The following is a 288,358-nucleotide window of genomic DNA, read 5'->3' as shown; positions in this document are numbered from 1 at the left end:
TTGAGACCGTGTAGTGCAGTAGCAAAAGTATTCAATTTGGATTCAGAGAATGTGAATTTGAATCCTTCTCTGCCATCTACTTCTTGTAAACTAGAGGAGCTCTGAGATCTAGTATAATGAACATAACGCTCGAGTCTTTTAATGTGAATTCTCTGTCTAATATTAATACATTGACAAACCAAAGGAAAATTTTATTATTCTTGAGAAACCAAGACAAAAGGGAGGTGGGTTACAGATTCTCCTTGGAGGGACAAAAAATGGATTTGGGGCCCATAATAGCAGCATTTCTTGGGACACATGGTCGATTTGTCAAATAATATCAATGATGAGAGTAGTCTAAAACAAAGCTTCTTAAACTGTAGTTCTAGACCAGTGGTCCTCAAACTTTTTAAATAGGGGGCCAGTTCACTGTCCCTCAGGCTGCTGGAGGGCTGGACTACAGTAAAAAAAAAACAAAACTCACACTCTGTCTCCGCCCCTCAGCCCATTTGCCATAACCCATCTGGCCTAGTTTGAGAACCCTGTAATCTAGACTCTATATTGAGTCACATAACTGAATGTGGGGTTTGAAAAAAAATTTGGCAATAATAAAATGTGTCAAATATTCCACCAAGATTTAATTCTTTTTTTAAAAAAAAATTTTATTATATCTTTTTTATCTACAAAACATATATATGGGTAAGTTTTTCAAAACCTTCTGTTCCAAGTTTTCCCCTCCTTTCTCCCACCTCATCCCCTAGATGGCAGGTAGTCCATCCAATACATGTTAAATATGTTAAATTATATGTTAAATCCAAAATATGTATACATATTTATACAGTTACAAGATTTAATTCTTTATGTAAAAATAAACAAGCTGGCTATCTCATTAGTATATAAGTTGGCTTTACCCTTGAATGAATGATAAAATAATATGTATATCAAAGAATTGCTTTAAAACAATTTTCTTTATCATTTGTTATCAGTAAATGTTTTATTTATATACCTATTTTGTTACAGCTATATACTGGAATTGTGTAAAAATTTCTAAGGTGAAAAGGAGTCATAAATCAAAAAAAATTTAAGAAGCCCTGGTTTAAAAGATCATCATGATGATAACTTCAACTTAGATGTCAACATCTGTTGCAAAGATTCCAAAAGCAAATCTCTGCACATTTTAATGTACAATGACTTTAATGGAAAGGCAGATATAGGAGAGGATGGCCAAGAACATATATAGGTTAGGTTTAAGAGGAAAAAGAAATTAAATGCTATATAAACTACTCAGAAGCTTTGTATGTGTATACATACATGCATACATGAATATTTCCTTCCAGAACAAAGTCAGAAGGACCTGGATATGGTGAACACCCAATAGAATCATAACACATATATAACATAACAAAATATCCTGAGATTCTAACTCCTCAGTCCCTAATGTACTTTACAAGAAAGTTGGAACGATACTTTAGAAAGCAAAGCTGGACTAAACTAAGAATACAAGAAGGAAATTCATGTGAGAGGCACTGTCACTTTTTTTTTTTTTTTATGAGATAACTTAGGGAAGGGGAGAGATGATTTCTACAAGCTATCTTAGGGAAAGTGTCTAAAGAACGGGGAAAATTACAAATAATATTATTTCCCCCCAAGAAGCAATCAAAAAGAAAATCAGTAAGTGTCAACCCTTGTTTCTACTTTCTCATCTTTATAAAATCTACATTAGAATGATCTACATATATAAAATATGAGAGGGGAAAAAAGAAAGGAATTTTCAAAAAATTATCCATAATCATACTTCATCTGTACATTCTCACATTTGACAGAAATGGATCAGGAATGAATGCAAGGTTCTGCTGTTTATTTTTTGTTGATTATAATATATCAAAGGCTTTCCTTCAACAGTCTCTCCTGCATATGTTAACCTCTTACAATTCTTGATAAATGTGACCATAAATTTGTTCAATAACCCTATAGTTATTCATGTCAAATAAGGCATAAAGCAGAAAAGACATTTGCTCCCCAAATGTTTTCTCTTGTAATGGAAACTGTGTTACCTTGTATTAATTTTGTATGTGTTTTGTTACCTCCTCTGTTAAAATGTAAGCTCTTCAGAATCAGAAGAATAATTTCTACATTCACAACAATGTTGTTAAAATGAGCATCTTTGAAAGACCAAATATCAATGCAATGATCTACCAGTATTGCAGAAAAATGTTGAGAAACATGGTATCCACAAAGAGGAAATGGACTCAGGATACAAAATTAGTTCAACTGGGGGAATTTATTATAAAGATTTCTTCTTCAGTGAGGGGGAGGTAGGAAAGAGAGAATTTTTTTTTTGTAATTAAATTAAAAAAAAATTTAAAAGCCTCTGATTTTTTTTGTCTTTATTCACAGTATCTTAACACAATAATGTTGACACATAATGAGTGTTTAATAAATGCTTGCTTGCTTGATTATCCTGTACAAGTCCCAGATAGAAGACTTCTCTATAAATAATGAAGAGTTCCAAAGGTTCTTGTTTGTGACTGATATGGCAATTATATCATGCTTCAGGACACTATAGGTCCTTTTCAACAAGTTTCATGGTTACTCAAATGAGATTGGCATTTTTCTGATATCAGAAAAATAAAATGGATAAAAAAATGGCTATTGTCCAGATTTCAATATAGTTGAACAATAGGTTTAGTTAATACCTAGAGATGTGTCTCTATGTGTGTTTCTGTGTGTATCTGGGTGTCTGTGTCTGTATTTATGTATTAGTGATTCCCATGCTGCTTCCTGGCAAGTATTACATTAAAAAAATACAAATATTATCCCAGTGATTTTATACTTTGTGAGGAGTAATTATGAAGAAATCTGTCATGGTTATAAGTAGATTGCAGAATATTGCCATCAATCAATGACAAATTTGTCATTCTGAGAACACAGATCACAACCCAACTGCTCCTTTTTATCCTGTGAGATTCTTGCCTATATTCTCTACCCTCACCCCTGAAAATATTTCGCAAGGGATCCTTGTGTTCCATTTCTCACAGCAATACATCAGAAAAATATATATTGAAAAGATGAGGTTTTGTTTGAAGGAAAAGTTTAGGGTCATTAAAAGCATTACACAATTTCCCAAAGGCAATCCAGGCTGCTTTCCTTCTATTGTGTGTTGTTAATCCACAATATCTATTTGAGATATATGTACTAATAGGCCAACCGCATGGTCCTTTACCCACATGTCATGGTATGGACAATAGACATTGTTATCCACTTAGTTTTTCCTGTGTGGATAGTTAGTTTGAACTTTTATGAATTTATGAATCTCATTTAGGAGCTTTTCTGATATTTTAGGACTATATGAAATTAGTACATCATTCATTAGTAGGAACTTTTGAAGGACATAACTATCTGTAGTGAAAGCCTCTTCCATTTTGTCATTTCTCTGAAAGTACTCTTTGACAATAGCAAACAGCTTTGACAAGCATGCAATTTCCTGTTGGTATCTTGCTTGATAATGATAATCATCTGATTGTTAAACAAATGTTAATTCTTTTTACATGTCATTGGAGAAAAACTAAATACCAAATAAATATATTTTTTAAAAAAAGGAATAAAAAACTCTCTTAAATTGTATTTTTTAATAAAAAGCAAATCAAACATTAGTTACTAGAAACTAAAAATCTGTATTTATTTGTTTTTGCCTTTCTATCTCCAGAGCCTAGCACTGTAGCTGACATATGGGAGGCATTTAATAAATATTTGTGTATTTGACTTAGGTTCTTGCTTTAGCAATGTGTCTCTCTACTTCACAAAAATTAAGCCCTTCTCTCATACTCCAAAATTCCAAGCCCTGAGCTCCTTTGCTCTTTGCTACATTTTAGAATCTGTCCTGTTTTGTGTGAGAGGACATATCAGGGAAGAAAGAGATGTTAATAAGGAGAGCTAGTTATAATGAAAGTCTAGCTTGTCTTTAAAACCAGGCCATGAGGAGTTTGGAGATAAAAACAGAACTGAGCCCCTGTAATAGGTTTATATGAGCATTTCCACAGGACTGGTAGCTCTCTAATTCTTTAGAATGAAATTATCCATTTGGAGCTATAATCAAAATGACTGGCGCCAGCACAGTATCAAAGGATCCTGGAATAAGCAGCATTAGGAATAGCTACCTCTGCCAACATCTCTTTTTCTGTTTTCATTTTAGTTTTCCTGGCATTTGAATGTGTTGCTTCCTGAACGGTAACTACTATAAACAGGTAGACTGATCTCCACCTAGATATCCATGGTAAAGCAAGTGAGGAATATGGTTAAGAAAAATTCTATTTCATTTCCCCAGATAATGAAACTCAGAGTGTTTTGGTTTCTCCCCTTTCCTATCCCAACATTTCAATACAATTTACCCAGGAAATTGCTTTGATTTGATTTGATTTTAATATTATAAAACCATTTCAATGACATACATGCTTGTGATTACATGATAAAAAGGAACAGCATGATATAATGGAAGGAGTATTGGACTCCAACCCCAACAATGAATATTTCTGTAACCTTGAAAAAAAAGAGCAAATCTTTAATTCTCAGTTTCTTCACTGGCAAAATGGGTCTAAGACCAAGGTACTACACAAAGAAAAGACCTTGGGTGAGCATAAGAGTGCTACAGAAACATGAGATAGTAGTTGGGTCTTTATATATTTTTTTAAATTAAGGTTGTCATTTGGAGAAGCAATTGGGAATTATGCAAATGAAGTGACCAAAAGGTCCAGACCCTTTGCCCCACCAATATTAGTATTAAACTTATATTCTTTGACTGCCTTAAGATCTAAATTCATAAAGGAAAAAGTAATCGGAATATAAGAAGACATAGTACATACATACAAGAGATTTCAACATTTCTGTTTTGGGCAAGTCTAAGAGAAAAACAACCAAAGGAGGAAATATTGAAATGAACAAATAGCTGGAGAAATTAGTGCTATAAGACTAATAGCATCTTACAAATGAAACTGCTGAAGAAAAACAGCAGCATATGAAACTTTTACAAAAATTGATAATGTAGGGGCAGCTAGATGGTGTAGTGGATAGAGCACCAGCCATGAAGTTAGAAGGACCTGAGTTCAACACTTCCTAGCTGTGCGATCCTAGCAAGTCACTTAACCCCAATTGCGTCAGCAAAAAAAAAAAAAAAAAAAAAGACTGATAATATATCAGGGCACAGAAATGTTGCAAGCAAATGGGAAAAAGGCAGAATAGTCAATGTATCCTTTACAGACTAGAATGCTAAAAATAATAATCCATCTAGGAAGCATAAACCAAAGACACTGGTTCAAAGGTAGACTTTGTGATGAAATCTTAAAGAGTGAATGGGTTAAAGAATAAATCATAGATAATAGTTTTTAACATTCATTTCCGTAAGATTTTGTGTTCTAAATTTTTCTGCCTCCCTCCTTTATCTCATCCATCTCATCCATTCCCCAACTGAAGGGTTTTCATTCAATTTCCAGTTCCTTGACACTACAAAAAAGAGCTGCTACAACCATTTTAGCACATGTGGGTTCTTTCCCCTCTTTTATGATCTCTTTGGAATACAGATCCAGTAGCAACATTGCTAGGGTATGGATAATTTCATAGCCCTTTGGCCATAGTTTCAAATTGCTCTTCAGAATTGTTGGATCATTTTACAACTCCACTAACAATGCATTAGTGTCCCAATTTTTCCACATACCCTCTAACATTTACAATTGTCTGTTCCTGTCTTCTTAACCAATCTAAACTCTGAGTTGTCTTAATTTGCACTTCTCTAATCAATAGTGATTTAGGGCATATTTTCATATGACTAGAAATGGCTTTAATTTCTTCATCTGAAATGTCTGTTTCTATTTTTTGACAATTTATCAGTTGAGGAATGACTTATATTCTTATAAATTTGAGTCAGTTCTCTATATATTTATCAGAAACACTGGTTGTAACAATTGTTTCCAGATTTCTGCTTCCCTTTGAATCTTGGCTGAATTGGTTTTGTTTGTGCAAAACCTTTTTAATTTAATTTAGTCAAAATTATATATTTTGCATGTCATAATGTTCTTCATTTCTTTGGCCATGAATTCCTCCCTTCTCCGCCAAATCTGACAGGTAAATTATACCTTGCTCTACTAATTTACTTATAGTATCATCATTTATATCTAAAACATGAACCCATTTAGACTTTATCTTCGTATAGGATATTAAATGTTGATCAATAGCTAGTTTCTGCCATACTTTACAATTTTCTCAGAATTTTTTTTATTAAATAATGAATTCTTATTCCAGAATCTGGAATCTTTGGGTTTCTCAAACACTAGATTCTCAAACACATTTTATACAATACATTGACTATTGTGTCTTGTGTACCTACCCTATTACACTGATCTACTACTCTGTTTCTGAGCCGGTACCAAATAGTTTTGACATTTCCATATTTGTCATTTCATGAAAGAAATATCAGAACAAAATGAAAAAAAAAAAAGAGAGAAAACAAACAAAAAGGATGAAAATAGTATGCTTCAATCCACATTCAATCTGCTTAGTTCTCTGTCTGAATGCAGGTGGCATATTCCATCCCATGTTTATTGAAATGATCTTGCATCAATGTATTCATAAGTTATTTTCAAAAATTAAGAAAACACTTCAAAATCCCTTTATGTAACAATATAATCATTATTCCTAGAATTAATAACTAATTAGGTATTTTTGGATGAACCAAATTAGGTTTAATGCCTAAACCAGGGAAGTATAAAGCACAGAAATAGAATTATAGACCAATATCATTAATGGCTATCAATCCAAAAATTTTAAATAAAATCTTATTGAATAGACTTCAGAGAATCATCCAAGAAATTATTCATCATGAACAAATTAGCTTTATCCTGGGAAATGGAAGGATGGTTCAACATCTTAAAAACAAAAACATCCCTCCCAAAAAAACACATAATTATCTTAATAGATGTTTACCAATTGGCTAAACAAATTGTGGCACATAAATGTATTAGAAAATTACTCTGCTATGAGAAGTGATAAATATGATGAATACAGAAAATCATGGAAAGATATATATGAATTGACATAGAATAAAATAACTAGATCCCTCCCATTCCCCCCAAAAGGGGAAAAAAACATATACACAATGATTACAACAATGGAAATGGAAAGAATCACAAACTATCAAAAGTACATGTTGCAAAATGACCAAAAACAAAAAACAAAAACAAACAAACAAAAAAACCCAGCAACTTAAGAATGGCCCCAAAGAAAAGAAATGAGAAGATACGTCTCCCCATTTCTTTTGGAGATAGGAAATAGATGAGAATGGCATACTACACGTATTTTCAAACTCTTTTGATGTATTGATCTTGGTTTTACTTCATTTTTTCTTTAAAATATTAATTATTATATGTGGAATAATTGTCTGGGAGGTGGGAAAGGGAAGGACACTGGAAGAAAAGCTGATGGTGTAAAAAAAAGGTATCAATAAAAAATTAAAAACAAAAGAAATGAAGGGACAGTATTAATTGCTCTTTAATATCCTTTCTAGTTATCCTATTATGAGCTGCCCCTTTGGAAGCTCTATGAGATCTGCATGGATTTCAGCTTCAGTTAGTGGCCCCTCAATCCTATTGATTTTTTTTTTTTGGAGATTATTGAGGGGCATGTCATGCCTTTTATTTTATTTTATTTTTTATTTTTAAATAATTATAACTTTTTATTGACAGTACATATGCATGGGTAATTTTTTTTACAACATTATCCCTTGCACTCACTTCTGATTTTTCCCTTCCCTCCCTCTCCCCTCTCCCCTAGATGGCAGGCATTCTTATACATGTTAGATATGTTATAATATATCCTAGATACAACATATGTGTGCAGAACCGAATTTCTTGTTACATAGGAAGAATTGGATTCAGAAGATAAAAATAACTGGGAAGGAAAATAAAAATGCAAACAGTTTACACTCATTTCCCAATGTTTCTTCTCTGGGTGTAGCTGATTCTGTCTATCATTGATCAATTAGCTCTTCTCTTTGTTGAAGGTATCCACTTCCATCAGAATACATCTTTATACAGTATTGTTGTTGAAGTGCATAATGACCTCCTGGTTCTGCTCATTTCACTCAGCATCAATTCATGTAAGTCTCTCCAAGCCTCTCTGTATTTATCCTGTTGGTCATTTCTTACAGAGCAATAATATTCCATAACATTCATATACCATAATTTACCCCACCATTCTTCAATTGATGGATATCCATTCATCTTCCAGTTTCTAGCTACTACAAAAAGGGCTGCCACAGACATTTTGGCACATACAGGTCCCTTTCCCTTCTTTAGTATTTCCTTGGAATATAAGCCCACGAGTAGCACTGCTGGATCAAAGGGTATGCACAGTTTGATAACTCTTTAGGCACAGTTCCAGATTGCTTTCCAGAATGGTTGGATTCTTTCACAACTCCACCAACAATGCATCAGTATTCCAGTTTTCCCACAACCCCTCCAACATTCATCGTTATTTGTTCCTGTCATCTTAGCCAATCTGACAGGTGTGTAATGATATCTCAGAGTTGTCTTAATTTGCATTTCTCTGATCAACAATGATTTGGAACACTCTTTCATATGAGTGGAAATAGTTTCAGTTTCATGTGAAAATTGTCTGTTCATATTCTTTGACCATTTATCAATTGGAGAATGGCTTGATTTCTTATAGATTAGAGTCAATTCTCTATATATTTTGGAAATGAGGCTTTTGTCAGAACCTTTAACTGTAAAAATGTTTTCCCAATTTGTTACTTCCCTTCTAATCTTGTTTACATTAGTTTTGTTTATGATATATTTTTTTTTTTACTTAAGATGTCTTCATTACATTTGATTGCTTGATGTAATATGCCAACAAGAAGACAGAGGATTTTAATGCAGAATTGTGGAAATATTGGGATGATGGGGCATGGAATGTATGTTGATATCATTTGGCTTACGAACTTTAGATCATACATATTGGGGCCTATATACAAAAATGGAAATTGATTGAGCCAATCAATAAATTATCCTACCCCACTTTAAGTGTCAAGATGCTACATCATAATACCTTAACTAGATAAGGACACTTCTCCATTGAATCAATCAGATTTGGTGCCGAAATGTCCTTTATCAGTTTAGATATGCTGAAAGACAAATTGGAGTGACTTCACATAGGAAGTGCGTTTAGAATGATTGAAGATATTTGATCACACCCAGTGAGTCAGAGATAAAATAGCAAACCAGTTTGAGATCGCAGCAGCTGGATGTTGGAAGCCTCCAGCAAAGCCATTAGGAAGGATTCTCTTGAATGATGAGAGACTGCCCCATCTTCTTCCCCCTCTCCCTTGAGTTCTGTTTAACTTCATGAAATGTATAGCGTTGGAAGAGTTGGAGGTTTCCTAGTGCTAGCAACATACCTATAACAGCTGGCATGCTGACAACATTTGGAGCAAGGACCAACTAGGCACACTGAGAAAAAGACAGCTTTTAAATTCTAAAAGGAACAAAGCAGAAAGCTACCACCATACCTAAAATACCCCATGAAAAGTAAAAAAGACTCAGCAAGAGTTGTTATCTCTTTGCCACAGTTCACTTTTTCCTGAACTTTCTTAATCTTCCCTAAGCTTCAGTTCACTTTTTCCTGGACTTTCTTGATCTTCCTCAAGCTCTCACCCCACTCTGCCCCACTTCAATCATTAAATAATCAAAATCCATCAGTGAGGATTATTCCACACAAATGGACTTTGAATGTCAGATTACACAACTTTGCCTCCTCCCTGATCTTCATGTTGTGAATTCCATAAGGTATGAAGTAAGGCTGGTCTAGTTTATCTTCATAATGTTTTTTTGTATCTGACCCCTCCTTATAATCGCTCTGATTTTCCAGTTCAGATCCTTATCACCATTCACAGGATCAAAACAGTATTTTCCTAACCAGCACCACCTTTGCTCTCTTCCTTATCCAATCTGTACACAAGACATCCAAGTTGTTCTTCTTGATACACAGGTTGCTCAAACATCATTAATAACTCCCATTAAATAGAATAAAGACTAAACACCCTAGGCTTCATCTCTGGATGCAATTTCTCTTTCCAGTCTTATCTCTCCATATTCTTTAATCCCCCATTCTTTAAAAAAAAAAAAAAATTATTGAAGCTTTTTATTTTCAAAAGATATGCAAGGATAATTTTTAACCATCGGCCCTTGCAAAATCTTGTGTTCCAATTCCCCCCCTTTCTTCCCACCCCCTCCCCTAGATAGCAAGTAATCCAATATATGTTAAACATGGTAAAATATATGTAAATTGAATATAAGCATGCATATTTATACTATTATCTTGCTGCACAAGAAAAATCAGGTCAAAAAGGAAAAAAATGAGAAAAAATAAAATTTAAGCAAACAACAAAAAGTGAAAATGCTATTATGGCTCTCATTGGAACTGGCCTGAATCATCTTACTGTTGAGAAGAGCCACATCAGTCAGAATTGAAAGTTCCCCATTCTTTTTATATTTTTGCTAAATTGTTTTATTTGCTGTCCCCTAAGCAGGTTCTTGAATTCCTATCACTATGTCTTTACTCATGCTTTCCCCTATATCTATAATTTCTTTTCATCAAACTCCTACCTCTCCACTCTTCAAAATATTGCTATGTTATTTCCTCCATGAAACCTTCCCGGCTTTACTCCAGTTGCAACTCTTTGTTCCTGCATTTATATAATGACTCTTCATTCTTATTTTTGTACCACTTTGTAAGTCTGGACCATGCCATATTTATTTCTGTATCTCTCTCACTTAATACCTAGATCAATACCCTGCACTTAGTAGATCCTTAATAATGCTTTAACTAGGCCCTTAATAAATATCTGTTGAATTCAATGAATAAATATTGCATACTTTTTTATTCTCAAGATCTAATTATTCTTTTCAATTCTGCTGTATGCTAAGAATTTTCATTGTATTATTGAATTTTTGCTTTTCATCCTTCCATTAATTTTTTTTGAGTGTACATTTTTCCTAAAGTTTTCTATTTTCTGTTCTAAGTCTCCATTTCTCCAGTTTTCCTTATGAGCTCAAATCCCCCCACTTGGTACTTTCTTCAATTCTTTTATTGAATCTCTGAATCACTTGTTGGAAATTCTTGTGGCTATTCTCTTCTCTTATCTGAGGTTTCTGCTTCCAGTTTCTTACCTGCTAATATTTCCTCATTGTGTAATAACCTTTTATTTGCTAGCTCCTTTTCTCAATCTCGTTTTTCCTCAGTTCAGGTGAATTTTTTTTTTGTCCCCTATTTAGTCATTGTTATTCTTTTAATTTATTTGACATGTTTCTAACAGTTTTAAGATGCTAAGGGAGGCTGAGTATGTTTCTACAATATCCCCCTCAATCTTCCTTCTGAAACATCCTTTTCTTTTTTTCCCAAATAATAGCTTTCTATTTTCAAAATATATAGTTAGTTTTCAACATTTACCCTTGCCAAACTTTTCATTCTAAATTTTTCTCCCTTCTTTTCTCCATCCCCTCCCCTAGACAGCAAGTAATCCAATATATAGTAAACATGAGCAATTCTTTTACATATATTTCCACATTTATCATGTTGCACAAGAAAAATCAGGTCAAAAAGGAAAAAAGAAAAAAAAGCAAGTAAACAAAAAAGGTGAAAATACTATGTTATGATCTACATTCAGTTCCCACAATCCTCTTTCTGTGTGCAGATGGCTCTCTCCATCACAAGTCTATTGGGATTACCTTGAATCACCTCACTATTGAAAAGAGCCAAGTCTATCAGAATTGGTCATCACATAATCTTGCTTCTGTGTACAATGATCTCCTGGTTCTGCTCACTTCACTCAGCATCAGTCCATGTAAGTCTCTCCAGGCCTCTCTAAAATCATCCTGCTGATTGTTTCTTACAGAACAATAATATTCTATAACATTCAGATACCATGACTTAGTCAGCCATTCCCCAACTGATGGGCATCCACTCCTGAAGTATCTTTTTCTAAACAGTTTGATCTGTCACTTTGACTGCCATCTTCCTTATGCAACATCTTCCAAAATATGTCCACATTGCCATTCATGTTTCAGATTTATGATTTAGCAATTCCTTATCCTCAAGGAAATTATCTTTTATTGGGGGCTAGAGAATAAATGCAAAATTATTGATGGGAAGAGGTTACTCCATCTAAATTCTAGCACAATCTTCTGTCTATCTTTCATCTTTTGAACAATGTATGACACAAGAAGTTGTCTCAGACTAACTTTAAAGATATATTTCATTTCCTTTAACATCTCCCTCCCTAAACATGAAGCTCTGGGAAACTCACAATTGCTTACATAAAACACACAAGTACTAAACTAAATACTAAACTTTATTTTTATGGATTTGTTTTATATTGGGTAGAAAAGAGCAGGGTATTTTTAGTCTTTGGGTCAGCTTCTATTTTCCTTAGTGTCTCTAATCTTAATGCCATAAAATCCAAGTGGTTTGAATTTTAATGCCCTCTAAGACAAGGAGACACCCTCCAATAGTTTGTTACCTCATAGAGATTTTACAAATGAAATGTGCACAACTATAGGTTTTTGCATTTAATTTTTAAATTATCTTGAGAGAATGTTAGGTAGAGTGGATAGAGAATGTATTTGGAGTCAGGAAAATGCAAGTTTGAATTGAGCTTCTGAGTTACTAGCAGTGTGAGTGGGGGCAAACCATTTAATCTCAAACCTTAAGGAACTCTCTAGGATCTTTATTTACCAAGTCATAACAGAGTTGTCATCCACATCCCAAATAAAGGGAATTCCTATACTAGAAATTCCTCTGCCTACATAATCACAGGTCCTTTCTGTATTTTTCCTCCTGAGATGCTGGCAAAATAATCTATTTTCAATGCTAAAGTAAAATTTGATCAATATTTTCCTAAACCAGCTGTGCCTGTGGGGGGTGTCTCATATGCAGACTTAAATCTTATCTTCAGACTAGTCTCTATAAGCTTTCTGGTTTAAGCATATGCAAAAATAGACAAGGATAAATTAAAATCTAATAATTCAGGGTATTTCTCAGTGCCCTTCTCCAAAGAGGACAGTAAGCTTCAGAGAGGAGCCGTGGGAAGGCACAGCAGAGAAGGTGTCCTCCCCATCATGCTTCTTTCTTCAGGTAGTAAAGGGGAAGGAAAAGGCTCCTAGGTAACATCTGACCATCATGTCTCATTAGTCACATATTGGCCTAGAAGCACCCCAACTGGATCTAAAATCCAAGTGCCACTAAGAGACAACCCTCCTTCATTACTGGAGTGATCTAGGTATTGAACTTGATCTTGACAAGGAAGAGCTTGATGTTTCCCCATAATAGGCAAATCTCAACCTTCTGACATGGTCAGTTTGGGTTATTAATATATAAAACTGTATTCCGAAGTTCCAATAGGAGACGTTATTTATAGAACCACAGGTTTTGAAGCTAGGATCTCAAAGTTTCAGTTTCTTCATCTGTAAAATGAGACTAACAATAAACTTGTTGTGAGGCTCAAGTGAGTGACGTGAAAAGCACTTTGGAAACCTTAAGGCACTACAGAAATGCCAGCTGTTGTTATTACTAAAGGCCATCAACGCTGTCCTTCTCATTTTGTAGAGGTGGAACTGGGACAAGCAGATTTAAGTGACTTGCCCAGGATTATCCAGTTTATAAGTATCTGAAGCTGGATTTGAACTCATGGAATTGAGTCTTCCTGGTGCTCTGTGCAACATGGGGTCCCCTAGTCGAAGGGATCTAATTTTTTTCCCACATGAGAAAACTGAACCTCAAAGAGATTGTTAATGATATGAGATGTTAATGGCTCCAGAATATAAATCTCTAGGACTTTTTCTGTTATACTGTGTTGTCTAAAAACTGAAAACGTTCATTTCAACTGACACCAGAAATTCTGAGATCTGGAAGTTACTGGATAATTGACAAAGTATTTTAAAAGTAAGAAACAATAATTCCAAGGAATCTGGTTTTAAGAAAGTTGAAATAATATAATTTCAAGAAATTAAGATAATTGTGAACAGAAAATATTTTGATGAAAAAATCAAAACTATATATGGTCATATGAAAATGCTCTAAATCATTATTGATTAGAGAAATGCAAATTAAAACAACTTTGAGATATCATTTTATATCTGTCTGATAAACTAAAATGATAGATGCCCTTCAATTGGGAAATGACTAAACAAGCGATAGTATTTGACTGTGATGGAATGCTACTGTGCTATAAGAAATAATGTGATGGTTGGGTTGAGAAAAACATAGAAAGACTTCCATAAAATAATGGAAAGTGAAATGTGAACATTGCATACAGTAGCAGAAATTTTGTCCTAAAAACATCTTTGAATGATTAATTCATCTTGAGAATCATACTGAAATCAATTAGAAAACACCTATGAAGATGCTATCCATCTCCAAAGAAAGAACTGATAGAAGTACATATAGTATGGTGTTGCATACATATTTGTGTTTAATTGTACCCCTCTCTAAGGAGGAGTGGGGAGGAAAGGAGAAAAAAAAAAAGAAAACTTAGACGGAAGCACATAAAAAACAGGGTAGCTTTTAAAACAATTATATAATTCTTGTGGTTTTTTTTTTTTGTTTTTTTAAAAATTTAATGATAGCTTTTTATTTTCAAAATATATAGTTTTCAACATTCACCCTTTCAAAATCTTTTGTTCCAAATTATTCTCTCTCCCTTCTATTTTCCCTAGATAGCAAATAATCTAATATAGGTTAAACATGTACAGTTCTTCAAAACACATTCCACATTTATCATGCTGCACAAGAAAAGCCAGATCAAAAAGGGGAAAAAATGAGAAAGCAAAAAAAGCAAGGAAATAAGTTTTTTTTTTTTTTTTTTTTTAACAGTTGAAAAGGAAATTCATGGTTATATATTGAATTCCCTTTGTTGTTTTGTATACGTGGGAATGTTCTCTTTTTTTGTCTTTTTGTTTAAAATGAATAAAATAAAATAATGCTTCTTTTAAAATAAAAACATAAAAAAGAAATTAAGCTAGATGACTATGTACAAATTTCCCAAGTGTTAACTTTTAGTGATGACTTGCAAATATTCCCCAGTTTCTGAGCTAGAAGCTCATTTTGGATCTTTCTCACTTATGAAAAAACAAAACAAAACAAATAAACAGATGCTTGTCTAAGTAGCTGATAGCTTCATACCTCCATATAACTTCATCATGGTCTATGTACATAGCTGTGTCAACTGTGTACTTTCTAAGCCAGGATGTCTTACATATTTCACAGCTATGTTGTTATGCTGGTGAGTAATAGCCTATTGATCAAGGAAAATAATAATTACTCTGCCTCTCAAGTTCCACCTCTAGCATTTCTTTCCAGCTGGACCTAATTTGTCAATTATCTCTTCACTATTTCCTCCTTTAGTCTCAGAGCTGTCCCCTCTGGAGCATGTAACTATAGGCTATCTCTCTCTTAAAATAACTGTTTTATTAGAAACTCAACATTAAATATTGACACAAGTAACCACACTTGCTTAATTATCATTTCTACTTGTATTAATGTCAATGCATATGAGGGACAACCAATCGAAGGCCAGGAAGATGGGAGGGGGGTTCACGTTTGGCCTCCGACACATACTGTCCACATGGCCCTGGGAAGTCTTTAACCTCTCAGGGTGGTAGGCAGTGTTCTAAGACTAACTTTTAGAGCAGGTACCAACATACATTGACAGAAGGATTTTTCCTCTATTATTGATGGCTTAGGAATAGTCCCTCTCTCTTTAATTTTAATGCATATTACACTTTTACAATTCTTCCCTCTGAATCTCCCATCAAGGTTCTTTGTTTATTCATTCTCATTTACTTTGACTCCTATATTCATAGTATATATTCCAGTCTTCTGGTTCTAAGTTTTTGTTGTTTGTGAGTTTTTTTTAATTAAAATTTTTTTTTAACTTTATGTTATTTTGTAGATGTCATTCCAGATTTCTTTATAAAAAACTCACTTTTCTCTTTGGCTTGGGGCAACAAGGTAATACCAATAGATAAGAGTGCCAGGACTGAAGTCAGGAAAATCTAAGTTCAACTCTAGCCTCAAACACTTACTAGCTATATGTCCCTAGACATTTAACTCTGTTTTTCTGGATTTTGAATAAAACAAGGGAGTTAAAAACAAAAACAAAAACATTTATTTCCACTTCTTTGGCTATACTTAGGCCTTTGACTATGGATCACCACAAAGTATGGCAAATCCTTAAAGAAGTGGGAGTATCAGATCAGTACTTGTCTCTTGAGGAATCTGTATTTGGATCAAGAAGCAATAGTTAGAACTTAACATGGAACAACTGATTGGTTTAATATTGAAAAAGGAGTTCAATAAGGCTACATATTGTCACCTAATTCATTTAATTTACATGTAGAGTACATCCAGTGAAAAGTCAGAATGAAGGTTGCTGAAAGAAATATCAATCATCTCAAATATGTAGATGATACCACTCTGATGGCAGAAAGTAAAGAGGAACTAAGAAGCCTCTTAATGAAGATGAAAGAGGAGAGAGTAAAAGCTGGTCTTAAACTTAACATCAAAAAAACTACTTTGGCAACTGGTCCCTTTACTTCTTGGCAAATAAAGGGAGAAGAAATCAAAGCAGTGTCAGATTCTATATTTTTGGACTCAAAGGTCACTGCAGTTGGGGACCACTGTCATGAAATTAAAAGATACTTGCTCCTTGGAAGGAAAGCTATAGCAAATCTGGATAGCATACTAAAAGCAGAGACTATCCCTCACTGACAAAATTCATATAACCAAAGCTATGGTTTTTCCAGGAGCAACATACAGCTGTGAGAATTGGATTACAAGGAAAGCTGAGTGCTGCCAAATCATGCATTCAAATTGTGGTGCTGGAGAAGGCTTTTGGACACCAAAGAGATAAGATCAGTCAATACTTAGAGAAATTAATTCAGGTTATTCACTGGAAGGTCAAACACTGACCGAAACTGAAGCTGAAATACTTTGTCCATCTAATGACAAGACAGGATCCACTGGAAAAGACTCTGATGTTGGGAATGGCTGAAGGTAAAAGGAAAAGGGGATGACAGAATATGAGATGGATAGATTGTGCCATGGAAACAGGGAATGAAAACTTGACCAGACTTCAAGAGATAGGAGAGGACAGAAGGGCCTGGTGTGCTATGGTCCATGAGGATCAGAAGATTTTCACAGGACTAAACTACTATTTTTGGCTTGTTTTTTCTTTGACTGGATCTTGTCCTTTCTCCTCACCAATGACGATGGGCATCTTCTCTGAAACTTAGTCTGAAAGAGGTACCTGGGAGCATAAAGAGAGCATATGATTCATTCAAAGTTATAGAGTCAGTATCTGTCAGAAGTATATTTTTAACTCACAGCTTCTGACCTTGAGGCCTGCTTTCTACCCACTGCTCCAAGTTGTCTTACGGCCTTGTACCATCCGACTCCTGCCTACCTTTCCAGCCAAGTTACTCTACATTATGCGCACCAGGTTCCAGACAAATGCACCTACTTGGTTTTCTCCTTAGATGACAATCCACCTTTGGTACCTATGTCTTCACAATACTATTCTCCAGGCCTGGAAGATCCTCTCTCTTCAGTTCCACGTCTTAGAATTTCTGACTTTCCTCAAATTTCAGCTCAAGTGACATCTCTTTCAGAAAGCCCAGTTCAATCCTTTCCCACTTTTTTGCTAGTACCTTCACCCAGGAAGTTATTTTAGATCTATCTCGTATTTAATCTGCTATATACATAGTTTTTTTTTTCCTTCAATAGAATTAGAACTCTTCTAGGACAGTAACTTTTTGTTGTTGTTGTTTTATCTCCAGTGAATAGAACAAAATAGGCCTGTAATAAGTGACTGCTTGCACAAATGAATGAACTTGCAAGACACCATGAGGGAGACACGAAGAGAAATGAGATGTAAAGCGTGCTTTCAAAATGCTTACAATCTAGTAGGCATATAGCTGAATTATACAAATAATCTGAAATTTATATACAAATGTCCAAGAGAAGTACAAAGTGCTAAAGCATCTCAGAGTGCAGGAGAGATTTTTATTTTAGTTTATTTTATTTTGTTTTTTCTTTTTCTCTTTGCCTCTCTTGCAGATCTATGGATCCATATACAATTGTCCAAGAGAAGTACAAAGTGCTAAAGCATCTCAGTGTGCAGGAGAGATTTTTATTTTATGTTATTTTATTGTTTTTCCTATTTCTCTTTGCCTCTCTTGCAGATCTATGGATCCTTTGCAACTTCTCTAGACCCCACACCTTTGTTTAAATTGTTACATGGATCTGTCATTGAGGCTATTCTTTACATCCTCCTTTCTTTTCACTTCTTTCATTTTAGATTGTATCCAAAATGCTTTAGGTCAAGTGTACCTGGCTCACCCGTATAGTCCTTCGATAACATCATCACTTTACTGAAATCTCTTACCTGGCTTTCCATTGTTCCTCACAACAAATTAAACCTTGGTGCCTTCACTCTCAAGCCTCTTTCCTGCTTTCTCTTTTCTAGGGTGCTGCCGTCCTCTCCATTCTGAAATGGTATGCACATCATCTCCCCGATTTCTTCCCTTTAATACTTTAACTATGCTTTGTAGGTAGAATAGTCTTCTCTAACCTGACCACAATGCTAACTTCACTTCTGTCTTTCATATCAGTCTTTAAATCCTTGTTCTCCCACCAAACCCTCCCCTATTCCCCTCTCCCAAATAATTTCTCTGGACTAAAAGGACTTAGGGATGGCCAGCCATTAGAGGTACAATGAAGAAAACATCATTGGGTCATTTACTACATCTTGACAGAAACCACTTCCGGCCGGTGAGTGCCCGAGGAACTAGTTTCCAAGTTTCTTTGTCTTACTGAGATTGTAAACACCTTGTTCAGGGATTGCCTTTGTCATGAGGTTATCTTCATCCCTTTTATATTATTGTTCTTCAGAGATCATTTATAAATGTGTATTATACATAGTACTGGGGGTGGGTCTATTTTAAATCAATACTGTACATTGGATATAAAACATTTAGTACCCATGGAAATGTAGCTTCCCCATTCCTTTCTGACTGATCATTAGTTCTCAAATGAATATTTCCTTAAGCTGGACTTCTGTGTGTTTGCTATAGAAAGACAGATAAATAGGTAGATAGATGATGGATAGATGGATGGATGGATGGAAAGATAGGCAGATAAAGATAGATAATAATTGATACAGATAGATAGAAAGACCAATAGACAGACCGATAGAGTTCATATTTACTTTGGCTTTAGTTTCCTGGAAATGTTTTTTCTTGTTTAAGACAAAATTCTTTCTCATTATTCTCTCTTATTTAAGACACCAACAAATAGTCACCATAGGGGAAATTCTAGTGTTTTCCCTGTCATCCAAGGAAAAGCCCTGACATTATCCAGGGAAGAACATGCAGGATGACTGAGAAATTGCCAACCTGTTACTTAGTGGAGCTGATTCAGAGATCTCCAGATACAGGAAACTCTTTGGGTTTGACCCAAGTCATGAATGTCCTTGCTCCTCCAATCATAATTCAGTGGGACATTATGACATCATCAGTGATGATCTGGCATGGTCTCCAGTTCCTAGAGCTCCCTCCAGTCCCAGCCGTTATTGCAAGTACATTCCTCTACCATGAGTGTGGAGCACCTAAAAACAACCGATCCACATGTATCTTGAGGTGACAGACTGGCTCTGGTGATTATTTCCATTTTCATGTTTGGTTGGCTCACCCACTTCAATAGGGCTCTGGTTGTCTCATTTTCTGACTGGCCTGGCCTTGATTTCTCGAGGCTGTCCCTGATATTCATCCCTCTGTCCTTCACTGCAGTTTAATTCTGGAACTCTGCCCAGATTGTGGGAAACAGCTATAGCCAGCCAGTCAGGTCCATGGTCCATTGGCCAGGAACAGCCCTCCCTGGAACAAGGAGCAGAGCTAGGGTTTAATTCCCCCTAACTCCCCAGTTTGCTCCTTGAAATCAGGAAGCTATTTTGAACATTGAGGGAAGTATGGGTCTTGCCACTACCCTTCTACTGCTGCCTATTGGTATGCTCAATCCCCCCCTTTCCTCATCCTATCTGCCCCTTTTATAATTTTATCCTAATATATTCTGGCTTGCCCAGCCCTGAATATTAGAATTTGATACCTGGGATAAGTTACAGAAATTAATTTCATTATATTTTTACATATTTGTAATGAGGACCTTCTGAATCTTAGATATATAGACTAATTCATGTAAATAGTCAAACTGGGTGTCCTCAGATTAAAGGTAGAAAAATTTGTGTCTCTGTGCCCCAGAGTGCCTTTAATGCAATTATGCATCTTAAAATTGTCCCTTGGTGTGTTTCAAAGGTCTCTCTACTCCGCTTGCTTAATTCTAGCTAGCTAACTTCACAGAGACTCGTGCTGGCAATCTAAATTCAATTTGTTCTCTTTAACAAGCTTTGCTTGAAAGACAGATTGCAAAGGTATACAATTCTCAGTTTTCTGTGTTTCTTTATACAGTACTTGACAGCAAACATAGGACTTTGCAAATATTTAAATGGAGAACACAGTTTGTCTTAAAAATGGACTTTTTAAGCATTTGCAGCAACACTATTATTTTCAAGTGGTTGGATTGATTTGATGGATTTGCCTTGAAAAATGGTAATCTTCTTTACTATTTACAAATGCTCATTAGTGCTTACTGGTCAATATAGATAGATATGTATGTAAAGTATTTTCATTATTATCTTGAAATGTTTCCAACAGTATTTGATTCTCCCTCCCTGTTACCTCTGTTGTTTATAGAGAAGAGTATCCCTGGGAGAATAATTGGATCAAGTTGACAAATATTTATCTTTGCCAAAAATTTGTGGTGCTAAGCACAGTGGTTTTGATTTGGGGTTCTCTGGTCCAGACCTTGTGATTTCAGGTGGGGGAGGGAATGACTCCCACCAATGCAGACTTATCATTTCCAGTCTTAAAAGATTCAACTGAGACACTGGTTGACCATGGTCACAGGGATGACATGTTTCAGAATCAGGTTGGCCTTCAGTCTACTTTGCCCCACTGATTTCAGTGCAGGAGGATTTCTTTTAGTCCAAAACTATAAGGAGGAATTTGTTAATGTTTCCCTCATTAAATTATGACAATTGGTATAATCAGCCAGCTTTTCCCGCTCAGTGACAGAGTTCTAATTTGAAATCAATTTAATTCAGAGCCCACAATGCTCACCCTCAACTTACCTCTTCCTAAGGGAAGCAGGCCTTGGGCTAATATTCAAGATAAACTCTGATGACTAGTGGGTATGGTCCTGAGAGATGGAAAGGCATTAATTAGGAGGCCAATGTTGGGTATCCATTCCCTTGAAAACAAGCCTCTACAGAAGAAGTAAACCAGTTGTTTTAGAATAACTCATATCAAGATCCCAAATGCTCAGCCAAAGTAATGTTGGAAAACCTCAGTAAATATTTACCATTAGGCAAAAGGCTAAGTGCATGAGGGCAAAGGCCTGGGAATACTCTTTCCAATGCTCCTCCTTAGGCTAGCTTTAGTCTCTGTAAACACAGGTACAGAAGCCTGGTGGTTATTTAAGGGGTTCAGGGAATCTTATTTGATATTGAACAGACCAGGAAGGTTTAGTCTGACTGGAGGTAAAATCTGATGAATTATTTTCAGAAAAAAAAAAGGGACTTATTAACGTCTCTCTCTTTATAAATGTGAGGAGGGAGTCAGCAAAGCTTAGGCATATCTCAGATCCTCCAGGGGTTCTCAAACTATGGCCCACGGCCACATGCAGCCGCTGAGGACGTTTATGCGCCCACTGGGTTATGGCAAATGGGCTGAGGGGCGGAGACAGAGTGTGAGCTTTTGTTTTACTATAGTCTGGCCCCCAACACTCTGAGGGACAGTGAACTGGCCCCCATTTAAAAAGTTTGAGGACCACTGCTCTAGGCCAATTGGAGGCTTGATTTGATTGGCATCTGAACTCTTAGGTCCTCCAGACACCCATCCAAGTCCTTTTGAGTGACTGACTCTTCAATGGCACAAAATGCCAGCCATACTTTACATATTTATATTTGAAGTCCAGGGGAACATAATTAGTTCAAGGTCGCATGTTGTATTATTATTCCTTTGATATTTCACGTAAGACATCTTCCCTACTGAATGGTAATCTCCTCTAGGCCTGTGAACATATCAAATACTTTATTTTTTATAGTTTCTCCTCATTCAGTCTATATAAGTTATTCAACGAATACTTGTTGAGTTAGGTTTGTCACCATATAACAGATTAATGCCCCTAAACCAGGGATGGAAGCGGTCCACCCTTCCGGGGAAGGTTTGGGACAAAAACCAGAGTCCTAATGTTAATTTCTTGACTCATGTTTAAAGGAATCCTTCATAAAAGAGGGAATTGGACTAGATGCCTTTGCATGCTGCTTTCAGCTCTTTCTATGATGCTATAATCCTCTTTATAAAGGGGCCAGCTGGCCATGCGATACCTTCATGGAGGAATACTACACTTGGTGGAATTCTTAGCACTGTTCCTGCTCCCAGCCACCCCACTCCTCTCCCCTGGCATAGGGGGAGGGTTGTCCTAAGGCAGGAGAAATCTGGAAAGAGGCTGACCCAAACCACTGAAGTTAATACTTGGCTAAGTTTCAGTTGATAGATTCTAATAAGATAGCTCCCATCCATCCGTCTGTCCATCCATCCATCCATGCATGCACGCAGCCATCCGTCCAGCCATCCGTCCGTCCATCCATCCATGCATGCACGCAGCCATCCAATGGGGAGAAAATCGGATTCGGGGTCAGAAAGCCGGGTTCCCACATGAGTTGTGTTGTGGTGCCAGGCAAATCATTCGACATCTTTAACATCAGTTTCCTCATCTGTAAGGGGGGGGGGGATTAGACTAGATAATAACTTACAGCCCCCCTCTCTCAAACACTGTTATTCAAGTAATTTAGCTGCCTAGATAATTCCCAGGAAGCAATTGAGAGGAGGGGCTGAGCTCTGCTCGGTCGCCTCCAAATCTGAGGTCAGCTGGCTCTTCGCTCGGCCCGCGTGGTCCAGTGGTGCAGGTGACAAGCCGGCCGAAGCCAGGTTAGAGGAGGCAGAATGTTCTGCGCTTTCCTCTCCTGGGTTTCCAGCGCTGTTTGTTTACCTGCGCGCCCGCCCGCCTCCCTCCCTCCCCCGAAGGCTCTCTGAGGACAGGGTCCGCTTCTCCTCCGAGCGTCCGCCCGTGTAACGAGTCACAGGGTGTTGGAGGGAAGGAAGCGAGCCCGGGAGTCCCAGTCCCTGCTTAGTGGGTTAGGGCTCCGGGAGTCTGGAGAAAGCGGAACCCCCGATGCAGACTACGGGGATACCAGGGGAACCACTTAGAGGGACGGTTAGGGGCCGTTCTGGCCGCAGGGCCCCAGGTTCACAAAGCCGGCTCTGGTCCAATCCTTTTATTTTACCCAGAAAGGAAGCGCTCCTGGAGCAGGGGCTCGTTCCACGTCCCATAGATGGACCACTCCGGCTGGATTCGAACTCCGGCCCGGCGATTCCAACCTGGTGCTCCCTCCACTCCATCCCGCAGAGGATGGGGATGCCGAGCTCCCCGTCCTCCCCCGCCTGCGCTGGGGCGGCCAGGCGGGGAAGAGGGGCTCCTCCCCCTCCGGATCTCCCCCACTCCTCTCCCCGCTCCCTGCTTTCCCCCTCCCACAGCCTCCCGCTTCTCACCTCCCGCACTTCCCCCTCCTCCCTTCCAGGTCTCCCTCACCGCTGCTGCTTCCTTCTGCCTCCGGTCCCCGCTTCTGCCTACAGTTCCTGGCCTCCTTCCAGGTCACCCCCACTCTTCTCCCCACCCACTGCTATTTTCTCCCCTTTCTCCCCCAGTCCTCCCTCCACGTAGCTTCCCGCTCCGCACCCTCCAGCACTTTCCCCCCTCTCCCCCCTGCCAGGTCTCCCCCCCACTGTCCCTCCCGCAACTCTGTCCCCGCCTCTCAGCCTCCCGCTCCTCCCCGCCCCCTATCCCCCCTCCCTTCCCCCTCCCCCCCCCCCCCCCCCCGCGCTTTGCTGCCCCGTCCCCTCCCCCCTCTCCCCCAGACCGCAGCCTCCTCCTCGCCGCCGCCTCCTCCCCTCGGCGGAGGGCGCCGGGCCGGGCCGGCGGGGCCTCACTGCGCATGAGCGGGAGCCGGAAGCGCCGAGAGAGCAGCCGCCGCCGCCGCCGCCGCCGAGGCCGCCGCCGCCGCCGCCGCCGTCCATTCGCTGCGGAGCCGGGAGGAGGCGGAGGCGGCGGGGAGGAGGAGGAGGAGGAGGCGGAGGAGGGGAGGAGGAGAGGAGGAGGAGGAGAGGAGAGGCCTGGAGGACACCAACATGGTGAGGAGGCGCCGCGCCTGTCCGCCCGCCCCCGGCCCGGCTCCGCTCCCTGCCCGCCGCTACCGCCACGCGAGGGCCGAGGAGGTGTCGGGCCTAGTCTGGAGGCCCGGCTCCGGCGGAGTCTGCGGTAGCTACCGGGCCCGGGCGCCCCGGGAGCCACTCCTCGGGGCCGGGCCGGGCCATTGTGTGCGCGCCCGGATAGAGGGAGGGCGCGGGCCGGGAGCGAGGCGGCTGGGAGCCCGCCCTGCTCGGCGTGGCGCGGCGCTGTGCCCGGGGCCGTCCGGCTCGTGCCGCGAGGCCGGGCCGGGCCGAGGCCGGGCCGGGGAGCCCGGGGGGCGCGAGGGGGCGCGGGCGGGGGAGGGGACGTTTGACATTGTCATGCCGCGAGGGTGAGTGCGCGCGTGTGTGGGAGGGCGAGTGCGCGTGTGCGGCTGAAGCGCCAGCACTTGTCCGGGCCTGGTGGGAGACAATGACTGGAGAAGTGCCGGTCAGCTCCCCGGGGCCGCGCGGGCCGGGGCCCGAGCCAAAGTTTGCCGTGGCCCCGAGTCCTTCCTGGGGTCCCCGCGCGGACCCCGGCAAGCGGAGGACCGATTGTGCCTTGTCACCCCCGGCACACGTGCTCCTGTGGGCGCTTTCTTGTCGCGGGGGCGTGCGGGCTGTGTGGGGGAGGGGGCTCGTGAATCCCCCCTCGCTCTCCGCGCAGTGGTCCGCGCCCGGCCGCCTGGGACACTCGTGGGAACCAGAGCCGGGCCTGACAAGGGTGTCCTGCGTGGCGGTGGGCACCCGCGCGAGCGTGACGCGTGTCCTGCACTCCCCACACACTTGTCACCCACAGAATGGTTACATAGGCTTGTGTTTTTACGTATGGTCCCATTACTACACCGGGGATGCTATGTCAGCATATGCTGTGCGTTATCATGTGATGTGCTGTAGTAGCATAAAAGATCTAGTATATAACGCTTCACACGTGGCCATATCAGCGTGGAATACAGTCGTGTCAAATAGGGACTGCATAACTACTATAGATACCCCACGGTGTTTAACACATAAACATGCTCACATAAATGTAATCCTTACTGTTAGACCGTAATCCATACTGTATGTGCTGCAAATTGTCATACAGTAGCAATTTATACTCTACGGTAAAGTGCTTCCTATTACCCTAATACTAGAGTATTACTTTGTTCTATATTAAAGTATTTTTATATACATCATATATATTATATATAAATAGAAAATATTTTAATGTACAGTATAATACAACAAATAAAATTTATTACATATTAATATATAGCAATATATGTCTTGAAATTATTACCATGTGCTATATTATATTACTGTACTGCATATGAAATATGTAGACATATCCATGCTCCATACTATTGGTGACAACAAATCATTTGGACAGATTAAATCCTTACTATTAGAGCTACATAAGGTGGCTACGTTTTTGTTTTTTTGTTTTTTTTTGGCTTTTTGGCTGAGGCAATTAGGGTTAAGTGACTTGCCCAGGGTCACACAGCTGGGAAGTGTTAAGTGTTAAGTAAGATTAAATTTGAACTCAGGTCCTCCTGAATTCAGGGCTGGTGCTCTCTCCACTGCGCCACCTAGCCGCCCCACGCTGCATTGTTTTTACTAAGCTGTTAATATCTCCTAGGTGCTAAATGGATGTTATTAAATAAAGGTTAAGTCTTAAATGTAATGCTCCTAAACAGCATCCTGTGCATCCAAATATCACTGTTGTACTTTAAAATATCTGAATGCACACAGATAGTGTTTACTTAATATTGAAGCACAAACAATGCTTATTCATTTGATTGAATATTCTGTCAAGATAATATTAATATAATTCTAGTAATTTTTTCCATCATTAATAAAAACATGAAGCAAACAATAAGCTATGCAGTTTTACTGTTAGAAAGTATATAATAGCATCTTACATGATCTTCATACTAGTCTTGTGAGTAATAGAAGAAATACCCTGTTTTACAGAAGAATTTGAAACGCAGAGGTTTTTATTCATCAAGGTCACAATTCAATATTGGAATCCTGGAAGACTAATGCAGGTTGTTTTTTTTTTTTTTTTTTTAAATTATAAAACTAGTGCTTTATCCTGTGCTGTATCCTGCCCCTTCTTAGTAGCCGGAACCTTCAAAGAATGAAGCTTTAATTCCTACATCTTGGCAAAATTTCAAATGAAACTAACACTGGTCAAGAGCTATAAGACATCTAGAAAACAAACACTTCAGTATATTTTCATGACTTTATTGTGATTTTTGATGTGATTATGAAGAGAAGGCGAGCATGAAGCAGTCTTCATGAGAGGGTGGGGAGATGACCTCAGGTGCTGGAAGGCAGAATCCTGTCTGTTTCTACCAATTTGGAAAAGCTTCCAGAATGGAGGACAGATTACATTACATAGTGGTTGTGCACTAGCTGAGTTCAGAAGAGGTTAATCCCCACCAGATTGACAGCAAGTGCAATGCATTTTTTGGGCCCTAACAATTTTTAGTCAACAATCATTAAACACTTATTGTATGCCAGGCTCTGTGCTGTAATAAACACTGGGGATGCAAAGAAAGGCAAAACCATGTACAGAGTTCCTCTTTGATCTCCCACAATGAGCAGATGATAGATTCTTCGGAATGTGGAGACTTCTCAGGTTTATTAATGCCATTTTATGTGTGTGTGTGTGTGTGTGTGTGTGTATAGGAAGCCAACAGTCTTGTACTCTAAAGAATACAATTATGAAAGCTTATACAATTGTTTTATACTTTAGGTAGTTAACTTTGATAAGTTTCGAATCATAGCAGTTTTGCAAATGTGAGATTTTACTTTCAAAAATAGTGATAATTTGATAAAATGGAAAGAGGACTGATCTGGGAATGAGAAGACCTAGAGTCTGTCTAGTTTCAGCTGTCACTACCAGATCTTGGGGTTTCATTTCCCTAGGTGTCACTTTTTTTTATTATAAAAATAAAGGGAACCAGCTGATCTCTCAGGTCCTTTTCACCTCTCAAATTCTTTAATCTTAACTGTAATTCTGTGAATTTTACACTGACCATTGTAGCTGGTTTATATTCATGTTATAACTAAATCTTTTAACTAGCGTTAGATTTTAAGATTTGACAGGAAATTGAGATTGGAAAATTAAAGTAGTAGTGCTTACTTTAATCTAAATCCTTTTTTAATTTAAAGAAACCAAATACTCTGAGTTAAATAATTTTAAAAAATGGTATATTGTTGAATATATGATTATAATTTAAGTTTGAGCTATCACTTTTAAATTACGTAGTTTTAATGACATGGTTTTAAAGAAATCTGTATAAGATGAAACATGGATTTTTAAATGATCAGAAATTATATGTCCAAATGTGTGCCATCTGGTCCAAAAGTATAAACACAAGAGGTTATAAACTGATGTTAGGGATGAGATTTTTCAATGCTGATGCTATTCAGAAGACATGTGAGAAGCTTTTGGAAGGTAATTTCAAAGGAGCCATTTCAAAAGTGCTTTGAACTACTTTGAAGGCATGTATTGAATATTTGGATATATTTATTAAAAAGCAGTCTCATTCCTCACATACAAAAAGTATCCCTTTTTCAAATGTTAGGACCAGGTTGGTATAGTGAAAAGTTAGCATAATAGGATGGAAAGAGCATTGGATTTAGAAAGAGTATTGGATTTAAAAATAGAAGACCTTATTTGAAGTTCCAGCTGCTATTTATTACTGGCATGGACTTTAGTGAAGTGTATTGACTTGTAGTCATCAAGTTTTCTCCTTGTTAAAAAGAAGAACCCCTTTGGCTTCTTTCAGCTCTAAATCGATTTTTGTTCTGATTTTTCATGTGTCCTATTATAAAGTTTGAAAATTAGAAACAATCTAGAATTAGTTCTGTCAGTCTACACAAAACTTCTATTGAAATCATCATTCCTTACTAGTAATAATTTAGTCATGTACTTAACTAACTGTAAGGCTGCAATAAAATATGTTGAATTTCACTTAATAACTGTATGTTGGATCTCCACTGAAGTCCTATTTTTCATGCTGCATTATGAAGTAGATGTGACCATAAGCTCTCAAAGGATATTGCAAGCCAAGGCAGGTGCATCCAAATAGAAGAGTGACTGCAAGGATGGGTTCTGTCTTGGTCATGGTATGGGGGTACCAGATTAGCTAATCTGGGAAAGATTCAGCACAGGAAAGTTGGCTGCCACTGAATGAATTTTTCCAGCCACAAGAATTTGTGAAGAAAGACAACAGCAAATCCTAGTGAAGTTGAGATCTGAATGAAAGTGGGGTAGAAATGGAGAATTAACTGGATGAAATCATGGGTCCTTGAAATATTTGAAAATATACATTAGTGAAATAATTTTAAAAAATAAATCTCAATAAAATTATAAGTTGCTTTTTATGGAGAAAAACTTCAGGTAACTTAGCATTCTTGGCACATTTTTAATATATTTTGGACTAAAAAAATTTCTTAAAAATTCATGTTCTTTTTGAAACTGAAGACCAAAGTTGTTATATCTTTCTTGCTACCATGGAACAATGAATTAAATCTCACATAAATAGACATAAACCTACTATTGAACCCCCCAAAAGCACTTTGGTCAGATTTTTTTTGAATTGAACTCCCTAGTGATTTAATACTCCTATTAAATACTCCTTTTAAATCTCTACACAAAATTATTGATTTTATACAAATACTTTTATAGAGGTGGTCTTCTAAATTGAATTCCTGTAATTTCTTACCATATTGAATGGTGGCCTAATTCTGTTTCCCTAAGAAGCCCAAAATCCTTTGGACAAAACATTTCACTTAACTGCAAAGAAAGCAAACTTAACTCCTCCCCTCCCCAATTTTTTTTTTTTTGAGGGTAGGGGCATATAGTTGTAAAACGGGAGCTAAAATTTATTTGGCGTTTTTTATTGTAAATGTGCAGGCTTTAAGTAGGGGCTACTGATTGGTTATTTTCAGGTTTTATTTATTCATTATATACATTGACCCAAGTAGGATGAAAATGTAAAGTTTCCTTTTTCAAATTGGATATGTGTTTCTCTTTGTGGCAGGATTAGGTATAAAATTTGATGAAGAGATAAAATTCTAATAGGATTTGTTTGCTGTGTAGATACAATTGTTTTAGTAGAACTAAATAATGTATCTAGATGTACTTCAGTTTTTTGGATTTTTTTTTTTTTTTTTATCAGAGATCAAGAGACACATTGAAGCCATTTTATATAATGAATACTAATCAGTGAAATGGCTAGTATAATTTAAAAAGTATTTTTTGTAAATTATTCTATATTAAATTATATACTTTTATTTATTTTAATTTTCAGTAGTATTTTATTTTTCCAAATATATGTTGAGTTTTCTGTTTGCACAACACAGTTTAAATCTGTATTATTACATTTTCTTCATCACTTTCAGTCTAGACAATAAACAAGATGATAAGGAATTTGTAGAAATTCTGATTGCTGCCATGTAAAGCCTCATGCTGAAAATTGAAGAATGGGCTCTCAGAAGCCTGTCCGCTTTGCCTTTCACCCATTCTCTGACTTCATGCTTGCCCCAGAAGAAAGTTCAGAGCTAGAATGGACGGTTCTTAGCAAGCAGAATGTTTGATCTGAGAGAGTCAGAGACAGTGAAGAAAAACTTACATTCCCTAATAATCCCCTCTATATCAATCCCCAAAAGTAGTTTTCCATCCTTTACTTTTAAAAGGTACAAGGAGAGAGAATCCACCATCTCCTAAGAGCCTTTTCCACTTTAGAACAGGTAAATTTTGGGACACTTTGTCCTGATATCAAACCTAAATTTGCTACTTTGCAATTTTTACTGGATACTTTTTTTGGGGATTTAAAAAAATTTTTTTTTGTAATTAGTTTTTTTTTTTATTTACAAGATATATGCATGGGTAATTTTACCGAACTGACAATTGCCAAGCCTTTTGTTCCAATTTTTCCCTTCCTTCCCTTCCTCCTCCCCCCTCCAGATGGCAGGTTGACCAATATATGTTATATATGTTAAAGTGTAAATTAAATACAATATATGTATACATGTTCAAACAATTATTTTGCTGTACAAAAAAAAATTGGACTTTGAAATAATGTATAATTAGCCTGCGAAGGAAATCCAAAATGCAGGCGGACAAAAAAATAGGGGGATTGGGAATTCTATCTAGTGGTTCATAGTCATCTCCCAGAGTTCTTTTACTGGATACTTTTAGGTTTTGCTTTTCTGTTGTAGTTTTTCTTTATTTTCTTTTTTTAAAATAGTATTTTATTTTCCCAAATATATGTAGAAATAGTTTTCAGCATTCATTGTTTTGAAAACTTTGTTTCAAATTTTTCTTCCTCTCTCCTTTACCTCACCAAGACAGCAATCTAGGTTAAATATGTATGATTCTTTTAAACATTTTCATATTTTTCATGTTGTGCAAGAAAAATACCAAAAGGCAAAGAACCACCCTGGTTCCCCCCGCCCCCCCCCCCCAAAAAAAGATGAAAATAGTATGTTTTGATCCACATCCAGTCTCCATAGTGCTTTTTCTGGATGCAGATGGCATTTTTCATCCCATGTCTATTGGAATTATCTCAGCTCATCAGATATGCATTTATTTAGAAAAATTATTCAGCATTGACCTCAAAGATCAGTGGTTCAATTGGATGTTTGTTGAATATGGCATTTCTAATTATGTTTCCAACAATCCCTACCCTTAAGGAAATTAATTTCTACAGTGTGGGGAGTAGGAAAGGGAAACAACATGTACACAGATAATTAACATAAAATATGTTGAAACAATACAAAGTGATTTTGGGTGATACCTAAAGTTGCAAAGTGAGTATATCTCAAAATTTTCAACATAAACAATTGTCCTTTTTCCAAGAGCTGATTGTACAGGTTGTAAGACAAACTGGTCAGTTAATTTCTCTTCTTTTTTTCTTTTAATTAAAACCTTAAATAGAGAGCATGGTCACGGGAAAGGGAAAGTAGCCAAACTTGTCACTTAATTTTACTACTATTTGGAAACTCTGCTAGAGAATTTATTGTGGGGAGAGTTGAAAATAATCATAGAATTTTTAAGCTTGAGAGGGGAAATTACATATTGTTTACTAAATTCCCTGTTTTTACAGTTGAGGAAACTGAAAGTTAAAAGGAGTTTTCTTTGTTGTGCTGTTGGCTCTTTGCTGTTTCACATATTTCTCATCTATGTATATGAAGGGTATAGATGGTATACTTAGCATATTGGAGATTATAGATAGATACAGAGCTGTCCCACATAGAACTCACACAGTGGCTGACAGTCCAGATGCCCAAAGATCTCAGTAGGCTAAAACAATAATATTTAAAAGGACTAATGGAAAAACCTACTTGGGATGGAAACATCCATCTTGACAAGTATGGGTAAAGAAGACATGGCTAGCACCTAGGTTATGTGAAAAAGATTTGAAAATTTTAGTGGATTTTAAATGTAAGAAGTGATCATCATGTATCATGGGAATGTGTTCGAAATAAGGGAGTGATTTTTACTGTTTCTTGCTACATTTTAGGAAGTACATGAGCAAGCTGGCATGTAGGAGAGAAAGGATACTGGAATGATGAGGGACCTAATCTATTTATATATCATATAAGAAGAAAAAGTGGGTGTTTAGGCTTCAGAAGACTTGAAGGATTAACTATCTCCAGGTATTTAAAAAGTTATGATTAAGGGAGCCTTGTTCTGTTTGATCCTAATCATCAGTCATAAAAAAGTGATTTGAAATTGTGAAAAGGAGACTTGATTTTAAGGAAAAACTTAATAGCATTTAATGCTGACTCAAAGCAGCACAGGATACTTCAAAATCTATTCCTCTTTCCTGCAAGTTTTCAAGTTGAAAAGGAAAAATTTCTAAAAGAAATGACCATTTTAATTTTCATGTCATCAAAGTTTCCCACTTTATTCCTCTCCCTTTACTCCCAGAGAGCCAAGTGTTATTACAAATAATAAAAAGGTGGGGGGGGGGAAACCAAGTCAGTGGAACTAAGCAATATATATATTGGGGAAAGTCTTAGATTATATTGTTTGGTAATTTTTCAGTCGTTATCTGACTCTTGACTTCATTTGGGGGTGTTCTTGGCCAAAGTACTGGAGTAGTTTGTCATTTTCTTCTCCAGCTCATATTTATAAGTGAGGAAACTGAGACAAATAGTTAAGTGACTTGCCCAGGGTCATCCAATTAGTTAAGTGTCAGACACTAGATTTGAGCTCAGGAAGATGAATCTTCCTGATTCCAAAACCTGCACTGTGTCCACTCCACCAGCAAGCCTGTAATATCCTATTCCCCTATTCTCTAAAGAAGATGGTGAATGTCTTTTCTTTTCTCTCTTTTGGGACCAGACTTGTTCATTATAATTTCACTGCAATCAGTTTTGATTCTTTTGTCATTTATATCATTTATATTATTGTCATCATTGTGTAAATTGTCTTCCTGTTTCTACTTACTTTACTTTGCATCAGTTTATGTAAGGGATGAATGATGTAGAGAGTATTCCTGAACAGGTATGGTTTGAACTGTTAGATGGCCTTTCAAATCCCTTCCCAAGTTTTGAGGTTCTGTTGTCTTGCTTTTTTAAAATTTTAGTTCATTATTATGTAGAACACAAGTAATAGAATAATCTTCAAAGAATTAAAAGTGATTATCACTTAAAGTAATAGAGTGGTGCATTATGATGTCAAGAGGTTGCACAGTATGTGACCAGTTAGGACCTTTGAAGAAAAATAATAAAAGCTGTCATCAAGAAGTGGGTTAGAATGGGAAGATGGGCTGCTCCAGTAGTGAGGGCAAAGGATGAGCTGGCCAGAGCCATTTGAGCAGCGAATACATTCAGAGTGTTCAGAAAGCTCAAGGAATGTCTCCTGCACTTGTATGATACCCTTTGGGGTACACTTATAGGAAGAAATAGGAATCAAAGGTTATGTTAAGCCTCATTGGAGGAAACCCCTAAATCGGTGAAATCACAAATCTATTTGCAGAGGCTAATTCCTACCTCCATTACATAATCTAAAACTAGGGACAATATTTGTCATGCCATGTTTGGACTTTTTCATAGCAGAATCAAAGCTAGTATTCAGTTTCTAATGCTGAGCATCTTGAATAAACACTACAACACTGCATAAGAGTTCACTTTTGTGTTGTTTTTACCAGTGCTTTTCTTTTAAAGTTGGTTATTCCATGCATGAAAGTGGAAGAGAAAGAATTTCCCAGTCCCTTAAAGTTGAGCCTTTGGACAATCTGATAAATAACTTTAAATTTGTTTATAATGTAATATGAAGGGTGTAAATTTATAAATGTATTGCAGAAAGTTATAAAATGTCTTTGTTGAGTAAAAAAAATTTTTTTCAGGTATATTGCTACTATACTTTATATTTGTCTACTGATTACATTGTTTTATGTGTATTCTTTTTTTCTTTTTTCTTTTGATTCTTAGTAACAACGGTTTGGCACTTTGAAAGAAGTTAATTTCAATTACCATTTGTAAATGTGGGTTGTAGAAAATTTCTGAATGAATTCAGCCCATACTAAAAAGCATACATTATTAGGGTAATTACTAAAATAGTTATTTACTTTTTCCCAAGATCTTTAAATCTAAAATCAAAACCTTTTGTTTCTCTAGTACACATTTTCCTTTCAATTTTGCTTTCTACCCATCAACAATCTCTTTTGTAAAATAAAGGGTTTAGATTTAAGGGCTGCTAAAGTCTCTTTCAGCTCTTAATCTATAATCCTGTGATCCCATGGTTTTCTCTTTTTTTTTCTGATCTCAAAGAATCTTTGTCTTCCCTGTTCGATTTTGACTTTTCTGTTTTTGAACATATAAAAATACATGTAACCACTTGTTTTGTGGCCACCTGTTCTTAAAATAGACTTATGATATGCCTGTACACACATTTTCTCCTTTATACTTTTGCATTCATTTAAAAAATATTAGATTTTTTTTAGAGGAATTTAGTTTCACTTCTTTTTCACAGCAGTTTTTTACAGTTTGACAGGTTATTAAGTCCAAAAATGTATCTTGATATTTCAAAGGAAAAGAAGCATCAGTTTGCCTTTTTTTAAATTAAGCAATGGCCACTTCTCTTATAAATTGAATATTGAAAATTGTAAATATGTTTTTATTGATCTTTGTTGTGCTTTGAAGAGTTTTTTGTTTTTTGGGTTTTTTTTTTTGTTTGTTTTGTTTTGTTTTTGTATATGGTTCTATTGGCCTCCTTTTTCTTATTTCCTTTGCCTTTTTTTTCCTTTTTAAAGGATACTTTGAAGGTAGCAGAGGAGGAAATACCCTTCCATTGTGCCCTTACTTTGCCCTTTCCAAAATGGTAGCTTTGAAAATAAACTTTTGAGGGTTTAGAAATAGGCAACAGATTTCTACTTTGGCCTTAACCCTCACGTCTTTGAGAAGACTTCAGACAGGTGAAAGCTTTTTGGTGAAATGAGGATAAATTTGATACTTGACTATGTAAGTAATCTCTGTATGTGGAAGATAAAATTCCAGGGCTTAACTTATTTTATTTGAAATATTAAGTATTTTGTTACTATCAGAATAATATGTACATTTTCCTGAAGTCATTTAAAAGTGTTTTTTTTTTTTTTTTTTTTTTTTTTTTTTTTTTTTTTTAATTATGACATTTTGGTGGAGGGATGGGAGTGGGGTATGTCTTTTGAATCTGGAGGTTATTGGAATAAAGTTAGAAAATTAATTCCTTTAAAAAAAAAAACTTTTTAGGTCTGGGCATCTTTATTTCCTTCTGGTGGTTCTAAAAAAGAAAGATGAAGCAGAGCAGGGTGAGCAGTTGTAAATTTGTAGTCACAAAATTTAGAAATAATACTTAAGATTGGTTTAGGGTGTGTTCTGTTTTTGCAAGTACCATGTATTGGTGTCTTTAAAATTAATCCTGACTTGAAAATGTTAGGTTTTAGTTTATTGGGAGATTTTCTTTTGTGAATGTTGAACGCATGCATATATGTTCTTGTTAGAATGAAAGCTAGGTAAGATACTTGTAAGAATAATAAGAAATGGTGTGTAATTATATCTGTTCCTCACAAAATAAGTTTGATCAATTTGGTGGCAATAGCTAGATTTTTTTTTTTTTTTTTTTTTTTTTTTTTTTTTTTTTTTTACTTATTCACCCCTCATCTTTCCCTCTTATGTGTGATGCTTATATCTTTAAATATAAATGTTAAAATTTGGTATGATTAAATAACAATTAAAATGTATAAATGGCCTTTTTGTCTTTTGCAAGGAAATAAATGACTGCCATTCCAAATTATGTACTATTTATTACTTTGTTAGTTTTTGTAAGAATTAAAATCAAAGATATGTTACATTGGACAAAATATCCCATATCTTCTTGGTAATACACTAAAAGAAACATAGTCAAAATAGATTATATATACATTTTTATCTGTATTATTGGGTCATCTTATATATTTGTTAATATTTTGGATATTCTTAACCAATTTTAGTACCCAAAATTATATTATCTCAGCCATGTTTACACACAAAAAAATTAGAAATTAATGGCACATATTATATTGGGCTGTGCTGAACTTTTGTAGCTGTGATGCTCTTTGTTATTAAAAGTTTGTTTATGCCAAATTTGTGATTTAAAAAAATTATAATAAAGATGATGTCAACTTATTCCTCAACACCTCTTTCCAGCGTTAAGAAATATTTCCTGTGGTTACTCTCTCCCACCCTGTGTTTCCCAGACTTATTTATACGGTAGTGCCAGATTCACTTTGCCCCTTTATTCTTGGCTCATAGAGAATGCTTTCTCTTAGGTTCTCAGGAGATTTTTGTCTGGAAATGAGTATATAAATTTTATCCACCGATTCTGCAGGTAAAAGAGGGGTCAGACTCTGTATGTGACCCAAAAGGTATTGACTTAAAGTTGAACTCGCCTATTCTGTCTACTGTACAAATGGAAAAAAATTTGTTTCCAAGTTCTGAAAATCATCTGGGAAATGGAACAGGGGGTACTATGAATAAAGTCTTTGCTAGGTTGAGGATAGTCAGTCATTTGACTTTCTAAGAATCTACTGTCCTCATCCAGTGTCTTGCTAATCAATAGTCAACATATTTACTTCCTTTGTAGCTACTGGAGAAGATAACTTAAAGCCTTTTTAATCGGTACTGGCCATATAGTTTTACACCTAAACACGTTATATTCTGGGGTGGCTATAATATTTTATAGTAAAGTCACCCCCAAAAAACCCTTAAGAAATTTACATTTGAACAATTTAAAACATATTAGAATATTGTGTAATGGAATCAGAATTTAATGTAATCCCTTAAAATAGGAACTTTGAACTGGTGGTATTTAATTATTTGTTTCTATGATTTAAAATTTTTTTATAGGTAAGATTTTTTTTCTCACCTTTTTTATTCCCCAAATCTTCAAATATCTTGCTTTCTGGGAAGTCATTAATGGATTCAACAGATCCCTTTTTTCATGCAAAGTTAATCAATCATTAAACAACTGCTATGATCCAGATACTGGCCTAAGTGCTGGAGATACCAAGGCAAAGTGAAGAAATCTGTGCCCTGAGTTCTATTATTTCTAGGGAAATACCATTTACATATATAAGTTTGTGTGGAATATATTACAAAGTAAATGCAAAGTAGGTTGGAAGGGAGGGCATTAACAACCTGGGGATCTAGAAAGGCTTCATGTTCAGCAGGACTGGGAAACCTTTTTCTGTCATAGGCTTTTTGGATATTTATAACATTATTCGAAGGCCATATAAAGCACAAGCAGTGAGAGGTTGTACCTAGCTTTCAGCCATTATCATCGTCAATTGCCTTAGCAAATAATTCATGGGTTTTATGTGGCCCATGGGTTAGGAGTTCTCCACCCCTGATGTAGAAGGTTTGTTCTTGAGCTGAGCCTTGAAGGAAATTAACAATTCCAAAAAATGGAAATTAGCAAGGAGTATATAGCTCAGGCTTGAGGGGATGATGAGTGCAGTGGTATCTGTCAGGCAGTAAGCATTTATTAAATGCTTGCTGTATATCAGGTACTTTTATAAGTACTGAGATATAAAAGGAAGGAAGAAAATAATCTCTGCTCAGGGAACTCACATCCTACTGGGTAAGAAACATGCAAATAACTATATACAAACTTGATGGAGATAGGATAAATTGAAGATAATTTAAGAGCAAAGATAAAGAATTAAGATTAATGAAGACTGAGAAAGATTTCTTGCTGTAGGTGGAACTTTAGTTGCAACTTTGAGATTTTAATTAGGCAGATGAGATGAGAGATTTCCAGACATGGGGGATTGCTAGGCAAAACACTTGAAATTGGAAACTATAGTATCTTTAAGGAATAGCAAAGAGGTCAGAGTCACTGGACCATGGCATATATGGAGTGGAACATCTTTGTATAAGATCTGGGGGACTAGTCTAGATGGACATTGTCCAACAGCATATGTTATCCTCCAGGTGATGGGAAGCTGCTGAGATGGACTGAGTATTTTCCCTATGCCTCACTTTACTCAAGTCTAAAATAAAGGGCTTGGATTCGATGACCTGAGATCCCTTCTCTTCTATATGATCTCATGAGAATGGGAGGGTCAGAAGCCTCTTTAGCAACTGTGAAGAGTGGATTGAAGTGGGGAGGTACTTGGCAGGAAGATTAGTTAGTAAGGCTATTTCAGTAGTGAGGGTGAGAAGTGACAAGCGCCTTTACTAAGTAGTGGCATTTTGAGAAAGAAGAACCACACACGATTGATGTTGTATAGAGAAAGACAAGATTTAGACATTGAACATGCTTTCCATCCTTCTTCTAGCAAAGGAGATTGAAAGCTATCGAGAACAAAGAGTAGGATTTATCAAAATATATTAAAGTCTTTTTTGTTTGGGTTTATAACCAAATTATAACAAGAAATGACATCAAATGTATAAAAATGAATTATTTACAAATTAATTTATACATGTCTCTTTGTCTTATCTGTCTCTTCCTCTCCCAGAGATATTTTTAAAAGAAAGTCAAGGCAATCAAGGTCTATCCCTCTGGACAAGGATTTTGTCTTCTACTTTTGGTGTTGGGTTACCATTAAATATCTTCCTACGCATTACCTACTGATAGCTTAAGGTTTATGAAGAAAAGACTTGGAGTTTCAGTGGACTACTTACTTAACATGAGTTAACAGTGTGATATGGTAGTTTAAAAAATCCCCCCAAATTAATATGATCTCTGGGTGCATTAATAAGAGTAGAGGCACAGGACAAGGTTTATTATAATTCTCTCTATACATATAATTCTTTCCTGGTCTTCATTCAACTTAATTATGTTTTTTAATTTCTCAAAATATAAGATCTATATATTTAAGAAGATCATTGTTAAATTACCAGCATGTTGGGGAGACTTGAAACCATATCATATCAGTTAGTTAGCCTGTCAAGGAAAGTCTTAGGGGAGATAAGATAAATGTCTTCAAGTATTTAGAAGACTGTCATGTGGACAGGGAATTAAATTTATTTTGTTTTATCTCACAGGGGCAAAATGAGGAGGAGTAGATTTAAATAACAAAGACAGGTTTCATTTCAGTATTTTAAAAAAAAAGGTCTTTCTAACACTTTTGTAGATGTCTCAAAATAGAATGGGCCGCATTGGAAAGGAGGGAGGGGCTTCAGTAGAAGTCTAGTGGTTGTTTACTGGGGGCATTGTAACAACCAATTCTTGTTCAGGGAGAAGTTTTCCCTTTCATTCCCTCCCACCACACACTTAAGATACTATGATTCCAAGTTAAGGGCAAAACCAAACCAAACCAAACCAAAACAAAACTAGTTTTAGCTTGAGATGAATGCATCTGTTTTACTTATGTATTTACTGTTACAATGTTGTGGTGATGTTAGAGAGAGAATCGCAAAATTCTCTGTCAAAAATGTATAAGATATTTTGAGTATACTTTGCTTAGGGACAAATGTACACTAATACATTTTGTGAATGTATCTGTTGCACAATTTCTGCTATAAAAATTGAAAAAAAAATCTTTTTGATTAATTCTCTGAATTTAATAGAAAATTTAGTTAAACTTCAATTTCTCTGTGACCCTTTCTTCCTCCCACCACCACCCCTCATAACATTTTAGTGTAATGAGCATGAAACTCTTAAAAATCTGGGGAGAAGGTGCTTTTCAAAATGTAGAAAACTTGAGCTATATTGAAATATTGGATATGTTAGTGGTATTCTGTGGGTCCAAGTATGAGTACACATTGAACTCTTTTTAAAACTGCTTTCTGTCATTTTTAGAATAAGTTAGAAGGGTAGCTAATGGTCACTGCTGACATGTTGCTTGTCTTTGAAGTAATCTCTCCATAAAGTACTTGAGGAGAGGATTGGTAATTTTATCCCAAATGAAAAGCTCCCTCTCTTTCTATTATCAGCAAAACCAAACAATACCTTCAAAGGTAGGGTTGCTATTGAAATTAAATAGTTTAGAAATTAATAATTTTCAATAGGATCATTACTTTTAAAGAAGAGAGGTCAATTTCAAACTTAATCATAAGTAATAATGGTTTTGAGGGGGAGAATGTATAACTAAACATTTTTATTGAAGTATATTTGTTCCATGTTAGTCATATTTAATGTTAGCATTGGTTTTCATCTATTTGATTATGGGATGCTCTCTGTCTTTTCACATTTTGTGAAAATGTTTTGAACTTTGACATTTTATTGAAAAGTTCAAAATGCTTTATAAATATTTATCCACAGGGAGCAACAAAGTTTAGTGGAAAGATCTCTGGACTGGGATTCAGACCTGGATTTTAATCCTGGCTCACTATTACTACTTAGCTGTGTGACTTTGGGCAATGAGAAGGAAGAGGGGGAGTTGTCTAAAGAAACCAATACGGATTCCCAGGGAATTCTCCAACCAACTTAAATTTTAAAAAGACTTGTACAGAAGATGGAAACAAAGGCAGGTAACCAAGGATGAATAAAAAATGTAGAATAAGAGTCAAGGTTCAAAAATGTACCAGAATATTTGGCCAAATCTAAAAGTTAGAATTGAAAAAAAAAAAGTAAGGTCTCACATGTGATTTATAACAATAAGCTTGAGAGAAGCAAGACTGTATTCGGTAACATGATACACAGGGCAAGCAGGATGGTGTATAGAGGGCTGGCTGCAGAGTCAGGAAGACCTGTATTCAAGGCCCTTCTGTTCTATAAACTGCGACAAAGGACAAGTCACTTAACCTGCAGGACCCTAGGCAGCCGTGTACAATTACATTTCAGCTCCCTATCTTAGCAGAAAGTGTTTTTGCACTCCTGAACTTACAGGTCTAGATCAAAAATATGTCCAGGATCAGGGTACTGAGATAGTTTAGCTGGGCTCTGCCTTGCCAGAATGTATTTGGAGTATTGTGTTCACTTCTGAGAGGCCATCATAAAGCTCACTAGGTTAGTGAAAGAAAAGCCTTGAGATCCTGCCCTGTGACTCAGTTGAAGGAATTGAATGAAGTATGTTGACTTAGAGAACAGAATAATGGCTTGGGAGGGATGGAAGCAGCAGTCTTCAAGTTGAAAGGATCTTAGGGATAGAAATTGGAGTTGAAGCTGGCTTAGACTCAGGGAATCCGCAACCCTATTTTAGTGGTGAAGAAACAGGCTTAGAGATCCTTGCCCATGGTTACATTATTAGGGACAGAGCCTTAATTGGGATCCAAGCTTCTTGTCTAGTGTATTTTCCATTGCCCCAGAACTATTACCTTACTGTTCTTTGGAAGAGTTCAGCCAGTGTTTCCTGATCCCCAGTCCCATCTTCTGTTGTGGCAGAAGGTTCATGAATAAAGGAATCTTTACCCTTGACACTCTACCTGGCCAATCTTCTACCTTTTCATTTCCATCCTGACCTCCAATCAGCAGGCTTTGTGCCTCAGAGTCTCTCAGTCCACGGAGGTGTCTGGTTTCTCCTTGTAGTCTAAGGACACATCTAACAGTTTTCTGATAGAGCCTTTCTCCCATCACAGTGGGAAGTGAAACCCACATAATTTTGCCTCTGTTCCATCTTTTAAATTGCCCTGTGGAAGGAGGATTAGATTTATTTAGTTTGACTCTATAGTACGAAAGGGGACAGTGGATACAAGGCAAATTTAAGTAAATTTAAAGAAAAATGTCACATCAGTTATCCCAAATTGAATTGGATTGCCTTAGGATCTGGGGGTTCTCTTTCACTAGAGATCTTTAGGTAAACAAATCTTTTAACTTCTTTTAAGTCACAGTTTCTTCTACTGTAAATGAATGGATTGGATTAGATGATTGTGGGTTCCTCCTAGCTTCAAAATTCTTATGTTCCCTAACTCAAATCATGGCTCGTTAGGTTGATGTGTTAAAACCTCATTATGCAGAGTGCTTTTTGTCATTTGTCAGTTCTTACACTGATTCCTGGCCACAGCTCAGGTCCAGGCATCTTATAATAGATTTTGTTGTGGAAGCTGCAGGAGAGTAAGAAAATAGTACTGGACCAATTGATGAAGGGGGAAGATTTGAGAATTAAACATAAGGTGTTATTTTTATTTGCAGGGAAGCTCATGATGAAAGGTGACTCACAGTCTTGTTCTCTGTTCCTTATCCTTTTGGGTCAGAAGAGATGAGAAATTGTCTGTTAGGCAATAATACTTTGTTGGAAGAAGAGCTGTTATGAAATTTGGATCAGGGCTAATGATTGGAGACCAAGGGGAAAAGGTACCCAAAGTGAGAAAAAAGAAAATTTGGAAGGAGTTTCTTGGACACTTGAGCATGTTCTGTAGATGAAAAGGAGGAACATGAAATAAATTTGATAGATTTTTTTTTATATTTTTATTTTATTTCCCATAATACAGATAAGTGATCATTTATTTCATATTAAGAAAACTTGCAATGAGTACTAATTGACTGAAAGTATTATCTCATTAAAATGTCATAGTTTTTAGTGAGAACTTATAATGAGAAATCATAGTAGGTTATAGTGGAAATATTCAGTCTTTTGTTGGTTGTTAAATATATAATTTGTGCTTTCTTTTCTAATTCTAATAGAACAAGTTGAAATCATCGCAGAAGGATAAAGTTCGTCAGTTTATGATCTTCACACAATCTAGTGAAAAAACAGCTGTGAGTTGTCTGTCTCAAAATGACTGGAAGTTAGATGTTGCAACAGACAATTTTTTTCAAAATCCTGAACTTTATATACGAGAAAGTGTTAAAGGATCATTAGACAGAAAGAAGTTAGAACAGCTATACAATAGATACAAAGGTGAGTACTTTAAATTTTCTGATTTCTAATTTATATGAATAACATGTCTGTAGCATACATCTCAATAAATATGTTATCAACTGAAGTTATCAGAAGAAGATATTGGGGAAAGCTGTATTCACAAGAAAATATTCTTTAGTTCTCATGTTGAGCAGTGTGATGAGTGATGAAAAGAGAGCTGGACTGAGAGTCTGTGGATCTGGAATTATCAGCACCTATTTTATCATGACTCCTCCATATTAGGCAAGTTTTTGGGCCTCAGTTTCCTGATCTGTAATGAGGAGAATTGGACAAGATGACATCCACGGGCCTATTTTATTTATCATCTTGTGACTGTGTTTTATTGAATGGAACAGTTTTTCTTTTCCCCCTTAGTTTGTCTTTTTTTTTTACACTTTTAAAAGCATTGATCTTTTCAAGGTATAAGTTCTCTCTCTTTTCCTGGGAGACTTTTGAGAAAATGCTGATAAAACAGTTTTAAACTAATGTTGACCATTACTTTTGCCCACAAGGTTGGAGACTGCTGGTTGATTTACACTTAGTTTGGATGGAAGTGTTCAATAGGACTCTTGTATATCTTGGAATTTTACTTTAGGAAAGTCAAAGGGCTAACTTCATTTCTTCATCTGGAAGAAATTCACTTTTCATTTCCTAGTTTTTAAGAATATTAGGAGAATTTTTTTTTTCTTTTTCCTTTGATTCAGCTGACAAATATTTTTTGAGAAGTAATATAAAAAAAATTGGAGTATTGCTGGGCAATTGAACAGATTCTTGCTATTACCATTGGATAGAATGACACAGTTTATAATTGTGTTGGTGATTTCTTCAAATTAAAAATGTTATGTTTTCCTGTGGCTAGGCTGTTCATAAGAGAAAAGGAATTTCATTATATTCTGTTGATCAATTAGAGAATGACTAAACAAAACATGACTTTTAATACTTCTTTCAGAGGTCACATTCCTGTTTAAAGGTGACTGATTTTCTGAATGTGTGTGAGTATGGAAGAGTGGCCCAAGTACAAGCAAAGCTCTCTCTCTTTGGGTGTAAGTGGGAGATGCGGGGTTACTACATGGTGTCAAAATATGATGAAGAAAACGTTTTATTGGGATTTTAACAATGACTAAGAAAACGTTTTATTGGGATTTTAACAATGACTAAATTAAGAACATAGTTTTAAACTGGAACTTTAAGAGCACTATTGTTTCTTATGAAGACATTGTTTCAAGAAGTATGGAAATAGTGATGTATAATAAAACCATAAGAACTCAGTCACTTTTCTTTTGTCATATCACTTTGTTTTTATTTTCCTAAGATCCTCAAGATGAAAATAAAATTGGTATAGATGGTATACAGCAATTTTGTGATGACCTGGCACTTGACCCAGCCAGTATTAGTGTACTAATCATTGCTTGGAAGTTCAGAGCAGCAACACAGTGTGAATTCTCAAAGCAGGAGTTCATGGATGGCATGACAGAATTAGGGTGAGTATACAGCAGGTAGGAGAAATTTGAGTACATGATCTTAAGAATTAAAGTTTCTCTGATTTGTGGAAACTGTTAACTTTAAAATTTTGATTATAATCCTTTGATAAAACTTTTTCTTTTCTATATGGATAGAAATAATCTTTTTGAGAGCCCATTTTTGAAAGATTCTTATTTGTATAGTTTATTAGTCTTCATTTCTAGTGCCACAGTTTTGGCATTGACACATGACAATTTATATTTTTACCAAGCTGTTCATTCTTGCTTCCACATGTGTAAAAACTATTTTAAAATGAATATTCTTTGTAATTTCCCACACATTAATGCTATATGAACTAATCTGCATTTTTCTCTTTTACTAAAGAGAAGTAATGTCAGCTTCTAGTCTTGATGACCTAATCTGTTAAAAAAAAAAAAAAAGTGATTTGATTAACTAGGTTTATCACTCATTTCTTCCAGGTTTAATTGTTTTTGAATTTTGCATAGAACATTGCAGTATTAGGAATCATAATATTTTTGACTAGTTCATTAATTTTAAATTCAGTTTCTGCTATAATACAACTTTGGTAAATAGATTAATACAAGTCATGGATAGAACTAGCTGTCTAACTTCCTCTCAGAATAGGGTTTCCTGTTAAGTCAGTCTGGATGGTGAATTGAGCTTTTTGCTTTTTGGCTACCACATGAAATTTTCTACAGTAGTGCTATTTATTGCTTTGCCTGAGGTAGCTTTGTTAGAATTATAGATATTTAATTTTTTTCTTTTTTCCTATCTAAAACTGAAGTCACAATATAATTTAATGGGCTTCCAGATCAAACTTCAAACTAAAGTGTTAATACCTTGGAAAGTGATGTAGATGGATTTTTTTTTAATTGTGTACTGATATATCATTTAATATATTAAAAATATCTTTATTCATTTTCTTAGAGATGAATTAGGAAGAAAGTAAGGTTTTCTATTAAAATATTACATGCTTTGAACTTAAAAGTTAAAATGCTTTGTAAACAATAGAATCACTGTAGTGATTTTATTTCACTAATCATGCAGTGACAGAGATTTTTTATTTTAAAGAAGGAGGTTTGTGGTTGATTGAAACATTTAGCCAATTAAATAAAAACAATTTATTTATTTATTTATTTTTTTAGTTCAAACCTGTGATTTCATTGGTATAGGGAGCTCCTAGTTAAGAAACTTCCTGCAAAAAAAGCATATTGGCAACTATTCTTCACTTTGTAATCTAAGAAATACTTTTGAATTTTAAGAGCATCTGTTTACTGATACAAATTGTGCTCTGCAATTGTCTGATAATACTTTGATTCATACTTTGTCATATAAATTACAGATCATTTTATCCTTTTTAGTTAGCATTACAGTGAATTTCTACTGGGAAGTAATACTTTGTTCATGTCAAATTATTAAATATTCACCAACTTAATTTTTTAATTATTGTTTTAAAAAGTCAAATTTCTTCAGAATTGAAAGAAAAATTTGCATATTTCACAAGCTTTAGTGCAGTTTTCCTGAATATATTAAATCCAAGGGATGATATTTTCACTTCTGAAATTGTTTAAAACAATTATGTAAGTTTTATAAAGTAAGGATGAATGTTTGTAATAAGTTAAAATTAAAAAAAGAAAGTAACTTTTGAATTAACTTTAAAATATAGATGTGACAGCATAGAAAAGCTAAAGGCCCAGATACCCAAGATGGAACAAGAATTGAAAGAGCCAGGACGATTTAAGGATTTTTACCAGTTTACTTTCAATTTTGCAAAGAATCCAGGACAAAAAGGATTAGGTGTGTATATTTTTTGTTAATGCCTTTTGCTGCAAATTATGTCTTTTGATAATTTCTTTATATTTAGAAAGTTGTATGCCTCACAATCGTTAAATCTCTGTGAGAGTGGTTCACCTATCACAGAGCCACGAGCTGTGTCTGTCCAATATTGTTGGGGATACTTGGATAAACTGAGTTATCATGTATGTACTGTATGGAAATTCCTAATCTCAAAATAAGGATCATAGAGCAAAATATATTAAGACTAAAACTCTGTTCATCACGGGATTTAGAAGGCACACTAAAAGATTTTGAATTCTCTAGCCATCATTATGTATGTTTCTATGTTGTCTCAGAAGTTCTAGCTAGCAAATATTCCTGGATAAGGGCATTTGGGTAAAACAAACCAAACATTTGGGTAAATTTTCTCTGAATATTCTGTGGGCGTCACACCTCTTCTTTGCGTAGTGAATTTTAAAGTAGTTGTGTGTACAGGTCCTCAGTCACCTGTAAGTTTTTTCCTTTGCGTGTGTTCTAGAGGAACATAGATGTGGGGGAGGGAGCATTGGACTGGGAGGTGGAGGGCCTGGGCTCTGGACTCATTTCTCGTTGTTACAGCCTGCATGACTTATATCATCCACTTCTGGACTCAGTTTCTTCATCTGTAAAATGGGGGGTTGGCTGGTCTAGCTCAGCTCTCAGTCTTTGATCTTCAAATCTTATCCTGAAGGAGCTTCAGACTAGGAAACCATAATGAATTCTCCAAGTATAAGAAATTGTCTGGATTGTATTAAAGTGCTACATTGTGCAGGACAGACTTAAAAAAGGGAGATCTATGTAGGCTGGAAGTGTTGTGAAAATGTGGATGGAGGGGCTAAGACCTAGGTTGAGCCCAAAAGTGTGGGGATAGCTTAAAGGACAGCTAGAGGGGGACCTGGGGGTACTGAGAGAGAGCAGAGGCCTAGGAGAGGAGGGAAGAGTGTGTTGCAGAGAAGACAGATCACCTAGTTTAGAGTTTAGATAAGAAGTCGGGATGTCGAAGTTTTTTGAAAAAGTGACATCCTCATATTTAAGGATGGTTAATGTGGCAGACATCTGACTTGAAATGGAATAAGTTTTCTGATAATGATTTTCAAAGTGTATTCTCATTGATTATGATAATAGATATACCCATTTAGGTTCCACCCTATGTTCTAGGTGAGCAAATTTCAGTGATTAATGAAGAAAAATTTGGGGAAAGTGGCTTGAACCCAACCAAAAATTTCTATACAAAACTCTCTGGATTGGAGATGACATGATTTAAAAAATTCTCAGGGATGAATTTTCAAGACCTTAGAAAGGGGAGGATTCCAAATGAATAGAAAACATGATCAAACCATTACTAAAATAGAGGCAATCAAGAAAATGACAGTGCCTACCAATCCAAAGGCCTACTTTTTCTCCATTATAAAAAATATTTGTCAATGTCATGTGCATACAATCAGAATACCCTTGATTGTTTTTTAAAAATGGAGGAAGTCTATATTTTGTCTTCTGCAGGTCACATCTTCATAGTTTCTCAGTTGACTGGGAGATGCAGGATCTAAGAATAGGCTTTTCGGGTTATCTTTTTACTCTTTCATGTCTTTAACATGTAAACATTTGGCTTTCCTCTGCATCTTTCAGTCTTTCATATGAATAAGTATTAAGTGCCTCCTTCTGCCAGACACTACTAAGTACTAGATAGGTATATCAAGATAGGCAAAGCCAGTTCTTGTTAGGGATCTGGGGATACTCTCAATACAGATTAGGTTTTCTCATAAATATTTTATAATTAATATGCCTTTGGATTGTGGAGTATTGATACTTTTAAGTTACTTTTGAGGGGAACTTTTATTTTCCATTTTTTGAGAAATTCTCCCTGAGATAAAATGATCCTTAGGTGTTTTCCTGTTACATTGCTTCCACCCATGGGGGTTTCTTCAGTGGGTACTTAGTCTGTGCAGTTTCTTAATCCAGCTTCATTTCCTTTAATTCCTATTAGGGCCCAAGTCTGATGGTTCACACTCTCTCTGATGATGAAAATAGATTGTTTTGGAATCAGGTATAAACATCTGTTTGCTTTCCTTGTTTCATTTACAAATGGTACCTGTATGATGTAGCACAGGTGGCTCTCATGCCAAGCTTTTTGTTGGCCACATTTACTTCTGCTTTGTGAGGTTTTACAAATTTTGTTTCCCTGCACCTCCTGTGAATTCTTTATTTTTTCCAACTCAGTTTTCAGGATGTTGTTATTCTCTATCATAGCTTCTCTTTCCTTTCCCCATTGTTCTTCAAACTCTCTTAACTTTTTAATAGTCTCTTCTAGGAGAGAGTTATGTGATGGGAGACAGGTATCGTTCCCCTTTAGGCTGTTATTTGCTGACTCTCTGCTGTTAACTTCCTTGGGGTTGGATACCCGCTCTTTCTCTGTGAAGAAGGTATCAATCATTCTCTTCAGCTTCTTACTCATTGTTAAAAATCTTTTGGGGTCTGCCCTTGGGGTAAGAAGTTCATTCATTTATTCATTTATTTATTCATTTATTCATTTATCTATCTATCTATCTATCTATCTATCTATCTATCTATCTATCTATCTATCTATCTATCTATTTATTTATTTACCAGCTTCTTCCCAGATGGGATGTATGCAGCAGGTTCTATGCCTGAGCTAAGAGAGAGCTCTGGGAGAGAGTTCCTCTCCCCCTCCCAGGAAATGCCTCAGAAGTGTTTAGTATGGCTGCACTATGAGGAGTGCCCAGTGAAGGACCCTGCTGTGTGGCTTAGCGACTGCCCTGAGGTTTAAGGCTGAACAGTGAAGTCACTAACCCCAGCGGGGCGTGGATATCAGCAGCTGAAGTGAAAAGCCCCTGCGCTCTGCCCGGAAACCGAGGTCCCTATTTCAAAGGTTCTGGTTCTCTGGGAATTCAGCTTCTGGTAAAGTTCCACTGCCTGAGGCTGAGCCGGGCACTATGTGGATTAAATGTTGCCTCAGGCTGTGTCCCTGCTGTTCAGGCTCTTAACTACCCCCAAAGAGAAGCCCCAGGCACAGAAGGTGGCTTCACAGCCATGCTTGGAGATCTATTAGGTCACTTTCGGATTGGGGTAGATTAAGGATCTGGCTTTATATTTTAAAGTGGCTTGATTTCTCTTAACTGCTGTTTTATAAGCAGAGATGAGCTAACAGCCTGTGCCAGATTCCTCTATCTCAGTGGCTTCTCTGATCCCAGAGTTCTCCCCAGCCTGATCGGTTGCAGTGTGCTAGCACCTCACCCTGTCTGTGCTGGCCTTTTTTTTTTCCTCCCCTCAGAACTGACCTTTTCTATTGAAATTCCAGATTCTCTTCAGCTAGTAAGTTGTGCTTCTAATCCTTGTGGTTTTTATCAGTCCAGTGTTATTTTTGAGGCTGATTTAGCTAATTGGTAATGAGGGAAGAAGGGAGCTCACAAAATCGAGTGTATCTTCTCCGCCATCTTGACTCCGCCCCCAAAAAACACATTTCTTTATTCTTTGTGAGGGTTTATAAGAAGAGGCTCCTTAGAATCCCTTGTTACCTTCTATAGGGTTCAGAGTAAGGTTTTCTGCTCTAGACTAAATCTTTCTACAATTAGAAAATCCCAGAATGAGCTTCTCTTCTGTTCTCTGGTGGTTTCTTCAGGCCTCTTGCCTTTTCACTCTCCTTCAGTTATTTCTGCTATGTCTTGAGATCTGTAGGATTTAAAGCTTTCTCATTAACCTCCCCTGCAGAATAGGAGATGTCTGGATCTGATTTACCATTATCTAACCTTCCAAGGCTGTGGTTTTCAAATGGAAGTGGCTCTTCAGTATGGCCAAGCTTGTATCTGCTCAATCATGAATGCTTGATGGAAGGGACCACACTTGCTCCCCTCAGTTTTGCTTCTGCAGACCAGTTTTCTCCTTGGTGTGCAGAATCAAATCCAGAAAAGCAATGCCTCTTGTCACTTTCTCCACCTTTGAAGAATGAAATTTATCATCAAAGTCCATTTCAAATTTATAAGCAGTTCTAAAAAGATGTGTGCACAGTTCCTCACCATTATGTCAGATTTTGGTGAAGTTTTTTTTGAACTTCTTGGCAAATTCCTTCTGTCTAGGTATTATAATTCCTTTGGGGAAAAATAACTTCTTTTTTTTTTTTTTTTTCCAGTTCATCCTCACATACTCAGCACCTTTTTTCCCCATTGCTTCTTGTATTTCTTCGTATTACCATATCTTGTTAATATACAACTCTAACATAACCTTTTAATTTTCTACAAGTCCAATTCCATCGTCTTTGTGATAATTGTTTTCTCACATTTATCTCCTTACATTAGGAGCTCTAATTTACTTTTATTTCTTATGCATTTTTATATATATCTGGCTGTAGGTTTTAGTGCCACCTACCTTCCTGGCTACCATGTCCTGTGAATTCCAGGTCAGATTTTCTGCCATTCCTTTTAAGTTGTACTTGCTATTCCATATGTACTTATTATCTTCTCCATTTAGAATATAAATTCATATTCTCAAAATCTAGCACAGTCCCTCTCCACCTTTTTCTCTTTAAAACAAAATTTCTGGAGGCCTTTTGTTTTTATATCTCTTATCATCTCCAGGCATTATACTCCTCCTCCTGGGAGCCTGCCAGTGTAACAAAGGTTAATGGTTCATCAAAAGCTATGAACATAATTATTATGTCTGAAGCACTTCATATCAGAGCACATGTTCACCACCAAGAAGAAGGAGGTGTTATTTCATATACATGGCTGGGATTGGTCAGTTCAGTTATTTGCTGCTTCTTTTGTGTCTTTTCCATTTGTATGATTGTAGTCATTGTGGATCAATTCATGTGAGGCACTAGTTGCTAGAAGGATGAGGGCAGACTTTTTTTTTTTTAACTGAGACAATTGGGGTTAAGTGACTTGCCTAGGGCCACACAGCTAGAAAGTGTTAAGTGTCTGAGGTCACATTTGAATTCAGGTCCTCCTGACTTCAGGGTTGGTGCTCTATCCATTGTGCCACTTAGCTCCCCCCTAGGACAGACTTTTAAGAGGTGGCATCTTATTAGGTTCTTACTAACTGCACATTACAGCATCTGAGCTGAACTTTAAAGGAAATTTTGGCTTTTTGGAGGCTCAGTTGAGAAAAGACTACATTCTAGGAGTGAAGGTTGGGGAGGGAGACAGCTAGAAATAGAATGGTATTTGTGAATAAAGCAAGAAGCCCAGAGTATGTGAAAAGTCTAGAAAGGTAAATTGGGGCCAGGTTGTAAAGGGCTTTAAATGCCAAACAGAGGATGTTGTATTTGGCTCTGGAGTACTAAGGAATCCTTGAGGCTCTTTGGATCCCAGACTAACATGGTCAGATTTGCGCTTTAGAAAGATAATTTTTAAAAAAGTTTCATTGACACTTTAAATTTTTCATCATATATAGCACCTCCTTCCAACATCTGTTGTTGAATTTCTCTTTAAAAAAAATAGTATTTTATTTTTCAAATGCATGCAAATGTAATTTTCAATATTCACTTTTGCAAAACCTTGTTTTAGGAAGAAAATTTTGTCAACTTTATGAAGGATGGGTTGTGGAAGGATAAGAAACTTGAGGGAAGGAAAGCCATTGGGCTGCTTTCATGATAGACCAGTTAAGAGATGATGATGGCCTGACCTAAGGTCATAGGTATGTGAGTGAAGGGGGAGATATAAAAAATGTTTGGAAGTAGAAATCAGAATATTAGAAAATTGGATTTATGAGGTCAAAGGAGGCAAGGATGGCACTGAGGTTATGAACTTAGTTGACTGGAAGGATTAGGATGCCTTCAGCAAAAAATAGTTCAGAAGTTCAGAAGACGACTGGGTTTCAGAAGAAAATAATGTGTTCTATGTTGAATAGAACAAATTTGAGATACCTATGGGACATCCAGTTTGAAATGTTCAGTATACATTTAATTATGTGGGACTGGAGTTTAAGGAGAGAGCATAGTGCTATGTTTATAGATCTGGGAGTCTCCTGCATAGAGATAAGTAATCCCCTGAGAAGAGAGTATAGGAAGGTAAAGGAGCCCAGAATAGATCCCCAGGGGGGAGTAGCAACTCTTAGGCAATAGAAAAGAGATGAATTATCAAAGGCAGCTAAGAGGAATGGTTAATAGGTAGAAGGAGAATCAAGATAGATCAATATTACAAGAACCAAAAGAGGAAAGAGGATCAAGGAAGGGAAGATAATCATCATTTTTTAAAAAAATGCATGCAAAGATAGTTTTTTATCATTCACCCTTGCAAAATCTTCCAAGTTTTTCTCCCTTTCTTCCCCTCACCTCCTCTTCTAAATAACAAATAATCTAATATATTAAACACGTACAATTTTTGTAAACACATTTCCATATTTGTCATGCTCCATGAAAAAGATCAGATCAAAAGAGGGGGAAAAATGAGAAAGGAAAAAAAAAAGCAAACAAATAATAAAAAGATGAAAATGCTATACTTTTATCCTCATTCAGTCTCCATAGATCTCTCTCTGGATGCAGATGGTTCTTTTTATTACAAGTCTATTGGAATTGCCTTGAATCACCTCATTGTTGAAAAGAGACAAGTCTATCACATGATCTTGTTGTTGCTCCTAGTTCTACTCATTCCACTTAACATCAGTTCATGTAAATCTCTAGGCTTTTCTGAAATCAGCCTGCTCATCATTTTTTATAGAACAATAATATCCCATAATATTTATATACCATAACTTACTCAGCCATTCTCCAACTGATGGGCAACCACTCAATTTTCAGTTCCTTGCCACTACAAAAAGGGCTGCCACAAACATTTTTGCACATGTGGGTTCTTTTGTCTTTGGGATACAAGCCAGTAATGGTACTGCTGAGTCAAAGGTTATGCACATTTTAATAGCCCTTTGGGTATAATTCTAAAATGCTCTTCAGGAGGGTTTGATCATTTCACAACTCCACCAGCAACATATTAGTGTTCCAGTTTTCTCACATTCCCTCCCACATTCATTATTATTTTTTCCAGTCACCTTAGTCAGTTTTTATAGGTGTGAGGTAGTACCTCAGAGTTGTCTTAGTTGCATTTCCCCAATCAACAATGTTTTAGAGTATTTTTGTGTATGACTAGAAATGGTTGTAATTTCTTCATCTGAAAATTGTTCATATCCTTTGACCGTTTATTAGTTGGAGAAATGACTTATATTCTTAGAAATTTGAATCATTTCTTAATTTTAGAAATGAGAGCTTTATCAGAAACACAATGTAAAATTTTTTCCCTATTTTTCTACTTCCCTTCAAATCTTGACTTCATTGGTTTTGTTTGTACAAAAATTTTTAAATTTAACATAATCAAAATTAATCCATTTTGCATTTCATAGTGTTCTCAAGGAATTCTTTAGCCATAAATTCCTCCCTTCTCCACAGTTCTGAGAGGTAGATTACCCCATGTTCTCCTAATTTGCTTATGGTATCACCCTTTATGTTCTTTATGTCATGAATCCATTTAGACCTTATGTTGGTATAGGGTACTAGGTGTTGGTCATTCCCTAGTTTCTGGTATAGTATTTTCCAGTTTTCCCAGCAATTTTTGTCCAGTAATAAGTTCTTATCCCAGAAGCTGGGTTTGTCAAATATTAGATTACTATTTGTAGTCATTGACTGTATTGTGTCTTATGAACCTAACCTATTCCACTAATCTCCTACTCTTATAGTTGTTGTTTCTAGTAGTTTTTTAGTTGATTCTCTAGGGTTCTCTGTGTATACCATCATATCTGCAAAGAGTGATAATTTTGTTTCTTCATTATCTACTCTAATTCTTTCAGTTTATTTTTCTTATGGCCAAAGCTAATATTTCTAGTGTAGTATTGAATAATAGTGGTTAGGGGCAGTTAGGTGGCGCAGTGGATAGAGCACCAGCCCTGAATTCAGGAGGACTTGAGTTCAAATCTGGTCTCAGACACTTAACACTTCCTAGCTGTGTGACCCTGGGCAAGTCACTTAACCCCAGCCTGGGGGGGGGGGGAAGAATAGTTGTGGTTATAGTGAGCACCCTTGTTTCACTCTGATCTTATTGGGAATGCTTCTAGTTTATCCCCATTACATAAAGTGCTTGCTGATGGTTTTAGATAGATGCTAGTTATCATTTAGGAATGATTCTTGTATTTTGTCAAATGCTTTTCTGCATCTATTAATATAATCATTTGATTTCAGTTTGGTTATTTATATGGTCAATTATGCTAATAGATGATCAGTTTTAAAGTTGTAGAAGATTGAAGGAAAGCCATCAGATAGGACAATAAGTCATTAGTATTTTTAAAGAGAACAGTTTTAGGGTAATGATGAGATGATTTGAGAAGAGAGGAAGTGGAGGCACCTGGTCCAGATAGCTATTTCCAGTTTGAATGTAAAAGTGGGGAGAGAGATTAGGTGATAAGTTAAGAAGATAGTAGGTTCAAATCAGGATTTTTTAAGTTTTAAAGAGAGGTAAGTGTGTTTTAGATAGCAAGGAATGGACCGATAATAGGAAAGGAGAGATTAAAGAAAAGAGAAGGTGGGAAGATGGCTGAGGGGCCTGCCTGCCACAAAAGGCAAGAGCAAATGGATTCAAGGGTATATAAATAGAGATATTGACTTTGTCAGCAGTTCTTTCTTCAGAAATGTCTAGAGAGGATGAATGAGTATTCCTATGTAGGCATCTTAATGAAGAGTGTGTGGGGGGGAATAGAGATTTGTCAAGTAGCCTCAGTTTTTTCAGCAAAGTAAAAGTAAAGCTGTCTATTGAAGAGTTTAGGATGATAGGAGCCATATGGTAGTGATTTGGGGTGAAAAATGCATAAATTGAAAAATAAATTATGGTCATTAAATCATCTTTTCCATTATTTATTTGGGAATATATTCCTGTAGGAAAAAAATTTCAAAGTGAATGAATCTGGGGTGTCTAGGTTTTAATTCTTTTCCTGTCTACATCTTTGTATCCTTGTTTTCACTGGTTTGTGTCAGGATTTCTGATAAATTGAAATAAGGTTGAGACTTTTGAAGTTATGTTCATAAATAACAACTTTTAAATATTAGGACAGCCTTTTTTAATCATCCAGAATGGATGACAATGTAAATGAAATATTTTCCTAAGGGGGAATGTCAATCTTAATTTCCATTTCTGCGTTTTTTTCTGATATAAAGAGCAAATAAGTTTTTATCAGTTTTTTCTCCCCCTTGTGTTTATTTGTGATATTGCATAATATGTATGCTGTAGTTGGCGAAACAAATTCCTTTACTTTTTTTAAATTAAACTTGATAGAAATTAGGAATTTAGTTGGGATTTTGAAGAATGAAATATTAGGAAGGATTTGTTGGTCTCAGAATTCTTTAGAAATGTGGTATATTTTATTATTGACACTTAAAAAGCTTGACCTTACAAAGAATAAATGCTTTCCAGGTAAAGACAAATTATATTTTTTCTGTCTTCTGTTTTATACTGAGTTTTCAGGGATTATAAAAATTAAAAGATGCTGTTTTAGAAAGAAACAGCAGTCCTCTTGACATTGTTGTAAATGTATGCAATTCAACACATTTAACAAGAGAAAGCTGGTATTTTGGAGAGTAAAAGGGACAAGAAGACCAAATTGGTGAGGGGCAAAAGGTGTAGTTTTCAGCTGTATGACATTCCTATTCTTTTTTCTCATGATAATTATGAATAAGTGAAAGTTATGCATATGTTTATTTCTATAAGCCATTTTTAATGGCATATACATTCTTCATCTATTTCCTTCTGCCATTCATTTTATCATTTTCTGTCTTCATATTCATAGAATCTAATAAGCCATTTAGTTCCACCTTTAATTCAAATCAGGGGTCCTTTTCTATAGTGACACTGACAGAAGTTCAAGTAGCTTCTAACTGAACACAATCCATTGTTAGTACATTTATATTGAAGCAGAATTATTTTTTATGTGATATGGTTTTCAGACTCTTAATCATTCTTCTTGCCTTCATGGTTACATCAATTTTTCATCAGCAGTTTTTCCAAATATTGGAACTCAAGTACTCAAGATATGATCAAATTACAGTGTGAATTATCTCCTTTAATCTAGACATTGTACTTCTATTCATATAGCCTCGTTTCCATGTACCTGTAAACTTTTGTTGTTTTGGTTTTTTTTTTTAAACATCTTATTGGTTTTTTGTTATTGCAGTCAAATGCAGCCTCTTGTCCTTTTTCTTTTGAATTATCATCAAGCTATATGTGTCCTGTATACATAAATTAGTTATTTTTTAACTTAAGTTTAGGAATTTACATTTTCTCTTGGTTAAATTTCATTTTGTTAATTTGGACCAATTGTTTGAGCCTCTCAGATTATTTTTAATCTTGATTCTTTTATCTAGTCCCTGCTTGCGTGGCAAACACATTCTAGTGGGGGAATAACAGTAATATAAAAAATACAGAATGAATTCTTAAGGGAACAACAGATTATATCATAGGAGACCAACAAACCTCAGGCCATCTAATCCATCTCTTATTGGGACTTAAATCTTTTCCACAACATCCCTATAAATGATATTTTTGCCTTGTGTAAAGACACATTGTGAACCTACTATATCTTCCCATTTATATTCTCTCTTTGAATCACTCTAATAGCCAGTTTCTCTTATATTAAAGCTAAATCTGCTTCTTCATTTGTACTCAAAGAAAGGTCATATCTTTTTCCTCTATCAGCCTTTCAAATACTTGAAGATAACTATCATAAATTCTCATTTCTTTTCTGACTTAGTTTATACATTTCTAGTTCTTTCACTTACCTTCATGGAGTGGTCTTGAGTATCTTTATCCCAATCATCTTCTGGATACTTAGTCACAGTATCAGTGTCTTTCACTCTATATCTGATAAGATACAGTCTGAGCAGGGCAGGATACAGTAAGCTGGCCCCTTCCTATCTTAATATAGCCCAATATTTCATTAATATTTTTGACTCTTCTGCTATATTGTTGACTCGGATTGAACTTAAATCATTTAAAATCAACACATCAAATGTTTTTCAATCTTAGTGCTGTCTAGCTATTCCTCTCCATATTTGTACTTTTAATAGTGATTTTTTAAAAAAACATTTCTCTGTTTGAAATGTTGTATTATTTAATCCAACCCAGCATTCTGTTCTGTCAAAATCTTTGTGAATGAAGCTGTACTGGGGTCTTGGTGACTACTGCTTTCTCACTAAATTTGCTTATGTGTTTTAAAATTTTGCTAGGAATTAGTTAAACTTATTGGCCAGTATTCTATAGATTCTATTCATTTCCATTTTCTGCAAATAAATTTTTACCTTTCTCCAATCTTGTCAGTCTCTCATGTTTTCTGCAATCCTTCAAGGATCCCCAACAACGGCCTAGCATTAACCTTTCAGTAATTTTTATGTCATAGGAGTTTTGATTTGAACTTGGAGGCAATTAGAAACTCTCTTACTATCTTCATCTTGAGTTTCATCTTTCTAATAGTCATTTTTTCCTTTTCATTCTAAAGAATGTTCTCTTTTGCAGAGAAAGCAAAGTAAAATATATTGAGATTTACCTTTTTTCTTTTTTATCTGTTTTCAACCTTCAATAGCAGTGCTATTCTCTCTTTAATCTTCTCCTTTCCCTCAATATTGCTTTCAAAACAAAAAAAACCTTCCATACCACAGTATAAAATCTTTTCTTTTCTTTTTGCTGAGATAGTTGGGGTTAAGTGACTTGCCCAGGATCACCCAGCTAGGAAGTTTTAAGTGTCTAAGACCAGATTTGAACTCAGGACTTCCTGACTTCAGGGCTGGTGCTCTATCCACATGAAACCTTTTCTTTCTAACAAAAGAAAAAGTGCTAGGAAACGTAAAAACACATTGGCCATATTTGACAATTTTCTAGGTGCAATTCAACATTTCCTATTGAACCAGTTTACAGCTCAATCAACCATATATCAATATGCCTTTCCTTATCTGTAGGTGCTATTCTGGTGATATTTCCCATAGGTAGTTAAAGATGCAGTTCTGGAGCCCAAAATAAAATGTATGATTGGGGAATCTAGATTTTGATGTCATTTGAGTTTCATAGACTTCCTAGTTGAATCTAGATGATACCTAAAGTCTTTTGAAGTGCTATAGACTTTCATCGTATGAATGAATAAGAATCAAATGGCTCTGGGAAAAAAGAAGAATCCATTGGGTTAGTAATCCTGTCAAAAAGCAAATTAACAATAGTTTGGTGCATTTATACCTAATGAATTAATGCTAGTTATCAATGGTTATACTTTTATTTTTTTTAAAGTTTATAATAATCTTATTTTTAAACTTGCCAGTCTATTTTTGGAAAATAAAATAAAATTAAAAAAATAAACTTGTTCTTATTCTCACTATGATAAGCTTCATATCCTACTGGATAGAAAATTGGCCTCAGAGATAAGAAAATGTAGGTTGAAATCTTGCTTCTGATACATTTATATGTGAACCTGGGCAGGTCATTTAGATTTGTTGTTCAGTGTCCCAGTCCTCCCTCTGAGGCAGTACCTCTCAAAGAAGGCTATGAGTGACCTGCATGGATAGAGGGAGTTCTTCACTGGGAGCTCCTGACACAAAGGAAATCACAGGTTCAATCCAAAATCCTTCTACATTCTTCTGGTTTGCTGCATGTTCTCTCTAATTTCTAAGACTGCTAAAGTCAATTTTGCAGTCACATTGACTTTATTTCCTCAACCTGAAAATCTGAGTTTATTAAAGTGGTGACATTAATTTCAAACTTCCTTTTTGTTATATTTCAATTCTATTTTGAATCTTCTGCCTTTTCCAAGTTAGACTTTTTAATCAATAAAGATGATGAAAACAAAACAGGGTTTAGATCATAAGATCACAGGTTTATACTGGAAGAGCCTCCAGAGGAACTTCAGCCAACCTCATTTTATTCATGAGGGATGCTCGGGCCAGAGACGATTTAATGTAACTTTGCCAGATTTGCCAGAGTAGGGAACAGCAGACTGACTCTGAATCTAGTGCTCATTCCTATTCTGTTTTTTTCATTGTCATCTCTGGGCCTATATTTCTTTTGTTGTTCTTGTTATTCCTGTGACACTGTACTTGGAAGTGTCTTGCCTTGGAACAAGGATGGAAAATCCGAATCAGAGTATGTTAGATACAACCTGAGTCATTGGGCAATTGAAGTTTTAAGTGGGAGGCTTCTGTTGTTTTCATATCAGTCATTTCATTTCATTTCAATTAGGAAGTATTTTCCTTTGAGAAATATGGTTAGACATCTAGACATTTAAAAACAAATCTAGACTCTTATAAGTAAGTCTCGGAGATATTATAATACTGCAGAGACAAATATTTTAAGTGTGTAATATATTTTAATGTTACAGATCTAGAAATGGCCATCGCCTACTGGAATTTAGTACTTAATGGGAGATTTAAATTCCTAGACTTGTGGAACAAATTTTTGTTGGTAAGTTTATATTTTTCATTAATAATATATAGGATGAGATATATTATTGAATTATTTGTTTTAAGAGAGCACTTAACTTTTTAAAAACATTCTGAACCCACTTTGAAATATTGTGATTCTATTTGGTGGAATAAAAATTGATATGAGAAGGTTGATTGTTGCAGTTGTCATCTAGCATTTTGTTTGTTTAACATTTTTTATATTTATTTCCTTCAACTCAGTGACTTGAATTTCCTTTTTTCAATAGGAACATCATAAACGATCAATACCTAAAGATACCTGGAATCTTCTTTTAGACTTCAGTACAATGATAGCAGATGACATGTCTAATTATGATGAAGAAGGTAACATACATTATATACTTATCTGTTCTATTCATGTCTCATCTTTTTGTTCTATTTCTTTCTTCATTCTAAGTAAGGCTTTTCTTTGCAGTTGGATGGCTTATGGAGCTTTTGTTCATTTCCTTATGTTAGTGTAGAAGAGCTTTCCTCTGGTCTTCTTTTTCCTTTTCCTCCTCTTGCTGCCCAAGAGATTTCTTCCTCTCCACCTTCCAGCATGCTGATTCAGTTCAGGAACTTGTCTCTCTAATATACTCTTCTTATTATTGAGTCTAGGAAATATAAAAGCCAAAATGTATTCCACCTGCCTACTATATATATAGTACTATGGGAACCCATCTAACTAACTGCTTCTGTGCCATCTGTGAAAGTGACCTTTGGACTTTGAGTCATGGTTTTCACAGTGATGACAGCTTTATATACACTTTGTCAACAACCCAAAAGTTCATATTTATTCTATAAAATTGGATTTATTTCTGATCATATTTTTAATTGTCTTAAGTTCTTAAGTTCAACTTGTCATGTTCATCTTTTTGTCTTAAATTCACCTTGTCAATTGCCTTTCTTCTCAGTTTGTGGGTTGTTTTGTTTGAAAAATTTTAACAAGGTGAATTTGATTCTACTTGGGGAAACTGCATGAAAATATTTTGATAAATGCAAAATATGTACAAAGTAGATGCACAGTAATTTCTGAGAAAGTAGTCTTATCACTGCTAGAAATGACAAAAAATTAAAGCTGATATTTACATAGCTTTAATTGTGTTATTTCACTTGAGCCTCCCAGCAGCTTTGTGGAGGAAATCCTCCAGGCAGTCAGTTAGCATTTATTAAATACCTCTGTTGTGCCAGAGAACCATTTTACAAATGGAGAAATTAATTGGTCACACCACACTGCCAGCAAGTGTCAAGGATGAATTCAATCAGATAGACTTGATCAGCTGTGGAGAGTTAGTTCTGTTTGTCCGGAACAACACCCAGTCGGGTATAAAGCATTGAGAATAAAGGAAATCCTGGTAGACAGCTGGGAGAGCTCACTGCAGTCATGATTGACTGTGTGCTGTCTTAGAAAATTAGAAAGGGTGGTTTTGGTCTCCTTATTTACCTGCTGCTTTCTCCCATGCTTTGTTTTGTTTTTCTCTCTCCCTCAGGAGCATGGCCCGTTCTTATTGATGACTTTGTGGAATTTGCACGCCCTCAAATTGCTGGGACAAGAAGTACAACAGTGTAGCACTGAAGGAACCCTCTAGAGTGTACATAGTCTGTACAATAAACACAACAGAAAATTGCACAGTCAATTTCTGCTGGCTGGACTGAACTGAAGACCAATCCTCACACTAAGGGCGGAGGGTTGAGACAAAACATTAAGGATACATCTTGGACCATAGCATATTTCCTTCTTCTAATGGTGGTTTGGGCTTGTCTCCTAGTCTGGGCCGCTCTTGCCAGTTATAATTCCAACGTGGTGGATTTCATCTTATCTCTGTGGACCATCCTAGTTTATTCTCCCTTAAGTCTTAGGAGCTTCATGGTGATTATTTTGAGGTTTCCATTGTTGCATAAAGCACAATGCTGTCTTCATCAGAAAACTGTTTGGCATAAGAATTAAACAGATCAACATCACAAACACTTTATAAAAACTCCTTAAATATATGCTTTGGGCTAGTTGCAAAGACTATGCTGATAGCACTTCCTAAGAGAATGATATGTGTAAGTGTACTCAATCTGAGATGGTGTTTTGTTTTTGTTTTTTTTCCTGGCAAATCACATGTATCATCCACGTTAGTTTGATTATCTGATGAAAACAAATGTAGAAACAACCAATGTAAAAAAAAAAAAATGATTAGAATAACTAGGTGCCTACCTGTAAAAGGTTTGTTGTACTTCAACCCCTTAATTTTCAAACAGTTGAAGGTACCACAGAGCTATTCTGCACTTAATACCATGTTTATGCATAGTTGGTCTGTAAGAGAGCTGTGTGAGAAAAGCAGTCTGCATAATGTAGGCCTTTATTACTCTCTGCATTATGCATCATATAATTGGATTTCATTGCAGTTTTGAAATGCTTATCTGCCTGTCTAATAAGTTAAAATACTGAATTTGTGTTTTGGATGTTTTAGATTGCTACACAATACAATATCCTAAATTTAGGCACGAGTTTGTCTGTCATCAAGCTTATAGATCAGCAAAGAGATTCCCCTTATTTACACAGGAAGGTGGTGAGTCTAGTATGAATCTTAATTTTGGGGAGTGGTGGTGATGAGCCATTAAGTTCAGTCTTTACAACACAGGTACTGCTGCTTCAGAAAAAGTCCATTTTGATCACTTCTCATTTTGTTGAACTTTGCTTTAATGACAAATTACCACGGTTGCCAAATAATTCATTCCAGAAGCGCTTTCAAGCAAGCACAGATTAGATGCAAATTACCACACTAGCTCCTTTTATTTCCTTAAATTATTTCATTTGTTCCACCATTACTTTTATTTGCCACAACTAAATTAGGACTGTTTTCACATCAAAGCAGAATTTTAGCTTGTTTGTTTTCACATTACAGACCCCTGACTGCTTTTATGCTGAAACTGATCATTTTGTTTTCATTCACTGACTTATGGCGAAGAGGTTATTATTGTCTTCTTAAAATAAACACTTCCATAAAGCAAGTTACATCTGTCAGACTTTAGATGTTCAACACCCATTGTCTTTACCTAGGGATAAGTGTCTCTGCTGGGTGTACCTGAGCACTTGCTTGGCAAGAGTATTGAAATCAGTAAGTGGAGGGTACTTTGGAACAGCAGCACATTTTTATGCAGATGCTGAAATGATTCTAGGAGAAAATTGAAATATTAAACTGCTTATTTTTAACTGTATGCTTGGAAGTTGACTAAAAGGCTTTTCCCATAAGCAACAGTACTTCTTAAAAATTAAAGTCATGCTTTTATTTCAAGAATAACAGTCCTACCAACCAAATGAAAAAAGGTAATATTTATATTCAAAACATTGGAATTGGCCATTTGGAAAAAACAAACTTTTTTTTCCCCCCTGCTTTCAATATTTCCTTTTTTTTATTTTTTTTTTATTTTTTTTTTTTTTGGGGTAACTTGAATTATGAGAACTTAAAAGGTCTTAAAAATGAGGTGTGCTGTTTTGTTAATTGTCCTAAAGATTTTTGAGTTTTGGTACCGTTCCGTATCAACGGACTAATTCAAGTGTGCTGTGTTTGGAAATAAGATCTCCTTAGCTTTGACTCCATTATCAATTCTGTCTTATGTCAAAGTCTGATATTGATCAGCGGCCTTGTGCCTTGGTATCCTAAAAGATTTTTCCTTTTTGAATGCAAGATCTTTTCAACAAAATAGTGTTTGTCATCAGTTTGGTACTAAACATTTATAATTACTGTGTAATTATAAACAAAAATACATAAAGCTTTGAATAATTATGTAGCATAAAAGTTAAGGCTGTTCACTTTATGATGGCATCTCAGAATTTAACAAAACTATTACTAAGGTTAAAAAAAAAAAGATTGATTTAACGTGGTGTGGTTATGCTATGGAGAAAATGCTTGGTTACAGGGAATATTTTGTACTGAAAAGTGCTCACACATGTGACCATGTGTTAACTCTTTGTGTGTGTGTGTGTGAATGTGTGTGTGTGTTAAAACTTGGATTGCTTTAATTCATAAGTGCTTCAGTCCTCAGTCTGATAATAAACTCCCCATGATGAGTCTTGGTTTTTAAACTGTTCCACAGGTTCAGTTTTCTTTTTTTGCCAAATGTCAAAAAAAAAGGTACACACTTTAAATTGTAATGCTGTTTAGTACTAAAAAATGTATAAAATTAGAAGTGCCCACATATAATAACAAAAACAAAAACAAAAAACTTGAGATCAAGTTTATCTTTAGTGAATATCATCATCTGCATATCTCTGTAAGTTCACTTGTGATTTCTTAAAATCCCTGTCATATTACCAACAGAGGCAATAAAGCTTCAGTGGAATTGCCATGATGAAATCTCACATTAATTATTTTGGTGTATTATTTTTAAAGAAAAATTAAAACTAAAATTTTTCTGGATGACTTAAAAATACGGAATGACTCCTCCTAGAAAATGCTCTTATGGCAAATTTGGGGGAGAAAAGTTATACTCAGTCTTGTTTACTACATTTAAAGTGTTTACAACTATAATCTGGGCTGCTCTCATTTTTATTAAACTATGCTGGAGTTGTGTAACGTGGTGTCCTAATTATCTGCCATTGATTTAAATGAAATATTTTTTTAGAAAAGGGAAAAATGATTGGTTATTCAATAAAATAACATATAATTGCTTTAAAATTATTTTATAATGAACTTCTTATTGGGGAATTCTGTTTAAATGAGGTGTGCTTTTTAAAAATTAATAAATAAATGAGTCACTTCTTTGGCTATCCAGTTCAATCCAACAATCATTTGTTGAGAGCCTAGTATGTGCAAAGCACTGTGCAGAAGTGCTGCAAATATAAAATGAAGTCTCTTACCCTCAAGGAGCTTTTGTTCTGCTTAAGTTGATAAATTTCATAACTTAACTTGCACTTTATTTAAGGCTTTTAAACATGCTATTTTTAGAATATTTTAAAAACTGTTGTATCTTTAAGACAGGAGGATAAATCTCCCAAAAGAATTAAAGAATTTTTATTAAAAACACTTAAGTAGCAATTGATTTATGAACCAACCCAGAAAGTATTTGTGAAATAAGACCTTAGAAGAAATTAATATAAAGTTGAGTGGTAAATTTTGTCTGGATATTATAAAATATTCAACAACCCATTAATTTTTGTGATTGTTATATATTTTATGTTTTATAATGAATATGTATATGTTCTTAAGTGAAATGTATCCAGTATGGCAGCTATACTCTATATTATAGATCTGTAAGAGAGATCTTGACTAGCAAAAGATAAAATGCCTAGATTATGGATTTTCCTCCCAATAGGGAGAGACAAAGGTTCATATTCTGATTTATCACTATTTTAATTGGAAACTTAGGTGGGGTTTCCTGAATTTCTCCTTGTCTCTCATTTATGGAAGAGGGAATAATTCCTCTCCTTTATAATAGGAATGTTGTGACATTCCTATAACAAAAAATATGATTTATCACACAAGTTGTGATTCATATAAGTAATAGGTATATATTTTAGTGACTGATCAATTTAACATTCACTTAAAAGAGTACAAGCCATTTTGGTTAAATGTATCCACATTACCATATGCATACATGTATGTACATGTCTCTATATGTATGTACATATGTATAATTTTAGTTAAGTACAAATTTTGGTTTTATTTGTACCTGATCATGGAGGCAAGATACTTCTATTTAAAAAAAAAAAAAAAAAGATGTCTCTTAACACAAAACAATCATTTGTATTAAATTTTTTTGTAACCTGGGCTAATCCTAAATGATACTTCCTGCTGAATCATATTTTTCAAATTTTCTTTGGGTCATATAAGATCTTTGTCTTGGGACATCTTAACAGTTGAGTGTTCCCCTATTCTCTCATTTTTTAAAAAGTGTAATATATTGCAAATCTATCTTTGCTAGAAAATCATAGAGTCTAAAGTGTGATCCCCTGAACCTGTAAAATTTATATCTCAAGGCATCATTTGGCAAATCCTTTTATGTGCATCCCCATCCTGCCATGTGTCTCTTGTTCTCAGTGTGTGTTTTTTTTTTTTTTTTCCTCTCAATATTGGGTTTTCCTTAAAGGGAGGATCACTTAAACTTTCCTTTCCTGAGCAGTGTTCCTTGGCCTTAGGGCTTCCTCCTTGTTGCCCTGGAGACCACAACGCCTCTCTGGGTTTGACAGGATCTCTCTGCTGCTCTGCCCCCTGGTCGTTAACATGTCTCTCATAGGATGGTGCAGCAGGCCGGACAGTGAGGAGAAGGCCCTACCAGTATCAGGGAAGGATCGAGAGACAAGACGCCTAAAAATACTAGAAAGTGGAAAGTAATTAAAACCAAAGTAAATTGGCTAGGAACTATGAAAGTAGAGAAGAACTGCCCTCAGAAAGGGTAAGGATCTCATTGCTCTATAAATCACAATGATTAAAGCAAAACTGAACTTGTTACAGTGTAATTGGGGAGCTAAGGGTTTTCTCATTTTAGGTCATAAATGGTCTCGCTGAATAAAGGAAGAGGCTCAGAAAAAAGCATTTTAAGAAGTTTAATAAATAATAATAAAAGAGGCGGGATGTGCACTGGATGATAGTTGCCCCTTCTGAGTCTACATGACACGTTAGACTCTATGGAAAAACAAGAATGGTGTCTTAATTATCTTTGTATTTCCCCTTAGGATCCAGAGGTCAGAAAAGCCAGGCTGAGTGAAAGAAGTAATAGCTGGCTGAGGTCACGGAAGGTAGGTGCTTTCCTTGTCCGTGTCTGTTGGCTGGGCTTGGCCCCTTCCCCAGAGACTCTTCGCTCAGGGTAGTATGTTGAAGTTGGCCCTGGCCTGGCAGGCCAAAGGGTGAGTGAGGGGTGACTCAGGAGGGACCCTCCTGTGCCAGGTGCTGTTCTAATCCTTGGGCATTTAGGGGGAAAGGAGAAAAAGTCGCTGCCCTTGAGGAGCAGGGGTTTTACCAGAGGGATAAACTGTAATTTAGGGTATTTAGGACATAGATGCTAAGTGATCCAGGAGATGTTGCCAGTGGGGAACCAGGAAAGAATTCTTGGGGGAAGTAGAGAATCTGAGAGTTAGAGATGGAGGAAGAGAGTTTCCGCCAGGGACCAGGGCATTCCTAGCCCAGGAGCAGCCAGTTTGGCTGGAGTATGGAGGGAGGGGGCAGCCAACTCAGGAAAGGCTTCCAGTGCCCATCTGAGGAGTTTGTGGAAGAAAAAGCCATTGTGGGTATGGGGAACCCTGTGACCTTGTAGGGAGCAGTTGTTGCATTGAGAGGAGAAGCTACCAGGTGGTGGGAATTAAGAAGTAACAGGGAGGTAAGGGAGGAGACACTGGCAAGAAAGAGGGGTCAAAGGTGGCAGGGCTCTGTGTGGCCCATGGTCACTTTTACAAAAATCCCTTTCTAAAGCAGTGATTGGCAAGGGGCAGAGGGGCTGCCACAAGGGGAGACAGTGTCACTTGCACAAGTAGCCAGCAAGATGCCTGTGGATAGAGATGGGAAGTTGGGGGCACTTGCAGGGGAAGAGGGGCTCCGTTCCCCTCTGTGTCAGCTAGCCCCCAGGATCACTTCCTTGGTCACTATCAGCTGCTCTCCGCCATGTCAACTGTAGGTTGGCGAATTGGGAGGGGGGGGAGAAAGGCGCCACACAGAGGGGAGCAGAGCCCTTCTTCCCCTGCAAGTGCCCCCAACTTCCCTTCTCTCTCCATGGGCATCTTGCTGGCTACTTGTGCAAGTGGCACCAACTCCTGTTTGGCAACCCCCTCTGCCCCTTGCCAATCACTGCTTTAGAAAAGGGGTTTTTGTAAAAGTCAGATGTTGTCCCTTGGGGCCCAGGCAGGGCTGCTCGCATTCCTGCCCAGGCCCCTACCTGTCTCCCCAGGAGCGTCCATCTCCTTGTGATCACCTTGCTCCTGTCTCCCCACTTGTAGGATGGGGTCCTTATGGAGGCCGCTGGAGCAGCTGTGCTGTTACCTTGTGCAGAGAGCTGGCCTTCAGCCAGAAAGTTCTGGGTTTCAATCCCGCCTCAGGCTTTTTCTCCCCTCCCCCTTCAGTTGTAAAATGGGGGATAATACTAGCACCTGCCTCCCAGGACCCCAGTGAGATCTTCTCTGTACAGCATGGAGCACAATGCCGGCGCACAGTAGGAGCAATGGCTCCTTTTTGTATTTTGCCTCCTTCACCCTTACCTGTATTAGAATGTAAGCTGGAGAGCAGAGACAGCCTTTTTTTTCTTGTATTTTATATCCCCAGTGTAAGCATCTAGTGAGTGCTCATTGCGTGCTTGGGATATAGAGGCCCTGGAGGCTTCCTGGGAGGAAAGATGTCCTTGACCCCAGCTCTCCAGGACCAGAAGCCAGTGACATCACTCTAGACCTGCCTTACCATCGGAGCTCATCTCCCTTCCAGTCCTTGCAATCCATTTTTTGTCTGCTTAGGCAAAAGATCTTTTCCTAGTTTCTCCACCCTACCCGCTCATTCTAGTCTAGGCCGATCCTAGTACTTCCGCAACTCCTTGTGAATTGACTTATGAGAAACTTCTCTCACAAATGTTATCAGTTGATTTCATTTTATTTTGATACCCCTTTCTCAGTTTTCTCATCTGTCAGATACTGCATTTTTAATATTTCACTTTGATATTTCTCTTTCCTTGGGGATACCACTTTCTCCCCATTTTACCTGTACCTTTTTTTTTTTTTTAACTTTTTTTTTTAATAGCTTTTTATTTACCAGATATATGCATGGGTAATTTTACAGCATCGATAATTGCCAAACCTTTTGTTCCAATTTTTCCCCTCTTCCCCCCCTCCCCAGATGGCAGGTTGACCACTACATGTTAAATATGTTAAAGTATAAGTTAAATACAATATATGTATACATGTCCAAACAGTTATTTTGCTGTACAAAAAGAATCGGACTTTGAAACAGCGTACAATTAGCCTGTGAAGGAAATAAAAAATGCAGACGGACAAAAATAGAGGGATTGGGAATTCTATGTAATGGTTCATAGTCAACTCCCAGAGTTCTTTCGCTGTGCAGCTGGTTCAGTTCATTACTGCTCTATTGGAACTGATTTGGTTCATCTCATTGTTGAAAATGGCCACATCCATCAGAATTGATCATCATACAGTATTGTTGTTGAAGTGTATAATGATCTCCTGGTCCTGCTCATTTCACTGAGCATCAGTTCATGTAAGTCTCTCCAAGCCTTTCTGAAATAATTCCACTGATCATTTCTTATAGAACAATAATATTCCATAACATTCATATACCATAATTTATTCAGCCATTCTCCAATTGATGGGCATCCACATAGTTTCCAGTTTCTGGCCACTACAAAGAGGGCTGCCACAAACATTCTTGCACATACAGGCCATTTCCCTTCTTTAGGATCTCTTTGGAATATAAGCCCAGTAGTAACACTGACAATTTTTTGAGCATAGTTCCAAATCATTCTCCAGAATGTATTCACAATTCCACCAACAATGCATCAGTTTTCCACATCCCCTCCAACATTGTGCATTATCTTTCCCTGTCATTCTAGCCAATCTGACAGAGTTGTCTTAATTTACATTTCTCTGATTAATAATGACTTGGAGCATCTTTTCATATGGCTAGAAATAGTTTCAATTTCTTAGTCTGAGAATTGTCTCAGTTTACTTAAAAAAAAAAAAAAACACCCTAATATTAGATGCTGTTTTCAAAACTACACTGCTTTTCTTTTTCTCCTAAGTTTTCTTTTCTCTGCAGTGTACTTGTTTTCTTTCTCCTTCCCTCATCCCTTGCCTTAGAGAACGCTACCAGTAGATGCAAATATATATGTATGTGAGAATAAAACAATACTATACATAGTTCTTTTTGTCGATTTTTTTTTCTTCTGAATATGGATATAATCTTCATAGGTCCTATGTTGTTAATTTGAGTATTTATAATTCTCAAAATAATCTTGGAACAATATTGCTGTTACTATGTGTAGTGTTCTGATTATTTCACCTTTCATTATTCCATGCAAGTCTTTCCATGTTTTTCTAAAATCAGCTAGCTTATTGTTTCTTACAGCACAGGTAGTATTCCACACCAATCACATCACAACTTCTTTAGCCATTTCCCAAGTGGTGGGCATCCTCTCAATTTACAGTTCTTTGCCACCACAGTGATCTGCTACAAATATTTTAGAACATATTCCTTTCCTCTTATTCACCATGGGAATCATCTTGGGAAACAGACCTGTTAGTGGTGGTACTAAGTCAAGTGCTAGGCTAAAGAGTTTTATAAACTCTGGGCATAATTCTAAATTAGTTTCCAAAATGGTTATATTCAGTTCTACCAATAGTGAATTAGTGTCTCAATTTTTCCATATTCCCTTAATCACTTTTCCCTTTTATCATTTGAGCCAAATTGATAGATGTAAGAAAATATGTAAAGTTGTTTTAATTAGCCTTTCTTTAATCAATAATGATTTAGAACAATTTTTAAAATCGATTATATACAGTTTAGATTTCTCCTTAGAAAACTGCCTATTTATATCCTTTGGTTATTTATCAATTGGGGAATGACTCTCATTGTTACAAATTTGGCAAAGTTCTGGATAAGATAGATCTTTATCTGAGAAACTGTCTATAAAGTTTTGTTTCTCAGTGTTCTGTTTTCTTTCTAATCTTGGCTACATTGGTTTTATTGTACAAAACTTTTAAATTTAACAATCCAATAATGATCCATTTTATACCTTACACAGTGCTCTCTATCTCTTGCTTATTCATTTTTTCTCTTATCCATAAATCTGATGTTCCAGAGCCTCCTAGTTTTTTTTTGTTTGTTTGTTTGTTTTTTAATATTTCCCTTTTTTATCTAGATCATGTGTCCGTTTTGACCATATCTAGTATTGGGCCTATGTCCAATTTTTGCCAGATTATTTTCTAGCTTTCCCAATAATTTTACTAAATAATGAATTCTTATCCTGGCTTCAAACCTTTACATTTGTCAAGCTCGAGGTTATTGTAATCATTTGCCTCTGTGTATCCTATTTTTATCTTTGCCCCCTACTCAGTCTCCTTTCTTGTATGATTCTTTACCTTATGTCTTAAGATTGCTGTCCCCAAAGACAATGCCTTTGGGCTTTTTTATCTTTTAATCATCTTGTTTGTTTTTGTGGTATTCACATGACTCCAAAATCTCTATATCCTACCTTAACTTCTTGCCAGAATTCAGTTCTACATCATTAACTATCTGAAAGCCCTGTCAATAATGAAGTTCAATATGTCTGAAATGGGAGTCTTTTCTGCCCTCCATCGTCTCTTGCCAGTAAACTGTTTTCCATTTCAATTTATTTTTGTTCAGGGAAATAGTATTTTGGTTACTCAGGTTCATAACTAGAATTTCATCTTCAACTATTCTTTCTTCCTCCTATATTTAATCATGTTGCATTCATAGCCAACCCTGCTGATCCTGCCTCTGACTTTAAAAAAAAAAAAATTATTTACAATGTAGAAATATGAATTTTCTCATTTGTAAAATTTTCATTGTATTATTTGATCATTAAAGTCTCTTCTAACTTCAAATCTGTTTGTCTTATGAATTAAAAAAACAAATACTAAAAATGTTCACTTGGGATTTTACCAACTCTGCCTAAGTGTTTTTTTTTTTTTGTTTGTTTGTTTGCTTGTTTTGCCTCTTAGCTTTTTTTTTTTTTTTTTTTTCCCCCCCCTGTATGCTCTTGTAGATGTGTATGTAGTTCTACTTTTAATCTGGGCTCATATGATCTCGTTTAGGTCTTAACATGTTTCTGTGTATTAATGTGTATTTTTCTGTGGTGACATGATTTTACTACCTTCATCTGCCTTAACTTATTGTGTCATTCAAGTTAATAACTCCTTTAAGCAGAGGTGTAAAAACTCCGCACACTTCATAAAAATGATTGGCTTCATTTGCACATGAAGGAATAAAGCTTGGATGGGCTTGGATGTGTTGAGGGCCATATGACTTGGAAACATGCAAAGCAGATTTGAACCCAGGCTTCTGGCTACAGATTGAGTCCTCTTGCCTGTTCCATGCTACCATTTCCTGATTGGTACACATATTTTGTTTTCCAGCTTTTTAACTATTAGAAGTAAACCAGCAGTGAATATTTAATATAGAGGAGATAGAGCCGACAATAACCTTGCAATAGAGACAGTGATACTATGATCAATTTTACACTACTTTACTGTATGATTGTGTGTATTATCTGTATTGTATCTGTATCTACAGAAACACCATATTAAAAACTTGTTTCCCCTTAGTCTCATATTGTACTCTTTGAATTTTGATCATTTTAGTTTTCCTAGACCAAACAGCAACTTAACTGATTTCCCTGCACCTAGTCTTTCCCCTCTTCAATCAGTTCTTCTTTGAATTGCCAAAATAGTGGCTTCTAATTACTTCTAGGGTAAAATATTGTTCAACATAGCATCTAAGCTGCCCTGAACAATCCATTTCTTATTTTTGTGGCCTTATTTCATATAACTCTTTTGTGTTCTACCAATGCCCAACCAGTTACGGCTGCCAATATGGTTTTTCTGAAATGGAAGTCTTGCTTTATTTTTCTTCTGTTCCTTATGTTGGTGGCTCTCTTATTTCTTCCAAAATCTTATTTGACATTTAAAGCTTCATATAACTCAGTCAGCTTACCTTTCCAGCTTTTTTACCCATTAATTTCTTAAATCCGTATTACTGTCAAGGTTAACTGGCCACCTTATTGTTGTTCATCCCTGCTCTTAGGCCTGTCCCCAAGGCCTTGAGTACTTTCTTCTACACTTTCATTTCAAGCCCTCAGTTTCCCTCAAGGTTTAGGTTTTTTTTTTTTTTTTTTTTTTTTTTTTTTTTTTTTTTGCAACTTTTTATTTGAAGCTTTTCCTGATTTCCTCCAATTGCTAGTACTTCCTCAAAAAAATTACCTTTAAAAAATGCTGTGGATTTAATAAGAGGAATTAATAATAATTGATATGCAATATATGATTTCACTCCAATGATTAATTAATGGACAGTCCATTGAGTTGGGGATTTATTGATCCAATTACTAAATCAGAAACACCCTTGTATCTCCACCTCCTGCCTTTTGCCTTCCCCAGCTTCCAAGCTTGGACAATCATTTCTTTTTTCCCCACCCTGATCTCTAGCTATCCAAGCTTTTCCCTTTCTTGGGAAGAGTCCACTGTTTCTTGCTCTTTATTTTATGTCCAGGCTCTCCTACACAATCACTCTGGGATCATTCTTGATAGGCATTTCATCTCCTCATACCTCAGTTCCTCATGGGTCATAATCAACTTTTCTCAAGGAATTCTGGACCAGAGTCAGATTTTCCTTCCCCCTCTCCTCCTGTCATCTCCCTTCTTCCCTCAAATTTCAAGGTGTCACGATATATATTAATGGAGTTTTTTATAAACTGATCGATTTTCTTAGTGTAGGTTATCTTTATCATTCTTATTCCACCTTAGCCATTTTACAGAGGTTTTCTTAATTCTCTCTATTTCCCTATTTTCCATTTTGCATTCTTAAATTCCCCTTTTTGATCATTATTTTCCACTTTCCATCTCTTTCTCTGTTTTGCTTTTTAAACCTTTTACCTTCACAATACCTGACAAACTTAATACCTTTTCTGTGGAAGTTTTGAACTGGATCTAGGAGGGGTAAGATGTTCACATTCAGAGGGAATGGTGTGAAAGAAAACGAAAGGGTTGTTATGCATTTAGGCACCGTGATTAGTGTTTTTACAAACATCAACAATCCTGAGGGGTAAATACTTGGATGATTCTCATTTATAGTTGAGGAAACTGAGGAGGCAAAAGTTGAGTACTTGACCAAGGTCATGCAGCCAGTAAATGGAAGCCTCGTTTTGAATCCAGGGCTTCCTTACTCCTAGGCAGAGTGTTATTTGCTGGGCTACCCAGCTGGCTCTGCATAAGCTAATGTATACGCCTACAAGAATTCCTTGAAAGTTTCAACTATATACATTTTTGTAAGTGATTATTCAGAAGAATATCAAATAAAATGGTTAGATAGGAGGATGAGAGGAGGCTAGGCCTCCTTTGGGAAATCCCTCTGGATCTTCAGTAATCCTAACTGCTCGCTACCTTCAAAATTCATCTTAATAGCAATGTTTTCAGCTCCAGAGGCAAGGGAGAAAGTGTTCAGAGTGGGTAGAATGCTTGATTTGGAACTAAAATGATCTGGGTTCAGATGTAGCCTCTGACTTTTAATAGCCTTAATAGATTCTTAGTCAACCTAACTTTTCAAAGACCCACTTTTCTCACTTGAAAATGAGGGTTTGGACTTAGATGGCCTTTGAGGCTCCTTTGAATAATATATGAAGGTGTACTGGCTTGCTAGTGATGGGGTATATTCATGTAGTGATAAAATAAAGCATTATATAGGACATGATTGACTAGCTGAGCCAAAGAGTAGGTAGACCATGAAGCAAAAATGGGGATAGAAAAAAGCTGGTTTCATACTACTGTCCACAAAATATTTTGTAACTTAAAAATTTTTTTTTTGGTTATACATATACATTTTTTAAAAAATACACATTTCTTTATATGATTCATGTTGGAAGAGAAAAATCAGAAAAGGAAAAAATGAGAAAAAAAAAAGTGAACATAGCATGTGTTAATTTACATTCATTCTCCATAGGCTTCTCTCTAGATGCAGATGGTGTTTTCTATCCAAAGTCTACTGGGATTGCCTTGTATTACTGAAACAAGGAGAAGAACCAAGTCTTTCTTAGTTGATCATTGCACATTCTTGCTGTTATTGTGTAAATAACACACTATTTCTGGTTCTGCTGGTTTCACTTAGCATCGATTCATGTAAATATTTTCAGATCTTTCTAAAATCATCTTGTTCATTTTTATAAAACAACAATATTTCATTACCTTCATGTACCACAACTTATGCAGCCATTCCCCAGCTGATGGGCATCTACTCATTTTTCAATTCTTTGCTACCACAAAAAGAGCTTCTACAAATATTTTCACACAGGTGGCTCCTTTTTCTTTAAGATCTTTTTGGGATACAGATCCAGTAATGGCACTGTTGGATCAAAGGGTATGCACAATTTTATAACTTTTTGAGCATAGTTCCATATTGTTCTCCAGAATGGTTGGATCCATTCACAATTCCACCAACAATATATCAGTGCCCCAGTTTCCCCACATTTGTCATCTTTTCCTGACACCTTAGCCAATTTGAGAGGTGTGAGGTGGTACTGAGTTATTTTACTTTGCATTTTTCTAATCAATAGTGATTTTATAGCATCTTTTCCCTGTGATTAATAATGAATTTAATTTTTTCATTTGAAAAATATCCTTTGAGGCCACAAAATATTAAAAGACCTAGAGGAGGACTCTGTGTTAAATAACCTTTCTGAAGGATTACCAAAGGTCATGTCCAAGAATCTCACAGGAAGGAAAAGAGTGGGTGTGTCGCAGTGCACACTCTGGCATCCTGTCATGCATGCTGCCAGCACCAAACTCCAGCTTCCCTTGTGTCTGGATCCCTCTACTCTCTCCCCTCCCCTACATTTCTTCCTTAGCCTTGTCTGTGCTTAAGCCCGACCGGCTGCTACCTTCTTGTCTGTGCTTGTCTCACTGACCCTGCTCAGGGTCTCTCCTGGGCCTGATGCCTGGCCTCCTGCTGTGTCCCCATTGGTGCAGCTGTTGGGGGGGGGGGTCTCTGACTAGGACACCTATGCAGACCCTGGGCCTATGCCCTTCCCGTTCCCTTCTTTGCACTTGCCCGTGTCCCCCCGGCCTCTCAGGCAGTCTCCCCTTTGGCCTCCTCTTCCACACAGATGCACGGTGCTCTCGCTGTGTTTTCTGTCCACCTGTTTGGGGGTGTGTTGTTTTATGGGACAGAATGTCTAGCCAACTTTGCCCCATGCAGCCTTTGCAGAATTGCTTGTAGAAAAGCTAAAATTCTTTTTTGTTGTTTAGTTTTGACCCATCTCCCGAAAATGTGTCAAAATATTTTTGGATTCCATTTTAAGGAATGGATTAATATTTGTCAAAATGATACCCTAACTCCACAAAAATCAGGAAGTCTTGTGTGTTTTGCCAATCACCCTTTTTCCCTCTCTTTACTTTTTGTCATAAGGGATGTGCTTCTTGGGCGCATGGGAGAGAATAAAGATATTTGCAAAAAAAGATAATGTAAAAGCAGAAAATATTAATAAAAACTTAATTTTTTTGAGATTCTCCTCTGCTAGTTCTTTCCAAAGATCTTTTGGGTCTACAACAAAAGCAGTGCATAGGATCCTACATAAATTTCAAGGTGGAAAATGATGGATTTGGTAATCAGTTGTTCTGGTTGACCTTCAACAGTTAATTGACACACACATATATAAATATATATGAACATGTTATAAATGTATACATATTTATTATACAATCATATATAATAATTGATCTTTAATAATTAAATCTGAGCTTTATTTCCCTTTGTAAAATAGCTCATGAGCTTCTAATAATCCATTCTAACATATGCCATTTGTTAAGTAATGTAATAACTTGTACTGTTCTATACAAGATGTTTTTGTTAGGTTCTGTGAATACAAAGAGAAAAGTTTCTGTGAGACGTGCTCACTTACTTGGTACTTAAAACATATCCCATGTCCTCTATAAAACAAACTGTAATATAACGATACTTTTTGTAGTAGCAAAAGACTGCACATAAAGTAAATGCCTTTTAGGGAATGAGTAAACGTATGTAAGTGTATGTCTGAAACAGAATGTGAAGAACAGAGAAAGAAAAAAAGAAGAGAAGCTTTATATTTAGATTTATTATACAGATTTATATAATCTGATGCTAAGTGAAGGGAGCAGGATCTTCTAGGAGAAAAGACACACTGGCTATAGCAACTAGAAGAGAAAGAACTAAAATGGTCAGCCCTAAATGCTGTGCAATTATAATGGCAAGCTTGCCCCAGGAGAAGAGATGAAAAAATGTACTTTTCTCCCTTCTGTTCTCCTAGGAATAGGGGAACCACAATGCATGAATAGTGAAATTGGAGGGTTAGATTTCTTAAACTGTTTAGTGATGGGGAAGGCAGAGGAGGATTTATTTGGAAATAAAGTGATGTAAAAACAAAATATATCAGCATTAAAAAAAAAAAAATCTCCAAAACAGGTTTTTTAAAAAAGGTCAGAGATATAATCTAGGGACCATATGAATAGAATACAATTCATTTGAAAAGAAATCTGGGTTTTTGCTTTTTTGGAAAGTGGATTATAACTTCAACTTGACCAGAAGAGCAATGTGGCAGCCAGGAGGAAAGGCATTGCTCTTTTAGGCTGCATTAAGAATGTCATCCGGGAACTAGGAGGTGGAAGTTCAGACATCTGAGGTATTGTGTTCAAGTCTTAGGAAACTGTCGAGAGCAGGACCACATGCATGAGGAAAGCCATGAACATGCCCCGTTGGGACAAGTAGAAATCCCAGTGGATCGAGAGAGCTCGGCCCAGAACCAAACAAACAGCTGAGTTAAAAAGACATTCACCAGGACAAGTCCTTGAGCTCAGTTTCCTCACCTATAAATGAGAACAATAGCAACGTTCTCCCAAGGTGGTCAAGGTAAGGATCAAATGAGAACATAAACTGTTAACGAAGCTCAACGTCTAGCACAAAATTAAGAGCTATATATAAATGCGTGCCATTTTCAGCTACTAGGAGCATAGTACCTGAAGTGTACTGAAGGATTCCAGGGAGTTTAGCCTGAAGTTAAGACTTGGAGAGGCGTGTGCGTTTGCCGTCTTGGAGAAACTTTGGGGAAGAAGCTTTAGATTTGGTTGGGGCCGGGGGGGGGGGGGGGGGGGGAAACACCATAAGCAATGGCACTGTACTTATTGATGCAGTTGTGGATTGGTCTAACACGTCACGGAAAGCACATTTATAAAGAGACAAATTTAACTGATGTGGGAGACGCCATTCAGAGCTATCCAAAAGTGGAATGTTCTGCCTTGAGAACGGGTGAATCTAAATGTCTAAATGCAGCCAAAAAATCTCGTTTAGACTTTTTCTATTTTTTTGCATCTTTTTGTTCCTTTTAATTGAAAGGAGCTAGTAAAGTGGCTCAGTTTGAAACAACACTTCTTAACAAGTCTTGTCTGGAGGTGGAATAGGCTGCCTTTCAAAGGAGTAACTTCCCAGATAAGCCCATATCCAATGATGACTTCTGGATACTGATCGTAAAACATGCCTTCTGTCTCTTGGTAGAAATGAGGTAGACTAGGGGTTTCAAAAGAGGTCTGCTTTGACAGTCATTGTGGTTTTTTTCCTCTGCTTGACTATGCTTGTTTCAAGTCAGGATCCTAGAAGTATCTTTGCCATGAGAACTCCAAGGTCCACAGGGTCACAAAGAGTACTATGTGCCCCAAGAAACGCAAAAGTGCATATACAACCAGAATAGATCATTTTAAACCATTAAAAAACGAGATTAAGATTATTGTTAGAAATTTGGCAGGGAGTCCCCAGGGCCCTGAGAAGCCCCCTTGTTTGCTTTTAACTTTTTGGCTAGTTGTAAAATCTGTCTCGTGGAATTCTTTTTTAATGCGTTGGGAAATGCTTTAAATAGGTATTTGAATGTATTTTTTATTGGTTTGTTTGAATGCTTAGGCGCTGTGATCCTTTGCATCAGAAATGGAGGACAATAGTGAAGTGTAATGATATATAAAAAAAAGAAACGAACACTAATAGGATGTTCAAAGGGAAACGACTGGATAGTTGTAGCTTCCCTAATGCTGGAGAAATCTCAGTGGATCCTCTGGGGCTACTTGTGGGCAGGATTCCTCATCAACTCTAGCTCTTGTAAACTTTCCCATATTTATTTCTAAGTTTTTAAATCCCCAAATACCAAACTCCTCCACAGGGTTCTGTGCAGGCATTCTGGCACCTTGGTCATTGGTCACAGGGCGGGTGAAAAGGGAATGGAGGCAAAGCAGGAAGCCGCTCTGGGCCCCTAGCTCCCATGGCTTAGGGCAGGCCTCAGTTGTGGCCGGGAGAATGCCGTCCTAGGAAAGTGGCGGTATTCTCCAAGACTCCTGCACTCACTTCCTCCTCGTTGGGCTTCTTCCCCTGTGCTGGGCAGGGCAAAGCCCCCTCGCTTGCAGTCTACCCTTCTTCCTACAGACCCACCTTTTCTTGCGTCAGACCCAGACGCACAGGACGTTGGAGTCAGACGAACATGCGTAGCTGGCTTTGCTGGTCCATGGAACATAAATGTCGGCGTGTCTGGCTGTTAGCTTTGTATTTATTTCATGTGCTTACTTTTTTAAAGTGTTAGCTGGTACACAGTGTGGAACTTGCTGATAGCAACTCACTTAACTTTTAAAATTCAAACGAGATTGAAGTAAATTCTTTCCCTGTGACCAGGACAAACTGGCAATTAAGAGACCAGCCTCTCGGTGCTGTGGTAGAATTGAAAAGAACTGTACATTTCACAGGGAGCATAGACAAGTAGAACACTTTTCTCTTTATTCACAAGTGCTGTTTCTAACTTTTGTTTTTCCTTCAAGACTTTGGAAGTGTTGATGATGCAGTGTGACTATGAAGTAAATGGCCAGAGCTCCCAGGTAATTGGGCTAAAACACTGTTTTAGCATGTAAAGGGATCTGGGAAGCCATGTCCAGCCTCCTCCTCCTGCTGCAGTTGTCAATGGAGGCAGAGGCCGTTTTGGGGCCCAGATGCTTCTCTTCTGCACCGTGCTGCCTCTGTTAACTAATGCAGGTCCGATCTGTGATTGTTGTGTTCACTTCCAGGTGGGATGGCTTATCAGAACACTTTTGGGGGTGGGGGTCTGGAAATGATGCCGTACAAGGAGTGGTTGACTGAGGGGATGTGGAGCAGACTTATTCTGAGGAGCTCATGGGTAGTGGAGGAGGCAGATCTGTGATTCAGCGTAGTGTTTCCATCAGTTAGCTGTCCAGTGATGGGATACTCTACTCAGGTGCACGGTCTCAGCAGCCATCTTTCTTTGTTCCTGAGTCATTGGCTTGAGTCATTCTTATTTTATTCTAGATTTGTCACAAGTTGGATTTCACTGGTTCTGAATTGCTAGGGTCCTTTCTTCTCTAGCAGTAGTCTTTTTTTTTGGGGGGGGGGGTTAAGTGACTTACCCAGGGTCACACAGCCAGGAAGTGAGTCTCTGAGGTCACATTTGAACTCTGGTCCTCCTGACTCCAGGGCTAGTGCTCTAACCACTGCTCCACCTAACTGCCCCTTTACTAGTAATCTTTTTGAAGATTTTTATTATACTATTACCATGATTCTTTGATACTCTATATACTAAAGATCGTCATGTTTTATAATAAGACATTCTGAACAAGAAACTGGCTGCATGTGAATCCAGACCAGTCTTTTCTTGACCCAGTTTTGTGCTTTGGCCACTGGAAAATAGGAAGATCTTTGGAAGAAACTGGGCCTTCTGGCCTGGAGAAGAGACAACTTGAGGAACATCTCCTTCAAAGAGAGATTTAAAGCTGTATTTCAGGAGGAAGTAGCCTTGTTCTGCAGGAGACGTAATTGGGAGCAAAGGGTAGAAGGGGAAGGTGCCAGGAAAGGCTTCCCAACAAGGAGACTTGTGGACTGGCCATCTCATTAGCTCCCCGCATGTCCCACCCCATGGCTCTGCCTGCCCTGGCTGTGGCCAGTGATGACCACCTGCCTCTCCCTGCATTCTCCACTCCTGGATATTGCTGTGCACCCTCTCCCCCACCAACCACACCCAGGCTTCTAGTTTCCCATAAGCACCACCTCCCTGCAAGATGGTTGCACCCTTGACCTCACTCACTCATGGTCACCAATCTGACTGTGATCCTTGGTCATTGTGGCTGTGCTGGTCTGTTTCCCTTTTCCATGTGACCCCCATACATAAATGCTACACATTGTTAATCTTAAGTGTTCATTAGCAGATGACAGCCTGAGCACTGGGACCTCAGTATGAAGTGCAGCTTCTGCTTGGCGTAATCCCCAGTTCTATGAGGCGTCTCCACCTTCTCCAACAGAGTCCAGGTTAGTCTGGCTTGGCCTGGGCATCAAAATGTCTTACTGATGCTTTAAACAGTTTTTTTACACATAGTATTTACATACTTGCTCTCCCATCCCTTTTTCTTCAATCCCTATCGAAACTACCCTCAGGACACAGGTCGGACCCTATCACCTTCCCCTTCAGAGGGTCCGTTCCCTGGAGAATCCAGTGTAGAGTCCCAGATCTACCACTTCCTGTGACTTGGAATGAATCCGGAGGACTGTCAGCCCTGGCACAGGGGGCGGGAGCTGCCTGACAGAGGTTCACCCGGTGCTCGCCAGCTGGCTGGTGCTCCCCTCAGCGGCAGCAGAGCAGTGGCTGCTGTGGGTGTGGGCGCGAGGTGAGGGCAGCACAGAGTTCACAGGCCATTTCCTCCTCCTCTCCAGGGCTGCTTTTTTTGTGTCTCTCTCATGCCCAGCCGAGGGCCTGACACACAATGGCTGTCATCAGTGTGTGCTGGGTAACTGGCTGACCTCATACCTCTGTGCAGAGGGAGTCCGTGGTCCCCTCTGCCAGTTGGAGGCGATTTTGGAACCCAAGTCTTTTTAGGGTGGCCTTGGCTAGCCTGTCATCCTTGGCTCTGGAAGCCAGCCAAGGCAAAGACCTTGAGAAGATTTAATAGTTGACTATTTTCCAAAGATATGGGCTCATTCTCTACAGTTTTTTTATGGAATGGTGAATTTGGATTCAGAAAAGTTTTATCTCAGTGAGCTGGCACTACTGACATGACCAAGGTGGAAAACCTTGCCTGTGAAATGGATGGGCTGACCTTTCACCTCTGAGAAAGGGGGTATTTTCCATCAGGAGTCCAGCATGCACCGGGACCACTGGGCCCTTGTCAGGCTTCTGCCCTAGACTAGGAGAGGGGATCCCTGGTTTTCGTCTACAGCTTTTACTTGTCTGACTCCTTTGCATTCAGGTCCACCTGGTGAAGAAGAGGCAGCTTCCCCAATAGCTCGGCCTCAGAGCTGCCAGCCTGAATGCTGGCTACATCTCCAAGGAAGTACCCCTTTCCCAGAGTTTACGCTGTTCTGCTTCTTTCTAACTGAAAACCAATCCAAATGTTCAGAATCTTTCAAAAATGATTATTCATTCTTTTTTCCTACCTATGAAAACTTTGAGTTGCATCTTTGCCTTTTCTTCAGGGAGATGAGTGATAGTGACTTCCGCTTCCTTCTGCAACCCGAGCCACCAGAGGAGAGGCTCTTGGTCCGGCCCAGCAGAACCCAGAGCTTCTGCCAGTTTCACTTCTCAGGGTCCATAATTGAAGTCTCTCCTGTTATTCCAGCCGGCTAATAACGGTGCTTTCCTAGCAAGCTGCGAGTGTGGAGGCAGAAGGGGATCCAGAAGGGAGAGCATCTGTTGGAGCTGAAGGCGTGCTCCTCGTAAATGGCAAAGGGAGGCTCCGGGACTAAGCTGAGAACTGGACTCTCCTTCCTGTGCCAGACTCGGAGATGGAGAATGTGGAGGGAGGCTTTCCATTTCGTTTGTACAAGAAGCAGGCGGGAGTGCGGCTCTGATGAGCAATGAGGCGGAACGAGCCTTTTGGCTCTCAGGTGAGTTCTGCTGCTCCGTCAGCGGCCAGCCTGGTCTGGGCATTTTCTGGGCCCTCTTCCCCATCCATCAGTCCTGCATGACATTAAGGAAGCTTAAAGTCCTCCAGGGGAGAAGGTCATGTTAATGAAGCTGATTTAAGCACAAGCCGCAGCAAGGACTCTCCCACCAGTTGGAGTCAGGCTGCTGTGAGGTCTTTGAATCCCTGCTGGCCAAGAAAGCGAGACCCCTGCTCTGACTTCCCTTATCTTTGTAGCCAAGTTCACAGCATCTGTGGAAGCAGGACTTAGAAGTCTCTGGGCATCACGTCCTCATCCTTAAAATGGGGTAAAAATAAAAAAACTCTGCCAAGTTACTGGAAGAAGAGGAAGGGGCTTTATTAACTAAGAAGCGAAAATTTCTGTTATGAAAAGCTCAGTAATTTTTTAGTGTTGAGAGCCATGAGTCCTGTTGGATGGCTAACACTGCTGCCTGAACCAGATTAAATGCAATTAATAAAATATAAAAATGTAAATGTTACTTTGCTGTTTATTAGGTCACCATGGGGGCGCCTTTGATCCCTGCCTTGGGCTCGCTATCCTTGTGACTCGGATGTCACTTGGACTTCCTCAGCCTCAGTTTCCTTGTGTCTGTTTATGAGCAAAAAAAAAAAAAAAGATCCTTTGTAAACTCAGTGTTATCTAAGATTATAGATATTATCTAATATTTAGGCTGTTCAAAAAAATGAAAAGAAACATTTTAGCTAAGTGGGAAAATTTTATTCAATAAATATAATCTGGCAAATTTCTAAAAAAAACATTTACTGACAGCTGTACAGTAAAGCAAGTTGCATTAATTGACAATGTACAGAAAATATTAAAAAGGATTTCATTACATAACCACAGTGTCTGAGGTCCAACATTTGAACTACATATTGCTACCATGTCCAGCTGCTAATGCCCCTTAAAAGCAAACATTCATCATTATGATTAAACAACGTGTCATTAAGATATCATTTTTGTAGGAATATCCTTCACGTTTTTCCAAAATACCATATTTTGCTAAAGGCTTTTTCTTGTGAAAATAGAGGATTGCCTCATTTCAGGATGTAAATGAAATATGCATAAATGGGACTAAAAAAATTAAACATGGTTCAAATCTCTTTGGTGTCTGTTTAATGGATGCCTTATTCTTGACGTCGATCCTCCCTCACTTTCTCCCTGGGTGCTCCAATGCTTACTAACAAGAATCATAAGCTAGGGGAAAAAGCAACTCCAGCTGAAATTGGAACTTATTGTTATCTTGTCCATCTCCAACTTAAGGAACTTTCCCTAATAATGATTTCTAAAAAGAAAAAAATAAATAGTTGTTTAGCAAAACTCCAAACACCCTGATGCCATCATTAATCATACTGAACAGTATGTGTAGAATTTTAAACTGCATCTCCCATCTCTGCAAAGAGGGAGGAACTTGGAAAATTCTTTTGATCTGTGGCACTGTTTCTCGGTGACTATGACTATATCTCTCCCTACTCCTTACAGACTGGTCCAATCCATCATGAGCCCCAGTGTGTTTATGACAGAGCAAATGGTCACTGTAGCAGTGGCAAGTCAGTGAACTTGAGATGATGATGTACTCTGGTGGGCTCCCAAGGCTTGGGGATTTGTGGGATGACCCTAATGCAGTCAGCTGTAGGAGTGAGAGAGCCCGAGAGAGGCTGATCAATTTGAGGGCATATTCAGTCTTAATATCTTCATTTCCAAAAGAACTTTTGGGAGACTATCTGCTTTTTGGGGGCCCAAATTTCATTTCCCGCCTTGCCTCCATTAAAGACTTGAGGCAATATTCTGCATCTAAAAGCAATTGCTAGGAATCTTTCACAAGCAAACTGACTTGTTTATTAGCTGGGCAGACATGCAGGCCATTATTTAAACAAGCTAATTCTAAGGAAAAAATATGAAGTTGAAGATGGATACTATGTATTTTATTTTGTTGGCAGAAACAATTGGGTTAATTATCTGTAGTAGCGTATTTCCAAAAAAGAGTACACAAAGCAGTAAGAGTTTTAGTGGGAATAATTCCATAAATTATCTTGGTCACGTTAATTTCTGTGATACAAATTTCAGCACTAGAAAACAGTTTTTTCCCTAAAGGTAAGTCATTTCATGCTCAGTAGACTATATCATACTATAATAGCCTAAATTTTAAAACTTTTATTCTCAACTTAATCTAGCTTTAGTATGTAGGTAGGCTTTTTAAAAACACATGGACCAACAGTAACAATGATGACAGAAAGAGCTTAGGTGTTATCTTACAAAGTAATAGTCCACCTGGTTGATATCAAGATTTGTTTCAATTCAAAAAGTGAATCCACAAAATTCTCTTTTTTTTCATTTTGACTGAACATCAAATCAACTCCAGGCTATCACTGCAGAGAGCCCTGAGGAGGGTTCACATTCTGATGGCTTATGGTCCAGCTACAGAGGCACAGATTGCTCTTGCCTCTGGGGGCACTTTTCACTCCAAGGCAGATGCAGTAAATCTCACATGTCCTTTTGTTATATTAGACTTTACTGGATAAAAAAGCAAACAATTTTGTAAGTATGCGTGTGTCACCCCTTTCTGGAAGTTCAGGTGCTCAAAACTTCTGTTTGCAAAATATCTGACCTTCCTTACGACCCCTATTTTCAGAGTAATATTCCTCTTCTAAAAGAGGTCTGGCTGCTACACCTGGAGATTTGATAGGAAAATTTTTAAAAGTTAAGAAGGTAAAATTCAGAAAGAATGCAATGATATGCTCATTACTGAAAGACAAAAGTGTTCCATTAATCAGGAACTTTTACTAGGAGCTAGAGGTTAAGTTCTTGTTTGTACTCCCAACCTCCAAATCTCTCTAGCTTCCCATAAATGAAATTATTTATTTGGCCAAATATAGGAAAAGAATGCAAATTTTTGAAGTTAGATTTTTTTTGTTCGCTCTCATTACTGTGCTAATACAGTCAGATGTTACATGTTTAAGGTTGGGTTTTTTCCCCTAATCTTCATAATGAACACTTTCACATCTTGAAAGTATGAATTCACTTCAAAGAAATTAACTCTAACCAAAAGCAATCAAATTACAACCATGAACATTTGGACGAAAAATTACTTTTAAGGAATGAAGCTGAGCAAATTAACCAGTCACAAATAACCAATTAATTTTTCATCTTAATCCTTGATCCAGAAAATGTAACATTCTCATCAGGCAACAGAGTTCCTTTCATGTCTATTGCAATGTCTCAGGTTAATACTACTTCATCAGTGGGGGGGGGGGGGGGGGGGAGCGGTTTGTGGTGGGGAAACAAAGCCAAGACCAAATGTTTATTTAAAAAGAAACAATGGCTGGATTTTGTTTCTCCACGTAGCTTGTCAAGTCTGATGGCCTGATGGCAGTACAGGTAGAGCCAAGAAAGTGACTCTGGTTAAAAAAAAAGAAAAAAATTCCCAAAGGAATTGAAGAGACGAGCATGACCCCCAAGACCAGCATGGCGCTACAGGGCTTATCTGGCGATGGCAGAGCCCAGCCACACTCAGGATTTAGATGACTTTGAATCTGTGTCATGAAAAAGTACCTAAAAGTATTTATAATACTGTCCAAGCTTATTTCTGTTCTTTTATTTCATACATCTGTATTTACAACATTGTCACAAAAATGATCAAGTCTTTAAATTAATGAAGGGCAGAAAAAAGGCTTAAGTTTTTAAAATACAGCAAGACCAAATTGAAATACATTGAAATACTAAAACATGCAAAAAACCCATCAAAGACAAAGAAATAATGCCTATGCTTAATGAAATGGCACTTTTCTTCATATTCTGTCACAAAAGCTCCCTAGTAAAGGGTAAAAATGAAATGAAAAAAATAAAGGTTGATTTTTGTTTTAATTAGAACAAGAATTTTCTACCTCTCTGGTCTCATAGTTTGTGAACTTTCATAGTCTGAAGTTTCTGTTGCTACCAGATTATAAGAGGTTGTGTGGGTTCATATGTACTGTGGGCACAGAGGCAGACAAATCATTATTGGTTTTCTTTCCTTAAAAACCCTGTCCCATGAACTTTACAAAAATCAATAAAGTAATAACATGGGTCATGGGGAGTTCTGAGAAAGGGGAACCTTACTCAAATGTGGCTAAAACTTCAGCCACAAGAAGCTTCAATAGAATAAAAAATATAGAATAAAAAAATAGAGTTTTTAAGGCAAACTTTTCAGCACAATTTACAGAAGCAGCTTTAAATGGCGATGGGCCCTAGCTAATGATTTATTTAATATTTTAACATGTAAACAGACGCTCTCTCCCTTTTCTACCCTGTTAGCTAAACTATGCCCTCAGCAACAACTGAAATGCCATTTGGTTCTTAGGATTCCAATTAACCTGTGAGGCAGCAACCTAAACTAGGATAGGGTTTAGCTTGTTTGGGAGGAGAACTAGGAAAAACCGTAAATTAAGGAATTTGCTTCTCTACAAGATTTTTTTCTCTTCTCTTGAACTTGAGTAAGGTGTGCCCTTATTCCATTGGTTTCAGGAAGAAGTTTGGCTGAACTAACTAACGGTCACTAACCGAAGAATCCCACTGCACTTTCGGGAAAAGACTGAAATGGCTGCCCACAAGTGCTACTGTTCCATTAACAAGCAGATGAGTCCATTGTGGAGAGGGTCAGGATGCTCCTGTCGTTGGTACAGAAGGGGTCCGATGGGCTCCATGATCTACAGTAACAATAAGAGACAAGTTTGGCTGACTGGGGAAGCTCAGTTTTGAGAGAGAGAGAGAAAATTAAAGCCTAAGTTTACATTGCTAGCAAATTGAATTTTGGCTCGTTCATTCTGTTTTCATTCTGCCCCGTGAGGGCAAGCTGGACATGGGATCATGAAGGAGTTCAGAGAAGGGGACCCCAGCTGGAACAAGCCAGAGGGGCCAAGGTGGTCCTCCCCCTATTTTAGGCTGCTTGCCTCGCCAAGCATCCCAGGACAAAGGGCAACTCAGATGGGATTCTTGCGCACACTGAAGTTCATACAGCTCTAAAAAACAGCTATTTGCTTCCTTTTCATCAATAGGATCTGGCCCAAGGTTGGAAGATGGAGTATATGTGGTTATTAGCAGATACACAATTTAAACTATTTGCTAAAAACACCTAGGCCACCAACTTCTGTTTTCCTTTTAAAACACCTAAGGCAATGGAGACAGAGTGACTTGGTAGATGGAGGGCCAAGCTTGGAGTCAGAAAGACCTGGGTTCCACTCCTGCCTCTGAGACACATCCCATTCTTTGGGACACACTGACACAAAAGTGGGCAGAAAATTTCCCAGGCTCAGATAAAGGGCTCTGAAGTCCCCTCCGAGATGAGGATGCCCATGGAAATGAAAGCTATTTCTTCCTGTATGTAGAATAGCATTTAGCTCTCACTACAGGTGAGGATCAAAATATTTTTATCATTTTTGTCTTGTTTACATCCGTCCTTTATGAAAGCCTGAAAAACAGACAGACAGGACACATTCTCTGACATGATACAAAGACAAACACCGACACAGTCTGATCAGTCCCTTGTCGTGGCATTCCGCATCCGTCCTAGTGAAAGGGACCCCATCATCTCCACGGCACCAAACACAGCTCGAGGACACGTTCCCTGGATGACCAGAGATTGAGCCAAGTGCCAAGAGAATAGTGGTGGTGAAACTTCAGTCTGATCCATGATGGATTTGGAAAATTAAAGTACTTCCTTGTACCAGCACGCTTCCCTGTTCTACTGAATACATTCCACTTATAAAACAAACATTTCTCCTCCTCCCCCCAATCACCTCTTGACTGCCAAGTTCTACAAGAAGTAAAAATACTGAACAGAGGAATCAATCTGGAATGAGATAGAAAAGCCAAGCCTGTATTTTAGCTGTCATTGATTTACTCTAATTGTTCAAATTCAGCAGTTTGATTAAACTGAAGATTTAAGTATTCTGTAAACTGATCAATGGCAATCTCCACATAGCCCTTTGATTAGCACCAGAAAAGTTTTGCATATTGTTTTCCTTGACCTACTCAGCAAAATCCAGAGTCTCAACAGATTTCTTAAGGTTTTAACATTATTCAGCAAATTTTGGCTTCAGTATAGATATGGAAGGATAAGGAAAGGGGGATATGGCAGAAGTTAATTTACAAGTAACCTGAGAAACTAGACAAAATTAGTGATTAAGTATTCTGTCAAATATTTTAATTATCCAATAAATGTAGAACAAGACGCTCCACTGGGGGAAAAAAGAACCTGCAATAAGAGTCTAAGTGCCTTAGAGCAAAGGCAGGGGATGAGACCACCTTCTCTTAGGAGACTGTTCACAACCAAACCAACATTTCTCCTGAAGCTGTATCAATCACTTATCCAAATACAAAATGTATAAAGCAACATAAAAAAATAATTATTTAAAGATTCCTTTCTTTATATCCATGAAAAACTGCTTATGTGTTTGTTAGAAAGGATAACAAGAAAAGTGGAAAAATACACAATGCAAATATTAGAAATGTTCATTTCTGGCTCAATGTTCTTTCCAGATTTAAAAGTTTACTAAAAATATGTATTTTCATATTCTTTTTCTGAGGAGCCAAAACTGAGGGGAAAATGTCAATGAGGTTTAGAATGCTGGCTTGGAGATCCACATTGTAGGGCATGATGATGGAGTAAAATCCCACTGTGAATTCAATCCTTCACACCAGGGGCCAACATGGCACTATTAACTTTGGAGGAATTCTGAACCTATGAGAGCATGCAAGAGAAAGCCTCCTCATGTGTGCTGCACTGTTCCCATGAGTGTCTTGTGTGGGGCGGGAAATCACCATTTGCATTATTATATCCTAGTACTTAGATTATCAGTCCCATTTTATAAGCAGGCAAGACTATGGTGATTGGAAGCACAGACATTTAACCCAATAAGAGTTTTCCAAAGAGCTTTGTTCTGCGTTCCAGAGCAACATCTAAAAGGTCAAGTCAGAACTGATGAAAGTGTGTTAGGCAGAAGTTAATCAGATCTCATGAGGTGTAAATGATGTCACACCCATTGTCCTTAAAGACAGAAAATTCACCTGCACATTAAATTAATTTAGCGGTCTCAACAAAGCTGTTCCCTTCCATCTTGAGAGTCAGAAAGGTTGAAGGATTTATGACATCATTCACATAAAGAGAATCACAATGTACAAAAGGTTATTTCATTTCCCCCAATCAACAGATGTGACTGCGAGTAAAATGCATGAATTATTAAAAAAAAATTACCAAAAATGTTTTAATTCATTTCACTCAAATGTTTTTTAAAACGTGTCATTTTGCTGAATATTTCCCCACAAGTAAGCACTCTATAATTTAAGAAGTTTAGTGATGACCCAAGCACCTTGAGAGCTCTAATATAGATTTTCAAACTTAGCAAAATGAGTTAGAAGTGCTAAATTCAAAAAATAAATTTAAATGTTACATAATTTATGAAGGAAATGGGGATAGGGAAAAGAAATATTGCCTTTTGTTATTGTAAAAGAATAATTCAAGGTCCAGTCCCCAATAACACACCAAAAAAGATACATTAAAAATAGAAAAGTAAGGCTTTCTGATTTGACAAATAAAGATTATGATTTTGTCAAGCTAAAAAGCTGAAACCAGAAAACGAAAAGATTTACAGCTGATGTGAATGAAAAAGGAGACGTACAAATCAAGAGACTATTATATCTACACAAGATTCCATACACAATACAGTAGAAAAACCAAAAAAGAAAGTTCAGTACACAGAAGTCTTTCCAAAGTTATTCTCTCTTCCTTTTAGAGCAAAAGAGGGCCTCCTGGTGTCCACCAGCTCCCCCACCCCAGCCAGAGAGCCATCTTTCTAATCAATCAGTGAGTCTTATGGCACAGCCAGCACCAGCTGCTACAATGGGCCCAACCAGGGTGGTCACCGGAGAGCTAGCGCTGCAATGTCCCGGTTTATAGGAGACTCCTTTGCAGCAAAGGCTACCATGAGACATTTCACACCTGTTAACCTGGGCCGGGCTACAGCTCCCCATCACTCGGTCCAGCATCCGTCCAAAAGATGCACATGCTGCTTGCCCCTCTGAGAAACAGCATATGGAGTCCAAGCACTTGACCCCGGGATTTGTTTCAGTAAGCTGCAAGTTGAAATAGAAAGAAAAAAAAAAAGGTTAGCATGCTTTGATCTTGGTCATCAAACGGTTTCCCACATCAGAACCACCACAAGAGTACTTTAAAAAGGAAAAAGATAATTATTAAAAGATTTACATGAAGTCTGAGCATGTTGTTATGAATGAGATATGAAATAAAGTGACTGGGTGGTATATAATTTTGCCGAGCAATTTCTACAAACTGGCTACCCTAATACAAAGTGGTCATTTCCTGACTGCTGCTGCATTTCAGATGGAAGACGATTGGGATTCTGAACAAAATCCAGTTGAGAAAAGAGACTAAGCTTTACATGGTCATACACGATAATGCAGAGTTTGAACCATTTCAAAGAACAAAGAAATGCCTTACTGATAGAACTGTGGAATTAAGCCGAAGCTCATTTATAGAATTTTATTCAGTACCTAGAAAATAAATGTAAAAACACTATCTACAAAACTATTCTCAATCATCTGGGGAGAGTTTGGTCCAGTATGAAATGCCACCCGTGTTCTGGACAAGACTAATTTTATTTTTTATTAATCCCACATGATAAACTGAGTCAAAACTGGAGTTACCTGTTAAGAGCTAAACCAACAAGAGTTCTATTAAAAGAACATTGAAAACTTTTATTGGTTTATGGTAACATAGAGGGATACTTTCTACAGTCATCACTGAATTAGGCTCAGTAAGGGAATCCCAATTCTTGTTTCATAAAGATAATGGATGATCTTAAGGAGGTGCCATTCTCAGAAATAAAAAAAAAAAATTACAATTTTCTCCAATCAAAAGAAATGAGCTGTATAACCATAGATATATAGTATAATTACATAGACATACAATCTTTTTGATGAATCCTTTTTGATTAAAGGTTAGTTACAGAGAGGGAAAAAAGGGGAGTGACTATTAGAGGAAGGGAGGGAGAGGAGAAAACGGATTTTAAAATACTATGATGTTGCAAACGTCTTAAAAAGTTGGGATCTGCAGATGGTACCCATAGGAAAAGAATCAAAAAGTCTAAGAGTTAGTGCTGGAAATCTGTGGGCACAGCAATACATCAAGAGGAGTTCAAGTCCACTGGAGCCACTCAACACTCCTAATCTACAATCTTCCTCTCATGCCCCTGAACCTTGGGCCTGAGAAGGGACCTGTCAAGAGCTCCATCTCTGGTGCTTTGCTCTTTGCTGCTTTCCTTGCTGAGTCCAAGAACAGCGTCTATTACTCCTGGAAAACTCTCAAACCTGCTCCAGGCCTTTAGCTCTCTGTCCTGGGTCTGGAGATCTCGCGACAACAGCCATGGCCCCCTAACTATTAAGCTTTCTCCTCTGCCTCCAAATCTCTGTAATCCAGGTCTGATCCCAGATTAATCTTCCCAGAACAACCTTTTCCTAACAGCCCTTTCTCCTCAGATTTCTAAAGTCCGATGGGCGTCTTGGCACCAGTCTCCCCTGTACTGCCTTCCAGTTCTCTCTCTGGCCTCCATCCTTCCTTGGGCCATGACCAGCAACTTTAGCACTTGGGTAAAAGGCACAAAACAAACCCTTAGCCAACTTCTTAAGACAATCAGTTTGGGAATGGGGAAGGGGCTTGAGAAATCTCCTCCTCCCACCCATTAAGACTTCTGGGTGGAAGGACCTAGGTGGATTGGGGAGGACACAGGTCAACCAGTGGCTTCTTATTTTAACGAATTACTTTGTGCTAAGGGGGAGCTTAAGTTCACTGCTTTGCGTTTGCAGACTTGGCTCTGTGCACCCCGCCATGGCTCATCTGGGAAAGTTCTGGTCCCCCCTCTCCCTTCAATCTCTATCCCCCAATGCACCCCAAGGACCCAGTCTTGACCTCCTCTGAGACCATTTCCAACATCCCTGCCCTTTGTCTTTCTGCACGAGTCATGATGTTCCATCTAGAATGGGCTGCCATTGGCAGCCCTGAAAATTCAACCATGAAACAGCTTCTCGGCCTGGGAGGAAAAGCCCTGGCAGCCCACCCTCCCCGTCCTGGGGCTCCACGCCACCACTGTGCTCCTGCCCCATCCTGCCATCCTGAATCAGGGGAGACTTCTCAGCTCGGACCCAGGAGCCGGAAGCTTGCCACACCTGACTGGGCCAGATTTCACTAGAGGATGTTTTAAATTACCTCCCGAGTCAAACAAGAGCTGTGGGCACCAAGGCCACAGCTCAGAGAACCTGACCCTTTGGACTTCTTAGACCCTGCTCGTCGAGTGCTGTCCACACTCCCGCATCATTTAATTACTGTGCCCTTGATAATCACTGAGGCTGGGTGCGCCTTCCTGGAGGAGCCCAGGAGAAGCAGCCATCGCAGAGGGAGAGGCTGGCCTCCGGGGGTGAGGGGTGAGAGCACCTGCACCTAGCTTTCATAAAAGCCAAAGGAAGCGGCGTGAGCTGTGAAAAGTAGAAGGGATGCTGCAACCCTCTCCTAACACTAGGGGTCAGAGTGTGTATCATATATCTATAAATCTTTGCCTCGGGGGTCAGGGGCGATTTTGGGCACTCATGGCCAGCTCCTCATCTCAGGATGCCACCTCGCCAGCCGCCATAATAAAATGGGAAGGCAGAGCTACCCCCTCCCTGGCAGACAATGGACACTGCGGGGTTTGAGGCACACTCAGGGCCCTGACACACAAATTCACAAAATGCTCTGCCAGCTCGGGCTTCATGGAGGAGTCCGGAAGGAGTCCATGACTTTGTAAGCGGCTAACTACATAAACAACTAGGTGGGAACTCTGGGCTTGGGGGCCTGATTGTAAACTACATGGCTTTCACTGAGCCAGCCTCTCTGCAATGGCTGGCACGGTACAAATGGACAGCGAATATTAGTGCTTGGAATATAAACTGAAATGCACATTAAATACAAAACAAGTCTTCTGTAAAAACTATCAGAATTTTAGTTCTGATAGGAAATATCAGATAGGAAATAAAGATAAAATAAAACAACAGGTCCATTTTGTGTGATCTGACTTTGAAGGAGGCACCTTGAAGAAAAGGCACTAAGAGGAGGTCAGCTTATGCAAAGTATGATTGGGAAACTTGTCTTCAATTAACTTTACCACAGATCATTTCATTCTTTAACAAGGCTATCTTAAGAATCTATAATCTTTTAAAGATTAGTCATAACCACAATTACAAACAAGATTATTAAAATAAATAAGATTCCAAATTAGAAAAAGAAAATTATACTTGTAATTGGGCAGAACACAAATTTTCCCTTCCATAAGATGTTTCTGCTTATAATCAAATCAATGTTTTCCCAGAGTTCAATTGGGCTGAGTGAGGACTTAATTTGTTTTTGCTTATTCAAGGGGATAGATTTGGCATTCATTACATCACAGACCTTTTAAAGAGCCAAATTTTGTTTCTCCTTACATAGAATTAAAATTGCCTCGAAAAGTAAAGATTTAGATGAGAGCTTCTGACAGTACTGGTGATCAAAGAATTATCTGGTTCCATCCACAAACCTTCATTCATAAGAATTTACCTTATAAGCCATTTTGGGAAAAAAATGTTTTGGGCAGGCAATACCCTTTATGTAATTAAAATGTTAAAAATGTATTACAGCTACCATTCTAAAAGAAAAGAAAGACTTCAAAAAATATTAGAAATTACTCCACAAATGGTCTGCAACTAATAAGTGTCATCTCATGAATGGCAATAAATCCAAAGGACAGAAGAGCATTTACATGTCCTTAAATTTGAAGTCATTGTGGTTGGTGCAAACTGGTTTTCTTTAAACATTAATGAGAGGAAAATAAGGATATTACGAACAAAAGAAAAAACAAAATCCCCCCCCCCAAAATCCTAAATCAGAATGATGAATTCACAAGAATGAGATGATGTTATGAAAAGAAAAATGGAGTGTGAGTTTCAAGCAGACAGGTGGTGATGAGCGGATGAGTCCATGGCTGACTACACAGTGAGGTCTGGCGGAGGGAGGTACTACCTAGGGTGCGCAAGCTCTGCTCTGCTGCTACCTCCATCAGCTAGCAGCTGCCCACTGTCCTCCCCTCTGTGCTCGCTTTCAGCAAATTCATATGCTGAGCTGACTGAGCCCTTATCTTCTTCCATCTAGAAGGACAGAAAAGCAACAGGTCTGGTATTACAGAGAGCAACACTTTCACCGTCACCCAGGTCAATCAGCAGCAGACTGCTTAGAAACATCAGAGGAGTGGCAATGGTCATCACAGAATGGGGCACAGGGGCTTTCACAAAGGAGGACTGATGAGAACGCTTTTCTCAGTAGACAAATCACACACAATTAATGATTTACAACTACACACAAATGTTATAATACATACAGGAACCGAAAGAAAAAACACGAGTTTCTCTTACTGATTAAGTTTTCTTTATTAAAGAAGGGTTCTTAGCTAATCCAATGGTTATTTTCATATTTAACTCTTACCCTCCTTTGTCATAAAGAGGAATTTTTTTTCAGCCTAAATGAATTTTAAATTGACTGCACTTAATTTTTTAATGGGAGAAGAAAAAAAAGAATTCAATAGTGCCACCTATACCATTCATGACTACATTTGGTTCTATACTTCCAATTACTAAAACCCTTTATCTTAAAATAATTCACTTTTTAAAAGCAAAGTGAGCACTGAAAGTCTCCATTTGATGTCTTCTCTATCTGTACACAAATTGTTTCCTAGAAAAATACTTCATTATGAAAAATGTCAGTTATCTTTTTAAAAAAACTAACTCTTTAAGGGAATGGCCTTTTAAAGTAAAAAAGCAACAAACAATAACAACAAAACATATCATAACAAATTTGGACCTCATTATTCTATGCCTCTTGTAAGCGTGAGCAACACTAACAAAATGTTTGTGAAAACAACAAGTGTCTTGCATTAAAAAAGGGGGAGGGAATCAATCGGCTAAAATGCCCAGGTTCAAGATATATGCCTGTTGGGCAGTTGGGAAGCAAGAATCCTCAAGATGCATTCTGGGTTTCAGTAAAAATGGATATGGTCATATTATATTTAAAACTCTTTAAGAAACTACATAATTGAACAAGACTGATTCGGAAATGCTTTCTTGAACTTTAAAGATACATTCTAATACTGCGCTCTCAGAAAAATGACTACAATTATTCAATACCATAGTATACATTGTTTTAGAAACCAGGAGTGGTTTTTCCACTGCTCCCCTTCCAGCACATTTAAGGAGAGTTTCATAAAGTAAGCAGGTCATGTCTGTCTTCAAACTCCTGCCTGGAACTCTGGGAGGTACTCTTTTTACGGCATGGCTGATGGGTTTTGGCAAAGTGTCCTTTCTGCCCACCTTCAATGGTGGGGACCAAGAGACTGGCAGTACTAACATACAACTGACCACTGAAAAAGGTGGATGGGGGAAGCAATCAGAAAGGAGTATCGAGGAGAGGAGGAAGCCCACCCGCCCTAGCCTCTCTCCTCTCTGGACACCTAGGCAACTGCAGCTGGGCCCTACATACACATACAAATGTGCCTTCATTTAAGGAAACCTAACTTGGAAAAGTGATTGTATAAAACCAACAGGAATTCATGTTAAAAAAGGAACTTCTGATTTACTAAAATTTTTGCCATAGGCATCTTTTAAATACTAAGTAGGTAGTAAATATATATAAAATGAACCAATTTACAAAAAAGTCAAGGGACATAGTTTCAAACCACTAAACTTAAAGGAAAGACAAACGTTCAAGTACTTTTTTTTGTGTGTGTGACAGAATTCAACTTTGTTTATCATCAGTAATTTACCTTCATAATCATTAACTTATCTAAAAATTTTATCAATTGAGAAAGAAAAATTACTCAAGATATCCTTTTACTCTTGTTCAAATTCTAGAAATGCTTCCAAATTTTATATACAAAGTCACGCCAGACAGTCATTCTTTGCCCAAAGGATATCAAGGTTGATTTGATGAACTATGTGTAGCCAGGCTAGAGTTGTTTTTGTCTGAAATTTTTAAAAAAGGCAAACATTCAAAACAATGAAAATCCAATTCCACTGTGCTGAAAACTTAGAATCCCTAAATAGATAACTTTTTCTTCCAAATTATAAAAGTTTCAATTTTAAAGTATGCTAATCTCAAAAGTTTTATGCTTTTATCTTTCCACCACTTATTTCTACAGCATTGTATGTGTAAATATGAATGTGTGTATAAAACACTGGGAATGGGTTATCTGTAAAGATAAAAGTATGTATGACACATTAAAGACATAATGTTCAGTTCATAGATGCACTTACTCAACAGTGCAAGGACTGTCTTATGTCTCAGCAGCCACAAAAGGGACACACATGCATATGGATTTGCAACACAGATGGAGGCAAGAGAAAAAACCAAGCCAATTCCACGTCCAAAGAACTGCATTATGTTTGGGGAACAGTTTGTCTGTAAGGACTTCTTGCAGACTGTCACATGCAGAAGCACTGGGGACCTGAAAAGCACCATGAGCAGCCGCCTTTGGGTAGTGGGAGGGAATGAGGCTGAAGGGGCAGAGGGAGCAGGGTTGCCTGCCAGCCCCCAGTGCCCGCATGCACACTAGCTCATGCCTTCTCTCTGAGAGGCATGGGGACGGGGGGGCGTGCAGAGGGGCCGAGGCTGGGCTGCCTACTCTACCTAAGTCTGCTCAGCTGAGTCCTGGCCCTGGGCAATGGCTGTAGGGCGATGAATTCGTCACTGAAAGCAACTGGGCTGGCGTACATCTATAAGGGACAAAGAAGGGGGACAGACACGTCAGTAAGGAGTCAGGATCACCTCGGACAGACCCAGGACACACTTGATCAAGACACGCAGTCAGACGAGAGGAGGGCACATGGAATATACACAGGGCACATGTACACAACTCAGTGCAGCAGGCCTAACTCTGTAAAGGAGACCTGAGAGATTTATGTTTTCCGAGCTTCCAGTCTCAGAGTGAAGAAATCTCAGAATAAATGCTGACTTTTAATTTTCATCAATGGTTCTTGCTACTTTGCTTAAAGAACAAATTTGCTAACGTTCTGATTTGGGCTGGACTGTTTTATTTAATGCATTTTCTTCTTCTCTTGATGATTTTGAACTAGAAGTCATTCATGGGTATAGCAAAGAAGTAAAGTCCCATAAAGAACTGTCATTTCATTTCAGGGCTTTGTGAAAGAACAGAAAATCAGAATACAGTGTAACCCAAGAATGAAATGTTCAGTAGGCCTATCTAGAGTACACCAAACAAATATAGTCAGTTTGGTGTAAAAAGGATTCATTAAACTAGGTTACACACTAAAGAACCAATCTACTGAAGTAGATATCCGTCCTTGTTAATCAATGACTTGGGAATCCTATAGAAACGGGGCCAAAATTCTGTCCCACTTTCTCAAAAACATCATGACCAAGTAGAGATACTGACTTAATTCCAGTTAAATGCAGATAAGGTACTATATATTTTCTGAACCAATTCTTTAACATTTAATTAATTAATGTCACCAGTCTTAAATCACCATGTGACCCCTAAGAAAATACTTTCTGTGTGCTTTTCCTAATGAAAAACTTCTAGCTGTTGCAATAAGTAATTAAATCTAGTTGCAATTATGTGCTATAAATAATTTACTATTAGTTGAAGACCAAAACATTCCACTATATTTTTAGATTCTCCATAATATATATAGGAAAGGCTTGTAAACATTAATACATTGGAAAGATTTGTATAGTCAATTTGGATTATACAAATTTTTAAAAAAATTCCTATCTGGAAACATTTTATCAGCATTCCACTACAACACAGGGAAAACTAGACCTGACTGAAGTTTAAGCACCATTCTCTAGGGTTAATGAACCAACCCTATACACTAAAGAAATGCCTATAATAAAAACAAAAGGACTGTGTGAGAAGCTCAGTGCCTTTATGTATAAGGTACTTCTGTTTGCAATCTGAAAACTCCATATGTAGATGCAAGGTTTGGTTTCCTAGAAATATCTTCTGGTGGCAGATCTCTGGAAGTCAGTCTCAGCTTTGTGGGTATATAGTGGCTATTAAAAAGTTCTCCAGCTAGTTAGTAGTAATGTATATAAATATTTACCACCAGCACAACATGCACAATTGGAAGTGTTGGTTACCATTACTAAGCACATAGGACTGCACTCTCCTAAGACTAGTGCAAAACAATGTTCTATCAAAATGGGCAGTTTTCCAATTTTATGAATAAACCACACACAGAATCTAATTCCTGTATTACACACTATCAAACTTCTACTCCTGTAATGACTATCTATCAAAAATGATCGAGAATAAAGATTTCAATAAAAATACCACCAAGTAAAAATTATGCAGCCCAAAGATATGGCATGAGAAAAGTGTTAGGCACTCAAATTAATAACAATATTAAAATATGCATAGATTACAGAATTATCCGACAATTTTATTCTTAAGCTATAATTTACCATTAGCTGGAAAACTCCTAATGAATACAAATCATTTTAAATTATAAAAGAATATTATTGAATTTATTTATCAAGAAGCACCAAACTTACAAATACATTAAGAAATGTTTAAATTGAAACATTCAATAAATATGAAATTTTAAAAGCACATTTTAAAATATGTACATAGTGATAAATTAAAAGCAAGTGTTTCATATTGAAAAAGAAAAATCACATACATTTTGACAAAAATTACATGTAATATGGTCATTTTCCTACAAGGCTTCTAAGAGTTCATAGCCTCTTGAAATATGAAAGGGATTCCCTTGCAAACATGTTACCTGGGCCTTTTCAGTACTTGTGGGATGTAGTTGCCGATCAAACACTTTTTTCACAACATCAAGAAATAGGCAAGTAACCACTATAAGGATTATGGCAAACCAAGCAGAACCACTTGATAGAAGTTGAATGAATACAAAGTATATATCCAGAAATGGCCTGTGAAATTAAAAAATTTAAAAAAGTCTCCTTAAAGAATGCAATATTAAACATTTACAATAAACACAAATCAAAAAGAATGCTCCTTTGTGACTCGGTAGACCACCTCATTAAAGTAATCTGGATTTGAAATCAATACCATCTAACCAACTGAATGACACAAGATAACTTAGTTGTTAAGATGAAATCCAACTAAGTGGCTTTTCAATGAAACTGCCCAATGCTTTCATGGTCTTAATTTGAACTGTCACAATCCTAACTCTCACTGTGTAGGCCTTTCCTCCTGCTGATCCACAGAGGTTGCTAATATATTTATGCCCATTTAGTATAGTCCACCTGTTCGTAGCAGATGATCTTTATACATAAAAGCATCAAAAATTACTGGCAGATATTTCTAAGCAGTGACTGAGGTCAGTTTCCCCAATCTTTCAGGATGCCAAGGATGTAATCAAGTTCATGCTTTAGTCTAAAAAACAAGATACTGTTTTTTATATCAATATATAAACACTGATAAATAAGATACTAGTTTTGCAAAACTCTTGGTTGTTTTCTATTTTATTGAATAAACAACTGAGCTTTAGAAAAGTAATTAATCTATTGGTTACTTGAATTACATTATAATCCGCCTTATCCGAGGAGTTATCTGAATGAGAAATATCTACAAAAAGATGTTTGCAGGCACCATTCAGTAAGAAGGCAAGGAAGGAGATATGCACAAAATCACTGTAAAATCAAAAGGGCTGCAGCTCTTGGGACCCATCTGGAAGCCAGAGCTTAGATGGCACCTCCCTTCTAAGGTCTCAATTTTGCCGGTTATGTGAGTTCTAATCTAACATAGAAGTTTTGAGGTTTAGGTTGCCTGTTCCCTTAAAAGGTCAATCACTCCAGGATTGACATTCATTTGTTCTATACTAGAATTAGGAAGGAACAATTAATATGCCTCACATAAATAAATGGTCCTCTGTGCTACAAATGTTTCAGCTAGTGTATTGTAAAACAGGATCTATTTCATAACTTAGGATTTTATTCATAAGTTGAAACAGACTTTGTAGTCTATTCAATAGTTGAACTAAGTCCATAGACTATGAAGAGAATGGCATTTAAGTATATCACGAAGTGTTAAATATGTCATGTTTAATAGTCATGAGAGGTGATCCAGATACAATCACTCACCAGAAAATTCCTCCATAAAACAAAGAGAATGCAAAGTAAAATACAATGGACCCCCAGGTAACAACATGATTTATCCAAGTCCAGAAATGAGTCTCCAATGCCATCTAAAATAACAAAATATAACACAATGAGAAACACATTCACATAATTTTTTTTTTTCCAAATCAGATAAAGAAAATTAGTGAAAACTACCATTATAGTTGCTTGGAATTTAATATATTTTTATACATAATTTGAGACACATGACCAACCTTTCAGGTGATCATCTGCACAGAAAGTTTGACCTCAATAAATTTTTTTTTGGACTCTATATATATTTTACCATTAGCTCTATATATTATGATCTATTATTAATGTAAAAAAGACCTATATTTACAGCTTTTAGGAGGGGGATGTATCAAAATGTGAGAGAGTGAAAAAGAGGGAAGGAAGGACTTAGAGAAAAAAGGAGGAAGAGGAGGGAAGGAGAGAAGGAAGAGAAAGGAAAGAGGAAAAAAAGAAACAGAGGGAGAAAGAGGGAGGCAAGTCTTATACAATTGGCTTTAATTAATTAGCCTTCTCTAACACAAAGGGGAAGATGATGCTTCCTTGGTCAGATCTCCAGAGTGTATCTTCCCAAATCAGGTGCAGGCCTGGACATCTAAGTACAAAGCCTTCTTCCAAGACCCCCAATTGACTGATTTGTTGTCTCTGAGGGTCCCCTCCATCTGTGTTAATAAGAGACAGAAACTGGCTCCAGAACAGTGTTGGTTGTCAACAGGAAGCCACAACTTCACAAAACTTATGTGAAAACCAGATTTATTATAAGAGAAATAAACACACATGTGGAACCCAAAGAGTTCCCAATTCCTATACAAGTTTGCATACTTATGAAAGAAGAACAAAAGAAGGACAAAACTCCAATTTCTACTTAAGGTACAGGATGGGGAATGGTGTAGTAAATGTGGGAAAAGAACAAAACCTCTCTCAGAGGGGAGGAGCAAGGGGAGGTAAAAGCCTCCTTGGGGCCTGCCAGACCATGACAACAGATAGGATGGTCTGCTTAGACACTGGGATCCTAGCTGTACCTCACTGACTGACCAACAACTATCTTGATTCCCAAGGATACAAGGGAGCCTAGATAGTGACACAAACATCAGCTCGGGGCAGGGGACAACAGGGGACTTTGTCCTTGACACATTCAGGGGCTCCTGCATATTCTGGGTCCAGTGTTTCTAGAAAGTACAGTAACTAAAAAAAAACCCCCAACATTCTGGGACCTTAATATTCCTTTATATGGCCAGATGAGATAGCTACTAAGGAAAGAAGCAGGCTGCCACCCTTTGGGGTAAAGCCCCGGGGATTTAAGGTGACAACAGTATTGGTGACTTGATGCTGTTCTCTACAAAGAGCTCCTGGCTGCCAGTGCCCTGAGTTATCCACTGTCGGATACCCTGCTAGCTTACACAAAGCACTGGCACTTCATGGAAACTGACCCTCTGGGACCCTTCACCCCTCCTCGTCCTGCACTCTCCCAGATGTCTTCTGACTATGTCAGAGAAACAGACTGAGGAACTTGGAGAAGATCCTTGAGTAAGGGGAGCTTTTACCAAAAAAAAAAAAAAAAAATGTAGATTAAAAAGATTCACGGCCAAACACTTAGTACTAGGGGAGGGGGAAAAGAAAAATCTAAGGATCTTTTCTGAAGAAACTGGAAATACCAACATGCACTTGCACTACAAATACATATATAGTTCTACATATTTCTAGATGTAAGTTGCTTACCTTTACTGTGACTGTAATTACCATTACTGTGAAGACTAAGGTACCAAATGTCCAATTTCCAAACATCTAAATAGAGAGGATGAGTTATTGTGGTGTTACTAATCAAAAGAAGAGTATTATTAATTATCAACAAATTTCTCAAATATTTTAATAAATCTTCTATTCTCTTTTAAATTGTTTACATATGTTAGTTTATAAATTCAGGTCCAGATATAGCTATAGACGGTACCAATTCTTATCACTTTGATAAAATGGATTAAGGAGGGAAGTCAAAGGAAAATAAATGAGCTTATATTGTGTCTTTTATTTTATTTTACTGTTTAGAAGTTGTAGCATTTAAGTAATAAATAATGCATAGTAAGAAAATTTCATGGCTGCCTTTTAATTTGAAATGAGGTATATGATAAATTTCTTTTAATCTTTATAACTAACTCTAATTCCTTTTCATTATAAAGTAAAACATTTAAAACTACAACAGAAATACTAGAAATAAGAAAACTGTTATTTGGATTATTATTATTATTTTTTTACCTGGCCATTCCCAAGTAGAGATACATCTTTCCATATAAGAAAATAGCATCCAAAAAAGAAAATGAAGGCATGGCTGAAGCCGAGGACTGTCCAATAAAGAAATTTTTTAATGCTCAAGTGACTATTTTTACTTATGTCTCTGTAAAATGATAGAAGAAAAAGCAGTTTTAGAAATTATACTCCCTGTGTTGGCACATACTAGGTATTTTAATAAATACTTGCTCCTTTCTCTCCTTTCCCTCTCTCCTCTTTTTCCCCAAAACAAATCAAATTTATTTTCACTGGTAATGATTAAATGATTAGAGCTTCCCCCAAGCCTTCTTTTAATAGCTTTTTATTGACAGAACATATGCATACGTTTCAACACTGTCAACACTGACCCTTGCAATCACTTCTGATCCAACTTTTCCCTTCCTTCTCTCCACCCCCTCCTCTAGATGGCAAGCAATCTCATGCACGTTAAACATGTTAAAGTATATGTTAAATACAATATATGTGTGTACATATTTATACAGTTCTCTTATTGCACAAGAAAAATCAGATTTAGAAAGATAAAAATAACCTGGGAAGAAAAACTAAAATGCAAGCAGTTCACACTCATTTCCCATTGTTCTTTTGCTGGGTGTAGTTCTGTTCATCAATTGGAATTGAATTAGATCTTCTCATTGTTGAAGATATCCAAATCCATCAGAATTGATCCTCATATAGTATTGTTGTTGAAGTGTATAATGATCTCCTGGTTCTGCTCATTTCACTCAGCATCAGTCCGTGTTAAGTTTCTCCAGGCCTCTCTGTATTCATCCTGCTGGTCATTTCTTACCAAACAATAGTATTCCATAATATTTATGTACCATAATATACTCAGCCATTCTCCAACTGATGGGCATCCGCGTAGTTTCCAATTTCTAGCCACTACGAAAAGGGCTGTCATAAACATTTTGGCACATACAGGTCCCTTTCTCTTCTTTAAGATCTCTTTAGAATATAGGCCCAGTAGTAGCACTGCTGGATCAAAGGGTATGTACAGTTTGGTAACTTTTTGAGCATAGTTCCAAATTGCTCTCCAGAATGGCTGGATCTGTTCACAACTCCACCATCATCAGTGTCCCAGTTTTCCCGTATCCCCTCCAACATTTGTCATTATCTTTTCTTGTCATCTTAGCCATGATTAGAGTTTTTAAAGAAATTCCAGACTATTGAAGAAGATAAGTTTATTTCAATTCAAAGTATTAGTTTTTTTTGCATTTGGTTTCAAGTACAACCCAAGTGAGCCTTTGGAGGAATATTAGCAAACATACCAAATTGAAGAACAGGAGGGAGCCATCTATAAATGAGGCCTCTTTAGAGCAGAACTCTTTCAATTGGGCCTATCATTGAGCTGCTCCTCCCACCTATGGGCCAAATGATATTCATCAAAAATTGATGTGAAGAGTGAATCTCACCAAACTATTGTTGTTTTAAATAATTTACTTTTATTTTATTTTCTTGGATTCTCTCTTTTCTCATTTTCCCTTCCCCTCACAACCCATTGAAAAGGCAAGAAAAACAAATTTGTTACGAATACATCTATTTATGCAAAGCATTCTTATGTTATCCACGTCCAAAAGAAGAGAAAAAAACTAGCTTAGATCTGTACTCTGAATCCATTGTTTCTTTATAGGGAGGTGGCTGTAACATGCTTCATCATGAATCCTTTTGAATTGTGGTTGGTCATTGTGTTGATCAGTTCTAAGTCTTTCAAGTTTGTCTTTGCTATCTTACTGTTATTGTATAAATTGTTCTCCTGGTTTTCTTCATTTTATTTTGCATCAATTCATACAAAATTTTCCAGTTTTGTCTGAAACCATTGCCTTCATTTCTTGCAGCAAAATAATATTCCATCACATGCATATACTACAACTTTTCAGTTTTTCATGAATTGACGGGAATCCCTTCAGTTTCTAATTCTTTGCCACTATAAAAAGAGCTGCTATAAATATTTTTGTATACATGGAAACTTCTCTTTCTTTGATCTCTTTAGGGTACATTGCTAGGTCTAAGGCTTTGAACAGTTTAATAGGTTTTTGGTCACAGGTGAATTCCAATTTTGAGAGTTCTATGCTACTTATAGACAACTTCAAAGAGTTTGTGTAGCTCTGAGAGAAGCAGGAATTTGGTAAAAACCTTAAATTTCACAGTCTGGGTCTGGAGAAAAGTGGCCTTAATTCCTGATTTTGCTTTTCCCAGCTGAAGGAAAGAAAACCAAGCCAATTTTCTCAGGACAAGGGAAAAGCTGGGCCAATCATGGAAAGAATCAAATTAAATCTAAGAATCATATCTTTGCTCTCAAGGAGCTTATATTTTAGGAAGGGAATAAGACCTTGTAGTTAAACTTAAAACAATTTCAAGCAAATAAGATGGAATGCACTCCCTTTTTATATCTACTTCTTAAAAGTCCTATCTTCCTCTAAGGCATAGTTTCCCTTTCCCAATCTCTTGTCCAAAAATCCATCTTTTAAAATAAATGCAATACTGGTGGTGTTGCATAATTCTGCATCTTAGAGCACAATTTCCCAAGCAGGTGACTCAAAAAACAACAGACACATAATGGGTACAAAAAAGATATCCCCAGTAACTTTCATGAAGTATGTGTGAGATACCCTGCAGAGACATAGGCTCTGTCACCTTTGCTTTAGGAAGCAAGGTAGAAGAGAAGGCAGATGCACAGGCTTTTTCCTTGCAGTTTTTCCAAGCGTTGGGTTCTCTCTCAATCCCCCAATGTCCCAACAGCACTGCCGCCAGCAGAACCCCTGTTTCTATGCAGCTGTGTATTTCAGTTATTTTTCCTGCCTGTTTCTGTCATCCCTATTCAGCTCAGCAGCCCCCTGGGACTGCAGAAGGATGAGTCCAACCTTATACTGCCAGCGCTGAACATGTAACAAGGGTCATTCCTCAGGAAATGGGTGATTAAAGGATACGAACAATTTTCAAAAGAAATACAAATTATTAACAAAACCACATGAAATAATATGAAAAAAAATCACTGACAATTAAAAAAATCAAATCAAAACACTAAGGTTTAATCTCATGCTCATAATATTAGAGATGAGGATAAAATATTAAAATGGTAAAGGACAGATGAAAAACATAATTTGGAATTGAAGTAGAATAGAACCTAGTAAGTTAAATCTTCTTCGCCTGACAGGTCAGAGACAGAAGGAAAGGTCCCAAACAAAAAAAAATTACAAAATACAAAAAAGTGTGTCCATTTATTAGGAAATGATAGAATAAACTGGGATATTAGTGTAGTACAATTCTGTGCTATAAATAAATGAAAACAAGAATTCAGAAAAACTTGGGATGATAAATATTTGATTGATGATTTATAGGAAATTATGAAGCAGAAACAGAAGAAAAGTTTGCAAGATTACAAAAACACAGAACAGAACCACTTTCATGCACATCAAATTCTGATCAGTGCAGTAAAGAATCATGGGTTCAGAGGAATGATGGTAACATGCTTCCTACTTCTTGACAGAACATGGCAAGATGCAGAATGTGACTTCTATTTTCAGAATGGCCAATTGCTCCATTTTGTCTGACTACATTTATTTGTTGCAAAAAGAGGGAATGGTAGACAGTCACTCACTGGCAAGTGATTGGCAATGTAAAAAAAAATCAAGCATCATTAGAACTCTTAAAAATATTATCATCAAAATGTAGGCAGATCTGTTCTATTTCTGTCCATTTATTTTTTTTCCTACCAATTTCATCTTTATATTTTCTTGAAATGACCTAGCTGAATTAGTTCTCATGACAGACAAGATTCTTGAAAACTGAATTTTCTTTCTACTGCTTCGTATAGTTTTTATATGTAAAGTTTTCCACATTTAATTTTATAAGATTTTGATTTCCATTTTTTTCTTCCCTTCCTCCTTCCCCAAGATAGTAAGCAATCTGATATTAGCTTATACATGTAGAATAATATTAAACATATTTCCACATGTTGTCATGTTGTGAAAGAAGAATTAGAAAAAAAAGTAAAAACGAGAAAGAAGAAACAACAGTGAAAAATGTATGCTTCCATCTGCATTCAGACTCAGTAATCCTTTCCTCAATATAGATGGTATTTTCTACCACAGGTCTTTTGGAATTGTCTTTGGCTACAATGAGAAGACTGATCATTGTACAATTCTGCTGTTGCTATGTATATTTTCTCAATCCTGCTCACTTCCCTCAGCATCACTTCATATAAGTCTTTCCATGTTTTTCTGAAATCTTCCTGTTCAGCATTTCTTAAGGTACAATGGTATTCCATTACATTCATAAATCACAATTTATTCAGCCATTCCCCAACTGATGGGCATCTCCTTGATTTCTAGTTCTTTGACCTCATAAGTAGGACTGGTATAAATATTTTTTTTTTTGTACGTGGGGATGCCTTTCCTTTTTTTATGATCTCTTTAGGATAGAGACTTGGTAGTGGTATTGCTGGATCAAAAGGTATACACAGTTTTGCAGCTGTTTGACATAGTTCCAAATTATTCTCCAGAATGGCTGGATTAGTTCACAACACCACCAACAATGCATTAAAGTTCCAATTTCCCCACATCCTCTCCAACATTTAAAAAATTTTCCTTTTGTGTCATTTTAATCAATTTGATAGGTATCAAGTGGTACTTCAGAGTTGGTTTTTTTCCCCTAACGCAATTGAGGTTAAGTGACTTGCTCAGGGTAATAAAACTAGGAAGTATTAAGTGTCTTCTGGTGCTCTATCCACTGCTCCAACAAGCTGCCCCTAGAGTTGTTTTAGTGTGCATTTCTCTAATCGAATTTTGGCTTTTTTTCCTCACATGACTATAGTAGCTTTCATTTCTTCATCCGAAAACTGCCTATTCATGCACTCTGACCATTTATCAACTGGGGAATGAAATGTATTCTTATAGATTTGACTCAGTTCTCTATTTTAGAAATGAGGCCGTTATCAGAAACACTGATTGTAAAAATTGTTTCCTAGCTAATTCCCTTCTAATCTTGACTGCACTGACTTGGTGCAAAACTTTTTAAATTTTAATGTAATCAAAATTATCCATTTTTCATGTCATAATATTCTAGTTTCTGCTATACTATTTCCCAGTTTCCCCAGCAATTTTTGGCAATCCAAATCCGGAATCTTCTGGGTTTATCAAACAATACACGACTAAAGCCACTGACTTATTACTATGTCATTATTTTTTATATTATGTTGTTATGATGTCTTGTGTATCTAATGTATTCCCCTGATCTATCCACTCTAGTTTTTAGTCAGATAGTTTTGATGATTGCCACTTTATGATAGCTTTAGATCTGGTTTGGCTAGGCCACCTTTCTCTGCATTTTTTTTTTTCACTATTTCCCTCCATGTTCTTGAACTTTTGTTCTTCCAGATGAATTTTATCATTTTTTTTCTAGCTCTATAAAATAGTTTTTGGTAGTTTTATTGGTATGGCACTGAATAAGTAAATTAATTTAGGCAGAATTGCCTTATATTAATTAGCTTGGGCTATCCATGAGCAATTGCTATTTTTCCAATTATTAAGATCTGACTTTATTTGTGTGAAAAGTATTCTATAATTTTATTATGCAGATCCTAGATTTTTTTGGCAGGTAAAAATGCAAATATTTTATATTATCTACAGTTATTTTAAATGAGACTTCTCTTTCTGTCTCTTGCTGCTAGACTTTGTTAATATATAGAAATGCTGATGATTTCAAGTGAATTTATTTTATGTCCTGCAACTTAGCTAAAATATGAAGCAATTCTGATCATAATCTTCTACTATATCCTACAGAAAATTCTGCAATTAACTTTACATTTTAAATTAGTATCTTTTGCTACTATTAACTCAACAAAGCAAAGAAGATCAAGTGTTTGCTGGATTAGGCAGCTTCTAAAGTGTTTAGGCTAACTCATTGGAGTGATTGCTTTACAGCAGGTAAATATCCTGAGATTATGTGGATAGTCTGTGTTGATGACTATGCCTTTATCCATCTCCCCCTTTTTTTTAGCCAATAATAGCTCATAGGGGAGATCCAAGCTATTTAAATTGCAATATCAAATCTCCTTTTGAACTTTTACTATTCTGCCAAACTTTTTATTCTCCACGATCCAAAACAGACATAACAAAATTTCAACAATTAAAATTCCACAAACCAAAATCTACAATAACTGAAGCTGGACTATCTATTTACTAGACATAAGACATATTTGGGTTGTAACAGTACTTTGAGAATGTTGCTTAACCTATGAGAGCAGAGATGTTTCACTGTGTTTTTTAAAGGACAGTAACAGGTTGTAATCATCCTAAGTTTAGTAGAGTTGGGCTAACAAGGGAAATAAAAAGTCAAGAAAACTTTCTAATTTCTATGATGACATTCCTAGCACCTTTCAACTCTCTCCATGATACAGCCATGTACAGCCAGGTGGTTTCTACATAGTCTACAATCTGTTTGATTATATATTGACTGGAATATTGATTATATTCCAACAGTTTAACTTCTTAAAGTAATAAACACAATACTAAAAGTATTTGGTGCTTTAATTTGGAGGTTTTTTTTTTGTTTAAATGCCCACACTTTTTCATCTTGTGATACAGTTACATAACAGGGAGACTGACAGTCAAGGCCACAGCATACCAGATCTCATTGTTGTCTATCATCATCATGAGTTATGTTCTAAAGGGGGTGCTGGCAGCTTTATCCCTAGTTTCATCCGTAAAAGTCTCAACAGGGATATTGTTATCACTTCGCTGTGATATGTGCAGCTTGTGGACTCTTTTCTTCCTTAGAGTTATTTTGGACCTTCATTTTGGACGAACATTTCAAATATGAAATGATATGACATTTTAGGTATCCCTGGCCTTGAAGCAGAGAATATTCTGTGCAATTCTTTATCATCTAGGTAAAGATAAATCCTCTAAATACTAAAATACCTCTTGATCTAAAGAATGCCCTGATACATGCATTTTGACACCAGTTCATTGCATTAAACATTTATACCATACTTGAATTCTCATTTAATTCTAGTTGTTTTTTCTTTTTAAACAGATGAAGAGCTACAGTTTCACTAATCACCAGCATATATTCAGAGAAAAAAGCTTTCCCAAACAGTGTTGGAGCTATACCATGGTATCTTTTCCATGAATTTAAAATTAAATTTCTGTCTCTTATTAGAATAAATTATTTTTCTCTTTCTACGGAGAAACCCTCCTCCCCCCCACAGTAGTTCATAAATTACAATTATCTTCATGAAAAGTTGGGAAGAGGCAGATATGGTCTTAAAAGACAACTTAAAAAAACTCCACACAAAGACTAGTCAGTTGTTTCTATTGCTTCTACATTTAAGAGACGGGGAAATCTGCTTACCGATATAGAGTAGGTTTGTTCTGTAAGACATGAGGATGTACGTGCTGTTCCAAAAGACTATATATCAGAATAGGTAAGGAAGTGAAACAGATATTGTATAAAGTCAGGTACACGCTGTCATACAGTGTCTAGAAATAAAAACACATGGAGAATTTTGAGATGTTCCATTACAGAAGAGACATCACACTCATCTGTATGTCATAACTGATGTTTACATAGACAGTATAAAAAGAGTTTTTAACCTTTCATGTGTCACAAATCCCTTGGGCAGAGTCCCTTTTTAGAATAACATTCAAATGCATTAAGTGGATTACATGGATTACAAAGGAAAAAATTATACTGAAAGCTATCAAAATATTTTTTAAAAATAAATTCAAAGACTACAATCTAAGAACCTGTGATACATTGTTTTAAGTTTTATAAAGTATTTTTATACATTATTTCATTTCATCTTTACAATAATCCTACAATTATAGAATCATACATTCTGAAATGAAAGGATCATGGATTACTTAGCCCAAATCAACTTTAAAGACCACAAGATTTATACAAAATCAATATCCTACTGGTATTACTAGTTACATGGAGTATAAGAGTCTAAAAAATTAAAGAACAATTCTTACAAAGAAAGCAACAGAAAGGTATATAATGGTTGTGTGCAAGTCGTACATATATGACACAAAGAAATGATGAACTGGTCATGTAGATGGGAGAGGGACGGTTACATTGGTCCTTTTACAATGTCTAGACACTGCCCAAAAGATACCATATAGAGATGAAGTCCAGTACAAGGTTCAGTACAGTGGGTGGACTCCCTGTGGCAAATGTACAGGAGTATATAGATGAGAATCCTACAGGGTGGGAAGTATAGATGGGTAGCAATTTATATGATTGGAGGGAACATAAAGATTAGTAAGACCACAGAGGCATCTGAATATTGAGAATCATAACTATTTTGGTGATTTGCTGTCACAATCAAAAGAGGTAAGACATGCAGAGTGTTTTGTAAATCTTAAAGTTCTAAATAATTACTAGTTATTATTTTTTAAAAGGACAAAATACAACATATACCTATTTTACTTACTTGTTGTGAAAACAAACAATAGAACTGATATAAAAACTGGGGTGTGATAAAACACACATTCTGGAAAGCAAGATGAAAAGAGAATTTTCCATTAGATATATTTAGTACAAAAACAAAATTTAAAGTATACTAGCTGTATTTAACAAAAATCCCTATTATCTTAGTATTTGGAACCGTTTTCTAAAAACAAACAGAAATGAAAGCTTCTTAGAACTGGATAACAAATGAGGAATGAAAATGTGTATACATGACTGGCTGAGGAGGCAGAGAGTTTGATCTGAATAATCCTGGATACTGTCATATTATTTTATAGGAAGACAAATTTAAGAGCCATCACAAAGACGGGGATTCAAATCTTCTTGTCTTATTTTGGCTAAGTAAATACCAGGATTTTGACCTCCTAATTAATATTCTTAATCTCATGACCACAGAAAGCATTTTTTTAAACACAATACTTATGATTATGTTTTAAAAAACTCAAAATTAAAATACAAAAAAAAAGTTCAATTATACATTTAATACATAAAAAACAAGAACAATCATTTTCAAGAAGCTTCTATTACCTCCTTATAGACATATGCAAACACTTTTCACCTGGAGCTCCCCCAAATGAAGCTCCTTTAGAGGAGCAGCTAAGTTGAGTCTGTCCCTTTTAATATTTCTTGCCCTGAAATGGTATTCTACATACAGCAAATATTTAATATTTTTTGTGCTGTCATATATAATCAAATGTGAATTTTCCTCTAGCAGGATAAGGTGCTCTCTTTTCCCCTTCTCCCTTTCTTCCTTTGTCACCTTTCCAGGTGCTTCTCACTTGGACTAGGACTAGAGCACAATCTGCACTGGCATGAATTACTAGGAGAATCTCTAGGGAGTTACAGAAAGCTCTTGACCTTCCTCTCTCTTGTCTCACAGAGTCCCTAGACTCCAGAACCTTCTCCTCTGGTTCCTCTCCAGCTGTTCTGTAGCTTGCTCCTCATCCCACAAAAAGCTTCTCTTCCTGTACCATTTTCTCCTCACTCCTTCAAACTCTGCTGGAACAAGTAAGGTGGCTACTAAGTCAAAGGCATCAGTACTAGCTTGGAGCTGGGCAACCTTTGTCCTTACTGACACCTAAATAGGGATCAAGACAAAGGAGAGAATCCTCTTCAACTACAAGTATGGTGGAGATACACTCCTAACATATGGAAATGCAATCATGAACATGCAATTAAAAAAATTACAACTGGCTCATTATAGGTTAATTGTTTTTCCTGCACTGGCCTAACCACCAAATCTTAAAGTGAACATTTGGGAAAAGGAAAAAAAAACCCACAAATACAAAAAATTGCTTTTACAAGTAATTGAGGGAAAAACAAAATATTATGTTAAAAAATGAATATTTGGAACACAATTTCTATATAAGCTGGGGGCTGCCTACAATTAATAAAAAAAATTATAGTTTCATACTATTTGCTATCAAATAAAATCCTCTTGCTTGTTCAGGACACAATTATATGTTCTTAGTATATTTTACAAATTCTTACTCTTTATAAAAGAAAATATCTTTAGAATAATGTACATGAAAATTAGGTTCTTTCTATATAATTAGACTCTCTATATGTATAATTGTGATGCACCCAGATTTCATGAATCACCAATTGCCTCTCTGCTTACCTTATAAAAAAAGTATTGTACAAGGGTTGCTATTCTAATATAATAAAAATGGCCATGGACAAAAAGCAATTTGGAGAGGAATTTAAATCTTGCAATTGCATAGTCACTGTTTCGTGCAGCCTGTCTTCCTTCTTTCCCCATAATTCCTGTTAAAAAGGCAAAAAAAAAAAGAAAGAAAGAAAAGAAAAGAAAAAAAATCAGTACAGGCTATCCTTCATGATAGCAACAAATGCTTTGTTCTTTCAGAGTACAACAACTTTAGCTTGGTGTGCCCAACAAAGCCAAAGAGCCCTGCGGCTTTTCTGGGCTTCCTCTGCTCTTCTTTGAGCTTTCACTGAATCATTGCACCCTCTCACCCTGACTGTCATGGCCTTAAACAACTGGATTACTTTTCTCACAACAGAACGGCTGTTGTAGACAATTTTTGATGCAACTATTTTACGGACAAAAGCTTTAAACAAGACCAAATAAGAATAATGTTGTCCATGACAGGATCAGCTTCCGCCAAACATCAACCAAAGAAAAACCTCTACTTAAGTACTCTGTAGTAGGCACTGGAGTTATAAAGCCAAAAATGAAAAAAGTCTCTGCCCTCAAGGAGCTTCTATTTAAATAGTATAAAAGCAAAATAACTTCACTTTACAGAACCTTCACACAGTCTTTAAAAAACAGCGACAGAGGGATCTCTGATGATGAAGTTCCCTTTCCTGGTCCACTCAAGAAAAGTCTTGCAGGTATCAAACTCAGGTTAGATTAAGATGTAAGTGGGACCCATTTAACAAAATGAATAAAAGTACAACTTAGCAAATATCTGTGGCTCCTCCTAAATTACTTGGCAGCTGGGGATCCCACACAGAGGCTTTTCACACCTCCTTGACTCCCTCTCCTACTGGCCCACAGGTTTGCCAAACTTTCCCCATCACTCTCCCAATCATCTCGGCAGAGAATCTAACTTCCCTTTCCCAAGAGCTTCCTCTGGACCGCCCTCCCTCCCCTTCTCACCCCAGCTTCTATGTGCTAACCAAGGGCATCTGCTGAGGTTCCATCCTGGACCTCTTCTCCTTCCATCCTATACCTCTTGGTGATCCCATCAGTTCCCATTATTTCAATGATCCCCTTCATACTGATAATCCTCAGATCTAGCAGCCCTAACTTTCAGTCTCACATCTTCAACTCCCTGCTAGACCATCTCTGAAGGAATATCTGGCAGACATCTCCAACCCAATGTCTCCTAGACAAAAGTCTGATATCCAGCCTGCTGACCATGCCTGTACCTGCCTCCTTCTCTCTTCTCAAACTGTAGTTCTAGTTCAGTTGTGTCCAGCTCTTTGTGCCTCACACAAATCTTGACCAAAATTTTGGAGAGGTTTGTCTTTTCCTTCTCCAGCTCATTTTACAGATAAGGAAACTGAGGCACACAGGGTAAATGATTTGCCCAGGGTCACACAGCTAGGCTATCTGAATTCAGATCCTCCCTACTCTAGGCCTGGTGCTTAGTATCCCCCAACCCTGCCATCACCCCAGGGCAGGCCCCTACCATCTCCCAGCAGCTCCAAGCCTCCCCACATCAGCCCAGTTCTGTGTGAATGCTTCTCCCAAAGCCCAGGCTGACCTGCGGCTCCTCCTGCCCCTTTAGTAAGCTTTGCTGGCTTGTAACTACTCCCAGGGAAGCCCATCAGCATCCCCTCTTCCCCCCAATGCTGATGCCTGGTGACCCCATGACTCCAACCCCTTGCTGTCCACCTCACCGACGCCCTGTCCCCTTGCACTGAAATTCCCTCCCTCTTCCTTCAAGGCACCCCTCAAACCCCCCTTCTGCAGGAAGCCTCCAAGCCCCTGGAGCTGGCGGCCAGCTCACTGCACTCATCTCTGAGGCACCCCTTTGTTGGGGCGGCCCATTCTCTCCTATCAGACCATGGGGCTGCACTGCCTGGTGCTTGGGCAGCAGCAGGTGGCTCACCGAGGCAGCTGACCAGCTCCTGACTACACAGATGGATCTACCTACTATGCTAAGCTGCCTCTCATACAAAAGATACAGAATCATTTGTGGGAGGGGGCGGCCCTAGATCAGAAAAGTCCCAGGAAGATGGCCACCAGGGTGGGACCAGGGGGGAGTCTGGGCTCATGGGCAGGGAGGCTCTGGGGTATTCTGGGAGGGGGTCTTGTTGAGTCAGAGGGGCTCTGATGTTCACTGTGCACTGGGGGGCAAGTCACCAACTCCTGTGTTCTCAATCTCCTCCTCTACCAATGGAAGAGGAGGAAGAGGTGGAGAGTTTCAAAGGTCCCTTTCATGAGCCTGTGGGGGGTTATTCTAGACATGAGAGTTATTTCCACACTCCACACGTTTGTACATTGTAAAAGTTACTATGAGTATAATCATTAGAGGTGGCAGCAGTACCTGATCTAAAATGGATGATTTAAGCTTAAAAAGAGGAAAAAAGAAATGAGACCCAAGTTTCTCATCCAAGTCAGAGGACTCAGAAAACAAAGACTAAAATCTGAAAATTCTAAGACAACGAATTTACAGCCAGCAGTTACCTGGCACATGGTAGTACTGGAGAATCCTGGGGCAGCTGAACCCCGCACTTACCTTTTGGGTGCCATGGGGCCGGGAGAGAGAGCCAGGAGAACCTGGGCTTCCTTCTGCCCCCGGCAGCTCCGGGGGCCCTTCCCCTGAGCTGGGAACTTCCTCTCAACAGTGCTCCCCATGCTAATCAAGCCACAGACTCAGTCACATCTCTGTCATTACTATAATGAGTCATCAATTTAAGGCACTAAAGCAATTTGTGAGCTCTCTAATTTGCAACAGAAATTCTTTAAGAAAGTGATTATTCAAGGATGATTCAAATGGGAAGTTCAGAACATTGACTACTAGCAGCTTAAAAAGTTAAGAAAAAAGTCAGTCACCTATGCCAACATGTGCTTCTTGTATCATGCTTACATCATTAGCACCATCACCAACGGCCAACGTTATAGGTTTTTCTGGAGAGATTTTTATCAGTCTTATTACCTGAAAATGGATAATTTTAATTAGTTTTCATAAAATTAGTTCTTACAAGATATGAATCATTAAGTCAACACAGCACAGTTTTTCTAGAAAAATAAGTATTAAGATTCTCCTTCTTAACAGAATCATCTTTTGCTAAATAGTCAATGACAAACATACTTAATTCTACAAACCATTAGATTATCCAAAGAAACATATTTACATGTTTTTTTAGACATATACATCTGAGAAATAGCAAAATTTTAGAGAAGGAGCATCATGGAAGTTCTACACATTTAGACTAAAATAAATTTGAGAGAGAAAACATGAAGATAGCATTTCCAAATTTTAACTATTATTTTCCTTTTCAAACAAACTTTAGTTTATTTGACAGCATAAAAATTATGAATTTAAAGTGGAAGCAGAACTTATAAGCATTTTTGTTCTTATTTTTGCTTAGTTGAGTGAGATTAAATTTATGAAAATTAAAGGGGAAGATTAGGAATGGGGGGGGAGTACTTGTGTAAGAAAATTTAAAATTGATTAAAACAATTCCCTGTAAATTAAACTTCTGTACTTATCTTTTATGAATCCTAACTATTCATAATCAAAATTTCTCCCATACCCAGGCTCCCTGTCAATTCTGAGATCAGAAGGAGATGCAGAGAAGTGTCTCTTCTTTGGAACTTCCCTCAAAGTGTCTCATAATCTCACAGCTAAATCCATGTCAGTTCCAAAATGCAGACAAACTCTGACTCTTTCTTAGACAAACAAGTATTTTCGCAGGCAGTCAGCTGCCGGGTAATTGAGATGAGTTCAAATATTGCTTCAGACACAATCTGTGTGACTCTGCCCAAGGCACTTACCTCTATTTGCCTCAGTTTCTTCATCTAGAAAATGGGTAATAGCATCTGCCTCCCAGATTGACAGTGAGACTACAAGGAGGCAATATTTGCAAAGCCCTCTATGAGACCTCTGGTGTTATACAAGGGCTAGCTTGTATTACAATCCACATGACCCATGGAGTTCTGTGGGCCTGTCCTAACTCTTCAGCAGTCTCATTCTTCCTCCACACAGCTTATGTACCCACTAAGAAAAGTCTTGGGGCTGCACTTTACAGAAGCTTTTTAAACTGCCCAGAGCTGAACACTTCAAAGGGAGGACCTGACAGAATTTAAAGTTGCGCACACAAAAATCCCAGCAAGACTACCTGTGAGAGGGAGCACGGATATGGTTTCATTTATAGGCGTGCACAGCATCAAGGGCAGTGCCGAGGAGGCCTTCTCTTCCCCGGTCACTTTTTGTCTTCCCCCAGACCCTCCAAGGCCCAAGTGCCCCTTGGAGGTCAAGCTCTTTTCCCTGTCCAGCAGTCACCCCCAAGGAAGCCACCCTAAAGCCTTTTTTTTTTAACCTATGGATGTCACTAGCTAGCCTCTGCTCTGAACCTGCATCTACATAATTCACTTGCCCATGTCCCTGTAGGAAATCTGCTAAACTTCCCCGACACTCCTCAGGCATTTCTCGCTCACCCCTTGGGCAGCCCACAATTCTAAGCCAGTCAATCAGTCAACAAGCATTTGTTCAACACTTAACCTGGGCTACACAGGCCCAGTGGGATGTCCCAAGAGACAACTGAGAGACTGAGCAGATGGCACACTGGGCCCCAGGTCCAGGGAGTGCCGCCGACTGCTTCTCTGGGGGTGATCCTGAACTTCCACCTGCCTCCAGTTTCCCCAGTTGTAAACAGCCTCACATGGGGTCAGATGAAACTATGGAAGGCCTCCAGCACTGCCAAATCCCTGCTCCAAGCAGCTGTGTCACTCCCTGGGTTCCAGAGTGTCCAGAGGAAAAGGCTGGGTATAGCACCCTCTGCCAAGCCTTGAAGGCCTTCTGTGACCTCCCCCCCACCCCCTTTCCTGTCTTCTTACTCCTTGCACCCCACACTTCCATCCACTGACACCAGACTTTTTGCTATTCTATGAAGAAAAGACGCCTTCTCTGGGCCCTGGGCATTTCTCTGGCTGTCCCCTAGGCCTGCAGCACCCTTTGTTCTTGGCTCCACTGACCTTAAAAGTCCCAACTAAAACCTCATCTCCAGGAAGCCTTACTCAAGGCTTCCCCATCCTAGTACCTTCCCTCTGTTGACTTTTCCTATTTATTCTCTAGGTAACTTGTTGGTGCATACTTTTGCTCGTGGCCTCCCCCATTGGAGGGGTGGGTTCCTTGAGGGGAGGGGCTGCCTTTGGCCTCTTTTTGTGTCCTGAATGCTTAGCACAGAGCTGGCGTGCAGTAGGTACTTAACTCATTGGCTGATCGACTGGTCAGAGGTCCCTCAAGCTCTAGACCCAAGGTCCCTCAGTCATCTCTCTGACAAGCTGAGATAACCAGAATGTCCAAGCTGAGTGTGGCATAAATACTGTGGTCAATTTTTGTAACCAATTTACAAAGTTTTAGGAGCAGGGAAAACTCAGACATGAAAGACTTTCTGGCCAAGCTACTATTTCAAAAGCAGTTTTTCACAGAATGAATAACTGCATCAATACAGATGGTTTAAGGAACACAATGTGCTCACAACTGGTTTCAATTTTTAATGAAAGTTCCAAAGCCAAATGGGAATATACATGTATTTGCAAGCTTCATAATGTAGAATTTCACTACAATTGTCATTTTTAATGGGATTTTTTTTTAAAGTACAAACAACAACAACAACAACAACAAAAAATAAGACAGTGTTGCTCTCCAAGTGCGGTTCCTCAAGTGCTTTTCGCTCTCACATTTTGGCCCTTGCAGCACTTGGGGTGACCGACACCTGCCCTCTCCCATAGATGCCCTTTTCCCACACAAGGTTCAAACTTTCCCCTCTCCACAATGGGGCATTACCTCCCCTTTCCAGCCTGACTGAGAAGGGGGTCCTCTTCCACTTAAGCTCAACTATTTGCTTACATCCCATGTCTGACATTGTAGAGACAGACTCCCTGCTCTTCTGGCACAGGCTACAGGGCAGAGTCGCAATCAGGCCCAGGCCCAACGAGGGAGGTAAAACTGGGACCCCGAGATCTAGCTCAGAAGTGGGGTACCCACTCCCTACTGGCTTTGTGAGGCTGGACCCTGGGCTCCTGATTCTCTCATCCCCAAACTCTGCTTCCCTTCAGATCCTTCCTACTCTAGAGCCCCCGACCACATGCTCCCTCTAACCACCCTGACTCAGTCAAAACCTTGGCCTGGGACTTTAGCAGGCTCTTATCAAGAACTAAAGATATCTCAATGTGTATCCTTATCTAACCTCTGAATCTTCCTGTTCTTTAGCACAATGCCTCCTGTTATAAAAATAACTAATGAATGTTTGCTGAATTAAATTTAATTTACATATGCCCTTCTTGAGACCAAGAAATGAAAACTTTCTTAGTGATAATGAGTTTGTCCAGCTTTTATTCTCTGCTATTTAAAATTTATAAACTTGTGAAAAGTAAAACATACATCCAGCAAAAAAAAAAAAAAAAAAAAAAAATGGCCACACAGTCATTGTTATAAAAGGCGCACCAAGGGAGTGAAGCCAGGGAAAAACATGGGGGTCTGATGTGATGAATCTATCTCCCAGAAACCGAGCACTCTAATTATGAAGCACTGACTCTGATAGTGGAATATGTCATGGGTAGAGGGAGGCTTCCCGACTCTAATGTCAATCCAAGAGGCTAAGAAGGACCAGGCTGCCCGCACATGGGGCCCACCAGCCTGCAGACCTGAGGGCAGCACCCACCTTTGCCTTCTGGAGCGGGGCCATGCGGCAGCAGAGCACAGCACAGCAGCTTTTACACACATCCATGAAGATCTTCTCGTGCTCCCTCAGGGCCAGAGAAAGGCTGCTCCCATCTACCACCAGTCCATGCTGGATCACATGGTCTTCAGCGATTCTGAAAAAGAAGAACAAGCACCCTGATTTCCAGCCGAAGGCTTTGGGCACTTCCTGCCCCTTTCTGCAGTCTGTCCCCAGACTGGCCCGCATGAATACCCACAGGCGGCAGAATTCTCAGAGAGGAGCAGGCCGTCTCCCCAGTTTCCCATTCCACATTCAAGAGGGAGCAGACTGTGATTTAGAGAGGAAAGGGGCCCCAGAAGTCAGGGAATCCAACCCCCAAGGTATAAATAATGCAATTCAAGTCTAAGTGATTTGCTGACTCCAGCTCTGAGCCCTCTCCCCTCCACCACAAGAGAAACAAAAGTATTACGCCCTGTAGCCAATCAGAGGATGAATCACTCTAAATTGGGCGAGATGAACTCTAGACAAGAGTCTAACAATACAATTATTGGTTACTCAAACCTTCCCAGGATAAACTGTCCACCCAGGCCTGACATCAGAGGCTACCAAGGATGATCCCTAGGAGGCTGGACAGAGAGCGAAGCAGAAATGGATAAAAGGCCTCCATGGGCCCAGAAAACTCCCCCGAGCCCACAGTACCTTCTGGCCAGTCGCCGCAGCTGCTCCGCACATTCACTGTCTGATTTCTGGTTGACCAGTTCAAGGATGTTCATGGTTCTATGAAAATGTCCACACGACAGACTCACGCTGATGGCGGTCTCATGCTTATCTCCAGTAAGCACCCAGATTTTGATGCCCGCCATACGTAAGGCTTCAATGGTCTCTCTCACTTTATCTTGAAGCCTGAAAAGAATCAAAAGCATTTTCCCCAGGTCCCATTAGGCTGGTGGGTGCCAACAGCAGAACAATGTGCAGATCCTCAATTCTACAACACCCGGGTCACTGTCCCGGAGTTAGGCCCTGTTAAGTCAAAGTCTCTGTATTGGAAGTCGGACACCCGAATTGTGAGGGACACATCTTCACAAGGTCAGATGAGCCACCTATATTCATTAAGAGTTTTTACCATTTTTGCCACAGAGCTTTAAATTTCAAAATGTAAATGAGTATTTAGAAAAAGGAATATTCTTCTCTTCCCTATAACTCAAGAGTTACAGCTCAAGGATGAAAGGCTCTAGAACTTACTGAAAAGATAAATATCTGAGGACACTTGAGAAGTGGAGAAAAAGTATATACTGATGTCCATGGATCCCAAAAACCAAAGAAAGATAAGAATCATCACTGAATTCATTGTTGTTGTAAACCAGGATAAAAAGCAAAGCTTTGGCCAGACATTTAATTTAATTTAAAAAAAACATTATGTTTTCCTCTCCTTTTCCTTTGAGCCCCGATAGTTTGCAAAAGACTTTAAGTGACTAGTAAGTACAAGGTAATGTGCTGGGTGGGACAGTCTTTGCCTTCAGGAAACTTTCATTCTTCTGAGGATCAGAAGATGACAAGGCGGTGAAGGGGCAAAGGGTGGGGCAGGTCTTGTTTTGGGTCAGACCTGTGACCAAAAGTAAATCCCAGGGAGGAAAATTCTTCATTGAAAATTGGCAACAGTTATGTAACTTCTGATCCTAAGAGCTGCCCAAGACAGAGGGACCAAACACACAGGACCTTGACCCCAACCCACTCCAGAGTATCTAGAACCAAATCAGATGTCACTGGAAAATCGTTAACAAAGTAAACAGTCAAGAAAACATGGATAACTCTGTATTTTAAAGCTCAGTGAATGTGTGCCTGATCCTGAGGGTACTTGCTGCAGGCATCAAAGATAGGACCTGGGCCCAGGTCTTTCTAATTCTGAGATGAAAGGCTCTCATTTGGCAAGTAATCTGCTGGCTGCCTCAGTTTCCTCAACTGTGGGAACAGCAACAGCAGCAGCAGCTAACTCTCCAGGCAGGTGTGAGGATGAAGGGAGACAATAATTACAGAACGCCAAGCCCAGTGTCTGACATAAAACCCATCACCCTTCATCCACTAGGCCAGAAGGCTCATGAGGTGGGCAGACTTGGAGGGTGATGCACGGCAGACAATGAGAGGGAACTCCCAGACAACCTCCAAACAGGGGCTCTCAGATTTTTTTAGGAGGGGATGGGAGGGTGAGGACAAAGATTTAGATTTGGGAAGGAGGGGAGAGCCCTGTGGGGTGAGGTGGGACTTGGAAGGACCCCGCTCCCCATATAGGGCCCCTCACTCACCTGTCCTCCACGCCCGTTGCCCCGAGTAACAGCAGCTCTCTCTCTATCCAGTGAAAGGCCTCTGCCAATTTCTCCTCCCGCTGCTGCAAGGCCGTCCTGGCTTCAAAAAGCTGTCTATCCACTTCCTCAAACTCTTCGGGCGTGAACTTCCGATATGCTACACACAGAGTCCTTAGCCCTTTCTGGGGCAAAAACAAGAGTGGGAGGGCCCATTTTAACACCAATCACCACGACATCGGCCAAGTCTGCTTCTCCCCTCAGCCCCCCAACAGCCCTCCTTCCTAGTCCTGCTGGGGGCCTGCACCACCCTGGGGGACCCCTATGAGAAGCTTTGCTCAGGACCCAGCAGGGCTGGTAGGCACCAGGGGCTCGTCGCAGCTGCGCAGGTAGGCCCTTCTGTTGGGGGGAGGGCTGCACCTTGACCCAGTGGAACAAACCCTGATCCTCAAAGGAGCAAAGGCAAAGGAGGGACGCCAAAAGCGTGATGTCATTTGAAGAGCAGCAGATGAGCTGGGAGTAATGTATAATCAGTCTGGAAAGGGAGGCTTGCAGCCCGACTGTGAAAGGCTCCAAATATCCAAGGAAGAAACCTGTGTTTTACCTTAGAGGCAGCAGGAAGGTATGAAAACTCCCTGAGCAAACCTACACTTTGGGAATGTCAATCCGGTTTGGTCTGGAAAGATGCAGAAAAATCAAGGAAGGTGAGAAATGAGGATGTCCTGGAGAAGGCGGTGGGCCCAGAGAGAGGGACACTTATGAGAAAAGTCCCAGAGGGAAAGTCAACAAAGCTCAACTAGTTACTCCACTTGGGAGTAGGAGGCTGACACAGAAGGAAAGTCACAAATGTCTCTGGGGCTGAAAACCTGGGTGAAAGGAAAAGGTGATATTGGAAAAGGAATGGCTATCCAGGTAGGCACAATGCTAAACGCTGGAATATGCTGAATCTAAAATGCCTGCAGGGAAACCAAGTGGAGAGGTGGGAGAAGGGCTCAGGTGACAAGTAAAGGCCAGAAATGTGGTTATATAAATAATTTATGCAGAGGTGACAACTGAACCCATGGATCTGTTTGGAGGTAGAGGGAAGGAAGGGGAGTAGAAAAAAGTGGCAAAGAAAAAAGTGTCGGAGGGAGAAGAGCAGAGAGGAGGGCAAGGGGAAGGAAAGGGAAGGGATGGGAAACAAAAAAGAGCCAAGGACAAAGCTCTGGGGAAAAAGCTTTGGAAGAGACCTAGTCCTCAAAGTAAACCGAGAAGGCTCAGCCAGGCAACAGCAGGAGAACTAACAGAGAATAGCACACACAAACTCAAAGAAAAGGATATCCAAGAGGAGAGAGTAGTTCCAGTGTGAAACAGTGCAGAAAGGACGAGAGAAACATGAGGCCTGTGGAAAGAACACCAGATTTGTCAACTCAGAGATCATGAAGCAGTCTCCAATGAGTGGTAGGATTGGAAATCAGAATGCAAGGGGAAGAGGTGGAGGCAATTTTTTTCTAGAAGAAAAGATACAGAATGATAAGTTGAGGTGATAGTTGGATCAAGCTTTTATAAGGATGGGGAAGATAAGATATGCTTGAAAACAGTAAGGAAAGACCTAGATGATATGAAAAGACTGAAATTTAGAAAAAGAGGACTGACTGAAGGACCAAAACTGGAAAGAGATGAGTTGATGATTTGGTCCTGGCAAGAAAAGAGGGATGTGACTGCTTCAACATAATAGTGTAAAAGTTAGCAGAAACATATTTTATCAGCACAGCTTAATTCACTATCAGAGTTGGACTTAGGACTTGGGAAGACTAGAATTTGAGCCCTGCCTCATATACTTTAGCTGGACAATGTTGGACAAATTTGGTCAGCTTTCAGCCTCAGGTACACCATCTATAGAATGAGAATAACAGCATTTGCTTCCTAGGATTCTAGAGAAGATCAAAAGAGCAAACATAGTGCTTTGCAAGCTAGAAATATTAGCTGTTATTAATTTAAACCATTATCAGCTCCATTTCTCTCTCTCTGCTACAAATAAATAAATAAATAAATAAATGCTATATGACAGTAACCTTGCCTCCTAAGTATATTCTGAAAGTCTGCATTCTGTCTCTCAAATTTAATCAAGGCTTTCAAAAGCATTATTGTAAAATTATTTCACTTTTCAGGATAGCATTTAGCACATCAGTGGTGTGAACTGAACCGAGGAATTAAAAACAACAACATTTTAATGGAGTGGTAAGTATGACAGATGAAACACTGAGAAGACCTGAGTTCAAATTCTGCTTCAGCAAGACTTGCTAAGCAAGTCACTTAATCTTTTGTTTTTAGTACTGTTGTAAGAGGTATATATTAATAGTTGCTACCTTTCTTTTTGTGAGATTCAAATGATAGTGCCCTTTGCAAACACTGACATACTATGCCAATACTAGCTATTGTTAGATATTATTTTTTTTTAATACTTTTATATTAAGTAGCTTCACTTAATAACTTAGAAAGCTATGAAATGACCCCTATACACTGGGGGATATGATTTTTGAGATAATATATTTGTTTGAAGTTAGCTAATGAAGTAAGAGCACAAGGAATTATCTATCTACATGCCTTCGCAAGAGAATCCACCAATGTTCTTTCCCTAAAAAAATAAAAATCTGAGAAATATAGACGTAGAAACACATCAATTTATAAATAAGAGGAAATTCCTGATTTACAAATCTTTCCTTTAAAACCAACTTATATCTACACAGGATTATGAACACTTCTATATCCTTGAACTCTCTGAGAAGCTGTGTGTATGTGTGGGGAAGCAAAAACTGGAGACTTTTGACTTAGAAGCAGAAGACTGGCTGGGGGGGGATTCTTGTACATGGAAGAAATGGCCTTTTAGATTCCATAACTGTAATCAGTTGACAGAAGTTGACTTACAGGGGAAACCAAAAGACAGCTGCTTTGACTCCCCAGTCCCAAACCCTTGGCCCATTCCATACAGCAGTCTTTGGGTCTTTGGTCAAAGGACTGTTGACAAAGGGGATCCCAACACCTCTGCAGATAGCCCATTCCACTTTTGAATGGCTTTACCAGTAGGAAGTTTTTTCTTATACTAAACTCAGCCCCTGCCACCCAAACATCTTACCCCCTCCAATGTCCAGTGAATATTCTATATTCTGGCCTAATAGGCCAAGGATGGCAAGTCTGATCTTTCTTCTACTTGAAAGCTCTTCAAATCTGAGGCAGTGGATACTATGCCCCACATGAGTATCTTCTTCTGCAAGCTACATATCCTCAATTATCTCAAGGCCCTTCGTTAAGACACAGTGCAGTGGGAAATGTGCCGGATTTGAAGGAAAAAGACCTGAGAGCAAAGCCCAGCTTTTCCACTTATAGTCTGTGTGAGCATGAGCAGTCTAGAACACTTCACTTTCATTCTGCATTTTAGTTTCCTCCTCTGTAAAATGAGGGGTCCCTGGGGTCACTAGCATCCTAAATAAATTGACAACATGGTCCTTCACCAGAGGGAGGAAGGCAGTCTGGATGAACAGGAAGAGTTCTGGATAGAAATGGCGCCAGAAAGCTACACTCACAAGCTGGCTTTGTCACATTCCCTCCCTCCCTCCTCCTCCTCCGTCCTCCCCCTTCCCCCCCCCTCCCCGGTGATCTACAGCATAAAAGCATTTGTTTTATATACCAATCAAGTAAATGTCATGAAAGAACTATTTCTCTAAGTTTTTGAAAAATTAATAATGCAAAAAAATAACAATAAAAAACCCCAAGACCCAACATGTACGTTATTAATATATTTTAGCTGCTATTGAAATTTATACTCACCAAAGCAAATTCATCTACATGAATTCTTGTTTTTTCTATTTCACCACCAATACAGTTTGGAAGAATTGAAGACTCTGCTCCTTTAGAAAACAAGAGTCTCTCACCTGGGAAGAGAGAAGAAATCAATATTTCCTTTGAATTGTGATTGGGAATGTTGCAAGTAGTTAAAAGTCATAAAAAAGCAGAAGACAAAGATAGTTTTTGAAGCTCTACTATGGGAAAAAAGGAGACTCAAAGAAAGGCCATAACTCCTAAATCACAGTAATTCTCTCTACTTCTGTCAGTTTTATTTTGGTCAAAAAAAAAAATTTTATCTTAGTATCGTGGATCTAGAGTTGGAAGGGAACCTCAGAGAGCAGGCAGTTGGATGCACAGGGAGGCCCCAAACTGCAGAGGTAGCAACATTAGAGCAGGATCTGAACTCAGATCTCTAATGTCCCACATGTTCATTTGAAAAGGAAAAGAACAGAACAAATAAGGTGTTGAAATCTGAAATAAGGGACCTGGCAGGGCAATCTGTAAAGGCCTTCTGCTGGGGGCTGAGGGACCGGAGTAGAAGCACTCCAGGAAGGGAGACACCCAAAGAAGAGGCACTGAGGTGGGAACTGGAGGGGCTTGTGGCAAGGACTGGCTGGATCTGGCAGCCAGAAAGTGCTGCATAAATGCCTGATGACTTGACTTGAGAGGAGGAGAGGTTCTCCATGAGGGTAGCGGTAAGTATTCTAAAGGGATCTCGAAGAGATGGTGTCAAGTTAAAATGGCCAGTTGGACACGTAGAGTGCTTTAGGGAGAGGGTTTAGGATAACCCTGAGGTACCAGTCTGGGGTTAAGGGAGAATGGTGGCAGGCTAGATAGAAACAGTGGTTTGGAACAATATACTGCATTATGAAAGGAAAGAAAATGACTTCTGTGATGCTGATTTTGAAATGTCTACTGAAAATGCAGTTGGAAATGTCCATCAGGTAGGTGGCAACAAAGAAAGGCTCCAGACTAGACCATAACACAGCTGGGTAGACTCAGAACTCATTTAAGGAGAAGCCCTGGAGGCTTGTCTCGTCATTCATGCATCAGAGCTTCCTTAGAAGAGGGTGTCTGTAAAGCACTCCTCAAGGTCTAGCCCAAGAAGGCCTTGTGCCTCCTTGCATTTTTATCAATTGCTTGGATAAAGCAGAGAAGACAGCCTTATCAAATTTGCACACAAAAACAAACCTGAGAAGGATTGCTGCAATGATGGATGATAGTCAAAACACAAAAAGATCTTATTGCATGCAATCTATCTAATCTAATAAGACCAAATTTAATATACATAAATGTCAGATCCTACATTTAGGGTTAAAAAATAAATTTCGCTATTAAAAGATAATGGATGTATAAAAAAATAACAGTTCATTTGAAAATGTTTTGGGGGGTTTGAATGGAAATTCAAGGCTTTAACAGTATAAGATGACAGCCAAAAAAGAAGTTAATATGAAGTTAAATTAATGAAGAAGTTATAGCATCCAGAACTTGGGAGCCATCACTGATTTCTGCCATTCAGACCAGACTTAAAATATATCATGCTGGGTGCCCTGTAACTGGTGAGCAGGAGAGCACCCAGAAAAGAGCCAACAGAACTGTGAAAGGCCTAAAGATCTTGTCCTAAGGATCAGTTGAAAGAAATGGAGATTGTCTATTTAGTCTGAAGAGAATACTTTGGAGGCTGGGGAGGGAGCGAAGACTTGTGGTAAAAATCTTTTCATTATTTGAAGGGCTTTCATATGGAAAAGAAATTAAAAGAACTTTGTTTAGGTCCAGGGTACAAAACATGGAATGAAAGGTAGAAGTTGTAAAGAGAAGGATTTCAACTTGATGAAAACAAATACTTTGCAACAATCATGTCATACAAAAGTGGAGTAAGCTGCTTGAAAAAGTGGTGAGTTTGTAAACTGAAGCTGGATGACCTGTTTGTATGCCTGTAAAGGGGTTCTTTTTGAGGAATGGGACAAATTTGAGATTTCTTCTAATTCTTAAATTCTTCCTCTTTCAATCCTAATATTTTATTATTCTAAGTATTTTACAAGTTAAAAATTGTAGATTATTTGATTACATACCTGAAGGAGATTGTACAATCACACTCATACGTCTACGATCTGAATCAAATTCCAGAACATGAAGCAATTTATACCTGGAAAAACAGAAAGAAAACAGGCTAATAAAGATATAATTCTTTTTAAAAAACAGAAAATCTGACTGTTGCAAGAACAATGGGCTATTAAAGCAACTGTATTAGAATGATAGGCTCTGACATATTTGTTATATTTCCCCAAAAAATGATCTGGAAGTTATTAACAAATTCCATAAAGTCATTGAGCCCAAAGGATACTAACTAGACCAACAAAGCATTATCAAAAGGCAAAAAAATACTTCTCCAAAACCTTATTCTCATATCAAACTAAGGCACACATTTGGAAAACTTCCAAGAATTGACAACTACAGAAAGTCTATGGAAGAAAAATTAAAGTGATCAAAGAAGGAAAGTCTTTTATATGCATTTTTTCTTTTTTAAAAAATGAGGATGTTCTAGTAAAAAGCATTTGCTTTTTGATCCTGTGTTATGATAACTTGCTGTATTGATAAGGGGACTGCCCCCACAAATGAAAACCAAAGCTCCTCAGTAAATCGGTAAAAAGCACTAAAACAGTTTTAATGGCTTAAAAAAATATCTCTGTCATACTACCCCATGACTTGGCATCAGACCCATTGATCATCGCTGTGGTCTGGGGACGCCTGCCACTGCTTCCACTAGGTTTTCCTAGCTTTGAAGACCTCATGACACTTTCATACAACGAGACATCTGTGAGCGGAGGGATAATCAGAGCTTATAAAATTTTAGTCTAGAACTAGGATTAACACTGATATTCACCCAATAATTGAGGAACATCTTTAAAAGTGAGTAAGGTGATGTTATAAAAAGTAGGGCAGTGCAAAGGGAAGGCAACAAGCGCTTATAGAATGCCCACTTTGTGTCAAGAACTGTGCCATACACTTGGGACAAATAAGACTCATCTAATCCACACTCCTTTCCTGTATCTGGATTCCTTGCAGGACAAAATTTAATAATGTTTGGGGACACATTTGGCATGCATGTTTCATTGTTTAGAATTTACTTGAAATTAATAATCAGAGGACTGAAGAAAATTACCTCTATGATTGCATTCACACAGCAAGACAACACAGATTTCATTCTACATGATGAATAACATGCAATTAATAATTAGAGAATAAGAATAGTTAGGTACTATTACCTTTCAACTTTTCCAAGGGTTTTAATTTCCATAGTTTCTTCAGTACTGCCCATAAATACGACACCAATTCTAAATTTAAAGGGAGAGAAACATACAATTCCATGAAGTAATGTTTAATGTTTTGTAATGACACAGCATTGTAATTTTAGTTGAATAAAGTATTTGAAATACTTATCAAAAAGTATATTTAAGCCTTTTCTTTGTCTATCTCATTAGTAACAGCTGGTTATTTTCAGAACTTGAAAAATTAAATTTTAGAAAGAATTTTGCACTAAAATTATTAGCTAAAAATTATTATTCTGTATTTGTTTCTTAAGCTACAGTTTCAAGAAATGGCATCATATAAGTCTTCCCCAAAAATACATTTACAGATTTTACCCTAATTGGATTCAAACACAAATATCTTCATGACACAATACATCTTAAACCTGTGCATTCATCTCTAACAATTTTCAAGCTTAGTAAAACTCACTTTAAACTCTAAATCCTCTAAAACCTTGAAAAACTAGAACCTTTACATGTTTATAAATCTTATCAACACACATGAAGTACCAATGATTCTGATAGCATAGAATTCCCACTACAAGATTTGTGGAAGCCAAATGTATTATAACCTATGACTATGTACATCATAAATGGCCAAAATTTGGAAACAGTTGAATTAATATATGTACAATAATGTAATATAAACGGGTGAATTAATTTGCCCAATAAATGTTCTTGCTCCTCAGCCCCGCACTCAATCATTAACCTCCTATCTCTTCATGCATGCTGTACTATAATTTTAAATATAATATTTTGAATTGATACACATCATAGGCAAAAAAATCTAGCCCAGTCCCAATTTACTAAAACAGACCGATGAAGATATGTTCCCTTCCTTTTTTCCCTAGGAACCAGAGGAGGCATATAGTTAAGAGCCAGAGTGGTGCAGTGAGAGCCATGGAGCAAGAATGAGGAGTCCTGGGCCCTCATTTCAGCTTGGTGCCTAATTCTTTGGACTTCAGTTATCTCATATACAAAAAGAGAAAGGGTTGGCAAGAGAAAATGGTGGAGGGTCCTCTGACAGCCCTAATGTGACCTAAGGGCTGGGCACTTCTGGCTGAAGACTGTACAACAGATACACTACCTACTTACCTCGCAGCAGCCTCAACTAAGGCCTTTTCATCTGGAGAAGAAGCATAGTACTCCAGTTGTGAGGATACTGCATTGGGGTGCCAGGGGCCATCCCCAAGACCTTCAGATTGGCCACTACTAATCTGCACTGTATGACAAAGACCAACTGCTTTAAAGAAGAGATCTTGTTCTTTGATCTGTAGAAACATAACGTGCATTTGAGATAAATGATACTGCCGAACTACAGTCCACAAAGTAAAAGTTTAAAGAGATGCTATTTAATATAAAGTTGTCAAAATTGGATTCAAAACAAGACTTCAGAAAATCTGATATTAACTGTAATACATGGTTGCTAAATAATCTGCTAGATTCTGATTAGACTTGTAAATGAAAAATTAGCTCTTGCTTAAAGACCTTTTCAAGTAAGACTCTTAATGCTTATGAACTTCTTACTGTTCTTACTCTGGAGCCTGCTCTTTGGGATCCTGCTCTCCAGCTGATGAAAACACATACCCAACTGTCAGGATAGGCACAGGCCTCTTTCTGGAGACAGAGATGAGGCTCCAACACCACCAGCAGCACTAGGCTGCCTTTTCCAGAACAAAGACTATGGCAGGTTGGTTGGACCAGGGCTTCCCAGCAGAGCAGGGGTCCTGCTGAGAACCAAACCTCCACAAAGTCCTGCTCTCCAGGAGTAGGACACTAAGTCCAGACAGAGGTCCCAGCAACTCCCACCAATCAGAAAAAGGGAGCCCTGCCTGAGGCCGGCTCGCAAGTCTAGGAAAGCTAGGAAGCTGCTCACCAGCAGCACCCTTTTTCAAACACAGAAATGTATTGAAATCCTAAAGGGGCGTAGGGGTGTGTGTGTGTGTGTATGTATGTATGTAATATGTGTATGTGTGTAATACGTATATGTAATGTGTGTATAATATGGATGTGCAATAGATGAGTGTGTAGTAAATGTAGGAGTGTATGGTATGTGTATGTGTTATATGTGTCTGATATGTGTATAATATTGTGTGATGTATGTGTAATACACAAGTATGTGTATGTGTGTTCAGAGGAGGAGAGGGAAAGACACAAGGACAGACAAGTAAAGACCCTGATCAACTAATCACAGGCCCTTGAATTAATGAACTAATTAATTATTAGCACTGCATAAAAAAGGTCGGGATTTAAAATGCACCATTCCTTCTCATCAGCCCCCAAATAAATAATGTAAATGCAATGTAAAATGCAAATAAGTATTAACCTGAATGCAACAAGGAAAAATATTGCTTACTAGTTCAGTTTCAGTTTCAGAACCAATTGCAAGATGGGCTGAGGTGCTGAGATGGGCTAAGCTTCTAAAGTATGCTAAACCTTCTGAGGATTCTGGTGTGGGTCCCTCTGGTACCAGTCTGCCATTGATTTCTTGATATTTTATGCCATTAATTGAACACTCTCGAAACTGCATCTCATTTTCAGTTAGAGTTCCAGTTTTATCTGTAAATACATATTCCACCTAGAAAAATGTGTAATATCACAATAAAAAATATTCATTAAATAACCTTATTTTTATAGTGGTGAGCTCAGTCTTGTAAAAACACACAAATAAACCAAACTTTGAGCTTCAAGAGCTCCTTACTAAGTTGCTATAGATGCTGTTGTTTACACAACAAAAACAATTAAATAATGAAAATAGTAAAAGACACAACATAAACAAATAAACAAACAAAAAACCCAACAATTTTTGTCATGCTTCAAAATACACAACTTCCTAAAGTATAACATTCACATTTCTGGACCTGGCTAGGACGTGGCATTTATAGCTCATGTTCAGCCAGAGTAGACTTCTACTCTGCTATAGGACTTTCAACATTCTCTGAAACAAAACAAGAAGGATGGTTGGAGGCTTCTGAGTATATCTAGTGTGGGAAAAGGTGGGAAGAACCAAAAGCAGAAAAGCCAAAGGAAAATTTTAAAAATATGACACAGAGTTTATTCATATTGCATAAGTCCATTGCAAAATGTTAAAATGAAGGATTAAAAAAGTGAATCAGAAAGATAATTTTGGTACCAGGATTTGGGACTGATTCTAAGAAAAGAATGCAGGAAGACAATTCCTGAGAATTCTATGACAGCTCAGTTGATACACAAAACTATAAACTGGTCTGAGGATTTAGTTATAAAGATGATGCCATAAGAATTTTTTTTTTAAAGTCAAGATTTGCAAAACACTGAAGAAAGAAACTGAAATCAATAAGAAATTGAAGGTAACGTTCACATTCTTTCTTGGAGAATATAAGAGATATCTGGGAAGACCCATGACAATGGAAAGATGGATCAGATGAAAAGAAGCTGCTTTGTCATGATTTGCAAAGCTGGAGATTCCAAGTCCAACTGAATACCCATGTATGTGCATGTGTGCGCATGCACACATATATGCATGCACAAAGGACATCCTAAAGCACAAAACTGAAAGTTGGGAGCAAAGAGAAGGCTATCACCCAGCACGCAGAATAACTACAGTAACTGCAAGGAGGAGGAGGCCCATAAGGAAAGACATGAACTAAGAGATAGCCAGTGGCAAAAATACCACTAAAAAGAGGTGAAGAAGAAAGTTTATTGAAAATGATAAGACAAATCCAATATCAAGATGATGTAATATTCCTTAATATTAATAAGACGGTAGTAAAACATGTTCCCCAAAGATAAATCAATTAAAAAAAAAGAGGACTAAAGTAACAGATATTTGTGTGTAAAGAGAGAAAGACCAAGGCACTAGATAACACGACATGAAAGCTTGGCTAAAGTGTGGATTCCAATGAAGTAAAGATCTGAAGAAAATCACCAGCATTTAGGCCCTCCATCAAGACAAGACAGGAGTAAGCTTGTACAGTGGGGAGAACAAACTTCCAGAGAACAGTAACGATCTTAAAAAGGATGTGTTCAGATAGGAGCTTAGGCAGAGAAGAAAGGTTTTTTTTTGGTTCTTTGTTACATGATGCATTTCCTACCACTCAAAACACTTAATGGCAATTGTACAAGCCATGCACCATGCAATAAAAATGCCACTGGAAATGAAAGGATCATCTTTACCTGTCCCAGCTCTTCATTCAGATCTGAAGTATTGACTTGTGCTTTCTGATCTGTTTCTTCATGATAGAGATCAAGATCCCAGCCAATAAAAAATGAGCCAAGGAATTTTTGCATCTCAACTGTCACATAGAGAGAAATTGGAATGATAAAATTGTAGAGCACCAAGAAAGCAAGGAAGTCAGAAATAAACCTCAGAATCTGTGGAGAGAAAAAAAAAAAGGTTTATATAAAAAAAAAAAAAAATGCACAGGAACAAGCAAACATCCTTAGAGCAAACTCTGAGAGATTTAATGTCTACTTCTGCTCCTGAGCAAGAGGGCCATTAGTCTCATGGTAATGACTCACCTTTTCATATCTCAGTCTCTAAGGCCATCTGATTGGGCCTCTTGGTGACGATTCCTAAAATGGCTAAGGCTACTCTCAAGGCTCTATATCACCTGTGGATTTCAAAGCTTTGCTCCTGAACTCCACTCTCAAGAGATAGAAGTTGACTGTTCCCCCCCCTTCAAAAAAAAAAATCATTAATTGCTACTTTTCATAACGATATTCAGAATTTAATATATAACAGTATTTCATTTTAACAGCATGAAAAAAATTGAATATCTATTTGTGGGAAATGAAAAATCCACATTAAATGAATTACAGCATGAAAAATATATGTACCTTGTTATCTGACTAATTTCTATATTTTTTCCCCCTGATCATTGGGTTCAATTACTGAAAAGTGCTTTATAATATTAATTTTTTAATTTGAGAAGAAATTTATAATAGCAGATTTGAGAGTTAATTTCAAAAATCTATAAGAGCACATTTCAGATTACACCTTTATGGTAAAAAAGACGTAAATTGAAAGAAAAATCTTAGCAATTTTTTTTATTTTAAAAGAAAATCATTTCTCTTCTTTGGCCTGTCATCTAAACTATAAAATGAGATATACTAAAACACAGAAGAAATTCTAAAATTACTCCTAACTCTACTATTCCTTCACAGGATGAATATTTGAAATTCATTAGAAATCAATTTCCTATTAGGAAATTTTTATTTCCTAATATTAGGAAATATTATTCAAGAATTTTAAAAGAATATTTTAGGAATATTTACTTTTTATAATAAATAATTATTATTTATAAGAATGTTATTATTTATATCCATTTAACTTATGAAAATTATACATTTAAAAGCACAGAAATAATCTCTCTCTGTTCTTTATCAACGTATCTGGAACTCAAAACTCTATGGAAAGTCAAGTCACCATTAGCTCCTCCATGCTGAGAATGAGGGATGGTACCAGCCCTAAAGCTTTTGCCAAATGGACACCTACATAGCTGAGGGAGCTACTGTTCTTCAGCAACAACCTGTCAATGACAGACTTGTGGGTGTCAGAGGAGTCATCGTATTCCTAGATTCCCTCTACTAGAGACAAAATATCTCCTCATTATACAAGGGCAGAGATGACAGTACCTTACTGCTATTTCGCTGATGCTCTGTTTTCTGATTATACCAAGGTTCATCCCATTTTTCTTCTGTTTGCCATGTATATTTCAATATTGTACTGATGATGGCTTCAGAAATAAGGATTATGAGATATATTATCAAAAAGGTATTCATTGACCTAAAGTAGATGAAAGAGCATATAAAATATTATGAGATTTGATACTTATTTCTTCAGTAAAAGTTATTGATCTGTAAATAAATTAAAATACTAAGAAGTGTCTTAAAAACTGAATTAAAAATGAAGACTATTACACATATAACAATAAATTTTGATTAAATTTGCTTCAAGTTAACCTATTTGAAAAGAACTTCTGTGAACAAACACTTCTTGGACTTTTTCCTTAAAAAGTTTGGTCTGATAGCATCTGTTTTTATTTTCCACTATTCCCTGACATTTGTTTGACAAATGTTCCACTCCAGACTTTGCCCATGCTGTTATCCAAATTGAGACCACTTCTCTTTTGCTTATCCTTCAAGATCCAAATGGTCTTACTCCATCCATGAAATTTATCCCACTTCTTCTGGACTGCAGTTAAGCTTTCACTTCTCTGACTTTCTATATTTACAACCAATACTACCAAACATAAAACTGTCAAGTTCTTAGAACAGATTATATTCTCCAAATATGTTTACAAACAGCCCCTCTGAATACGTCTATGAAAAAGCCCTTAACACTTAAGCACAATGATTAAATTATAAGACATGTTTACTATTGCTAATTCTCTCAAGTAGAATTCAGTCATTAGCTCCTTTTGAAAAAAATTAAATGTATGAATTTAACAAAAATGAGAATTGAAAGCATTGGAATATATTGCTTGAAAAGAATTAATAGGAGTAATAGGAGGTGCTAAATACTTTATGAATATCATCCCACATGACCCTCACAACCACCCTGGGAGGTACCTGCATTTTACAGGTACCCCAAAAGTGTCTTGCCCAGGGTCACAAAACTAGTGTGGAAATATTTAAACTTGGATCTTTCTGACTCCTTGACCCATGTTATTTCCACTTAAATGTTTTCAGGTAATGAAACAAAAAACTGGAAAAGGTGGGCAAAAGGGCAGTTATATGCATCCCCCTAGCTGTCATGTACCAGTATGTAAATGTATTAAAAGTTGCCTATCTACTAGGTGCCTTCTATGCTTTATCTTAAGGCATGCCCAAAGTTCAGACATACATTCTCCCTTCCCCTGAAGAATTTCCTCTGATCTCATCTAATTTATCTTAGCAATGAGTATATAAATTAATAGTCAACTTAAGTTCACAGATATAACAAGTTGTTTGTGTACAATCTATTGATTTACAAATTACCAAGGTTACATGATTACCATGTCCTACAAGTGTAACATTTTAAGTCTTACATAATGATCTGGGTAATTTAAAATGAATTCAACTTTTTCAAAACTGTCTGCTATTTCCCCTCCTTTATTTTCTTTCACTATAGGTACAGCGGCATTAGCAATGGAATTGGAATCAAAGGATCTGGGTTCAATGCCCACTTCTATGTGACCTTGGGCAGGACATTTAACCTGTACAAGAGGAGCAAGTGCTAGGTGGGCAGGTTCCTAAGATCTCTGCCACCCCTAACACTTCTGATCATAAATGATTTTAGAAAGAAAGCCCTGAAAGAGCAGCGTAAAGACAGAGACTTGCCTTAGCTCTCCCTCGAGCCCTTCCAAATACTTTTAAAGAATGACTAAACAAATTCCAAAGAGACAGAACACACAAAAAGATGGTGTGACAGACAAATTAGGAGATTGAAGGAAAAGTCTGTTGTGCCAGGGGAAAGAGTGGTGAAGACCAGCACAGACCAGGCCGGCTCAGCCCAGATCAGGTCAGCATAGTGGCCTATGCCAGCACAGGCCAGGCCCCAACAAACGAGGACTTAGGCAACCAGGTCAGTGGTGGCAACAGTGGTTTCCAGGGCTCTCTGTTGCTTTGCCTGGGTCTCAGTCCTACTGCGAGGAAGAGCTCTAGCATAGCAGAGGTTAAGGCCACAGCAGAGCAGGGACCCTATTCTCAGTGCTGGGTAGATAAAGGGACTTGTGGTCATTCACAAATCAGTGCACAATACAGGGAAGAAGCATCTCTCCTTGGGGGAAGAACCAAAAACTTACAGGTCCCCAGAATTGCCTCTGAAAAGACTTGCATCAAAACCCTGAAGCTTGGGGCAGTACTCCCTTTCCTTGGGAAGCAGAACCCCACTTTAACACAGTTAAAAGTTGAGAAACAGGATGGAAAATGAGCAAACAAAAAACAATTCTGACCACAGAAAATTACTATAGTGACAAGGGAGATCAAAATACATATTCCAAAGACAACAACAGTCAAAATTCCTGCATCTAAAACATTCATATTGGTTTTAGGCCACAGAAGAGCTTAAAAAGGATTTTAAAAATAAAATTAAACAAGGTTTAGCAAGGGTGAATATTGAAAACTATCTTTGTATATATTTTGAAAATAAACTATTATTTTAAAAAATCAATTTAAGGGAGAGAGAGGAAAAATTGGGAAGAGAAATGAAAGTAATATAAGAAAATCATGAAAAATGAGTCAGCAGTTTGGTAAAGAATGCACCAAAAAATACTGAAGAAAAGTATACCTTTAAAAACAGAATAGGCCAAAAGGTAAAAGAGACACAAAAATCCCAATGAAGAGAATTCTTTGAAAAGCAGAATTGGCCAAATGGAAAAAGATAACACAAAAATTCATTGAAGAGAACGCCTTAAAAAGTAGAAGTGGCCAAATGGAAAAGGAGATACAAAAACTCGTTGAAGAAAATAATTCCTTAAAAGTCAGTATTGGGCAAATGGAAGCTAATAATTTTATGAGACTTTAAGAAAGAATCAAACAAAACCAAAAAAATAGAAAAACTAGAAGAAAATGTGAACTATTTCATCGGAAAAACAACTGACCTGGAAAACAGATCAAAAACACAACGTAGACAACATCTTTCAAAAAATTATCAAGGAAAACTGCTCTGATATTCTAGAACCAGAAAGTAAAATAGGAAGAATCCATTGATTACCAACTGAAGAGTTCCCAAAATGAAAACTTCCAATAATAATATAGTTAAATTCCAGACCTTCCAGACCAAAGAGAAAATACTACAAAGCAGCTAAAAAGAAACAATTCAAATGTTGTAGAGACAGTCAAGATAACAGGATAGTTTCAACTGTAGAGGATGGGAGATGATATTCCAGAGTTCAAAAAAGCTATGATTACCACCAAGAATCACCTACCCAGCAAAACTAAATAATCCTTCAATGGAAATGGACATTCAATGAAAAAAGAGGACTTTCAAGTATTCCTGATAAAAAGACCAGAGCTGAATAGAAAATCTGACTTTCAAATAAAAGAGGCAAAGGGAGCATAAAAAGAGAAATAGGGAAAGAGAAATCATAAGGGATTTGATAAGGTTAATTTATTTATTTTCCTACATGGAAAAATTTATTTATGACTCCTAAAAACTTTCTCATTATTTAGGGCAGTTAAGAGGAGAATACATGAACAGAAAGCAGAGGTGTGAATTGAATGTGACGGTATGACTACTTAAACAAAAAAATTAAGGGATGAGACAGAAAATACACTGGGAAAAGGGAAAAATGAGGGAAGAGGGGAGGGGGAACACATGAACTTTCTCACAATAGAACTGGCTCAAAGTAACATATATTTAGTTGAGTGTATGTTACTTTGAGCCAGTTCTATTGTGAGAAAGTCCATGTGTTCCCCCTCCCCTCTTCCCTCATTTTTGTGTATTTGAGTATATTATCTATCTTACCATATAGGAAAGTAGAAAAGAAAAGGGATAATAAGGGAAGTAGGGGTGAAGAGAAGTTGACAGAAGGAAGATCAATGTAGGGGAGGTAAAAGTCAGAAGCAAAACATCTGAGAATGGAGAAGGTAAAAGGTAAAAGTTTAAAGAATAGAATGAATGGGGAAATTAGGATGGAGAGAAAGATACAGTTTATAATGATTACTATGAAAAAATGTCTTTACATTAAGTTTCTGATAAAAACAATTTCTCAAACACAGAAAATGGAGTCAAATGTACAGAAATAAGAGCCATTCTTCAATTGATAAGTGGTCAAAACAGGCAATTTTCAGACAAAGTAATCAAAGCTATTTATTATCATTTTTAAAAAGTGCTCAAAATCACTACTGATGAGAAAAATGCAAATTAAAATAACAATATGTTACTACCTCACAGATGTCACACTGGCTAATATGACAGAAAAAGAAAATGACAAATACTGGAGGGAATATGGGAAAATTAAAACACTAATATATGATTGATAAAGTTGTATACTAATTCAGTCATTCTGGAAAGCAATTTGGAATTATGTCCAAAGGGCGATAAAACTTTGCATATCTTTTGATCAAGAAATATCAGTACAAAAAGGAAAGACACTATGTGTAAAAAAATATTTCTAACAGCTCTTTTAATGGCGGCAAAGAACTGGAAATTGAGTGGAAGTCTATCAATTGGGGAATGGCTGAACAAGTTGTTATATATAATTGTGATGGAATAATTTCAGCTTATCAATATTCTTCCAAAACTGCAGGGTCTAGAATTAACTACGATAGCAATCAAAAACAGAAGTCTATCATAGATCCCTTGTTTTGGACGCCACAGAGGAAAGCAATAGTCAATAAGCATTTGTTAAGTGTTTACTATATTGCTAGGCACAGCTCTAAGCACTAAAAAAAATAAAGGCAAAAACATAGTCTCCATATTCAAGGAGTTCACATTTTTATTGATGGGTCAGGGTAGCAATAGAGAAGCAATTAAGTACACATAAAACATGCAGAGAAAATGCAAAGTTGACAAATGCTGGAAGGATCAGTAACAGTTCAGGAGACTAGGAAAGATCTCCAGATGAAGGAGGGATTTCAGCTGAGGACTGGAAGAAGCTGAGGAAGGTGGAGTAGACAGAACAAGTTAGGGATGAGTCGTGGGGAAGCTTGGTTAATGGCACTAATCAGCAGCAGCAAAATTTGAACCCAGGTCCTCTGGCTTCAGAACTTGTCCTCTTTCTCCTCCTCCCTAGCGGATAAAGAGAGCTAGCAGGAGAGAGAGTGGCTATGAGGAATAGCTAGAAAACCCACATCCTGTGAGCAAAGGATGAGGAGGAAAGCTAAGCGAAAAAAGTCTTGAAAGGCAGGCAAAGATTTGGGGGAATGTGAGGGGGGAGGAAGCTTTAAAACCCATTAGACTTGATCCATAGGAGAGAGAGAGTCCTGGACACTGAGTGTGGAATGGATTATGACCTGCAGGACTATCCCAACCTAAATAATGAGGGAAGGACAGTTGCTACAGACAGAATGTCATCATGAAGTCTCTTCCAAAAGGCAGGCAGGGGTCCCAGCAGGAAGACCCAGGTTTAGTCCTGCTGTGGGATGTGGGGCAAGTTCATGAACTTTGGCACATCTCTGTTGACAGTGTCCAGCTGGTAGACCATCTCTGTCTGGGAGGTGCCTCAGGCAGGTTTTCTCCTTCCCCTGAGACTGCTGTGAGCCTCTCCTGGGCATTCTTCTTGGGGGCCTTGACCCAAGCCCCAGCCCCTTGGACGCCCCCATGGCTTGGTCATCACTCCCCCTCCATGAATCCAGGGCCTACCTCCCCGTCTCTCCTCCTAACTCTCTGCTTCATATGGGGTGATGGCCCCATGTCAGAGCTCCCTGGCTCCCTCCTCGGATGGCCAGGCAGTTGCCTGGGGGTCCAGATTGCCTGGAAACACTTAGAGGTTGAGGGTTGGATGATGAGGGTTATTAAGAATTCCCTCTGAGATAAGTCTGGGAAAGCTAAGTTGCCATCAAGGTTGTCTCAGAGACTGTGGAGAATGTCTTAAGATGCTAACTAGATGGGAGACAGGATGGGTGAATTAATACTAGGCTCTGACTCCACATCACTCTATAAAACAGGATTGGGATTCTTCCAGACAGAGGAAGAGAGTAAAGTCACATCGTTATGTCACATAACCTCAACTGAACCCTCACTAGGACAAAACAATCTTCATATAATTCCTTAATTAATTCACTATCCCACATGCCACAGCAGTTCTTCATTCTTCTACTTAGCACTGCTCCTTCTTGCCCTCCTCTCTCTGCTGAAATAATCATATTTTACTGAGGACCCTGACTCCCATTACCATGTGCTCTCCTTTCCAGGTTTCTCATTATCTAGGCCATCCAAATGCCTTCTGTCAGTATTCACTCCTCCCTCCTGGCTGACATAATGCAGCAGCCCTTCTTGCTAAGGCCAACCCCTTTATATGCATAAGTGATCTCATTCCCTCTTTTCTTTGTGTTTCTTTTCTTAAAATTCAATTCTGAGTTCTGAATGGGATAAACTGAGTGAAGATCTCTCATGGGAATGTGGCCTTGACCCATGCACTGACTGTGACTTGAGACTTTACAATAACAAGTTAAGCTGTAGCTAAAGCCTGCCTTGGATGAACATTTCCCCACCTTTTAATTAGCATTTGAGCACTTAAATACTAGTATTCTTTTGTTTTTGGGACAGATTTCCAAGTTTAGGGTGTAAGCATGGACTACTTGAGACAGTGGGAGAAAAGGTGGGTGAGTGGGGTCTTCTGGTTAGGGTTGACATGGTCTTGTGCTTTGTAGTTTGCACTTTGCTCTTCTCTACTAACAACTCATCTGCTGAGAGTTGCTCTTTCCTGGACACTGTAATAAATCCTTTTTTATTGCTTTAACCTTAAGAGTCTGATTTTAATTTGGGTAAGGGTTAGTTACTAAGTCCCACACAGTTCTAAACTCTTTCCCTTCCTTCTTCTCTGCCCATGGAGAAGGCAAGTAAACAAAGCTCAGTACAGATAAGTAAAGTCGCACAAAACAAATTCCTACATTAGCCAAAAAATAAAAAATAAAAATAAAAATAAAAGGAAGGAAGGGAAACAGAAAGAAAAAAGAGGAGAAAAGAAGTTTCAGACTGCTCTATGAATCCATTATTTCTCTATTTGGAGGGGGAGGGTATATTTCATCACATATCCTTTAGAATTATAGTGGATGATTATATTGAACATTGGAATATTACTGTCATTGTATAAATCATTAACCTGGTTTTGCTCATTTTCACTCTGCATCAATTCATAAAAGACTTTCTATGTTTTCCTGAAACCATGTCTCTTGTCATTTCTTATAGCACCACAGTATTCCATTACACTCATATACCACAATCTGTTCAGCCATTACCCAGTTGATGGATATCCCCTCAGTTTTTAATTCTTTGCTACCACAAAAAAGGTGCTATAAATATTTTTTGCCCAAATGTGCCTCTTCCTTTTCATTTGCTCTCTTTGAGGTATAACAGAGCTAGAGACAGTATGGCTATATCAAAATTAGCAGCTTTCTGGGAAAAGAAAGCAATTCTTTCCAGAATGGTTGAATCAGGTAAAAGATCTACCAATAGTCCATTAAAATATTGTTTTCCCATAGCCCTCCAGAATTTGCCATTTTTCTTTTTTTTTTTTTTTTTGGTTGACTTAGCCAATTTGGTGGATGTGAAGTGTTACCTCAGACTTGTTTTAATTTACATTCTCTATTGCAGAATATTTTCATATGGTTATTAATAGCTTCTCTTAAAAACTGCTAATTCATATCCTTAGATCATTTATCAATCTTGGAATTGCTCTTATTCTTATAAATTCAAATCAGTTCCCTATATATCTTAGAAATTAGACCTTTGTCAGAGAAATGTGCTATAAATATTTCCCAATATCCTGCTTCTCTTCTAATTTTAGTTGCAATGGTTTTGTGTGTCTAAATCCTTTTTAATTGACTGTAATAAAAACTGTCCAGTTTAAGCTACCTGTTCCTCTCTATCTTGTTTGACCATGAACTCTTCTACCCATAGATCTGGGAAGTACTTTCTTTCACGCTACTCTAATTTGCTTATCAAATACCCATTTGGTTTATATGGTGTGAGATATTGGTTTGTACTTAGTTTCTATCAAACTGTTTTACAATTTTCCCAACAGTTTTCACTGAAGAGTCTTGAATTCTTGCACTAAATAGGTGTAATATTTGGATTTCACAAAGATTAGAATCACTGTGTTCATCTGCTTCTATATATTGTAAACCTGGGGGCAGCTAGGTGGAGCAGTAGATAAGAGTACCAGCCTTGAACTCAGGAGGACCAGAGTTCAAATCTGGTCTCAGACACTTAACACTTCCTAGCTGTGTGACCTTGGGCAAGTCACTTAACCCCAGCCTCAAAAAAAAAAAAAAAATATATATAAAAAATATAATAAATATATATATATATATATATATATAAAATACCTAATCTGCTTCATTGATCAATCTCTCTACTTCTTAGCCAGTACCAAATTATTTATTTTTAAACATCTATAGTTTTGTAGCATATTTTGAGATTGGATATTACTAGTCACCCTACTTCCCTTTCCATTTTTTTCCAGATACCCTTGATGTCTTTCACTGTTCCTTAAGATTAATTTTGTTATTGTTTTTTCAAGTTCTATAAGGTAATCTTTGACAGTTTACTTATTCTGTATCATTCCAATCAAGTCATTTTTATTATATTGGCTTGAACTATTCATAAACAATGAATTCTCTAATTATTTAGGTGTCCATTTGCCTTTCCTAATCTGTCTCCTCCTTATTCTTTACTTTTCCTCCATGCAGGGTACAATCCTGCAACACTGACCTTCTTGCTTTTTCTAGCACAAACTACTTCATCTCCGAACTCTGCCAATTCTATGGTTGTTTGCATATTCCTGGAATCTTCCTTCTTTTCACCTTCACTTCTTAGTTTCTCTGGCTTGCTTCAAAACTCAGCTCAAATTCCACCTTCTGCAGGAGGTCTTTCTGTTTCCTGCTGAGATTACTTTCCACCTCATCTGAATACATCTTGCAATACATAGTTTGCATATTGTCTCCTCTATAAAAATGTAAATTCTTTGATGGTGGAGACCATGTTTTTAACCTAGATTACCTGACTTTCTCTTACTAGGTTTTACTCAATATCTCAATTCCTATAAAGGAAATTAAGTTGTATCATTACAGTTCCTATCCTCAAGGGATTTATAATCTAACTGAAACGATAAGATACAGACATGAATAATTAAGTATAATACAGTGTGAAACAAGGAAGGCACTACAGGAGAGGCAGAAATGAATATATGAGTTCTGAAGAAACAGTACTTCATTAATTAACTGACTGAAGTGAAGAATGAATGATTGAAGAATGATTAAGATTCCAAAAGACCAAAAATTAGGAAATATTTTTAGGTAGAAGGAAGAATTTCAACTAAAATTCAAAAGTGAATGAGTAGAACATTTTCAGGGACTGGTTAGGAATTCTGGTTGGTTGAAGCAGAGGATTTGTGAAAAGTAACTAGAAAGAAGGGTTAAGCACAGAAGTCTTTAGATGACAACCTTTTTCTAAAAAGATTAACACGATTAATAAAATGCAACTAGGGAAGAATTCTGAGTAAGGAAGTAAAATGTTAAACAGCTTTATAAGATGACTATTCAGAGAGGAGAGAACAGGGAAAAGAAGCTATTTCCAAAGATCAAGTCAAAATACACTGACAGAGTGATCTAGAATGGTGGCAATGGAAACTGAAAGGATCACTCATTCAATGAACATTTATTAAGTACCTATTCTTCTGGGACAGAGATAAGAGATTTTACAAGGAGAAATGGTGAAATTTGGTGGCTAATTATGTAAGGGGGACAAGGAAGGAAGAATAAAAATAATGCTGAGGTTTTAATGCCAGGAGACTGGGAAGATAGTGGTATTCTTTAAATGAAATACAGAACTCAAGAGGAAGAATATAACACATACTTATGCCACTTTAAAAATAGTTTACATTAAAACACTTACTTCTCTACTGCTGATCGCTTCTGTGACTTGCTCTTATAATTTAATGCCATCTTAGTTTCCATTCCTGTATATATTGCAACACCTACAAAAGAAAATCAAACTTGGCATTTTTTATAAGCAACCCCTCCCCCTCCACACACACACAAATTTTATTTTTGTCAATAAAATTTGATTCATTTGAGGTTACATTTTATTAATTCAACATTGGAAAATAATGCATGCCTAAGGCTGGTGTAAAGGAGCAATGAATAAAATGGGACAGCTGAGTTACTTGTTATAAGACCACCAGATTTAAAATCAGAAGAAATCTTAAAAATTGATTAGTCAAAACTAAGTATAATATATGTATACTTATTATTCAATATCTAATGTAATAGGGTCAAAAAAAACAAATAAAGAAATTGGCCCTGGAAAAGAATTGAAGCCTTCAGTTACTGATTAAGTAAGAGTCAAGGAGTAGAGAGAACGAGGAATGACATCCAGAAGACTAGATAGGCTCAATAAGGGAGAAGAGGAAACATGAAAATTTGTGTCTATTTAAAAGACAGTAAAGCAGGAGGAGGCAAAGTGCTTTCTTAAAGGAAATGGGATACTTTGTAAGAGTTGAGGAATAAAGGCTTAGAAAAGATGCTATGTATGGTATGATAAAAGTATCAGTCAGGGAAGAGAAAAAAAGAATGAAGCTTCAGTAGTGATCAGATAATGAATTTGTAGTGGCCCTAGTTAATATCTAGTTAATAGTTATTGTCATGAGTTAATAATCATGAGACTTCTTCCACTGATATTCAGCAGTATGTGAAAGTAAGAAGTAATAAAGCAGATGATGATGAGGAACAAAACAAAAGGGATGAGAGGAGAAAGGGGCAAGGTATTCAAGAATAGAGGATAATGTACAGTTGAATTTATTAACTACAGGGTTAAGACTTCAAAGGGAGAATCCTTGTGTGTAGATAAATTGGGAAAAGGTTGAAGTAAAGAGAATCAATAATGATGAAATACAAAGTCAAAGATTAGGGAAAAAGGAATCTTCGGAAAGAAGGGAGGTGCCATGACACAGTAGAAAGAATACTAGATCTGAAGGAAAAAGACCTGGGTCCAAATCATGGTTCTGTCAGTTTCCGTTTTACATTGAACAATTCACTTCAACCCTCAGGGCCTCAGTTCCTTCATCTATTAAAATAAGTGCTTTAGACAAGATGGCTCCTGAGGTCCCTTTTAACTTAGATTTGCGATTCTACAATCAGGATTTGAATAGCATGAATCACTGAGTTATTATAGGTGAACAGATCTATTAGAAACACACATTTCAAAACATGTTACTTGTTGGTCGCTAAGTCAGACCAATAAAGTATGGAGTTTAAATACCTTATAGAAGAGCATGTGGAAAATTACAAGCAGGTTACAAGTTCTGCATCAAGGTAATAAAAGACTATCTAATGAAAGAAGTAAATCAAGGATTCCGGTGTGATGTCAGATCCTAACAATATACTATAGTTTTGAGGATTCCAAGATAAGAAAAATATTATAGAGTTACAAAGACTCAAAACAAATTTATGAAAAACAGGTAACAACTGTATCTGGTTAAGTAGCAAAAAATGTTAATTCTACTATCTTGTGACATATGCTGGCATTGACACAAGTCATTAGTCTTGATCAACAATTAGTCGCTTAAAGTTAAAGGTCTAAGCAATTCAGTTAAGCCTTTCTTAATTTATTCTACGCTTTTGCTTCTATAGGTGATCCAGGTAGATGGAAAACAAGACTGCCAAGTGATGCTAGCACAAGATATTTGGAAGGGAGAGTGCAAAAGAAGGCATATGTGGGATTGGGACATGAGAGAAGGTGCAGACTTTCAGTAATGGAGAGGGAAACGAGGGAGGTAGCGCCTTCTAGCAGGGGACTAGGTTTTTGTGAGTAGTAGGAGATGGAAGAAATTTAAGATGAAGGGGAAAAGACAAGCAGAAAAAAAGTTGCAGAGAGCACAATCAAAGAGTTAGGCAGGGCAAATGAGAGATCTGGAGATGTAAAGCTGAGAAGGATGTGAATGAGACAGTAAGGAGAAATCAATTCATTTACAATGTAGTCCTGTTGCACAGATATCAAAAACAATGTCAGAAAAAGCCTTTAGATGATAAAATGTAGAAGGCAGGCAATTCATATAAAATGCAAACATAAAACAGGAGCCAAAAATATCAAAATATGACAGTAATTCCATCTACTTATTTCAAAGTTGTATGTAATTTGAAGAAAATGGGGGTTTGCACAAGGATTTTTAGTAAAACATTCAATGCATCTAAATAAATATTATGGCTCCTAATATCGCATGTGAAGATTTTAGAACAGAACTTCTTTACATTTGTTGGGTCATGGACCCCTCTGGAAATGTAGTGAAGCCTATAGATCCTTTCTTAGAATGTTATTATTAAATATATTAAAAATGTTTTAAAATGTATACAGTAAATTACAAAGAAAAGCAATCCTTATTGAAACAGTTATCAAACTTCTGTTTGTTAAGAACCCCTGTTCTTGATGAAGACTTTTAAAAGGTCTACAAACCAAAAATTTCTTTTGTGTTCTTTAATCTGGCTCCACGAAGCAAGAGACTTTCTGGCCCAAGAGGTCTAAAAAGACACACACACACACAAAAAAAAATTTAATTAAAAATTATTAGATTCCAAAATATTGCAAACTTTAGGGATATACATGTAATTCTCATTTATTGTTGGCATACACATGAAATATCTACAAACTACTAATCCCAATATTTACAAAAATAATTTCAGCACAATAAAAACACAAGAGATTTTACCAAGTGATAAAATAAAAAAAAACTTTCCAGGAAGGACAGTGTCTAGTTTTACGTTTAGAGTCAGGAAGACATAAGTTCAAATCCTGATTCTGATACCTACTTGCTCTCTGATTCAGAGGTAGGATCTGAAGCCAGATCTTGATGATTCCTAGTATGTTGTGCTACCCCAAGAAATAATGATCCAAGGGATATAAACAATTTTTAAAAGAAAAGCTGTAAATGATTAATAACCATGTGCCAGACTTTCATAAATCATTATTATGAGAAATGTAAATGACAAAAGAGGGAAATAGCTGCCACTACTCTAAGAATGGGAGGACTTTTGAAGTCATTCATCCATGCTGGAAAATAATTTGGAACTATGAGAAAAGGAAAAGGAATATCCATGCCCTCTGACTTAGTCTAGCCTCTTCACCTGACTGAGGACAAACCTGAGGCCCTAAGAAGTTGGGATTTGATATCTGGCTTTGGGCCCTCTGACTCCAAAGGTTGTTCAATATCATATGCCCTACAGTGCCCAAGAAACAGTTGGTACTACGGGTCTGGAGTTCACGAGGGAGAGGAGGGTTGGGCATTCAAAGCTTGGAGTCATTTCCAAAAAATAATAATAATAACAGATCAGAGCATATTATTAGGGGAAAATGATGCTTAAGAAATAGTATAAAAGTCTTTCTTCTCTTCCAAAAAAAAAAAAAAAATTCAACAAAAAACTGAGATGGGCTGATTATGGGAAAAGAGTAAGAAAGCAGAAATCAACAGCTCCCAGATTGCATTTTTACCCTGATGTAAGAGGCTTAATGGAAGGGCTCCCTAAGTTAGCTGGATTCCCCCTGGAGGTATTCATGGGAAAATATAGACAAGGATCACATAGGCTAACAAGATGTGGGATAACCTAGGAAAAAATGCTGGATCTAGAGGCAGAAGACTGAGGGTTAAGTCCTGGCTCTACCACTAATTACTCCGAGAAGGATCTTGAGCATATATCTCAGCATTTGATTTGAAACTCATCAAATTCGGTATTCAAAGCATTTTGAGGAGGAAAAAAAGTGTTTCCGCACTCGATGCTTGCTCAGCCCTCATGGCACATGGCTGTTGTCTTGATTGAGTAGTGGGGGTAAGGTTGGCCAGGCTTGCTGCTCAGTTGCTGCTGTCCTTGGCTAGGATGGGTGCTCAGGACTGTCAGGCCAGAGCCCATGATACTGGAGTTGTACCTCTCAGGCAGCAGGCAGAGCCCAAGGCAGCTCCTGCAGGATGATGTGGCTGCCGTGGAAAGTCCTCTGGCTCTCAAAACAGAGGCAGTGGAAGGGGCACAGAGCACCTGGTGTGCTCCTGCTGAGCAGCAACAGCAGCAGCAAGGGCCCGGGACCCAGGATTCCTGGCAGCACCAGAGCCCTGGGCAATGGAGGGCTCAGGACCATGGCCTCCCTCTCTATCTTGGGAGGTTTGGATGGTGAGAGGTGGGGGGAGAGAGTATCAAGGTCACAGACCTTGAGTTGAATAAAGAAGAAAGGAGCCTGATGGACTTGTTTCTCATGGCTGGAAGTGCCCTTTGCCCCTTGAGGGAATTGAAGGGAGAGAAATGGTTAAGCTGCAGACTGAAGATGTATTCCTTATGGAAAATTCATTCAGTACTCATCATTTTTGCCACTTGCCATGCCTTATGAAACTAATTAATGACAAGTGCTACTGTAATTTAGTCAAGAGATTCCACTGCTGGGCATATAAGTCAAGGTTAATGAAGGGGGAAAAAAGAAGCACAAATATCAAAATATTCTGAGCAAATTGAATATTTTCAATTGACTGTAGTTAAAAAGAAAAGAAAAAAACTGGAAGCAAACAGCAATTGTATTCCTAAGGGAATGGCTTAAATGTAACATAAGACTATACAGAATTACAATATATAAATGAGAACAATACTAAAGTAAAGGTGAACACTGAATTTATATAATAAACAGTCTCAGCAACATCCTTTCCTCAGATGGCATAGGATTCATTGATTTCGAGTGTCACACACTTTTGTCAGGTACAGTTACAATGTTGGGAAAACTTCTAGATCCAAGAGAGGGTTCATTTTGGGAACATGTTTAAAGACAATGCAGGTAAACCCAAAAGACAGCAAAAATTCATTAAAAAAAGAATTTGATAAAACAAATCTTTGTATCTTACCTTACAATTTCTTCCATTTGTTGATTCAGTATCATTCTTCCAATGAATCTACAAAATTCAAGATGTGACAAAAATACGAAAAATCATTTAAAGTTTATTTATGACATCAATAAATTAGAATTAGTTTAAGTCAACATTTTATACCAAACAAATACCAAAAAAATATCAAAATGGATACATGAAATGAATGTTAGAAGCAACACCATAAAAAGTTATGGGGCACCTTTCACAACTATGACTAAGAAAGAGAATTTCAATAAAACAATTAACAAGTAATCACAAAAAAACTTTTTAAAAGATAATTCTGAAAAAAAGGGGAAAGCTTTTGCATGGAGAAACTCATATACAACTAGAAGAAGAAAGGAAGTAGGTAATTGGGGGAAAATCCATCAAATATCTCTGATATTGGAGACTATCCACAGCAGATATATATATGGAATTAATCCCACTATATATGGGTGAAACTGAATGTGGGTAAATGATAATGACTTAATTTGGGGTCTCCAAAGATCTAGGAAAATGTACTCTTCCTCCCTTATTTGCAGAGGTTGGAAGCTAACGATATTAGACTTGATACATTGGTTTTTCTGAACTTTTTTTCCCTCTTAATTCTCTGTCCTAAGGGATATTAGAACATGTTCTATTTGAGTGTAGGATTGTTTCAATCTTCTCATTTATATCCCTAGTGCCTAGAAAACAGTAAGTGCCAAACAATGATAGATTTTGCTGAAAATTTTTTCCCCTGATTTCCTTCAATGAAATGTCCTCTTCTACATGAAGCCCTTCTTGATGTCCTTTTTTTCTTTCCTCCCAAAAATATGGTGGATTTATTTTATATAGGTACACTTGTTAGAATGTGAGTTCCTTGAGAGTAGAAACTAGTTTATCTTAGTATCCTCAGCAATTTGCATGGTGCCTGAGGACATAGAAGGTGCTTAATAGATGCTTTTTGAATGATTTATCTTTTTGACTTTTTTGTTATATAGATGCTTTCTGAGACATGCAGAAGACAGAGATATACTGAAAAATAACAGTAGTGTAAAATAAACACTATCAATAAAAACTTAAATTTTAAAAAATCACCTGTATAAGTCGGCTTCTGGCTGCTGACATTCTATCACAGCTATGAGTGTGTCCAACTTGGCAACAGTTTGCAATACTGCTGTTTCTGGAACTGCCACATGTGTCTGAAAATAAAATAAAATAAAATAATGATTTAAAAAAAAAATACATGATCCTTAGAGAAACTCAGAGATAGAAATCAACATCAGGGAACCTACAAATGATCTAGTCCAAGCCTCTTCATTTTAGGGGTCAAAAAACAGCTTCCAAGAGGTACCTGCCGGAAGTAAACACAGCTAGAGAAGGTAGGAAGATCTTGGGTCTCTTAAATTCCAGTTGAATGCTCTTCATACTTACACTATATTTAAAAGTATCTGTTTACTGTTAATCAATCATTTTAAGTCAAATCCAACTCTTTGTGACTCCATTTGGGGTTTTCTTGATTGAGATATTGGAATGTTTGCCATTTCCTTATCCAGCTCATTTATAGATCAGGAAAATGAGGCAAACAGGGTGAAGAGACATGCCCAGTGTCACACAGCATGTAAGTGTCTGAGGGCAGATCTGAATTCAGGAATATGAGTCTTCCTGATTTCACCCACCACTGTGACACCTAGCGCCCAATGTTTTTTTTTTTTTTTTTTTTTTTTTTTAAGGATTTTTTCCCCCTGAGGCAATTGGGGTTAAGTGACTTGCCCAGGGTCACACAGCTAGGAAGTATCTGAGGCCAAATTTGAACTCAGATCCTCCTGACTTCAAGGCTGGTGCTCTATCCACTGCTCCACCTAGCTGCCCCCCAATGTATCTTTAATTCTACATTAATAGTATAATATCTGAAATGATTCTAAACTTACAAGGGAAAATCTTAATTTATCATGAACTAAGGTAGAGGTCAAATAAAACCTAGTTCTACTTTTAATGAACAGCAATCATTTCAATGAACTAAGAAAAAATTTATATAAAAGCTATGTTGTAAATATAACACAAAAGAACTCAAGAAATTTATTTATTTATTTTTTTAAATTGAAAACAAAGTCACTTTATTATAAAATTTTTTGACAGTATATATGCGTGAGTAATTTTTTTTATAACATTATCCCTTGTAATCATTTTTCCAAATTATCCCCTCCCTCCCTCTACTCCCTCCCCTAGATGACAAGCAATCCCGTACATATTAAATGTGTTACAGTATAACCTAGATACAATACATGTGTGTAAATCCAATTTTCTTGTTGCACGTTAAGTATTAGATTCCGAAGGTGTAAGTAACCTGGGTAGATAGACAGTAATGTTAACAATTTACATTCACTTCCCAGTGTTCCTTCTCTGGGTGTAGTTGTTTCTGTCCATCATTGATCAACTGGAGAACTCAAGAAATTTAAAGCTAGGAAACTGTCCACTTAAATGGACATTCCATTTCAGATCATAACATTCTGCTAAATTATATTTAGCAAGAGGTTAAATGGCAGAGAGTCTATAATTGCAAAAGAAACGGAGGGAGATTCTAAAAGAAGAAGCAAAGAAGGAGAACTCTACAGTTATGTTCTGAAGGTCGTGGCTCAAAAATAAGGGACAGAAGCAAGTAGGAATAAACAAAAGTTGAATATTATTTATAACTAATAACAACAATAATATCTGTTAATATTGCAAATGTGAATTGAAATCCCATTTTTCAGCAATCATGTTAAAAAAACAAAAAAAATGAGATATAATCTCTGCAGTACTCAATAACTAATGAAAATCTTTAGAAATATGTTCATGGCATATGAAGTGCTGAAGGCAAAAAGCCCTGAAATACTATGTCCTCTTTCCATAAAATCTACTCTTATTCAAGTAGAAATCTACATGTGAAAAACAAAGTGAACAACCAAAACAACAACAACAAAAAAAAACCTCAAGGTACAGATTTTGCCAAACACTTGGATGTGTATATATATGGAAATATAGCTAAGACACTGCAGATAAAAAATGAAGGAAGATCAGGAAAAAACTATTATTCAGACTCATATTTCTATAATTACATAGCCTTCAATGATCCCACACTGATCTGACATTGCCCCTCTCCCTTTTAAAGTCAACATGCTATATGGCTGTCTATTGTGGAACATCATGATCTTGAAACCAAACTACAAGTGACCACAAGATATTTTAAGAAAGCAAAATAGGTCTAAGCAGACTACAACATAATTATTAACATATTATGCTCAAAAAGTTATCAAACTGTACATACCCTTTGACCTAGCAGTCCAGTACTGCTGGGCTTATATCCCAAAGAGATTTTAAAGAAGAGAAAGAGACCTGTATGTGCAAGAATATTTATGGCAGTCCTCTTTGTAGTGGCCAGAAACTGGAAACTGGATGCCCATCAATTGGAGAATGGCTGAATAAATTGTGGTATATGAATATTATGGAATATTATTGTTCTGTAAGAAATGACCAGCAGGATGATTTCAGAAAGGCCTGGAGAGACTTACATGAACTGTTGCTGAGTGAAATGAGCAGGACCAAGAGATCATTATATACTTCAACAACAATACTATATGATGATTAATTCTGACAGATGTGGCCATCTTCAACAATGAGATGAACCAAATCAGTTCCAATAAAGCAGTAATGAGCTGAACCAGCTACATGCAGCAAAAGAACTCTGAGAAATGACTGTGAACCACTATATAGAATTCTCAATCCTTCAATTTTTGTCCACCTGCATTTTTATTTCCTTCACAGGCTAATTGTACACTATTTCAAAGTCCAATTCTTTTTATACAGCAAAACAACTGTTTGGACATGTATACATATATTGTATTTAACTTATACTTTAACATATTTAACATGTATTGGTCAACCTGCCATCTGGGGGGGGGGGAAGGAGGGAAAAATTGGAACAAAAGGTTTGGCAATTGTCAATGCTGTAAAATTACCCATGCATATATCTGGTAAATAAAAACTATAATTAATAATAAAAAAAAGAAATTGAAAAGAAAAAAATTAACATTATTAAAACATATAAGAAACATAATTTCTTATAATATATTACATACTTTTCATAGAGTTTATAATTATCTGTATTTGTACATTTCTCCCCATGGAATCCAAGCTCCTTTAGAGCAGAAGAACAGTGAAAAGAAAACTTTCAGTAAGCAAAGACCTGGCTTCTGATCTCAATGTATAAAAGTCACAATCTGTAAGCTTCATGTTTTCCTGTAAAATGGGGAAAACACTTGAAGTATTGTTTAGATGAAATGGGTTAAACAAAATATGCTACAAACCTTAAAACACTAAGGAAATATCAACTATTAAGAGTAAGGCTGGTCACGAGTAGCAAGATTAGTAGTCCAGCTCTTCCATCATAACTGCTCTCCACAAAGATCTAGACAATGCATTGGACCAAGTCTAGTCAGGAAATCCAAGTAAAAATATCACAGTGAATTGTTTTCCAAATCTAGTTGGCATAGGGAGACACAGACAAGATGTTGGTCTGGTCAGGACCATGCAGCATGTAGAATTTCAGCACCCACGGATAGAGTAAGAGGATGGATATTGGGCCTCTGGGCAGAAAGAGGACATGGGAGCTCCCTGGACTAGTAGAGAGGAGGAACAAGTTCCCTAACTAGTTTTGGATAAGAGATCCGAGGGCAATGGAGGAGGAAAGCTGCTCCCAGGAATCATGGAGAAAAGCAATCATGTGCCCTAAGCTGTGAAGAGAGCAAGAAACAAGGAGCAAACAAGAGGCAATGGGCCAGTGGCAGCCCACACCAGGCCAGAACCCTGGATGAGAAGCTTGCACTTGTGCCTCTCTAAAGTTGCAAAACTTCCCAGCTAGGCAAGTCTGGCCAAGTCCCACCAATGTCTCCCAGAGTGAATTGCCAGGGACAAGCTCACAAGCATGTTTTTCAGCCCCAAACTGGGCACAGTTTTGCTCTTGATCACACCCTTTGGGAACACTGCCACTTGCAGATCCCCAGTCTGGGTTGTGTCTAGGGTCATGGGAAAACAGAATACTCATTACTTCAAGAAAGAAACACACTGCTGGGCTTGAAATGTAGTGGTCTCTCTGCCACTGACCAAGAAAAGGGTTGGTCTTAGAAAGCTTTCCACATCTTTTCCCTTTTTTGTCTATTCATCCTTAAATGCTCTTAGGATAATCTAGATTAATTGACTTCTTGTCCTTTCACTAGCACAGATTTTGTCCCAACTCACTTTCTCCCTTTTGTGCTGCTCACTATGAACAGCCCTTCTCCCTACTGCAATTTTACAAATAAATTTATCCTCCAAGGTTGCATCATTGTTGGCTGCCTCTTCTTCCATTTTGCAAAACTTGAGTGTTTGCAGGATGAGGGCTTCTAATCTCTCTTCCTCATTGTAATGATTGTTTACTTCAATGCAACTATCGGAAGAAACGATAGCCCGAGTCCATTCTTTTATTCATTTCCCATTTTAAGCATTAACAGTTTAAATAAAGCAGGTGCTGCCTTATCTTCAATTTGGCACTGGTTAAAATCTTTAGTATGGAAAGTTATTGGTCTGATGGTAGAGACAGATGATTCAGAAACAACTCACAATGCTAACCTAACCAGTTGTTTCTTATCTGAAAATACTATTAAGTTGATTTTTTGTAACATTATCTGGTCATCTTACCATCTTTGTTTTGTTTGATGCTAGTTTTCTACATCCTTCTGCAGCATACTTGGGACATGATATTAAAAGTCCAAATGTAGTGGTTTCATTATCACTGACAGAGAAAAGAGTATGTTCTAGAAATCCTTCCATTTTTATCTATTCATTCTCCTCCTCTTTTCACCCTTAAATGCTGAGGATAATTTAGGCTAACTGAATCCTCATTCTTTCTCTAAGACATTCCTTCTATACTGTTCAAGTCTTCCACTATTTGCCTCCAGGACTTTTTACAAATGAGTTTACACAATTACACAATACACAATTACACAGTACTGTACAATTCATTGTTTGAAGTGTGGTTCCCACTTTTATTTCTTACAGCATACCAGAAACTGAAGTGTTCACGTTTCAAATGTGATGGTAGCGTTGCTCCATTTCATATACTTGTGTGTTATTTTTCTGATTTGATTTACAAATTCTCAGAACGCTCTCATTCATCTGGATCTCTAGGCAAGCTTACTCATTCAGGCTTACTTGGTGCTTTAAACTGTTTTTGAAATGGATCCCATTCAACATCTTTTCTTCTTCCTCTACTTCCCCCCCCCCCCACCCCCGAGGCTGGGGTTAAGTGACTTGCCTAGGGTCACACAGCTAGGAAGTGTCAAGTGTCTGAGACAACATTTGAACCCGGGTCCTCGTGAATTCAAGGCTGGTGCTCTATCCACTGCACCACCTAGCTGCCCCTTCCTCTACTTTTTCTAAGTGGTCTTATATCCTAAAAACTATTGTTGCTCTTGAATGTAACATATCTTTGCTTGGCAAGTCTTAGATGGCTGAAGTGATTTGGGAATTTTGTGGTTTCCTCACTGAAGCAATCATCTTATTTTTATAATAATGGCAGCAGTAACAGCATCTTATTTTAATGTTGGTAGTTTGGAAGCTAGAGTAGTGGAATTGTAGTCTGGAAGAGCTAATGTCAAATCCAGCTTCAGATACTTATTAGCAATATGACCTTCCACCTTTGTTTCTACATATGTAAAATGGAGATAAATAGCTCCAATCTCTCAGGATTCTTGGGAGGACAAAATAAGCACTTATAAAGTGCTTTGCAAACCTTAAGGTGTTAAGTAAATACTGGGATCACCTATCTATTATCTGTATGTTTATTTAAGTAGGTCAAGGAGGAGCTATTTTTATTGTCTATGACTATCTTTGTAGTTTTATCTTTTCTCTAATTCAGTATCAATTTTGAACCTTGCTCAGTCAGTCTGAAAGCCCACAGCTGTTTCCAAAATAATTCCCATATCAATAACAAATTTACTATCTGTATATAGTAGAGACACTCAGAATTCACAAGAAATAAAATCTATGAAGGACCTAGTAATTAAACCCATGGCTTGTGATATCCATACACAAATGTACAAAATATGAGTAACAATCAAGAAAACCAAGAGATCTTACTGCAAAAAGACAAATTAGACCTTACAGATTCAAGTGCCATTCAAATACTACCTGTCTGTGACATGGAGGAAACCCTGGGTTCTTAAAGGCTATCCAAGTAAAGTACAAGTTTGGAAGTGTTCTATCTGCTGATTTTAGAAACTTAGTTAAAGGTCCAGGCAACAAATTATACATACTTTCTAGGGACAGACTTAATGAGGGGCTCATCACCATTAAATCAGCCATATCAGATCTTAAGTAATATAAACCAAGACTCAAAGAAAAAATATAAAAAGACCTTTCCTTTCCACATTCCTATGTAACCCTTTTCTACATCTAAGATAGCAGTATCAGAAAAGGAAATAAAGCTACTAAAAACATATAGTTTTTAGACAGTACATAAGTATTAATTTAACTATTAGTATTCTATTTGTGAGATATTTGTCCAATAATTAAATGGCAGACGCTGTTTCAGAGAAACAATCTTGACATTCTTGATATAAACAAAACCAAGTGGAAAGAAGAAAGGCTCACATGTTGCCCTTGGAAAACCAAATAAGCTGGTAGAGTTAGTTTTATTGTTCAATTAAAAGAAACAATAAATATTCTGTGGGACATTTAATATCTCATATTATTATGCTTATGATAAGTATTTGCAAAAGCATTACCATGTTTTGTGTCGAGCTTATGAAGAACTAGATATAAGACCTGAAAAATTAAATCAACATACAGAGTAATAATACTCAATGACTTCATTGTAGAAATAGGGTTAGGGAATGATTTTTAAAAATGTATCACAAAACCTAGTTTTCTAATGTAAAACACTATCAAGACCAAAAGGACTGTCATTTATTAAAAAACAACAACAACACTACTTTTATATGTGTGAAATTTTTCTTGATGAACAATTAGAAGGTGCTAGACATAGCGCATAGCTGACAAACAAGCATTTATTCAAGCTACTGGGTGTGAAATGCTACACTAGGGGTTAAGGATCCAAATAAAAAAAGTAAGCATACTAAAGTTCCCATTACTGGAGATGTTCAAAAAGTAAGATGAGTGATCACTTGATGGAAATTTTGGAGACACAATTCATGACACTTGGACTAGATACAATTAGACTAGATGATAGCAAAAGTTCAGTCTAACTCTTGAATTCCATATTTATAAAATGAAAAGCTAAATGTAATGAAATTTATATGAATAAATTTGTAATTTAAAAACAAAAGAAAAACATTTGTCAAACTATGTATCTTGATTTGGAAATATGTTCCTTATCCCTAAATTCTTAAATTAAATTCTACTCAATAAAACCAACACAAATACTTAGAACTACACACCTTGAGATTAGTTTCTCCATCTAGACTAGCTGTTGTAACATGGCATGAACCATCTACTCTGTCGGAAGACAGAAGCACCAAATCAGCAGGAAAAATCTCATCTTTGGCAATTCTGACAATATCCCCTACCTAGGAAAAAAAAAGGTTTGAAAAATTAAAATGTCTTAAATTACAGAGGAACACATTTTTAAAAAGTTCCATTATATCTTAAACAGAGTATGACAGAATTTCCATGGGTAGAAGCAGATTACTATTTTAAGTCAAACCATCCCAAATCTAATGCTTTCTATTATTACCAGATGCATACCCGGATGTTTTTTGATCTAGTTTTCACAAGGCCACCACTACGAACAACATAAACAGGTGCTCCATTGACTTCATTATCTGATTTGTGTCGTAACCAGTCTTCATACCCCTGTAAATATAAGAGCAGAAAAATTAAACTGTTTTTGTAACTTTTAAACATTCTCAATTCTTCCTTTGTTCCAAAAATTTATCATAAACCCAGGCTGTCCCACTGTAAGTCCTTTGCCACCTTCTCTTGGGATACTGCAATAGCTGCTAGCTGCTTTGCCTACTTCAAATCTCCCCTCCCCCCCACTCAACTCCCTCCCTCAAGATCTGTTAGCTCATCTTCCTAAAGGACAATTCTGACCATGTCCCTCCCTCTGTTCCCTCCTTTTTTCAGAATACACTACAAAGTCCTCGTCTTTTAGAGCCCTTCCCTAGGCTAGTTCTTTACACCTTACTCAGTGACTTGGGGTCACAGGCCTCTGGGCATTTTCACTGGCTGAACTCCCTGAGAATTCTCTTCCTTCCTAAAGTGGCTTCTCAGATAAAATCCCACCTTTTGCCAAAGCCTTTTTTGGTCCTTATTCAGGCTGGTGCCTCCCCCTCAGATCACTTCTATGTTATCCTATACACAGTAGTTTGAGTGTTTTTCCCCACTTTACACTGAACTTGAGAGCAGACACCACATAGGCCTTTCTTTGTATCTCCAAGTCTAGTGTCTAGCACATAAAAGATGCTTGTAATCATGCTACAACAATAGACTACTGATATTAAAAAGGGCTTTTGCTTTTCCTGAATTAGTTTGGAATCATTAAAGGGGTGATGCAATTTCTTGAAGGCAATTCAACCTGGTCTCGATCACTGGCATTAAGGAAGTTTGTTTGACATAAACCTCCATGTTGGATGAAAGCCTTTAAAATCTGTATTTTGCCCAACCAACTCAAAAACTTTTTTGGTAATTAAAAACAAAAGGATTAGTGAAGTCTTCTTGTTTTGTTCCTTCCAATCAAAAGGTTAAATAGTAGGATGAGGTCTGCACAGAGAATGGTTTGTAAATGTCTACCTATTCCTTCTTCCTAGTTCCATTTAAGATATTCTTAATTATTGCAGGATAGTTTATTCTCACAAAAGACTTTAATGAGATGGGTAGTTATGGATTTTCTATCAACTGCCTACTGGTAGGTATTACTTAATCCATGATGCCCACACTGCCCCCATTCTTTGGGTATCTTTGCCCTTTCTGAGATATCTTGTGAAGTGATTGTTCATTGCTTTCAAGACTGTGGTGCCTTCAGCACAGAAGCTCTATGGAAAGCCCCCAGTGGGAATTTTGGCTGGTCTCCCAATCATCCCATCACCATTTTCCAAAGAGCCATTCTTTCTCTTCATTGGGCTTTCACTTTCACTATTTTATAAGGTGATAATACTCTTAGTTTTCTACTCAGACTTCTACTAGGGTATGGGACCTTGCCGAGAGGGAGTACCAAGGCCACTTCAACCTTTGGGGCACAATAAGTTTTCTGCCACATTGCAGAAATGCCCTTGTTGAACAAAGGAGCAATAGATTTATGACCATAGGAACAGGTGAGCCTGAAGATCACAGCCAGTGGCTTGTGAACAGGGATATCTAGACAAGGGGAGAGCCTGGGAGTGAGTTAATGAATTGCTGGATTGACTCTCCTCCCATTGGCAGATACCATGCATATGCAAAGCCCACTGATCAAGCTAGCAAAAATGTTTATCAACAAGGCTGTAGGGCATAATAAATTAGAGCTCTTTTCACACACTATGAATCTCCGCCTCATCCACCTCTTTATCTCTTTTGAGATCAAAGGGCTTATATGCTTTGAGCTCTTAAGACAGCCACAATAGCCTTCTGCCATATTCTTATCTTCAATATTTTACAAATGAGTTTAAGATCTAAATTAGTATTGTTCTTAGTGAAGATAATACCAAGTCCTCTCTCTACTGGGCAGAGATCAAGTGCATCCTGGACTCTTTTTGGTTTCTTGTTATGGTGACGACTGTATCAGTTAAACATGAAAAAATAAGAACACACATCAAGAGATTTCCCTTTTTCTCTTTCCAACTTTTCAGCACAGACAGTTCATTTAAACAGATAAGGATAATAAAGACCACTGCAATTGCTTCCCACAACATCCTCTCACGTAGTTCTCCTATTTTGACTTGGATTTTAACTTTGTTCTAACCAGTCAATAACTGGGTATACACAGACCGCTAATTCTGCTATTACTCCTCTACCATAAACCAGTCGTTTCTTCTTTGTTCATATTTATTCAATTTCGTTTTTTGTGCAATTGCTCAGAGCTCAACATGATCAGCATTCTCTTCTAGAAGACAGTATTCATGATACACAGGCAAGAAGATACTCAGCACTTTACAGTACTTTAAGTACAAACTTCTTCTGCAAAGTTATATCTTACTGAGCAGGACAGAACAGAAGGCTATGATCATTTTAAGACTTATAAATTACTTTATAAAAACTCTGTTTAAAGAATACTTGATGAATTCAACTGAAGTTGATCAAAGTATGTCCCTCAATTTGCAGTTTAGAAAATCAAGGCCCATATTCTTGGCTTGAATATGGGCCAGGGATACAGCTGGCAGGTGCCAGAACTGGAAGTCAAACCCAGGTCTTAAGAGCTGGAGAACAGCCCGCCTTCTCCACTGCCCTAAGTTCCCTAGTATGCTCCAAACAATCTCTACTATTACTTAATCAAACAATAGCCGTATCCACACACTAGCACTCTATTACAATTATTGTTAGCCCAACTCAGGTGTGCATTTAAGGAAAGATTAAAAGGAATAAAAGGAACTGGGCAAACACAAACCCCGCCTGTTTACCAAAAACATCACCTCTAGCATTTACTAGTATTAGAGGCACTGCTTGCCCAGTGAGTAATAACTTTAATGGCTGCAGTATCCTGACCGTGCAAAAGTAGCATATTCACTTGTCTTTTAAATAGCGACTAGTATGAATGGCATGAGGAGGGTTTAATTGTCTCTTATTCCCAATCAGTGAAATTGACCTTCCCGTGCAGAGGCAGGAATACTAATACAAGACGAGAAGACCCTATGGAACTTAAGACACATAACTTAATTATAGCTGTCTACTGACCAAAATGGAGTGTCACTCAAATGGTGCCCAATAAAGCCACAGTCTGATGATTAGAGCCTTTCAATGCAACATGTTTCTTGTCAACTGCAGGCCCTTCTTAATTTTCTCTAAGTTGCTAATTAGACCCTGATCTTGAGCCTTCTTGTCCTTGGGGCAACTGGGAGCAGCAGATCCAGGCCAGGGACCTATCACAGGACTACTCAGTAGGATGAACGAGGTATCTAATCTCTGAGAGCCTCTGTTTCCTCATCAAGTGGGGATAATAAGAACTAATTATGATCTTATTACCCATGTTTTCTTTCTCAACATGACTAACATGGAAACGTTTCACATGGAGACACATGTATAACCTACATTAAATTGTGTGCCTTCTCAATGAGTGGGAGAAAGAATATGAAATTTAAAAATAAAAAAAGAATACTAAAAATTTTTTTACATATAATTGGGGAAAAATAAAATTCTAAATTAAAACAACAACAACAGACTGCCCTTGGGGAATGAAATAGAAAGGAGTGAAGGTAGAAGTGGAAGGTGAGTAGAAATAAATTTGGGTCCAGATAAATTGTCCAATGCAGGGCAATGATGAAAAAGAAAGGATTAAGGATCTACAAAGGGAAGTCTATGCTCGAGGGGGGCCAAGAGAGCTCTTTTTCTCTGTCTCTGTCTCTGTGTGTGTGTGTCTGTCTGTCTGTCTCTCTCTCTCTCTCTCTCTCTCTCTCTCTCTCTCTCACAGATTCTGAGCAACTTATAATATAGTCTACAAGAGAGTTCCTAGAGTAATTAATTGTAAGGTTAAGTGACTTGACCAGGATCACACATCAGAATACTTCAAGGGAGCACTTGAATCTAGGTCTTCCTAGATTAGAGCTCCACTCTTCAGCAACTATTCCAAACTACCTTTCTTTTCAAAAACAAAATAAATATTACGTCTTTCTTAGTCGAATTATTACCACAATCCCACACTATAAATTACTATATAACAGAAAAAAATTAGGGACTTACAAATAACTTCTAGAGAAAAGGATTAATGATGGGAACCAAATTCATACCTGCTTTATGGCTGTTACAGTTATCACAAAGAATAACGGAAGTCCACTAGTAACAGGACTCGTGGGAGTATCAATCATAAGCTGTAATTTTTTAGGAAAAAAAAAAAAAGATTTTACAATGTTTTTAAAATGACATTTTAAAAAAAGTTTTTTATTACTATTTTTTTACATTATTTCACAATATATCCCCTTTCCCCCTTCCCATTCATGAAAACAACTATATCTAATTTTTTAAGAGTAAAAAACAAAACAATTTATCATAGCAACCAAGTCTAGACAGTATATGCAGTGCTAGGTATATTCTCATTTCTCTTCTTTTGAGAGAATGCCCCCCCCCAAAAAAAAAGGTCTGAATTCTCATTAAGTTTTCACAATCCATGAGGTACACTGGAGTGCCTAGATATTTGTCTAAGAAAATTATAACCTTTTTTCCCTTCAATATTTTATTTTCCAAATACATGTAAAGATAGTTTTCAACATTCATTTTTGTAACATTTTGTGTTCCAAATTTTTTTTTTCCTTCCTCCATTAATTTCCTCCTCCCCAACACAACCAGCAATCTGGTATAGGTTATACATGTACAATACTTTAAAATATACTTCCATATTTGTCATGCTAGGCAAGAACAAAATCAGACTACAAGGGGAAAAGTCATGAGAAAGCAAAAGAAAAAGAAAAAAAGAGGCGGGGAGGGGAGAGTGAAAATACTACATTTTGATGACATTTTCCATCCTAAGTCTATTGGAAGAATTATAAAAATCTTTCAAACTACATGAGATTTCTTTGTAGATCTCCAAAAGAAACACAGAATACTTTCTAAGCTGCTAGAAACAGGTCATCAATTTTCATCCCTAAATGGAGCACAAGTTCCAGTTTAGTGAAAAAACTTAGCTTTGAGTTAAAGGAAAACTTTTTGTAAAGCAGTATTAAAAGACATAAATTGGGCTGCAATTATGATTTATATGATATGATCTGGATATTATTACCATTTTAAATAATAATAGTTCTCCCATTTATGTAAAGTATTTTAATATTTATAAAGTTCTTGGTATACATTATTAATCTTAACTTCACACAATCCATGTGAGTTATAAAATCTCAATTCCAGGTTTATTACCATTTTATGGATGGGAAAAGTGAAGGACAGAGAAGTTATAATCACATAGGCAGTGAGTATCAGTGGTGAGATTTAAATTCACCACTTTTCCTGACACTAAGGCCAGTATGTGTCAGCTTCTTATGGTCTGTACCATCGAAGTTTTCAGGACTGGCTCAAGAGATCAAAAAAAGGGTTGCTGTAGAAACTGTGGATTGCTAGTTAGAATTGTCTCCATCACCCTGTGAGGGGGGCAGGCCGATTCCTTCAGACAACTGGCAATCAATGAAAATGGGTAAGAATATGAATAAATCAGTATAAACTAGCTGTGAAAACTAAAAAAAAAAAAAAAAAAAAAAGTTACTTTGTATGCTGAAGATCACAGTACAAACTCCACACATCATACTTCTAAAAGCTTTAAAATAATCTGTGAGGTTTTTTTGTTATTTTAAATGCCTAGAAGGAAAAGCTTTTGGAATTTTACAGCTAATGTAAATCATGATATTATACATAAAACTACAAATTCTGAACATTTTGGCAAGTTCTACTTTTTGAAGTGACAATAGATAAGAAAGTGCTCAAAGAAAACAAAATGACCATTATTTAAAAATTTGAATGTTAGTCACTACTAATCTCACTTATAGGTGCATACATTTTAATATAAAAGTTCTAAGCTCAAGAGCTTATTCAACAAATATAAATGTTATCTGCTGTACTTCAAAGACATTCTAAGAAGTGAAAAAAGGGGAAAAAATAGAAAATGGATCAACCAATGTAATGCAACTGACACAAAACAGAGATTCTAATTATGAGACTACATAGAAAAGTCACACTCCTAGAAAAATAAACAATGTTAACTGTGCAGATTTGGTGGCATGTACATGTGAATAAGTATGCCTTTAAAACTAGCAATCTGATTATCTAAATGCCAAAAGTCAGCTTGTTTGTATTTCTTAAATATGGGATAAAGAGGCACTCCTTCCTGTGAAATATGAAGGTGTAAGCTCAAATATTTATGTATTTTGTGTGCCAAGAGGTTTTTCTCAAAAACAATGCCACCTTTATGACAGATGAACGGTCAGAAAAGTACTATGCGCTACATATTATATTTTATAGTATTTATATTCTAAATTATATATTTTGAAAGAGGCTAGTCTAAATTTCTGCCTGATAAGCTATCGGTACTTGAAAAGTAACTTGTTTTTTGTTCTCCATTTCTGTACCTCTTTGAACTATCTGTGTCAAAAAATTCACTGCCAATTTTATCAGTGCTTTTGATCAAATAAAAAAAAATGTAATTAATCCCAAGTTTGATAAGTTGGCTCCTAAAACCAAATTATAATATAGTTCACAACTTAGCATACCTAGAAATAAACTTTATTTTTTTCGATTCTCTCTCCACTCTACTCTTTTATAAATTGTTTTCAAAATTCTCTCTTTAAATTTTTTTTTCATTTAAAAAATAAACATCCTACTAAATATTATAATCAAGTAAAATATGATTAGCTATATGAGAACTTACCTGGACCAAAAAGATAATAAGAAAGTAAAAGTTTGCTACTCTTCTGAATTGTTCAAATAAATTTTTTGGAACAAAATTCCACACTGTATACTGAAAGAAAAAGAAATATACATTTGAGTTATGCAGAACACACCAAAAGCAGTCAGCTGAGCACAACCCAATGAAACCCACAGGCCCTGTCCTGTTTTATTTAGCTTTTCAATGAGTTTAAAAAGCTTTCAATCAGCTTTGATATGTATATTTTAAACTACTTCAAAAAATACTTTTTAAGTGCAGAAAAACAGACTTCAAATTTCAGAGTGAGAAAAAACTTGACTAAAACAACTACCTGCCCTCATGATAGTTAAAAGTCTATGCTTATTTACATATATGAAAATCTTAAGACAAAACAGCATAAGTACAAATGTATATGGGAGGATGAAGGGGGGTCAGGAAAATAGGTTGAGGGGAAGAAAAAAAGCAATGGTTTCCTTAAAGTGACAGCAGTGTTTAAGTTGGGTTTTAGATGAGCAGAAAATTCAACAGGCAAAAGGAGTAAGGAAGCATTTAAATGTTTTGCTTTTTATCATAGACTTAAAAAGTATTAGCATATAAACATTTTCTTATATCAAGAATAGAGAAAGATAAAATTATATGTGATATTATTGTTTATTTCTATCACATAGTTTTCTAAATACATGTTAGGGCTGAGTTCTAACATCGTCCTGCCTATTTATGTATCCTTCCAAGTTTTTTTTCTGTTATTTATTTTTAAATGTTTACTGGTGCCTTTTTTCTATCTTGTCTTGATATCACTGTTACTCTATCAGTCCCCCCTCCCAGTCCTCCCTTATAACAAAGCATTCTCAAGGAAAACACTAACATTCATTTATTGGCCATATGTGAAAATGAATCATTAATTTGTGCACTTTTTTCTCATCCATCATTTATTTGCCAGGAGGAAGTTAATTGTGCTTTATCACCAGTTCTCCAGATCAATGCGAACCACAGCAATCAAAATTTTAAGTATTTCAAAATTACTTTATTTACAATGTCACAGTCAATGAACAAATTGTTTTGATGTTGCCCACTTCACTCTGTCAGTTCATATGAGTTCTCTGAGATTTCAGATTTCACCCCTTTCTTCACTTCTGGAAGCACAATCATATTCCTCTTCATTCATATAACTTATTCAGACATTCCCTTGCTGATAGGCATCTACTTTGGTTTCAGCTCTTTGCTACAACAAAGCAACTGCTATAAACACTTTAGTGTTTCTTTTTCCGATTCTCTGGAGCATATATCCAGAAGAAGAGTCACTCATTGGTCAAAGGATATATATATCTATTTGGCAAAATTCCAAATTGTTTTATAAAATGGAGCAATTCACATCTCCACCAACAAGGCAATAGTGTTCCTAGCTTCCTTTGGCCCATCCAACAACTGCCATTTTTTTTTTTTTTTTTTTGGTCACTGCTGCCAGTCTGATGGGTATGAGGTCAAACTTTTAAGTGATTTACAGCATTTTTTCACATGGCTGTGGATAGTTTCTACTCAGTCCCTTGAAAACTGCCTAGTCATACATCTTTTGATCATTTCTTTAGTGGAGAAGATTAGGCAGGGCAATGGATAGTGTTCTGGGCCTGGGTTCAGAAACACTCGAATTCAAATTCAACCCAAGATACTTTCTGTGTCTGAGCAAGTCACTTAACCTATGTCTGCCTTAGCTTCCTCAATTGTAAAATGCTGTACTGCTGATCATGATAGGTATTAAGTAAATGCTTATTCCCTTTCTCCCTCTCATTCCCATAGATTAGTATCAATTTACTACATGCAATGGATACTAGGCTTTTATCAGAGAGATTTGCAGCAATTATTTTTTCTCTCTTTTAGATTCTAGCCCCATTTCTTTATAGGCCCCTAGGTAGACAGTGGTTGGAGCCACAGCCACTGACTCTTACTGGAGTCAGTAAGACTAGAGTATAAATTTGTTCTCTGACACTTATTAGCTATGTGGCTCTGGTTTCCTCATCTATGAAATGAGCTGGAGAAGGAAATAGTGAACCATTCTAGCATCCTTGCCAAGAAAACCCCAAAAGAGACCACAAAGAGTCAGGCACCACTGAAATGACTGAATGACATTTCTTTTCTTTGTGTAAGAACTTTTCAACTTTTTGTTTTAAAAAGGGAATGGCTATGAAGAGATACAGTAGCAGAAACTATCAACTTACTAACAGACTGGATGTGACAGGTGACACAGAGAATAACAAAAGGTAGCAGCAATGTTTCAAACGTGGCTCAACGTTATTCCCTGACAAAAGGCGTGAAGACAGAAATGAGAGCAGATTACGTAAGTTCAATTTTGAATGCCTGAAGTCTCAAGTACCAGAGGGGGATCAAGTGAAAGAAAGGTATCTTACAGACAGTTGGTGAGGTCATCTTCCTAGGTTACTGGCTGAAGCCACAAGAATAAATAAGATTGCTAAGGGATAAGAACGGGAAAAAAGTTAAGAAAAAAATCTTGAGGATTTCCCTTTAAAGGAGACAAAAGGAAGGGGGAAGATTCAGAGGAGCAGTCTGGGAGGGCAGAGAATCAGGAATACACGCTGCCTCTGAAACCCAAGGCATGGCAAGTATCTGGGGGCAATGGTGAACCTCAAAGGGCAAATGTTGAAAACTGCTCACTAGCTTTGGGGCCGGGGTCATCAATGACTCTCAAGAAAGGATTTTTGGAAACTCATTTTCTCACCTTCTGTCCACTTTTCATGATTTATTAGCAATTTAGAGTGAAAAGTGAGAAAAAAATTGGAACCTATCAGTTTGATATCAGGTGCAAAAATGGAAAAGGTCTGATGAGAAAATAAGATGAAGAATGCTATTTTGACAGTATGGTACAATGAACAGAGCATTTGCTTTGGCACTGGGAAGACTTGGGTTCAAATTCTACCTCTGATCTGTACTAGTTTTTTGACTCTAGACATATTACTTAATCTCTATGAGCCCCAGTTTCCTTTTTTGTGATATGAATATAATCACTCATTTATCTCAGACGAGAAAACAAAGGTCAACAAATTTTACATTTGAAGGAATGTTTTAAAATGTAAGCTATTAATACTGGTCATTCTAAACCCAAAGTAATTAAGTCCAGGAGACAGTTAACTGATTTTACCATATAAGTTATGAACTTATATGTCATAGTTCAGGGACAGGAAGAAAAGTAGAAATTTGGAAGAGAGTAGTAAGGAACAGTACTGATTAGTCACACATATTTGTCATATAAATGATCAATGCCAAAAACCAACAAGATCTCAGGTCAGTTTTTAAAGGTAAGTGTATTTTTGTAGCTGGTACAGTGAAATCTTTTTGTACATATTGGGAGATAAGGCCACTCTCACTTAAATTCAATCACTTGCATGCCATGGCATTATCCCTGATTTCATGATCCTCTTCAAGAATGAAGGACAAACAACTTTGTATGAGATGGGATATATGCAATTATCACAAATGTGTCCTGCAGTATCTTTATATATGCTTTTATAAATACTGACAATTAAACAACTATTCAAATAATCTTCTCCCCCAATAAAGAACTATCAGATGTAAGATACTGTCTAGGTACTAATGAAGAAAACAAGAAAAAATGTGCCAAACTCTGCTCTCAAATATCTTATCTTTTAGAAGGGCTTATATGTTACTCTGAGAATTAACTTTCCAACATTTCCAAATGGAGTTATCAGAAAAGGCATCATTAAGTTAAGAATCATATTTATTCCTTCATTTTAAAATTCTGACTTTAAACACCAACAACAAAAGAGAAGCTATATGGGAGGTCTAAAAAGGGATGAAAAAGTTGGAAAAATGAGAACTAAAAGAAGGCCAATAGAAAGAAGCACCAACAGGGCAGTTTTGGAAGGTTATTCAATTTAAAAAAAAAAAAAAAAAAACAACAAAAAACAGTAAGCAGTATTAAAAAAAAAATTCATGGTTTTAAAAACAGTCCAAAGGACTATAAAACTATGCATAGATCCAGCAATACTATTACAAGATCTGTATCCCAAAGAAATCTTAAAAAAAAAAAAAAAAAAAGAATCCACACATACAAAAATATCAATTGCACCTTTTTTTTGTGTATGTGATGATAAAGAATTGGAAATTAAGGAAATGCCCATCAATTGGAATAGCTGAATGAGTTGTGGTAAATTAATATAATGAAATGCTACTTGTTCCATAAGAAATGATGAATAGGCAAGATTTCAGAAAAACCTGGGAAGACTTACATGAACTGATGCTAAGTAAAGTAAGAAGAACCAGAACACTGTACACAATAACAACAATATTGTGTGATGGTCATCTATGTTAGATGTTAGCTCTATTCAGCAATACCAGTGACCCAAGCAATTACAAAACACTTGTGACAGAAAATGCACATTCAGAGAAATAACTATGGAGACTGTGCATATAGATCACAGCATACTATTTTCACTGTTTTTTAATTTGTTTTTTATTTCTTGGGTTTTTTTTTTTTTTTACTTTTTTCCTGATTCTTTCACAACATGACTAATATGTAAATATATTTAACATAATTTTATATGTATAACCTATATCAGGATGCTTGGTACTTTGAGGTGAAAGGAGGGAGAAAAATTTCAAACTCAAAATCTTATAAAAATAAATGTTGAAAACTATCTTTACTGGGGAAAAAATACTATTAAGTGAAATTTTTTTTTAAAAAAGAGAGAAAATAGATGCATCATTAGCATGTTTTCTGGAAGTAGGGAAGGAATGAGTAGATAGATACTTCAGATTAGTGAAAAGAGGGGGCTACAGAAGGGGTAATCGATTGGAGAAGAAATAAAATTGGCTCAGTTGTGCATGTAGATGGATTAGCTTTTGTAAAGAGAAGGACCATTTCTTCATGGGAGATGAGGAAAAAAAGAAGAGAAAGTGCCAGAAGACATCTGAATGATATGAAATGAGGAGGGAGGAAATGGGAGTATATGGAGAATGTTTTCAATTTTTTTAAGTTAAAGATGAGACAAGTTTTTCAGCTAAAAGAGTTGAGGGAAATCTGGTCTCAGACACTTAACACTTCCTAGCTGTGTGACCCTGGGCAAGTCACTTAACCCCAGCCGCAGGGGGGGGGGGGGGGGGAAGAGTTGAGAGGAAGAAATGAAAAGGTTAGAAAATAGTGAGTCTTTACCCTAGTAATGAGGGTCTATGAATTTATCAAACACTATTCTACTATTTTATGTGCACTGTACCTAATCAGTTTTATTTATCAATCTAATTCTTAACCTACTAATCATCTCAAACTAGAGAATCAACTAGATTTAAATTTAAATTAAATTAAAACTAATAACTAGACTTAGATTCAACCTGTCTAAAACTGAACCCATTATCTTTTATCCCTAAACCTGCTTCTCTTCCTAATTTTTCCATTTTTGTCAAGGATACCACCATCCTCCCAATCACATAACAGTTAAGTCATTGCCAACTTTAGATGTATTATTCAACTCTTCACTTTCTCTCACCTTCCATATTTGATCTCTTGCCAAGTACTGTATATCATGCCTTTAGAACAGCTCTCCTATTGGGTCTCTTATCTCCTCTGATACACCCTCCCTCTAGTCTATCTTCCACCCAGCTGTCAAAGTGATCTTCCTAAAGTGCAGATCTGACCTCATCACCACAGTGGCTCACTATTAGCTCTAGGTTAAAACATAAAATCCTTGTTGGCTTTCACAGCCTTTCAGACCCAGGTCCCCTCCTACTTTTCCAGACCTCTTATACCTTACTTCCTCCTCTCCCTTCCTGCCCATGTACTCAGTAAGGCAGAGACATTCACTATTCTTTGCTATATGTCTTGTACAACACACTCCCTTTGCTGATTCCAGGCATTTTTACTAGTTGCACTGTGTCCTAACTTCCTCAACTTTCTGGCTAACATACCTGCTTCTGCAAAAAGTCTTTCCAGATCCTGCTTAATGCTAGTATCTTTCCTTGGCTGATAGTAATTTATATTGCTTTTTACATGGTTATTTGCATTCTACTTCCAGTTATACACTGAGCTCCTCAAGAGCAAGGCTATTCTCACCTCCCACCCTCTTCCTCCCTTGAATTTATATTCTTAGCATTTAGCACAGTGCTGGGATACAAGGGGCTCTTAATAAATACTTGTATACTTGATTAATTTATTCCTACTCAATTGCTTCACAAAGTTGCTTCCATTTAGAAGGGGCATTTCTAATTACTTTACAATAATCAACACATACTCAACAGTTTCTTTCACAAACTGAAAAAGTTTCACAACTTAAGTCTTCTCCCCAAGTAAAATTCCAGGAACATTGTAGCCATAATAAACAAAGCAGTGTATACAAACTCCAGTTTGTTGTCTCAATCCCTCTTGTTTGCTTTTTCTGTGCTAAACCGCAGGTGCATTTCTCCTTCCTTTTATAAAAGGCACAGGGTAAATATTAAATAAGCCTATTAAAAGAGTAGCAAAGAAATGGATCCTCAATATTTTTAATAGGTGACTTTTCTTTACATCACATTCACATGTGTATACATTCCTTCCATTTTCCCCTCCTCAATAAATCTTTAAAGTATTTCAATAAAACCAGCCAAAATAGGTATCTCACACTGTATCTAATATTCCAGATCCATCTAATGCTGCCCCCCCCCCCATCTGTGGAAACAAGTTACAATGGCACATCTCCCTGAACTCTTTTCTGAGTCAAGTCATTAAAAGAGAAACAGTTCAGAGAAACACTGTATTTATCCTGCTTGTCATTTCTTATGCATAGAATTATTTCATTACATTTATGTATCACAATTAGCTCACCCCTCCTTCCTTCAAACTGATGGGCACCTACTCCCCCTCGCCCCCAGTTTTCTGTTACTCAAAGAGTGCTGCTAACAAAACGTTTATATACATGGCTCCTTTCTGATTTTGACTTCATTGAGAATATATGTGGCTCCAGAAAAAGAATGAAACATAAATGACTATGGTAGAATTTTGCATATATTGTCAGATACTATATCAGGTATTTTTGTTTAACTGCCTTTTCTTTGTTAAAAGAGAGCGTTCAAAGGAGGGGGAAGGAGATTGAGAGAGGTGTGGTATATGGAATTCAAGAAACGACTGATTTTAAAAACAAAAGGAATCAAAAAAACTTCTTAAGCAAAGAAAAGATATCTTTCTTGGATGGTCAAAGAATAAGTTTTAAAAATTAAATAGACAACTTCTAAACATTTTTGATGCTTCTATGAAAGGACTAGACAAAGTAGTAAGAACAACGGGCCTGGAATCCCAACACTTGGGAGTTTTCAATTCTGGTAATTTAGAATCTATATGACCTTAAGAAAACCACTTAAACCCTCTGAGTCTCAGTTTCTAGGTCTGGAAAAGGGCCTTACCTCATAAAACTAGTGTAAGAAAAATCACTGAAAAAAGACTCATGAAAAATATCATTCATATTCAAAGAAAGAACTTTGGAGTCTGAATGTAAAATCAAAGCATACTGATTTTTTTTTTTATTTCTTTCTCACTGTTTTCTCCTTTTGTTCTGATTCTTCTTTCATAACATGACTAATGTGGAAATATTTTTAATATGACTGTACATGTTTAACCTATTTCAGATTGATTACTGTCTTGCAGAGGAGAGGGAAGGAAGGAGAAAAAAATGGAAATAAAAATCTCATAAATGTCAAAAACTAATAAATAAAAATTTAAAAGTTAAAATAAATTAAATAAAAAAAACTGGAAATTGTCAAGTGCACTACAAATATGAGCCACTACTATTATATTCATACCATTCATTATTAAAATTAGAATAAAAGGCAGAAACTTATACTTTCTTAATTATGGCAGTTTTTATTGTTGGACTAGAGGTTATCTAGATGTCTACAAGTGTACTACAGTCTTCATTGACTTTCAGCATTTTTTCCTTAAATGATCTATCCTATTTGCACCCTACATGAAGTGTTACATTAAGCTTATTTGCCCAGATCTAACTTTTAGACCTTCCCATCTCATGTCTCTGCTCTGAACTCAGGATTGGAGTCTTTCATTGAGAAAACCCAATGAAGCCTAGAGAAATGAAGAGGCTTGCTCCTCTCCAAATGGACCTCAAGATACCTACTCAACCATCTCCATGCCATATTATTTTATCATATATAGGAAAAAATTAAGAAAAGCACAAAGCAGAAAAGTAAAACAATACCTTGGTATTGTCCAACTTATATCCTATTTAACAGGGGTTCTCAAACTAAGGCCTGGGGGCCGGATGCGGCCTGCTGAGGACGTTTATGTGGCCCACCAGGTTATGGCAAATGGGCTGAGGGACAATGAACTGGCCCCCTATTTAAAAAGTTTGAGGACCACTGCTATTTAAAATGATAAATGGACAAGTCACCTTTTGAAGAGGATGTTTACTAGGATAAGCTGATTAGCAACCTGAGTTACTAAGAATAAATATGTGTTTTGTATCAAAAGAGCCAGCTGAATAATTTACTTAATTTAAAGAATTTGATGTTTGGTTTTTTTCCCCCAAGGAAAGATAAGGAGGGGTTAAAGGAGATGATAAATGCTTCTTAACTTTTAAAATATTCCAAGCAAAATAAAATAAAGCACTTCAAAGCTACACTTTAAGAAATATATTGGTGATTCTTACCTTAGATGATATGATTCGGTTATCTATAAATTTCTGAGGAGTATAAAGGCCATTCTGAGGAAATCTATTTGCTATGTAAATTGTTCTTGTGTCACTTTGATGTGGTGGGTCAAAACCCTAGGACCAAAGAAGAAAAAAGGATTACAATTTATTTTTATATATCACATAACTTCTGGTTTCATTTAATCAAAGATTATTTGTACATATTTTTGGCAGTTTTTCAGTACACCCCTCCCCATGCACGCATTTAATTGATTTGTTCAGTAATAAAAATACATTGGCCTTGTGCTCTATGATCAGATCTATAGTTACATGCAAACATTACATTTCATTAAATCCATTTTAAAATGTTAGAATACATTGTATCCCCAAGCATCCAGTGGTCAAAAAAAAAAAAAAATGCAATTATTTCTTGCCCCTTATAGAGCTTACACTCTGGAAGGGAGGAGAGATCTAATAGATGAAAAGATAAGAAATGTATGAATCAGGCATATTAGAGATGGAAAAGAAGGGAACATGCATTTATTAAGCACCTAACATATGCCAGGCTCTATGCTGAGCACTTTATAAACATCATCTCATTTGAGCCCATATAAAGATAGAGGAGACAAAAAAGAGGTGGGGTCTTGGGTAACCAATTTTAGCATGAAAGGAAAATACATGAAGGAAAATGATATAAAACAAGAAGACTGAAAAAGAAGGTTGAGGTCATATTATAAATGGCCTTGAAGGTCATGCTATGGTGTTTTTATACTTTATTCAGTAAAGTATGGGGAATCATTGAAGATTTTATGAGCAAGAAATGTGCATCAGAGGAAGTGGAAATCTTCAACATAAAGAAAAACCAACTCACTTCCAGTTGATCAATGATGGACAGAGGTAGCTACACTCAGAGAAGAAACACTGGGAAGTGAATGTAAATTGTTAGCACTAATATCTGTCTGCCCAGGTTGCATGTACCTTCGGATTCTAATGTTTATTGTGCAACAAGAAAACGATATTCACACACATGTATTGTACCTAGACTATATTGTAACACATGTAAAATGTATGGGATTGCCTGTCATCGGGGGGAGGGAATAGAGGGAGGGGGGGATAATTTGGAAAAATGAATACAAGGGATAATATTATAAAAAATATATATATATAATAAAAAATTATTAAGTAAAAAAAAAAAAAAAAGAAATGTGCATCAGAAACAATACTTTGACAATACTAGGAAAAACAGACTGAAGAACAAGACTGAGGCTAGGGAGTTCAATGAGGTGGCTCTTATAATAATATAGATGGAAATAAGTGGTGACAGTAGACAGATGGTAGTTGCTGCACTGATAAAAGCTACTAATTCACTAGCTGTAAAAGGATAAAGTAGATGGAAAAGATGACTGAGATAAGAAGTCTAGTTAACTGTGGTACCATCAACCCAAAGTCAAAGATGCTAGAGAAAGGACTTGCATTCTCTGGGCATGAGGATTAATTTTAAGCAAGCTACACAGGAGCTATATAAAACAGAAAAATTACAAAAATAGGTTCTGAAATTGTGAAGAGAAACTGGAACGAGTTAAATTTGAGAATCATTTACACTATTTATGAAAATAAAATTTCCAAGGAAGAGAAGGTAGTTAACTCTAAAGTCATCCAATTCCCTCCCCCCCACCCCCCGCTGGAGTTAAGTAACTTGCTCAGGGTCACACAGCTAGGAGGTGTTAAGTGTCTGAGACCAGATTTGAACTTGGGTCCTCCTGAATTCAAGGCTGATGCTCTATCCACTGCACAACATCCACTTTTGAGTTCCAGAAGGAAAATGCAAAAGCAGCAAAGTAGAATAGAGAGAGAACAAGAAAGTTAAGAGAAAAATGAAAGTACATTGTTGTTAAATTTGAGTAAAGTTTCAACAACTACAGTACAGTAGACCAATTCTTTTAATAACCCCTCTTCTTCTAGAATCAGCTTCTCCCAGAAACAAATGTTCATCTTTTTTAACATTAATATTCTTACAGTGACACTGTATGGCTCCAAGGAATTGATCTAAGCATCATCTAAACAATGATGGAGATGCACATGGTGAGAATGAGCAAACTATAACATGCTACAAATTACTCAAGAGAACTGATGTGATCAATAGATATTTAAGAAATGTATAATCAAAAAGAAGATGGACCGGTCCACACAGCAAGAACTTAATGCAAATCGTGAATAATTGGATGAGCCTACAGCAATGGGTTTAGGTCTACATCATTATTAAGAATGCCCATCCTGGTAGATTCCCAGACCACTGAAGTACTGATATGAGCATTTACTGGTGACAGGACAAAGTGAAGTTTGTGGCAACCCTGCATAAGATGTCTTTTGGCACCATTGTTCCAATAGCCTGTGTTTATACCATGTCACATTCTGGTAATTATCACCACATTTCAAAATTTTTCATTAGTATTATATCTGTTACAGTGATCTATGATGCTATCTTTGACATTACTATTGTCAATTGTCTGGGGGCACCACAAACAACACATATAGAGAATTTAGTAAATGTTATGTGTATTCTGGTTGCTCTAACAACCAGCCATTCCCATCTTTCTCCCTTTCCTCTGACTTCCTATTCCCTGTGAATGAGATGAGGTGAGATCTTTCAAGACAGTTGTGAAAATTGAGTAAGGCTTCATCTACTTCAGAGTTTGAGTAGGCCTGAAGGACTCTGAAGTTCGAGCAAAGGGCATTGCCTTCCCCTCCTATGATATCATCTCCCCTATTTCATCCAAATATGGGCAACTATGTACTTATTGGTCAAGTTCAATTTCATGGGTAGATCTCGCATTTAGAATGTAAGACTCTCAGCCAATGAGGATGAGGGTCAGTGGTGGGAGGGGGCATTTTGCGTTAGGGATTAAAGGTGCTGTCTCTCTTCCATAGTCTGCTCTAAGGGTGGGACGCCCTTCTCGCGAGAATGTACAATAAACTTTGCTTTTCTCTAGAGCTCTCTCCAGCTTTTTTTTTTTATTAAATGGTGACCCCTCACCATTTCCGTACCACACACCTGGGACACAGTAATATTGAAATCTAAAGTGAAAGGAAAAGTTACCTGATATAGTAAACTTTTTTGTTTTATTTTAAGAAATGGCCACAACCCCTCTAACCCACATCAACTATACATACCCTCATCAGTCAGCAAGCCTTCAACATCAGAGCAAGATCCCCCTTCTCCCCCCCAGCAAAAAAATCAGGATTCACTGAAGGTTCAGATGATCATTAGCATTTTTAAATCAATAAAGCAAAATTTAATTAAAATATGCACTTTGATTTTTTTAAAGACATAATGCAAATATAACAGGATTGTAGATTTAGCATTGCAAGAGACCTTGGAGGCAATCAGATCTGCAACTCTTATTTTTTGTAGATAGGGAAATCAAACTATAATGAATATATAAATTGAAGCAAACAGGGTCACAGGATACACCCAGTCTCACACAAGGACATATCATTTGAACTCAGGTCTTCCTGGTTCCAGACTAAACTCTACTACACAACCACGCTGTCCAACTCCAAAGTCATGAAGAGTTAGACATGACTGACCAACACCACCTGATGGATCAAATAACACACTTGAAAGCCAATTAACAATATCAACATTGCAATCACAGCCTAGTCACCAACCTCCCAGCCTTTGTTGCCTCCCCACTCAACTGTTAGGATAAGCTCCCTTAATTAACATCAGCCTCTGCACGGGAAGCTACTGTGGATTAGATCTAAAATTTGGTCATCAATATTAAGATTTTCCTGACTATAATTTTCCTAAATTCCTAACCCTCCATCTCTATATCCTTCCATATCTATCCAATCTCATCTCTTGGTACTTTAATATAGCCTCCTTGCTCACCTTATCCTCCTCCTTCCTTCTTGCTCTCTGTATAGTTGACTAGTTTTTCCTGCTATGTGCACATCTTGCTTTTCTGTCTGAAACTTTCTACCAACTCATGTCCATCACTTCCTTTCAAAATTAACTGCCATCATTTTAAAATACCCTTTCTATGATTAACTGTACCCAAGCTTTTCACATTCTTGGTTTGATTTGTTTTTTGGGGTTTGTTTGGTTTTTTTGTATTCATTCAACACTGACATGAAATGCCCAGAAAACATAAGTACAAAATAATATAATACAAACTCTAAAATTTAAAAAGAGAAACACCATTCCATTGGCTCCTTCACTGGTTCCCTAGACTGAGCTGCAAACACCTAGAAAGGACAGCAAGCATCCTGAGGCTAACCCTTCATGCTCCTGAAAACTGACCCAAATCTATTCCTCACTGATTAATAAATACTCCCCCAGATCATTTCTCACTGATTCTGCACCCAATTGTCACTATTAAAACCCCAGTTTGCCTCCTTGCCTTCCCATTTCTTTCTTCCTATTTCCCTCCACTTCACCTCCAAGTCTCATTCTAAAGCTACCCAACTCCTTCCACTGTGGGGTCTGGAGCAGGCTCTACACCCTAATCCCCTCAGCTCTCCCCCAGTCTCTGCAGGTCTACTTCCCTCCCTTCCCCTCAGGCTCTGTCTATCTTTTCCCCAAGTGTCTTGTTTCCATATCCCATGAATGACCTTGCCCTACCCAAAATTCAGCCCATAGATGCCTCCACCATGGCTCCTCCTCACATGATACTGTACAAAAATTGAGAAGATCACAAAACAATGCAGAATAGACAAAGTGATTGTATGGAATCTCAATTAGGTCCTCATAGCAGCCAGACAATCCTGAACTCTGCATCAGGAAGATCTGGATGAGAACTCAGAAATGGCCTCTAATACCCAAGGCTACAGGGGACATCAGGCCCAGAGAGGTCAAGGTCCCCCCAAAAAGGGGCACCAGCAGGATCTGGCTCCAGCTCTGCCCTCGAAGCCTCTGAGCAGGCTTGTGCCCCAAGGCCTGCTTCCAACTCTCTGTCTGAAGACCAAGGACAATGATATACTGAGAGGACACCCTCTTCTAGGTCTCCTCAAGCTCTTCCAGAATGTCCAAACTTGCAGTGTAAGACTGAGGGTTATAGACCAGATTAAAATGCAATTGGAAAATCTTTAATGCAACAAATAAAATTGCAATACAGGTAATATTGATTTGTGGTTTTCTAAATCAATTTGCAGCTATAGAGTTGTTTCTATTTGGTTGATGCCACTGTTCTAAATCGTAGACAAACAAATGCTCTCCAGTGTTCATAAAATAATAAATGTTAAGGATCTGATTTACTTTTTGGGATCTCATGTGATTCCCAACTTGGTAATAACTCACATAGACAAGGGGTTTCCCATAATTGAAGATGAAATGTCTTATTTCAAGATTGATTCAAAATCCTCCTTTGTCCAGAGGGCAAGAAACAACGTTAGATAAGGTTTTCTTTCATGATTTTTAAAAATGTTCCATGAGATAACTGTTAGCATGTACCACATTGTTAATCAGAGGGAGAACTACAGGAAAAGTACAATTATTGGTTAGGAATAACGTCTTTATATTGTCATATCTTATCCAAAAAGAGATCCTCAAACCCAATCAAAATTAATTCACTTAAAAAAAAAAGGTATGCCAAGGCAAGACTTTAGAGGAGGAGACAATTGTTATGAACTGAAATAAGATTCTAATACACTACAATGTGTAAAAGGCTGAAAAGCGATGTTTTTGCTACAACAATATTTCTTAAACTGGGGTTTACAGGAAGTTTACTTCTAAGATTCACAGCAAAGTTCTGAAGACGGTAAAAATACTGCAGGAGGCTCACTTGCACAACATCCTTTTCCTGCAACTGTATTAACACATTCTTCATCATTATTTTGTTCCTTGGCTACTCCCTCGTGTTTAGCAATTTACTCTGCCATACCTCTCAGTTATCTCATCACCTTTTCTCTCATACCTATTTCATCCACAAATCTCAGCTGGAAAGCTAGAAGTATATGAAGTAGAAAAAAAAAAACATTCTATTTCAATCACTTCCCAATAGGATAAAAACAGTTTGGAGTAGGGCTAGATAAAATACGGATGAAAAAGATGGGGAATGAAAGGAAAAGGCAAATTATCTGGGACAAATGAGAATACAGAAGTCCTCAAAAAGATTTCAAGGTAACATTTGATAATCCTGAGCCAGAGCATGTCTTGTTCAGCCATTTGTCATTTCATAAATCTCAAATTAGGAAATAAAAGGATTATTAAGCAACATCTTAGTCATAATTAAAAATCATTATTTTTAAAGATGAGGACTACTAGAAAAAATATGGAATTTTAAGAGAATTTTAAAAGGTAAAACTCTAAACCTGGAGTCATCCAGTCAAGGAATGAGGAAAGAGTAATATCATCTTCTTTGATTCTCCCTTTAATAAGAATGATTCATTAATTAAAGATGCATTCTTTCCTGGTGGCTCTAGGTCAGCTATTTCTAATTCTCATTTTTGTGACTTGTCAAGGTTATTTTAAATTTAATTTATTTCAAAAAGATATTCTAAATCTCTCAAAACAAATATTTTAAAAAGTAAATTAAAACAAATTCCTACTTGATTTTTTTACATTATTAAGACTACTGAAATGTTGTAACATTTTGAGTGTTGTCACTGAACCAAAAAGTTTCCATTCAGTGAAAAGTCCAATAATATGCAATGATGCACATTTCATCACCTTTGATCTCCACAGCTTTTATCAAGTAACCCGACTTCCATTTGAAAAGATAGGAGAATATATGGATTAGAATTACAAAGACTGAGTCACAATTACTGGCAGTATTGCTGCCAGAGAGAGCTTTTGGTTCACTGAGAACACTCATACAGGATTCTCTTTGGATCAAAGCTTTATTTCACCAAACCAGAAGAACCAAATAGCATGTGTAATTGGCAATTAGGGTAGAGGGGAGAAGAAGAAAACTAATATACCTTAATTCTGGCTCTAAACCATGTTTAAGAATGAGAAGATTGTCACAGAAATGCACAGGTTGTTAGAAGCGGTATCTTTTTAGATAGTAGCCTAGCCATAGATCTACTGAAAACAGAAATAAATAGTCATTATCAATGTGGTAAACAGTCAAGATAACAATGTGGTTGCTTGGATTCAAGAAACAGTTAATTCCTTCTGTGGCCTTGGAGAGTCTAAAAATGCTTATATTAGTGATTTTATGCTTGTGTTAGTAATTTTAATAGGCTAGCCTAGGACCCTGAATTAGGGTCCATTATATTCACTACATTATGATCTATTTCTTTCCTTAGATGTCTCCAGAAAAATTATCCATTTTCCTGACACCTAACGGATTGGATATAAAATGAATAGTAAGAACAAATTAATTACTTTTCTCCTCAAACTTACTCTTCCTTCTCCCTTCTCTATTTCTGTCAAGACTACCAACATTCAGTTGTGAACTGATCCAACCATTCTGTAGAGCAATTTGAACTATGCCCAAAGGGCTATTAAATTGCTCATACTCTTTAATCCAGCCATGCCATTATGGGGTCTACATCCCAAAGAAATCACAAAAAAAGGGAATAGGGCCCACATGTGCAAAAATGTTTGTGGCAGTCCTTTTTGTAGGCAAGAAACTGGAAACAGTTGTTGCCCATAATTGGAGAATGGCTGAAAAAGTTATGGTATATGAATGTTATGGAATATTATTGTTCTGTAAGAACCAATCAGCAGGATGATTCATAGAGGCCTGGAAAGGCTTAAATGAACTGATGCTGAGTGAAGTTAGCAGAACCAAAAGAACATTGTACACAGTTATGTGATGATCCATTCTGATGGATATAGCTCTTTTCAAAATGAGGTATTTCAAGCCAATTCCAATAGGCTAGTGATGGTGAGAGCCATCTGCATCCAGAGAGAGGACGTAGGGACTAAGTGTAGATCACCATATAGTATTTTCACCTTTTTTGTTGTTGTTTGCTTGCTTTTTTTTTCTCATTTCCCCCACTTTTTGATCTAATTTTTCTTGTGTAGCATGATAAAAATGGAAATATGTATATTAGAATTGCACATGTTTAACATATATAGGATTATTTGCTGTCTAGAGGAGGGAGTGGGGGAAAGGGAGGGAGAAAAATGTGAAACACAAGGTTTTGCAATGGTGAATGTTGAAAACTATCTTTGCATATTATTTTGAAAATATAAAGTTATTTTTTTAAAAAAGAAAAAAAAAGGCTTAAAATTAAGTAAAGATTGCCACCATTCTTCTAGAGAGCCAGGTTTCCAACCCAGAAGTCAGCATTAACTCTTCCCTCTCATTCATTTCCCATATTCAATCAGCTGCCTAGTCTTAGCAATTGCACCTCTCAAGATCTCTCATGTCTCTCTCCCCTTTCTCTATAATCACAGAGCCAAAAGCCTGGTTCAGGCCTTCATCATATCTCTCTCTCTCTCCCCAAATGGCTGCTATATATAGCCTCCTAACTAGTCTTGCATCCATTCTCTCCTCTCTCCAATCCAGCCTCAACAATGTCCAAAGTAATAACCCTATAATTCCTGTGTTTGAGAAGCTCCAGTGGTTCCATAATGACTCTAGAATAAAATATCTACTTCTGTTTTATATTTTTGCTTGTGGATACAAACACAAAAAATGAAATAAATAGCCTCTGTTCTCAAGGAGGACATACTCTTTCTAGGATTCATTCCAGTGATACTTTTTATATGAAACTTCATAGAGAAGCCACAGGAATATATTTTAGGATGAAAGAAAAAGGGAGTTAGAATATAAAAGCAATCCCTAAATGCTATCAGTCAATTACTCTATACATATACAACTTAGGAAAGAGGAAGAAGCAGAGAAGGAGCAGTCTTATAAGGCAAAGAAGGGAGAGAGTCGCTGAAGGAACTCTACAGTAAGTAGCAAGGTGAAAATTCAAAGAATATATCACATTGCTTGCTGTCTTGGGGAGGGAGGAAAAAAAAATTTGGAACTCAATCTTATAAAAATGAATGATGAAAACTATCTTTACATGTAATTGGAAAAATAAAATACTACTGACATTTAAAAAAGAAAAAAAAAAAAAGAATATGGTAGTTACAGAAAAAGATTTATCCACCTCAGGAAGATTCTGAGAATAGAATCCCAATAGCTATATCGACCATGTTCCAATAGGGAAGTCTGAGAGGGGAAAAAAGATAAATGATGAGAAAAATCCTTTCTGATTTCCCTATTCTTTTTCTCCCCCCATTCATTCTAAAATTGTTTACTTTTAGAAATAAATCTGAAGTATGCCTTAAAGTCATTTAATAGGAAAAAAAAGAAGCCTTTAGTTCCACAATGATGCCATAAAGGTTTAACCCACCCAACTCATTTACATTAAAGTGTACAAAAATCAACCTCAGTTATAATTATCAAACCCAACTCTAGACAATTTATTTAACTTCTGATCCTGATTTTCTTCATCTGTAAAGTGAGAAGACCGAATAACAAATTAAAAAGTCTAATATGTTGGGATGCCTCCACCCCCCCTTCTCTGTCAAGGGAAATTCAGAACAGTTAACAAGTGGGAGCCAAAAAATGGAGAGAGAGGGAAGGGACCGGAGCCTGAGTGAAGGCAAGCAGCTGGGATAGAGTTCAAACAGAAGCTGTGCAGAGGGATATTTTTGTCTTGTTAATGCACACAGGGAGCTTTGGTTTTATATACTTTTAAAATAACAACAAAAACCTGTTAAGGAACTTCCTTCCTAGAGAATTTGTTCATGACTATATGAAATATAAAAGGAAAGATCCCTACCTTCAAGGACTTTTTATAGTAAAACAATCAGAATGATTCAGTGCAAAAGAGTGTAAGGACTTTTATTTTTTAAAAATCAGTTCTAATTACATATCAGAGAAGACAGGAATCGTCTACTAAAACACTAAGGCCACCAAAAGGTGCCTTGGAAAAAGTGCTGACTTAAGGTCAGGAAGAACAAGTTGAAATTGCACCTCTGATACTGAATAGGAATGGGGTCCTTGATAAGCTGCTTAACCTTTCTGTGCCTCAGCTTCCTCATCTGTAAAATGGGGGTAATAATTGTACTCACCTCACGAAGGGTTGTTGGAAAGTTCAAGTGGGTTAACGTAAATTAGATTTAAATGTGTGTTAAATGTGTAATTGAGACTTGCAGGAAAAAAATATTTCAAGATTAATAAAATCTTTAAGCATTTTAACAGAAATGTGCAATAACAATAACTATTGAAAAGACACAAAAGCAAGAAGCAGCAAGAGGAAAAAAAGAAATATTTTCTTCTCTTGACCCTTCAGTCATTCAAGAAACTGGCAAGCTGTGCAGATGTTATGAAAAGAGGTTTCTATATCAGAAAGGACAATGAATTAGATGACCTTTAAGACCATTCCAAATCTAAAATTTTGTGAATATTTATCCCAGCACTTTCAAGTACAAAACTGTATGGTTAAAAAAAAAATGTTTTTAATTGTTATTTTCAATTATCACTATAGCTACCCCAAGTATTCTCCCTCTCCCCTTCTCCTTCTCCACTTCCTTCTCCTCCTCCTCCTCCTAGAGAGTCCATTCTATATGGCAAACATTATTCTTTAGAGGGGTAAAAGAAAAAACATCAGCACACTGAAAAAGTACAAAAACACAAGCAATGTATAACACCTATGGCCCATCTGCCTCCATGAAGGGTAGGCTGGGGATGTACTCTCATAAGTTCAGTAATGGAATCTCTGGTTCAAAGGGGACAGACATGGACATTAGTCATTTTATCTGCATGATTCCAAGCTACTTTCCAGAATGATTGTACTATTTCACAACTCTATCAACAATGTATTAGTGTATCTATCCTTTAGTAACCCTTCTTCTATTGCCATTTTTTGTCCATTTAAAGGACACAAGGTAAACACCTCAGGGTTGTTCTGATTTTCATTATCTTATTAATAATGATTTGGAACATTCTTTCATGTGATTTTGAATACTCAAGAATTTGTTTATATGACTTGACCATTTATCTATTGAGAAATGACAGCTTATATACACACATATTTACATAATATATGTGAATAAATGTATGTGTATGTATATAAAGGTTATATATCCATTTAAAATATATTGTGGAATATGGTATAAAGTGTTAGTCTAAGACTAATTTCTGCTAGAATGCTTTTCAATTTACCAAGTAAGGAGTTCTTCCCTGGGTAATTTATGTCTGCCACTTTAACACTGGATTATTGAGTTCTATTGTTTCTGAATCTCCATTGTCTATTTCTACTGATCTCTCTCTCTATTCTTTAAACAATATCAAATGATTTTGATGTTGATGGTTTATAATTATTTTGAGGTCTGGAAGTGCTAATCCCACTTTGTCCCTGCTTTTTATTCTTTCTGTTGATATTCCATATTTTTTGTTTTTCCGAATGAATTATTTTATCAAGTTCTATATGATATCTCCTTGGTATAGCACTATATCAACTAAAGCAATTTTGACATTACTGTCATTCCCCCTTCCCCCGGGGCTGGGGTTAAGTGACTTGCCCAGGGTCACACAGCTAGGAAGTGTTAAGTGTCTGAGATCAAATTTGAACTCGGGTCCTGAATTCAAGGCTGATGCTCTATCCACTGCACCATCTAGCTGGCCTATTACTGTCAATTTTTGTTAAATTGGCACAGCCTAGCCATGAGCACTGAATACTTCTCCAGCTATTTAGGTTATTATTTTCTTTAAGGAACACTTTGTAATTGAATCTATATAAGTCTTTTGTGTGCTGAAGAGGTGAGTCTTCAGATATTTTATAATTTTGCAGTTATTTGAAACAGGATTTCCCCTTGTTATTGTTTCTAGAATTTTATTATTATTTAATAGAAATTATGGGTGTTTTTTTTTTTTGAGGACTTTGTAACCTGCAACTTTGTTGAAGCTATTAACTGCTGATTCTCTAGGATTTCACAAGTACACTGTCTAACACTATCAAGTAGGTAAAAATTTACTTTAGCTATCTTTATTCTTTTAATTTCTTTCTTTTTTCTTCTTGTTGATGCTAGCATTTCCAGAACTATATCAAATAACGTTATGGAAAGTGGGCATACTTAACTTTACTTCCTCTCCTGTATTTCCTGGGAAAAGTTCTAGTGTATACTCACTGCATTTGATGTTGACTTTTGGTTTTGACAGATGCTTTTTATGATATTTGTTCAGTAGATCTGATAGGATTTTGTTTAAACTTTTGAGTTCATTCACATAGTTTTTGCTGCATAATAAGTTTATTACTAGCATAATTTATAGAAACAAAAGTCATATGATCAAATTTGCTTACAAGATATCCCTGGCAAAAGTGTAAGTTATCAATTTGATTTATTAAAGATCAATCCAATTGAAGATTTTTCCTAATAATTGTTAATTATGAGACACTTAAAAAAGAAAGAGAAGCCTTGAATACTTTAGATATGGTGGAATCTATTTGGTAAAAGGAGGGCTGGCAAGAGTTCTAATAATTTCTTTTATGGTTCGTTGACATGGCTTAATATGATTCCATAATAGCTATAGTGGTTTTCCAGATTATTATAAGAAGAAGCCACTTCCCAAATAATTATGATTCATTGTGATCAATCTCACATGATCTCCATGAATTAAGAAAAATTTGCTGTCAATCAAAGTGACAAATATGTACTAGACAATGTAATGTGCCTGGTTGGAACTTTAAAACAAAGCACTGATATAGTTTACAAATAAAAAGTTTTCTTAAGACAATGAAATAAAGGTGTTGTTTTTTGTTTTTGTTTTTGGTCTTATCCACCTGGCATAGTTAAAATTTAATCAGATTCTAAGAGCATGGGTTCAGATATGGGTAAATCTGGGATGTTTATACTTAGGTACTGTGAGGAGACCAGGCACTAGGGAAGATCTAGACCTCTACAAATAAATCCCAGCTTCAGTTCATGTGCTTCAAAAAACAAACTCCCCCCCAAACCCACACCAAACTAACATCGTTTAGCTTTCATGTACCAGACATCTATATGGGAACCAGATAAACAGAGGTAAATTTGGCAAATCTTGTACCTGATAACTTGGTGAGGAGATGGACGGATAAAGGAAAGTTTTCTGGCTTTTTCTAAGGCCCTGAAACAACAAAAGCAGTAAGGTTTCTAGGTTGCTAAACAGGTCTATGGCAAATTACAGAAATATATGAGTTTGGTTAAAATTCTATGGATAGACTTCAAAAAATTATTTGCTTCCTAAATCTAGAAATTGGTCATGTAAAATGTCACTAAAGATGAACTGATAAAAGAAAAAAAAGCAACAAAAGAAAGTAGCAGGCAAATATTCTATTTGAATTTGTATTTTTTCCAATGAAATAAATAGTGCTACATTATTATTATTATAGTGTCATTGTAAATACTAATGCATACTGATGAATTCCATTACTATTTAAGTAATGTACATATTGGCAAGCCAAGCAAAAGTCCCATGTAAAATACCAACATCCTAACTGCTTGTACAGTCATTCAAATTAAGAGGGTGATCTGTCTCTTCTTATACAAAGATTTATTAAACTTACACTTTAACTATAAAACCATAATCGATATAATATTAAGTACAAATCAAAAGATTACAGAAAATCAGAAGATCAGATTTAAAAGATCTTTAAAATTCCTTAAGTTATAGTAAAGAAAAATAAATCGGGTTACTGGATACAACCCATTTGCTATGTATGTAACATTAACACCAATGGTGGAAAATGGGAAAATAATCATGCAATCACATTTATATGTTGAAAAACCAGTTTCAGGAACTAGAGAAGCTTGTTTCAGAAGACTGCAACATGACTGCACAAGAAAGGAAGACCCATTAATAGCCCGTCTTTGCTATGAAATTAAAATTCTGACAATTTATTTTTACTAATACTGAAGGCATTATTAAGGAATCACTGATATCTCAGGGAAAGAAATACACTAAAGGATGGAAAAATGATATTAATATTAATTTTCCAAAAAGGCAATCAAAGAATATTAAGTATTATCAATCCATGTCTACTTTCTCATCTTTATAAATTCTTTATAAGAATAATTCTTGATGAAAACATGAGGAAAAAACATATCAGCTTTCAAAACAAGTCTCTAAAGTAGATCACACAAACTTTTCTGAAATGTACAATATCCCCAAGAAAATCATTATGTTTATCACTTTATAAATAGTAAAAAACACAGTTGACTTTAAGCAACACAGTATAATAGCTCTTTTTCAACCTCATTCTCATACCTACATTAAAATTATACAGGATTCATTACTGATCAAAGAAATGCAAATTAAGATAACTGTGAAGTACCACTACACAATCTTTCATATTGGATAAGATGACAGGAAAAGATATCAATGAATGTTGGAAAAGAATTGGGACACTAATGCATTGGTGGAGTTGCGAATCGATCCAACCATTCTGGAGAATGGATCTATGCTCAAGGGGCTATCAAACTGTGATCCAGCAGTGTCTCTACTGGGCCTGTATCCAAAGAGATCCTAAAGGAGATTAAGGGATGTGCAAAACCGTTTGTGGCAGCCCTTTTTGTAGTGGCAAGAAATTGGAAACTGAGTGGATACCCATCAGTTGAGGAATGACTGACTATGGTAGGTGAATGTTATTGTTCTATAAGAAATGATCAGTAGGATGATTTCAGAGAGGTCTGGAAGACTTACATGAACTGATGCTAAGTGAAGAAAGCACAACCAGGAGAATATTTGTACACGACAACAGCAAGATTATATGATAATCAACTCTGATGGATTATGGCTCTTTTCAACAAAGAGGTGATTCAGACCAGTTCCAATGGTCTTGTGAAGAAGAGAGAGGGCTGTGGGGACTGAGTATGGATCACAATATAGTATTTTCATCTTTTTTTTGTTATTGTTTGTTTTTATTTTTTTCTTCTCTAATTTTTTTTCTTTTTGATCTGTTTTTTCTTGTGCAGCAGGATAAATGTAGAAATATGTATAGAAGAATTGCACATGTTTAACATATATTGTGTCACTTGCCATCTAGGGGAAGGGTGAGGGGAAAGGAGGGTGAAAAAAATTTAGAACACAAGATTTTGCAAAGGTGAATGTTGAAAATTATTTATGCATATGTTTTGAAAATAAAAAGCTTTAATCAAAAAAATTTATACAGGATTCCTTGTTGTTGCTATTTGTCCTTTGTTTTTGAAGAGGAGTATGACATCAGGGAGATAATCCCACGACATGTAAGTGAATTGGATTTAAGTAAGGGAAGACTGTGCAAGGTCATCAGTCTTACTTTCCCATCTACAGCCAATGGCCAGATATGGATCAGGATAGCTGGAGATTGCCCTGGATGCAGTGGGAGGCCTTTGCTGATAAATGCAGCCAAAGAATACCGACATGACTGATGATCAATCAATCAATTTACAGACTTTATGAGTATTTTTCTAAGTTGTTTAGCACTGTGATGAAGGAATGTCTCTTGCAAGATTCAAATGGAAGAAAGAATTAATATAAGGCAAAAGGGAGAAGGGATAAGCACTTATATTAATTCTATGGAGAAAATCCTCCAGATGCTTCTATCTTATTATTAAACCACAGAACAATTCAGGGCTTACTAAATAGATCCATTATTACTTAAAGGAAATCAGTCCATCAATCCATATAGAAAAATAAAATGACTGATCATATCATAACATGCATTTAGCTGGCCACTCCATTGAGTTAGAATATGTTAAATATATTTAGGATAAGCACTAAAAGTAGACAATGAGCTGAACCTAAAACTGAATAGGATGAAGACAGTAGGGTAGAATTTTATTTTGAGAAACAACACTGTATTTTTAAGGATCTAAACTGCTCCACAGTGAAAAGATTCAGTTTTTCTAGACAAATGCTCTCCCACTGATACCATTCTTAGAATACTATAATCTCCAGGGAATTAAGATGGCAAATGAACCATGTCCGGAGGCCTGAAGATGAATCCTTTTAGTTATTTTGTGTAAGAGAGGTGATGGACTTAAGCATTTTGGATATAGCCAATGATGAGAATTTGCATATTTGTCATGAAGGCTTTGCTTCCTCTTTTTTGTTCTTACTCAATGTGTGGAGGGGGCAGAAAAAGGTAGAAAGAAAACTTAAAACAAATAATCTAGAATGTCAACAGGCAATCACAACTTTCATGAAACTTAACGTAAAAACCAGGTTTATTACAAGAGACTGTATACGCATGTGGAACCCAAAGAGCTCATAGTCCAAACAAAAGTTGAACAGTAAGAGAAAGGGAGGAAGATAAAACTCAAATTTCTACCTAAAGACTTATGGCACAGAAGGGAAAAAGATACAGTAAAGGTGAGAAAAGAACAACATTTTTCTCAAAGGGGAGGAGCAAGGTGATGGCAAATGCCAAATTAGTTTCTCTTAAGACCTGCTAGACCATGATGATATGATGGTCTGCTTATATATAACGGTCCTAGCTACACGGTTTCCTAGCCAAGCACAGACTGACTGGCAACTGTCTTGACTCCCAAGGATACAGAGGGAGTCCAGATTAAGATGCAAACAACAAATTACATCAGCTCAGAGGGGACTAATTCGTCCGTGACACATTCAAGACCTCATGTATACTCCCAAGTCCAGTGTTTCTGGAAAATATGACAATTCGAAAAAACAAGTTTACTTAAAAGTCCTTAACAGGAGGATGGAAAGCTGCAAGTGACACAAAGAGCAATGGCACATGAGCAGGGGGCTGGGAAGATGTAACATATTCCCGATATTCAAGAAATGGCATGAATGAATTAAAGAAAAATAATTTTTAAAGTATTTACCAAGTATCAAGCTCTGTATTATGAACTGAAGATATAAATACCAAAATTCTTGCTTAAATTTTAATGAGGAAAGGTAACACAGGTAGGGAGGGGTGTTCATTTGGGAAAAATGTTTTGGTCTGGGGAGTCATAGTCATGTAAACATTTCCAGAAATGATACGACTCATATACTTATTACATCCAGTTTAAGGGGCAAAGGGACCACACAAGGCATCATGTAGATGGCAAGGACATGTGGGTACACAGCTAGAAATGATGGAAAAGTGAATGAGGTATACAGAGTGGTTTTAGTTCACCAAAGGTCACCACGCAAAGTTACTGAGCTCCAGGGAATGGATTCCAAAGAGGAGTAAGATTAAAGTAGTCATGGCCAGGGAGAGCAGACTTCCTGGAAGGTACCAGGATCAGAGTAGGGTAGTAGTGGCAGGCAAATAGCAAGATGGCAAGATGAGTAGACAGCTGCAGGGAATTTTAAAGTGAAGTATGGCTTAGGTTCTGGGACTAGTTAGATATAGTGATATAAGAAATGCCAAGAAAACATATACCTATGGGCTCTCATACCAGTTTCAATTGTTCAGTAATGAAGAGAGCTATCCACATCCAGGGAGAGGACTGTGGGAACCAAATGTGGACCACAACATAGCATTTTCACTCTTTCTGATATTGTTTGCTTGCATTTTTGTTTTCCTTCTCAGTTTTTTTTTTCTTTTTAGATCCGATTTTTCTTGTGCAGCAAGATAAATGTATGGATATGTATACATATATTGGATTTAACATATATTTTTAACATGTATTGGAATATCTGCAATCTAGGGGAGAGGGGAAAATTTGGAACAGAAGGCTTTGCAAGGGTCAGTGTTGAAAAATTACCCATGCATATGTTTTGTAAATGAAATGCTATAATAATTAAAAAAAAAAAAAAGAAAAGAAAAAAGAAAATGTATGCCAAAAAAAGAGGTGGCATATTATATGGCATGTGGTATCAGAGAAATCTGATGAACAGCTTAAATGCTCTATTCAAACCCTCAAAATATAGAAACTTAGAGGAAGGTCTCTATTATGTTGACTAGATCTTCTGTGGGGGAAAAATAACTGAAATTCATATCTCATAATATTCCTTGAAGAAGATGAGATAGAAAATGTAGCCTAGTCAATACTATAATTGAATGATATATCTATTTAAAAGGAACATGGAAGTTTACTTGTATTACTGAATTATTAGGTGAGTATCAATACATCATTGCAAAATGTCTGAGATGACACACCATGAAATATGGCTATGTGAAAGGTTATTTGCAAAAAAAAAAAAAAAAAAAAAAAAAACAAAACAATTGGCAATAAAAACAAAATGATTCCTGGTATGAAACCTGTCAAGTTTTAAATAAACAGCTGAGAAAATAAGATAACAATCAGAAAAAGAAAGCCATAAACCAGACAATTTTCTACTATATTTTTAACATTCTATATTTCCCTACATAAAATCAATAACAAAATAATAATAGAGTTGTAATTATGATACACAAATTACTAAACTGTGCATATTTTCTTGACCGAGAGATAGTACACTAGGCCAATATCCCAGAGATCAAAAGGAGAGGAAAAGGACCCATATGTACAAAAATATTTAACAGTTCTTTCTGTTATAGCCAAAAACTGTAAATTGAGAGCAGTATCTATCAACAGGCCAAAAAGTGAACAAATTATGACATATGACTAACATAACTTCATGGCATTCTACAATTTAAGCATTTCAGAGAAGTCTAGGAAAGCTTGCATAAACTGATGAAAAGTGAAATTAAGTGGACCAAGAGAACAATTAATGTATACAGTAATCACATGATTGTAAAGACAAACAACTTTGAAAGACTTAACTATCATTGATGCAAGAATAAATCAGAATTTTAGAGATGGACTCACATATGCTAATATGGGAATTTGTTAGAAGGATCTTATTTACTTTTCTGTGAGAAGAGGGGTGAAGAAAGGAAGAACCTAGTGATAAGATCGCTCAAAAATTTAAAAAAGGAGACTAACACATTAACAACAAAATAGAAACCCCCCTTCCCTAAATCATATAGCTGAAGTCCAAAAGGAAATATAGAAAAGCAGGAAGCTTTGAAAACTACATGTTCAATGCTTAAAAGGGAAAAATCAAGCTATATGTAATAAATTCACAGAGGATATAAAACCCTCTTTTTTCATTCTATTTTGTATGTGGAAATAATAATTTTATTTGGTATTTAATTTCAGGATAAAAAAAATTAAACAAAGCTTGCTCAATGAAATAACAGCAGTTTTTCATACCTTTATATCCAAGAATTTAATTTAAATTGTTTAAGTGTGAGAAATGAAATCAACTATTACTAGCAACCACCAACTTTATCATTTTAAAAAGATATGGACAAAAACATAGGTTGCTCTAAAGATTCCGGCTTTCATTCCCCTCAGTTGTATGAAATTAATTTCATTCAGAACATCCACCATATGATTTCTTCTCCCTTAAATTTCCAGATAAAGTAGCTAGTCAACAATGGAAGAAGTTCCATTCTACTCAGAATTTGAAATCAAAGTATGAGCACACAACTTGAGTAATCTTTTTAATCTCTACCATTTAATTGGCTTCACATAATAATACAGGCTAGTTATAAAACCTATCTTCTTTTCATGTCTTTAAAAAAAAAAGCTTTAGTGATAAAATGGATGAGAGCAATGGATATTTTTTTTTTCCTTTTATTCCTCTTTCAACTTGCATACAAAGTTTTTATTTAACAGATCTTAAAATTACAGAGAGAAGCAGTTAGGTGGCACAATGGATAGAGCACCTATTCTGGAATCGGAGATCCTTGGTTCAAACCTGATCTTAAACACTTGATACTTGAGATATGTGACTCTAGGCAAGCCACTGAACACCAATTGAATAAAGAAATAAAGAAACAGCTACACAGACAAACAGAAAGACAGAAAGGAAGAAACCTCACAGGCCATCTCAATATGTAAATTAACTGGAATCCCTTTGACATCATACCAAACAAGTGAGGGGAAGCCTATTCTTTTTTGAAGACAGCTTTTATTATTAATTTTTATACCAAAACAAAATTTGTTCTTATGCTATTTCTACTCTATTCTTGATTCTGTTCTCTGGGGTCAAGCACAGCATTAAGTTCTCTCTTCTAAAACTGTTTCGGATAGCTTTTATGCAACTTTTTATTGATTTGTTTTCTAACTTTCTCTGTTTCTAACTGTTTTTTAATCTTTCAACCAATCTTTTTTTTTTTTTCTCCAAGCTTTTTATTTACAAAACATATGCATGGGTAATTTTTCAACACTGACCCTTACAAAACCTTGTGTTCCAAATTTTCCCATCCTTCTCCCCACCCTCTCCCCTACATGGCAGGTTAATCCCAGTACATGTTAAATATGTTAAATTATATTCAAACAATCTTTAACTGCTAAGAACTCGGAACCATTTACCATGCTGATTGTTCTCTTCTAGCGCTTCCTTACCTTAATATTCTCCCAAAAATTCTTAAATAGTTTCCTTAGTAATTATTAAGTTAAATAATCTTCTTAAATAATTTCCTTTACAAAATCTAAACTATGATGTTTTGAATGATAATTACTCATGTAAACCAAAATAAGAACAAAAGCCAAGTATCAAATATTTAAATAATAATTAATATCAATACTACACAAATTATTCTCCAAAAATGAGAAAAAAGGACTCTTCCAAATTCCTCGTATAATATAATCTTAATAGCCTGATCAGAATAAGATACAGCAAAAAAGAAATGTAGTACAATATTGTTAAATAAATAACAATTCAAAATTTTAAAATAAACTCCTATCAGATTAGAGCAATTTATGCAAGAAATATTCATTATGACCAAATTAGATTTACAACAGGAATATAAAGCTAGTTTAGCATTAGGAACAATCACTATAATTACTCACACTAAAACAAAAAGTAGCTTTCACTCTGCCTTCTCAAGTTGGATGGCTCCTCCCAGAAGCCTAAGGAGGGTACCTAGGTCAGCCACTATTCTCATTTCTTACTAGGTTATATTTACATAACACTAGGCCCCCAAGACTTCATTTCCCTTACCCCCTTTCATCTTCTTTTTATAACAGTCTTCTCCAATTAGCTCCTTGGAGGAAGAACCAGTCTTGGGGAGGGAAGTGTATTTGTATCCCTTCCCTCATCTGATACCATAGCAAGTGCTTAATAAATCTCTGTCTAATGAATGAGTGCCACAAACAAAACTAACAAAAGAATGCCCAGTCTCCTTGTTATTCTTTGATCTAATTCTAGAAACGTTAACAACAGTAATAAGAGAAAAAAAAATTAAAGCATAAACAAAGACAGAGAAAACACAAAACTTCCCATTTGCTGATATGATAGGTTTAGTTAGAAGATCCTAGATAATCATCAAAGAAGCTAATGGAGACAATTCCATCAGCTAAGAAGCTATCTTCTGTTTTGAGATGATTCAGGGGTGTGGGGGATGTTCAAGGAGAACTAGCTGCTCTGCTAAGAGGGCTTGGCGAGCCCTTACCTGTGGCCCCAAGAAGCCTTAATACTGTACAGCAGCTAAAACCCCAACACCATACCTCCACAAGCCAGCTAAGGTAAAGAACAGGGCTCAAATCCCCTGGGGACTTAGGAGTGTCTACCCCAAGTACCAAAGACTTCCTCCAGCAGAATGGACAGATGAGGCACTTTATCCAATTTTGAGGAAATTCAAAATATCACCTATATTGTCATTGGTCTTCTTGGAAAATGACAACAAACAACAATAGGCTACAAATCAAACCTAGAGCATCAACAGCTTTCTATATAAGAACAAAATTCAAGAGGCAACAATAAAAAGGGAAATCCCACTGAACACCACTACAAAACACACAAACTATTTGGGAATCAATCAATGAAAGCATATTCAATGCTGTATAAATTTGATTACAAAATACTACTTAAAGAAATAAAAAAAAACTTAGTTATAAGTTTTATAGTTCTAAAAATATTAATTAATGATTGGGCTATAATACAATAAAAATGACAATGCTACCAAATGTGGATTTAATGCTACAGTGTTCCAATTAAACTATTAAAGAGCTGCTTTATAAAGTTAGATAAAACAATAATAAAAGTTATTTGAAGGAAAAGATCAATACTACCAAAGAAAATAATGAAAAAAAGTCGGAATGAAAAAGGCATAGAAATTCTAGATTTTCAAACCATATTTACAAACAATAATAATCAAAACTCTTTGGAACTAGCTTAAAAAAATAGAAAAGCTGTTGTTTTCCACAGAACAGTCAAGACAAGGGAAAATCAGAAATAAGGAAACTCGATCTACTGTTTGAAAAATCCAAAAACATAATTTAGCAAAGAACTGTCTATTTGACAAAAACTCCCAGTAAAATTGGAAAGCAGTGGAATAAATTGGGCTTAGACTGATATCTTATACCATATTTTACAATAAATTCAAAATGGGAAGGTAATATCAATGTTAAGGATATAATATTCTGAAAAGAAGCAGACCATATAACTTTCACGGATAGTAACGGTGGAAGAATTTTTAACTAAATGAATAAGTGAGATCATTAAAAAGAGATAAAATAGATAAATTTTATTACATAAAATTGAAATACTTTTGCACAAACAAAATCAATGTATCTAGGATAGAAAGGGCAAAAATTTTTGTATTAATTATCTCTGATAAGTTTGGAATCTAAGCTATATAGACAAAAGAAACGTATAAGATCAAAAATCATGCTCCAACAGACAAAAGGTGAAAGAATATGAATAAACATTTCTCAAAAGAAGTTTGCAAAAGTATAACAATCAAAGAGAACGCTCCAAGTTACTAATAATCAAAACAACCATGAGATTTCTTTCACTTTATACTCAGCAAAAGATGACAAAAGATAGGGATTGTCAATGTTGCTGGGACTAGAGAAAGGCAAGACAGGTAAGTGGGAGGGAACTAGGGGGATGACAGTACCAGCATTGGACAGGAAGTCAGGAGAGTTAAAAACAAACAAACAAACAAACAAACAAACAAACAAACAAACAAAAACCTAAGCAGTATAGCTGATGCAAAATGTGAAGATGGCTGACCTTCTCAGCCCTCTTTAAAGGGAGGTTATGTAGCCCCAAGCCTTCCAAACAGAGGCACTTAGGAAGCTGAAGTTGCTGAAGAAGTGTAACTGTCAAAGCTGAAGCAATCTCAAAATGAGTTTCCAAAGAATGAATTTATGAAGAATGGGTATGGGAGGGAGAAAGATAATAATGGTAGAGTCAAAATCAAGCACTACAAACTGTTGGGAAACTACTAACAGTGTAACTGACTATAAGGAAGCATGGAGATATACATATGAAGCATATTTAAACTAATAAAACAGGAATGAAACAGCCAGAAAAATATATACTACTAATTTGAGCAATGTAAGTGGAAAGAATGGTCATCAAAAACAATAAAAAACTATGCAAAATTATGAAAAACAGGTTTAATTCTAGAGAAGACATTGATTTCTACTGGGGTGTCCTCAGATGTGGAGCACTACACAAAAAAATCAGATTGGGGGGTCATAAAATCCCATTTGGTTTTGCTGAATTTTTCTTATCTTCCTCTTTATCTCATCTTTTTTTAAAAAAATTCTTTGTTGTATGGAATTGTTCTCTAAGAGAGAGGAGAAGGAATAATAGGGAAATTTAGTTAATGTAAAAACTTAATACAAACAAAAATCTACTTTAGAAAAGAATGAAAGTGAATGTTCAATGTTATATAGGATACTCATAATTAAAACATTTGAAGATAATTCAGCAACTAAAAGCAAATAAGAAACACAGAAAATTAAACTTATCTTTTATATTACTAATATTAAAAAAAATCATCATATTGTTGTTTTTTTTTTCCCCAGATATGTCCTGAAGTCAAATGGTTTCTTCTAGAGTGCTTTCCTGTCCAAATAATGGAGATTCAAAGTATGCCTCATTTGTTTCACTGGGGGGAAATTTACTGAGCTAGTTGTCATTGCACAGTTGAAAGTGTCTAACCTGAAATTTTGCTTTAAAGATAAACCTCTTGAAAATCCTTTTATGAGGATAAAAGTGATTATTCAAAAACAAGTATTCTTAGGTATTTTAGAAGAACAAACTAAACTAGAACTCAGGGGACCTATTGAAGATTCAGTCACCCTAAAGGGCAAGAATCTTGACGTTGGAGAGTCTAAAGAAAAAAGTTGGGTGATAAAAACTGGATTCAAATGAGAATATTTTCCTTATTCAAGTTTTCATATGTTGAAAGGTCAAGTCCTAAGCAAAAAATTAACCAGAGAATTTAGACAACTGTGGAACTATCTGAAATAGATGACAGGCATAGAAAATAAATATATGGCTATTTATGTCTATGACCCAAGAGTTAATTAAGCCCAAAGACATGCCTGCTCTCATAGTACTCACAGTCTAATGGAAGATGGGGAAAGACAAAATATGCATATACAAACAAGATATCTATATCTATATCTATATCTACATATATATATCTATATATATACATATATATATAGATAGATATATGATAAATTGGAGGTATAACAAAGGGAAGAAAGACATTAAGATAAAGGACTCAGAAGCCTTATTGCAGAAAGAGAGGCTTCTGGTGAGATTTAAAGAAAGCCAAGGAAGCCAGGAGATGGAAAAGAGGAGGGAGAAAATTCTAGGCCCTGAAAACAGTCTGTAACAATGCCTCGTGTTGGAAATAGAGAAGAACGGCAAAGAGGTCAGTGTCCCCTGGATCAACAGTGTTGCTAGGAACTTTAAGAATCCTATCATGATAGTTCCAAAACCAAAAGAACTAGTTGAGTATTTTAGGAAATGGACATCAACAATCAGAATACCAACTTAAAGGAAGGCAAGAATTCAAAAGATCTAGTCTAAAAGAGAATTCCTAACTTCAAACCACCCACAAACATGACAGGGTCACACTCAAATGAGGGAAGGCTTCCTCCCAAACCTACTTTGCTCCATGGCCCTTTCTCCAAGCTGTCTTGTAGCGTGAGAGGGAGGAGACAGCCCCGAGAAAGGAAGGTGCACAGATTCTGCACTCTCAAAGAAAGAGGCCTGCATTCTGTCTTCGAAAGCGGCACAAACGTTAAAGAAACTCAAGAGTTCTTTCTTAGGTACTCACATTTGTCTCATTTATATTTCTAGCAGAGTGAAAATGTATTTTTACAACATAATCTGAAGAAAAATTGAATACACACACACACACACACACACATATATATATATATATATATATATATATATATATATATAGAGAGAGAGAGAGAGAGAGAGAGAGAGAGAGAGAGAGAGAGAGAGAGAGAGAGAGAGAGAGAGAGAGAGAAGGCAGTTTGGCTGAATATACAACATCATAAAATGTTCTTGTAAAATGTTCATCTTGGGGGGCGGCTAGATGGGGCAGTGGCTAGAGTACCAGCCCTGAATTCAAATCTACCCTCAGACACTTTTATTACTTCCTAAGCTGTGTGACCTAATTGCCTCAGCAAAAAAAAAAAAAAAAAAAAAAAAGAAAATTGCATCTTTACCTACATATGTGTGTATATCTTTACCTACCTGTATGTATGTATACATACATACCTATATAAAAGTTGGTGAGCATACAATATACAGTGTTACAAAATTCCCCTTATGCCAATAGTATTCCTTCAAACAAGTGGTATGCCAAAGTGACAAGAGTTCAAATCCTACCCCAGATATTTAATAAGTATGTGTCTCTAGGCAACTCACTTAACTTTTCTCATCTGTTAAAATGGAAATAATAGCAGTATACCTGCCTCTCAAAGTTGTTAAGAAAATCAAATGACTTAAGTAAAGCACTGTGTAAATCTTTGTGCTCTATAAAAGACACTGAAGTACAAAATAATCATTTCTAAATGATTTTGGTAATTTCTCTCCAGCTTTCCTATAGTTCTATCAAATTTTAAATTTATTTTATGTATAAACTTGAAATTGTTAGGAAGTTTGCAAAGAAATATTGAAGATTTTTTAATAAGTAACTAAAATATTATAATAAAGAAACATTAAGATAGGCTATGACAGTTTCAAAAAAAACTAATGAATTAATTTCTATTTTCATGTGAATTTTGAGACTGTATACAATGAATACAGTATTGTTTGAGACAGAATGTAATAAAGGAGAATTTTTTTTCTTTTTCCTTAAAACTTGCAAAGAATCTTGAATCAGGATTCTAGGCCTGTTTTGTTGTTGTATTTCCAAAATAAGGCAGTCTATGAACTTTTTTTCTTAACATTTTGATAACTATTGCAATGTACTGCGTTCCCTTTGTAATCCTATGTATTTTATGTCTGTAAAAACATTATTCCAATAGGTTTCACTGGACTATCTGAGGTGTCCATGCCACACACAAGAAAAGTTAAGTATATCTGTTCTAGAGATATAGTCTAGAGAATTTATATATATTTACATAATCTATATTTCTAGAGAAATAGTTTTGCAGTAAACTGGAAGACTATTTCTACTGAAGAGCTATGTTTTTCTATAGCAAAACTTGGAGTATGTAGGAGGAACAATGTAAAGTGATTGATCGATTAATCTGCTGTATTCATTTAAACTTTCAATGTGCTCTTTGCGGGTGATATGATGGTATACATAGAGAACTCCAAAGATTCAACTAAAAAGCTATTAGAAATAATCCACACCTTTAGCAAAGTTGCAAGAGACAAAATAAATCCACATAAATCATCAGCATTCTTATATGTCACTAACAAAGTCCAACAGTTAGTTACAGAGAGAAATTCCATTTAAAGTAACTACTGATAGTATAAAATATTTAGGAATCTATCTGCCAAGGGAAAATCAGAAACTATATTAGCAAAACTACAAAACACTTTCCACACAAATTAAGTCTGATCTAACCAATTGGAAAAATATTAAATGTTCTTGGATAGGGCGAGCAAATATAATAAAGATGACAATACTACCTAAACTAATCTATTTATTTAGTGCTATAACAATCAGACTCCCAAAGAACTATTTTAATGACCTAGAAAAAATAACAACAAAGTTCGTATGGAAAAACAAAAAGTCAAGAATTTCAAGGGAATTAATGGAAAAAAAATCAAATGAAGGTGGCCTAGCTGTACCAGATCTAAAATTATATTATAAAGCAGCAGTTACTAAAACCATTTGGTATTGTCTAAGAAATAGACTAGTTGATCAATGGAATATGTTAGGTCCAAAGGACAAAATAATCAATAACTCTAACAACCTAGTCTTTGACAAACCCAAGGACCCCAGCCTTTGGGATAAGAACTCAATGTTTGACAAAAATTGCTGGGAAAATTGGAAATTAATATGGCAGAAACTAGGCATTGATCCACACTTAACACCATACACCAAGGTCAGGTCAAAATGGGTTCATGACCTAGAAATAAAGAATGAGATTATAAATAAATTAGAGGAACATAGGATAGTTTACCTCTAAGACCTGTGGAAGAGGAATGAATTCATGACCAAAGAAGAACTAGGGATCATTATTGATCACAAAATAGAAAGCTTTGATTATATCAAATTGAAAAGTTTTTGTACAAACAAAATCAATGCAGATAAGATTAGAAGGGAAACAATAAATTGGGAAAACATTTTTACAGTCAAAGGTTCAGATAAAGGCCTCATTTCCAAAATATATAGAGAATTGACTCTAATATATTAGAAATCAAGCCAATCTCCAATTGATAAATGGTCAAAGGATATGAACAGAAAATTCTCGGATAAAGAAATTGAAACTATTTCTAGTCATATGAAAAGATGCTCCAAATCATTAATAATCAGAGAAATGCAAATTAAGACAACTCTGAGATACCATTACACACCTGTCAGATTGGCTAGAATGACAGGGAAAGGTAATACAGAATGTTGGAGGGGATGTGGGAAAACAGGGACACTGATACATTGTTGGTGGAACTGCGGATACATTGTTGGTGGAACTGCGAATACATCCAGCCATTCTGGAGAGCAATTTGGAACTATGCTCAAAAAATTATCAAACTGTGCATACCCTTTGATCCAGCAGCATTGCTACTGGGTTTGTATACCAAAGAGATCTTAAAGAAGGGAAAGGGACCTGTATGTGCAAGAATGTTTGTGGCAGCCCTCTTTGTGGTGGCCAGAAACTGGAAACTACGCAGATGCCCATCAATTGGAGATTGGCTAAATAAATCGTGGTATATGAATATTATGGAATATTATTGTTCTGTAAGAAATGATCAACAGGATGATTTCAGAAAGGCCTGGAGAGACTTACATCAACTGATGCTGAGTGAAATGAGCAGGACTAGGAGATCATTATATACTTCAACAACAATACTATATGAGGATGTATTCTGATGGAAGTGGCCCTCTTCAACAATGAGATGAACCAAATCAGTCCCAAGAGACCAGTAATGAACTGAAGCAGCTGCACCCAGCGAAAGAACTCTGGGAGATGACTATGAACCACTACATAGAATTCCCAATCCCTCTAATTTTGTCCCCCTGCATTTTGGATTTCCTTCACAGGCTAATGGTACACTATTTCAAAGTCCGATTCTTTTTGTTCAGCAAAACAACTGTTTGGTCATGTATACATATATTGTATTTAATTTATACTCTAACATATTTAACATTAGTTGACTTGCCATCTGGGGGAGGAGGGGGGAGAAGGAGGGGAAAAATTGGAACAAATGGTTTGGCAATTGTCAATGTTGTAAAATTACCCATGTAAATATCTGGCAAATATAAACTATTATTTAAAAAAAAAAAAAGAAAAGAAAAGAAAAAGAAAATAATAAAATATAAGCCCCACAAAAAAAATAAAATAAAATAAACTTTCAATGTGTTACCTTCCTCTAGAAGGGTCCAACCACAAACTCAGTCACCAAACCCAGATGTTCCAAAGTTATATTGCACTTGTTTCCCTTTTATTATCTCAGTCCAATGTAAAAGATAATAAAAGTATATACCCAGGAAAGAGCCTGATGATAACACTTATTTTTAAATCAACAATACTGAAATGAACACATTCTCACTGCTTCTGTACCACCTCTGTGAATAACAAATGCCAACTTGGTGTTTTTCATGTTTTATCAGTCAGACTCCCTCTCTAGTTATCTGTTCCATAACCTCACTAACAAACTGGTAGTTCCCTCCCCTCAACTACCTTACCACCACGTTTTCAGTCCTCACTTTTAGAAGGATGAACAAGATCAGCTTAGTCACTGTTCTAGGATGGCTCTCTTTGCCTTTTGTATTTGTATCTTCATCACTAGGGGCAGTGAGTGGCCAGTGTGGCATCAGGAAGACCCAAATTCAATTGCAATATTTCCAGGCTGTGTGACCTCAGACAAGTCACTTAACTATCTGTGCTTCAGTTCCTCACCTGGAAAATGAAGTGGAGAAGGAAACAGCCAACCAGTCCACTATCTTTGCCCAAGAAACGGAGGGTCAGGAAGAGTCAGACATGAATGAGAATGACTGAGCAACAATAAAAATACACTCAAAGAACCCGAGAACTTTCAAAAATGAAACTGTTCAGGTTTGCAAATGAAGATGGAAGGTAATGCTTAGGCACACTAAATTGTTAACTGCCTAGCACTTAAGCCAATTATTCAATATCCATCATACAGCAAAATCACCCTTTAACATTACATTAAAGGGATTACAGACTACCAATCACTGAAAACCATTTGAAAGAGTTTTTAAAAAGATTGTGTATATACAGACAATATGTACATGTATATGTAGTTCACTTAATTTTCCTAATCTCCCCAAAATAATCCAACTATTCAAGTAATCTAACACTAATTAACAGTCCCCAGAATGGATTCACCGAAGCTTTAACTATTCCTTTAGAATAATCTTCACTAAAAAAGGCTTTTGTGCAAGTGAATTAACCAATCGACTAAATCAAACAAAATATAAGATCAGATCACCAGTCAAACTATTTTGTTTATATATTGTCTACAAGTAGCATGTAAACATCCTAATGGTAAATTGTTTTTGCCTTCCTTTTTTTAGTATTTAAATGCTTAAAAATTCCTGATACATAGTAAGCACTTAATAAATTCTTACTGACTTTATTGTTTTACAGAATCAAAGTTAAAGTCTAATACTACTATATAATAATAGCATCAGAGCCTAATAAACAAGAATATTCTAAGTATTTATTACACCTGAATCTATGTTAGAATAAAAACATAAGCTTTAGACCACAAAGTATTTGTTTTATTGAGATCAGAATGTCATACATGGAGAGAAACCATGTATTAAAAACTGTGATATGGAAAGTGCACTGGATTTAGAGTCAAAAGTTCTGGGTTTCAATGTGCTTTCTGTCACTTCCTGTCTGTCTTTGGACATATGACATAACTTCTTTATCTGTAACATAAAGGAACTTTAGATTGCATCTAAAATCCCTTCTAGCTTTCAATCTATGATTCTGTGTCTTATCCAAATTTTGTGTTACCCCTAAGATCTTCAGGACAAATAGTAATCCATGTTAGTTTAAGTGCATTTTTAAAAAAATCAGAATGTTTGCTGTGAAATGTGATCACCCAAAGGTAGATGTTAAAAACAAGAGAATTTTATGTTTTAAAAATAGTGTACAAATAGTAATAAGAAGATGAGCAACAGTGATGGACTTGGCTCTTTCCAACAATGAGGTGATTCAAGGCAATTTCAATAGAGGAGATGGAGAGTGCCATGCACATCCAGAGAGCGGACTAAGGAGACTGTGACCAAAGCATAGTGTTTTCATTTTATTGTTGTTTGCTAGTTTGCTTTTTTTTTTTTCTTTCTCTCTCTCTCTTTTTTTTGTGTGTGTGTGTACTACTATGAGGAACATGGAAATATGTTTAGACGATTAGCATGTGTTTAACCTATAGCAGATTGATTGCTGTTTTATGGAAGAGTAAGGGAAAGGAAGAAGAAAAATCTGGAACACAAGATTTTATAAAGGTGAATGTTGAAAACTGTCTTTGCATGTATTTGGAAAAATAAAATACTATTTTTAATTTACAAAAGGAAAAAGAGGTATTTATCAAAATTTCACTTAACTATTACATTTCCTGAAGAATCTTGGCTCCTGTTCCTATAACTTTTTATGCTGCCCTTCAAATCAGCCAATTAAAATGCTAAATAGCAGATTGCTTTATTTGTATTTTCCTTCAAAATTACATTGACATCACCGTGCAGGCTGGCCCTTTTCTCCACGTCCCGGTTAACTCTAGTGGTTCACAGCCACTACCCCGCAGTAATTTGGGGCAGTTTTCTCTCTCTTTGGCATTAAGCACAGTCTCTGACAGATTTGGGGGCTTCCACAAGACTTAAAAGGAAGTGCCGGAAGGCATTAATCAGGCGCCACTCTATCGAGACACTCGGGCCATCAACAGCCCCTGCTGGTACTGTAGCAATAGGGCAGAGAGTGACACAGATAAGACTTAATATAATGAAGTAGAAGGAGGAAAAGGAGAGCACTAACAAGTGGGGGGAGCGGGGAACGCTTCTCGGAGCTTCGGAGAGACTACAGTCCTGAAGGCGGACAAATGGGAACAAGAATTCTGCTCATAAAATGCGGGGCTGGCAGGATGGCGGACTGTGAAAGCCCTTAAATGGTCGGGGCAAACCGGGGAAAAAGGGTGGCAACGGAAAAGTTCTGAACCGGGGCTTGGGCAAACACGGGGCCCCTGGAGAGCCGCGGGTCTGGGGGCTTCCGGGCCAAGCGGCGTCTGGACGCAGACGAGACGAGGACGCGCGCTACACACCGGGAGTTCCCCGGACAGGAGAAACCCTAATCTTGGACGATCCTTCCCTTCCTCTGGGTGCGCGCCCCACCCGAGACACAACCTGGTCGTGGGAAGCCTTTACGTGGCAGAAGGTGGGGGGCTGCCAGCGGGAGGCAGGCGCCCCAACGCCCGCCAAAGACACGATCAAGTTTGGGGGTCTTCCGACCTCCAGAGGCGGGACGCGGCAGGGTTGCAGAATATTTGCTGATTGATTCAAAAAAGCTCCGCGAGGAGGGGGGGGGGGGGGGGGGGAGTGGAGAAAGCGCTTCGCACACTTTAAAACGCTCCAGAGATGTCAGGAGCTGATAGCGGGTTCCCGTCCCGGTCCCTGCCGCAGCCTCAGCCGCAGCCCCGGACGCTGCCAGGCTGCGGCGGGGCCCGGCTCGGGGAGTCCTCGTCCCCTCCCGCCAGCCCGGGGGCCACCTACCAGCTGCTGCCGGACCCAGCGCCACATGCCGCGGCCGTGCCCGCCTCGGGTCCGCGGGGGGATGGAGGGGACGTGGCGACGGCGGCCCAGGCGAGGCCGAGGAGGGGCCGCGGGCCCAGGCCGCCCGACGAGGACCGAGCCGAGGACGAGGACGAGGCGGCGGCCGCCGACGCCGCTGCTGCCGCCTCAGCCGCAGGGCCGAGCTCCGCCGCGGCCGCCTCTACGCCCCGCGCCCGCGGCGCTCCAGGGCTCCAGCGGCCGCCCCGAGGTGCGGCTGGCGCGGCCCCGGCCCCGCCCCCGGCCCCGCCTCCTCCCCGGAGGCCGGCCCCGTGAACGCCGCCGCCCGCATAGTGGAGCGACCGTTGTGAGGCGACGCACGCCGAGGCCCCGCCACCGGAAGTGACGCAAAGACGCGCGGCGGGGATGCGGGGGAGGAGCCTCGCAGGGAGCGCAGGAAACCCCACGGCGCACCTGGAGCGCCCGCGCGCGTGTCCCCACTGCGCATCCTCCACTGCGTGCCCCTCCCCCCGCCCGAGACCGGCTGATGCTAGTTGGGGGGTGGCCGCTTAGAGAGCTGGAAGGACGCCACCCTCGGGAGCCGTCTAGGCTGCCCTCCACCCACCCCCAAAATGAGGACCAGCACCCTAGGCTCGGAGCTGAAAGGGACTCCCTAGGCCCTCCCTGCAACTCTTTCTCCTTTTACAAAGGAGGAAACTGAGGCCGCGAATTTCGGTGGCTTGCCCAAGGTCACACGGGTCATTCAGTGATAGTTGAGATTTGAACTCAGATTCCGTCTCCAAATCAGTTCAAGCCTTGCATGCAAAAGAGATTGAGTCTGGAATTCACTAGACAATGTTGAAATTTTTTTGTTTGTGTTTAATTACCCCGGTACCTGTTGGCGCTTAATTAATATGTATTGGGTCGGATTGAATAAGGATAAGGAGAGGCAGCTTGTCACCGTGGGGATTAGAACCTGGGGAAAGGGAATCTCTCTCTTTTTTTTCCCCTGAGTCTGGGGTTAAGTGACTTGCCCAGGGTCACACAGCTAGGAAGTGTCTAAGATTAGATTTGAACTCGGTCCTCCTGAATTCAAGGCGGCTGGTACTCTATCTACTGTGTCACCTAGCTGCCCCAGGAAAGGGAATCTCAAAACCAGCCTGCAACTTACTCCCTGGATGACCTTGCACCTGTCTGGGACTCAGTTTCCACATCTGTAAAATGACGACATTGAAGGAGCTGATCTCTGAGAATCTTCCAGCTCCAGGTCTTTGATCCTGTGAAGAACCTGCAACTGACTAGCACACAAATGGTCCTCCAGCCCAGGAGAGGAAACCTTCGGAGAGCTCTTTAACTTTATTTAAAAAAAAAAAAATAGTCCTATTGCTTATTTTTGTTATTTTCTTACTTTTCTCATTATTTTCTTAGATTTTTCTTATTAAGAATATTCTTTTTCTTATTCAGTAATTATTACTGATTAGAAGATCCTGTTTCCATATGACGTTTCCTGTATTTATTACATACTTCTGTTGTACCCCTGAATTGTACCCCTAAATTGGGGGTCCTATGATCAGTGTAAAACTTCACCTTCTCTCTATAGTTAAAATTTATTAGTTAAATAAATTTAATAAATAAATAAAGTATAATTTATTTAATAAATAAAATTTATTAGTTAAATAAAATGTATGAACTTGTTATTTGTCAGCAATCACCATCCATTTGAAGTCCATCCATTTGAAAGGCCTGAAATGTTTAGTTACATCAAGAAATAATAAATTCTTTTAAAAAGTAACCATTATAAACCCTGTGGTTTTTATCATGAATGCAGTTTTTCTATACTATCGTAAAGGTCACCTTATGGAAGTAAACTTAGAGTCACGTGACATGAGCTAGGCCCTCTCAGTGGCATTTAATTCCGGGCCCCAAACTTTAGGAGATGTTACATGCTGTGATGGAATATTATAAGAAAAGAACTTAGGGAGAATGAAAATTTAGCCTAAACCTCCTGAAAGTTTCTAGAAGGATCTAATTGTCCTAGTTATTTGCCTTCCAGGTGTTTTTCAAGAGCAGTGGCCCACACAGCATATTACTGTAATCTAGTCAAAGGCCTCTGAGGTTTTTAGTCACCTTGGGGAGATTTGCATCAGACTTGAATCTAAGTACTAAGTGGAAAAAGAAAAGGGGGGGGGGGTAATTGGTGCCAATTGATTGAGTCATCCCTCCTAATACATTTCAGATTTATTGTGCATGTAGCACTTGGGGAAACACAAAAGCAAGGAAAGACAGGTCACTCTCCTCTAGAAACCTTCACTCTGGTTACAGAGGCAAGAGCCACACATTAAAGAGCTAAGTAACATGCAATGGGAGACAACAATTTCAGGAGTTCCACAAAGGGGAGATCCAAAATTCTAGAGGCATCTGGTCCGACAGGTACCTCAGATCTTGAAAGAGATCAACAAGCCATTATTAAGCACCTACTATGTACAGGGCATTGACCCAGTCTCGGGGATGGATATAAAGGCAAAAATAAAAAATCGTCTCAAAGAACTTACATTACATTATTGGGGAATACGGCTTTGGGGTGACAAATACATATACAAGCCTGTATAATATACATTCATTTAATATAATATGCATTATGATATTCATTTAATATGATACACATATTTAATATAATATACATTATATATAATATAATGTTCATTTAATATAATATACATTCCTTTAATACATTGCATTCAGGAGCAAATACAAAATGTTCTGTTTGGCATTCAAAGCCCTTTTTTTTTTTTTTTTTTTTTTTCCCCCAAAGCCCTTCTTAACCTAGCTAGGTGGCGCAGTGGATAGAGCACCAGCCCTGAAGTCAGGAGGTCCTCAGTTCAAATCTGCCCTCAGACACTTACTTAACACTTCCTAGCTGTGTGACTCTGGGCAAGTCACTTAACCAATTGCCTCAGTGGAAAAAAACTCTTATAACCGCACAAATTTAGTGTCCTTGGTGGAGTTTCAAATCAGTGGATTTGAGTGGGACATTCTCAATTCTGGTTCCAGCTCACCATCTGTTTTCAGCATCTGTCCAATATACATATTTATGGACTAATTTGATTTGCTGCCTCTAATTGTATTTCAGTCTAGACAACATTATTTTTCATTCACTTTGTTTTTTTAGTGTGGATGATTGCACCAACTCTTCCAAGATGTTATTGCTCTCACTAAGGATACTTTAATTAATTAATACATTGGCATCTGCAAGCAGAAACACCCACTAATCTGAGCAAACTTCAATAAAGAATCCTGCTCTTGAACCTGATACAAGATCTCTTCAATTCATTTTCAAATACCTGAAGTGGACATGTGTTGTTCGATGCCATAGCTCATGAATATAGAGATGGAGAGGACCTCAGGGGTCAATGAATCTGTCAACCGAACCAGAACCAAGCTCTAATCTGTGGGTGGCTGGGACTAAACTAAGTGGACCAGAGGCAGGAAAGTCAAGAATCAAACAAGTTTAATTTCAAAGTGAAGAAAACATTTATAAGTGGAAGTCCTTCTAAGAAGAATGGCTTGTGGCTTCTGGCAGGGATAGGATTTTTAAGCATAAAAACCACAAAAAGACGGAACCCAATGCAGTTATTCTTAGGTCTTCAGGAAACTGTTCCCATGACACACCCATGCATGCAGTCATTTTTGGGACAATACAGACATTCTTGGGTTTTGTGGGAACAGTCCGCAAGTTATGAGAATTGTTGAGCCTTGTGGTTGTCTCAAGCCATAAGGGTATTTAAGTCTTGTGATTGTTCAGCAGGGTATAGAACAGAGTCAGTATGTTAGGAACAGAGTGTAGCACCTGCTTTAGTTCACTTAGCAGTGACAGGAACAGGGAGGGCTCAGAGTATCAGGAGATGTGACCAGACACTTTCTGCTGCAGCTTGCGGGCTGTGGCCCCAGCTCTCAGACCAGGATCTCCTGGGGGGACTCAAAACCCAGATTATCCTTTTTTCATAGTCAAGCCTCTGTTAGGTGTCCACTTTGTACTACAATAATAGGCACTGTGTATTGAATTAAGTCAACAAGCATTTATTAATCATTTACTGTTTGCCAGGCATTGTGTAACCACAACAGGCAGCCCAGACCAGAGGGTCATCTTCTCACTGAACTGAAGGCAGCAATGAGATGCAACAGCCTCATGGATTTAGGATTGGTCTTTTTTAAGGACTCTACACTCACCTCCTGGCAAGAGGAAAGGGCAAGAAGAGGTACTCTAAAAATTTTCTGTGGCAGGCAGAGATCCCAACCTGCAGTCAAAATATGCAAAAAAGTACAAAAACTTTTCATGAAGATCATTCCAGTCATGATCAGTACATAGAATGTGTTTACAATGAGAAATCCAATAGATCTGAAAGATGAACAGCACTTGTGAGAGAACTCAGCAGATATTGAATCCAAATAGCAACCCTGAATAGAACCGGATTCTCATTTTTCTGGCTTTTGCACTCAAAATTAATGCAGTCAACAAGCTTGTATACCTCCCCAAAGGAGTGAAAGACAGATTCGTGACAATGTGATTACCACTTGCAGGAAAGTACCATGTCCCCATCATCAGTGTGTACGCTCCCCCCGTGACAAACCTTGACAAGGTCAAAGAAAAATTTTATGAAGACCTGGAGATCTTCATCATCAATATGCTGAAAAAGGATAAGCTTGTAATTCTGAGGGACTTGAATGCCAGAATAAGGACAGACTGCCAGACATGGCAGGGAGCCTCTGGGAGGAATGGAGTCAGGTAAGCAAGAGCAGCAGTCACCGACTATTGAATACTTGTGTGTCTCATGACCTTCTCATCCCCAATACTGTCTTTTGTTTTCCTAAATGCAATAAAAACTTCTTGCACTCTTGCAGCGAGCTTTGGCATTTAATAGACTATGTCATTGTAAGAAGAGATGGACAATGTGGGAGAATGACCAGGCAATGTGTGGCACATTGTGTGGGACTGATCATAGACTTATCCTCTCCAAGCTAAACATTAGTATTTAACAAAAGTGGTAGCCGGGAGACAAGATTTAATATCAATAGATTAGAGTGCTCCACTGTGCCCCATGAACAGTTAGTTGCTAACCTAAGAGGGGAAGCTGAGCCATCGCATGATTGGAGCAGAACGGAGTGGGTAGCTTTCAGAAGTTTTTTGTATAGCACCTAGGACAGAACACTTATAAACATCAAGATGGGTTTGAAAAAAATGATGGGGAAATTCAGAAGCTGCTAAACAAACAAAGAAAAAACTCCACAGAGTTTACCAGCAGAATAATTCTTATGTCTCTTAAGAAAGCAGAATTTAACTTCATCAAAAGTAAAGTACAAGTGAAGCTTAGAGAGATGTAGAATTGTTGGCTCCGTAAGAAGACAGGTGAAATTCAGTTTTATGTAGACAGTGACCCTCCAAAGTGCTTTTATGAAGCCCTGAAAGCTTTTTATGGGTCTAAGATAGTGCATCTAAACTACTCAGTGATAAGGACATTTTACTGGAGAGACGGACTGAATACTTCCATAGCATTCTCAACAAACCATCATTAATCAATGCTGAAGCCACTGAGTGGTTGAAATCAATCCCTGAACTTCCAAATGAAGAAGAGGATCTGAATGACATTGGGTGGCAAAGTGCCTGATGCTAATTAATTCTATTCCAGCTGAGATTTACAAGGCAGGGGCCTTTGTTCATACGGTAACTTAGTGAAGACTTCCAGGGAAAATGGCAAGAATAAGTTTTCTTCCAGGAGTTCAAGGATGTCTCCAGTGTCCATCTCTATAAAGGAAAAAGTAATAGGTTATCCTGGGACAGTCACAAACTGGAGTCTCTCTCTTAGTCATTGCCGGCAAGATTCTTACCAGAGTCCTCCATACCAGACTGATCTTTCACCTGGAGGATGGTTATTTATCCAAGAGCCAGAATGTGACTTCAGAAAGGGTCTGGGAATGGTCAATATGGTGTTTGCTGCCTGACAAATCCAGGAGAAATGCCCAGAGCAGAACAGAGGCCTATATGTAGTGTTCATTGAGCAGCCCAAGGCCTTTGATACTGTCAGTCATAAAGGGCTGTTGGAAGAGAATGGCAAAATTTAGTTGCCTGTAGAAGTTCTAAGTACTGCGTGCCATTTTCATGATAGCATGCTTGCAAAGTTTCTGGATGATGGATGATGCTCTTGTGTTTTCTTACTCACTGATGAAGTGAAGCAGGACTGGGTGCTTCCTCCCATGCTTTTCAGCATGATGTTTTTTAGCAACATTATTGGATGCCTTCAATAAGAATAAAAATAGCATCAAAATCAGCGACTGCACAGATGGTGAATTATTTAACTTGAAAAGGCTACAAACCAAGGCAAAAGTAGAGGGAGAATTTGTGTGTGACTTTGTTCACAGATGATTGTACACTCATTGCAGCCTCTGACACTGAGATGCAACAAAGAATGCAAAAAAACAATTTTCTATTGCTTGTGCTAATTTTGACTTGACAATTAATACCAAAAACCCAAAGGTTCTCCACCAGCCAGCACTGCATCATCATATGTGGAACCATCAGCTATAGCAAATGGGGACATTTTGAATGCTGTAGACGAGTCACTTAGCTTGGTAGTATATTTTTAAGGGATGTCTACATAGATGATGGGATTGATGCATAGATTTCTAGAGTTGGCTCAGTGTTTGGGACTCCCTGAAGGAAAGTGTGGGAGAAAAGGGATATTAGGCTGCCTATCATACTGAAAATCTACAGAGCAATTGTGCTGATCTCATTGTTATATATCTGTGAAACCTGGACAGTATACCAGCATCATTCCAGGAGACTGAATTGCTTCCATTTGATTTGTCTTAGGAAAATTCTTAAAATCACCTGGCAAGAGAAGGTACCAGACATTGTAGTTTTTTCCTAAGCTGAATTGTCAAGCATTCTTCTGCAGATCAAAGAATATTTTACTGAGAACTCACATTAGCACAAACTCACACAGAGATCAGAAGTGATTTGGAGACATTCTTAAGGTTCCTCTGAAAAACTCTGGAATCAATCAATACATACATACATACATATATATATATATATTATTATTATTATTATTATGAGAGACACTGTCAAAGGACCACTCAACATGCTGTGCCTGCATTGAAGATGCTCTGCTCTTTCCGCAGAGCAGTACTGCAGGAGCTCAAAAGAAACATGAGATGGGCAAATTTAGAGACACCTCCATTCCTAATATCCCTATAGACTATTTATGCCAGACTTGTTGTAGAGCCTTCTGAGCTCAGATTTGTCTGATCAGCCATAGAGGGGACACACTGTACTTGATCCCAACACAGTGATGTCATTTTGGTCCTTTGAACAAGGACAACATTCATAGTCATTTACACGGATCCTGATGTTTTACTTATACTTTGTTGAACTAAAAATCTATGGTTGTAGAAAGACAGTGTGGTATAATGTCTAGAGCTTTGAGGAAAATTAACATTGAATCTCCTTATTTAAAATCAACATGTCAATGTGAATCTATCCATTTTCTCAGACCTCAAATTTTTGAAGATGAGGTAATTTCTGAAGGCCTTACCTGAGTAAGGTAATTACTCTCAGCCCTCAAGGCATCTACTCCGTTATTTACCCCATATATAGAAAGCTGTTTGAGCTAAGGCCTCCCTGAGGGATGTCTTTGCTTTTTCTAACTGGGGATGGAGGAGAAGGGAAGGAGAGGGAGATGAGAATTCTTAGTCCATCTCCTCATTAGAATATTCACCAGTCAGGGTTGCCGTACCTTTGTCTGGAAAAGTCCAAATGATGTAACTGTCCGGCCAATCAGAAAGAAGTACCACCTAAGTAGGATGCTGCTGGCCCTCCATCTGAATCCATCTGGGACAGTCAGTTACTTATGAATTCAAGCCCAGACTTTTACCAGCTGTGTGACCCTGAAAAAATCACTTAACCCTCATAAGTCTCAGCCTCCTCATTTATAAGCTGAGCAGGTGGGACTAAATTGATTAGGTTCTTCAACCTTTGTGTGTGTGATGGACTCCAGTGAATCTATCCATCCCCTATTGGAATCATGTTTTTAAAAAGTAGCTAGGATTACAAAGAAAACCAATAATATTACAATATTTGTCAAGGTATATCTTTTTAAGTTCATGGAACTCAAATTGTTCTAGGCTGTTCTGCATGCTCTTTCTCTTCATCACTGCCTCTTGGAAACTAGACTAGCTGTTTTCGAGGATCATTCAAGGCCACCTCTTAAAAGACTCCTTTTTGATTCTCTCAATTATTAATTCTTCTTCATTCAAATTAATCTGTATATAATTTATGTTTTGTATCTGTATTCTTATGTGTGCTTCCTCTCTCCCCCAATTTAAATTCTTTGGAGAAGAGACTAATTTTAAAATTCTCTTTCTCTCTCTCTCTCTCTCTCTCTCTCTCTCTCTCTCTCTCTCTCTCTCTCTCTCTCTCTCTCTCTCTCTCTCTCTCTTTTTCTCTCTCTCTCTCTGTCTCTCTGTCTCTCACTCTCTCTGTCTCTGTCTCTCTGTCTCTCTCTGTCTCTCTCTGTCTCTCTCTCTTTTTCTCTCTCTCTCTCTGTCTCTCACTCTCTCTGTCTCTCTCTCTCTCTGTCTCTCTCTCTGTCTCTCTCTCTGTCTCTCTGTCTCTCTCTCTCTCTGTCTCTCTCTCTGTCTCTCTGTCTCTTCTCTCTCTCTCTCTCTCTCTCTCTCTCTCTCTCTCTCTCTCTCTCTCTCTCTCTCTCTCTCTCTCTCTTCCTCCCTTCCTTTCTGTCCCTCTCCCTCTTCCCCTCGCTCTCCCTCCCCCTTTCACTCCTAGAACATTGGTTGGCACATATTATAGGGCCTGAATAAATGTTTCTTGAATTGAACTGGATAGAGTCTCCATGCTCATTGCTCATTGACCAGTTAGGTGGTGAAGTTCTTATATCTTATAATAAGCAAAATTATAGCTTGTTTAACTCACAGTAATATAGAAAGCTTAAGTGAAAAAACATGTGAAAGAACTTTGAGCTATTTGGAGGGAAATAAGAAACCCACAGTTTCATTTTAAACTTCCTTCTGTAAAAAGCACTACAGGGCCTCCAAAGTTGAAACTCTGTTTGCTATCTCTTGGGAAAGAAAAAAGAGATATAAGCATATAATTGCTTCTACAACTTATTGGTTTGAAGCCTAAAGAGGGAATGATGTAGGAAAGGCAGCAGAATCATGAAATCAATTCCAATATCTTTGAACAGATTGATACTGGTTATATTTTATATTTTCCTAAAGCATATGGTCAAGAGAAATTACATTCTCAGTTTAATTTCCCAATGTGTAATGATTTTTCTGTAATGAAGTCTATACATCAGTTCCAATCTTTATTATTTCCCTATGATTTTTCTGTCTTAGATGAAAGCCCCATGATTACTTCTAATAGCACAAAAGGAAGTAGAGATTTGACGATTCACTTAATTTGATCAATTTAGACCATCAGGATGAGAATCAGTGCTAATAAATGTTGACGGAGTTGAATTGATCATTAAAGTTGCATAGTCTTGGGGGAACGTTTTGTTTTTGCATTCTTCTGGCCTGAATCATGTACCTTGGCATGCAATAATAAACAAAGTAAATTGATCATTACCAAATTGCTGCGGCCTTTTGTGAAGGCCTGAAAGACTCTGGAGATATGCTCAATGGCCTTCACAATAAAACACAGCAATCATAGTCACCTCTCTGGCTAGGATTAAATTCAAGCTTCCTTCTCTGCTTTTTATTGACTTTGCTCTTTCTGTCAGGATGCCAAAAGCCAATAGATTTTCTTCTCATACTTATAGCAAGGTTATATACTCAATGAATGTTAAAGTTGGATGAGCCCCTAGAGATTATGTAGTATTGGGGTTCTTATTTTGATATTCACAAATCCCCAAAGAGGTCTTTTGACAGATTTCAGGGGGTCTGTGAACCTGAAGGGGGAAAAATTATATCTTCACTTTCACTAATCTTGAATTAAATTTTAGCATTTCTTTCCATAATAAACATACGCAACAAACCACAGAGATGTGAATAGTAGCTTATAGTAAATCGTGACTGTCATTAATAGAAATCACAGATATTCTCATATCATATTAGAGTTGTTTCAGCTAAAATCTCGAAATACCATTTATACTCACCACTACTTCAAAACTGTCAGTTATTAGGCTTACCATTGGAGAACATGATCTCAGTCTTCCTACCTATAGTCTATATTTCAATACAATTGGTTTTCCTTTGTAATTCTACATATATTTTAAATATATATTTATATTCTATATATAGAATTAAGTATTCTATATATTTTAATTTTTATAATGGGCATTTATTTATTATTAATTTATATATTTTACATTATTCTGATAGTATATTTGCTTCCCCAGATTGCCAAGGATGTCCATGACACAAATAAGGATTAAGAACTTATAATGTAGGCCAAGATTCTTATCTTATACATGTCAGAAACAGTCCCAGAAAAAAAAAATGACTTGCTCAGCATTCCATACTCAGTCAATGCTGAAGACGGAATTCAATTTTGTCTCCAAGTCAAGTTATCTTTTCACTACATCAAGCTGCCTCCATATACTACAAGCAATTTTCGGCAGCCTTCCCAGATCATGGTATTGTGGGAATATAGTAAATGACAGAGGTGATAGTAACTACATTGCAACAGTGCTTTAAAGTGATGTAAAGTTCCTTAAAGTTAGCAAAGTGCTCTATTTATGTTGTTACATTTGTTTTTCACAACACGCTTGTGAAGTAAATATTCTCATGCTCATTTTACAGATGAGGAAGTTGGGACTCAGAGGGCTAAAGTGAATTGACCAAAGTAATGGAAATTCATGGGTGAAATTCCCATCTGGGGAAAGGTAGTTACAGGAGATGAGGTGAAGGTATAAGGAGCAGAGGAATAATATCCAATAAAGCTAGAAAGACAAAAATGTTCTCAAGGAACTCACCTTGTCATGGGGGAGACAACACATATACAAGATTTTAGCTGTGGGTCTGATGGAAAGGTCCCTGAGTCCATAGGGTACCATAGAAAACAGATGGTCACACCTCTTCTTTCATGTCATTTCCACTGATAAAATCATATCTGCTTCTGATATTTGCTGAGAACTCTGGTGGCGAGAATTTTCTTTTTTGGGTTTTCCAGAGATGTGGCTGCAACCCTGCAGGAAAAGTTACCTGGCTATGTCTCCACAGAGGATGCTTCCAACAATGATGTCTGTAGACAATGAGCCAGAAGCATTATTGTGCCCACAGCTGTCAGGTTCGGGTCCTGCTGTCTCTGTCGAGGGTCTGAGGGGAGATGGTGACCAAGGGGTAGTGGTGGTTTGCTTGACCTAACACTCGTGGCCTTCTTTCTCTTTCTCAGGTTGCCCTGATGCTTTCACCAGACTGGCCCATCTGCCTTCTGAATTTTATCTTTGCTCTCAGAGGCTATGGGAAGCCACTGGGGAGGAGAATGATAAGGTCAGTTCTGTGCTTAAGAAAATCATTAACTGGTTGAAGATGGACTAAAATGGGAGAGATAATGTCTGTGTGTGGGTTCAGGTCAATTTGCATTGCTTATTATAAACCAATCTAAGTTCTGGTTCTGCTGCGATATCAAAGGTACTTCTTCAACCAAACAGGCCCCTGAAGCAGCAGCCACCATGCTCTGCCAATTAGACTTCCACAGAAGTTGCTGTTGCAACACTTTATGGCACAATATAATTCCTGAAGTGGATTGGGGGACTCTTCCTATTAATCCGGGGCTCCCTTGTTCACTCTCCTTGTGCTAGCTGCTGCTGATCTCAAAAGGCTCAGGGCTCTGGAATGATGAAACTAAGCCAACCTCTTGCAAGGGAGGGATGGTGAAATCAGCTGGGGATAGAGCTAGGAAAGGCAGGAAAGAAAAATAAATGGGAGCTCTGTAATCTACCGAGATGGACTTTCATTAGGGAAATAGCATAGATCTCATGGCATATATTCCTTTTCAGAGTTGAAAGGCTATATGTACGCGAATAATATGTCTTTTTAAAAAATATTATTTTATTTTTCCAAATACATGCAAAGATAGTTTTAAACATTCATCTTCCCCCCCCCCCAAGGCTGGGGTTAAGTGACTTACCCAGGGTCACACAGACTTCCTGTCTGTGTGTTAACACTTAACACTGTGTGTTAAGTGTCTGAGACCAGATTTAAACTTGGGTCCTCCAGAATTCAAGGCTGGTGTTCTATCCACTGCACCACCCAGCTGCCCCTTAAACATTCTTCTTTGAAAAACTTTGTGTTCCAAATTTTTCTCCCTCCCTCTCCTCAAAACAGCAAGCAATCTGATTGATATGGGTTAAATATGCAATTCTTCTAAATATGTTTCCATATTTGTTTTGTTGCTCAAGAAAAATCAGATCAAAAAGGGAAAAAATAATGAGGAAAGAAAAAACAAACAAGCAGACGAACAACAACAAAAAGTCAAAACACTGTGTATGCTTTGATCCACATTCTAGTCTTCATAGATCTCTCTCTGGATGTGAATGGGACTTTCCATCACAAGTCTATTGGAATTGCTTTGAATCACCTCATTGTTGAGGTGAGCCAACTCTATCCCATAATCTTGTTGCTACTCTATATAATGTTCTCTTGGCTCTGCTCACTTCATCATCAGTTCATGTAAGTCTCTCCAGGCTTTTCTGAAATCATCCTGCTCATCGTTTCTTATAGAACAATAATATTCCATAACATTCATATACTGTAACTTATCCAGCCATTCCCCAACTGATGGGCATCCACTCAGGTTCCAGTTACTTGCCACTACAAAAAGGGCTTCCACAATATTTGTGCCCATGGTCCTTTTCCCTCTTGGGATACAGATCCAGTAATTGTTATGCCACAGTTCTTTTATTGTCCTGACTCAGTTTCCCTAATTATCCTGACCCAGTCCTGCCTCAGTTTCCCTAATTGTTCTGCTCAACTACTCCTCCCTCTTAATCATGATGATCCAGATAAGGAGAAAGGCCTTCTATCTTAAGCATCCTTACTCTGTAATCCCCACTATCAGATGTCCCCCATGCCTCCCCTTACCCTGTCAGAACCGGATTATCAGAGCACTGTTTCTCTCAGCACTGACTCTACCCCTGCCTCAGTCTACCCCCTGAGTCTGAGCCATATGGGTCATTGAGAACTCACATTGTTGGCTGGATTCTTGGAGTCTCATTCAGTCCTGGGACCAAACCATGGATCCATTTGGTCCCAGTAAATTTCTCCCTTTTAAATAAATTATTAAATACTCTCTAATCTCTATCTTGCCTCAAATTCTCTGGCATTATATAATGACACTGCTGGATCAAAGGGCATACCCAGTTTTATAGCCCTTTGGGCATAATTCCAAATTGCTAAGAATAGTTAGATCATTTCACAACTCTAACAATGCATCAGTGTCCCAGTTTTCCCACATTCCCTCCAACATTCATCATTATCATTTTCTGTCATCTTAGGCAATCTGACAGGCGGGAAAGGGTACCTCAGAGTTGTCTTAATTTGAATTTCTCTTATCAATAGTGATTTAAAGCAGGTTTTTTAAAAATATGATTAGATATGGTTTTAATTTCTTCATCTGAAAATTGGCTGTTCTCTACTATTTATCAGTTGGGAAATAGCTTGTATTCTTATAAATTTGAGTCAGTTCTCAAATAATACATCTTTAATCATCCCCTACTAGTAGTGGTCCAACTTCTCCATGAAAACTTCCAAGAACAAGGAACTCACTGCCTCCTCAGGGAGCCCATTGCCCCTAGGGATAGATCTTATTGTCATGAAGCTTTTCCTGACTTTAAGCTTCCTCTCATCCAGTCTAACACTTTTGGAACTCCCCATATGTACAGTCACAAACTATTTTGTGTACATGCCTAAGTATAACATCCATTTTCTATGCCTCCTTTTACCCCCTTATTCTCTATCAGCAGTATATTTAAGAGCAAGTCCTATTCATTACTTTTTCCCCAGGAAGAAAATATTTTTGAATTCCTCACAAGAATCTCAATTATTTCAAATAAAAAACAGTCTATGGCCACCGTGGATTGCAAAGACTGTGTTTGATTTTATCCGTATCCCACGTGCCTTGCAGAGTTTCCTGGCACATAGTAGATGCTAACTAAAAGCTTGTTGGGTTAGATCATTTGTAAATAAAGTTCTATTGTATTTACAAATGTAAAAAAAAATTCTTAGTCTCAAGGCTGTACAAAGATGAGCTGGCATTGGATCATTAAATATAATCCTCAGGCCTAGGTTAAAACTACCTTTTCTCTGATAGCTGAATCATATCTTCAGGCCAAAGGAAGTTTGGAGCAAGATTAAGAAGAGAAGCAAATAATGACCAAAGATTCTTAGATTTAAGCTAAAAAGGATTACAGATGCCCTTCTTCTAGAGGAGAAAACCAAGATGCAAGTAGTTTAAGTAACGTTAACTAGCACATAAGCCTAAACCCTGAAAGAAACTAGCCTTGTAGACAAACCCATTTGGATGAGAGTTGGAAATAAAATCTCCAGCTTTAGTCTTATTTCTCCTGGTTGAAGCTGCTTGTTGTGTGGATCTTGCAGGAGTGGGAAGGGACTATAATTTTCTTTAAGGAATCTGATGGTAGTATATATATATATATATATATATATGTATATATATATATATATAATATATATACATATGAAATAGGTAAAGCTTAGGGGAATAACAAAATATAATGACTATAATGCACTAGAGGACAGATTTTAAAAAATAAAGACAAGTTGGAGAATAAGGATAGAAATTGGCCCCTCTCCCAATATATTATTAGTTAATGGATGCAGAACAAAAGTTGATTAAGAAAAATCGAGAAAGTCTGATTATTCAAAACAGAGACAAAATGACAGTGCATGAGTTGAAAGAAATCTCAGAAGTATCTAGTTCAACTCATACCTGAATGTCATTCCCCTATTCATTATATCCCATGTGGTTATCTGGTCTTTACCTAAAAGAAATCTCATTAAAGAGGAACCCCTGACCTTTTAAAATTTTTATTCATTTTAGATTTAAATACAAAATAAAGAAATAAAAGAATATTTGAATGTGTATAGAGGATTAAATATAAATTCATAAATTTCCATTTCAGAATTAAAAAACATACAATTATATAATAAATACTACATATTGTTTTCAAAGCTACCCAGGTTTTCTGTGCTTTCTTCTAAGTTTTCTTTTGTTCTTTGCTATGTACTTTTTTCTTCTCCCTTCCCTTCTAGAAGGCTACAATTAAACACAAATATATATACACACATATATCTAGATATATCCATGTTGCATCCATATATACACATATGCATATATATATATACAGTTCTTTCCATGTTTATATGTACATGTACCTATGTTAATCTAGGTACACACCTACATATATATTTACATGCATATGTAAAACCAGAATCTGCAACTTTCCAAAGCACTCTTAGATTTACTCTGAGATGGCAATAATTGCTGAAACCTAAATCTGTTTTCCCCTGAAACTTCCTTCCATTGTTCTTAGTGCTTCTCTCTGTGTCCAAAAACAAGATTAGTCTTTTTTCAATTATAACCGGGGGTCTGAAAACCCACTGGTGTGGTACCCTCCATGGCAGGGGTCATTACCAGCATGAGGGCTGGGGCGCAGTTGGCAAGAGCTTGAGTGAAGTGAGCTCTTCAATTTCTTTTGGATCTATTTGATCTTTCCAATCTTTCTGATTTCCAGTTTCAAGAGAGAAGGTTCTGGGAAGAAGCCAACGTGAGTGGAGCTGTCAGTGTCTGTCATGTCCCTGTCCCCAGCTTGGTACACTTGAGACTTCAGGGAATTTCTCTTTGAGTGACGCTCTCTCCCTTAGCTGAGCTGAATTACCTCTCTGTCAGTGGGAGACATCCTTCACTCTGCATTGTCTGGCATATATTCTCTTTTGTATATTTTTTCTGCTTTCTGTTTTGCTTTCCACTTAAATAAAGGGGATTTCTTTGCTATCTGCTATATGGATGTTCATTATGAAAATAGTTTGGTGGAAAAAAAAGTCAAGCCCTCTTTATAAAGTTTGGGATCCATCTCTTCCCATTAAGCAGCAGTAATCCGAAGTTTATCCTGAACCTGAAAATTATAATCTCAAACCAGGGGTAGGGGACCTTTTTTCTGCCAATGGCCATTTGGATACTTATAACTTCATTCATGAGCTATACAAAAATATCGACTTATAGAACTCTAGCAATGGGAGGCTGTTGAACCTAACTTTCAGTTCATCATTGCCAGAAGTAGCCTTAGAAAAAAAGACATAGTGGGCCCTTATATGGGCCTAAGGATTGGAAGTTTCCATCCCTGCCCTAGACTAATATTTAAGGGAGCAGATAAATCTAGCTCTAGTTCAGGACACCCCCTCTCTTTGAGGAAAAACAGAGTGGCCAAGCTTCAGCCCCAGCCTCTTGTTTCCCCTACTGCCAGGGACTAGTCTCCCTTAAAGAAGGGTGGGGGGAAATGAGGTCCATTCTAGAATAATGTCTGTTCTCCATGCTACATATGAAGTGACAGCCTGGCTACGCAATCAATCAATAAATACTTATTAAAACACCTACTGTCCATGATATAAGTACTATGAATAATTCGGTCTCCACACTCTCAATGAGCCTACATTCTAATGGAGGAGTGAAATACTTGAAGGCGTTGATTTGTATCTATCACATTCCTCTTATCTTCTCTCCTCTAGGCTATATTTAATCTATATTTCTCTCTATATATTTTTTATTTCCCCATTTTCTTCCATTGATGTGTCACATCCTCAAGGCCTTTTCTTATTCTTGGGATACTCTTCATCAATGTTTTTCCTTAACTGTGGTTCCCAGAACTGAACCCAGTATTCCATATTTAGTCTGGCTGGTGTAGAATACAGGAGGACTCTTATTCACCTCAGGACCATTAGAGTAATATAGTGGCTTCCAATACCAGCCGGGGGCTTCATGGGTCCCCCAATGGCCTCATGCTAGGTATTACTCCTCCTGAAGGTCCGCTCTGCCTTCCCCCATTACATATCCCCTCCCTTCTGCCTGCCATCACCTCCAACGTCCCGCTCTGGTAGAGCAGCGCTAGACTAAGCTGAAACTGTTCTCCCAGTCTCCCCCAACTTCCCCATACCTCCCCTCACCCAGCTCTGGCCAAATTTGTCCCATCGTCCAGAATTCCTAGTTATGTCTCTGCTGCTTGCTGCATGGCGAGATTCCCATGTCTTACCCAGCCAAATTCACTCCAAGATGGGATCTTTGGGGGGCAGATTAGAGAAAAGGGATGTGAAGCTCCAAGAATTGTCTTATTCCTCACTGCTAGCCCTACCTGGCAGGTGGTTTCATTGTTACCTGGCTACCTGCTTGCAGAAAATAAAACTGCCCACCTTCTTCTCCTTTGCTAGATTTAAATCTTAGAGGAAGGGTCTTTTTTTATCTCTATCTCCTCTCTCCAAAATGCCAGGTTTTTCAATGAGATATCAATTCACATTCCTGATTTTTCCTAAATAACATCTTTCACATACATCCCTTTCTCTCTTATGACAGTGCCAACATGGGGGACTATAGAAGTATCCTAGGTCTGGATGCTCTTCTTGTCTCAGGGCTCTCCCTGTCCCCCAAACCCCACTCAGCTGTCAAAGTGAGGGTCTGACCATATCACCTTCTCATCGCATCAGCTCCAGCAGCTTCCTATCACCTCTGGGACCAAATATAAAATCCCTATTTGGGATTCAGAGCCTTTGTTACCTGTGCCTCTGCCCAGTGGAGGGTTCTTGGACTCACTTTTCCTCTCTTCTTTCTACCCCCACCCACCATGCTACCATCCTTTAAACTCTGGTCTCCTTGTTCCTCACACAAGGCACTCCATCTCAACTCAGACATTTTCCACGGGTGTCACCTCATATTGTCTTTCTCTCTCTCCTCTTTTCTGTCTCTTGGATTCCTGCAAGTCTCTGCTAAAATCAATCTCATCTTCTACAAGAAGCTTTTTCTGGTCCCCCTTAATCTTAGTAATTTTACTCTGAGATGATCTCTAATTTTTCTTATTTATAGTATTATTGATATTTGTCTGTGCCTGTGTATGTGTTTGTATGTATTAACCCTAGTTATTTGTATATTGTTTCCCCATTACACTGTGAGGTTTTTGAAAGGCAGGGGACTGTTTTTTGCCCTTTAAAAAAATTCCAAGAACTTATCTCTGTACTTGGCACATAATAGATGCTTTATAAATACTTATGGCCAGCTCTTTGACTGTTTTTATCTGTGTGTAATTTTCTTCAAGGTCAAAGTAAAAGAAACAGAAGTTGGAGAAGAGGTCGAAATGAGAATCATTTAACCCACTGGCTACTTCCCCATTATTACTAAAAATGAAAGCTCTTTAAAAACCTCAAAAGGTTTGACACTTCCTTTAGAGACAACGTGTCCTCCTTGCCTTAAGAAATATAGAGGTAAACCCCAAGATATCTTGTAGCTTCAGTGATCAAAATTACATTCTTTGGGAATAGCACCCACTGGAATAGCTCAGAGGCAAGGAAAAGGAAAGAAGAGAGAGAGACACAGAGAGATACAGAGAGACAGAGAGGTGGGGGAGAGAGAGACAGAGAGATAGACAAGGAAAAAGAGACAGAGACTGAGAGACAGAGAAACAGGAGATGGAAAAAGAGAGAGAAAAACAGAGACACAGAGGCATAGAGATAGAGACAGAGACAGAGAGAGAGGTGAGAGGGGACAGAGAGAGAGAGAGAGAGATGAGAGAGAGAGAGAGAGAGAGAGAGAGAGGACATGGAGAGAGAGAGAGAGAGAGAGAGAGACAGAGAGAGAGACAGAGAGAGAGAGAGAGACAGAGAGACAGAGAGCGAGAGAGAGACAGAGACAGAGACAGAGAGAGAGAGACAGAGACAGAGACAGAGAGAGAGAGAGACAGAGAGAGAGAGAGAGAGAGAGGTGGGGGGAGAGAGAGACAGAGAGATAGACAAGGAAAGAGATAGAGACAGAGAGACAGAGAAACAGGAGATGGAAAAAGAGAGAAAAACAGAGACACAGAGGCATAGAGATAGAGACAAAGACAGAGAGAGAGGGAGAGGGGACATGGAGAGAGAGAGAGAGAGAGGGAGAGAGAGAGAGAGAGAGACAGAGAGAGAGAGAGAGAGAGAGAGAGACAGAGAGAGAGAGAGAGAGAGAGACAGAGAGAGACAGAGAGAGAGAAGAGAGAGAGAGAGAGAGAGAGAGAGAGAGAGAGAGAGAGAGAGAGACAGAGAGAGAGAGAGGGGGGGGGGAGAGGGCACATGGAGAGAGAGAGAGAGAGAGAGAGAGAGAGAGAGAGAGAGAGAGAGAGAGAGAGAGAGAGAGAGACACAGAGACATAGAGATAGAGAGAGAGAGAGAGAAAGAGAGAGACAGCGAGAGAGAGAGAGAGAGAGAGAGAGAGAGAGAGAGAGAGAGAGACAGAGAGAGAGAGAGACAGAGAGGTGGGGGAGAGAGAGACAGAGAGATAGACAAGGAAAGAGATAGAGACTGAGAGACAGAGAAACAGGAGATGGAAAAAGAGAGAAAAACAGAGACACAGAGGCATTAGAGATAGAGACAAAGACAGAGAGAGAGGGAGAGGGGACATGGAGAGAGAGAGAGAGAGAGAGAGAGAGAGAGAGAGAGAGAGAGAGAGAGAGAGAGAGAGAGAGAGGGCATGGAGAGAGAGAGAGACAAGAGACAGAGAGAGAGAGGTGGGGGAAGAGAGACAGAGAGATAGACAGGGAAAGAGACAGAGAGATAGAGAAAGACAGGAGAGGGAGACAGAGAGAGAAAAACAGAGACACAGAGAGATAGATATAGAGAGGGATAGAGAGAGAGAGAGACAGAGGAGAAAGAGACAGAGAGAGAGAGAGACAGAAGGAAACAAAGAAAGATGGACAGAGACACAGATTACAGTTACAAATCTAATGAAGTGAAACTAAGGGATAAACATAAAGTCTTAAAACTAGGTTCAAATCATCAGCTTTGAGCACAAGAATGAGAAAATCAACAAGTGTTCGTTAAATGCTTACTAGAAAGTCAGTCTAAGTAGGATAGTGGACATTCCCTTAGTAGAAATCTTCAAGCACTGTCTGGGCAAAGCAATCTGTTAATCAAGAAGCTTTTACTTAGTGTGTGCTAGACACTATGATGCTTCTGGGGATACAAAGACAAAAGTAGGACAGCCTCTTTCCTGGTGAGCTCTGCTGTGGGCAGGGTTTCCTTTTCAGGAATTCATAGTCACTGGAGAACTTTTTCCTGCACAGGGTCCTTCTTGATCCTCCTTCCCATTGCCTCAAATTCCTTTCCTTCAACTTGAAAGTTCTGTGACTCTTTGCACCAACCAGGAAGGAAGGAAACAGCACTGATTAAGCACTTACTATGTGCCAGGCATTTTGCCTAGCAATTTATAAATATTATCTGATTCTCACAACACCTCCGGGGAGGTAAGTGCTATTATTATCCTTAGGGGAGAAAATTAAGGCAGATAAAAGTTAAGTGATTTGCCCAGCATCACACACAACTATTGTGGATTTGAACTCAGGGCTTTCTGATTCCAGGCTCAGCATCCATCCATGGCACCATCTCACTGGCCCTGGAAAAATGATAACCACCTCCTTTTTGTACTCGTATACACTAGTGATCCAGCGTGGGATGGCCTTGTTCAGTGTGACAGCCCAAAGTCCTGTAACTCCCTGGGTCTGAGCTTTCTTATACACGGAGAGAAGGGGGGTTATCTAATCATCTGGTCTCTGAAGATTCTTTCAACTTGAGTTCTGGATTGGATGATTCTGAGTTAACCTTAATAATGCTGGAGGGGGGGAGGGGCTCCTAGCATTGCCCGGCAAAGATAAAGGAATACAAGTCTAGGTGCCAAGAAAAGCTCAGAGACATCTTAAGAACAAAGTCCCTTGGGAATAAAGCTTCATGTGACCACGGCAGCTTGGGGAAGGTTAGAGGGAAGTTCTGGTCTTAAGGGCCAGCTTGTAGCTGGGAGAGGGAGGAGGAAGCTAGCGTGATCTCAGGACTAGGACTCCTGGGTGGGGAAGGATCAGAGGAGCCCAACCCTAGTGGATGGGGAAGGCACCTAGCAGCATAGAACCGCTGCCCAGTGTCTGCATGTGCCCTCAGGCTTGGTCCTTCTTTATCATCTCCATCCAAGAGCCTCCTGGCTTACTTGATAGCAAGATTCCATCTCTTCTTGGAGCCTCTCTGAACACCTTCCCTGCAATTATTGCACCTTCTTCCTCCTCACGTTGTCATTCATATATTTATTTAAATGAGATCTTTTTTTGGTAGCTCATGCAGGAATTTGGGAATGTGTTTTCCTTGACTATGCATATTTGTTTTAAGTCTTCCCCTCTTTCTAAAGATAGAGGTAGTGGGGGGGAGGTGTTATGAATAGAAAATAGATTTTTTGCTTATTGAAAAAAATTTTTAAAATGCATATTGTATTCCTGGGTGTAGCTAGGTGGTGCAGTGGAGAGCACTCCAGTCCTGAAGTCAGGAGGACCTGAGTTCAAATGTGACATCAGACACATTAACACTTCCTGGCTGTGTGACCCTGGGCAAGTCACTTAATCCCAATTGCCTCAGCAAAAACAAACAAACAAACAAAAAAAAACACCAAAACCCATATTGTTTCCCCTAGTAGAATGTAAGCATTTTGAGGGCAGGGATAGTTTTTGTTTGTTTATTTTGCCTTTGTAGTCCCAGAACTCAGCAGGCTTCAAGATAAGATATAGTAGGAATTTAATAATTATGGATGGATTAGATTAGACAGGAAGGTGCACCTGAGCTTCTATGCTGCACTCTAAATCACTACTAAAGGATCATTATAGGGGAAGGAGATACAACTTCCAAACAGGAGAGTGCTGGTAAATGTTTAACAACTGGCTCTCTGGGAGGCAAGCAATATATGTGACACACTTTTGAGTTTAATCTACATAAACACTTATCTTAATCGCTTTCTTATTTTTTTTTTTTTTTTTTTTTTGAGGCTGGGGTTAAGTGACTTGCCCAGGGTCACAACAGCTAGGAAGTGTTAAGTGTCTGAGATCAGATTTGAACTCGGGTCCTCCTGAATTCAGGACTACTGCTCTATCCACTGCGCCACCTAGCTGCCCCTGCTTTCTTAAATTTAAATTAACAAAACAATAAATCAAGTCCGACTTTGTAGCATTTATCAATTTTGAAAATGTAAATGTTCACACTGAAAATTTAACAAGTGACTCCTAACCAACATATCCCTGGAGTCACTGTAATCTTAAAGAGCCATGGGAGTGTGGCTCTCTGAAAAGAAGGAAGTAATATGTTGCCAAGGTCCAAGGAGAGGAAATTATTCAACAGGCATTTACTAAGAGCCTTCTAAGTGCTGAGTCCTACTGCCCCTAAGGCACAAAAGTGAAAACAGAACTTTCTTTTTTTTCCCCCCACACTTTTTTTCTTTATTAAAGCTTTCTATTTTTCAAAACATGTGCATGGATAATTCTTCAACATCAACTTTGCAAAACCTTGTGTTCCAATTTTTCCTCTTCTTCCACACCCCTTCCCTAGATGGCAAGTAGTCCAATACATGTTAAACACAGTAGAAATATATGTTAAATACAATATATGGATATATTAATACAATTATCTTGCTGTACAAGAAAAATAAAATCAAACCAGAAAAAAAAAACAAGAAAGAAAATAAAATGCAAGCAAACAACAACAACAAAGGTGAGAATATTATGTAGTGAACCACACTCAGTTACCATAGTCCTCCCTCTGGGTATAGATGGCTCTTTTTATCAGAAGACCATTGGAACTGATCTGAATCATCTCACTGTTGAAGAGAGCAGTGTCTATCAGAATTGATCATCGTGTAATCTTGTTGTTGTTGTATAATGATCTCCTGGTCCTGCTCAATTCAATCAACATCAATTCATGTAAGTCTCTCCATATCTTTCTGAAATCCCACTGATCATTTCTTACAGAACAATAATATTCCATAACATTCATATACCACAATTTACTCAGCCATTCTCCAATTGATGGACATCCATTCAGTTTCCAGGTTCTGGCCACTACAAAAAGGGCTGCCACAAACATTTTTGCATACATGGGTCCCTTTCTCTACTTTAAGATCTTTTTGGGATACAGGCCCAGTAGAAACACTGCTGGATCAAAGAGTATGAAGTTTGATAACTAGTTTTTTCTCTAGAATGGTTGTGATCTGTTCACAATTCCACCAACAATATATTAGTGTCCCAGTGAAAACAGAACATTCTTGCCTCTTCTCACTTCAGGGAAGAGAAAAGCAATAGGAAATGTATGTAACATAAGTACAAAGTAATTTGGGGTCATGGTGAAAAAAGGCCCTAAAGAGAAAGAGACAAGAAAGAAATCTGTGGGAAGATGGCATCTGAATTCAGCCTGGAGAGAAGCTCTAAAGATTACAGAAGTAGAGGGGAGGGCAACTTGCACTCTGGCATGGACAAAGGCCCACAGGTGGGAGATGTATGTTTGTGCATAGGAAAATGCAAAGAGGTCACTTTGACTGGAACAAAAACATGAAGGCATGTGATAAACAAGATAGAGGACTAGAAAATTTCTCTGATCTCTGATACAACATTGAAGGAAGGAAGGAAGGAAAAAAATAGAAAAAAAAAGAAAGAAGGAAAGAAAGAAGGAAAGAAAGAAAGAAAGAAAGAAAGAAAGAAAGAAAGAAAGAAAGAAAGAAAGAAAGAAGAAAAGAAAGAAGGAAAGAAAGAAGGAAAGAAAGAAAGAAAGAAAGAAAGAAAGAAAGAAAGAAAGAAAAGAAAGAAAGAAAGAAAGAAAAGAAAGAAAGAAAGAAGAAAGAAAGAAAGAAAGAAAGAAAGAAAGAAAGAAGAAAGAAAGAAAGAAAGAAAGGTTTGGAGCCAGGTTTTAAAATTCAGGCAAAGGACACACACATAGACATGTGCATACACACATATAGATACATAAACACTTGTGCATATGTATGTCTCTGTGTGTAACATTGGAACTTCTTAATCAGGGGAATAGAAAACTTCTCTATGACTTCTTCATATTTCTTTAGGGTGTTGGGAAGCTTGATTCCCATGTAAGTATCATCTTTATTTTGTGAATGAGAAAACTGAGGTATAGAAAACAGTAAAAGGGTTAAGGTTTCTGAAGATCCAGCCCTTTATTTTGAGTCTTTTTTCTCCTGTTAATTCGGCTATTCTATTATTGTGCTTTTAATTAGTATGTTTATTGGTTAATTGGGTACTAAGGTACCAATTAAAAGAAGAAAAGTCCAGGCCCTTATAGAAAAAGCTACTGATTCAATTTCCTACAAAGTGAAGCCATGTGAGACGAGGGGAATCCCCATCTCTCCTGGTCCCCAGAGCATTTACTCAGGTTTTATGTCCTCATAGACCCAAGGAAATGGAGGTTGAAAGTCAGGTTGAGTTTACCTTGAACAGAGAAGGGAAATGCAATGGACATTAATTCAGCTTCTTTGGCTTAAATTTTCCAAACTGGTGACACTGATCTAATTCTCTGAGCCCTCATTCAGCTGGCACTGATGCCCAGAAGCCATGTTCCTGAGTCCTTTTATCTTCCCCAGGACCTAACCCAATGCTGGCATTTGAGCAGGCCCTTTGCAAATATTTGTGGAAGGAGTTTGACCAGAGCCAACCAGAGGTCTTATGTCTTATGTCGGTGAGAGAGAATATCCAGAGGAGGGTAGGCAAGTTGGCAGAGGGCCATATGAAGATCACCAGGAGGAATATGAAGCTTGGAGGCTAGGGGTAGGGAAGGAGAAAATTTAGTCATCTTCAAATATTTGAAAGTCTAGGGATTGGACTTGAATTGCTTAGACCCAGCAGAACTGCAGCAAGTAGTAGAAATTTTAAAGACAAATTTCAGCTTGACGTCAGGGAAATGTTCCCAAAAACCTGAGCTGTTCCAGATGGGCTGCTTTGGGAGACAGTGAGCTCCCCCTCACATCTTAAGAATAGACTGGATCACCTCTTCTGGGAACAAGATGAAAGGTATTGTTGTTCTAGGAAGACTTGGATTAGCTAACTTCCAAGATCCTTTCTGGCTCTAAAATTCAGTGATTCTGAAGTTAGTAAATTTAAACGAATTCAGTGCTGAATCTTGGAAGAATACAGATGACTCTGCCTGTCACAGTTCTTTTAAAGGGCTTATTTAAATTTGGGCATTTTAAAGCAATATTTTAAAGTGTGCCAATTCATTTAATTCCCCCCCCCCAACATCTTTGGGATGGGAGCAATTGAACATGCAATTGTCTCCATTTTATAAAAGAAGCTCATAAAGAATGAAAAGATTCACGTACACCCTCACACCCAGTGAGTCAGTGTGTGCGAATTGGCAACCGTCCAGCTTCATTTCTTCCTGGTTTAGGGTCAGCTAATTCAGTCCTACCTTTTGACTATATTAGGAAGACGATTAGACACATTGGGGCTTTTTTCTTTCCCATCTGAAGTAATTTCATGGAGGAGATCGGGGGGAAGGAGGGGAAAATTTGGAACACAAAGTTCCATACCCATGCATAAGTTTTGAAAATAAAAAGCTTTAATAAAAAATAAAGTAACCCCATGATACTAAGGAAAGAACATTAATTCTATATATACGTACATATGCATTCATATGCACATATATTTCCAACATGAGCACACACACACACACACACACACACACACACACTTATATACTGCTCCACCTAGGAATTCCCTATATCAACAAAATTGTAAGTCTAGTTCCTATTCCTTGATGCATATGATTAAAAGTGAAACAACATTTTAAATCAATGAACCTCAGCACAAATAAACTGCAACAGGATCAAATTTTGTACTGTTATCAGGCTGATTACTATGTTTTAGAGAAAACCATATTTTAAGTGGAGAACATGGCATAAATAATTATAAATTTAAAACAAGTTATTTTATTTGAAATTTTCTAGTTGTAACTAGAATGGAGTGTCCCAGAGCATCAAAATTTGGAGGATGCTGATTGTAGCAGGGAAATGCCTGAATTTAGCATTTAATGAGAATAATAAAGATAGACAGCTCATTTCTTTCCCCCATTGGCCATATCTCAAATGATCTCTAGTGGAGTCCTGTCCTACCCTTTTCTGTAGTGCTCTTCAGCAGCAGCCTGCAGTATATCCCCATAAAAAAGTCTTACGTCCTGGGTTTTCTTTCCCCTCATCCCACAAAGTGAATTAATCATTAGTATTAAAAAGTTTATTTTGGACATAGTTTCTTGTGGGCTCCTGGTGTACAATTTGTTAAGTAATGGCTTTGGTTATCTGTGTTGTGGTTATATTCTAGGATCCAATAATGGTTCAGATTTAATCTTGGCCAATTTTCAGATTCAGAGTTTAATAAATGTTTAGTGAATTGGCTTCCAAACTGAGGTATGTGGCTCCACTCCAAAGTGTGTGGGATCAGTCAAAAGGAAGATGGAAAGATGGTTTGCATCTCATCCTCCCTTTGACAGAGAACCATGGGGTTTGTCCCCAGAATATCCTCCCATGTTGTCCCTTCCTTCGACTGTACAAGCTCCAAATCTCCCCTTCCTCAGAGCTCCTCAGAGGAATTATAGTTTACCAGAGCAGCAAACTGTCCCTAACACAAAATCCTAACACACTCACTGAAACTCTCAACAACTGAGGGCTCTGTGCTTTGTGGCTGTGTAGTTCCTAAAAAATAAGAGTCCCATCCATTCTCTCTTCATTTTGGATGGGACAGACTATGTCTTGTTAAGTGAGCAGTTGTGGATGGGCTGTCACCTACCCTTCTAATTTCATTGCATTATCTTTTCTCCCACATCTTTGCCATTAAAAAGTCAGGAAAAAGCACTGGGAGCAGTACATTTTGCTAGCTTCTAGGAACAGTTCTCCATTATAAGAATTTGACTATATAGATAAAAAGGTACAGAGTCATGTTTCACCAAAAAAAGGTGCCTTATTATCAAATGATGGAGTTCAGTGGGTAGCAGAGGTCGATGAGATCATTCTATTAATTGGTACCAAATTGTCTGGTATTAATATCTCAAATCTAGATTTTTGTGATAGTTTTGTCAATTAGCTAAAACTCCTCCCTTTCAATGGGAAAGACTAACCTATAAATGAGTATTTTATTGGTGCAACTACTTAGCAAACTCTTGCCTAAAAAATGTGTTGTTTCAAAATTGTAGCAAATATAACACGGAAGGAAAGTCTGTGATATTTCTAGAAAGCAGCACATCTTCTTTATCTATTATCTATGCAAACTAGAGATAATTAAAATTCAAGGATAATCTTTAAATCAGAGTTCATGGAATTGGTTCCTAGTTTTCAAACTCCTCCCTCCAAATCACTCCTCCCTCCAAATCACTCCTCCCTTTCCAGGACTGAAATTAATCTAAGGGAATTTCATCCCTTCTGCCATGTTTTGCTCACCTCTATGAGAATAGTGAATAGTGAAGTGGCAAAAAAGCTGATAGAGAAACATGATAGGGCCTGTGTAACTGAGGCACTCTGAAACCTCTAAGTCTGTTGCTGACAGCAGTGGACAAAAATGTCCAATTGAAAATCCTGAAATACTGGCTTAGTTTTGCCTAATAGATGCCTTAATCAGACTAAAGTGGAGCAATCAATGAATATTTGGGCTATGTTCCCATTCTGATTGAAGTTTTTGACTTTGAAACACACTCTACCAATATTTCCATCAGAGAGTAAAAAATGTTATGGAATAGGACGACTGTATTGTGTATATCAAAGGAGCTAACTCCTGTTAAAGCTTTAATAAAGTCACATAAAAATCAGCTACTCTTGTTCTTATTGATGAACTTTGATCACAGGTTAAGACCTGGAAAGAACCACAGAGGCAAAGCCATAAAAAAGACAGAGAATCTAAGGTTTTGCCCTAGAGTGCCAAGGAAAAATTCCTTCCCTAAGAATCCCTAGCATTGCTGGGGAGGAAAGTTCTAGTTCAAATTAATATAATAGTACCTCAGAATGGCTGAACAAATGGTGCTATATGAATATTACGGAATATTATTGTTCTGTAAGAAATGACCAGCAGGATGATTTCAGAAAGGCCTGGAGAGACTTACATGAACTGATGCTGAGTGAGATGAGCAGGACCAGGAGATCGTTATATACTTCAACAACAATACTGTATGATGATCAGTTCTGATGGACGTGGCCCTCTTCAACAATGAGATGAACCAGATCAGTTCTAATAGAGCAGTAATGAACTGAACCAGCTACACCCAGCGAAAAAACTCTGGGAGATAACTACGAACCACTACATAGAATTCCCAATCCCTCTAATTTTGTCCGCCTGCATTTCTGATTTCCTTCCCAGACTAAATGTGTACTATTTCAAAGTCCGATTTTTTTTGTACAGCAAAACAACTGTTTGTATGTGTATATATTGTATTGTATCTAACTTATACTTTAACATATGTAACATGTATTGGTCAACCTGCCATCTTGGGAAGGGGGTGGGGAGAAGAAGGGGAAAAGTTGGAACAAAAGGTTTTGCAAGGGTTAGTGCTGAAAAATTACCTATGCATATATCTTGTAAATAAAAAGCTATAATAAAAAATACAAAAAATGCTAAAAAATATAATGGTGCCTCAATAAATTAGGAATAAGTAAGAAATTGATATTGTAGTTCCTTAAAAAAATCATAGCATATACATTTTAAACTAGCTTCTTCCATGAACTAATCTGCTTCCCAACACTAAACCCACTATACCTGAGAGTTGCTTCATCCATACATAAGGTACATTGGTGTAAGGCACTGTCCTCTTTATACATGGCCATTTTATTTTCTAAAAGGGAAAGAAAAAGATATTTGTGTAGGAAAAGCATCTTGAGACAATTCTGAAGACCTGAGAGGGGGAAAAAAGCCTCTCAACAAATTTATTTAAGGGACCTGGATAATAATTGCTGAGGTAAAAATGGTGATAAGGAATTGTTTATTCATAAGCTATTTTACATGTAATTATATTCAGAGTTTTGAAAAATATAGCTAGGCAACTTCAAAAATTCTTTGTGATTTATGAGAAAATTTGATGGAACAGTAGATTTGGATTTTTCAACCTGAGTTAGAGGTTGGTCATTCTTCAAGAGAAGACCCTGATTTTAGGTATTAGAAGCCTATAGCTATAGGAGAAAAGCCCATGAGTAATCAGAAGAGGTTGGAAATACAAGACACAGAGGACATAGAGAAACTGCATATTCATCAGATGACAAGAGGATGAAGAAGGAAGAAGAAGAAGAAGAAGAAGAAGAAGAAGAAGAAGAAGAAGAAGAAGAAGAAGAAGAAGAAGAAGAAGAAGAAGAAGAAGAAAAGAACAAGAAGAAGAAGAACAAGAAGAAGAAGAAGAAGGGAGGAGGAGGAGGAAGAAGGAAGAAAAATAAAAAACACTGAAAGAAAATAGCAGCTGATTTGATCTGAAATAGCTGACTGAAGACTCTTTTTAACTGCTTTGCTGGGAGTTGTGCTGATTGAAAGGGAGCCACGGCTTTGCTGAGAAATGATTGACTAGGGAGAGGCTAAACTATATTGACAATTTTGTATTTGTATTGTTTTTGTCAACATCTATAATTTGAGAGAATGGAATACTTGCAATGATTTTTATGGTCTTCTACAGCAGTAGTTTTAGACTCTTAATTCATGTTTTTCTAAGTCAATATACAGTTTGAAGGGATCAATTTCTAGTTGTTTGATACCACTGTTTTACACCTTTTAAGAAGGGAAAGGAGAAGATACTAATAGTTCCTCCTTGCCTTCTTTCATCTGTTCTTCCTTTTATTACTACCCTCCCCTTTTCTCTTTTTGCCTTCCCCTTTTACTTCCTCTTTGGGTAAATAGATTTCTATCAGCCTGTGTGTGTGTGTGTGTGTGTGTGTGTGTGTGTGTGTGTGTATACATAATACACACATAGAACATCTCTCTTTCTCTCTCATTTTTTTTCTTTAACCAATTTAGATGTGAATGAAATTCAAGCATTGCCCATTTCCAAACTCCTACCATTTCCCCATCTATTGTAAAAGTTCTCCCTTGCATGTCTCTTTTTTTGAGATAATTTCCCTCATTCTTATTATCCTTTCCCCCTTCTTTCAAATATCCTTCTTTCTTTCCTGTCTATTTGAAATTTACATCATTTTAACATAATTGGCTGACTCCTGTACCCTCTTTCTATGTAGAATTCTTGTAGCTATTCTAATAATGATAAAGTTATTAAATTAATGTATCCTCTTCTCATTTGGAAAGGCAAATAGTTTAACCTTATTGAATCTCTTAATGATTTCTTTTTCCTATTCACCTTCTAATGCTTCTCTTGAGACTTGTATTTGAAAATCAAAATTCTATTTAGCTTTGATTCTTTTTTCATTAGTAATGCTTGAAAATCCTGTATTTCAGCAAATATCCACTTTTACCTTAAATGATTATTCTCATATTTGTTGGGTAGATGATTCTTGGTGTAATCCTAGCTCTTTTATCCTCTAGAACTTCATATTCAAAGCCCACCATCTTGTAAGTGGTAGCTGCTAAATCTTGGATGATCCTGACTCTGGCTCCTTGGTATTTGAAAGGCTTCTTTCTGGCTGCTTTCTTTTTGACCTGGAAGCTCTAGAATTTGATCATAATATTCCTGGGATTTTTCATTTTGGGATTTCTTTTAGGTGGTGATTGGTAAAATATTTCAGCTTTTATTTTACCTTTAGTTTTGAGATATCAAGGCAGTTTTCTTTGATGATTTCTTGAAATACAATGTGTATGCTCTTTTTTAAAAAAATCATGATCTTTTTTTTCTTTCTTTTTTAAAATTAATTTTATAATTATAACTTTTTTTTGACAGTACATATGCATAGGTAATTTTTTTTTAAACATTATCTCTTGTACTCCCTTCTGTTCCGAGTTTTTCCCCTCCTTCCCTCCACCCCCTCCTCTAGATAGCAGGCAGTCCCATACATATTAAATATCTTATAGTATATCCTAGGTACAATATATATGTGCAGAACTGAATTTTGTTGTTGTTGTTGTTGCAAAGGAAGAATTATATTCGGAAGGTAAAAATAATCTGGGAAGAAAAACAAAACAACAAACAAACAAAAAAATGCAGACAGTTTACACTCATTTCCCAGTGTTCCTTTTCTGGGTGTAGCTGATTCTGTCCATCATTGATCAATTGGAACTGGATTAGCTCTTCTCTATGTTGAAGATATCCACTTCCATCAGCATACATCCTCGTACAGTATCATTGTTAACGTGTATAATGATCTCCTGGTTCTGCTCATTTCACTCAGCATCAGTTCATGTAAGTCTCTCCTGTTAGTCATTTCTTACAGAACAATAATATTCCAAAAAAAAATCATGATCTTCAAGTAATCCAAAAAATCTTTAATCATCTCTCCTCAATCCATTTTCCAGGTCAATTATTTTTCTATAGTAAATTCACATTTTCTTCTATTTTTTCATTCTTTTGACTTTGTTTTGTGTCTTTTTTGATGTCTCATAGAATTATTAGCTTCTATTTGTCCAATTCTAATTTTTAAGAAATCATTTTCTTTTAATAAACTTTTACATCTCTTTTCTATTTGGCTATATATTTTTAAAAGTTTTCACTTTCTTTAGTATTTTTTTCTTTTTTAAAAATCAAGATGCCAATTATCTTTTCACAAATGCCTTTCTTTGCTTTTATATCTTTACCTAATTTTTCCTTAACCACTCATTTGATTTTGAAAATAACTTTTTGAGCTCTTTCAGGAATTTTTGTGGGCTTGTGCCCAATTGGTTTTTTGGAAAGTTTTGTTTGCATTTTTTTTTTACTTTACCTTAGTAATTTTTTATGGCCATTTTTTGGTCATTTGTTCCATTCTTATTTTTTCCACTCCACTCCACTGTCATTTTTCCATTCTATTTTTTGATTTCAAACTTTATTTTAGTGTTGGGCTCTGTTTCCAAAGTAAAAGCGGGGAGGAGTACCCTCTTAAGCTTCTGGCATTTTTGAACTTTTTTTTGGTTGTTTCTTTGTTTTTTAGTGTTTTTTTTTTTTTTTTTTTTTTTGTTTTGTTTTGTTTTTGTTTTTGTTTTTGTTTTTGTTTTTGAGCTAATTCTAGGAGTTTAGAAATTTTGGTGCTTCTAAGGTGGCATGATCTGGGGAAAGGTAAAGTAACTACTTTCTCGGTCTATACTCTGGTCCTTGTCTAGGAAGGGCCCCTGATTCCTTGGGACTGCAATCTATACTGCTTTTCAGGGCCCCTCTTCCCTTGGGACTAGAAGAGAAGCTGCCTCTCAGGGCTTCCACTCTCTTTTGATCAAAATTACTTCTCCCCACTCTTGAACTATGATCCCAAAATGGTGTAGGAAATGGGGTTGCCAAACAGTTGCCCTCTCACTCCTTGACCAAATTGCTCCTTTCTGCCTTTGAACTAAGGCCTGGAAGTGGGTGAAGGCAATGAGTTACCAAACAGAGCCTAGTCCCATATTTATTAAAGGGGTCCCCTGCAATCTCTTTCTGACCAGTTACCAGGTGCCCCTTACCACCTCTGGTTTTGGAGTTCCCAAATCTGCTTCTGCTATCACCACCACATAACCTACCACTGGTACTTCATCCATGTGATGTCCAGACCAGCTGTGTCACAAATATCTCTTTTTGTCTATCTTTGTCATCTTAGCTTTAAGAATGCCTCACTTTTGTTATCTCTGCCACACCAGAATTTGATTCGAGGTTGTTTGATTTGAGGTTTAAAGTTGTTACAGGAAATGTTGGAAGAGCTCAGCTGTTTTTATTTTTTTATTCCAACATCTTGGCTCTACCCCCAGAAGTCAATGTTTTATATTTAAGGGTTAATGGTGCCATGTTAACTGTTTCGTATAAATAAAAAATATCTTTTGGGGATTCAGGCTCTATAGTGATGAGTAGTAGGGCTGTATCCTCCTTCACCAGCATTACCTCTAGGGCTCTAAAAATGACTAGTAGCACCATGATTATTACCGAGGCTGGCCCCCACTGTCGGAACTTCCCCACCCGACAACATGATTAATTATTTTTTAAAATTAATTTTATAATTATAAAAATTTTTTTGACAGTATATATGCATGAGTAATTTTTTAAAATAACATTATCCCTTGTATTCATTTTTCCAAATTATCCCCTCCCTCCCTCCACTCCCTCCCCCCGATGACAGGCAATCCCATACATTTTACATGTGTTACAGTATAACCTAGATACAATATATGTGTGTAAATACCATTTTCTTGTTGCACATTAATTATTAGCTTCCGAAGGTATAAGTAACCTGGGTAGACAGACAGTAGTGCTAACAATTTACATTCACTTCCCAGTGTTCCTTCTCTGGGTGTAGTTGTTTCTGTCCATCATTGATCCACTGGAAGTGAGTTGGATCTTCTTTAACATGATTAATTATTACTGTGAGCTATCTAGTCTAGAGAGAGACAAAGGGGATTCAGATGCTACAACCAGGCTACACACTGTTACAACCCACTACTACTCTTAGGGGTAATATTCATTGGAAGGACATGATTTGAAATCACACAGAATAAGAAGATGTAGATGGGCTGGCATTTTTATATAACAGTAGAGGAAGTGCTCTAACTAATAACAACTGATACTAAGATATAAAAACATCTGAGGTTTTCTTTATTTAACTTTGTTGAACTTCAGTTCCTCAATTTATAAAATAAAACCAGTAAATATTTTCAAGGTTAGCATGAGACTTAAATGAGAAAATGTGGATGAAAAGGCACTACTTCTACTATCATTTCTACTACTACTACTAGCTAACATTTACAAAACTCTTCAAGGTTTGTGAAGTGCTTTATCTACATTACCTAATTTGATCCTCACAAATCTGGGAACAAAAAGCCATTATCATTCCCATTATTTAAATGAAAAAGTTGGAGCCAAGAGAGGTTGAGATTTTTCCAGGGATACAGAATGTCAGAGATGGGATTTAAATTCAGATTTTCCTTGTGTCCAAGTTGAGCCCTCATTCATTGTGCTATCTAGGTGCTGCCCAGCTATTAATGTCACTAAGTATTATCATCATATTCTAATTCTTAACTAAGGCTACTTGACAAAGGCAGAGGGCTTTTTTTTTTTTTTTTTCTTTATTCCTCTGTTCAGATTTATCCTGGTTGCTTAAAGTACAACTGATTTTTAGGCATAGAGTTTGAAAAGTATTTTTGTTATCTTAGCTCTTGTAGAGACCTTAAATGAAGCTTATAGTTGTGAAAAGTTTGGAGCCTAGCATTGTCAGAGAGAGCATTTTACATGTTCTGTAAAAATACAAATTTTCAGCATCATGGAATCTCCGAGTTAGAAGGACTCTCATGGAACCTCTAATCCGTTCTGTACTTCCCTAGTATTCCTTGGCATCTCTGGTAAGGGGCTCACTCAACTTCTACTTAAAGATGTTGTATGTGTAGGAACTTACTATCTCCTAAGGCAACTCACTGAGATTGGGATATCAAGCTTAAATTTCCCTCTTTGCAGGTCTACCCTTCAGGGTTAAGCAGAATAAGCCTAATTTCTCTTTGATTTGTGAATCCTTCAAACACTTGGAAAAACAGCTTTCATACTTCCTCAAATCTTCTCTTCTCCAGACACATGTATTCAGTCCATTCAATTGATCTTTATATGAGTATGGCCTGCAGACCCCTCAGCATCTTCCTCTGGATGCTCTCCAGTTTATCAGTGAATGTCCTTTATAAAATGTATGACTGTGATGGCCTTCATCCTTCTGGACAATGATTATCTTAGGGGTCACTTATAATTTTATTAGTGTTGTTGTGTGCCAAGTTGCACAGATTGTTTATTTACTCATCATAGGCTCCTCCAACCCTAACTTGCTCCCTCTTTCTATCAGATGTGGCTGCTGGTTCACCCAGAAATGAGATAAACATACCTTCTCTGAATGAGTCAGCTCCTCAATGTGGTTTCTTGCTACCCAGCCTATTGGCTTCCCACCAACACTTAGCATCCAAATGAAATGTGCCAGTAAGTACAGAATGAATCTGTTTGGGGTGGGCCGTTTTCTCATCTATCTATGATATTTCTAATCTCAATGCTTTTTTTAAACAGCTGTGTGGTTGTAACTGGGTGTTACCTTGTGAAAGAATGGTTCATAAGATCATAGATTTAGAGCTAGAAGGGAACTAGACAGTTATCTGTTTTACAGAGATAGGCCCAGAATGGATAGTTTATTTGACTTGAGTCATACAGTTTGGAAGTGGCAGAGTTGGACTGCTTTAAGTAGTGTGACCTGAGGAATCCTGGGAAATCCTCATGTACCAGTGTACTTTTGCTATTGATGCCTGGAGTTCCACCATCAGTGATATATCCCTTTAACTTCGGCTTTGCCTTGTTCTTGTCCCTTGTTTCAGGTAAATAAAGAAGGCAGCCTCTTACACCTTAATATGAACGAATTTGTCAGATCCTTTTCCTGTTGAGGGAAAGATGACTTAGCATTTCACCCTTTCTAGAAGGTGGAAGGTATGAATGGAAGGGAGGGGCACTAAATAAATAAAAATAATTCTGAAGAGACTTCCTGGCTCCAGGAATAAATAAAATATATTTTATTTATTAATAAAGACAAATAAAAAACAGACATATGTGTATAGTAAGATGGTAAGATGTCCCATTAACAAAATTTGCCAATTTCCCCTTTTTGTTCAGAATTGGTCCTTATAGCACCTAATAGACATGGTGCCCGAGGTCCACTCCGACCTTTAATCACCTTCCAACAGCAACAACCACTCAAACAGATGCTCTTCCTGGATCTCCTCATATCTGGCATTTGTGACTCTGTACTCCTTGACCAAGAGATGAGTTTGGTTCAAGAACAGAATCACAACATTTTAGACCTGGAAAGGACTTCAAAACTCCAGACTCCAATCTATTCCTGAATGAGAATCCCTCCTACAGTTTATTCAACTAGAAATTGCTCAACTTTTGTTTAAAGACTTATAGTCAAGTAGATATACTCTACAAGCCATCTGTACCTATTTTAGATGATTCTCTTTGTTATGAGTTTGTTTTAATGACACCAAATTGAATTTGCCTCTTTGCAACTTTTCCATTCACCTTAATATTGTCAGATCACAGATTAAGAGTAGGGATGGACCTTAGAATCACCTAATTCAATGTTCTCACTCAAGCTCAGAGGTATTAAGATCACAATAGGTAGAAAATATCAGAAATAGGATTTGAACTCAGGTCCTTGGAGATTCCAAATGCTCTTATTTCTTTCTTCTGGGGCCGAATAAATCTAATCCTTTTTCCATATTTCCCAATATGGGAAGAGAATTAGCAGGCTTCTTCCAAAACTACCTTTGTAGGTTAGTTACCTCAGTTACTTCAATCAATATTTGAATGAACCAGAAGCTTGGGAGGGATTTACTTTTGCAATACTCAGATATTCTGGCTCTGTAAGTGCACTTTGCAAAGAGAATATCAACACCTTTAGAAATGGCACAGGATTATAGATTAAAGAGCTAGATTAGACCTTAGAGATCCTCTTGCTCAACTGCCTCAGTTTTTATTTTATACATATGTATGCATATATATTTAATAATTAATTGTCTTAAAGAATCTATGACCTCTTTGATATGGATATTTTCTCCATCAATGCACAGATAGGGGAAACGACTTATCTAAAATCACAAGGTTTTAATCAAGCAATATCAGTCAATTTGTTTTTGTTATTGTTCAGTCAATTTTTAGTTAGGTCTGACTTTTTGTGACCCTGTGTGGGGTTTTCTTGGCTAAGATACTGGAGTGGTTTGCCCTTTCCTTCTCCAGCTCATTTTATAGATGAGGAAACTGAGGCAAATAGGGTTAAGCGATTTACTGAAGAACATACAGCTAACAAATGTCTGAGCCTGGATTTGAACTTACGATGATGAGTCTTCCTGATTCTCAATCTAATGCTCTTAAGTGCCTAATATATGTTAAGCTTTGTACTATGTATTGGAATAAAAACACACAGATGAGTCCCTATCTTCAAGTACCTGCCTTAATCCATTGGAGAAGGGAATGGCAAACCACTGCAGTATCTTTGCCAAGAAAACCACACAAAGAGTATTGGTGTGCTGTGATCCATGGGGCCAGGAAGAGCTGGATACAACTCAACAACAACAAAATACTTGTATCCACCATATGTTCTTTGGAGATCATGGAATTTTGACACTAATAACCATCTCTCAACATTAGGAGAGAACATTCAGCTTACCAAGAAGGGATTTGGTTCTGGGAAACATTTTTGGGACAGTTAAATGCACCACACAGTTTTCCAAGTGTAATCCATTTAGTCTTCTTTCTTTGCTATAATCAGTTCTGGGCTTAGCTAATTGTTGATTTGCATTGCTTGCTCTTGATATTTGCACTAATTCACTAACTTTATGGATTGTTGATTGATTGATTTAGTGATTTATTGGTCATTCAGTGACATGTCAGAGGCTGGACAAAGGGAATTTTTTGTTCCTTTCACTATTTTTCTCAGTAGATCATTAGGCTGAGTAACCATGGATCACATCAGGGAGGTAATATAATGTTCTGGATAATGATGCAATTGATATAATATCATTAATAATCAACCAATGAACAAGCATTTATTATAGGTCTACTATGGATATAAAATTAATCTTGAAGCAAGGAAGACCTGGGTTCAAATCTTGCCACTGATATGACTGGCTAATCACTTAGGTGTTTATTTCTCCAGGAAATCCTCTAAAATTGCTGACCTGCGTTAGGAGAACTTCTCACCCGGCAGTTCCCCAAATCACAGGTCTTGTTTCTCCTCTATAAAACAGGCACTATGGCAGCTTCTGGGAATTCTGAGAGAAAAATGAAAGAGTACTTGTCCTCAAAGATATTCCAACAATTACAAAAAGACTTCATCTTCCATCTTCTATTTGGACCCTGCATAGAATATCCCAGTGGCAAGCATCTTTAGTAAGCACATCTCTCCCAGTTTCAGGCCTTCCTTCATATTATTACTCATTCCCTCATAGATCACAGTTATCTCTCTGTTTGCACTTAATAAGCGGTCTTGTATGATCTTAACAGATGCACAAGAAGCTCTATCAGAAGAGAGCTCTTCAGGCTGCTTTTTTGTTTGTGGGTATGTATACATGTATGTGTGTATGTAGGTAATCAACAAACAATATAGTAGGGTCTTGTGTCCCCCACCACTTTCAGTGAATTATATGATTATGGTCTTCTGTGGTCTTGTCTGGTCTTTATTTACAAAAGCCTGGCTTTGAAATGGTCATTGAGAAGACATAAATAACTGTCTATCCATGTGATAACTTTTTCATCTACATAAAAATTCTTTATGACAGTTATTTATATATGAATAAAATATATTTTTGATAAAATAATAAAATTATGTATATAGCGTGTCCAGTTCCATGACCTCCTGATAATCAATAGTAGGCAAGCATAAAACAAAGCCATGTATGCTCATCAAAGGTACTCACTGCTACCATGGAGAGGATCCAGCCCACAATCCAGCTTAATTTATAGATGGTGAGAATCTTTAGATCATTTTATTTGTGAGTACTGATTGCATTAAATGCCAGAATACTGGAAAGCCTCCTGGAGATCTGCAGTCACTCAAAGAAGCATGGTTTAATTATCCACACAGAAAACACAGTGGATTAAGAATATCTGTTGCTCAGATTTTAACATGCATGTGAATAGGAAATTTATAGAACTTGTTCAACATCATGTGTGTATAAGTACAGTAAGTACTGATAGTGGAGTAGGTCTAGAACTAAAAAAGGGAAGAACAAGCTAGGTGAGTTTCAGAAAATTTTGAAGCTCCTTTATATAACTCCAAGGTCCCCATGAATGTAAAAACCCACCTTTTTATTGAACCTTTTTATTTTCAAAACACATGCATGGATAATTTTTCAACATTGACCCTTGCAAAACTTTGTGTTCCAAATTTCCCCCTTCTCCCCACCCCCTTCCCTAGATGGTCAATAATCCAATATACATTAAACACGAAACCCAATTTATTTTGACACTAATGTTTTACTAGTGTTGTTCTATGATGACGAGACGTGGAACAATTGTCATTTCTGTAATATCCCACAGCAGGCAATAGTAATTCATTCATAGTCTGTACATGCAGATTGTAATGTGTAACTGATGGCAAACTTGGAATTATAGTAATAAAGGCTGTCATTAAGAAATTTTATGACAGAAAGACCAGATGGATTGGTCATATAGCAAGTGCAAGGTCTGCCAGGGACAGCCAGAGTGCTCCATTATCCCCAAGACATTAGGAGAAAGTCAGGATAATCTCTAGTACATTGAGGAACCTTTTTTGGCAAATTTTGGGATAAATAGAGGCCAATTCATCTAGGCTAGGCTGCCATGTATGAGTGAAAAACTGCATCAATGGGGGGAACTTCTGAAATAAAGAGAAAGCAGGTCCAAAACTGACATGAAAAATCTACCAAAACTAGGTTAAAATTTTTTTTGATACACACACACACACACACACACACACACACAATTCTGAAAAGAAGAATCTTAAATGCCATTTAGCCCACTACTATGACCTAGCATATTGAGATGAAAAGGTACTGGGATTGACAATTGCGTTTGGAGGCTACTTAGCAAGAATAATTTGTTAAAATAGGAAGCTACCAGATTGAGCACCAAGGCCATACCTCAAGCTAGATTCTCATTTCTTTATTCTTTCCTTGTGGCTTTGATGTATCTTATTCATCCAACCATGCATCCATGCATCCATCCATCTATCCACGAGCCTTTAAGTGCTTACTATGGGTATCCCCACGTGCCAGGCACTCTGCCAGGCTCTGGGGCTATGAAGAACACAAAAATAAGCTCTTCTTCTGAAGGAGTTTGCATTCTTCAGGAAACACAATATGCACATAAATAGCATGTCCCCAAAGTCTTAGTGCAGTTTTAAGCTTAATAACCCAAAAGGTTGCTAAAGGGAAACACTTCAATATTAAAATCCAGCAAGATATATGGAAGCAGTGTGGGAGTGAGGGGCAGGGACAGATTTAATAGCTTAAAATGGCACTAAGACTTTGGGGACATCCTGTATAAATATATGCAAAATAATAAATACAAGGTTGTTTAGGGAAGCAGGGAATTGGCAGGAGAAGAAGGGGCTTCACATGGAAGGTAGTAGTTGGGCTGCATACTGAAAGAAGTAGGGAGTCTATGAGACAGAGTTGAGGATAGTATCTTGGGCATGAAGGCCGGTACAAAGACACTGAGAGAGGAGATATTTCTGTTTCTTCCTTGTGGGGTAGAGACCCAGAATCTCTTCCCTTATAGCAAAGGTTCTTAACCTTGGTTCTGAGAACTTGTTTTGAAAACTCATTGTATTTTGATAGCATTAGTTTCCTTTGTAATCCTGTGTATTTTTTAATACATTCTTAACCATCTCCCCATGACACAGAAAAGGTTCAAAATCCTTACATTGTGCAGAGATTTGTGTCCTGAGGTCTAAGATCTCTGGAAGGCTTCTAACCCTCCCCTTCCTAGACCCCAACAGTTGCCTGCCTCAGATACTGACCAATGATATCACTTAACCCCTCTCTGCTTCTGGTTACTTATAAAATGAGGAGATCAGACTGGGTGGTCCCTGATTCTCTAAACTTTGGGATTCCTAGGTAGAAATTTATAGATGGGAACAAATGGAAAAAAAAAAAAAAAAAAAAAAAGAACAGGTCTTGTCCAATTTTGTCCTGGGTCGGCCATTCCCATAGCCCTTCACCTTGGCAGATGTACCAAAAATTCAGATTTGACCTTTTAAATTCTTCAGGCAGCCTGTTAATAACTGATTCCTATCTGAGACTTAAATCAAATGCAGACCTGGCATTATATAAACACACAAGTAACCTTAATCCTAATCCCCTTTCTGCTGTCTGCCTCTCTCCTTTTAGTAAGTACAAGAGTGATAAGTGGGGCACTTCCAAATTTAGGGATGTCTGTCTCCTTGTTTTTCCCCTCAGGCCTTTTCTATCTCTTTCTTATCTCCCACCTTCTCTCAAGAGGGTGAGGGCTGCTGATAATGTCATTCCACATTAAATTCAGGGCATCTAACACTGAGAGGCAGACCCTGTTTCCCTCCTGAACAGGAGCCACGAGGATCCAGGATGCAGACTCCAGTCGAGGTGGGCCCAAGATAGAAGGCTTGACTCACATCTCTGCTGGTTCTCTGCATTCGAATACGGTTAGCTGGTGGGAGCTTGTAGGGGAAGAGGGAGGGTGACAAGCCAACAAGCTGTTTGTTTTACCTTTTCTTCTGCCAGTCTTGCTTCTGTGTCATTCTGGGGAGGCTATTTTTAAATCCTGGCTCTTCCTGGATGTGAGGGAGATTACTGCTGCCTGAGCAAGACAAGGCTGCAGGTCTCCAGGCTTAATCAGAAACAAATGGCATCTCTGGCTGGCCCACATGGCTTGGACAGCATCCTGCCTCGGTTGGACTCTGGCCAAGTATTGCTCTAAAGCTCGAGGTACATAGCCAATAGAATGTTGGATGTGGAGCCAGAGGATGTGAATTTGAATTCTGCTTCAGTTGCTTACTAGCTGTGTAACCCTAAGGAAGGTGGAGAAATTTCTGAGTGAGTTCTCATCTAGGAGATAGAAGATAATTGCTTCTATTGCACAGGATTGCATCAGAATCAAATGTCATATGTTGTGTACATACACACAGATGTAAATATATGCTTATATATTATACACATCAGTTAGGTAGCACAGTGGATAGAATATCAGGCCTGGAGTCAAAGGAGACTCATCTTCTTGGGTTCAAATTTGGCCATAGACACTTTCTAGTTGTGTGACTCTGAGCTAGTTATTTAACTCTATTTATCTCAGTTTCCTCCTCTGCAAAATGAGCCCGAGAAGGAAATGGCTAGCCACTCCAGTATCTTTGCCAAGAAATCCTCAAAAGGAACAACAGGTGACTGAAATAACCAAATGACCAAAACAAAAATATTGTCTATGTGTACATTATTATATGTGTATACATCTACACATATGTACATGTATATATATATATGTATATATACATACATATACACACACACATATAGCTAGCATTTATATAGCACTTTAAGGTATCCAAAGCACCTTCTCTCATTTGATCCTCACAACAATTTTGGGAGGTGGTGCTATTATTATGTCCATTTTATAGATGAGTAATCAAGTAAAAACAATCCAATAAAGAAAAACAACAAATAAAAGGAAGCTGAAAAAGAGAGAGAGATGTGAGTCATTGTGATGCGGCTGATGTAACACCGAATGATGTTATTTAGGTACCAGATGATGGTAGACACCAAATGTTGGAGTTTGATCATGTGAAGAGTTCCCAATGGCAAAAGGTGAAAGGTGAAAGGTAGGTTTATTTAGGAGAAGAGATTGAAGACAGAATGAAGAGATACAATAAACACTAGGAGAGGTAAATATGAATTCATAAAAGAAAATGGGGTTTTAACAATTAATGAAAGAAAGGGCAAGTTTCCTAGTGGAATTTAAAATTAGCAGGAGAAAGGAAATACCCCGAGAGGTTGGGATGCATCCTTAGCTGGCAGACTAAATCCAAAAGGGATTTAACACCCTAAAAGAGTTAGTTAGCTAAAAGGAGAGACACCAAAAGGGTATGGTGGGGGTTGAGGAGAGAGACACCATGAAGCAGAGTGTCACGGAGAACTGACCCAAAGGAGACTTCCACAGAAGCTCGGCTGATTTCTATCAGAGCTTTCCCCTGCCTGCCCCATTCCATCCATACTCCAGTTTCTCTCTGCCAACCACAACCAACCCATCCAGGATCTCATCACTTGGTATGGGGCAAGGTGGAAAAAGTCTGATGAACTTGGAAAGAAATGGATACATGATGATCCAGGGAATGCTCTTTAAATGGACAACTTGGAAGGATACAGTCAATTAGAGGGAGATGGCACTGGAGGAGCAAGGAGTGTTTCCAGTGTGTGAAGTCCACTAGCAGTGGGGGAAGGTTTCTATAACAGAAGTAGGCAAAGTCAAGAGAGTCAGGATTGCGACTTGAGGAAGTCATAGGCACATATTTCTAACTGAAGCAATCCAGTAAGCTTTTATTAATCACCTATTCTCTGCAAGACAGTCCTAAGAATAGAAACTGTGAGGACAAAATGAACAAAGAGCCTATCCCTGCCCTCAGTGTGTGCTTACGTGGTGGGAATGGGACAATGTAGAGGTGTGTTGGGGATTATATTTGTAAATGTATAAACAGAAAAATATTCATATGCTCACTAGAGAAGGAGGAGGGAAAGATGATTTATAACTAAGAGGATCAGAATGGCCATTCCAGAAAACATGAGCTCACTTTTGAAGGAAGCTAGAGGTTCTCAAAGGCAGAGGAAGAGTATTCCAGATACAGGGAGATAATAAGCTGGGAATGACAAACCATCCAGAACGGGGGCAGGGAAGTAATGATGGGAATTCTAAGCCAGCTTGAGAATTCTAAACCTGTTTATTCTCTAAAACTGCTAACACAAGCCCATGCTGTTCCTATTATTTGTCATAATCAGGTCAGTTTTCCCAGACTGTTTTGTTAACATATTTGAGATGAGCTTGCTGGGAACTCAGTTTTCCCATGACTGTCTTATTAGCATCTTGAAGACAGTCTCAACATTTCATTACATGTCCCTGTCACTCTAGACCCACCTTTATTCCCCTCCCTCTGAGCTATAAAAAAGCAAATTGCTTAATGACCTGACTCTCCTTGCCTAGTTGTGGCTGATTAAGTCCATGAGCTATTTCACATTAATAAATGGCAAACCTTTGTAAGCGATGATGCATGTCCATGTCATGGTTATTCCATGTTTCTAACCACTATGCTTTCCCAAATCTAGTTCATATTTCTATTTTATATTATCACTTCCTATGTTATTTTTATTTTCACCATATTCCTAGAAGGTTGGAAAAGACTCGGGTTTAAATTCCCAGCATACGGGTAAATGAATGAATGAATGAATGAATGAATGTATTAGAGGCAGAAAGAAATTTGAGACAAGTAAGTGACTATGGGGTGAGGGAGGAGAATGGTTCATTTGGAACTGAAACTCCTTCTATTAGGCTAAATAAGTGGTAAAAATAGAATTCTAAATCAAGCTTCCACACTCTCACTATGCATGTGAGACTGTAAGTTTGGGTCTTCTAAAAAAGGCTGAAGATTAGGTGTGATCCTGCCCACACAGCTAAGATTGGGGATGAAAGAATTCAATTCAATAATTCAATAAGCACTTATTAAGTGCTTACTATTTACAAAACACTGCACTAGGAAAAAAAATCAAGCCAGAATGAAATAGATAAGGATATTCAGGGATAGCTAGTTGGTCCAATGGATAGAGCACTGGCCCTGGAGTCAGGAGGACTTGAGTTCTTGACTGGCCTCAGACACCTAACTTAATAGCTTAAAAGCTTATGATCCCGAACAAGTCACTTAACCCTCAAAGAAATTTAAATTAAATTAAAAACATGGTTAACAAAACAGTTTGAGGAGGAAGTAAGAACTAAAAGCACTTGCTATAACTCCAGAGAATGTTAAGTATAATTGTAACTATAGCAAGTTACATTTATATAGCATTTTAAAGTTATAAAGTGCTTTCCATATGGTATTTCTTTTGATTGTTACAAGAACCCTTTTTTCTTTACTTTGGTGAATTATTTTTTAGTTGAAGGAGTGAAAATTAATGGAAAAGTATTTATTAGGTGTTTTCACTAGGCTAAGCACTAGAGATACAAACAGAAAAGTAAGACAGTTCCTGCCCTCAGAGAGCTCACATTCTAATGGGAGAGATACAGCAAGTCAGAGAGAAAAATCCCATGGTCCTTAAGGTACAGCAGTAAAACAGGTGGTAGAACTCTTCTTTAAGTGTCATAAGGACCCTTTGAAGTAATAATAGTAGCCAGCATAGTGCTAATTTAAAGTTTATAAACATTATCTCGTTTTATCTTTACAACAACTCTGGGAGGTTGGTGCTTTTATTATCCCTGTTTCACAGATGAGAAAACTGATAGAAGTTAAGTGGCTTATTCAGAATCACACACCTAGTATTTCATGCCAGATTTGAACTCAGGACTGCTTCATGGCACAGATAGCAGCTGTGTATCCTATGTACCCAGCTAGTTGTTATCCTGACATGTATCTAGAAATATAGGTAAATTTTATGAGTTTTTTTTAATCCCCAAATTAAGGTTAAATGACTGGCCTAGGGTCACCTGATGCAGATGAAAATTCAGATAATTCAATGATTCATATAATTAAAAATTCAGTGAATTCATTGATTCAGATAATGAAAGGCAGGGTACATGTGATAAACAATATAGCCAATTAAAGCAGGATAGAGATGATACATACATCTATTTGAACAGGATATGGGCTATAGGGAATTTACTTCACAGATAAGTACTGCTGTGCCTTTTGCTTTTCCAGGATACTTCTATTCCTCTTAAAACTAAACCAGAGCTATTTAGTCTCATAGTTAAACTCCATTTCAATAGATGACTTAAGAAAAGGGACTGGTTTTGACCCAATTTGGTACTTTACACAGTGGATACTAAAATTCACCTCAAGTACAGTTTTATTAGCCTATCATCCTGAAACAAATTTTTTAAAAAAGTAAGCATGTGTTCCATAACCATGATTCCAGTCTGCTTATTGTTGATCACTTCAGTGGTGTTTGACCCTTCTTTAGGCCATTTGCAGTTTTCTGGTAAATACTAGAATGGTTTGCCATTTCCTCTCCAGCTCATTTTACAGATGAGGAAACTGAGGCAAACAGAGTTGAGTGACTTGCCCAAGTTTACACAGCTAGTAAGTATTTAAGGATGGAATTGAACTGAGAGAGAGAGACAAGGCACTTTATTCTCTACCTGCCAGTCTAGAGTCTATAAAATCAATAGCATAGAGATCACATCTTCTCACAAATCTTAAATGGCTCCTTATAGTCCTTTGGATAAAACATAGAATCCTCTGCCACAATGTGGATACCTTTCTGATTTAATCTTCCATGGCACTGGCTTTGGATTCAGGATGATCTGGATTCAAATACTTGCTTACTACTCACTTATTAGATCACTTAATCTTTCTGTGCCTCAGTTTCCTCCTATGTCAATTGAGGAGGTTGGACTAAATAATCTCTAAGGTTTCCTCTAGCTTTAAATCTAAATTCTTATGATACTAAATTGTTTTCTTTCATGTCAAATTAATCTTTAGTCATTCATCAATTATTCCATCTCTAGCCTCCATACCTTTCCATAGGTGGTCCCTCATGGTTAGAATATACTAGCTGATTATTTCTGCTTTCTTCAATACTCAGCTGTGGGTGTACGTATGGCCACATGGAGGGTTTTCTTGGTCTCTGCTTTATCATTCTCTCACTCTTTATTGCTGTCGCTGTCTCTCTCTGTCTTTTGGTTTTTGGCTCTGTCTTTATTTCTTGTTGTCTTTGTTTCTCTCTGTCTTTATTTCTCCATCTATATTTATGGCGTTATTATGTATGTGTGTACACACACTTATATACACATATGTGTGTCTATGGAAAGAGGGAGAGAGACAGAGAGAGACACAGACAGACGTACAGAAACAGAGACAGAAACAAAGTCAGAGAGAGAGAGGCAAACACACACACAAAGAGAGAGAGAGAGAGAGAGAGAGAGAGAGAGAGAGAGAGAGAGAGAGAGAGAGAGAGAGAGAGAGAGAGAGAGACAGAGACAGACAGAGACACAGAGACAGAGACAGAGACAGAGACAGAGACAGAGACAGAGACAGAGCCAGAGAACTAGAGAGCCAGAGAGAGAGAGGCAAACACACACACACACACTCACAGAAAAAGAGAGAGACAGAGACAGAGACACAGAGAGACACAGAGAGACACAGAGAGACAGAGACAGAGACACAGAGAGACACAGAGAGACAGACAGAGACAGAGACAGAGACAGAAACAGAGCCAGAAACAGAACCAGAGAACTAAAGAGCCAGAGAGAGAGAGAGGCAAACACACACACACACATACACACACTCATAGAGAAAGAGAGAGACAGAGACAGAGTCAGAGACAAAGACAAAGACAGAGACAGAAACAGAGACACACAGAGAGACAGAGAGATTGACTGATTTACGTGTTTACATATGGTGCCTCCCCAGGAAAATACAAGCTTCTTGAAGGTAGGGGATTTTCCCCACTTTTTTCTTTGTATCCTTAACATTTAACACAGTATCCTGAACACAGTAGGAGGCTGAATAAGAATTGAATTGCATTGTTTGTACCTTGGAATGAGAGCTCCTCAATAGCATTTTTTTTCTGGTCCTGTGACTCTTCTGGGTTAGCCTCTGTGGAAGCATTGGACCAGATAGACTCTGGGATCTAGTGCCTATTGGTTAATGCAACGTAGGACCCAGATTAGAGAGGAACTTGCCTCTGGTTCATTATATTTACATCGTCCTCCTTAGAAGTACTTGACTTTCCTTCTCCTGACCCCTTTTCCTATTTCCTCAGGTTTATCTTATCTTCGTAACCATAGAAACAACTTTTTAAAAGGTGAGGCTGTCCCAGTTATTTTCTCTGATTGGCTGGAATGCAAACCCTCCATGACAGCTTTATCAAAGATATGGCAGACGTGGCAAAATATGTGGCTTCTGTGTGGGTTTGGGGGGATGGGGAGAAGCGATGGAGGAGAGGAGGGGCTTGGGGTCCATCACAGCTTTCCATGTCTGTAGCATCCTCCTCATCCCCATTTCCATCAATGCCTATGACAGTCTCTTTGGCCTTTATTTGGTGATGGGGCATAATTTGTTATAATATCCTTAACAAATATCAAGATTTACAAAAGCATTAAAAATTATGCAGCCTGGAATTTAGACTGGATCCTTTTTCTCCCCCTCTTCCACTTTTCCCTAGAAGGTCATGAACCACGAGATGGGGTGTTTTAGAAAAAAAAGAATACTGGCTCTCTCATCACCTGAGTTCATATCCAAATTCTGGTGTTTACTATACCTGTGATCTTGGACAGATTATTTGCTTTTTCTGGGCCTAAAGTTCCTTATCTGTAAAACAAGGAGTTTAGACTAGCTGGCCTCCAAGTCCCCTTCTGCTCTAAGCATATGAATCTACAACCTCTAAGCCCCTTTCAGCTCTAAACGTATAATCCAATTGTTCTCCATTTCAGTGATTGGACAGCAAGGAGGTACATGGGGCAAACAATCAGGCCAGGAAAGGGAGAGGGGAGTGGGGGAGGAGTATCCCTCAGAGATCCTCAGACTCAGAAAGGAGGATTTGGTGGGAGTATTGCCAGCAAGGCCATATTTTTTTACTTGCTTTTGGGATTCTATTGTCAAATTTTCAGTGTGAAAGTTTACAACTTAGAAATCAGTAAATGCTTGGTTTATTGTTTTGTTGATTGTCTAGACTTAAGAAAATATGCAAATTTTACTTAAAAGTGTGTCAATCTACATACATCTATATAAATCTATCCATTCATATGTACTTACAGAAATATATATATCTCCCATTGAAATTAGGTTGTTAAATTTATAAGCACACATATTCCTTATCAGAATCTGGAGGGCAATCAATTTCTTCATGTCTCTAGAGCCAAAAGGATATTCTTTAACACTGATGTTGCCTTCCTCCAGCTTTCTTCCCCATTTCTTATGGCTCGAAGAAAAATACCTAAGAGGTAACACTGGTCTTCTAATATCATGTCCAGTTCTTTATTTCTCAGAATTCTAACCTTTCAGTTCTGGGTACAGAGAGAGAATCTGTAACTGAAACTCTTTCTGCAGTCAAAGTGAGATGGATCAGCACGATGACATTCATGGTCAGAGACAGTTGTCATCAATAGTCAAAGCTTCATTTTATTGTTGACATTTAACTAAAAGTCTCGATTTCATGCTTCTTCTTCTTTGATTCTTAGTATGCAAACACTGAGGAGGTGTTTTCCTGGCAAAATGTTTGCATTGTGTAGACTACAGTTCCCCTTAGATGACCTGTCATAATTTAATAGAGCTTGATGTCAACTGGAAAATTTTCTAGCTACACAAGCTCAGTGTTGCTTTTGAGCCCTTCACAAAGTGGGGCACCCATGAAATGCTTTCAGGTAATTCTCATCAAGTTGCTCAAGCCAGATTTTTGTATGAGTGTATTAATCCTGGGCCCCTGAAGTCTTCCAGGACCATTTCTCTTGTTAAGACTGATTATTCAATAATTAGTTATTCAAATTGGTCATTCAAATTTGACCTTTGTCCCCACTGATGCAACCCTCTATGTTCCCCTAATATCCAGGAGTCACAAATCCCATTGTAAAAATATTTAATTCTAATATAAAAGTAGTACAAATAACAAGAGGGAGTCAAGGTGTAAAATATTTCTCTGTCCTGGCAGACAAATAGATTTACAATTCCTGGGGTGGTGGATGGGGGGGAAAACCTTGGAGAAAACATATAGAGGTGGGGAAATTCCCTCAGTGCATATGCAGAGTAAGAAAACAGTAGTTTTTCCAATTCCTCTCTGCATTCTGAGTGCTTCATGAAGCTCTTCTGTAGTTCTTAAGCTGGTCTCTACCTCTGGGATTCCTTTTTCCTCTGTGTGGAATTAATCCTCTGGGTTTTTCTCCTTTGAATTTAGACTAAATTTGGCATCTTCTGCTCAGTGGATCTCATTCCTTGATGTCACACTGCTCTTGTTATATTCCTTGTATTCCAGTATAAAGTTCCCCAAGGAGCCTGACCTCCTGGGGTTCCCTTATTTTAGTTATTCTGAGTCCTTTAAGTCCTGCTGGAATCATCCACTAAGGAATATCTGGGGCACCCTTTTGCAAATGCAATATACATCTTATGATAGAGTAGTCATATATAAATGCCAATTAACTGTCAAGAATTGCCAACCATTCATATACATTTAATTTAATGTATATTTAATATTTATATTTTGTTTAATATAATTAATTAATGAAGTCTATTAGGAGAAGGGAAAGGAATAGAAAAGGCATTATAGGGTGTTTGGGGAGGACTAGTGTGTCTGGTGTAAAGGTTCGCTGGACTCCTTTGTGCGCTGCTCATCCACCTTTGGTGCTCAGTCACTATCCAACTCTCACCAGTGGTTCCAAAGAGCAGCTACAGTCCAATAAAATCATCTCAATAATCAGACTAAATCAAGTCAAAACCAAGATAGCTGACAAGCCTCAAAGCCATTGGCCAGTTAGGGGGAGGTCTACTCCAAGCATGTGAAGACTTCTGGTAGAATGGGTGGATAAGAACAACATCTTCCAACAGCCGTGAAAGCAGCTGAAGCTTAGAGCTTAGTCAGACACTGAACACGTGTCCTGGGCAATCACCGGTCACCCTGAATTTTGTCCTGCCACTAGACTTCAGTGACTCAGGAAGAAAGAGTGGGAGTGATGATCTGATGTAACTCTGCCTCATTTAATTATAATTCATGCTTAAGGCAAGACATCACAAGATCACTGCTCTTGTTTGAAAGTGAAGGGGGCAGCAAGTAGTGCAGGACTCTGAAGTCAGGAGGACCCGAGTTCAAATTTGACCTCAGACACTTAACTCGTCCTAGCCGTGTGACCCTGGACAAGTCACTTAACCGCAATTGCCTCAGCAAAAAACAGGAAAGAAAAGAAAGGGCAAATAACTATGGGTACAGGTCTTTTCCCCAAAATTGATCTTCACAACAACCCTGGGAGATAAATGTTGTTATTATCCCTATTTTACAGTTGAGGAAACTAAGACAGACAAATGAAATTACTTGTATACACACTCAGTAAGAATCTGAGGCTGCTTTTGAACTCAGGTCTTTCACACTCCAATCCCAATCCACTATGCATCATACCTGGCACATAATAAATAGTTAATATATTATTATGATTAAATATTAGATATGTTTTTATTAAATCATAATTACTATGTAGCACCTCCAGTTGTCCAGAAGTTTTTGCTTTGTGCTTCTATTATTCATTGATAATTCTCCATTTTTAAGTTTTTCTCTATGCCTGTGAGTACATCAGCTTGTTTCTGAAACGAAGAATCACATTGAATTCCCTGCTTACAATCATAGAGTAAAACAGACAACAGGGCTTTACTCTCGACTTGAGTTTGAGTGTATTAGATTTATGATCCACCCCTGCATTCATGCAAGGACATGTTCCTTCTCCCCCAACATTAGCTGTAATTAGAAATACAAAGACATTTGTGAGTCAGTGATATATCTAGATGACATCTCCACCAGGGGTTGGGAAATTAATTTGTAATCTTTGAACTTACTATGGGGTTGATTTTCTTCCTTTCCTCCTTTCTTACTTCCTTTCCTTTCATCCCTCTCTCCTTCCTTCTCTCCCTTCTTCTCTCCCTTCCTCCCTTCCTCCTTCCCTCCCTCTTTTTCTCCTTCCCTCTTTCTCCTTCCTTCCCTTCTTTCCTCCCTCCATACATCCATCTTTTCCTCCCTCCTTTCCTCCCTCCTTCTGTCATTCCCTCCCTCTCTCCCTCTTTCCCTCCCTCTCTCCCTCCCTCCTCTCTCCCTCCCTCCTCTCTCTTTCCCTCCTTCCTTCCTTCCTTCCTTCCTTCCTTCCTTCCTTCCTTCCTTCCTTCCTTCCTTCCTTCCTTCCTTCCTTCCTCCCTTCCTCCCTCCCTCCCTCCCTCCCTCCCTCCCTCCTTTCCTTCCTTCCTTCCTTCCTTCCTTCCTTCCTTCCTTCCTTCCTTCCTTCCTTCCTTCCTTCCTTCCTTCCTTCCTTCCTTCCTTCCTTCCTTCCTTCTTTCCTTCCTCCCTTCCTTCCTTCCTTCCTTCCTTCCTTCCTTCCTTCCTTCCTTCCTTCCTTCCTTCCTTCCTCCCTCCCTTCCTTCCTTCCTTCCTTCCTTCCTTCCTTCCTTCCTTCCTTCCTTCCTCCCTCCCTCCCTCCCTCCCTCTCTCCCTTCCTTCCTTCCTTCCTTCCTTCCTTTCCTTCCTTCCTTCCTTCCTTCCTTCCTTCCTTCCTTCCTCCCTCCCTCCCTCCCTCCCTCCCTCCCTTCCTCTCTTTCTTCCTTCCTTCCTCCCTCCCTCCCTCCCTCCCTCCCTCCCTCCCTCCCTCCCTCCTTTCCTTCCTTCCTTCCTTCCTTCCTTCCTTCCTTCCTTCCTTCCTTCCTTCCTTCCTTCCTTCCTTCCTTCCTTCCTTCCTTCCTTCCTTCCTTCCTTCCTTCCTTCCTTCCTTCCTTCCTGTTAGGTTCTTACTAAGTGCTAAGTCGGTACTTGACAATTCTCTAGTTCTGGCCTTTCCTGGGAGTTTTACTTGTGAATTTCTGGGGAAGAGCTTGCATGCTTAGGAGGAGCAAGTCATTGGTTCAAGTAATTTTTCCCAGAAGCCCTTGCATTATCCCACACCCATTCTCTGGGAGGATAAAACAGGGAAGTCACTATTCTGGACCAGAGTTAACGGCAACTGTCTGGAGACAATGGTTCTCTACAGGAAGAAGAATCTGTCTAAGAGATTTGAGTTGACACAACAGATTTCCTCCCAGAGAGTGATCGGCAGCTTCTGGAGACAACAGCATGCTACACCTTCTTTCCTTCCTTCCTTCCTTCTTTCCTTCCTTCCTTCCTTCCTTCTTTCTTTCCTTCCTTCCTTCCTCCTTCCCTCCCTCCTTCCTTTTCTTCCTTTCTTTTAAAAAATATATGTGTATGTTGCTCCTCAAATTATATGTTAAAACATTTTTTTCACATGTGACATTTTCTTTTTTAGTTTTGTATTCCAAATTTATCCTTCTTCTCTCCCTCTCTTCCCTTTCCTCTTTCCTGAGATGAGACGCAATCAGATATAGGTTATATGTGTGCAATTAAGTAAAACATTTCCATATTTGTCATATTAGGTTATTTTGTACAAGAAATCTCAAATAAAAGAAAAAGAATTGAAAACAGAAAGTGAAAAATAGTAGGTCTTAGAACATATTAAAACAATTTATCAATTCTTTTTCTGGAGAGGGATAATTTGCTTCACGATTAGCCCTTTAGGATTGTCTTGGATCATTGTATTGCTGAGAATAGCTAAGTATTCACAGTTCTTCAAGCATCAATCATCAATATTGTGCTTGATTTTCAATCAAATTGGAGGCAGAAAGGAGGATGGTGTAAACCTTTTTGGGGTCAATTTCCCCCCATGTGATGAAATGTCTTACAGCCATAGGATTTAGAGCTGAAAGGTTTATAGAATCTCAGAGTTGGAAGAGATTTTGGAGGCCATTGAGTCCAACCTGGACCTGAATAAAAATGTTCTCTAATACACACTCAGTGAGCGGTCATCTAGGCATATTATATAGTTTCCTGGTATATGACTCATGCTCCTGTGACTCTAATGCACTGTGGGCGTGGGGCCTGAAGATAACTAGTAGGGACTGCAATGATACCTCTACTCATGTTGTTTCAAAGATGGGGAAATGGGCAGTTAGGTGGCCCAGTGGATAGAGCACCAGCCTGAAGTCAGGAGGACCTGAATTCAAATCTGATCTCAGACACTCAATACTTTCTAGCTGTGTGACCCTGGGCAAGTCACTTAACCCCAATTGCCCTAGAAAAACAAATAAATAAATGAATAGATAAACAAAGATAGGGAAACTTTAATATATGTAGCATGCCCTGGAATACAGTTGGAGAGTCTTTGGCTCAAAGGCATTGTTCCTCGATCTGTTGATCTGATTCTTGGGGGACCTTCTGCAAAGTTATAACCAGAGATCTTTGCAAAATAGGTAACATCATTCAGATTTTTAATTAACCTCCCATAAAATATACAGTGAAAATAATGAGTATTGTGAATTTCTCTATGGGCAACTTCACTAAATGATTAAGTATAATAAGCAAACATAGCTTTTGGAGATGTAATGATTTTGTCTTGCACACTAGCCATTCTATTAATCAATTAGCAAGCATTTAGTGAGAACTTACTATATATGCCAGGCATTATATCAAGAACTAGAAATACAAAACAATGTATTTCTTGCTTTTAATGACCTTATCCTCTACTGTGAATTATAACACGTCCATCGTTGTAGAAGTATAAGTTGATAAGGAGGTAAGGGGTATGAAAAAGGGACAAAAAGAATAAAGTAAAAAAAAAACGTTCACAGCAAAGAACAAAATAACAGAAAAGATGGACACTCATGAATGTAATTTCTTTTGTTATTATACGTCCTTTCTTGAACTGGAAATTTATTGTTATATAGTTTGAATCTTCCCTGATATTCTGCTGGGCATATGGCAATATTCCTTTTTGTTTTGTTTTGTTTTATTTTCCTTTTCTGTCTTACTTTTTTGTATTCTTTTTTAAATAAGCAGAAAATTAAAAAAAGAAAAATATAATTAAAAAAGAAGCATTTCTTAAAAATTATTGAGTTTGGGTAAGATGAGTCCAGTTTGGGTTGGAATGGAGAGTTTGTGAGAAGGAAGTGGTATGCAATAAAGTTGGAAGGATGGATAAGAATAAGATTGAAGAAGGCCTTAAATGTAAATTCATTTAAAAGCATTACTGAATTCATAGTAGCCTTTTGTCATTAGGTATTTTCTCATTTACTGGATACTATGCATATAGCTACTATCAGGCAAGAAGGTGCATGTTTATTAAAATACTACCATATTTGCTATAATAATTGCATTTGTTATAATATTTATTAAAAAGGAGTTCTGGTACTTGAAAAGGTTAGGAAGCAGAGGCCTAGAAAGCACAGCCATATCAAGTTTTTTTTAAAAATCCTGAACTTAATAATCTCCAAGTTAAATAAACATTGTAGAGCAGAAGGAAGGGCTTGTACATGCGACTTTGAATCTTAATTACATAGAGCTAGCTTTTTCTTTCAAATACATACTAAATTCTCCATGTTACTTTCAAATCTATCCTGTTTGTGATTCTTTTTTCATTTTTTGTTTGTTTGGGAACCCTATTCCTCCCCAATCTCCCTGATCACATCTCTTTAATTTGGCAGGGCCTGGTATCACAAAATACAAACTGTGGTAAGAATGGAATGAAAATTAGGATCATGGAAAGAAGACTTGAATCTGATACTCGGTTATGGTTAGCAGACTTTGATTTCTACTTCTTTTCAAATCTGACTTATTCTTTTTTTTCATTATAGCTTTTTATTTACAAGATATATGCATGGGTAATTTTTCAACTCTGACTTCAGGGCTGATGCTCTGTCTACTGCTCCACCTAGCTGCCCCTGCATGGGTAATTTTTCAGCATTGACCCTTGCAAAACCTTTTGTTCCAACTTTTCTCCTCCTCCACCCCACCCCCTCCCCTATATGGAAGGTAGACCAATACATGTTAAATATGTTAAAGTATATATTAAACATAATATAAGTATACATATCCATACAGTTATTTTGCTGCACAAGAAAAATTGGCAAATCTGACTTATTCTTCTTGCCTTTACTTGGCAACAGTAATGAAAATATAACCTGTGGCTCTAATTTTTTTATGTTTTTTCCCAATAAATATTTTATACTCCTTAGAAATATGCTTTAGAATCTTGGGAGTATCATTTATAATCCTGTAAATGACCAAAAACAAGGAATACATTTGAGTAGAGGAAGAAAAAGGGATGGGGAAGATGAAAAGCAAATGAAAGAATATATTGAAAAGAGGAATGAAGCAAGAGAGGGGAAGAAGCTTTTAGAAGCTACTTGCACCTGCTTAGAAATAGAAATTAGTGAAATTAAATCTACTAAAAAAAAGGGTTGAAACTTCATTCCCCCCTTATTTTCCCAAACTGGAAGCATCAAGTAGAATGTCATTTCTACACAGGAGTTAAGTGTTCTCAGTTCTTCTGTCTTTCCATCTTTATTACTCTCTTTTCCTTCTTGGCTCCTATGCTACATGTTCATCATTAGCTGGGAAAATGCATGCGATCTGCCTAAACAGAGTAATCAAGCTTTGATTATCTGCTGAGTCAAAAGGAGATCAAGGCACTCAATGGAGGTGTGACTGCTGTCTCTTTGACTGTGTGGGAGACTGCTTTCCAAAAGTGAATACTGTACAAATTACTTTTTGATTATCCATTCTTCTTTCTGTCATTAACATGGATGATCAGGAATTGACTGTATTGCATCTGTATGCTATTTACTGGCTTTTTAGTAAATAGACACCTTCTCTGATGCCTGAAAGATGAGGGTTTAAATTTGTGCTGCTTGGCTCCAGAGGGCAGAATTAGGAGTGGTGGATAGAATTTATATTGAGGCAAATTTAGGTTTGAGATCAGAAAAAAAACAAAACAAAACAAAACACCCAAATCATTGAAGATGCTTCATAGTGGAATGAGCTGCCTTGGGAAATATTGGATTATCCCCCATTAGTCTTTTAGCAAAAGACTAAGGGTTATTTGTCAAGTATGTTATAGAGAGGATTCTTTTCCAGATACGAGATGGATTCGATGGCTACTGGGTTCCCTCCAATTTCGAGATTGATTATTCTATCATTTTAAATAATAGGGATATTCTGCCAGATTGATTTGTGAAAAACTCACATATGTACACAACTCTGCAAATTCTATTTTAGAGTAAGTATCCCGTAGGAGTTGTTTATTCATTCACTGCCAATCATGAGGGTCTTTGTAAAATTAGAAAAAATTATGCTGTTAGTAACTCTGAGAGGAAGTAACTGTTCCCTCCTAGAATTTGTGGTAGGAAAGAAGAAATCCAATCAAAGTATGAGTTGTATCTTGATTTGGGAAAAGCAGATTTCCCAGATTTCAGAGGAAAATACTGTGAACTAAAATCCTATAGAGATAGTCCATCCAATAGGCATGGTTGATATTTAAGAATGAAATTCTGAAGAAACTATTCTGATTCATAAAAGGAAATGATTCCAAAGAGGGAAAAAATGGTATTTATGGGAAGATACAATGTAGATGTAGAAGGATCTTACTAATCAAGTTAGATTTTGAAAAAAAATATTTAGAAGATACGTTGGGCTAATTAGCAGGAAATATATATATAAAACGGTGCCCTGATCTTATAAAAATAGTTTTCAAATTGTTAATGTTCAGAATGAGCTGGGGCTAAAGAGGAAGCTATAGACAGAAAAAAGGGCTTTTTAAAGAGGCAATTTTGAAAGGGAAAAAATGATTAAAGAGAAGGTAAGACTTTTGCAAATCTAGATGTGTCACTCAACTAGCCATGTCAATCAACTCCAGTGATGTCCCATTCTCCCCAGGATTAAATCCTCCATTTGACTTTTAAAATCTTCTATTACTCACCATCTTCCTACTTTGCCAGTCTTCCCAAACTTCTAGGATTTGGTGACCATGACAAAACCAGGAGTTAAGGGTAAAAATTGCAAAGAGGCCAACCTAAGTTTTAAATTAGGAAAACTTTCCTAATTATTAGAACTCTCTCAAAGTGAAATGGGATACTTCAGGAGAGAGTGGGTTCCTCCTCCTTGGAGGTTAGCAAGCAGACTTTGGCTGACCTTTCTTGCCCATATTATAGCAGATATGACTTTCTGGCATGGGTTGGATTAGGTGGCCACTTTGATGCCTTCAAACTTTCTAATTCTGTGATAACCATTAGCTAATTAGCTGGTCAAATTTAAAAAAAAATATTTTATTTTTTTCAATTACATAAATTTGTCTATCTTTTATTTTTAAAACTTCTTATTTTCAAAATATATGCATAGTTTTCAATATTCACCCTTGTAAAACCTTGTGTTCTAATTTTTTTCCTTCCTTTCTCCCCACTCTTCCCTAGACAGCAAGTAATCCAATATATATTAAACATGTGCAATTCTTCTTTATGTATTTCCACAATTATTATGCTGTACAAGAGAAATCAGATCAAAAAGGAAAAATTGAGAAAGATAACAAAATGCAAGCAAATAAGCACTCATACCCCACAGTCCTCTCTCTGGATGCAGATGGCTCTCTGCATCACAAGACCATTGGAGCTGGCCTGAATCACTTCATTGTTGAAAAGAGCCACATCCACCAGAATTGATCATTGCAAAATCTTGTTGCTGTGTGCATTGTTCTTTTGGTTCTACTCACTTCACTTAGCATGAGTTAAGTATCAGTTTTGACATTTAAAAAGAAAAGTTTGAGTTCCAAATTATTTCCCTTCTTCCCCTCCTCACTTCATTGAGAAAGCAAACAATTTGACTTAGGCTATATGTTGTTCTTGTTGTTGTTATTTATTGTCAAATTTGAGATGGTGATGGATAGATATCTACCTTCTTTTCATGTTCTATCACTTCAAGGCTATTTTCTATGATTATTTCTTGTATTATTGTGTCAAGGTTCTTTTTTTGGTCACAGTTTTCAGATAGTCCAATTAGTCTTATGTTTTCTCTTTTCAATCTGTTCTCTCGATCTGTTGTTTTTCTTATAAGATGTTTCACATTCTGTTCTATTTTTTCACTCTTTATGTTTTGTTTTTCTTGGACTCTCATAGTTTCATTAGTTTCTCCTTGCACAATTCTAGTTTTCAAAGGATTATTTTTTTCTTTAAGTACTGAATCTTCTTTTCTAGTTGGTTGATTTTTTTTTCATAATCTTGTTTTTCTTGGGTGGTTCTTCTTTTTATTTTTTTCCCTCTTTCTAATTTTGTTTTTAAAGTTTTTTTTTTTTTTTTTTTTTTTTTTTTTTTTTACTTCCTCTAAAAATTATTTTTGGATAGGCAGCCATCTTTTGGGTAAAAGAGGCTTTTTTTTTTTTTAAACTTTATTGTCTTCCTCTGAAAATGAATCCCAGTCTTCCCTTTTTCCTTAGTAATGCCTGTTCATTTTTTTTTTTTAAAGAGAATTTATTAGTGTAATCACCTCTAATCCTGGGATGGGAAGGAATGGTGCTTCTATTTTCACTTCAACTCTTCCCCCTGGCCTGGAACCCCCAGACAAGAACTCCACCCTCCTGCAAGTGCCTGAAGGTAGCAGTGTCTTTGCTCTATTGCTTCTATACTCAATGGGTGTTCTAGTTCTTTCTCACCCAGGGCCAAGTCTCTGCTGCACAGCTGGGCCTGGCATTCTTTTTTTTTATTTAACTTTTTTATTTTCAAAACATAAGCAAGTGTAATTTTTTTCAATATTGACCCTTGAAAAACCTTGTGTTCCAATTTCCCCCCTCTCCCCTAGGTGACAAATAATCCAATATATGTTAAATACAGTAAATATATATATATGTATATAAATGCATATATATGTATATATGCAAATCCAATATCCATACATATTTATATAATTATCTTGCTGCACAAGAACAATCAGATCAAAAAGCAAAAAACAAAATGAGAAAGAAAGTGAAATTCAAGGAAACCACAACAAAAAAAGTAAAAATGCTATGTTGTAATCTACCCTCAGTTCCCACAGGCCTCTCTCTGATGGCTCTCATTATCACAAAATCACTGGAACCGGCCTGAATTATCACATTGTTGAGAAGAGCCATGTCCATCAGAATTGATCATCACATAATCTTGCTGTTGCCCTGCATAATGTTCCCCTGGTTCTGCTCATTTCACTTAGCATCAGTTCATATAAGTTTCTTCAGACATTTCTGAAATCATCCTGCTGATCATTTCTTACAGAACAATAATATTCCATCACAGCTAGTAATTCCATGCTGCTAGTAACATTGAGAGAAAGTGACTGTTCTATCCTAGAATTTGTGGTAGGAAAGAAGAAATCCAATCAAAGTATGACTTATATCTTGATTTGGGAAAAGTAATTTTGTTTTTCATATACCATAACTTATTCAGCCATTCTCCAATTGATGGGCATCCACTCAGTTTCCAGTTTCTTGCATACAAAAAGGGCCGCCACAAACATTTTTGCACATGGTGGCTCCCTTTCCCTCCTTTAAGATATCTTTGGGATATAATGAGCCTAGCATTCTTGATCAAAAGAAGTTCCTGGAGTCTTCTTGGACTCATACCCCTAACTCCCTGCTGTTTGGGAGGTGAAAGTTTCTGTGGTTGGGACCCACACTCCTTCAGAACCCAGCCAGCCTCAAGGCTTCCCACTTGCTGTTTCTGCAGAACTGGCCTGAAGATGTTTACACTTCATACAAGTTAAATCCTAATCTTTGGGTCTTTCTTCAGTCCTCTCAGGTTGAGCCAAGAGGACCTCTGTTCTGCCCGAAGTCTTATTTGTTTTTCACTTGTGTATGTTCACTCTAAGGTGCAATATTGATTTCGTTGTTTAGGGGAAATCTGGAGAACATGTAATTTTCTGACCTACTCTGCCATCTTCCCAGAATTCTCTCCTCCCATTTGATATCCTTTAATGCTCTCTATCTTATCTGGTTTTAAATTCATCCATCTAACAGGTAAATTATTTCATGTTATTGCTCATGGCATTACTCTTTATTTTACTTTACATACGATTTAATCTATGGCTTTTCATGAACTACATTTTCTTTTTAACATTTCCAAGGATTCCAGTTGCCTTAAAAATATATTAAAAGTGGAGATAGGGTGGTCTTTATTGTGACTCGGAGCTTTTTAGTGATGCTTTGATCAAAAGTAGAAGAAAGCTCTAGTGGAAAGCCATCCTGTGGGCTCTTATCTCTCTCATCCTTTTCTCATGGTGCTCTATTCTTTTTTCCTTTAATTGTTTGTATTAAAGTTTTCAGGCATCTTTTTTGAAGTCTTATCTTCATGATGGCAGCTGCTTCTAAACTTCTGACAAAAGAATGATCTCCATTTGAGAAACATTTGGAGTTTTTGTCTGCCAGGAACTCTAGGGACCTAAATCAAAATCAGAGAATCTTGGAATTGGAAGAAAGGGTATACTGCACAAGAAATTTGACAATTTTTGACAATCATCTAGTCTTCATTTGAAATCTCCAGTGAAAAGAAGCCCACTACCTTTTGAAGGTGGCCATTTTTACTTTTGTCTAGCACTAACTTTCAGGAAGTGCTTCCCTTACATGGAACCTGAATGTTCTTCTCTGGAGTTCAATCCAATTGTCCTTTGGAGTTAACCAGAACTTTAATCCTCCTTCCCAGGGTTTTTTTACATCTTTGAAGGGATCTACCATATTTTCCTAAGTCTTTTACATGAATGTTCGTCTAGTCTCTGCAGGAGACTTCCAAGAAAAGAAAATCTCTAAAGGAAGCCCATTCTACTTTTGGAGTATCTGAAATAACTCCAATTTGTTCAAGTAGTGCTCCTATGTTCTGGTTTCCAGTCCTTTTGCCATCCTGCTAGTTTTTTCCTCTGGATTTAAACTAGTTTGTCCATGTCTTTCCTAAGATGTAGTGCTCAGAACAGAACACAAAGGCAGGAGATCAGAAAACTTTTACCTGCTTGATTCTGGATGCTGATTCTCAATGCAGCCTAGAAAGACATCCCCATTTTTTGTCATATTGTTGACTCTTCGAATTTGCAGTCCATTAAAATCCCTTGATGTTTTTCACATAAACTTTTTGTCCAGACATTCCTTCCCTAGATTGTTCTTGTGAAGTTGCTGTTGTTGAGTTTTAAGGGACTAAAGTAGTAGACCTTTACATTGATTCTTGTTAAAATCCATTGTCTTAAATTTGGACCAATATTTTTTGGATCATGGATCATTGGGCAACTATTTTCAAACTTGAAAGAAACTAAGATATGGAGAGGCTACAAAACGTTTCCATGATCATACAACTAGGAAGGGGCTGCACCAGAATTTAAAATCAGGTCCTCTGGCTCAAAATCCATCACTCTTTCCTCTTCATTAGTTATCTCCAAAGGAGGGGCCATTGTCTGACTCCAAAGCACATATAAGCATCCAGTTAAAGGGTGTAGAGAAAAATTCAACTTTCTCTTCTCTGAACAAGTCACTTGTGAAGCTAGTCTCTACCACAACTCTACTCAACTTTCACTTTAATACTCTCCATTCCACTATGCCCAAAGGGGCTATGAAACTGTACATACCCTTTGATCCAGCAGTGTCTCTACTGGGTCTGTAATCCAAAGAGATCTTAAAGGAAGGAAAGGGACCCACATGTGCAAAAATGTTTGTAGCAGCCCTTTTTGTAGTGGCAAGGAACTGGAAAGTGAGTAGACTCCCATCAGTTGGGGAATGGCTGAATAAGGTATGGTATATGAATATAATGAAATAGTATTCTAAAAGAAATGGTCAGTAGGATGATTTCAGAAAAGTCTGAAAAGACTTACATGAACTTATGCTAAGTGAAGTGAGCAGAAACAAGACAAGCTTGTACAAAGAAGCAATAAGATTATGTGATGATCAACTGTAATGGACTTGGCTGTTTTCAACAATGAGGTGATTTCAAGGCAATTCCAAAAGACTTGTGGTAGAAAGTGGCATCTGCATCCAGAGAGAGAAATATAGAGACTGAATGTGGATCAAAGAATATGCCTTTTTCTTATCCTTGCTTGCTTGTTTTTTTTTCTTTTGATCTGATTTTTTTCTCTTTTTTTTTTTTTTTTGCACAGCATATGAATACAGATATATGTTTAGAAGAATTGCACATATTTTACTTATATTGCATTACTTGCTCTCTTGGGGAGGAGAGACAAGAGGGAGTGAAAACATTTGGACCACAAGGTTTTGCAAAGGTGAATATTGAAAATTATTTTTGCATGTATATGGAAAATAAAAAGCTATTAAAATTAAAAATTAAATTTGCCATTCCATCTTCTCTAGCTACTGTACAAGTATCACACTTCTCTTCAGCCATGCATTTTTGATCTTTGAAAGTAGGTATAACCTCAGGGCTACCTTGACATCCATAGCAGCAATTGTGGAGGTACAATTGGGATAATCCTGATGACATGCCTTCCCCCTTTCTTCCCCTCAACACCCCTTCCTAAATTTTCCATTACAATATACAGGCCTAAGTCACCTTGTGATTATGGTAACCTCCTCTGAGAAAATGGGCTTAGTCCTCAGGGCAGAGCTCTTACTATGTGTTCCTCCCCTTGTTTTGAGTGGGAAAGAAAAAAAAAGTGCATCAGTGCACTTATATAATTTATAAATCAACAAATAAATGAACACCTTGGAAGGAAATGTTCATTTTTTTTACTAATAGGGGAGCACAATTTTAAAAGTTTGGAGGCCACTAGTCTATACCAATCTGACATCTCCTTAGTATTTTATTTGATGTTGACCCTAGTTATTATTTCTCTGTTTACCAAAAAGATAAAACATTCTCTAGATAAGTTAATTTCTAGACTATTCTAGGTTCCTTGTGGCAATTGTTTTATAGATGTTAAGTTTCTTTGAGAAATGACGGTAGAGAATAACATTATTTTTTTACATTTTTTTATATTTCAGGCTCAACAATTTGCTTAAACAGATTCATTCAATCTGTGATTATTTATTAAGCATCTACTTTGTGTCAGACATTATGGTAAATTTAGGGATGCAAAGAAAAAAGGTAAGTTACCCTTGCACTTGAGTAGCTTAGATTCTGCCCTTTAATTGGGATTGAAATCATATGCAGTGACATGTTATCTTATTCTTTCTTCTAATTTGGTGTTGACTTTGACATTTATTCTAACCAGCTCTTTATTTGATTAAACAGATAGCTAATTTTGAAGTGATTCTCATTTGTTTCTTGCTTAACAGACTCACTCAATCTCACTTTTTTGTGATGTTTGTTGACACTCTCCATGCCATGAATTTCTTCTCAAAAATCATGAAATATAGAAATCAAGGTTCTAAATTGTCTATAAACCTTTAACCTCTGATTTCTTGATCTTGGACCATCTTTTCTGACCTTTTAAAAAATCTTATTCAATGCTTAACTTTGTGTTGAGGTAACAGAGTCTCAAGATATCTATCAACCTGCTTTAAAATATATTATTGAATTCATTATAGAATTTTTTTACTTCTTCAACTTCAGCAAAATCTAGTGGAGTGTAAGCTGACACTATCATTAAAGCAGTTTGCTTGCCTATTCTTTATTATGAATGGTGCAAGTTGAGACAGGATCCAAAGCATAAAGTATTTCTACCAACTAAATGCTATCCCAGATATATCATGCAAATCTGATAAACTTGCTTCCTGCGACTTCCTATGACTTCATCCTAAGCATTATCAACAATGTTGGTGCAATAAAAGCCATTTTAATTTTATTTTTTAATAACATTTTTCCAATTACATGCAAACAATTTTCAACATTCATTTTTATAAAATTTTGAGTTCCATTTTTTCTCCCTCCCTTTTTTACTTTCCCCCTTCCCAAGACAGCAAGCAATGTGATATAAGTTAGAGACATACAATCATTTTAACCATATTTCCATATTAATGATGTTGTGTAAAAAATCAGAACAAAAGGGAAAAACGATGAAAAAGCAAACAAAAAAGTGAAGATAATATGCTTTGATTCATATTCATTTTCTACAATTCTCTCTCTCTGGATGTGGATGGTATTTTCCATTCTATATCTGCTGGAATTGTCTTGAATCACCACATTGCTGAGAAGAGCCAAGTCCATTACAAGTGATCATTATACAATCTTGCTGTTACTCTGTAACATATTCTCCTGGTTCAATTCACTTCACTCAGTATCACTTCATGTAAGTTTTTCTAAGCTTTTCTGAAATCAGCCTGCTCATCATTTCTAATAGAACAATACTATTCCATTACATTCATATACCATAACTTATTCAGCCATTCTCCAATTGATGGGCATATATTCAGTTTCTAATTCCTTGTAAAGGGATCCCTATTTTATTCAGTAACACCAATGGAAATATGGCTACCATCGTCTAGCTGGGTCCTTTCAACTCTAGATCTGTTGTCCCATGGCTCTCTTGATCTCTGTGATCTTGAGACCTCTGCCCCACTTTTGAAATGCTATTTTCTAACTGGTCCAGTCAGTAGCAGGCATGTTCCCTTGAGATGTAGTTACCTTTGGCCTTTGATAATACATATTTTCTGTTCCCTAGATAACATATCTTTTGGACCTTTGAAGTCAGTCACAAATTGATGTATCAGTTCATCCTTGGACAGAGTACTTATACTAAGGCAAAATAGCTAAGAAGAAAAAAAAGTCAGATGAAGTGTGAGATCCTTGCTTCAAATCCCAGCTCTTCACCTAACTAGCTGTGGGACTCTAGGGAAGTCAGTTAATCTCTCTGAACTTCCATTTCTTAATCTATAAAATGACAAGTCTAGATCTGATGGCCTCTAAGGGCTGAGTCATCTCTAATGGATGGCTGCAGTCCCATGTCTCTGTCAACTTGAGATTCCCACACTCACTTTTGAAATGTTATTTTCATACTTTATGAACTGTGTGGCTCTGGGTAGTCCATGTACTCTCTCAGCTTCAATTTCCTCATCTGTAAAATGGTATAAATAACAGTACCTCCTTGTGGGGTTGTGAGAATCAGAAACCATAAAGTACTTTGAAAACCTTAATTCATTATGTGCATGTGACTTTTGTTGTTGTTGTTGTTTCCTCACTTCAAGATTTAAACTTTGGGGATTTGGGGCATCATAAATGGTGGAGAGGCTAAAAATGGGGCTGGGCCAGCCTGTAGTTGGGCAGTTAAAAATAAAATTTTAATATTTCAATTAAATAGCTTTTACTTTATCTCTATTTTTCTTCCTCTTCCTTCCCCCATTGAGAAAGAAAAATACAACTTCGTAACAAATCCTGACGTTGGTCACATTCCCAAACACATAGGTAACAGCCTAGCAGCATATGTTCCTTGTGAAGGGATCCCCATTTTATTTAGCAACACCAATGGAAATATGGCTACTACTGTCTTAGCACTTAGATGGTTTCCTGGGACCCCTTATCTAATACTAACACACAGCTCTCTACGATGAATCTCATTTATAGCTAGACTGTAATATAACTAGCAGGCAAAAGGAATAAGACATACTCTATTATAACAATGTAGAAACATTTCAACCTCTGCTTATGGTCATTTGGACAAGAGTATTGCTCTCAGAATTATATCAGTCATGGTAAAACATCGCGACTAACTGAGCAGTTACTTCTGTGAGCTATAACAGTGTTCACCTTCCTCAGCGTAGGATTTTCAGCTCTTAGCACAATGTTTGGCACATAATAAGCATTTAATAAATGTTTCTCGAATGACCTGAGGATTATAGCTTTTATTGACAAAATAGTCATTGCAAGACTAATGGAAACTTGTCATTGTCATACACACACATACACAGCCATTTATATGAGATAGCTCAGCGTCACCTACACAGAATAAAAGCACAAGCTGCAGTGAATCATCAATTAGAATTAATTGGTGATTCAATATATTGCCTAGCAGGTTCTCTGGGATACCACTTTCCATGGGAGGATCCCAGTGCTTATTATCAGGTTGGGACTTGTTTCTCTTAAGCAAGGCACAAAATCAGGGAGGGAGGAAGATGACTGGCTATGAGTGAGTGACAAGAATACGAAGTCAAATCCGGATCTTTCTGGCTCTTTCCTCTGTGTCCAATTCCCCTACAGATAGGTTAACAAGTACAACCTGTTTGGAACTCAATAGAAGTCAGATGAGGCAATATCTGACACACTATTCTACTTGGACTGTCTTGCCACACTGTATTTAAGAGAATTGGGCTAATTTGTTTCTATCAATGTGATACACTTTGGTTTTATATCATAGTCTTTTCTTAATATATACAACCCTGCCTAGGCTTCCTTTGTAACAAAGTAAAAAACCAGTTAAGCAAAACCAACCAATATATCCTTTGTTTCCGGAAGCCTACGCAACATTATATAGCAAAGCTCCCCCTCCATTCATAAAAAAAGATTTTTTTCAATAGCAACAAATAAAGAATTTGTGAAAATAAATTCCCAGTGATTTGGAGGGGCAAAGATCCAGGTTCTGCTATTTCCTGTATCATTTTTAATATGTTTGAGCGTGGGCATGGCCTCAGTTTATTAATCTGTAAAATGGAAGGGGGAGTGGGGAGGGTGGAATTAGAGTAGGTAGACTCCACTTCTAGATATATCATCATCATCATCATCATCATCATTATTATTCTAATAGTTCACATTAGATGCAATTCTGGTGTCTGCTCACCTCAACCTTGCTGGCATGGGCATATGAAGTCTAGATATGGTCCTAGAGCCATCCTTCTGTACTTCTATATATCATAATATATTAGGGTAATCACTGCAGGTACACAGGTAGAGCAGTCACCCCAAAATGCCCAGATATCAGGACAGTGGAGAGCAATATTAATTTTCCCAGGAATTGCGCTTCTTTCTTCTTCTTTGATGTTTATTTTTAATTAAATAAGGAACACATTGGAAAGTGTAAATAGGAATGGGAATTATCTTCACCAAATTCTCCCAGAGTTCTTTTTTTCCTTTCTGATGAGGTAGCAGCTTCAGGAAAAGGGACTAGACTAAAATGTTTGACTCATGCAGAGACAGGGAACTGTTGGGAAATGTCAGCTTTTCTTGGCCAATCAGCTGATGAAACTGTCAGTGAGTGTGTGGCCATTGCTAATTGGCAGTGAGAAATCTGTTGAGAAAATAAGAAAGCTCCATCAGCCTCGTGGGTTGGATGACTCAAGAGGCACGGGGAACAAAGAATGTACGCTTCCCCAGCTCATAATGAAATTAAATTGGATGGACCTCAGAGCATTTCCTTGTACTAGGCTTATTTCAGGATCCTGCTAAATTTGACCTGCTAAAATCCTTTTTTAAAATAATATCATCCTGTATGCTTGGATATTGTTTAACTTCAAAGTCATTTTTTCATTTAAAGGATAATCATATCCATATCAGAGGAAACACTATTGTCTAGAAAATAAGAACAGTAAAAATATGGTGATTTAGTTAAATTCAACAAGCATTTATTAAATGCTTATTATGGACCAGATACTATTCTATGTTCTGGGAAGATGAAGATAAACACTATAATAGTTCCTCTCCTCAAAGTACTTACATGAGGTTGGAGTAGGGAAGGGGCCATAAATAAACACAAAATAAATGCACAGTGATTTATTTGATAGGAAATGATAAGACACTATCATAGGAGAGATTAGGAAAAGTCTCATATATCATGGGGCTTTTGAGTTAGGTTTTGAAGGGTCCTATTGCTTTCAAAAGGCTGATGAGCTTAGAGAATGTCCAAAGCTTGGAGGCAGAAGATGAAATGTAAATTATGGCTTTCTTTTCCAGCTCCAGTACTCTCATGGGGAGTGTTTCCAGTTCTGCTACTATTTCAGTGTAAGCAGTGAGACTAATTTAGTTATAATGTAGAGTATATGTGGAGGAGGACGAAGGAATAAGTCTGGAAGCCAGATTACATAGGGCATAAATGCCAAGCTAAGAATTTGTGTCTTATCTTAGAGGGAAGTGGGAGCCACTGAAGTCTCTTGCATAGAGGGCTAACATGTTCAGATTTGTGCTGTGGAAGTTTTACTATGGCTGCTATGTGTAGGATCTATTGGATGGGGAAACAATGATCTAGGCAAGAGGTGATGAGGGCCTTGATTAGAGTGGTGTGAAATAAGTGGAGAAAACTGTTCAGATGAAGGGACATTTTGTAGGGAAAAGAGTGCTGCTGTATTTGGGTTAACAAGCCAAGTTTCCAAACCATTTTTGACAGTTCCTGGCTAGCTACTAAGGATAAGTCACATGAGCTCTCTGTTCCCCAATTCATTCTTGTAATGATAATCAGGGATAATAGTGCCCAAACTAACCATCTTCCCTCAGAGAGCTGTTGTGAAAACCAATGAAGTCATTCATTACTCAATAAACATTTAGATGTCTATGGTACTGTATGTGGGGGTATTATTCTGGGTGCTATGAAGGTTAAGTAAAATGCAATCTAGTCTCTGCCTTCTAGGAGTTTATATTCTAAGAGCTAAAGGAGATAAAGTGCTTTGTAAATTGCAAAGCACCATATGGTACATGCATAACCACATATTTGTTTTAAAATTTCATTTTGGAAAGTAGATTACTAGGAAAATGTAACTTTCTGTTTTTTCCAAATTGTACTTTAACTGGCACATAGATGACAAGTCTTTAAAATAGAACCCCAATAAATGGAGGGTAATATATGCTACTTTAGATAAGAAATCATAGCCTTGTGTTTTCTATGTAATTGCTTGATGAGGAAAATCAGTTAATTTTCTGAATGCATAAATGAAGCTCTAAAAGAAGTGACCTTTGATGGTGGTAGATTTTACTTTTTAATTAAGGCTAGATTTTGATACATGATGAGATAGATATTTAGTAGTCCCCTGAATTATTAAGAGTATTTTGTACTGAAATTTAATATATGGTTAAATAGAAAGATTCAGCTTTAGGCCAAACTGATAATAGGTAATATTTTTCCTTGTTATTTCCTCCTCTTTCTTCTTCCTCCTCCTCATCCTCCTCCTCTTCCTCCTCCTCCTCCGCTCTTCTTCTTCTTCTTCTTCTTCTTCTTCTTCTTCTTCTTCTTCTTCTTCTTCTTCTTCTTCTTCTTCTTCTTCTTCTTCTTCTTCTTCTTCTTCTTCTTCTTCTTCTTCTTCTTCTTCTTCTTCTTCTTCTTCTTCTTCTTCTTCTTCTCCCTCTCCCTCTCCTTCTCCTTCTCCTTCTCCTTCCTTTTCCTTCTCTTCTTCTCTACCTGTCTGTCTCTCTCTGTCTGTCTTTGTCTCTCTGTTTGTCTCTTCTTTGGTAGCTTTCTGTTCTACTTTGTCATTGGGAATGTTTCCAGCTCTGATACTATTTTAATGGAAGAACAAGAACCTGCCTGATGAGTGAGCTGTTCCCTGGGTGTAAAGCATTTTGCGTGGGATCCAGCCCTATTAGGTAAGTAGAAATCCTCAAGAATTCACTCACTAAATTGTATCCCATTTTGATGAATCCAGTAAAACCAGGGATTTTGTTGATCAGTCATTTTTCAATCACGTTCAATTCTCTGTGATCCTATTTAGGGTTTTCCTGGCAAACATACTGGAGTAGCTTGCCATATTCTTATCCACCTCACTTTACTGATGAGGAACAGAGACACACAAGGGTTAAGTGATTAACCTAGAGTCACACAGCTAGTAAGCACCTGAAGTCAGATTTGAACACAGGAAGATAAGTCTTCTTGACTCTAGGTTGGGCACTTTATGCACTATGATACCACTTAGCTGTTGCAAACTAGGGATACTGTCACTTAGATATGCTAAAGACATCTTTACCTCAATCTGTTCCAATTAGAAGTGTTGGCTATTCTGGGAACTCTATTTCCCATTTTTTATCTCTATGCATTCATACACATCATTGCCTCTGTTTAGAATGTGTCCATCCTCGTGTCTGCCTCTCAGAGTCCTTACTTTTTTAGGTTTAGCTCAAGTGCCATCTCATCTGTGAAGCCTTCCTGGATCCCTCCCAGTCATTAGTACTTTCTCTCTCCTTAATATTCCTTGTACTAAACTTATTTATGTACATATTCTTTCTCCTGCCCAGTAGAATGTAAACTCCTTGAGAGCAGGAGTTCTTTTATCTGTGTTACTTCAAATTGAAATTGCATGTTTATTCCAAGGGACCAGGTTAGCAGAGTGGGTAGAGTGCTGGACTTGAGTCAAGAAGCCTCAGGGTAGACTCCTGCCTCTGAAATTTACCATCTGTGGGACCATAGGAGACACTTTCCCTTTCTAATCTTTAGCTTCCTTATTTGTATGGTGGGGATGATAATATCCTTTGTGTAGACCTCATAGAGTCATTGAGGATTTCAAATGAAACAATGCAAGTAGAACCCTTCACATAATTTAAAGTGCTTTGTGAGAGCAATTATTTGTTGTAATGTTCTTCTCTAAAATACAATGTTCTCTGGGAGCAGGTTTCTTGGGGGGCTTCTGGAGGCAGCCTTCATTTCAGTTCAGTGTAATAACCCTGAATGCAGCCAGGAATTAAAGTATTAAAGTCCAAATCCTTTATTTTTTCCTTTTAAGTCTTGTCTCTTTCTTTGGGCCTGGTTAACTTTCTTAGAGGCTTTTCTTTCTCCTTGGTTCCCGAGTTCTTGCCGCTAGTCCTTTGCTGCCGCCAGCTTCAGCCTGTAGCTTCCTCCGAATATCTCCATCCAGCACAAAGGTGAAAGATGGAATGAAACTGTCTCCTCTTTGAGAGTGGGCTTTGCCTTTAGTGGGCTTCTCCTCTCTGATTTCTGAATGTCCCGGACTAAATCCTATTTGAGGCTCCTAGATTATATATGCTCTTTTAAAGGTGTGAATCTTGTGGAATTCTAATAATTCTAAGTACATTAGTGAACTAGAGAACTGTTAAGTACCATGCTAAATTAGATAACTGACTTAGCACCTTGTAAGAATCCTAACAATTTGTGATTATTCTCAAAGAACTGGCATGATGTTAGTGGAGAAAGAACTGGGTTTGTTGTCGAAAGTCTTGGGTTTGATGCTTGGCTCTGACACTGACTTAACTATATCATTCCCAAATGAACTACAAATCATTTTATGTGTATTGGACTCTTTAACCTCATCTACAAAATAGAGATGATAATATTTCATACTAATTACTTCATAGGTTTAGTATGCCTTCAAGGCTACCTTTCCAGGATGCCACTAGAACTGTCAGGTTGGCTTGTTCAGGTTGGGTCCCTGAAAGGGAGCTGCTACTCTTAAGTTCAACACTGCCTTTGTAGTATTATTCTTTTAAAACTATAGTTCTTGAGTCCCCACCAGAGTGTTTTTCATTAATAGTAAGCCAGTAGACATAATTATTTTTCCCAAAGGCATTTATTAATTTATTAAAAAGCAATAGCAACAAAAGATTCTCCCCATAAAACTCTTCCATTAATATGCACAACATCGATGGTAAGAAAAGATACAGGCTTGGAGTAATGGTAGTAAAACATACATGTAGGAACATATATGATTGAGGCTACTAATTCCAGGTATTGCCAGGCCTCCAAATCCTTCCTTTCCTGTGTAGCCCTCATAAGACATCTCTTGGTTCAGTTTGTCTGTTAAATGAATTGTTTAGCTAGCTTTCCAGTGCTTGGTCTTCACAAGGCAAGGACTCTCAAGAGTCCATAGATGCTTCTCTTCTGTTACCATTGTTTATATTTCTCAAAGCTATGTTGAGCTTGAGTAAGTACTTTTCAGCTAATTTACATATGACTATTTTATATGGATGAAGAAGAACATAAGGGAAGGAATTGAGACTGTTTCCTGTTGCCTTAATGGAGCTAAACCCAGTTGAGTCCAGGAGAGCAGATGGCTTACAGGAAACTAGCCAAACAGATCTGAGAGAAAAGCTTAGCATCTGCTTTGTTCCTCCTACTTATATACTTTGGTCCCCCCAATGAGCTGATTGTAGGGAAATGGGCTCTGTATCTGCTGCTGGGAGACGAGTGGATTGGATGAAAAGCTTTGCTACTAGAAGTCAATTGGAGGAAAGGTGTTGCTTCTAGGGAGAAAAAAGAAGCCTTTGCTGCTCACCAGAGACATATTCCTTGTCCTATGGTTTAAAAGGGGAAAACCCTTCGAAGAACTGCCAAATGTGCAGATTTGAAAAGCTCTGGAGATCCCAGGCTAAGAGGAAATAATTGCTAACATACTGTAACTGCCTTAGGGCCTCTGCCAAAGAGCATTTAGAGAGGGGATAGACAGTAGAGAAATGGTTCCATTTTAGCAGGTGACCAAGGAGACCAAGGATATCAAAGCCTATGAGGTTCCTTTTTTAAAATGTCTCTTTGCTGGGTTTCTATAAGTTTATGCCAACTCTTCTTCTACGGGCTCTTTGTCCATTAGTGAGAGAATGTGACCCAGGTTTTTTTATGGACTATTATTATTATTATTATTATTGCTTTGTGCTCTGTTTAGTAAATGTTTCATGACTAAGAGTTAATAGTGTCATTGTGGCTGCTTTGTTTAAATAAAAAGCATGGCGGTGGGAAGTTAGAAATTGTTGTGAGGGGGAGACACAGAAATAAGTATCAGAGGTGGAATTTAAGCTGAGCTTTTCCTGACTCCAAATCCAGTGTTCTTTGAACTCCATTGGAGTGGGCGTAGAATGTCCTTTGTTAGTTTTTGTGTGGGCAGCTGATTGCAGGGGAATGCTGTTGCCCACTCAGCCAGGTGTAGGAAGTTTGGGATTTGTTGAGTGTTTCAAGTTCCAATCAAGGACTGAAGGGTTATCTCCCTTAGGAGGAGACAACCCTTGTCTTCTAATATCAGGCAAGCCCCTCACACCAAGGAGTTCTTTGATGCTGCTGGGCTGCTTTTTCTGATAATAAAGCCTGCTTCCTCAGTGAAACAAGTCCAGGTCTCTTGATAATTCTTGCCTATCAAAACTGCTCTCCCACTGTATATACCATGCCACCTCATCCTTTCTTTGTGGAGGTGACACTACTGACCCATTCCATCATGAACATCATTAAATCAACTGGTAAGTATTTATTAAGCATCTACAACATATCAGTTCAAATTCTGCCTCTGATACTTCTTAGCTATGCAACCTTAGACAAATCTTTTTAAGTGATTTGTAAAGTGGAAATATTGATAATATCGACTTCCTTAGGATTATTATCAGCATAAAATGAGAATAATTGCAAAATACTTTGTTAAAACTCTATGTAAATCTAGTTATTATTATTAGGTAGTAGTATACATTAGGGACATGCATTCCTTTAACTGCATCCCCAACTTAATTGCTACACTTAACCTTCATCATTGTTTCCCCCATCTTTTTCTCATATACTAGTGGATCAGGAAGGCTCGAGTTTAAATCCCATCTTTGATATCCATTATCTATATGACCAAATCACTCAATCTCCAATGAACCTCAAATTTTCCAAGTGTTAAGTAAGGGAACTGGTCTCGAAGGTGCTAAAATTACTTTCCGCTCTAAATCCAGAGTCTCAGAGCTAGAAGGATCCTTAGAAATTTCTCTTTTTACTTTCCAAAAATAACTTTGTTTATATTTTTATGTTGAAAATACAAATTATTTTTGTGCCATGAACTAGGAGGGATAAATGAAGACCCAGTTAAATTGTTTCCCTTCTGGACTGGAATGAGAATGAAGGTGATGTTAGCAAAGGATTTTTCTGTAATGCTTTACCTTCAAAAATTTTTTTGAGAAAAAATTTTTTTGTTTAAAGTTTTGAGTTCCCAATTCTATCCCTCTCTTATCTCCCCTTTCCCCCTTCTCCTTTAGATGATAAGGAATCAGATCTAGGTTATAAATGTGCAGGAAGATTCAAGTAAAAAGGGGAAAAAGTAAAAAGCATGGTTCAGTCTATATTCAGTCAGTATCGGTTCTTTCTCTGGAGGTAGAGAGCACGCTTTATCATTAGTCCTTTGGAATTGTCTTGGATCATTGTATTGCTGAGAATAGCTCAATTCTTAATCATACAATATCGCTATAATTGTGTATGATGCTTTCCTAGTTCTGTTCATTTTACTATGCATCAGTTTAGGTAAGTCTTTCCAGATTTATTCTTTTTTTCCCCTTTCATTACCCCACCACTCCCAAGCAGGCTATAGTTAAGAAAGAATATTTATGTATATATAAATGTGTGGATATATACATACTATATCCACACATATACAGCTCTCTGTATACATCTTTCCTATGTCTTCTGATCCTTTGCTTTAATTCTGCTCCCAAATTGCCTTGCTATTACTTAACCTCCACCCCACCATGGATCCCCCATCTTTCCCCCCTTATTTCTTTATAGATTTTGTAGGGTGCTATATCCTTCATGATATATATATATATATCAATATCACGCATATATATGTAGTGTTACCTAATTAACAATTCACGATGTGAGTAGGTTTTTAGATTTATGAGCCCTCCTCTTCCCTCTAGAGCCTCTGTGTCTTTTCTTCCTCTGTACCTGCTTTGTATAATATGATTGCCATTTTTATCTTAACTCTGCCCCAATCTTTCTTTTGACCAATCCTATTGTTGATATCAATCTTAAACATATGCTATATATTTCCCATGTTAAAAAAAACATAACCAATTTGTTCATGTTGAGTTCCTTGAGACTGATCTTTGATATTGGCTCTTATATGTTAAATTTTCTGGTAAATTTAGGTTTGGTTGATAGAAAGTCCTGAAAATCTGTAAGTTCATTGAATGTCCCTTTTTTACCTCATTCAATATTATAGATAATTTTGCTGGATATGATGTTTTTGATCACAGGCCTAGTTCTTTTGATTGTCAGTAGAGCTTTACCATTTTTAAAGCACTTTAAATTCATGACTTTCTGCAAGATTCTTTGAATGAAAAATAAGAGCCATTAATAAGATATTTTACTCCCACCTAGTGGTTACCACAGGAATAACATCACCTAGGAAAAATTGGAAAGAAATAGGAGGGAAAATGCTGTGTTTCCATCCTCAATGAGCATTATTTTTTTCCTCCCGTTGCTGTCATTTTCTCTGATACTTAATGGCAGAATTCTAGTTGGGTACCTTCCTGGGCCTCAGTTTCCTGATCTGTAAATGACTTCTAAGGTTCTCTCCAGATATTAGGTCCATGAATTGAGACAACATATTCTGCTTCTGACACTTCCTTTTCCCTTTGCAAACTGGCCTTGAGAATACCTTCATTATCTATATCAAGGGGATTTAACTGGGGAAAGCTTCCAGTTTTAAGTCTAACACTCTCTGGGAGTAAAGTTGAAAGTTTTTTTGTTTGGCTTTTTAAAATCCTTTCTGTCTGCTTTTTAAAATTAAAGCTGCTTATTTTCAAAATATATGCATAGATAATTTTCAACATTCACCTTTGCAAAATCTTGTGTTCCAATTTTCTTTTTGGGGCAGCTAGGTGGAGCAGTGGATAGAGCACCAGCCTTGAATTCAGGAGGACCAGAGTTCAAATATGGTCTCAGACACTTAACACTGCCTAGCTGTGTGACCCTGGGCAAGTCACTTAACCTCAGCCGCAAAAAACCCCCAAAAAACAAACAAACCAATTTTTTTTCTTCCCTTCCCTCTACCCCCTTCCCAAGATGGCAAGTAATCCAATATATGCTAAACATGTGCAATTCTGCACAATTAACCTGCTGCACAAGAAAAATCAGATCAAAAAGGAAAAAAATGAGAAAGAAATTGCTATCTTTTTTTCCCTCTTAAGGTATTTTAGTTTAACAATTGAGTCTGAAAAATAGAATAATATGTACATATTGGGGGAGCAGAGGGCAAAATGACTGTTTCTTGGGCAGGACTGGGGAGTAGAAATAGCACCTGACTGAGAAGAGGGAAGGCTGCTCATTAGGAGTAATTCTGCCAGTAATTTAGTCTTTGACTCTTCGTAAACCATTTAATCTCTCTGGGCCCAGATTGTTCATCTTTAATCAAAGGTAATTGTGTCTCTTCTTCAAAATTGTGACATCACATGAAATGATAGATGTTCATAGGATCATAGCTCCAGGACTATGTTCAACTCTGTTATTTTACAAAGGGGGAAACTGAGGCCCAGTGAGGTAAACTATCCTACTGAGATTCCATAGAGAGGAAATGGGGAAAGCTGGACTCTGAATCCCAAACCACAGCTATTATTATTTACCAAGCTGCCTCTTTAGAAATATGAAGCACTCAACAAATAAAAAATATTCAATCAAACATTTATTAATAGATGACATTTGTGCAACAAAGGATTATATTCTCTTTTGAGCTTCACAATAGTCCTAAATGGTAAGGACTAGTAATCTAAATAATAAGATATTTCTATTTTACAATGAAAAAAACTGAAGTTCAGAGAAATAAATAAATTCAATAAGCACATATGTTAATTGACTATTACATAATAGGCACCATTCCTGTTTATCTCCAGTTTACCCTGTAGGTATCTTGTATGTACAGTGTTGTATGTGCACATGCTGTTTTCCCCATTAAAATGTAAACTTCTTGAGGGCAGGGATTGTTTTTGCCTTCTTTTGTATCCCCAATGATTAGGACAGAACCCGGCACATGGTAAAAAAAGTATTTAATAAATGCTTGTTGATTTAATTTGACTTGGTGGGCTAAGCGCTGGAGAGACAAAGACAAAAATTAAAGTTTCTATCATGGAAATATTTTGCCTGACTATATATGTATAACCTATATCCAACTGACTATTCTCAAAGGGAGGAGATATGAGGAGAGAGGAAGGGAGAAAATCTGGAGCTCAAAGTTTTAAAAATGAATATTAAAAATTGTTTTTACATATATCTGGGGAAAAATAAAATACTATCTATAGTTATTTTAAATGAGATTTCTCTTTTTATCTTTTGCTGCCTGGATTTTGTTGGTAATATATAGAAACATTGATGATGTGGGTTTGTATCATGCATCTTTGCTGTTATAAACTACCTTTGTTAGTTTTTTTCTAGTAGGTTTTTAGCTGATTCTCTTAATCATACCATCATATCATTTGCAGAAAGTGATAATTTTGTTTTTTCATTAACTTGCAACCTAATTCTTTCAATTTCTTTTTCTTCTTATTGCTAAAGCTAACATTTCTTTAAACATTTTTTTTTATTCAAGCTTTTTGATTTCAAAACGTATACATAGATAATTTTCAACATTCACCTTTGGAAAATCTTGTGTTCCAAATTCTTTTTCCCTCTCTTCTAATCATCCCCTTTCCCTAGATAGCAAGTAATATAATGTATGTGAAACATTTGCAATTCTTCTACACATATTTCCACAATTGTCATGTTGCACAAGAAAAGTCAGATAAAAAATGAGAAAGAAAACAACATGCAAGCAAACAACAATAAAAAAGTGAAAATGCTGTGTTGTGATCCAAATTCAGTCCCCACAGTCCCCTCTCTGGGTGTAGATGGCTCTCTCCATCACAAGACCATTAGAAATGGCCAGAATCACCTTGTTGTTGAAAAGAGTCATTTCCATCAGAATTATTCATTGCTATTGCTGTGTTCAGTGATCTCTTGGTTCTACTCACTTTGGCTTAGCATGAATTCATGTCAGTCTCTCCAGGTCTTTCTGGCCACTACAAAGAGGGCCGTCACAGACATTTTTGCACATGTGGGTCCCTTTCCCTCCTTTAAGATCTCTTTGGGATACAAGTCCAGTAGAGACACTGCTGGATCAAAGGGTATGCACAGTTGATAGCCCTTGGGGCATAGTTCTAAATTGTTCTCCAGAATGGTTGGATCAGTTCACAATTGCACCAACAATGTCCCAGTTATTGTCCGAGTTTTTCCACACCCTCTCCAACATCATTATTATCTTTTCCTGCATCTTAGCCAATCTGAGAGGTATGTTATTGAATAATAATTGTGATAATGGGCATCTTGTTTTACCCCTGGTCTTGTTGGGAATGCTTCTTGTTTATCCCTATCACATATAATGCTTGCTAATGGTTTTAAATAAATGCTACTTCTCAGTTCAAGAAAAACTTCATTTATTTCTATGTTCTTTAGTGTTTTTAATAGGAAGGAGTATTGGATTTTTGTCAAATGCTTTTTCTGCATCTATTGATATAATTACATGATTTCTGTTAGTTTGTTTATTGATATAGTCAATTATGTTAATAGTTTTTCTGATATTGAACAAGCCTTGCATTTCTGGTATAAATTCAAATTGGTCATAGTGTAAAGTAAAATACAAAATACATTTTTTTTCCTAAAAAATGGAACAATATGTAACCTTGAGAAGCTTATGTTTTCTGGGGAAAACCACAGGTAGCCAGATGAACAAATAGAAACGATAAGGCCAACTTTGGTGAACCACATCCTTTTCTTACTTCTTTGTGATTATTCTTTTGCCAGGTTTTGCAGTTGCCACACCCTTCATGGTAGCTTATAAGCATGCTCCATGACTAGCAGCCATTCAGCAGCCCATGGAAATGTATTTCCTACAGTGGTGGGAAATAAAGCTTCAAGAGTAACTTGAGATCTAGTTGAAGTTACTTGGACAAACACAAAATGAAAAAGAACTTAGACATTTTTATAGCCATCTGTCATTAATCCCAGCAAGCTGGGAAGAAAATGCTGGGCCAATGTACAACCTTTAGCTGGTGGTGAAACCCTGAATAAGACAGTAAGGCTTGAGGAACAAACTGGTAAGGAGGAAGAAGAGAAGGAAGGACAAGGGGAAGTACAAGATTAAGAAAAGTGGTGGGAAAAGAAGAAAAGAAGAGAAGGTAAAAACTGTAGAGCCAGAAAAGTATGAGATAAGTCTTAGAATATTTATGCAAGTCTTATCATCAAATTTCTTTGATCCTTGAAAATCCAACAGTCCTCCTTTTACACTTAACTTAGAGAATCTGTTTTTCTTCTTGCTGTTGTATGCCCATTGTAAGATTACAATCATGCAAAGATAAAAAAAAACACTAAATAATTGTTATGAATTAATTCAGCTTGTTCAGTCATTTAGCACACATATATTACCTGTTGATAGTATTTTTCTTTTTTTGGTGAGGCAACTTAAGTGACTTGCCCAACATCACATAGCTAGCAAGTGTTAAGTGTCTGAGGTCAGATTTGAATTAGAAATCCTAAGGCTTCTAAGGGTACCCCTGAGAGGGGATGGATTTCTAGCATGCTTACTTGCAAACTCCCATGATGTAGTTTTCTAGTTATTTCAGTTGTGTCCAACTCTTCATGATCTTACTAGAGGTTTCCTTAGTTAAGATACTAGAGTGGTTTGACATTTCCTTCCCCAGCTCTTTTTTACAATTGAGGAAACTGAGGTAAACCTACTCCAGGGCCAGCGTTATATTTACTGTACCATCTAGCTGCCCCAATCATTAATAGTATTCAGGGTACCATACTGGGAGAGAAGCAAACTTTGGATAAGATTATCCTTGTTCTCATGGAGTTCACAGGCACATGGAAAATAAATGCCTGTTAGGAGTATATAAACAAATTATCCTGTGAGGTCCAAGAGGAGACAATTCACTCTTAGCTATGGGGGACCAGGGAAGGCTTCATGGAAAAGAAAATATATAATTCAATAAGCCTATAGAAAGAGTAAAGACATGGAAATGGGATAATACAGGACATGTCCTGGGGGAAAAGTTATCCAGTTTGGATGCAGTGTTCTGTGGAGGGAAGGAATCTGAGGTGGGACTGGAAAGGTTAGGATGGCACCAGGGAAGGTCAGACAAAGGATGTTAAACTTCATTGGCTAAGCAAGGGGGAGTCAATCCCTGACGATTTTTGATCAGGAGAGACATGATTATATGGCACAGGGGATAGAGTGCTAGAGTTGATATTAGGAAAACTTGAGTTGTAATCCTGTCTAACACTAGCTGTGTGATTCTGGGTAAAATCCTTAATTTCTCGGTGCCTCAGTTTCCTCATTTGTCAAATAAAGATGTTGAACTCAATGACCTGAAACATTCCTAGTTCTAAATCTATGGTCCAACAAGGATCTGGATCTCTTGAGGCTTCTAACGGTAACCCTGACGGGATGGGTTTCTAGCGAGCTTACTCACAAACTCCCATGAGTGCCATTTTCTAGTCACTTCAGTTGCATCCAACTCTTTATGACCTCATCTGGGGTTTCCTGGGCAGAGATATCTACTGCAGTGGTTTGCCATTTGCTTTCCCAGCTCTTTTTATAGATGAGGAAATAGCACTGAGTGACATGTCCAGTAACTGTCTGAACTTAAGAAAATGAGTATTCTGATTTCAGACTCAGAACTCTATTGATTGAGCCACATTTAGCTGCCCACAAAGTTGCCTATTAGTGTGTTACTTAATGATAATGAGATTTTTCACTTTTTTTTTTTTAAAAGCAAAGGGTATTTACTAAGATAGTGTAGTAAGAACACTTGTTAAAAAATGATTCCTGGGGCAGTTAAGTGGTGCAGTGGATAGAGCACCAGTCCTGAAGTTAGGAGGACCTGAGTTCAAACCTGGCTTCAGACACTTCACACTTCCTAGCAGTGTGACCCTGGGCAAGTCACTTATCCCCAATTGCCTCAGAAAAAAAAAATTCCTCCTAAACTGGGAGTGCATTTCCCCCTAATTATACAAGGTCCCTGGAGAGAGCATGCTCAAACTTAGATTGTATGGGTAATTGAGTTATACATACAAAGGACAAATATACTATAAGGGAGTAACTTTTGGCTCCTCGTTATTAGAAGGCTTTTCTCCCTTTGCAGAATCCTCATGAAGTTGTTTATTTGTAGCTCCTGCTGCATGTGTGGCCCAGTTGACCTGAGGATCAATGCCTCTGTTGAATCCACGGCTGGCACTTCTCACTCCCAGGAGGAGGTCTCACTCAGTGACCCTGCTTCCTCCCTCAGGTATTCATCTCTCAGCATACTTGTTTGTCTTCAGGGTGCTCTTGGTGTGGCTCTCTTTGCTCTCAGCTGGGTGCCTCGTCTCCCACTGATTCAATCTCCCTGAAAGCATGGTCACAGAGGAAGGAGAGGAGAAAAAACAAAACATTTTCTTCCTCCAAATTCCCTCTTGGAGCTGGGCGGCAATTCTGGTTCATTTGGCTGAGACATTTTGAATTAGCTTGTTCCAATCAGATCCAGATCTGATTCTTTAGTCAGTCACACAATATTTTTTGTTTTCATCCAAAGATCAAAGGCTTCATTTCTCTTAAATTGATGAAACACATTTAGTTTATGCTTTTGATTGATTTGTTGATTGATTGGCTTATAAGAAGAACTGGGACTTTTGTGATGACCACAATTGAAGTAGGAAGCTCTCTCTCATTCTTACCTGACTATCTTTTTAAATGATCATTACCTTAGTCTGATGAGTTCCTTTCCATTGTTTCCCCCATGCAATTCTATGTTGGCCATGTATTCTAGACTATAGAGGTTCACTGTATATGTGTCCATTGGATTTCAGCTGGGCAGTAGCTTTCATTTCTTGCTATTATTTGATTTAAAACTGGAAGAATTTTGATTTTTTTTTTTTTTTTTAGAAGGGGACCCTCAGGGGACTACTTTGTGCTTTAAAAATCCAGGTTAGTTTCCCAAAGTAAATCTAACCTCTTCCTGATCAATTTATAGTCTGTCCATTGTTTAATTTCAGTATTTTCCCCAAGATCTATGTTTGATGGACCAATGCTATTGGTCAGTCAACTCTATGTGGTTTTAATTAAAAAAAAAACCCCAATTAAATTTTTTTTTAATAAAGTGCTCTCATGTAATCTATCTTAAAATACCTTGTGTGCTGGTGAGATATTAGACCAGGCTCTCCTGGTGGCTGAAATAATCCCTCATTGCGAATGAGTTACTGAAGAAGCTAAGGCCACAGATTCCCCTCCATAAATCCAGAGACCTTAATTTGCATAAGCTCATACATAATTTACTCGAATCTACATAACCGTTTACTTGGTAAGTTTAAATAGCTCTAACGTATGTGTTTAATAATCTGCATGATTCAGTGACCCTGGTGGATTTTCCAATTCATGAGTCTTGACTTAGAGACCTGGTTGTCATTAAGCTGGAGGAGTTGAGACTTCTGCACATTTACATGATGATGGGGCAGCTTTTCTTCTCTATGCCAAAATGAGGATTTTTCTGCTATAATAGTCTGGGCATTTTGTTGTGGTGTGTTGATTTATATTCAATTCTTGGTGAGCCTTTTTAGGGTTTTCTTGGTAAAGGTAGTAGAGTGGCTTGCCATTTCTTTCTCCAGTTCATTTTACAGATGAGGAAACTGAGGTAAATAGGGTCAAGTGACTTGCCCATTGTTACACAGTGTCAGAGGCCAGATTTGAACCCATGAAGAGGGGTCTTCCTAATATCTAGGCCAGTGTTCTATCTATTGTGTCACTTAGCTGCCCTTATTCTGTGCAGGGTCCCTGGTAAATAGTAGGTGGATTATTAAATACAAGTTGATTATATTCACTTTATGGGGCAGAAAGAGGCAATGGAACTTCCAAGCCCAGACATAATTTGGGTACTGGAAGAA

The 288,358-nt window shown here is 37.4% G+C and overlaps 2 protein-coding genes and 1 long non-coding RNA gene across 19 annotated transcripts; 2 read left to right on the top strand and 1 right to left on the bottom strand.

Annotated features, from left to right (window-relative positions):
• The first annotated feature begins 19,570 nt into the window (after positions 1-19,570).
• DCUN1D1 (defective in cullin neddylation 1 domain containing 1) lies at positions 19,571-61,356 on the top strand. 12 transcript variants are annotated; one of them, XM_074298292.1, is made up of 8 exons: positions 19,633-19,732; positions 20,541-20,681; positions 42,454-42,670; positions 43,983-44,151; positions 45,819-45,949; positions 59,309-59,391; positions 59,639-59,735; positions 60,881-61,356. In XM_074298292.1, the coding sequence occupies exons 2-8, from the start codon at positions 20,679-20,681 to the stop codon at positions 60,958-60,960; spliced, it is 780 nt and encodes a 259-aa protein (XP_074154393.1). In that variant the 5' UTR covers positions 19,633-19,732; positions 20,541-20,678; the 3' UTR covers positions 60,961-61,356. The 12 variants fall into 12 exon arrangements, with proteins under 12 accessions (XP_074154396.1, XP_074154393.1, XP_074154397.1 ...); XM_074298296.1 differs by lacking the exon at positions 20,541-20,681 and adding an exon at positions 31,943-32,078 and having other exon boundaries at positions 19,634-19,732; XM_074298300.1 differs by lacking the exon at positions 20,541-20,681 and adding an exon at positions 40,153-40,361 and having other exon boundaries at positions 19,638-19,732.
• Positions 61,357-77,228: 15,872 nt separating this feature from the next.
• LOC141560328 (uncharacterized) lies at positions 77,229-85,854 on the top strand. 2 transcript variants are annotated; one of them, XR_012487695.1, is made up of 2 exons: positions 77,229-78,975; positions 80,314-85,854. It is a non-coding gene; the product is annotated as an uncharacterized LOC141560328 (long non-coding RNA). The 2 variants fall into 2 exon arrangements; XR_012487696.1 differs by having other exon boundaries at positions 80,311-85,854.
• ATP11B (ATPase phospholipid transporting 11B (putative)) lies at positions 82,720-205,752 on the bottom strand. Of its 5 annotated transcripts, none has more exons than XM_074298286.1 (32): positions 205,515-205,677; positions 186,479-186,538; positions 173,496-173,612; positions 164,845-164,934; positions 162,227-162,307; positions 158,055-158,162; positions 157,748-157,876; positions 150,372-150,475; positions 149,289-149,336; positions 146,870-146,934; positions 144,314-144,395; positions 134,407-134,557; positions 132,946-133,143; positions 131,147-131,368; positions 129,886-130,061; positions 128,749-128,817; positions 127,555-127,628; positions 125,465-125,568; positions 121,661-121,842; positions 120,060-120,263; positions 119,361-119,514; positions 115,525-115,627; positions 112,618-112,763; positions 110,962-111,021; positions 109,878-110,005; positions 102,495-102,633; positions 101,964-102,029; positions 100,200-100,303; positions 98,870-99,026; positions 96,753-96,838; positions 89,997-90,130; positions 82,720-86,706 (listed from the first exon to the last, which is right to left on the bottom strand). In XM_074298286.1, exons 1-31 carry the CDS (start codon positions 205,539-205,541, stop codon positions 90,028-90,030), a joined length of 3,537 nt encoding a protein of 1,178 aa, XP_074154387.1. In that variant the 5' UTR covers positions 205,542-205,677; the 3' UTR covers positions 82,720-86,706; positions 89,997-90,027. The 5 variants fall into 5 exon arrangements, with proteins under 5 accessions (XP_074154387.1, XP_074154384.1, XP_074154385.1 ...); XM_074298283.1 differs by lacking the exon at positions 96,753-96,838 and adding an exon at positions 94,098-94,222; XM_074298284.1 differs by lacking the exon at positions 96,753-96,838.
• Positions 205,753-288,358: the final 82,606 nt, after the last annotated feature.

Source organism: Sminthopsis crassicaudata, chromosome 3, assembly GCF_048593235.1.
Source record: "Sminthopsis crassicaudata isolate SCR6 chromosome 3, ASM4859323v1, whole genome shotgun sequence".
Classification (NCBI taxonomy): Eukaryota; Metazoa; Chordata; class Mammalia; order Dasyuromorphia; family Dasyuridae; genus Sminthopsis; species Sminthopsis crassicaudata.
Note: the sequence above shows the minus strand (reverse complement) of the source record. Positions and strands in the feature narration are given on the sequence as shown.

Bases quoted from the DNA above. Each gene is read 5' to 3' on its own strand.
- DCUN1D1 (XM_074298287.1), top strand. The intron at 42,671-43,982 runs GTGAGTACTTTA...TATTTTCCTAAG, and splicing joins GCTATACAATAGATACAAAG to ATCCTCAAGATGAAAATAAA. The intron at 44,152-45,818 runs GTGAGTATACAG...TTTAAAATATAG, and splicing joins GATGGCATGACAGAATTAGG to ATGTGACAGCATAGAAAAGC.
- ATP11B (XM_074298281.1), bottom strand. From the start codon at position 205,541: ATGTGGCGCTGGGTCCGGCAGCAGCTG. The intron at 162,308-164,844 runs GTAAGTTCTCAT...AAAAAATTACAG, and splicing joins TTATTATCTTTTTGGTCCAG to CTTATGATTGATACTCCCAC. The intron at 157,877-158,054 runs GTATGCATCTGG...TTTTTTTCCTAG, and splicing joins CTAGATCAAAAAACATCCGG to GTAGGGGATATTGTCAGAAT.